Genomic DNA, 224,428 nt, shown 5'->3' on the forward strand with positions numbered 1-224,428 from the left:
GTGATATTTTTTATATTATTATTATTTTGTACCTCAATTATGGCGAAGCGCCCTAATTCATCAAGATTGCATAACGAGTAGGACTTCCCCTTGCACACCAAAAAAGTTCTTAAATTTGTAAAATATTTTTCGTCCGATTGACAACAAATATTAATTTTGCAGACACATATCAATCAGTGAAGTATTACTTTTCCTGCCTAGGCAGCAAAGTAAGTAGTTTCATGAATAGGCATCATCAGAAATGATTAATGGAAATAAAACATTCCAAAAAGTTGTCAAACTATAATTATTATGGACATATACTTTTCCATAGCAACCAACCATACCAACAATTGCAATTTGTATCAAATTTTATTTTAATTTATCACTATAAAATAAATGAAGCTTCGTTTCATAGAAATCGGATGAAAATAGTTATTGTCAAATAAAAAATACTTTCAATAGTTATTTATTTTACTATAGGTAGCAAAGTAGTAGATAGATTGCCGCGGCTGATAGTTCAAAGCCGAGTCATATTATGAAAAATACTAATACAGTACAACTTCGATAGTTCGGATAGTCGCTAGCCCGGACACTCCAGTATTCCGGACACTGCTGGGATTCGGGCATTTTGAAATTTTTGCCTCTGAAATCCGGGTGCGAAAATATTCATTATGCAAAATAATAGCATTTTCCTGTCTATACATGTAAAAAACGGTAACATGTCGGTTGGAAACAGCGTGGCGGCAGCATCTTTCATTCTGCACTTTGTTTTTGAGCGTGCCGGACGCAATGGTTGCAGTCAAACGATCACATAAGACACTTACACTCACAGGAAAGTCTAGCTATCAGGTGGACAAAGGAGAATAACCTTCCCCTTGAACATTTATAGCTTTTGAAAAGGCTTAAAGACAACGCAATTGATATAGATGCATCCAAAAAGGTCCAAACTAAAATTGATATGTATTTTTCAAGAAAGTAGAAGATATTTCATTTTGCATACATACATAATATGTATGTATACAATATTATAAATACCTACATGTACATATTTACATAACATGTTACATGTACTTGAGTGTTTTGTTCAGTTTTGTTTTATTTTATGAGAAAATAATATTTTTTTTTGTGACTTGAATAATAAACCTTATTTTGATAATTTATAAGTTGCTTCATTTCATAAATTAAAATCACTCCAGTAATCCGGACGCCTCCATAATCCGGGCAGGTACCGGAACGAAATCTGCCCGGACTACTGAAGTTATACTGTACAGTGCATCCCATTTTGGGTGAGACAGCCAGGTTTCTCGCTTGTTATTTAAGTTAGAGCCTTGCGGTTTTCACGTTCCTGTCCTACTTTTTCGTGAAACTCAAATTGGTCTAATCAGATTCTGCATAACTGTTTCCGTTCAAAAGATACAGGGTGATTTTGGAAATTGATACTTTTCGGACCCCTACTTTATCTCCGAAATTATTAGAAATAATGTTGAGCTGAAAACTACATCTGAATCAGAATTCTGCGTAGAATCCAGTGGCGTACTCAATTTTTTTTTTCGGGGTATGGTTTTGAAGATTCAACACAAACCTATATTTTTTTTAATAGAACACCCTATATATCATTACTTCGTTGAATTCGTTATTTTTTTCTCTTCAAAATGATGTATGATACTATATAGGTAGGATGTTCAGAAATGTTAAAAAAACACTAAAACGTCAAATAATGATGATTTTTTTGTAAATGGGCCATGAATTTTCTATGTTTCAATAAGAGGATTATTACTTTCGATTTTTAAAAGTAGTAGGTCATTGATGACACAAACATCCTTGTTGTTATTATGGCTACTATGCATTTCGGAGCATTGTTTTATCAACTAGGCATTGGAGGGAAAAACCTAATCTGATCTAGCTGTCATCGCTATAAATTATTGTTATCATTATTAATTCTTCTTTTCTATGGGAAATCCATTGTACATTAAAAAAAAATCATCATTATTTGATGTTTTAGTGTTTTTTTAACATTTCTGAACATCCTACCTACAGAGTGTCATATATCATTTTGAAGGGAAAAAAATAACAAATTCAACAAAGTAATGATACACATAGTGTTCCATTTAAAAAAACATAAGTTTGTGTTGAATCTTCTAAACCATACCCCGAAAAAAAATAATGAGTACGCCACTGGATTTTACGCAGAATTCTGATTCAGAAGTAGTTTTTACCTCAGCATTATTTCTAATAACTTCGGAGATAAAGAAGGGGTCCGAAAAGTATCAATTTCCAAAATCACCCTGTATCTTTTGAACGGAAACAGTTATGCAGAATCTGATAAGACCAATTTGAGTTTCACGAAAAAGTAGGACAGGAACGTGAAAACCGGAAGGCTCTATCTTAAATAACAAGCGAGAAACCTGGCAGTCTCACCCAAAATGGGATGCACTGTACATGGCTGAGCGTAGCGTGGCTGGGAATTCAGCTAAGGTAGTCAATCACTACTTTGTCGCCTAGTAAAACAAATTATTGTATGAATTTTATTTGGCAATAACCGTTTTCATCCGATTTCGATGAAACAAAGCTTGAATATTGAACTTAGATGAGCTGAATATATCTGTAAAAACCCAAAGTGACACCCGATAGACAGAACAAAATACAACTTTTCATTCCTATTCTGTTACTCTTTTCTTATTGCCCTCACTAATTTTTTTTCACGACTTATAATACGTGTCAAATGTCAAATAATCATTTGAATAATCATTCTGAATTTCAGGAGAATATCAAAAATTCTCATCTAGATAAAGAGACCGACAACAATAACCTAATAAATCGCATATCTTATATTCCTATACACAGTGTTGTGGCCTCCAAAGGCGCATAAAATGAGAACTCAAAAGCTTTTCGAATTTTACATTCTAGAAATCTCAATATCCAAATTTTTCTGATTTTCTCTGTGAAATCATACAACCAGAGATGATCATATATTTTTTCGGCAACCGTCCGGAAAGTGCTCACTTCCCGGACGCTTTTTCTCTGAGAAAGTAGCATTTCCCGGCCTAGTCCGGAAAGTACGTACTTCCCGGACTAGGCCGGAAAAGAATCATAGAATCCATAGTAACCGAGATAACGGCTGACAGTTCATATGAAATTAGTTGTCAAAAATTTGCATGTTTTTTGATCGCAATCGCAATAAAATATGGACAGCAGCAGCGATAGTGTTATTTTACATGGTTGCCGTAAAAATATTGTACGCAACACGCCCGAAAATGGTTTCCACTCGCTTACGCTCGTCCTGGAATTTTGTCTATTCGTCCAAAAAAACCCTATTTTCCGGACTTGTTACGTAAATTACTATTTTCTCAATTTGAATAAATTGCTATTTCTATTATCCATACTCAAAATAAGTCCATGACAGTGGTTCATTGTCATTTCTAACTTCACAATATTTTCAGCGATTTTCTTATTTAGTATTATATACCTAAACAGTGGCGTACCCAGACATAAGCCTTGGAGAGGGGATAAAGGAAAAAAAATCAAATTTTCCTTCTTTTGAAGAAGTTTTCCAAAGAATTTTGCTTACTCATAATAAGATTGTGATATATAAGGTTGTTACGTATAATGGATATTCCTCCTGGTGGTATATATCCCCCTTATCCCTCCCTAGGATACGCCACTGTATCTAAACTGAACTGAATTTCTAAAGTTTACAGAAACACAAATTTACTCTTTGCTGGGCTTCATCGAGAGTTGAGATTTTATTAGGGGCAATAAATACCAAACAGGCGGTTCTTCAAGTTGAATGGGTGTGTCAGGTACAAATCTACCAAAAATTTTCGGGTAGCTCCATCTAGCGGAATTGCAGTTTCAGCGCAAAGTAGTCTACAACCTTAAGGTCGTTTTATATCGGGATCTTAGACTAAGTGACGAAGGAAGAAAACGAGAACCTGAAAATAATTTATCCAAACCGAAGGTAGTGCTTCCTTACATTAAACGAACAACAGATGAAATTGGACGCATTACTAAGACGCAACAAAAGGTATAGTCCCGATATTTATACCGTTTCAAACTTTGAGATCTTTATTGAGAAATCCAGAGGACAAAATTCCTTTGGAAAACGGTTGTTCACGCCAAGTGAACGTTCTTTTTTTTCAGTTCAATTTCCTCAAAACTTTTCAATTTTTCAGTTATTAAATTTCAAATGAATTCAAATGCAATATTTATTGCAATTTTAAAACAGCTGTGATCTCTGCCGCTTAGCGCACATGTTGTGATTTCCATATCAGTCAGTATCCTTCTTTACGTATTATACGAAATATTGATTGTTTTCCATTCTGCCACCAATTAATAATTATTGTTCTAATTTACGTACACAAATTTCGGAAAATATCGCATTTTCAACGCATTGTTCGCTGACAATAGAAGTTGTGTATATCAGAAATACAGTGTTTCTGTTCCATAAACATTAAATCAAAAGACTCCGTTTGAGAAATAAAGTTGTCACCAGTGGCGTACTCTGTGACATTCCTAAGGATAAGTGGGGTCGAATTAATAATTTTCCAGCTTGTCAATCATAAAGGATCTACCACTTCTTGGGCAGTTTGTTGAGCTCAATCAATCTGCTTCTGGAAGCTGAGGACTGCTGCAAGATCCATAACTTAAGTTCACCCACATCTAGGTAAGAATATTATTTTATTATTACTTTGGTTTCACTTGTCCTTTTCGTTTTCGTACTGTGTTGGGATAAGATTTAACTCTAAATACAGTCCACTAAAATTTTCTTTGTAAATCCCCAACATAATTTGGTCCTAGCGAGCCGAATTGCGTCCAATTTCAATATCTCAATCTAAATTTTCAGTAACTTCATTTCAAATTTCTTTTTTGCGGCCATCAAAACAGTTTTTTATAAGTATCCATATATTACAATCTGGCAACATTCACCATAGCTGGAAAGTAATCTTTCTCAGAGTTCACATCTGTTTCAATTTAATCAATTCACTTTTGATTCTCTTTCTTCGTTCGTTTATTTACAACAATGCCACCTAAAACTGATACAGGTAATACCTCATTGAATAAATTGGTCGATAAAAGAGCCAATGTATTTTCTATTGTAACCGGAATATGGAAAAAAATTGAAGGTTACGATTCTTCAAATATTTTTGAATTACGAGCGTACCAGGAGCAAATACTTGCATGCGAAGCAAAATTTGAATGTAGACAAGAGGAAACGATGGAAATTAATTCCGAATTATCAGCAACTGAACGTGTTGAAACGGCTCAGTCGGAGTTGGCGTTTGCTGAGGTGGTAGCTCACATTAGGGCTTTATTTTTTTCATTAAAACAACAACAATCAGCGTCAAACTAAGCGTCTAACACACAGGTTTTAAATTTTGAATCACTTTTGCTACCGAAAATAAATATTCGCCCTTTCTCAGGTGAAAGTTCAGAATGGCCAGAATTCTTTCAACTTTTCAATTCTCTGGTCCATGAAAATAAAAGTTTAGCGCCAATACAAAAATTTCAATTATTAAAATCTTATTTGAGGAATGAGTCACTCGCAGTTATATCAGGACTGCAGTTATCAAATGAAAATTATGAATTGGCATATGAAAGTTTGAAGTCACGTTATCAAAATCCAAGAATGTTGGCGACTATGTACCTAAATGAAATATTGAATTTCAAGGCTTCAACAAATAATTCTGCAACACATCTCAAAGAATTCTTGAATTGTCATCAAACTTCAGTTAACGCAATAAAAACACTAAACATAAAAGATTTATCAGATTTTCTTTTGTTTTCACTGGCATTACGTAACGTTGATCATTATACTAGAAAAGCATTTGAAAGCCAATTGGGCTCGTCTGATATTCCTGAATATAAGTCTTTGATAGATTTTGTCACGAAACAACTCAAAGCTCAGGAGTTTTGCGAACAGAACTCTTCTAAATCTTCAAATAAATCAACTGGTTCAAGTTCATTTCACTCTTTTAAAAATAAAACAAAAAATGTTTTGCTCGCAAGTTCTGCTGGTTCTTCTCAGGATCATTCCCTCAATGGACCATCTCGTTCAGTGAACTCAAGAATTCTTCATTGCCCAAAATGTAATGATACACATCCTCTGTTTGCATGTCCATCTTATATAAAAATGTCGAGGCAAGCTAAATTTGATTATTTAAAAAACTGCAAACGTTGTTTCAACTGTCTTGGACAATTTTAAATACTGTGCTTCCAAAAATTCATGTTGAGTATGCAAATCAACTCGTCACCATACTAGCCTCCATCCAGATAATCAATCTGTCAATCAGTCAGATAATCTATCTGACATCCCGAACAATAACAGCCTCCACATTGAAAATAAAGTTTCGGAATCTGAATCTGCTACCCCCAATGATATTATCAATTCATATCATATCAATAAAAAGTCTATTTGTGTTGGACAAGTGCTTCTTGGTACTGTTCAGGCTAGAATTGAATCTGCTGACGGTACAAAGCTCCAAGTTAGAGCTGTGTTAGATCCAGGGTCTCAAATTTCTGCTATCAGTCAGAAACTAGTGAAAAAATTGGGTTTGAAAATTAATTCAATCAATATGTCTATTTCTGGTATTGGTCAGACCAATGCGCAACCATTAGGTTTAATAGACTGCAAGTTGTATCCCAGAACGGGAATGGAGTACTTACAAGTACACGCTGTTGTGTTACCTGAAATTACCAACAATATACCTTCTGCCCCTTTGTCACAGGAAATAATTGAACATTTCGAGCACTTGAATTTGGCTGACGAAACATTTCATATTTCTCAACCTATAGATATTCTCCTAGGTGCTGATACTTATTCTATCGTTTTTGAACGTGACGGTCGTATTTCGTCTCCTGAATATCCTACTTCCGTAAATACATTTTTCGGTTGGACAATCATAGGTCCCATAAATGAAATGTGTTCCTCTACGAAGTCAGTACTTTTGACTCAATCTGATCTCAGCGAACAGATGCAAAAATTTTGGTCGTTGGAAGAAGTTGGAGAAACTAATATTATAGATCCTGTAGATGATTACGTGGAAAAACATTTCGTATCTACTCATTTTCCTGACGAAAGTGGTCGCTATGTAGTGTCATTACCATTCAAGTTGGATAATCCAAATCCAGTGCTTTCTTTTAATTCAAAAATATCATTGAAATCTTACTTCTCTCTCGAAAATCGATGGATGAAGCTTCCTTGAATTTGTATAACGACTTTATGTCAGAATATTTGAAATTGAATCATATGTATTGGAATATTTGGGTTTAAATACAGAGTATTCACTAATACACAGATGATGATATTAATCGTTTATTCTCAAGACACTCTAGTAAGTCTAACTCTATCTCTAACAAGTACAGTTCACAAGGCAGAACCGAAGGGATTTTAAACACTAAGGTTATGTCCCTGACGTTCGCTCTCGATCATCGAAGATCTATTCTTGTTTTCTCTCTCGATGGCCCTCGATGGCCCTCGATGGCCCTCGATGGCCTCGCCACGCGCAGACTCGCAGCGCCACCGTACGACATGAAGTAAAACTTCAAGTGTAGGGTTGGTTCTCTCTCTCGGAATTTGTTCGGATGAAGTAATATTCTAACACTCCCTCCCTTCATCGAACTACAACCAGCATTCTCCACTCCAAGTCTAATCTATAAACAGAACTCAATCAGTTTATACTCTAGTCTCTAGAAATACTCTGAAAACAAAAATTCAATGAGTTAGTGTTACAAGATTATTGAATCATTAGTTTTTGAGTTAATCTCTTATGACCATCTGATGGTATCTCTGACACTTTCTCTTTCGTTGGAGTCCACTTCACTGTGGTTCTCTTATACTCAACACATTGTTTTATGAAATTACCATGTGTTTCAGCCATATGTCTTCCAAGTCCAGATTTCTCTCTATGTAGTAGGTCGTCATTTATTACCTCTAAATGATCATCAAATACTTTTAGTTTATGACTACCATCTTTCTTGGTGCGGTCTCCAGCGGATATGTTATCACACCAGACTGTTTCAGGAAACATCGATTTTCCTATAACAAATTTAAGTACCTTGTCAAGAGTTATTAATTCTTGATAGGCATTATTCATGGCTAGGTAGTCGGCTCTACAAGTGGACAATGTGACATAGGTTTGATTATGGCTTCTCCAAGCTATTACATCTTCAAACAATCTAATAACATACCTTTCAGTTGATGAAAAGTCGGTATGGTCTCTAAATGTTGCATCGGTAAATGCCTCTTAGTATTCAGTTTGAGCGGTGAATTTAAGACTTAAATTCACAGTACCTTTCAAATACCTGAAGATTCTCTTTACCTTTCCAATCAGCTTCGATGGGCTTCATTTGTTTTCTCGTTAAATAGTTAACAGCAAACGTAGTGTCTACCATTTGATGGATACATTAAGCTACCAAACGCTTCTCTATAAGGAACTCTTTTCATCTCTATAAGGAACTCTTTTCATCTCTAGTTTATCTGAGTCACCTTGTAAATTCTCTGATTGATTTCTCTTAATCCTATTTTCTACCTGTCTGGTATCCATAGGAGTATTTTGAGCATTGCAGTCATTCATATTTAATCTATCTAATATATTTATGGTATAATTTGATTGATCGATTTATATACCTCTCTTCTCGGTTTCTCTTTATATTTATATCATTTCTCCTCCATGTATATAAACAAGGTCCATGTATATCATTTTCTGAACCAAGTTTCTAGATCTCTTCAGTGAATCTCTTATTACATCTCTTTGGACTTATCTTCAGTCCATATAGGGCTTTCCGGAGTTTATATACATAAGATCGTTTGATCTCATTGTCAATGTCTACTCCATCAAGAATCTCCATATAGATCTCCTCTATAGTGCCATTTAAAAAGGCAGGTTTTTACTTCTGATTGACAAACATGTAAATCATACTCATTAATTATTGTAGCTCTAATTACAGGAAGTCTGATGTCATACATATTTTTGACCTTAAAGCCTCGTATGACTAATCTTGCCTTATATCGTGTAAGGCCATTTGCCTCTAATTTCCTCTTAAATACCCATTTCGAGTCTATAATGTTTGCCCGTTTTCCAGATATTTGAAGATTCCTTTCATCTACCAAAATCCAAACCTTATTTTGTATCATGGAATCAATGTCTTCTTTTATAGCTTTCTTCCATAAGTGGCCTTCTCTAGAATTTATAGCTTCCTCGAATTTTATCGGTTCTCTATTTAATGAAGAAATAAGACAAAGCCTCACATCTTCTTCTTTATCGGTTTTCTCATATTTACCTAAAATAATAATATTAATAGCTGATCTTTATTGATAACTAGTTATCCAAAGGGCAATCCACCGAGGTCGTTTAGCCCACTTTCTAAAATACTATTCTCTGAGTAATTAAAAAACCTTGCATAGCTTACGTCCTCTACGATTTTCTCTAAGTGTAGCAGGGTATTGGCCTTTTTATCGGCAGTTCCCTTATTTTGGCTCTTTCGAATTTTTCATCCAATCCCAGTTGATTATATTTTCCTGGGTCTGTAATTTTTCTTTAGTGTCATCAAGTTGTTTATTTCTATAAACATCTTTGTAGGCAAGTTTCTTGTTAAATCTCACATGTAGCTTGAGCTTGAATGCCACGTCAAGTATCCTGTAGCGGTATAACCCACTAGGACAGCTTTCAGGGCACATTCTCCAAATTTCAAGCAGGGTTTTGGAATCTTAATGTATGCAAACATCACAATACATAATGATACTTACAAATACATCCAAATCTCTCAATTTTATCAAAGTGGCATTTTGCATTTGGTGCAAACTTTGTCAATGGTGTTTGATATCTGATAGACTTGTGTGTTCTATTGTACACATCTATAGATGAATCAACACCAATCTCCCACATGCTCTTAGGTAGTCTGGAATCAAACATGTATGTACAAACCTTCTTTTGGATCGTCGAGTTAAACCTCTCCGCTCTCTCGTTCTCTATATTTTCTCTACTAAGTACTTCTGGGAATTTCCTTTCGGTAAATTCTGTACCTTGATCTGGCCTGATATAACATACCTTCTCATTTTTCTCCAACAAGTTTCTTGTTGATATTAAGAATTTTTCTAATGCTTCAGCCAACTCATCTTCTGTTTTAATGAATAGGCTTTAGCAAGTCTCCAATAGTCATCTTTGTAGACGTTAATGAATCTCTACTGACCGGGATGAGATGGTGTTTAATAAGTCCCATCGTGTCAGTGTGTGTCAACTGGAGTTGTTTCTCAGCTCTCATTCTCGTCTCTTTAAAATGTAATTTCTCCATTGTCGATATGATACATACTTCACGTTCTAAGTTTTGGAGTGATTCCAAGTTATCGATCTAAATTACCTCTCTACTGATATGACTGCAATCCCAATTTTTCTTGTTGCTCAGATTGTGTTTCATGTGTTTTGTCAGTTGAAACTTGTAGAACTTTCTCTTTAGGTGAAAAGATGAGATTATACTCTTTCTCCCTCCCAATCGCAGATTCCGGTTCTCCCTCCGAACCTAATAACTCGTTATTGGAATGTGTCTGCGATTGCAAGCTCATCTCATCTTCTTCGCTTATCGTTGCTTGACTCTCATTATTAACCTCATTGTGAACTCTTAGGACTTGTTCTCTAAAACAAATTCATTATTAACCTTATTGTAAACTCTTAGGATTTGGACTCTAAAACAAATTCATTATTAACCTTATTGTAAACTCTTAGGACCTGGACTTCTAAGTAAATATTGAACCCAGAGTCTGCGAGTTTACGTAAGGGAAGTAAATTCTCAGAAATCTCTTTCTCTGTAAATACGTATTGCAACTTCTTAGTATTCTCATCTATAGAATCTAAATATAAGATTAACTCATCCTTACCATCGATTACAATGACTGCTTTCTCGTTTTATTCGCTCCCTATACTCATATTTTGACATCTCTCAAAGTTTCTCAAAGTCAGACAATCATTTACGATATGGTCTGTTGCTTCAGAATCTGCAAAAAAGTTAATGATTGGATCAAGTTTACCTGTTTTAGTTTCTCTATGCTCTATACTTCTAACCCTTCTTGCCTTGGAGCGACCCTCTTTGTTGAATCTCTTACTCTCTCTCATTCTCCTCTGGTTTACATGGCTCCGTCTCTTAGTGTTGAAACTTGGCTTGTTCAACCTACGTCTAATCGATCCTCTAAATTGAACGTTTCGTTCGTGCCACCATTGTTAATGCAATCCTCCAACTTGATTGTCCCACAACCGAAGCAGAATCACTTACTCTGTTGCCTCAAATTGCAATCAGTTGACCAGTGTCTCTCTTTGTTACAACGGAAGCATTTTAATTTATGTACCCGTTGAACTTTTGGAATCTCCTCTTCAATTTCAGACCTCTTCTCAACATCTAATCCCTCTGATCTCGTCTAGATTACCTTCTTGGTTTGGGGTTTGTCTCCTGGTCAGATCTGCATCTCGTAACTCGGATATGACTGGTAATACAGCCTGATGATGTGCAGATCTTATCTTTTAAGCAGTTAGCTCGATCACACCTCACATGCTTCATACTCTTATACTATCGAGTCGAATCTTTCACAGAAATCATCGACCGATTCGTATTTCTCCATTTAATGGAGTACAAGTGAGCTTTTACCTGAAGTGTGTGTGTCCCATTTGACTTGCACTTGGAGAACCTCAAACCTCTCCTTACTTCAACAGGGTCTCGGATATTGAAAGTTTTCTTTTAATAATTCTCCTCAATTCTGTTCATGATAATGTCTCATACTCAATTACTTCTCTTGGATTTGTTGGCCTCTGAAAAAGTTTGGTTACTCGTACTTGGCTCTATGACGTCCAACAAATCGTTTGTCAAAAAGCTCTGATCATAGACTGTCCATCCAGATCTTAAAATTTGAATTCTGCTCTGTAACATGGATTAATTTTAAATACCTGGGTTTTCTAATATTCTAGAATTTACCCCAAAAATTATTCTCTTAACTCTAATCACCTCTGTAAAATGAATTAATTTTTATTAAATATAGCTGGGTTTTCTCAAACTCTTAAATCTCTAAAATTTAACCTCAAAAATATTCTCATAACTCCAATTACCTTTGTAACATGCATAAATTTTTATATACCTGGGTTTTCTCGCACTCTAATCTCTAATATTCTCTACTCTACTCTATTGTACTCTCTCTATTGTCTATTTCTCTTCTCTCAAATCTCTAATATCTCGAAAGGGGGTTTTGTGTAATGACTCTAAAATTTCTCTAGCATCTCTCATCTAGTCTCTTACGTATCACTCGTTGATACTGCTCTAGTCAGCTGAAATCAAGGAAATGGGCAATTATTAATTGCATGAAAAACTTACATTGGTTCTGACAATTCTCTCTTTCCTCGTAATGCATGAAACCTATATCTTCTGCACTTACGGAAATGGTGGAATCGCTATCATAATCCGCCAATGGTTTTCATCGATTTCCTTTGGCTGCCATCTATTCCAGGATTTATGAAACAAAATATTTATCATATATTATGTATTTTAAGATTTTTGTGCATTATATGCTCTCTTAGTACATCTACTACCAGGTATAAGATATAAAATTTTGTTTCGTGCTTCTGAATTGCCTCAGACGCAAAGCAATCTGATACAATCCGAAACAGGACTATTTAAGTTTTCAAGCAACACCACCTCGTACATGTACACCTTACTACAAAAGCGGTATCACGCACTGCAATGAAAACCTATTGAGTTAGGTATGGCCATTGTACAAGTACGGGATGAATACTTGAATCCTATAATATCTCTAGCTTACAAACAAACAACACAGCACAGCAAGCATTGTATGAAAGAAGCCCTGAAATAATAGTTATCACTAATCTTACCAAACTGCAGTTTTTGTAGTTTAGTGAAATAAATAGTTCCCCAAATTTTTCATCAATATATATAGTCTCAAAATATCTCAATCTCCGGATTATGTTTATGGAATGTGAAACATCCAATTTTACATTCTCCAAGCAATGTATGTAGAATCTTCAAATCTACATGCTCCAATTCTCTAGGTGTGGTATGTAAATTCTCTAAAATTATCCAATCTAAAACAGAAAGTATGTTAGCAAAGTCTCTAAAGTTTACATATCTGAGCCTCTGAAAGGTTTAAGTTAAACTCTAAAATTTTCTCATCGATACCTCTCGAATGATATATGTGCATCTCTCAAATTATGACTCTGAAAAACTCTAAATTCACATTATATAATTTTCTCATATGATGAATGTGGAATCTCTAAATTCACAAACATCTAAATCAATTTGATACAATGAGTATGCAGAATCTACATCTGCATAATCTAAATCTATAAAACATGTGTATATTAAAATATCTCATTTCTCTAATCTGAATCTCTATCATTTAAATCTATAAAACATGTGTATAGTAAAATATCTCATTTCACTAATCTGAATATCTATCATCTAAATCTATAAAACATGTGTACCTATAGCAAAAAATATCTCATTTCTCTAATCTGAATCTATCATTTAAATCTATAAAACTTGTGTATAGCAAAATATCTCGTTTCTCTAAACATCAACGGTCAATAATCGTTAAGAAGTTGATTCCTTCTCTAAGAGAAGGAGGTAAACACATTATTTCCAAATACAATATATACTGTATAACAGGAATTATCTATTTCAGGAATGAATATGAAATAAATCATTTCCATTCACCGAACTAACTAAAATATCTCCTCTAGTGGTGCTACTTATCAACCTTTAATGGCTCTTTTACCGTCACAAAGAGTGAATATTGCACGACCATTCAGTAAGGTAGGTGTGGATTTCGCCGGACCATTTGCCTATCGGTCAAATAATTCACGTAAACCAACTATATTGAAAGCATATCTTGCCTTATTTGTATGCTTTTCAACTAAAGCAGTTCATTTAGAACTCGTATCATCTCTCAATGTAGAGGCATTTCTATCAACCTTGGATAGATTTATTGCAAGAAGAGGTTTACCCCAAGAGATTTGGTCAGATAACGGTAAACATTTTGTAGGTTCTGCGCGTTATATTTTTGAAGTTAGTCACTTTTTAGGTCAAAATAATTCAGATATTTTCGAAAAATTAGCATCTAAATTCATTAAATGGAAATTCATCCCCCCATATGCTCCTCATTTCGGTGGCCTCTGGGAGGCCGGTGTGAAGTCGGCAAAAAGACTTCTTTTCAAAATGTTGGGCACAACTGCCTGTACATTTGAGGAATTGGCAACAATTTTTGCTCGTATTGAAGCTGTACTAAACAGTAGACCGATATGTCCATTATCTACAGACCCCTCTGAGTCTGTCGATTTTCTTACTCCAGGACATTTCCTGATAGGTGCCCCCCTCTTATCTAGTCCCGAGTTGTCCTATGACGAGTTCAAAACTCCTCTCAATCGTTGGGAACAACATAAAAAATTATTCCAACAGTTTTGGAAAAAGTGGTCAAGTGACTATTTACATACCATGCTTCAACGCAATAAGTGGCATTCAGAAAATGTTTGTCCATCTAAAGGAGATTTAGTACTTATAAAGGGCGTTGAATCAAGTCCTGCCACTTGGCCTATCGGGCGTATATTGAAATTATATCCAGGACCTGATGGTATAATTCGTGTAGCATCTGTTAAGACCGCAACTGGTCAATATACGAGAGCGCTGACAAAATTGGTGCCACTCAACCTTTAAGGTAATAAGGTATTTAATTTCATCGTTTCCATTATTTCTTCTTGTATGTCGTTTGTCTGTAAAATTAGGTAACTTTTAGGTGGGCGGTTATGTTCACGCCAAGTGAACGTTCTTTTTTTTCAGTTCAATTTCCTCAAAACTTTTCAATTTTTCAGTTATTAAATTTCAAATGAATTCAAATGCAATATTTATCGCAATTTTAAAACAGCTGTGATCTCTGCCGCTTAGCGCACATGTTGTGATTTCCATATCAGTCAGTATCCTTTACGTATTATACGAAAGATTGATTGTTTTCCATTCTGCTACCAATTAATAATTATTGTTCTAATTTACGTACACAAATTTCGGAAATTATCGCATTTTCAACGCATTGTTCGCTGACAATCGAAGTTGTGTATATCAGAAATACAGTGTTTCTGTTCCATAAACATTAAATCAAAAGACTCTTGCTAATGAATGAAGGAAAAAGGAAAAAGTACGATTTCCAAGTGTATATAAATATCAAAAGATATTACCTATCTGGTTAATGTTTCGGCAAATATGCAAATATCTTTTGATATTTATATACACTTGGAAATTGTACTTTTTCCTTCATTTCTTTGAGTTGTCCATAGTCCTATCATTCCTTTTTTGAGTGATCGTTTTCGGAACTGATCGCTCTATCATTTTGTCTGTGATTTTCAAATGTTGTGCCAAAAATAGTCTTAGACGAAAAGGTTAGGCTCACTGATGAAGAACCCTTTCTCAAATTCGATTATTAATATAAATAAATATTTACATATTTGTTAAATATTCACAAACAATAAACAAATTGTTGAAGTTCAAATTTGTGTTTAATGTCCCATACTCTAATTTATTAATTTTTTATGTAATTTATGGCAATCAATGATAAATTCTGTTAGCAGAAATCAGGATTTATGATGAAAGCTGTGAATTTACATTAAGGTTAAAACAATATACAGAAAGTGGGAGTACCCTGAGTACGCGAGCAAATTCAAAATTCCCGCCTTCAGGTAAAGTTCAAATTTCCCGCCGTTCAAATATTGCTCCAACCAAAAATATGGCATATTCGATGCCATATTTGTTGCCTCGGATTAGTTAGGAGTTTTCATTTCTTGTATATTAGTGTTCTGTGGGTATCAGTTTGGTTCTCTGCTTGTTTTGACAGCAACAAGTTCTGTGAGTCCTTCTTCTATTTGACATTTAAATTTGATTGGAAATGGAATTTTGTTAAATCGACATGTCATCTTTTTTTTTCAAAATTTGTAGTGTATAATTTCAAGATGTTCTCTGAACTACAGTTTCAACTTGCAATTGCTCTTTTACTATTTATATCAATATCCTTATGTGAAGATAGACAAAAAAAATCAAAAGGTTTTTTGTGGTATAGTTTATTTTTTCAGATTTCAGCACAATTTTTTCAGATTCTTCTATAGAGGCTACACAAACAGCCACACAGACAACTGGTTCCAGACCGTTAAGTGCTTCTGCACCCTATCAAGCTCCAAGGTCAGTTTCTTACCCGTTTGGTGATGAGGATATGGTAAACAATGATATGTTAAACAAATCTGCAACATCAGAAGCAAATTGTGCTGATGAGAATGAGTTTATAGAATATAAACCTGAATGCACTGGTCCAGTTGAAGGAGTTGATGTAAATATTTACTATTTGATCTATAACGTGTTCACATACCTACCTAAATTTTTTATGTATAACACGCTACACACGCAAACATTTTATCATCATTGTTGATTTAAATTCCTCCATTACATGAGGTGCCCACAGTTTTTTGTGTTATGCCCGATTCCACTTCATGCTACCCTTCGGTGCAAGGTGGATGAAACTCGAATAGCAATTTTGGAATTAGAAAATAAAATATTCTTAATTATAGTTGAAGCACTACGAAATATATTTACCTATTTATTTCAATACAATAGGAGTCAAGGATAATATAAGATGTATTTCCGTTTTTTTTTTTAATTTCACGCGTCCATATAAGTAGCGAAAATGTTTTGCGGTATTCTAGCCAAGAAATAATTAATAATCGCAATATTGAGCATGGCGAAAATTTCAGTATCAATATTATGATTACACGAAATTGCTCCAAGACCACACAACCCAAACACAATGAAATTAAAATCCATTGATTTTGATTTGAAATTCCCGCGCTAAAGCTGCACAAAAGAGGATGTGGCACCACCTTCAATACGCTCTATTAGTGTGACGTCACACAACGTCATCTTTGGTTCTCCTGTCAGTGTTCGGAATCCAAACAAATAAATTGTCATTCAAATTAGTACGGTGTCGTTGAAGGAATTGGCTTATTTTCATAAATAAGAGTATTTGAGGAACGATTTCAGTATTAATTGATAGACAGAAGGAACGAGGTTGATACCAGTAAGTTTGAATCCTGTATCATTCCCCAGTTTTTGCAAAAAGCCGAGTTTATTAGTTGAACTTCAAGTTCGAACTTACTGGCATTAATCTCGTGCCTTCTGTCTATCAATTGATAGTAAAATCGTTCCTTAATAGTTATTTATAATACAAGTGCAGAAGGCATTGATATTCTTCCACGAGTTCAAAATTCAAAAACGAGCCACGAAGTGGCGAGTTTTTGAATGAACGAGTGGTAGAATGAGCCTTCTGTACGAGTAGTATACATTATTTTCTTTAATTCATTGCATTTTTATTGAAATTAATGAAATATTTCCATAAATATCATTTAGTGATTTTTGCATTGAAAAATGTTGGTTGGCAGAACTAATTTCTTTATGGCAAATTGATGAATTGACAGATAAAGCCGTGGCGGAAAGTTCGGAGTACCAACATATAATAATAAAATATAACCATGAAAACTGTGGGTTTCTGATATATTCTCGCACGATTTTGTTCTACAAGATGTGGAAGAATGAACAGAATAACCACAGAATTAGAAAAATAATCTTATTTATCAAAATAAGCCAATTTCTTCAACGACAACGTACTAATTTGAATGACAATTTGTTTGTTTGGATTCCGAACACTGACAGGAGAACTAAAATGGCGGTGTGTGACGTCATCACTAATAGAGCGTATTGCCTTTATCGATATGCGACAAGGATGCAAGATATTGAAAAATATTTAAAGGGGAGTTGTGCGTCTCATTGTTATCTCTGCATTATCTCTATCATTTGTGGTTTTCTATGAAATTTACCTTAGAACAACGAGCGTTCATTTAAATTCCTGGTCAAGAGTGCTGTGGAGGTTTTCGAGTTGATTTTCTGTGACAACAAGTAGCGCTTAGCTTGTACCATAATAGCTGCTTTCCAGTCAGGTGCGTGTAAGATGTTTAAAAACGAGGTGTATGCACTCGTCAATTTTTTAATGGAATGACATTCGACCAAATTGAAAATATAATTTTTATTTCGTGGCGGCGCCGCAATGTCAAACTTGTCATTTCGATCTTTTTTTCTTTGATTTTGACAGAATACATTAATTAAAACCCGATCCTGGCCAATCACAAGCGATGTGTAACCGAGTATGATCGTGCAAAGTCGTGAAACAAAATGTTCACTACAATAAATTCAAATATGTATTTGAAATAAAGGAAGAGAGAGAGAGAGATTCCATTGGAGTTGAGCTGTTCTTATAATTTCAATAATTGCTTACACAGGTCATAACTAAAATGCAAGATACATATAATAGGTACAAAATGTCATAAAACTCATAAATAATAAATAACAAGAATCTGTCATAATTTGTTAATAGCGTTACCAACAGTTGACTTAACGGAACGTAACAAATATTCTCAAAATTGGCAAAACAAAATCTAATCAGTCCATACACCAGGTTTTTAGACATCTTAGGTGCGTGTTACCCCAGGGTGTCAATTCTTGACGGCATTAGAATAGAACGTTCACCGGGGATCGTTCCTCGATTCTACTGTCATGATATACAGGGTGTGGCGTAATTAATGGATAATCCTGTACTGGCGAATAGGGGAGGTCATGGCCGACCAGAAAATGTAAAGTTATGTTCAGTAAAAATATCATAGTTTTCGAGATATCGGACAATTTCATTTTTTTCTAAAAAGTGCACCTTTACTCACTTATTTCAATGCTGTGATCACAAATCTTGTTATTTCTTTGGGCATTATTTTTTATTTTACTCTCAAATAGCTGTACTAAGAGATAAACGACCAAATTCCTACCATCTTGCTTAATTAAGAAAAAAAAAGTAGGTCTATCCTCATGTTTGCAAATTCACTTACTTTTTTCTTCAAGTTTGAGTCGTTATGGTGAAAAAAAATGTATTGAGACCTTTGTGAACATTTCATAAATAAATTGTCTATTTCATTGCGGTTCTAAAATGGTGTAATACATGTTATTCTTTTATTGGGCGCTCGGAGTACGTTTCATTATTACATCTCAGGTACTAATTTCAGTGAAAGAGAGTTTTAGGGATTTGTGATGATACCTAATAATGGTTCAATAAAACACAGTAAAATTTTCACTATTTATTTTAAATTAGAGTAAGTGCTAACATAAGTGCATGCTGAACATCTTCTAATAAAAGATCGTTTAATTCGTCGCGCATATCTGGCTTGATTAATATTTCGAGCTGCTTCGTTAATGCGTGTGCGTAATTCTGAAACTGAATTTATCGGCTTGTCATATGCCTTCTCTTTGAGGCATCGCGAATAGAATAAAATCTAATGGATTTAGATCAGTAGATCGTGGTGGCCAAGAAATTGTACCCATACGTCCAATCAATCTTCTCGGGAATTTTTCATTTAAGTAATTACGTACCTGTCGTGCGAAATGTGCAGGGCAGCCATATCCGACTCCTATCTCAACCTGCATAATATGCATAGTTGGCAGGTCTCTAATCCACATCTAATGAGACAAGAATTAATTAATTTGTGGACTGGGATTTTTGATGGGCAAGTCATCGGCCCATTTGAGTTTCCAGAAACACTAACAGCTAACCGATACCTTCATTTTCTGAGAAATACACTGCCGCTTTTACTAGAAATTTTGAATTTAGAAGACAGGAGACGGATGTGGCTGCAACATGATGGCTGCCCTGCACATTTCGCACGAAAGGTACGTGATTATTCGAATGAAAAATTCCAGAGAAGTTGTATTAGACGAATAGGTACAATTTCTTTGTCACCACGATCTCCTGATCTAAATCCATTAGATTTTATTCTATTGGGGATGTCTCAAAGAGAAGGTATATGACAAGCCGATAAATTCAGTTGAAGAATTACGCACACGCATTAACGAAGCAACTCGAAATATTAATCAAGCCAGATATGCGCGACGAATCAAACGATCTTTTATTAGAATATGTTAAGCGTGCATTCGTGCAGAAGGCGGACATTTCGAGCACTTACTGTAATTTATAATAAATAGTCGAAATATTACTGTGTTTTATTTAACCATTATTAGGTATTATCAAAAATCCCTAAAACTCTCTTTCACTGGAATTAGTACCTCAGTTGTAATAATGGAACGTACTTCGAGCACCCAATAAAAAAATAACATGTACTATAACATTTTAGAACCGCAATGAAATTGACAATTTATTTATGAAATGTTCACAAAGGTCTCAATACAATTTTTTTTCACCATAACGACTGAAACTTAAAGAAAAAAGTAAGTGAATTTGCGAACATAAGGTTTATCCTTATTTTTTTTTCTTATTTAAGCAGGATGGTAGGAATTTGGTAGTTTATCTCTTAGTACAGCTATTTGAGAGTAAAATAGAAAACAATGCCCAAAGAAATAACAAGATTTGTGATCACAGCATTGAAATTAGTGAGTAAAGGTGCACTTGTTAGAAAAAATGAAATTGTCCGATATCTCGAAAACTATGATATTTTTACTGAACATAACTTTACATTTTCTGGTAGGTCATGACCTCCCCCTATTCGCCAGTACAGGATTATCCATTAATTACGCCACACCCTGTATATTCAAATTCTCATGTTATATTTATAATGTTTGTACGCATGTGTTAACCCCTACTCATTTTCCATGTAGTTCTCGTACTTGAATAAACAGAGAAGTTTCCGATTAGATTTCTTTTGAATAAGAACAACACATGGCGCTGCGACAAAAGTTTTTCAAGTGAAATTCAGTATTAAATTCGTCGAAATAAAAACTGCAAATAACAACAAACAGTTGAAAAACTGTATGAAAATCTGGATATTATAAATATTACAAATTCAGTCATCAAATTCAAGAATTCAATCGTGTAGAAAAAAAATTACAAATTACTCCATTACGGCGACTGGAATTACGCCGCCGCAACAACTAAATTTTAATGGATCACTGGATGAAAACTGGACATTCTTCAAACAAAAATTCGAATTGTATCTGAAAGCAACGGCTCTTCCTGAAAAATCGTCAGAAATGAAATCATCAATTCTGTTAAGTATTATTGGCGTTGAAGCTTTGAAAATATTCAATAGTTTCGAATATAAAATTGATGAAACAAAATGGACTTCGAAGTAATTCTACGCAAATTCGATGAGCATTTCAAACCGCAAAAAAATATCACATATGAACGATATAAATTCTTCTTGAGAAATCAACAAGATGGATGAGTGCATTGATACATATGTTGTGGAGTTGCATCAACTTAGTGCTACATTCGAATTTGGTGATCTTCGTTATAGTTTAATCAAAGATCGATTAGTTCTGAGCATAATTGATTCTAAAGTGAAACAAACTCTACTACAAACGAAGGATCTAACGCTTGAGAAAGCAATGGAATTATGTAAGATTTCGGAAAGGACTAAATTACAAATGAAATCCCTCTCAAATGAAGTAGCTGGATCATCAATAAAATAAGCAAGCCTCGCAATGAAAAACCTGCCACATAATCTAACAAATATGATTCAAGATTAGAAAAACCCCAAAAATTTCACTATAATGAACGAAAACAACAAAACCACAGCTATAAACAAGGACAAAACAACTTAGGACAACAAGGACCCATGAGCTACAGAAACAAAATTTTTACATGCAGAAATTGTGGTAATAAACATTCAATAAATCAGTGTCCGGCATATGGAAAGAAATGTGCAAAGTGTGGAAAAGTGAATCATTTCGCGAAATATTGTCGATCAGTGAAAGAAATTTCTGTAACCAACAATCATTTGGAAATTAATTCAAATTCTGATAATACAACTTCTGATGAATCTTGTTCCTTTTCAGATATTTTCATAAATTGTGTGAGTAAGCCAATTCAAAATCAAAAATTGCAATGGAATATAAATTTAAAATTTGAAAATAACGTATGGATCAACTTTAAACTTGTTAGTGGTGCTGAAATCAATGATATACCTGTAAAATATTTGAAAGTTTTAGATGTTGATGAAAATAATTTAATATGATGTAGGTAGTTTAAAAATATCAACATATACTGGTACTTATATTGAGACTTTGGGTAAGTGCTCTTTACTATGTCATTACAATGATTTCATGGGTATGTTGAATTTCATATTGTAAAAAATAACTATTCGCCCGCTATTCTGGAAAAACAAGAATGCGAAAGAATGAAATTACTTAAATTCATTGGTTCCATTGAAATAACAAATTCGATAAAGAAAAAATTATTATTCAATTTAAAGATTTATTTCAAGGCATTGGTGCTCTGAAATGTCAAGATTATTGTTTTAAAATAGATAACTCTATCAAACCTGTAATCAATCCTCCGAGAAAAGTTCCATTTTCTTTACGTAATAAATTAAGAAACCTCTTAGATGATCTCGAGAAAAAAGAAATTATAGCTAATGTAAATGAACCAACTGAATGGGTCAATAGTTTGGTTCTAGTACACAAACCAAATGGTAATCTTAGAATTTGCATAGACCCTCAGCAAATAAATAAAGCCATCATTTCTGAAAATTTTCCTCTTCTCACAGTAGATGAAATTATTTCTGAACTGTCACATGCAAAATTCTTCTCAAAACTTGATGCTAGTCAGGCGTTCTGGCAAATTGAATTAAGTGAAGTAAGTTCCTTCAAATGCACGTTTAGTTCACCCATCGGCAGATACAGATTTTTGCGCATGCCTTATGGAATTAAGCTTGCATCTGAAGTATTTCAGAAATACATAAAACAAAATTTCGATAATATGAGAGGTGTTTTGTCATACATTGATGATTTTTTGATATGGGGCTCTACACGAGAGGAACACGAAGCTCGATTAAGATTAGAATTAGAAAAAGCTCGTGAAATAAATTTCAAACTAAATTTGGAAAAGTGGGAGTTTTGTGTGGAAAAACTCAAGTTTATGGGTCACATAATTACAAAAAATGGCGTTGAACCTGATGAAGATAAAATTTCTGCAATAAAAAATTTCAAAAAACCGGAATGTAGAAAAGATTTAGAAAGATTTCTAGGTATGGTGGCATACATATCGAAATTCGTACCGAAAGTTTACGAATTCTACTTAAAAAAGATGTTATATGGCACTGGAATCATCAGCAAGAAGAAAATGTTGAAAAACTCAAAAAAATCTTGCTGAATAAACCAATATTACAATTGTTCAATAATAAATTGCCAATAACATTATCTGTTGATGCATTTTAAAATGCCATTGGTGCAGTTTTATTTCAAAATAATTTGCCTGTTTACTATATTTCAAAATCTTTATCAGATACGCAAAAGAACTGGGCACAAATTGGCAAAGAAATGTACGCGATATCTTATTGTTGTTTACGTTTTCATCAATATATATATGGAAAACATATTACTGTCGAGACTGATCACAAACCTTTAGTTTCAATCATAAAAAAACCACACAATGCATGTCCCATGCGTTTACAACGAATGTTGATATCGATACAACCATATAGAATGAAATTAATATATAAAGCTGGTTCTAAATTAGCTCTAGCAGATGCTCTTTCTCGCTCCTATGATTCGAATAAATATAACTATCATCAAGATGAAATTTTGTTAGATGAAAATATCTAATCTCGAATTTTAGCTATAGCCACAAATTTACCTGTTTCAAATAGAAATTTGGAAAATATCAAATCTGAAATTGAAAAGGATTCAATTCTGTTAAACGTTATAGCTTGTATGAAAGATGGTTGGCCGTGTAATAAAAAAATTCCTGATAGTTTGAAACCATATTTCATAAAAAGAAATAATTTATTTTTTCAGATGGATTATTATTTTTCAATAATAGACTAATTGTTCCACGCAGTTTACAGAAAGAAATACTCTCAAAATTACATTTAAGTCACTTAGGTAGAGAAATAACTAAATATCGAGCACGAACATTATTTTATTGGCCTAATATGTCAATTGATATTGATAACTTAATTTCAAAGTGTAAGTCTTGTATACTTCTTTCCAAATCTCCACAAAAAGAGCCATTAATTAATCACGAAATTCCTCTAAGAGCATGGCAAAAAATCGGGATAGACCTTTTTAATAATAATAATAATAATAAATTTTTTTTATACCCAACAGGAGAGTTCCCAATTAGAGGGTACAAATAAATAAGTATTTCATAAACAAGAAAAAGATATCCCAAATCAAAACTCAAAATTTTCTACAAATTTAAAAATCAACTACAATACTATAACTATGAAAACATATCAAAACTTAGTTCATTAGCACTTTCACAAAACCGATACACAGTGGCTCGTCGAAGTATGTTGGTCCGAGGGGTAGGCAGGCCAAACGCCAGCGGATGTCTGGTCACCACCCTCGGCACCAGGATGTTGACTCGGGAAAGCAGGAAAGGGCAGTCTATTCTTCCGCTAAGGAGCCTCTGTGCGAATCTTGCGCACTGTATGGTCTGACGTGTAAGGAAACTTGAAATTCCCATTTCCTCCATGATACCCGAAAGATCAGCACATGATATACTTAAGAAATTTCCTCTGGATTCGCTCAACCGGAGTGAGATGAGTTGCATATATTGGAAACCATAATAAATTAGCATATTCCAACTTACTAACAGCAAGCGAGAAGTAAACGCTTCTAAGAGCAGACAAATCATCAAACTCCCTAAAGCTTCTGAAGAGGAATCCCAATGACCTACAAGAAGAGGCACATATCTCTTCAATGTGTGGGACAAAACTCAAATCGCTCTCAAATAGGACTCCCAGGTCACGAAAGCGGCTTCCAGTAGCAATCAGGTGGTCTCCAATATGATAATTAAAAGTGAGCGGCTGCATTTTTCTCGTGTAAGTAACTTTAAAGCACTTTTTCAAATTCAAAATAATCCCATTCCGCAAGCACCATCCATGAACTTGAACTCATTTAAATATTTTTTATCACCTTCAGTACGCCATTTCGTTCTGTAATAATTTTTTGTTTGGATATTACGCTTTAAGTCTTTTGTGAACCAAACTGGAAACCTGCGCCGATCCGATGAATGAGTTATCTTAGGAACAATGTCATCAATAATCTCAAATAGTTTAACATAGAAGTAATCTAAGGCATCATTCACACTTTTAAATGTTTCCATGATACTCCAATCAAAAGAACCGATTGATGAACACAACGAAGAAAAATCAGCTTTCAAAAAATTGTATCGTGTATTCTCACGTAGCGGAAAATCTACTTGGCGCTTGGGGGATTCACGAGAAAAAACTATATGCAATGCAGGATGATATATATCCTCACAAACAAAAGAGGAATCAGAACGCACCACTGAAACCTCAACATTGTCACCCGCGAGAACCAAGTCGAGCAATCTATTATCCCTGTTAAAGATGGAGTTAAATTGGCGTAATTTCATGAGATCACAAAAGTTCCTCAATAAAATAGACTTGGGACAACTATCGGGCCCAGCAAAATTTGGACAATTGAAGTCTCCCACACACAAAATGTTTTCGCCAACAAATCTCATCTCCAGAAGAGACGTAAATGTTTCAAGCTGAAAAGCTGTTACGTCGGGGGGAATATGTAGTGCACAGATAACGAAAGGAAACGGCTCGGCACAACGACACAAAACAACGTCTATCAATGGAACACGATCCGTCAAAAATGCTGTATCCAAAATACCGAAGACTACGACGTCAGAGAATGCAACAAGCACACCACCACCGCGAGATCTATCAACCTTTGCGAACTGCCTATCACACCTCACCATACTATAGCCAGTCGGTAAAACTTCACCATCGTAAACCGAATCACTAAGCCATGTTTCTGTTATACAAATTATATCATGTGTATATTCACAAGCAGATTTGCAAAATTGAGACAACTTTGTATTAAGTCCTCTTGCATTTTGATAATAAACTGTCACACCCACTGACTCACGAGACAAATCAGCAGAAGCAATCCCGTTGGAGCCAGCTAGTTTTCCGAGGTCGAGCGTACGATCGAAGGAACGCCGGATATATACTTAATGCGGAGATCGGATTCTCCTGCAAAGCGATGATCTAGCTCAGCCCTGACAGATCTATAAAATTCCATCTGCTGGGGAGTTCTATCCGGGGTGATATAAATTTTCTCGAACCTGGTCCTCAATCTTCTGAACCTGCGCAATATAACAGGAACCAAATCAGGAGAGGACAAACGTACTTTCAAAGGACGAGTTCTTGAGTTTTTGGTAGGATCAAACTTCCCAATTCTATGAGGCTTTACGTCTTGCTCAGAAACCTCACACTCCTTCAGTATAGACTGAACCAAATCAGTATCCTTCCGCATCTGATCCTGCTTGCTAGCACTTTTTGAATTAAAGGGTAAATATTACATAGCTTTAGTTGATTATTTTTCAAAATCAATGGATGTTGAATGTGTGAATAGAAATTCTACATCAGAAAATGTAATTAATTACTTGAAACGTATATTTTCTTTACTTGGAATACCAGATGAAATTTTCTCAGATAACGGTCCACAATTTGCATCAAATTCTTTCAGGTCTTTTGCTAAGGAATGGGGATTTCAGCATACCACAAGCAGTCCGTATTTTCCACAATCTAATGGTCAAATAGAGAGAACAATAGGTACTCTTAAATCTGTTTTGAATAAATGTCTATATGATAATACAGATTTCAATATAGCTTTGTTAGAACTTAGAAATACACCAATCGATAAATAATAACTTCTGCACAATTTTTAAACATAGAAAGTATTTTACCTGCCACTTGAAAATATCTAAAACCTAAAATAATAAATAACAAATATCACAAAAATAACTTACAGCAAAAACAAAAAATTAATAAATATTATTTTGACAGAAATACAAAAAATTTACCTAAATTCAAACTCAATCAAAAAGTACTCATTAAGAATAATGGTTCGTATAGTTTACCAGGAACAATAACAAATATTGATGAACATCACAGAAATTATAATATTGGATTGAGCAATTCTGATAAAACCATAATTAGAAATCGGCATCAAATTAAACCTGATTTTAGCAATTTTGGAAACACAAAGTCAAATGTACAAGATGAGAATTCTCTGTACAGGGTGGGCAAATTTCGATGTTTTAGCACTACAACTTTTGAACCAGAGGAGATAGACCAAATCTGATACCCTATCCTCGGTCTCTTTTTCTGAGAAACTAACAAGAGTAGTATTCATTTTTGGCCACCTTCTTTTGTTTTCAAGTTATAAGCGAAAATTGGAAAAATGGTGATATCGAAAAACATTTATATCTCCGCTATTACTGATGCTAGAGGTCTGAAATTAAAACATTATACAGGCACTTTTTTACGTAGAATCTGTAAAATATAATATGTAATATTGTGGAATACACCCCCTTCCATAGACTAAGATATGACATGTAATCTGTGAAACAACAATGGCTGCTAGAACGTCAACGAGGATTAAGGCTTTTTTGTATGTGCTTGTAAAACATTGAAAGTATTAATTATAAAGTGTTAACTGGTAATTAGTATTATTCCACCAGACCTTGAAAACTAGTTCTGAAGATAATACATGGTGTCAGGTGTGTCTACGACTGGCAAAGTAGACGAGAAGATTAAAACAACTTTCTTCTTCTTCTTTAATTTTAAACCACAGGAACCAATCACCTTTGACGGTAATATATCGGACAAATGGAAAAGATTCAGCCAAAAGCTGAAGGTATTCATGACTGCTAGCAACTAAGACAAAGAATCAGAAGGAAAGAAAATAGCAGTAATGCTGAATTTGGGAGGAGATGAGTTGTTGGATTTGTATAACACATTTCAAATTCCGGAAACAAACAAAAAATTTCAAGATGTGTTTCAAAAGTTTGAAGAATACTGCTCTCCAAAGAAGAATGTTATTTTCGAAAGATTTAAATTCCACAACATAAATCAAGTTGAAGGTCAGTTATTCGACAATTTCGTTACTGAACTAAAGAAGGCTGTTCAAACAACAGAATATACCAATCCAGATGACATGGTTCGTGATAGAATTGTTATGGGTATATTCAGTAAGGACACACAAGAAAGGTTATTAAGAGAACCACAGTTAACCTTGGAAAAGGCAATCAATTGTTGGAGGGCCATTGAGATCAGCAAATCTCAATCAAAAATGTTACAAAATGAGACTGAAGTATGTGCTGTTAATAAGAAAGACTGTATGTATTGCGGACGTAAACATGAAAGAGGAAAATGTCCTGCATATAGAAAGACATGTGCAGTGTCAAGGAAATAACCACTTCGCCAAAGTATGTAAAGATAGCTGATGTTAAAGGAAGCAAAAGGACATGTGAAACAGAGTGGAGAAAGAATATTATTGTAGGTAATAAGGTAATCAACTTCAAACTCGATACTGGTGCTGAGGTCAGTATTTTGCCATTCAATTATGTTAGAGAACTTTGTTGTCAAAATTTAATGAGAAATTCAAATATATCATTAGTGTCATATGGAAATTCTGGATTCAAATTGAATATAAAAGGTCAGATAGAACTGATATGTAAAGTTAATAACATCAAGCAAACTATTAATTTTATTGTTATAGATGTTATTAATCAAAGTCCTTTGTTAGGGTTACAGGATTGTATAAAGCTAAATTTGGTTAAACGATTGGATTCTGTAAGAAGTAAATTTAACTCGGTAGAGGATATTATCAAACAATATCCTAGTTGTTTTGAAGGTCTTGGATCCTTTCTAAATGAGTATCATATTACTTTAAATGAAAATGTTTCTCCTAAAGTAACTCCCATATGAAGAGTACCACATTCCTTGCAAGATAAATTAAAGTTAAAGTTAGATGAACTAGAAAATAAAAATGTCATAAAGAAAATAGATGGACCTACCAACTGGTTACATGCGCTAGTAATTGTTGAGAAATCTTCGGCAGACATACGTCTGTATCTTGATCCAAAAAACTTAAATGTTGCTATTAAAAAAGAGCCATTTTTAATTCCTTCAGTTGAGGAAATATCATCTATACTAAGTAATAAATCATATTTCACAGTGTTAGATATGAAGCATGGTTTCTGGCAAATTTGTTTAGATGATGAAAGTTCAGAACTTTTAGCGTTTGGAACACCCTTTGGTAGATATAAATTTTTAAGGTTAGCATTTGGAATAGCTACAGCTCCAGAGGTTTTTCAGAACTACGAAATGTTTGGGGATATAAAAAATGGAATTTATTTTGATGATCTGATAATCAGTGGTGAAACTGAAGAAGATCATGATAGAACACTACAAACTGTACTTGAAAGAGCGTTAAAATATAATATCAAATTTAACAAAAATAAAATTCAGTTTAAAATGCCAAGTGTTAAATATATGGGTCAAATTCTTTCAAAAAAGGGTGTAGAGCCAAATAAGGCTTATATTAAGGCAATTGCAGAAATGCCCGATCCTAAATCTAAATCAGAACTATTGCGGTTTTTAGGAATGGTCGAATATATAGGCAAATTTATTCCGAACTTATCACAAATAACAACCTGTCTTAGAAAATTGACTTGTAATGATACAGAATGGAAGTGGAATCAGGAATATCAGTATGCGATCAATCAGTTGAAATATTTATTAACAAACACTCCTGTTTTATCATATTTCGATCAAAGAAAAGAAATTGTTATTGAAACTGATAGCTCAAAAAATGGTCTAGGGGCATGTCTCTTACAAGAGGGACATCTAATTGCATTCGCGTCTCGAAGTTTGACAAAAACTGAGGAAAAGTATGCACAGATTGAAAAGGAAGCACTAGCCATCTTATTTTCTGTGCAGAAGTTTCATTTTTACATTTAAGGCTTTAAAATAAAACTTTTTAGTGACCATAAACCACTTGAAACAATATTTAGAAAGGACTTAGCGTCAATTTCACCAAGATTGCAACGAATTAGACTAAAGTTATTGAACTATAATATTTGTGTGACATACAAACCTGGTAAACAGATGTATATTTCGGATACTTTATCTAGAGCGTTTTTACAGAATAATAAAGGACTTGAATCTAATCAAGAAATCGAATTTGCAGTTCATGCGCTAATACAAAATCTACCAATATCAAATAATAGACTCGAACAATTCAGAACTGAAACTTGAAATGATAAAAACTTGAATATGGTAATGAATTATGTTGAGAATTCTTGGCCTGAGAACAAAAATAATTTAACTTCAGAAGTAAAAGTTTTTTACAAACTAAAACACCAGTTGTAAGTTAAGGTGCGTCAAGTTGGTGATCCACTCCCAGAATTTTGGTATCAAATTGTTTTGGGTATTTTGTTCCCATTTTGTGCCAATTTTTGCCGTATGAAAAAAATTTTGTGCCCATTCGGTTTTCGAGATATTTCGAGTTTTTCCCGTGAGTCACCAACTTGATGCTGTGACTCATACATGGAAATTTTCAAATTTTTTTATTTGGGTATTTTGTGCCAATTTTTGCCGTATAAAAAAAATTTTGTGCCCATTCGGTTTTCGAGATATTTCGAGTTTTTCCCGTGAGTCACCAACTTGACGCTGTGACTCATACATGGAAATTTTCATTTTTTTTTATTTGGGTATTTTGTGCCCATTTTGTGCCAATTTTTGCCGTATAAAAAAAATTTTGTGCCCATTCAGTTTTTGTGATATTTTTAGTTTTCCCTGTCAGTCACTTACTTGTCGGGCGGAAATTTTCTCATTTAGATAAATTGTGCTCATTTTGTGGCGTATGGTATGGATTTTGTTCCCCTACAGTTTTCGAAATATTTGTACTTATTCCAGTGCGATGGATAAATGTAGCACACTTCATCGACGAGCATTGTATTATAAAATTATGCTTCGGATAAATCTGCATTTGCTTAACCTCATATGCAAATGCGTATAAATTTGTGTCTCAAATGAGATATTTTTGCCTTGCAGTGCATATTTACTAATTTTCGGTTTTATTTGCATATTTTCAAGATAAAATTTGTTTTCAAACCAATAGAAACAAGCCGAATAGAATATATTTGACAAATCCCAACCAACTTTTATCAGCTATTGACTACTAAACCCCTAAGGAAGGGAGTGTTTGGAGAAAATATTTATCCCGATTGCTAATATGACTAACATCTGGTAAATATTACAAGGGAACACATAATCGATGTTAACTTGGTCAACTTCAAAAACAAAATAATCGAACAATGGCAGAACAGATGGAACGAAACTGAAATTAAGAGAATTCAAACGATGTTCAATATCTTTAAGACAAAATAAAGACAGAAAAATAAGTCTGACAAACACATGTGCTTTCGATCCATTGATTGCAACAAATTTTTGTGACAGCAAGTTTCTCGCTGAAATCAACCAAGATGAATTGAACAATATACAGGGTGTACACTTTTGAAACGGCCCTACTTCAAGGGGAGATTATACAAGTGATTGGCAACAAAAAATGTCATATAACACATGGTCGAAATGTTGGTGGTTATTCTTCAATTTAACATTTTTTGATTTCACGAAATTAATCACTTTTTTCCATAAAACCAATTATATCTTATTCATTTCTGCGTCCTCATCGAATTTGATCATATATTCCGACAGTGCATTAAATTTGCCTTGATATGAGCAGTCATGAGTGGCAAAAGATTTTCACTGACGAGTATGGTGAAGTGGTTAATCCAAATATTCTGAAGAGAGCAAAATAGTCGTATCTTTCCAATCGTTTTATGAAAGAAAAACTATAAATGAGAATATGTTTTCAAGAATTTTGAGAGATAATACTGAATGAAAAATCGTAGTTTCCAGATTAATAATCAGACCATTGAAGCATTTTTAACTATTAACTCCTCAACATCTCGAATTGATGTGAGTGTTTTAAGTCATGTTTGTTGTTTTTGTCTCACTGAATGTATATTTCAGCTCCCTGCAGATGGTCACACAATGATGATCGAAAGCTGGGATGGTACAATAAATGAGATAGATCTTATAGAGTTTGATGACCACACCCGATATCCTTAAATTGAGAATATGTTTTCTTTGCAGTAAAAACTTTTCCATTTTGCATGCTTTCGAATTACATATCCCGTTTTGTGTTAGCTACTTTCCTTTTGCTGTAATATCATGACTGACGTGATGACAATGAAACAGACGAAAATACTCAAACTTTCCTTTGCTTTATTTCGGAGGTGCTTATGATTGGATATTGAAATAATTCACATGGAAATACTTATTTCTATTGAACTCAATGTTTCATAAAAAAATGAATTAATTTCCAGTTATTTTTACCGAATAAAATGATCAAATCAAATAAGTTCAACCGCCACCTGCCGCTCGAAATAGCCATTTGTGGAAAAGGGAAAACCCACATGCGACTGTTGTTACCCATTTCCAACATGAATTGAGGAGAAACGTATGTTTGGGACTGATGAGGGGCGAACTTTTTGGTCCAGTAATTCTTCCAGATCGTCTTAATTCTGATGAATTCAAAAATATTTTCATAGAGAACCTACCAGGCATATTAGACCAAATGTCTACCAGACAAAATTTTTGGTTTCAGAAGGATGGCTGCCGTGCCCATAATAGTCGGAATGTAGCGGAATTATAAACCAATATTTTGGAATGAGTTGGATCGGAAGATACGGTCCAGTGATGGCCACCCAAGAGCCCTGATCTGACCCTTTAGATTTTTATGTGTGGAACACTTTAAAGAGAAAGTGTACAAATTCGCGTTCAGTCTCAAGAAGATTTATTGAAAGAATCCACTCGTTGTGTGAACGAATGCATCTAAAACGTAGTGAACTTCGAAGAGTGGAGGGTTCAACAATAAAAAGATGTGGAAAATGTATTGAACAAAAGAGAGGACATTTTGAACAATTATTTTAATGTTTTCATCTGTTTCGTTCATATTTTTTTGTATTTAATAATCAAATTTGGTTATCTTTTGAATTACCTGTTTATATTGTATAAAATATCAAGTTTGGTAGAAATTAATAATTTCTAATCGAAAGAAGCTCTGAAATAGGGCAAAGGAAAGTTTGAGTATTTTTGTCTTTTTCATTGTCATCGCGTTAGCCATGATATTACAGCAGAAGAAAAGTAGCTAGCACAAAACTTTGATATGCCGTTCGAAAGCCTACTAAATGAAGAAGTTTTTACTGCAAAGAAAAGATATTCTCATTTATAATTTTTCATTCATAAAACGATTGGAGAGATACGACTTATTTGGCTCTCTTCAGAATATTTATATTCACTACCTCACCACACTCGTCAGTTAAACTCTTTTGCCACTTATGACTTTTCATATTAAGGCAAATTTAATGCTCTTTCGGAATATATGATCAAATTCGATGAGGATGCTGAAATGAATAAGATATAATTGGTTTTATGGAAAAAAAGTGATAAATTCCGTGAAATCAAGAAATGTTAAATTGAAGACTTACCGCCAACATTTCGACCATGTGTTTTATGACATTTTCTGTTATAAATCGCTAGTAAAATCTGCCCTTGTTCAATTCATCTTGGTTGACACAAACATTTGTTGCAAGGCCTTGAATCAATCAATCGAAAGCACATGTGATTGTCAGACTTATTTTACCGTCTTTATTTTGCCTTAAAGAATATTGAACATCGTTTGAATTCTCTTAATTTACTTTCAGTTTTGTTCCATCTGCTCTGCTCTGAAGTTGACCAAGTTAACATCGATTATGATTTCCCTTGTAATACTTAACAGATGTTAGTAATATTATCAATCGGGATAAATATTTTCTCCAAACACTCCCTTCCTTAGGGGTTTAGTAGTCAATAGCTCATAAAAGTTGGTTGTGATTCGTCAAATATATTCTCGACGTACGGTTCTATTTGGCTTGTTTCTATTGGTTTGAAAACAAATTTTATCTTGAAAATATGCAAATTTATACGCATTTGCATATGAGGTTAAGCAAATGCAGATTTATCCGAAGCATAATCCATACCATACGCCACAAAATGATCACAATTTATCTAAATAAGAAAATTTCCGCCCGACAAGTAAGTGACTGACAGGAAAAACTCAAAATGTCTCGAAAACTGAATGGGCACAAATTTTTTTTTATACGGCAAAAATTGGCACAAAATACCCAAATGAAAAAGATTGAAAATTTCCATGTACCTATGAGTCACAGCGTCAAGTTGGTGACTCACGGGAAAAACTCGAAATATCTCGAAAACCGAATGGGCACAACATTTTTTCAATACGGCAAAAATTGGCACAAAATACCCAAATAAAAAAAAATGAAAAAAAAAAAAGCGTCAAGTTGGTGACTCACGGGAAAAACTCGAAATATCTCGAAAACCGAATAGGCACAAAATTTTTTTTATACGGCAAAAATTGGCACAAAATGGGCACAAAATACCCAAATAAAAAAATTTGAAAATTTCCATGTATGAGTCACAGCGTCAAGTTGGTGACTCACGGGAAAAACTCGAAATATCTCGAAAACCGAATGGGCACAAAATTTTTTTCATACGGCAAAAATTGGCACAAAATGGGCACAAAATACCCAAAACAATTTGATACCAAAATTCTGGGAGTGGATCACCAACTTGACGCACCTGTTAAAGACAACATTTTGTTTTTTGATAACAAAATTGTTGTTCCAAAAAGTTTAAGAATGAACATGTTAAAATTAATTCATGAGGGTCATTTTGGGATTGAAAAGTCGAAATCGTTAGCTAGAGGTATATTTTATTGGCCTGGGTTAGCGACAGAACTTGAAAAATGTATATCATCATGTAAGATATGCGAAAAGTATATGAGAAAAAATCCTAAAGAGAAATTATTACAATTTCCAATACCAGTAAGAGTAGGCGCAGATATTTTCACTTTTGGAGGTTCTAGCTATTTCGTAATGTTTGACGCATATTCTAATTGGCTCGAACTAATTAAAATCAAAGATAAAAGTGTAGAGACAATTGTTGGTCAAATGAGATCTATTTTTGCAAAATATGGATCTCCGGACATAGTGATTGCTGATAACGTTCCGTTTAATAGCGCGATAGTACAGAAATTTGCCGCTGAATGGAATTTTTCTGTAGTATTTAGAAGTCCCTACTATCCACGAACAAATGGCTTACCTGAAAAAGGTGTGTCAATAAGTAAAAACATAGTTAAGAAAGCAATGGAAGAACAAAGAGATATTGAATCTTCATTGTTAAACTACAAGAACATGCCATTAAAACATATCAATTACCTACTCTCCATCACAATTAATGTATTCGCATAGATGTAAAACAAAAACTCCAATTTCAGTTGAACTATTGAGGCCAGAACTTTGTGTGAATGTGAAAGAAAGAATTCAAGCTAAAATAAATCTTAATAAGTCATTTTATGATGCTCATGCAAGGGATCTGTAGCCTTTAGAACAACATGATAATGTAACAATATATGTATAACCACATATCTAAATGTTGGGAGCCTGGTAAAATTGTAAATGTAGATAAAGCTCCTCGTTCTTATATCATAAAAGATAATTTGGGCAATACATTAAGACGAAATAGAGTTGACTTAAGACATTCTAACAATGAATATTGTAAAACTAACAATAATGCTGAAAATATTCAAATGAGTTGCCCAACTTACCTATTGTGAACCTTAAAAACTAGTTCTGAAGATAATACAGAATCCAGTGGCGTGTTCGTATTTTCAAGAGAGTTTTTAACTACGAAGCTATGACCCAAAGTTATGTTTTTTCAAATGGGAACACTAAATTTCTGTGCCATTTTTTGAAAGCTTAATTTTTCCTGATTTCAAAAATATATAACATCGTATGGTTTGTATCAAAATAAATAACAGAAAATGGTCAAAAACCTTTTTTATCCAAGAGTCCCAATATTTCTATGGTTTCAAATGTTGATGAGCACAGAAAAATTGAGCTTTCTATAACAAGAGCAGTGTCCTTCTGTCAATCTGATTATTTCTATACTTTTCAACAATTTCTACAAATTTCGAATCTAGATATGTTCTATAGATTTTTTATCGAAAAATTGATTTGGAAATAACGAAAAGATCCACAAGATCGAATGTTTCAATCGAAAGAGTTGTAATGAGATGGATGTATCAGAAGATTATTTTCATAGGTCTCCAGAATGAATACGCACCATTTTAAATAGAAAATGAAACAACGCATATATGATTGAACTCAACAATATAATTACGAAGGGAACAAACAAGAAGTAATATTTAACCTAATATTGACAATGCACAGTCGACACATCTTCTCGATATTTCGCATCGAATTCAATAGATGAATATTTGAAACTGTGTTCAAGCAACCTAGAAAATTTTCTCCGAGTTCATTTATATTTTCGAAACTATAAAATATATCTAGATTCGAATTCTGTAGAAATAAGTAAAAAGCATAGAAATAATCAGATTGACGGAAGGACACTGCTCTTGTTATAGAAAGCTCAATTCTTATGTGCTCATCAACAGTTGAAACCATAGAAATATTGAGACTCCTTAGGTAAAAAAAGGTTTTTGACCATTTCTGTTATTTATTTCAATACAAACCATGTTATATATTTTTGAAATCAGGAAAAATTAAGCTTTCAAAAAATGGCACAGAAATTTAGTGTTCCCATTTGAAAAAATATAACTTTGGGTCATAGCTTCGTATAATTAAAAACCCTTTTGAAAGATTTTGAATTTTGAAGAAAGGCGATAGTGAAGGGTGACAAAACTTAAAAATTTGAAGTTATTCGGTGGATTAGTTGAAGAATTATTGAACAAAAAAAAATTCACTCTTAAAGGAATATTTATTGTTCACCCTGTATGACCGTGCCAAGTAGAGATTTAGAATTTTTATTATGAATCAATTCTTTGTGGTTACAAAAACGGAAAAAGTCCCAATGTTCACATACAGGGTGATCCGATATCCACGGAAATAGGAAAAATCTGAAATTTTCCTAGTCCGGATCTGATTTACTCGATTTCAGTAACATTCAGGGGAAAGGGATAGTAAAGGGCGACAAAACTTCAAAATTTTAAATTATTCGGTCGATTAGTTAAAGAGTTATTGAACTGTGAAATTTCACGCATTCGATGGACATCATCCTGCATATCCCAAACAAAGGCACTCAGGCGATTGAAACCTTTTGATACGAGACCTACATGATGACCTTCATTCATGGTATCCGTTTGTTGCATTCTTCCCGGGACACCCTGTATAAATATAGGTATCGATAATATCGGTTGAAAATATCGACAATCGGTAGTATCGGCATCAAAAATTTCGACGATATTTATCGAAAATTTTCTGAAAATAATATCGATATTTTGATATATCGATATTTATTGCCCATCCCAAGCTTAGTGAATGGAAGAGCAATATCATAATAAGACAGAAATAAAATTCAAAGAATCCATTTAGTATATGAAGAATTTTGACATCACAGTTGTACTGCAACTTTCAAAATTGGAACCAATTCATCAGCCGATGTGTCAATTACTTTCTAAAGTCACTATTTATTGAAAATGTTCATGACATGAATGATTGATTAAACTTGTATGAAAAATATAGGTACTATTTATACTCGAGTTTTCTGATTTTTATTGAAATGCTTTTATACTAGTTTCTATTAAATTACATAAATTATTTTGCCCATAACAGCTTTAGCTCACTCACTAAAAGCATTTTTGCATGAAATTATTTTTAATTTGTGAATTTTAAAATTTTATTGTATTCTATTATTATCTTCAAGTGGGTAAGAGGTGAAGAAATTCTTGAAGTTACTCTTCTGAATATATTTTTTGATTGAATACTCCGAAAAAATTCTATAAAGCAATTGGAATTTATTAGATTTTTGGATTACTCATTGAAGAACAAAAAACAGATATAACAATACTCAATTTCAATATAGAATATAAATAAACTATAGATGCAATGCCAAGACTTTGTTTAGTAATCCAATTATAAAATAATTCTCTCGTCATAGATTTATATAATCCTCATGATCACCACTGTCAAAACAAAACATCCAGGTAAAAATCCAAATATCCAGCATTCAAAATAGTGCTCCTTCTACTTTTACCCTTGAATATACTTGAAAAACATTTTGTTTTTTTTCTAGAGTCCACTGTTGAATAATGCTGGCATTTTCAAATAACCAAGTTTCCTCCAGATAAATGAATTTCACATATTGTTGCAAATATTCTCTGTATTCACCATAAAATCGTACTCAGCTTATTATATTTTTCTGTTTATCAATAAGAATTTTCCTTTTATTAACTGTTTTGAACTTGTAACCAATTAAGTTTATGTAATGTTGTCTTTGATTGATTAAAATCCAGATGCTTTTTGGTCAAATTTCATCCAGGCTGATATAATGGTTGCTTTTGGATCGGCTTCTGGTAACAATCAAATCATTCATCAAATGATTCTTTGAAGGTGAAATCGTATTGCAAAGGTTTTCTTCCACTAATAATCCAGGTTGTAATGACTTGCCTTCTCCTTTTTTCAAACAGTACTGCTCAAATAAACTAATCAATGTGTGTTTGAAATTGATACAACTTTTAAGTTTCAAAATTTCTTCGATCAAAACAAAACCAATAACACCAACAAACTGTCATTTGTCCATTGGCAAATGACAGGAGGTTAGATTTCATTTCAATGGCATTGGAAATGTCATTACATTTCCAATGCCAACCCGAAATCTGCAATTCAAAATGTTACTGAATGAGCCAGTACCAACTTAATTTCGATTTTCCAAAGTCACCCGGGATGTCAATAATTCCTGAATGGACTGTATATTTCGATATATCGATAATTATTGCCCATCCCTATCCCCAAATGTTAATGTTGAGATTATTGTTGGTTAAGTTGTTCACACTATTGACAGAAAATTTGAATTTTTCAAGTACTAAAAATTGCTCCGTGAATACAAACAAAATATTTCGTTCACTCTAATTTGAAACGATTGAAGATTTCAGATTTCAAAATCGTTTCCATTAATTTACTAATGTTTTTTAATTTCATCTGGTAGGAAATTTATGTTACATGTTTGAAAAATGACTTGACTGTGGAACCAACCGACTCCATCTATTCATCTTCAAGTAGTGCAAGTACAAGCCCATTTAATTTACCTTCATTAATTTGCAAAAGGTGTGATTTACAGAAAAATCCTGAAAATACTGCAGTGATAATAAATTGTGTTAATTGTTTCGACGTGGGAAATCCTTTGGTAAGTGACATTTTCATTTCCATTTAGTATGATTAATAAATTCTGCACCATATTCTTTCAAGGACAGAACAGAACCAGCGTAAATTTATTTTGCACTGCGTCCTACCTTGAAATAAAAAATTATACCAAAACAAATCGTGTTTTGAAGGATTTTTAATTTTCAAGGAGGTTTATTTTCATTGTGTTGGTACCTCTGAATTTTGATGTTTGTGGAGTTTGGATTGGTTAGTTATGTGAATTTTGAAGCTAAAATTTTGATGAAAAACAATAAAGTGAGTATTCTGAAGACAATGTATTTTACCCAATTTTAGATTCTTCTGAAATTGTTCCAATTTTGATATTACTTGGTTTGTAATAAGGTTCCTTAAAATCCAAGTTAAAACTATCAAATTAAAATTTAAAAGTATTTTTGAATGTTTATTTAATTTATTCGGAAGAGATAAACAGTGAAAACCTTTGCAACTATCCTCAGTTTAATAATTTTTTTCATTCAACCAAATATTGAAATAAATAATGCAACTTCTGGAACAAAGTCTTCTGGTATGATTTGAGTATTAACAGAAATTTCATGTACTTATGAAATATTCATTGATTATTTGTAATCTCTAACTATAATCTTTTTTTGAAGAAATGTGGCATAGAAATTTGAGACATCTGTGGCATTCATCCAAGCCTGTTCTAGGATTCTCTTCTACTACTGCTCCAGTGAAAAGAGTTGCTCATGAAACTGTAGTGTCTGATATAAGTAAATTTGTGGTTGGTGATACCATTCACTGTTTTGAAGTTAAAGAAATTAAAGAAATCTCAGAGTTCAAAGTAGTTGCCCTTCTACTAGTACACGAGAAGACAAAATCAGAATATCTCCATCTGTTCCGGAATGATTTGAATAATGTGTTTTCCATTAATTTCCGAACAACACCTAAAAATAGTACAGGCGTACCTCATATATTGGAACATATAGTTCTGTGTGGATCAGAAATGTACCAAGTGAGGGATCCATTTTTTAAAATGTTAAATAGATCTTTGGCAACCTTTATGAATGCTATGACTGGTTCAGATTTCACAATGTATCCTTTTAGCAGTCAGAATTTGACTGATTATAGAAATTTACAAAAAATATATTTGGATGCAGTGTTTAGACCTCAACTTAAAGAATTAGATTTTATGGAAGAAGGTTGGAGGCTGGAGAATGTTGATTTGAATGATGTGAAATCACCATTGTTTTTAACTGGTGTAGTATACAATGAAATGAAGGGAGCATTCTCAGAAAACGAAAGAATATTAGGTCAGAAGTTACAAAATCTGATTTTACCTGACCATACATATGGTGTTATATCTGGTGGTGATCCTATGAAAATACCTGACTTAACTTGGGATGATTTGAAGAACTTTCATAAAAATCATTACCATCCCAGCAATGCAAGATTTTATTCTTATGGAAATTTTCCATTAATTCCTTCCCTTGAATACCTAAACAATGAATATTTATCAAAATATAACTTTTTATCTCCAGACCACACTAAAGTTCCATCTCAAAAATATTGGACAAGCCCTAAACAAGAACATATTTATGGTCGTTTTGAGAATATGGGTGATATTATTGAAAAACAGAACTCAGTACTAATATCTTTATTAATGTCTGATATTACAGACATTTATGAGACATTCACACTACAATTCATAAGTGAATTACTCATTAGAGGTTCAAACGCTCCATTTTATAGGACCATGATTGAACCAAACTTTTCTGGTGGTTTCACTCAAACAACGGGTTTTGATAATCAGCCGAAAAATAGTATTTTTACAGTGGGACTCCAAGGTTTGAAAAAAGGAGACATGCATAGAGTTTCTAAAATTTTTGATTATACTATTGATAAAGTTATAGAAGTTGGATTTGATGAAAAACACATTGATTCTGTATTACATAGAATTGAGTTGTCATTAAAACATGAAACATCGAATTTTGGACTAAATTTACTTTTTGGCATCGTACCTATTTGGAATCACAATGGACAGATATTGAAAGCAATGGAAATAAATAAATTGATTGAAAAATTGCAAGAAAATATACGGGAAAATCCAAAGTACCTGCAAGAAATGGTCAGAAAATATTTCAAAGACAACTGTCACCGTTTAACAATAACAATGACACCTGATGTAGAGTATGAGGACAAATTGAATGTAGAAGAAAAAAGATTAACAGAAAAAAAGGTCGCAAAGCTTTCTCAGGAAGAAAGAGAAGAGCTGTTCAAGAAGAATTTAAAATTGAAAGATCGACAATCTAAACCTCAAAATACTGAAATTCTTCCTACATTGGGTATAGAGGATGTGAGCACTGAAGTAGAAAGAATTCCTGTTATACATACCAATATAGGACATATTCCTGTACAAATAAACACAGTAAATAGTAATGGCATTGTTTATTTTAAGGGAATTTTGAGTACTGTGCATTTATCTCCAGAGCAACAAATGCTTTTACCCATATTTTGTTATGTCATAAACAAATTGGGTACTTCCAAAATGGATTATAAAGAGTTCGATAGTTTAGCTCAAAGGAAAACTTCAGGTTTAGATTTTAATATTCATATTGGAGAAAGTTTGTATACCTTACACAATTATGAACCGGGGGTGGTAATATCTAGTTTCTGTCTTGAAAAGAATTTAGAAGATATGTGGGAATTGTGGTCTCAACTATTTAACCTGGATCAGTTAGAAGATGTTACAAGATTTAAAACCTTGGTCCAGTTGTATATGGCAAATTTGTCACAAGGATTAGCTGATGAAGGACATATTTATGCAATGCAGGCTGCAGCTGCTTTAGTTTCAGGGTCTTCAAGTCAAAAAGAACATTTGACTGGATTACAACATATTGCATACATGAAAAGATTGATGAGTGTATCAAACTATCCAGCTATGCTGAGGGCCATATTTGGAATTGGAAAAGCAATTTTTAATGAGAAAAACTTGAGGTGAGAATTTAGTTTATTCTTTGTAAATTCTATTGATATGTAAAGTGTCTCGAATGAAAGTTTATATTCATAAAAGCTTAAAAAAAATAATCTGCTCATTGAAAATTTTTTTTTACATAATCAGAAAATGAACTATTTGGGAATTTATTTCTCAAAAATAATATTGTCCAAATATCTATTGTCACATTCACAACTCTCATTCAATCTAACACTAAAATTCTTGATGACAGCTTGGCTAGAATGCTCTGTGATGGCTCCCATTTTATGGTGAATATTTTGTTTCAACTGGATCAGCATAGTTTATTTACTGGGGTAAACTTCAGTTTCAAGTAAATAGGGTATATTTAAAACCACCTCAGTATTCTCTATTCACTGTTGCAGTTTTCGTTTACCAATGTAACACCCTGTATACACCTAAAACTTTCATGTAGAATTTTCTCTGGGTTTTCATACTATGATAAAAGATTCTTTAATTTTGTACTTAGTTACATTACCTGAAGCAGTCACAACCAAGTATGCATTTTTATCACTATAAAAACAAATAAATTATAGTTAAGATTAATATCTGTATTCTATATTTCAGATGTTGTCTCAATGCTTCACAGGAGCAATTACCTGTTGTATTACAATCCTTCCGAAAATTTGTCAATGAGATACCAGAAACTTCAACAGTTCCTCTATGTGATAAAACTTATGTAACTGGAAAAGTTCTCACCCCTAAGAATGGAACTCAATGCCAGCATCAGGTTCTGAATGTGCCTGTTAATTACTGTAGTAAATCTATTTTAACTGTACCCTACTCAAATCCGGAATATGCAAGACTTCGTGTACTTGCCAGGCTACTGACATACAAATATCTTCTTCCGAATCTTAGAGAAAGGTATGGCGCTTATGGAGGGGGCGCCAAGTTAACTACAGATGGAGTATTCACATTCTTCAGTTATAGAGATCCCAGAAATCTGCAAACTCTAGATGTTTTCGATCAAACTAAAGAGTGGTTGAAGACAGAGCTAGCTAAGGTTTCCCCACAAGAAATCATAGAGGCCAAGTTGGGAGTATTTCAATCGATAGATCAACCAGTTCCTCCTTGCAATAAAGGGTGCAATGAGTTTTATTTAAGGTTAACCCCAGATGTATTACAAAGTCACAGAGCTGAAGTTATGGCTGTGACTCATAAGGATTTACATGATGTTGGCTTCAAATATTTATCGAATGGTATACAATCAGTGGTTGGAAAAGTTATAATGGGATCTAAAACAGATTGTGATACTAGTAAAAGGAAAAACGAACTATGGACAATTGTGGATAATTCCTAATATAGTAAATTCTGAATTGTAGTTACCAGTTCTACAAATACATGCAACTCCTTCATTTGTTTATACTCTTTTCGCTGAAAAAGTTCGTAGAATGGAAATTCATGAACCTTTTGATGTCTTCATATAGATAATTTCAATTTATAACTCTTTAGCTGAGGTATTACAACATTCATCTTGTGATGGGTCAGAAATCTTAGGAGTTTTTAGAATGTAAAATGAGAAATACTTGAAAATATTTATAATATCAACAATACCTTTGGATTTATGAGAAACTTGTACAAAAGGGTGATTTTGAAAATTTAAATATTAGTGACTGGGTATGCACAGCAATGATAATCATAGGAGTAGTCTACAGGAGTCTTATGACCTTTTTTTTCAAAAGAAATATTTACAAACATAATGATCTCAATTCAAAATCAGGTAAAATATTTGTGCAAATATGTACATCAAATCTTGTTTTAATATTCGCTAAAGGCTCATTTGGCTTTAGTTCAGGCAATACTTGTTTTTCATTAGGTTCAACACTTCTATTTTGTCTGTCAAATTACCCATTTTGACCAATATTGAGTCTTCCCATAAAAAAAAAATAAACTCTTCTAAAATGCTGAGGAATGTATGTCAAAAATATAAATTATTTAAGATTTTTTATGATAGGCTCACTTTTATTTCCGAATTTCTACATATAAGAGCAAGTTTTTCAATTCATCACAATCTAGATTGAGGCTTTCTCTGTCCAGTTGATTGATGAGCTTGCATAAAAATAGGGTATATTGAAATTTTTGGTTAGAGGATAATTACATTAATTGTCTTTAATGATGTCAGAATTGGGTAGAACCAACTTGAAATTAATAGGCTTATCTATATACTTACGAGTTGGCAAAGGTAGAAATAAAGCCATTGGTGATTAGCTTCAATGGGCTGGTACATAAGAAAACCGTTTAGCACTTACGTGAGATGGATCTGCCTTCGAACACACATAACTTGGATGCAGAAGGCCGTATGCAGCATAACTACGACAAGTACTCTTTCTATACTAATCAGTCGGATTGCTTTTGGCTCTTTCGTCCGAGTATCCCAAAAGGAACCACATTTTGTGTGAAATAAAAATATATATGTATATGCGAAATGTATAAGTATAACTCAATATTAGCAGAATGGATACCAAAGTTTGACTGATACGTGAAAAACCACGTTGTGGTAATCCCTCTTGCATTAAATGCTTCATCATATGTCCAGAGAAATTCATTGGGAAAAACGAAAGAAACAAAATATTTCTTCTTTTTCTAGAAGATTAATATTGTGCAAGAAAAATGTATAGTCCCTATTGAAAAAATCTACTTGAACATCACATTGAATGTCTGAGTTAGATGTCCCCCTGAAGACTAAGAAACTTCCTTGTGGAACATTTTGATCCAAGGAGTAATTTCAGTGGATCTTTTAAAATGGGTCACTCCATATATTCTTTGGTTGACTGGAGTTCACAAGGAGTAATTTGAGAAGAGATTATTTGAGATAGGTTGACATGGCTAGTGGATCACGGCTGTGGTTCAAGACTTCTTGGAAAACGACTCTTGTCAACGGAACAGTCGTGCAAATATTCGCGAAACGAACGATTTATCCTAGTTGACATAGGTAGTGAAGCACAATCGAGGTTAGTTAGTTGTGGATATCGACTCCTGTCAATGGAAGAGTTTTGAAACTATTCTCGAAACGGATGGTTACGAAAGGAGGCACGAACGTGAAACGGGATATCAAACATATTGGATATTTAACAAATCTATTAGAAGGCAAGGAGTATTTTCATTTATTTTTTTTTACTGAATTGTGCTGTGCTAGATTTGTGCTCTTTGTACTATTGATTTTTTTTGTTACATATGGTTCTCAAAATATGATTATTGGGTTTCAAAGGATAAAATAGATATTTCAGTATGTGTATTGAGAATCACAAAATTCAATTAGAAGCTAGGCCAGCACCTATATTTTTCCTTAGTCATAGAATTCTCGAAAATAAAACACTCATCCCATTTTCCATTTTTCTTAAGAAAATATGTGTACAAAATTGTGCTACACTCTTATGAGAATTGAAGAAAGTTGGTCATGCATTTTCGTTTTCCTTCGACGAAAATTGTTTCAAATACTTTGGCTCCAGTTGTGCTGTCTTGTTCTGGTCAGATTTTCAGAAGTAACTCAACATTTTTTTCAAAGGATGGAAATCTCTTATTTGAAAATCTGACAGACATCAGTCAGCAGAAATATATAGCCCAACTATAGAAAACAAATTTCGGTCAAAAAAACCAAAGCTCTGGGTTAACTTTCTCTCATTTTTTTTCTTGAATAATTTTTTGAGGGAATTTCAACGGAGTATCTACCTTTACATACGCGTAGCACAATTTTTTGATGTGTGTAAAGTTGAGCCAGCACTACTTCTCGATCATTTGAAATAATTTTCGTCGAAAAAAAATGAAAGTGCTAGGATAACTTTTTTCTAATTATTTCTTTATTTTCAGATGAATCAGAGGGATATTCGTGAAAATTACATCGTCAAAAATTTTTCCAAGAGTTGCCCTATTTTCTGAACGTGTTTCTTCTGGAGAATAATAAAAGTGCTGGGCTCACTTTTTTTTATTCTCAAAATTTTCCAGAAAAACCGAAATATTTACGGCAACAGTCAGCACAAATGTAGCACAAATTTTTTCATTCATTTGTGAGAAGAACAAACGAAAGTGCTGGCCTACCTTTTTTAAATTTCGATTTTTCAGGAAATTAGAGACTCTCGGAAAAATTCGAACGGAACAACTTTGTATATGTGTAGCACAATTTTTTTCAATAATTGAAATAGAACCCAGTACTGAGCTGGCCCATTTTTCGATTTTTATATATATTTCGAGATTCATGAAATTAAGAAAAAATTCAACGGCACAAAGCAGCACAATTTAGCACAATAAAATTCCTTTCGAGAATCCTAATTTAATAATTTTTGCCCATTTTTTCATCAAAAGAAACGAAAACACTGAGGTGATATTTTTCTTAGCGAATTCCAGGGAAGTTCCAAGAATTTTTTTGGAAATATTAACGGCATGAGATTCCTTGGATAATTTTAACAGAAAAAAGTCTTATGAATATAGAGCCACAAACGATTCGTGATTGATCGATAGAAATCACATGTTTTGAAATTCGAAGTACGAAATGAGATTTAATTTAGCCATTCATTAACAACAGAAGAATACCGACAAAATTAATTCACATGAAAAAGGTACCGCATCATGGTCATAAATATTCAGATTGACGCTGAAAAACACGTGCACTCTTTAGGCTTGTCGACGTTCCCTTTTCTGAAAACAAAACAACATACAATTGGCAAATACTTTCTTGAAATACGAATATACGTCATAATATTCGCGTAAATAACAGTGTGAAATCAACGATCGCCATGCACTATCCATGTCAACCTAGCTTTATACTCAAGAGTAAATTTAGTTTCAAAGCATATGCCGTTGTTGAAGGCGAAGAATATATGATAAAAAAGAGGTATTGTATTTATTTTCTCTTACCACCATTGTGAAGAGCAGACGTGCGAGACGATGCTTGGATGTCTGAAGTTTGTTGAAAATGGAAATTAAAAAGTTTGTTAAAAGTGTTTCACAATAATATTGTGGCTTTTCTTGCTTTTTAGTGTTTTTGACGGACTTCCAAATGACGTTAGTTATTTCTAATATTTTTCAAACAGTGTTTTTGATATCTCGCCTCGTATTCGAGTAAAACGCTGGACAAATGTCATCTTCACCACCTTGACCTAAAAAAACCAGGCTGCGCCCCGTTTAAAATCATACCGGGTCATTTTTACCTAAATCACCAACCGGTGATTTTGGTAAAGGAAGCAGCGAGAAGGTCTGTGAGAAAAGCCGTGCAGCGCGTGGGAACACATAAACCACTTTAAAGACCCCACCGTCATGGGTGACCTTTTTATATCGAAAGCTCAAGCTAGCTTTTTGATCCCCACGAAGGATGAGTATGAGCCTTCGGTAGCTCAGTGAGTTCTCGAGTTCTAAGGATTGGTTTGAAAATAGGTACATGCATTGGTTGTCTTTGAACATCATGCACGAATCTGAGAATTTTGGAAATACAATGATGAATTATAAGCTTATTATGCAAAATCTCTTTATATAGTTTTTCTTATGTTTGTATATGTTGGAGGCTCAGAGGAAAGAAAAGATAGAGGTGCCTTATAGCATTTGTTGACATCGCTATAACATTTTTGTTTACAAACATTTATAATGTACTGCGTTGCCATTCTGAGGAAGAAGTAATCTTTTCTTCGTTCTGTGGCATAGATGTTTTGCGAATATTCTGAGGATTTGGCAACACGGTTCTGTTGTTGTTATTGCACGTGTCAACTAGAGGTGCGTTAAGGGTTAACTGTTCATTTTAATTTCACGTTTGTAATCGGCGTTATTTCATGCAAGTTTGTGAATTTTAAGTTACATATTGTTAATTTTAATCATGGTAAATACTCGAAAAACATGTATAGTTTGTAAAACATCGGAAGTGAAAACCTAACCTATCATAGGTAAGTTCACGTTTTGAGTCCATAGGCGTAGAATATATCTCGTCTATGGCGTAGTATTTGTGAGATATCGAAAACTTAATTCAATGCTAACATTTGTAGGTTTCCTTCAAATAGAGAATTTAGCAAAATATGGTGCCACGTATTAATATTGCAAATGAACAATTTGCCGAAATATGCATATGTTTGTTCCAAACATTTCAGCACCGAAAACTTAATAAGAGGCAGTAAGAGAACCATTGACTACGCCACTGAAATGTTTACCGCCCCTCTAGTTGTCAATTTTGCAGGTTTGTTGTTGTCCTCACTTTATCATCATGCTCTTGCAATTGATTACAATACAACGCTATTTACTTCTAAGGGCACCTCTATATGTATTTTCTTTCCTCTGAGGTTGGAGGCAATTAGGAAAGGAATATTATTATTAAAAATAAAGGTTTATTTTACAAAATAATTGTATCTCAGCGAAGAAATCTTTCATCCATGTTCAAAGAATACATTATAAAATTCCTTTTACTCTCTTCTAATTGGTTCCCTAATTGATTATGCATATTTTCGATGTCTACAAAATTTCCAAGTTTTTCAATAAGTGGTTCATCAACAATATCCTCAGGATTATCTCCTTTCAACTCTTTCAAGATGAACACAATATGTAGAATACATTCTGATATCACGAGGAGACAAATTAGATCTAGTCTGGCCGTCTTCAATAATTTCAATCGACGAAATTGCTTTTTTCTTTTCACAAAACACATTAAAAAATTCTTGGATATCAGCTCCGTTGGCTCCGTCATCGTCCGGCAAATCACTCACGCACCTATTGCTCCGTGGTCACGTGACGTATCAACCGTTTACACCGCACGCTCCGCACCGGTGTGGATTTTCCGAACGCAGTAATTGAAAGCGGGGGGATGTCCTATCTGTGGAAATTGCCCACCCACTACCTGGCAAATGAGGTGTAGTTCAAAAAGTGAAACCGCAAATGCGTTGGGACTGCTAGCGAGCTGGATGAGGTGGCGCGCTTGGAATTGGCATACGAGATAGATCAATTTCTAGACCATTTGGCACAATAGGTGCTTTTCAGCCACCGTTAGGAGCTCATTGGTACAGCTCCGAAGCGTACCAGTGCGCACTTGTACTGTTCCAGTAAACAGGGCGTCGAGCCCTCGCGTTACCTTCCCATTTCCCCTGACGCACCCCCCGCAGGGCTTCGAGCCCTGACAAGTGTGAGAGAGAAATAAGACTGTTACTTGGCATAAAGTACGAGACAGCTGGTTTGTTTACGTTCAATTTGACAGTTTCGTTTTGGCGCGTTCCACTCATAGCAAGGGCTCTAAGCTCTAGTGCGCCGAGCCCCGGAGTGACACGCACCTGACTGAAAAGCACTTGATACCTCGGAAGACCGAGAGAAGGTATAAGGAAAAAGTGCTACGGCGAATAATACGTCGATGTTCTGGAGCGTATCAGAATAATTCTGATACCACTCGATCTAGAGACTTCACAATCTGACACAAACGGGGGTGATAGCGTGTTTCCTAAAGGAGGCGCAGGCGAGGTAGACTTGAGCCACCTTCATTTGCAGGGCATCTTGACATTTTGCACCCAACCTGATTTGGGCGCAATATCTGCATGCCAGGCGGTTTGGACACGCACCGAAGATCTTGCGCTAAAATTCGACCCATGGACGGAGAGCATTTGCCACGCTTGTGGAAGTGTACTTCAACCAGGTGTCAGAAACAAGCTTGTCAGGCCGAATAATCAGAATGGAAGACACGCTTGAGAAATTTTCTTCTAATAAAAAAAACTAGCAATTGAACTAATTGATTAAATACATTTCCGTGTTAGTAGAGACAAATAATCACCAGAGACCATCTAAATATTCTAAATAGATGTTGCCTTCACACCTTGCGATATTTACGCCTCCTCAAAAATATAGGCAGAACGACCGACGGATTCGACTTAAGCACCCACAATGATATTTTCAAAGTATGAGTCCAAACTATTGAGAAAAAGCCGTACTGTCATAATTCCTAAGATAACTATCAACTTGCACCATCTAATGAATTGTTGACCGATGACCATAACTTCCATTATAATGGGACTGGTCAATGATCAAACCGCTCTCAAGTTCGGTTACGTTGGGCAAGTGGGTTCACAATGATATATAGTTGCTTCGCGAATAATATCACGCCGCAGTCGGTTATCAAGCTAAGAAAGAAGCAGAGACGACCCTTCATTGTGCTGCAGAAGGTGTTCGAGCGGGTTTCAGTCCATTCGATTCGCGTAGCTCTTTGGCGTTTCCAAGTTGATAAAATCAACACTGGCCAATTACTGTCAACCACTACTTGCTGCCATGTCGTGGAAATCATCACATCAGCTTTGAAAAGAGGAGTCAAGCAAGGTGACCCACTAGCACCTATAATTTTCATAATATCATGGTCATCGATGTTATTCATAGTCAGTCTCAAAATCCGAGAGGAATAATATTTTGCAGCCCGAATAATCCCGTACTCGGATATGCAGACTATTTTCTGCTCATTGCAGAAAACAATAGGGATGCTCAATTTATGCATAAGCTGGCTACTTTCAATTCTTCGAATCTCGCCTTCTAAGACTGAACTCCAAAAAATGACGTTCTATTTCTATGGCTATAGTCCCTTCTAGACAGAAGCTCTACCTTTATATTACGCTTAAGTTTTACGCTAGTTCCATTTCAATAATAATCTTCATTGAATATTGTTTAATTTCCCCAGAAAATTATACCATATTTTATTCTAGAATAAAAATGAGAACAATAGTAGGTCATTAATACCTATATTTGCACGGCTCAATTCCCTCAGTCTGTATAAGATATAGCAAGAAGACACCAAGCTATTACATACAGTATCAGTGATACTGCCAAATTATCGCAGGTTTCGCATTTATCGAATATTTCGAGTATTTGGCAAGCACTCGGGCTATAACTACTGAATATTTATTCTGAATCTAATAGCGTATTCGACTGGCTGCAACAGTAAGAATTAATTCGAATTTTTGTAGTGCTAAATGACATATTTAGCTCGAATTAATTCGAACTGGTGCAGCCAGTCGAATACGTTATAAATACGAAAAATCATCGAGGAAAATCTTGAACTATGGAAATACCGCAATTTTTAACTGAGTGGACTAGACTAGTCTATGACTTCCGGAAAACATAGAAAGAAACTAAAAGTCGATGATCGGATAACCAAATTTGACATTTCATGAAATGTAATAAATTATTCATAATTGAAAATTTTATTAGTTTATGGATTCTCAACAATCCCAAATAACAATTAATTACAGTTCCTGAAATATCTACTTGTCTGTTTGTTTCTTTCTTTATTTTCTGGAAGTCCTAGACTACTCTAGTCAGTTAGAGATTGCGGTTTTTCTTAGTTCGAGTTATTCCTTGATAACTCGCAATATTTGGCCCACTACTTCTGAGGGCAATAGACAAACAATACCGTTTGATATCTTGTTTATCTGAGAAGCAAAAACTTTCGTGAAAGGGTAATAAAATAGCTCTAATAGAGCCTCTAATTATCAGATTCTCCATGTAGGTACATATTCGATTTACTTTTTTCACCTACTTCACGTACTGCTGATATGGGGTGATTGAAGTAGTACTCATGAGATGAGATCTTAGTAATATGAAGAGCAAAAAATGTCGTAATAGGGTAATAAATTAGTTTGAATAGAGCCTACAATTATGATGTAATTGCATTTTTCATATTCGATTTGCATTGTTCACGTACTGCCGTTATGGAATAATGGGATATATGTAATATACCTAGTACATATATCCAAAGTCACTTGAACTAGTCCATAAAAACGTTTGGCCAAATATTATTGCAAAACAGTCATGAACCATAGGCACACGCTTTTAAAACCCTTAAGTTGAAAATTCAATTCAATTCTCTCAGAAAATTTGCGACATGAATAGCTTTTGTTGTCACATTAAAAATGATACTATGTCATTTTACGGTGTTATAATTTGATTATTTTTTATTCCCGACCTGTAATATACTATCAAGGAACATTATCCACGATATGAACTGATCGTTGCATAAAATTATAAGAGCACGAAAATGTTTGAGATAAACTCGGAAATGTTCTGTCTGAAGATAAGGAAATAAGGGTTGACCTTGAGATCCTTGAATGACATCCAATTTTCTACGTCAAATTAGCAGCTACGTTGCCGAATTGATTTTTATTTTTTCGTTATTCTAAGGCGAAGTTTATGTCCAGCAGTGGAAGCAGAAGGCTGGATGATAATGATATATAGGCTGATTCATCGCGATGGCCTATTAAATGTTTATGATAAAATAATATTGATAAATAATTAATAAATTTGTATATTGTGGTTTGAGATGATGATCTTTCTCCCTAAAATATTTTCAGACCTCTACAACTTCCTGTTATGCCGGAAACCGACTACTTCTTCCTTTTTTCAAATAAATTTTTGACGTGTGTCAGTTCAGTCAATTGTATTCTTAAGTTCTATGTCCCAATTCGCCATTTTTAGGCTCAATATGAACGAATTGTCGCCACTATGTTTAATTGAGTCACTATAATCTCACCTAGTCGTTTTCGTATTCCACCAAAATTTTTTCTTCAGTGGTATGAAGATCATTTTTTCAGAACTTCTCGTAAATTTGAAAGTAAATGGAGGAATAGATTCGATCGCAAAATATTCATCTTTTTTTACATAAAAATTTTGCCAAACATCATAGTGGAAATCATTAAAAACATCAGTGACACTACGCACTAAAACTAAGTAAAAATGCATTTCAATAATACCCCTATGGACCACACTGATCTATGCGAATCATAAGAAAGTAATCAAAAAGTGATAGATGCAGCCAATGAGTGTGTTACCAAAAACGCCCCCGAAGTCGAACATGGAATTTTCAGCCAATAAAAGAAACTAAATCGGAACATTCTTGTTTCCAAGACGATTTGCTAAATACCGGGGTTTATTTGAGAGTATTGTTAGCAATGATTTCATAAATTCCAAAGGAATTTCTGAAAACTTGGACAACCCTTGAATAATTGAAATATTCTGGTTCCTCCAAGTGACTTTGGATATACTTTACCAATGAGATCTCAGTAATCCGAAGAGCAAAAAATTTCGTGATAGCTTAATAAATTAGTTTTAATAGAGCCTTGAATTATGTCGTGATCAGATTTTCCTTATACATATTCGATTTTCATTTTCAACCTACGGCCGGTATAGGATGGATGTAGTAATAGCAGGATATCTTGTTAACCTGAGGAGTAAAATAGGGTAATAAATTAGCCCGAATTGAGCCTAAAATTACCATGTAAGTTTAATTATTCTAGCTAGCTTAACGATAAAGCTAGCAGAACCCAGGTTTTTAAAAAACGTTAATTCAGAAATTTGATAATGGGTTCAAACGTGAGCCTAAAATTATAATGTAATCTGATTATCCATAAGAAATCGATTAGCTCGGTGGTTCCACTAGCTTAGCGTTAGGGGTAATAGGGTAAAAAATTAGACTAAAATAACCCTAAAATTATGGCCCAAAAAGCATTAAAAATTCGAAAGTGGTTCTGCTAGCTTAACGGGGGTCGAATTTGGGACACCCGATACATCTCAAACAATCAAGCAACTGGCTGGGCTAAGGTTACAGAGTGTGTTGCATCTGGGTTGATTTGTTTTGAAACTTCACATCCGATAAGTAATTGGCTCATGGATGGATTAGTCCTTATATTCAGTTTACTCTTTATGAACATCAGACATTGATTAATCGAACATCTGGGATTCTGAAGTCTTTTTCATCAAATGCAGCGAAAATAATCAATTCACTGCATATGGAATATGTCCAATCATAAATTATATAATTTATGATATTTATTGATAGATTGAAAAGATTCTTCCCGTGCGAAATATAATTTTGGGTTTGATCTTACACTTACATCCTACATATGCAATTAACTATAAAATTTGTAATCAAATAATTCTCGCAAAAAAAAAACGCATACAAGCAAATACAAAATTAAGTTTGTTATACTCATATGTGGCCTTTTTGAGCGAGAATCACGTTATTATTATTTTTTAGTAGACCACATTTGTGAAATGAAAAACGATTCTTCTCATCCTATGAATAATTTTTATTTTTATATATTGGCTTATTATTTTAGGGTCGACAAAGTCAATTTATTTTATTATTAGATATATTTTCCGTCTTATAGAACATAGCATACTAGGCTCTACTCATTTCAAACAATGCAAACTTCTTGAGCATATCCAAAGAATATTTTGTTTATTATGTAGAAGTATATTGAAACTGTTTCATGTATTCTAATTTTTTGCAGATAATCAATGTCTTATTCGACCCAACGTTTTGATTCGTCAAAATATTTCGATGAAGCATTGGCATTTTTGAAGGAGTACATGTGGATTTACAATAGTCCAAATACTGACATACTATCTAGGAATGTGCTAGATCAAATTCCACATGAATGGATCGTATACTTCCAAAAGTTGAGCTTCAGTGATCTCAAGGACTTATCATTAGGTAAAAAAAAGGTGAGTGAATACAGTGAGTACTGATATGAGGTCAAGTTCAAAGCGACGACTTTATTTTCGAAATGCCTTCCATGAGGTTCATTTCCAAGAAAACTAAAGTCCTGTCCTCATTCTTGTCTTTTGGACGGGTTTCAATAATAAAATTTAAAGAATGTAAGTGAAAGGGAGTGCCCGGGCTATTTCACTACATGAAACAGCTGACATTAATATTAATGTCATAGATCCTTTCCACCAAGCATTTCAAGTGTATGAAGTTGTAGTTACCACACTAATCCACAGATTTGTTATAAGCGTTAAACTAAAGTTTATTTTAAGTTAGAACTTCATTCACAAAATCGAATTTCGCGATTAAATATATGACAGACTTTTTTTCAGATACTTGATAAATCTGGTCAAGCTCTCCCTTGTACGGGCACCTCCGTTAGGCGGACAGAGGTTTCACTGTATATCTAAAGATTATATAGCTATATATTTGTAACCCATAAAATACCTCACCTAATACCTTACGGTCCATAGATATAAAAGTTTAGTAATACATATTTTCTTCTTCACATCGAATATTGTTTTTGTGTTTTAGGATGATTGTCCTCATTCCTTAGTTGGTTTTCTGGATAAGATTGAATTATTGAGTACTCCACGAAAACGTAGATATTCGGAGTCTAAGCAAAATGAATTGCCTAAGAAAGGAGGATTGAGTTTCAAAAAACAACATGAAGTCATATCCTTTGCTCCCTTAATTGCAGATATATGTGATCGCGTTGGAACAAACCAGGTCATTGATATAGGAGCAGGTTTGGTAGGTATTGCATTCGAAATTGAATTTCTAACATAATGATTTTTATTTTATGATTTCACGCATAATAAGTGACCAATATCATTGTGAATGCACATATTTTAGTTGAAAGTATAATAGGATTTCAAAATACTCAGGAATTACTTGCAAAGGTGTGACGATTAGGAAAATATTTTGGTAGAAATCTTTGTTACCTGATCTTAATATTCAGGAATATGTCTTTTCGATTCCTGAAAACTGATTTTAATAGAAGGTGGCGATATTTGAGACAATTTTGAGTCCAAAAACTATGTCACAAATTTTCAGTACACTATATTATTATCGAAGCTACTAATTTCGCATCTGTTGAGGATTTTTTCATTATTCCATCAGAAATAATTTTATGCGGTTTAATTGATTTGATTGATGGATCCCTTTTTTAAAGCTAGGAGGGGAAATACCGATTTTTTTAACAACTTTCATTGAATTAGCTCTCGAATTTTCATAGGGAAATTCCTAAGCATATGTTTTTGTAGATTTTTAGATTCATTATTCCACTTTATCGCATGCCCGAATCGAGAATTAGTTAATTAAAATCATATTGAGTTTTTCCTAAAGTAACTGTTTCATGTTTTTAGGGCTATCTTTCCTACCTTCTAGCCGAAGATCATAAGTGTTCAGTTCTTGCAATCGAAGGATGTCCTCAAAAAATGGAATCAGCCCTGAAATACCAGTTGAAATATCACAAATATTCCAGAGAAAGAGTAACTTTCTACAATCATTTTATAACTGAAAATTCAGTGAATGAGATCAATAAAAGTTTGAATAATACATTTTCGAAAGAAGAAGCTATATGTATGTGTGGATTACATGCATGCGCAGATTTGAGCGTGACGATTCTTGATTTATTTTTGGAAATGGATCAAGTAAAGTCGTTGGTGATAATGCCTTGCTGTTACCACCGATTAGGTTTGCGGGAAACTGTCGATGAACGAGAATACTTCAAAGGTTTTCCTATAAGTGAGGCATTAAAGTATTATTTCGAAAAGTACGATGCATCAAATTTTCTCAAAAGACCTTTTCTCAGGTTAGCTTGTCAAACTACGTCGACAACGTTTCAGGAAATGAGTGATTCTCAGCACGAAGAACATGCTAAAAATTTCCTTATGAGGGGTATTTTGCAGAAAGCTGCAGATGAAGGTTAGTATAAGAAAACATGAAATAAACCAATTGAATATTTTAAATGTTATCAATTTTAAAATTATCTATTCTGTTGCGATAACTTTCATAAAAAAAAAATTGATGAAGGTCAGAAACTTTTGAACGCTTGTTTATTCATACATAATTTGTAAACACTCGATTTGATTACAAGGGTGCCATTGGCGCATGAATAACGAACGCTAAAAAAACTCTTGATTGTATATGTACAAGGCTTCTTCTTTCGGCCATATCTTCAGAACGCATGAAATTATCGCTTTGCGACCTTCAGGTGTTTTCATGCGAATTTGATGGAATTTCTGTTTCCGTTAAGAGAATCCTATCATTACATTTGAAATTTCGGAGTAAAATGAACAAAACAAGGAACTTCTGACTTAGCGCCCCCTATCGAAAGCAGCAAAAACAAATTTATCATGACTATATTTTGTTTTCAATTAACAAGATATTATCTTTCAGACGAGATCTAATTTGCTCGAAAATGTTGAGCCAAACTGAAGTTACAGGCGTTTCAATCAGTCAGATTTCTCTCATTCACCTACCCTCATTAGATGTCGTAAAATCGAAAGTGACAATTCAAAAAGATAGAGAATTTTCCAAGGATTACAGTGATGATATTTTTTCTTCAACTTCATATGAAACATTTTCGAGTAAAATTCCTTTTTCTACTCGACGGTGGCTATTACGCCCCCTAGCGGTAGAGGTATGAACTTCAAAACAATTTCCAGTGTGTTCTCTCGTACACTTTAGTGGTAAAAATTTTTACCGCAAGTCTCTACGATGAGTGGATCCTGAGATATAGCCGCTTACCTCGCTTATTTGCCTACCCTGTACAATACTTTTCTTTTTTTTTAGATATTGTAGATATTTTCAGTCAATGCTATCAACATGAAATTTCAATGCTATCAACCGTGTCATTTGAGATTCGAATCTACTCTGAAAATTTCAAGTTTCTAGGTATCGTCGCTCTACAGTTATCGTGTTTACCAAAGAACAGAACCTAATTTGAGGACGTTTTTATCCTCAGTGAGTCGAACCTTATCGATCCAAACCATTCTCGTTTCAAAATCAGAAAATATAGACATAGTGACGAAATAATAGAGCTGTCTGTTCAGGGAACGAGATTTATGATTCGAATTTCGATTCAATATAATACATTATATAGAATTTGATTACGATAAATAATATTTGTTCTATAGACAACTATTAAAAAACATGACATAGCCATCAGTCTCATGGAAGTCATGGAGTCTCTCAGAGAATCAGATGAGAATACAACGACAGAAAGAAGTCCAAGACCGCTACCGGTTTTTATACACGATGTGACAAATTATTTAGAGATGAGCAATGAATTAGTCACAATAATAGCAAATGAATAATTTTATATTGAAACTTTTTAATAATTTTTACAATTCAATATAAATGTACGACTTAATTTTCGCCGAAATTTTCGATATTAGGCCAATTGAAAAGTCCCCGATCTTATGTACAGATGGCAGTGGTAGTATTAAATTCATATGATTTTTAGTTAGTACCAACCTTCAAACGATAAGTGTCAAAATTTGACAGCAGTCCGACCATTAGTTTGTGAGATATTGCGTTGTGAGTGTAGCTATTTTTTTTATTTGAAAGAAAATGGAAAAAAGGAATTTCGTGTGCCGATAAAATATTGCTTTTTGAAGGGGAAAAAATACAGTAGAAGCAAAATCTTGGCTGGAAGAAGAGTTTCCGGGGTCTGCATCAGAAAAATCAAACCATCATTAATTGGTATGCTAAGTATTAACGTGGTGAAATGAGCACCGAAGACGGCGTACGCATTGGACGCCCAAAAGAGACTGTCACCGACGAAAAAATCAAAAAAGTTCACAAAATAATTTCCGTAAAGTGGAGTTGATCGAGATAGCAGACATTATGAAGATAATATCTGAACGTGTACAGGGTGGGCAAATAAGCGAGGTAAGCGGCTATATCTCAGGATCCACTCATCGTAGAGACTTGCGGTAAAAAATTTTACCACTAAAGTGAACAAGAGAACACACTGGAAATTGTTTTGAAGTTCATACCTCTACCACTAGAGGGCGTAATAGCTACCGTCGAGTAGAAAAATAAATTTTACTCGAAAATGTTTCTTATGAAGTTGAAGAAAAAATATCATCACAGTAATCCTTGGAAAATTCTCTATCTTTTTAAATTGTCACTTTCGATTTTACGACATCAAATAAGGGTAGGTCAAAGGGAGAAATCTGACTGATTGAAACGCCTGTAACTTCATTTTGGCTCAACATTTTTGAGCAAATTAGATCTCGTCTGAAAAATAATATCTTATATCTATAATATCAGAAGTTCATTGTTTTGTTCATTTTACTCCGAAATTTCAAATGTAATGATAGGATTTTCTCAACAGAAACAGAAATTCCATCAAATTTGCATGAAGAGTCCTATTATTATTATTATTATTACTCAAAATAGTAATAACATCAATGAAATCAAAAAATGTATTATGAAAAATGAGTTGGTTATTCTCGCCTAATCCTAATACCAAAATATTTTTTTCAGTGGTATGAAAGTCTTTAGGATGCCAAATCATTTTTTTCAGTACTTGGCGTATCATTACTGACGTCAAAAGTAAATGGAGGAAGAAATTTGATCACAAAATATTCATCTTTTTTTACATGAGAATTTTGCCAAACGTCATAGTCGAAGTCATTAAAACCATCACTTACACTGAAACTGAGTAAAAATGCTCATTTCATTAATACTCCTATGGACCGTACTGGTCTATGCGAATCATTAGAAAGTAATCAAGAAGTGATAGATGCAGCCAATGAGTGTAATCAAAAACGCTCCCAAAGTGGAACGTGAACTTTTCAGCCAATAGTAAAAACCAAATTGAAACATTCTTGTTTCCAAGATGATTTGGAGGTTTATTTGAAAGTATTGTTAGGCAATACCCCAAAGGAATTTCTGATTAATTGACACCTCCAAGTGACTTTCGATTAGTATACCATCATGATAGTAACTATCGCAGTGATAATCACCATATAAACATCTTGATGGTTACTGTATCGCACTGTCGCGACAGCACTCTTTCAGAGTGAGAGTTATTTTCATCGTGAAAATAAGCCTTTAGTTTTGTTATGAAATGTGAAGAACATTTCAAATTTCAAAAGGTTTTCTCACAATTGTGAGAGAACCTTTTGAAATTTGAAATCAAGGCAATTGCCTTGAATAAATATGAAACTTTTCTTATACTTGAAGTAGAAAAATCACTGAGAAAAAAGAATATTTCCCCTTCAAAAATTATCACTTTTTATTATTTATATAAATTCTTTCAGTTGGATGTAACGTTTCGAGATTGAAGAGGAAATCCGGAAAATCTCTCAATGAATCAGATTTTTCATTTTATCTGAAAAATTTCTGCAATAATTACAAATTGATTCCCAAATCGAGTGACGCAAAAGGTGATCTGGATGTCGAGAGGAGAATTATAGAAATATGGGAAAGCAACCAGGACAAATTGATACTGATGGAAGCTCTTACCGCTTTACAAACTTCTTTACAGAGTGTATGTGAAAATATTTTGTTGCAGGATAAAGTGCAGTATTTAATAGAGAATGGTGTTAATTGTTACATCGAGAAAGTAACGGATGACAATATTTCACCTAGATGTCATGCTTTGATTGCAATTAAAAATTAAACAAATGAAAAGCCTTTCATTTTTATTATCTACAATTTCAATTCTATAACTCTAAATCAGTGAAGGAAATTGTCCTGATAAGTCTATTCGTTTATGTAGAGCGTACTATGCATTTTATCAAACACTTTCAACGTAAAAAGAGAATAAAATATTTTGAAAATTTCTACATTCAATACACGTGGTCAAATTGCTTTTGGTGGAGCAGAATTGCCTGCTCCTCGTAATCGTAAGATTATCCGAAAACTGAGTGGTGCAGTGTATGACGCGGGAGTGGATATCTTTCTTGATATGCGTGCGTTTCATCCATTGCAATAAACATAAAAGAATATGATATCCACATACTCTGCCGTGCTCAAAGCGTACATTTTAAGATCTTAACTTTCTGCTACAATTTTAGTGCAACAGAACACGACAATTAGAATAATACCTGTATTTACGCTTATTTCTAGCATAATGTTTTTTTTTGTTGAAATTACATGATCTTTCATATGGCAAAGTTTTTCGGTGAGCTAATAAATGACCTTGTATAGGTGTCTGGCGATGATCATGTTATTACCGCTTTTTATGATGTTGTCTCATTTTTCATCATTTATGTTCTTCTGGCGAGATTTAAATTGAGTAGATCTGAATAATATTTTTATATTCGGTAGCAAAGCGTGGGTTTAATTTTTGGTAGAATATTTACTCATAACTGTATTTGAATTAGGGTATCAAACCTCAAACCGTATTTATGAAATTGGCAGTACAAAGGAGGCTCATTCTCGGAAAATTGATTATCTTTCAAATTTTATTGCCTACTATAAATAATATAATCAAAATATCTTATTAATAACCAAATGGATATACCTAAGTATACAAAAACAAAAGAAAATTAAAATAACAACTTACGTGACGAGCATAAACACTTCAAACATAATGAAAATGACTAAACAGAAAACCAACTACTGTTATGATATGGTTTGATAATGCCCAAAATCAAAGAAGAGTTGGCACCGGACGTCGAAGGGGCACAAATGAAATTCAAGATCGTCTAAGACTTATGGCCATTAGAGACCAATTTGCGACAACTCGATCTTTGGCTGATGAGTGGTTAGGAGAACGCGATGGAATCAGTCGCAATCCAAACGTGATTTGCGTTAGACCATATCGGTTTGAAAATTAATTATGTTCAGTTTACAAGGAAAAATTCAAATAATAAAATGGTATTTTGGTGGTCAATCAATTCAGGAGACAATAAATTCATTCATTGTTGCCTTTGAAGATAGGACGATACCTTCAAGATCCGCGATTTCGAAAATAATTAAAAAATTCGAGACTTGTTGATGTTTACAACAATGTAGTCATTGCAGAATTGATAGACCTATCAAAACCATCTTGTCTGGTTTCAACAGGATGGATGTCCAAGTCACAACGCACGAGCAGTTACACAATTTCTCAGGACGACACTTTCTGACCGTGTAATTTCTACAAATGGCCTCCCAGGTCACCAGATTTATTTCCCAATGAATTTTTTCTTTGGGGGGATATCTGAAAAATTTGGTTTACATACAATATTTTATTTGAATTGAACTAAGTGCAAATCTCCTTCCAATCCGTCCAACTCTCTTTAATGCCTTCGACATTTTCTTCGAAAGAAAAAGGATTCGATAAAAAAGTGAAACTATGATCTGAGGATTATTGCGAAAGTAAACCTCTCAAAATTTTACATTTGTCATACACTGATGACGGGATCTCATACCTCGAATCATCGTAATCTTATAAGCGAGTTCATTCTTTTTTAGAAAATTTGGGTTGAGAGACATTTTCCACGATAGAAAATTCAAAGAAATTAGATGAGTTAAAGGAAAATTTGAAAACTAATTAAAAAAAAAAACAAAAAAAAATAATACCGACTGAAAAATCATGTATAATTGCCGAGAGATTAACCCAAAAAAGATAATTTGAACTATCCAGAACGAGAATAATGATCAATTTCGAATTACCAGTCACCTCCACCAGGAAAACTGAGAGATCTAGTGATAGAATGACCAAAGAGACCTTAACTACCCCACGTTGGGCGCCAAAATTATGTGTAACCTCTTTGTTACAACTCAAAATGCCCGAGCACATTCGTTTGTGTTGGGTCATGGTTCTGATCTCTGAATTAACCAAATGGAAGGGACAAAAACCCAGTTGGATCAAACACCTCTTATATTCACACAAGTATTTTACAATCTAAATTTCAAAATATTTGGTACCAGAAAAATTCACATACAATATTTTTAATTTGAAATGTAGCATGCTACAAGCTTGGCTTTGGACTGTATAGGCTATGCTTATGATATAGTACTATGAAAGCATCTTGTGCGATTTTATGTAAAAGCGCCTCAAAATTATTGGACAATAATGGTGCTTCTGAGTGGAGCTGGACAAAACCCATCTGAGACCACAGTCAACCTATTGACTCAGAAAAAAACTTCCAGCCATGAAATCCCTTCCTCCGAATCTCTCTGAAGTGAAGTCATTCGGGAATAACCTTAGATAAAAAGCTTCTGCGAAAGAAGCATATTTAGGTTACTTCTAACAACGCAACAAAGGCCTTCATGGCTTGCAGAAGTCTGGCTGGTGGGACTTGGAGATGTAACCCAAAAATACTGCGATGATTGGGAGACCGATAATAACTTATGGTCTGATAGGCCAGACCAAGTTAAAACAGTACGAGGCAAACTCTAGATATAATATTAGGTTATCCTGTATTTATATCACTGGAGCTATGAAAACGTGCCCAATGAGGGCACTCTAAGACTATCTAGGGAAGGTACCGCCAATGAGGAAATTAGGAATCACAGATCCTGGTACCCCCCTGACTAATACATGCCTAATTACTCTTGAATCCCTAGGGAAGTCAATGAGTTTTTTACAGTTTATTCACATCTCTAATAGTAATCCACATTCCAAATATGGTTATGCTCCGACGCTCCTGGATTCCGAGCGGTGTCTTTGTACAACAAATTTCCTGGTGGGCTGAAAAATCTGCGAATGAACGATTTCAAGATAAAAATAAAAAAGATGTTGACATTGAAGGTATTTCATTCAATTGACGAATTTTATGATATGACTCTGGATGAAACTGATTTAGCATAATATTGTTCTGGAGCTGAGATTTAATATACTATTTATACTGCTGTTTGTAAATTACCCTTAATGACGTGTGAAAACAATGTATTATTTGTATTAATCACCTATAAATATCTATCTATCTATGTACAGGGTGGGCAAATTTCGATGTTTTAGCACTACAACTTTTAAACCAGATGAGATAGACAAAATCTGATACCCCATTCTCGATCTCTCTTTCTGAGAAACCAACAAGGGTAGTATTCATTTATGGCCACCTTCTTTTGTTTTCGAGTTATAAGCGAAAATTGGAAAAATGACGATATCGAAAAACATTTATATCTCCGCTAATACTGATGCTAGAGCTCTGAAATTAAAACATTACACAGGCACTTTCTTACGTAGAATCCAGTGGCGTGCTCGAATTTCCAAAAGGGTTTTTAATTACGAAGCTATGACCCAAAGTTATGTTTTTTCAAATGGGAACACTAGATTTTTGTGTCATTTTCTGAAAGTTTGATTTTTTCTAATTTCAAAAATATATAACATCGTATGATTCGTATTAAAATAAATAACAGAAAATGGTCAAAAACCTTTTTTTACTTAAGAGTGTCAATATTTCTATGGTTTCAACTGTTGATGAGCACAGAAAAATTGAGCTTTCTATAACAAGAGCAGTGTCCTTCTGTCAACCTGATTATTTCTATGCTTTTCACTTATTTCTATAAAATTCGAATCTATATTTATTTTATACAAATAGTTTCGAAAAGATAAACGAACTTGGAAAAAGTTTCCTACGTAGCTTGAACACAGTTTCAAATATTCATCTATTGAAATATCGAGAAGAGGTGTCAACTGTGCATTGTGCAATTGTTGTCATTATTAGGTTAAATATTATTTCTTGTTTGCCCCTTATATTAATTAAATTTTTGAGTTCAATCATATATGCATTGTTTCATTTGCTGTTTAAAATGGATTGGTACTTGTGCGTATCGATTCTGGAGACCTATGTAAATAATCTCCTGATACATGCATCTCAATACAACTCTTTCGATTGAAAAATTATATCTTGTGGTTTCTCCGTTATTTCCAAAACAATTTTTAGATAAAAAATTTATAAAACCAATCGATTCGAATTTTGTAGAAATAAGTGAACAGCATAGAAATAATCAGATTGACGGAAGGACACTGCTCTTGTTATAGAAAGCTCAATTTTTCTGTGTTCATCAATAGTTGAAACCATAGAAATATTGAGACTCTTGGGTGAAAAGAGGTTTTTGGCCATTTTCTATTATTTATATTGATCCGAATCATATGATGTTATATATTTTTGAAATCAGGAAAAATCAAGATTTCAGAAAATGGCACAAAAATTTAGTGTTCCCATTTGAAAAAACATAACTTTGGGTCATAGCTTCGTAATTTAAGACCCTTTTGAAAAATCAAGCACGCCACTGGATTCTACGTAAAAAAGTGCCTGTAAATATTTTAATTTCAGAGCTCTATCATCAGTATTAGCGGAGATATAAATGTTTTTCGATATCGCCATTTTTCAAATTTTCGCTTATTACTCGAAAACAAAAGGAAGTGGCCAAAAATGAATACTACCCTTGTTAGTTTCTCAGAAAAAGAGAACGAGAATGGGGTATCAGATTTTGTCTATCTCATCTGGTTTAAAAGTTGTAGTGCTAAAACATCGAAATTTGCCCACCCTGTACTTTCGGAATTACGAATTTTCGAAAAAGGGTTGAAAAAACTACCCCTGGATCCCCAAGGAAGTCTATGATTTTTTTACAGTTTATTCTAATCGCTAATAATAATCTACATTCCAAATATGGTTATGCTCTTACGCGTACTTTCGAAGATACGAATTTTCGAAATTTTAAGGTTGCAAAAACTACCCCTGGATCCCCAGGGAAGTCAATGAGTTCTTGACAGTTCATTCGCATCGCTAGTACTAATCTACATTCAAAATATGGTTGTGCACCGACGCGTACTTTCGGAATTGCGAAATTTAAGGGTTGAAAACACTACCCCTGGATTTCTAGGGAAGCCAATGATTTTTTCAAAGTTCATTCAAATCGCTAAAATTAATCTACATTCCAAATATGGTTATGCTCCGGCGCGTACTTTCGGAATTACGAATTTTTGAAATCTAAGATTGGAAAAAACTACCCCTGGATCAATCAATTATTCTGAAATAGTCATTGATAGAATTCCAAGGAAAGCTATTTCTGACAGAAAATTGCTAACCTTCAGTTGTTAATACCCAAAATATCTCATTACATTTATTCATAGTTGATTTTGTTCATAGTTTTATTTTAAAGTTATTTCATGAGAATCATGAGAACAGAATCTGACTGTCGTTGAAATAGCATAAGAAAATAACATAACAGGGCATACAGACAATTAGTTTTCTAATATTAATTACATATTATTAATATATTAAAACCATTATTTCGTTGAAATTGCGTTCGTAAACTCAACGTAAATCTATAATTCAGCATAGAATGCAGCGCTTCTTCTCCGGCATTTTGCTTGTTCAGTGCATTCAACAGCGCTGACTTTCCGAACTCGCCCTACCAAGATCAAATTGGTAAACTGGAAATATTCTGGAACTAATAAGGAAAGATTCAACAAAAGTGAAAACAAGAATTATTGAGATAAATGTTTGCAGATCAATTAAATTTTTGTTGTAAAAGAAATATATAATTCTAAATTTAATTTAATAGTATATTCTAAAACAAGTTGCAGAATGGGATCCTATTCCCACACGAATGCGAAATTCGAAAACGAGTGTTGGAATTGCCTTCTGCAACGAGTATTAGACGATATTTTCTCTATTTCAGTCAAGTTTTGTGAAATATTGTCGAAATTAAAAGAAAAAATCAGATTATATATCCTAGTGACTTTTGTATTGTATCTTGGCAGTTGGTGTGACTGTTACGAAAATTGACAGTTTACGGAATTTGAATATGAATTGTACGTTTCGAATGTTGAAATAATTTACAATTACGCATTAAATTCGTGAATTATGTCTGACGAAATCGATTTAACACTACCAGAATTAAGAGAAATTGCCAATAATGTTGCAAATCATTTCACTATATCCAAATTGTATATTATATTGACAATTCTCAATTATTGACGTTTGTTGAAATTTGATAGGATTGGAAATCAGTATAGACAACTGCAAAACGAAAAATATAACTGAAAACGATGCTGTAATGACTTCATCACAGCACTGTTTTTAAAACAGTGCAAATTCTTTTTTATCAAATACTGCATTGATTTAACATATCATTTATTTATCTTATGGTAGTAAGTTATCCCATCACACATTGCCTTGGTTCATAAAATTACTGATGAAAATGAAAAGGTATCATCTTCCAAATCACTTGGATCAATTTGACATGAGAATTCCATTTTTCCTTCTTTAACTTCCATTGGAACATCTTTGTCTCCATAAAAAGAATGAAAATTGAAGAAGAGATTCCTTCTTGGGTATATACTTTCTACTAGATCAGGCTATTTTTTTTTCATTCTTGTAGTGGAATTATCCATTTTTTTATATGTCTGAAATGAGTAGAATGAGATTGCATAAACGTAACATAATTTCTCTCAAAGTATGATCAGCACTACGTTTTAGATGAGAGACATTTGCTAACATTTCTCAAATATTATTACCAAACTCTTCTCACACTAATAATCCATATCTTTCCTTCTTTCTCGAGCTACTTTTTCTTATTGTAATATGAATTATGGTAACCAACTACATAGCACTGAATTTGTGAATTTCTTGCAGTAAATAATAATAATAATAATATTGAACTCCATACCTTCAGAATTCCTTTTCAATATTCAAAATAGGATATTGAAAACAAAATCTACTCGAAACTTCTTAGTATATTTAAAAAAAAAAACATAATTTCTAACACCTCTTCAGCAGACAAGACAGTAAAAGCGTATATTATGATTATCCATTATGTTTTACTAATGATTTCATTTCATTTCGCCACGAAGGGCGCCACATGCAAATATCAAAGAACTGACATAACAGTTGATGCTATGTACCGTTCGTTTATTTCAGATTAGGGATGTGTGGTTCGTTCAATTTCGACGAACCGGGTCGAACCAGATCCATTGCTGAGACGACCCGGTTCAAAAGACCCGTTCAATTGACCCAATGGTTCTTTTCAGCTCACTAGCTCAGATCGAATCATGTACGATTTGCGCATGATTCGAAGATCCGTAGATCCGGTTCTTTCTTTCTTTGTTTTTTTTCTTGTTAAAGAATGTTAATACCAGCTTTGTATTTGTTAGTCGGTATGTTTTTAATCGGATCGTGAATTTGTGATAATGATTTTTTTGAGACATAATCATAAACATAAAGGAGATAATCCATTATCATAAAGTTATAAGTTACTGAGATGGCAGAATATAATAAATTGATATCTGGTTCATGAGATGATTATAGACCTTTCGAAAAAATTTCAAAATCTAATATATATTCCTCGTTCAAATTGATGATTTTGGAATATTTAAATGACTAATGAAGAAGTAGAAGTAAATTATGAACCTATCGAACCATTCGTTCGTTCGTGAACGACACATCCCTATTTCAGATAAATCTTCATTATTTGTAAAATATGTGGTCACGTGACTAAAAACTCCGTCCGCTCGCCGAACGCGCTATGTAATGATTCCATCAGTGTTCCCGAGATGAACCAATATTTAATTCTAATTCTTCTTCTTGCAGTGCATCTCCTATCGGAGGTTAGCTATCATCACAGCAATCCGGACCCTGTTGACTGCAGCCCTGAACAATTGAACACTACTACAGTTAAACCAGTCCCTCAGGTTCTTAAGCTCTATGCAAAGATTAGATTAGATTAGATTAATCTTTGGCTCTATGGTTATCAACCACTTTTCCAAGGTTTAAGGTTACTAAGTTACTTGTAGACGGCGCAACCTACTCTTGAAATCTAGAATGGCGACTGCTGTATCTCAACTATATTTTTCTGTCAACCTATAACCCATTTTGACTTTGTTTGGATTATTCTTTGAATTATAAACAGCTCACCAACCGCTTTAATCCTATCTGAAATAAGTTATAATACCAATTTAAAACTCCAACAATGTATGACGTTGGCTCTGAAACAGATTCAATTGATCCTAGAGTGCATATTGAACTAGAAAGACTGAACTCCGCTACAGATGAAATCAATAGATTGGAAGTTGAACTTGATGATGCCAGAATCGATTTTAGGCTTTTATTATGTGAAGGTACACAAAAAACAGATTCTTTGAAAAGTAAACTAGGAATGTGCGTTGAAAGAGCAAAACCTTACTACGAAGCTAGGATTGCTGCCAATGAAGCTTTTAAAAGCACACAACAAGCTGCAATCAAATTTGAAAAAGCAAATAGTTCCCATAGAGCAGCAAGAGAAATGGTTTTTCTGGCTGAACAAGGACTGGGAGGCAGAACTCTAGGTATGTAAATAACGAAATTTGCTTCTATAAATTATAATAATTTTTCATGATAAAATATATAATGTTTTTATTTATTATTTTAGATCCTGCTTGGCAAGAAATGTTGAATCATGCTACTCAACGAGTTAATGAAGCAGAAAAGGAAAGAACTACATCAGGAGCTGAGCACAGACTCGCTTGTATAAAACATGAAGCAGCCTGTGTGAAAGTCCAAGCATTGCAAAAAGATTTGAAAAGAGCAATATCAAAGAGCAGGTGGGAAAAATAATTGAACATAAATAAGTTTTAGCTTTTTAAATAATTTTATTTTGTTGATTCGTAGGATCAATTTTTCACCAATGAGTTGCCTTATTGTAGTTCAGCATGGTTGAATTTAGTGAGTATTTAATTTTTTTCTTTTTCATAAAAAATTAGAAATTATTCTATTGGCTCTGGTATATTGAAATCAGTATGTAATTTTATGGTGTTTTGAATTTGTAGACCCTATTATGAAGCTAAAGCTCATTATAATACTCTCTTAGAGCAATATAAAAATAAAATACAGAATTATGAATCTCAAGTTTCTATCGTAAAATTAACATATGCTGAAGCTCTTCGAAATTTGGAACAAATTTCTGATGAAATTCATACAAGAAGAAGAAACTCTTCTATTCCTTCTGGAAATTATACAAAGAACAATCCTAAAAGGATAAGTGTGGATTCCAATGAATCTCTACTAGATGATGCTCAGGAATTAATAACTTTGGATGGAACAGCTGCAACTTTCACACCGCATGCTATTGCAGGTGCAAGTAGTACAATGGAATTCCATAGAAGCCAAGAAGCTGGTATATCTCCAACATTCTCTACAACCCCAAGTGAAAATATAGGAAATCCTATTAGTTCAAGAACTCAATCAAGCGAGTGGATAGAAATAAGTTTGGAAAATTCAAGTCCTGAAGAGGAGCTATTCTCAAAAAATTCTGAAGTAATCTTCAAACAACCATTAACAGAGCAAATTACTTCATCAAATAATATGACTGAGAATGATTGTTCCATCAAAAATAAAATCAAATTGGATTCTAGGATATCTAATTGGATTTCCAGATCATCTTTATCCAATGATAATAATGGAAGTAATGGAGGTATGTTTCTATTTTTTTTATCACTAACAACAACTAGTATTTGGAAATTATTGATCATTATTCTCATTACATTGCAATTAATTAATTACAGCAAGAAGACAAAGTCTAGATAATCTTCTGGGTCCAACAAGTGAGAAAATGAAAGGAATGCTTTCACAAGGCATGATGTTGTTGAATATTGGTAACTCAACAGAAAGACGAAACAGTGAACCTAAGTTAGGTTTAACAGAAGAAAGACCAAAATTTTCTACAAAGAAATTACCTAGTCCTTTAGAAAAAACTCTTACATATCTCTCAGCTGATGATGATACATCTGATACTGAAAGTTTATCAAGGTAATCAATTTTTCCCCAGATAATACTTGCTTGGAAATTTGAGTAGGGTGATTGAAACGGTTTGCCAGACAATATCATTTGTCAAACACTTTCCACAAACAAGGAATAAAATAGCAAAACCTCTTTTTTTTCACTTTTTGCAATTTATCATGCAGTCTGGTCGCAGTTATCAACAACAGACAAAGAAAAAAAAATTATTCACAGATGGCCATAATTTAACGTGTGTTTACAACCTGTTGAAGGAAAATTGTAGGGATAAGTGCTGTGGACAATAGTAAGTAAATACTGTGAAAATAAATGATTTCTTACCGCTTTATCAAACCTGCATGATTAGCATCAATTTTTTGAATGAAAATTGACTTTTTTTGGTTTTAACCTTTGAAATTGGGTTTCCAGGAAACTGGTCAAAGAAAACGAAGTAAGACGCGTTTTCGGATACGGTGTCCGAAAACCGGTACCTCCTCAATTATATATAAAGAAGAAGGTAACCAGTTTTCAGACGCCTTTTCCCTTGCTTATGAGGGAGTCGTAGCACTTGTTCCTTAATGTCCGAAAAACAGTTATTTTCATAAGCCTTGTAATTATTCACAGTAGTAAAATGTGATTTCCATTGCTTGCATAATTGACGGTTTTTGCCTCGATTAATTCCAATTTAAACGATTTTAACATTAGGAATCCATAATAGGTGGCTTGGTATCTCGGTTGGTATATGGCTAAAAATGCTGTTTTTCAGATGGCAAAAACAAAACCGGTATCACAAAAACAAAACTCGAAATCCAAAAACCTTTTGAAGGTGAAAAGTTGTAAATTTTGTACTTACTCTAATGCTTCACTTCAAGCGGCCCTGCAGGCTATTAGAGAAACTGGAATAAGTTTAATAGAAGCCAGCAGGCGTTATGGTTGGTAGGTACCTAGGTAAAGATAGTATTCCTAGAGCCACCATACATGATAAATTCACTGGAAAATCTCCAGAGAGAAGAAAAAAATTGGACCACCACCATTGCTGACTGTGGACGTAAGAGAAAAATTGCAGACTAGATTATAAATATAGTGAAATGTGGCTCCTCCATATTGAATCAGATCTGATGGAAGCTGTAACAAAAATTGCAACTGATACTGGTAAATCAAACTCCTTTCCTAATGATGGACCTGGGATTAGATGGTACAAAGGATTTTCGAAAAGACGCCCCTAACGAAGGCAGAGGGTATCAACAAAGCGAAGGCTTTGATAACAGAAAAATCTATTAGATCATGGTTCTGCACTTTGCAAAATTATCTGAAAGAAAACAATTTTCAAGATGAGAAATAGAAGAATATTCAATGGGGACGGGTTTTTTTTGTGTCCAGAGACTGGCAAAGCCCTGGGGCCGAAGGGTTGGAAAAATGTGTAGAAGATTAAGTCCGGCAAGGAGCAGGAAAACATCACTGTCTTTATGACATTCAATGCAAAAGGGGCAATATGCCCTCCTTATGTATTTCCTTATGTAAGACCACCTAAAGCCGTTGTAGAAAATGTCCCTAGGAATTGGTTTATTGGAAAATCCAACATGCGTTGAAAGACAGGGATTTTTGTTGAGTACATCTCAAATGAGTTTAACTCGTGGTTGACAATAAATAAAGTAAAACGAAGTATTTTGTTTTAAAAAGATGGACGTAAATCATATATGACCCTGCCATTAAGTCAATTTTGTGAACAACACAAAATAATTTTATACACTTTACCCCCAACACGACACATATTTAAGCAGACGTAAGTGTATTCATGAAGCAAGAGTGGAAGAACACAGGAATTGGCAGATACGTCCTGAAAATTCAAATCAAATAATCACAAAGATTAATTTTTAGAACCCCAGATAGCCATGTGTTAACTGATGAGGACGACGGGGGTTTGGCTGGTAATTTGAGCGCTCGGCAGTTTACAGCTGGAGCTGAAATAAGACTAACAAACTCGAGAAGGATTGGAGGAATTGAAGAAGATCTGCAAACTGAATTGCACAATGGAATATAGGCAAATATAGACAATAACCATGAAGTTGTAAGGGAAAATTTGGCTCCTCTTTCTACTGATCAACTTGATGGACCTTCATTGAAAATTCTTGCGATTTCACCCCATCCCACACTCTGTGAAGGAGATTTGATATTTATTGAGCGTGACTTCCCAGAAGTAAGCTATACAAATTATAAAAATAAGATGCCTCATGAACTATTTGAACTTTATTTCATGGATGAATTATTGCGATACATTTCTAAATAGATAACGAATTATTCTCTTTTTCAAAAGAGTGTGGAAGAATTGAGGGGTTTTTCTAGCTATTTTAGTTCTGAGTGGCTACAACAAACTTCCTTCGAAGTTATTGGGAATCTTCTAAAGACATGCCTAATGAAATGGTTTATGATGCAATGAGGAGAGATCGCTTTCTGCAAATTGGTCGCTTCATGCACGCCGCCGATAATAGCAAATTCGATCAGAACAACAAAATGTATAAACTCAGGCCCCTAACCGATTATTTGAAAGACAAATTTTTAGAGCACTTTTTACCCGAATAAAATGTCATATGATGAATAAATGATACGTTACTACGGACGCCACGGATGTGAGCAATTTATCCTTAGTGTCTAAATGAGCCAAGCAGATATGTATGTGACATGTTCCAATAAAAATAACTCTGTGCATACGTCCATCATTATTTTAGTGCCTAATTGTACAACGATCAGATTAAGAATTTATTTTTTGTATATAACAACTTACCTATGTAAACTTTTATTTTTGCTAAGGTTGTAAAGAGAACTATAAAAATGTTTCATTTCACAATACTTTGTTTGCCTTACCAATAACCATTTTTTTGTTCAACAATAGTTGGTTATCGAAAATTACTGCTTTTCGGCCAGTTGTTCGAAAAATGGTGTATCAGCGTCCTTAAATTTGTCTATGTTGTCTGACAACTGGTTAAAATGACTTTTTGACTTTTATTAGTTATAATCAAACAAATAATTCGTTTATAATGTTTTTTCTCGCCCTAATGCATTTTTCAAACTTCAAAAAATGTATTTACGCCGAGAATTTTAGTTTCAAGCAAAACTTGACAATTTTAATAAGTCTTCAATACAAAAAAGTAGTTGAGTGTCCGAAAACCGCTTCAGTTACCCTACCCTGCATGATAAATGAAATGAAGGAAAACTTCAGGACAGACAAGAATTATCAAAATAATAAAATACATTTAAAAATTATATCAGAATTTTTTTTTGATTTACTCTACTAACAAATTGACATAGCGAAAACGAAATTAAGTCCTTCCTAAATTAATCAGATAACTGGCACTTTTATCTGACTTGGCGGCTATTCCACCAGTGCATCCATAGATAAATACATATAACTAATCAAGAGAATTAAGAATAGTGATCCAAAATATTTGTAACTAGACTGATGTCAGTTGGTTATATAGTATAAAGATCAGACTTTATTGCAGGAAATTGATTCTAAATTAGTTCGCCAACATTTTGGAAAATATATTTTCGAATCAGGGCTCTACAACATGGTATGAACATAGAAATAACATATTATAAAGTAAATGGCAAAAACATAGGGAGCGAAGCATTACAATGAGGTGAAATTAATAGGGCATTAGACTGGTTGCACCAGTTCGAATTAATTTGAGCTGAATATGTCATTTAGCTCTACAAAAAATTCGAATAGTGTACTTCAAAACATTAAAAACTAACAAAAAAATCGAACCTCTTGACTATAAAATATTTCAAACTTCTAAGTTTGAAATATTTGAAGTTTCTTAACTTCATTCAATTCAAATTTGCCGCTCAATAGTGACAGATGTAATACTTAGCGGAGAAGGAAGGACACGAAAATTCGCCACTTGAAGATCGAAGTGCCGCCTTTTACTTACGCTTCTGTGTAGTTAGGATGTTCTGTGCCTAAAGCCTTAATTGTACGTTATAACATGTTAATTTCCAGTACTTCCTGTTCTGCTTTTTTGTTGAAAAGCTTTTATGGGGAATTGGTAGGTATTTATAATATGGAATTATTATAGGAATGGAATTACTTGAAAAGAATTCATCAAATATTAGTTGCAAGCCAAATGTTAATAATACACGTTTCATTGATTTATTGAAAAGTATTTTAGAGGAACAAATATGCAATTTGTATGAGATAATATAATTATGAAATACGTCCTTATTTCTAGTGTCACTATAATAAATATACTAACCATTGGTACATGAAATTTAAAAATACTGAAAAAATGACTTCCAAAGCCACTCTCCTTATTGAAAATCTTAAGATATCTACGAAAATTCTAATATACTTTTGAATTCCCGCTCGAATGAATGAAGATCCTAATGGCTTCTTCCTGCGCTGGGAGGAATGCGCGAATTATCGATTGGAACAAAATTTCAGTTCATTTTATGGAGAGTGTTACTACTGTGTAGTTCCTATACTGTGGCTGAACTGTCGATTGGGTTATCGATCGATGTGTTTCCATGAGACAGGAAATCAAAGGATTCCAGGTGTTGTGTAATCTTTGACCATCATCTCGTTTATTGAGGCAATTGGATCGTTTTTCGATTTCGAATGCTTCATAAATTATCCTACTTGTGAGGGTTTTCTCTGCAGAGATGGTCTTGCATTCCTCAAAATCAGCGTTATGTCCTGTTTCAGAGTAGTGTTTAGTGTGTACTACGAGTTGGTGCTCATATACTCTGTTAGTTACACGTCTGTTGCTTTGTCCTATATATGTTCTAGGACATGCGGAACATGGTATCTCGTATACAACCTGAGACTCGTTATCGATCGTATCGTTTGGTGTTCGGAGAAATTTGGAAATTTTGTTATCGTCTGTGAAAACTGTCTTTTTATAGGATGCGACTACTTGTAGGATGAACTGATGACACCTTTCATGAAAGGTAGGGAAGCTTTATGAGGGAAATTCTCTGGAGGATTTTCGGTTTGTTGTGTATGTGTATGGGTTGTTTTTCTGTAAATCGTTTGTGTGAAGGAACCGTTGGATTTATCTATGAGAACATCTAGAAAAGGGAGTGAGTTGAAGTCCCAACTTCCATTGTGAAAATGTTGGTGGGTTTCGTGTCCATGTGATGAAGACATCGTCCACATATCGAAGCCAGCAAGTAGGTTTTAGGTGGAACGTTTCGATGGCGTTGGTTTCAAAATCTTCCATGTACACATCAACGATAGCTGGAGAAATTGGAGATCCCATGGGTGCACCCTTTACATGCGATGATAATTCTTCAGCTAGTGGTTGACATGTAGAAGCTAAGTATTTAGCAAGATGATGACTTGGGGATCCAAAGGCACTTACGATTGGACGAAGGGGGATTGTCCGATTTGTGAACTTCAGGTTATCCGTAGATTTGAGAGGTGCGAGAAAATTTTTCCCTTGGGATGATGGATTTTTTGCTTTCTATCGGAAGCTTCGAGGTAGTGATGAGAGCTTTGGTTTTCTTTTCGAGATAGGTTGTAGGGTCCTGCGGGGTGGTTTTGTATTCTGAAGACTTCAGTAGGGACGACATGGGATATGGCGGATTCTACCTGGGTTATGATAGATTCGGTCGGTAGTTTGTGTGGGGTGATACAGAAATTGAATCCTTTGGATAGAAGCTCTCGTGTGGTTTGGTCGATGGGGGGTATCGGAGAGATTGTGTATCAGGATAGCGGGATTGGATATTTGTTTGGGCGGGTTTGTGTTTGAGAAGGAAAAACAGATTTTTCTTCTGGGTGTTGGTCTTTATTGCACTTATATGATCTGCCTTTTCGATGGAAATTGTAAAATAATTGTCCTTGATAATAGGATGTTTGCGATAAAATTCCAAAATGATGATAAGGTGACGAGTTGATTGTATCGAAAGGGGGCATAGAGGCCATGCACTCCCACCCCTCGCGGACTTCGTAAATATAAAAATTTATCCTGAATTATCGAAAAATATGCGTGGACACTCCGAAGGGTGGAAGATTGGATATGATTTAGAATGGTTGAAGACAGGTTGAATGTATATTGGCATTAATGCATATACACATTTGCAGCATTCCTAATGTTGAAAATATTATACCATGTTTTTATTAAATAGGTGTAGTTAAAAGGAATCCATTATTTCTCCAATACATTGGTTTCAGTTATCTGTATCTCGCGTTCTAAAAGTCCGATCGGGTTTCACTATATGGCGTTAGAAAGATGAGATTTCGAACTACGAAAACATTCTGACAGTTTTGTGATGAGTTGAGTCAGTTAAGTTTGAGTTGGACACTAGCAAAAAAAATAAATTTTATTGACCTAATGCTGTAATAGCCAATCACGTGTAATTTTGGTTTCGTCGATTCCGTTCTAGTAATTTCGATGTCAAGGGTGCACCACCCACTGGAGGCCAATTGTCGATTATATCGATTGAATCATGGACATTGTCGAGTCCTGTTTCGATTGCTCAAGAGCTTAAAAGTGCACAATAAACCGTGTGGAACACTATTTGCATAAGACTGGTCTCAAGAAGATGCTAGATGTATGGGTACCACACGAGTTAACGCAAAAAATCGCATGGACCGAATTTCCACTGCGAATCACTGCTGAATGGCAGAAAAATCGCCCCAAACGCTTGGTGACTGGTGATGAAAAGTGGATCATTTAGACAACGTCAAGCAAAATCGGTCTTGGTCGAAACGCGGTGACCAATCGGAAACGTTCAGGAAGATTTTGCTGTGTGTTTAGTGGGATTGGCAGGGAATTATCTTCGAAGAGCTGCACCCCTAAGCAGGACCGTCGCCTAGGGCGGCATTTCAAGCTTGATCATCAAAAATCACATGTATAGAAAGTAAGAAATGAGATTTAAATCGAACACGAACATATACAGACAAATTTAATCAACAATAGAATCCATCGAAGGTGCCGCATTTTACACAACACTCATAAATATCCAGATGTCCTGTAAACCCCTCACAGTACTGTTTACGAGTTATTGATGCTAAAAAACACATGTACTAATCAAACTTGTCGGCGTTCCCTTTGCTAAACTGCTCAATATTATGGCTTTATTAGGGTAGCCGGTGGATGATATTTTTCTTTACAATTCTTCAATCAGAATGCCGATTCCCCAGATTAATGCAAAATATACGAGAAACGTTTCCATTTCATAATTTCCATCTCAATATTTTTTGATCGTACTGTATGTGCAGAGTGAGTGTTATATTCTGAATTTTTCGATTTGCCTTTGGATTTAAGGATTTCAAAGTAGGTTACTGAAGGTATGTTCTATAATTTTTATTTTCATCATTTCATTATTATTATCATTTGTCGGTACTGGAAAGTACCTACGTTTGAAGCGTCGGATTCTAAGATAGCCTTAAAAGAAAAAATCATATTCACTTATTTGATAATATAATGTTCCCAAAGAAATGATCCGTGTTTCTTTCAGGTACGTTTCCGGAGTGATAGTGCGCCCCAAAACTGTCCAGGCGCCCCCTGGAGGAAAATTGGGGCGCTTAAATTCAGTTATGATATTCTACTTTATGAACAAAAATTCGCATGTTCAAAATGTAAGGTGCCGAATGAGAAAGCAATAATTTCAAGATAATATTTTTCTAAAACGTTCTCATACTTTACCTTCTTCGCCCGGAACTTTCAATTGCCCCTTGAGGAAACTTTTCTTAATTAAACACTGAATCAGGGCCCGCTCTGGAGGCTGGTTAATTGGCATTTTGCTGGGTCGAAAAATATTGGAGGGCGGCATTTTCAATTTTTTTTCAGAAATCCGAACTCCAAGAAGAATGTGTTGAATATTTCTTTTTAATTTCAAAGAATTTCAGACATGATGTTTTATCAAATTAATTAGTTTTAGGGGTGCGCGCATTCGAATTTGAAATAATGGTTCATCCGTATCATCCGATTGTTAAACACTATCATCTTAAAGATAAAAAAACAAAATGTTCAAGCGTTTTATAGAGTCGGAACTCAGCAGAAGAACCAGAAAACACAGAACCACAGGAAGGTATTTTTCTAAATTTTCTACTAAATTACTAGAAGAATGTATTGAATAGATTTTTGGATTTTTTTTACTTTCATCGTGATTTTTTTCGGATGAATTACTTGATTTTTTTAAATGGTGATTGGAAATTGGAATATTATTTCGAATTTTATAAATCAATTATATTTTAAAATAAAGTTGACAAAGCCGTCAAACTTACTTTGTAAGAGTATCTAGATACAAAATAAGATACTTTTCTGCAAAGGTATCTTAAGAAACTTAAAAAAAAAATCAAATAATTATCTGAAGATACTTATTCAGATACTTGATAAGGTACTTTGTCACGTGTTAAAATGCTAGGTACAATTCTGAAATTCGGAAAGTCTTGCAATTTGTTTTCGGTAGTAGGATTAAGAGCGGTATTAACGGAACTGAAATAGTTATCCTTCGAACATTTGCAATAGATTCCATTTCCACATTTTTAACATCTTGAAAACATTACGGACCGGGACGTGCCTTTATAAGAAATCCTCCTTGCTTCTTTTCATAACTAGCAATTGGTTTCTATTCACAGTTTTATCACTTTATTGCCTGTAATCCTTCTGTCGAAGATCGGTTTTGTTTACGTAATACCATAGTATAAGGAATGGTTCCTTATACTATGGTAATACCAGCTGCTGAAATCAAGGGTAAATTTTTGTCACCTAAAGGCGGCCACTCACGATGCGCCCATGTTCGAGCGTTCGGATAATTTTACAGTCGGGCAGCTCGGGACACGACCGCTCGACTGTAAATCAGCGAATGAACTTGACTGCCTGACTGGAATCTCTTGAACGCCTGCTACCAAACGCTCGAAAAAACGCTTCGTGAGTGGCGGGCATAACACAGGTTTACGAACAATTCATGGAAAAAACCAAATATATTGAGGAAATAGAATTTTTATCTTTTCTGTCCAACAATTTAAATTAATTTCTTTAGTAGTTCATCAATTAATAATCTTTTCTGATAAAATTTGAATTCATAATAAATAATTACTCTCAATACATTTTCCGTCCATAAAACCTTTTTAACTTTTTATAAAAAAATCTCACCCCGAACTTGCAAGGGCGTCGACTTGTATTTTTGCTGGGGCGGCAGAAACGCTAGAGAGGGTCCTTATTGAATATTGTTATGAAATATGAACTCCTTCTGTTTGATTCTTAACAATTTACGGCATAATTTGATGAAAACTTAGTAATTTCGGCAAAAAAACGTATCGAATTCGTTATATTTTCCGCTTTTTTTTCCTCTTTGGTTCAAAAAATGGAAATAATAATTCGATCATTAATTCAAATGATCGAAAAGTAAATTTCTAAATAATTCGTTGAAAATTTTTTCCGTACAGATACTTTCATTTTTTGTTCTTAGTCATTCATGTGTTCCTATTATCACAAAATTATTTTTATTTTTTGTATAAGTTTGAACTTGTTGGTTTTGTTCATATTTTTTCTATGTTATTTTTATTAAAATTCTACAAACAGTCGCCTTCAATTTTTCCATATTTCGGTAGAAGACCCCGATAATCCAAAATAATTTGTTTGCATTCTGCAGAGTTGAATGTTAGGGTGGCAAATTGGGTATTGGCCTAGGGCCGCAATTTGGCTAGCGACGGCCCTGCCCCTAAGGCACAACTGTTAACTTGTAATTGAAGCCTTGTTCTTTATGCAAAATTAATAGATTTCTTTGTATTACACCTTATACATTCTTATGAAATAAATCTACATATATTTATGAAATATGTGAAATTTTTAGAACTCATGATTTACCATTGATTGATTCTATTCTTTCAATGAATAAAATCCGCCAATTGAACTCCGCATTGTTGAAGGTGTTTCTGTCTGAACTCAAAGAAAAGTTCGAAAATGTTTTGAAGAATAACCCTGACTTCAAACTTTTATTTGAAATTTTTAAGTTGAATCAATTAAAAATCTCGAAAAAAATCTGTGACGAATCGTGAAAAATTGTTTCTACCAAACTTTTGTATTTTTTCCTTGAAATACGAATCTGCAATAAAAAACAGGGATTCCCGTTTGAAATTCCAAAGTTGACGCTAGTCCTTCCACAAGAGTGAAGTAAATGATAAATGTTTTAGCATAAAAGTGTAAGAATAGTTTTAGCTAAACTTTCGCCTAAGAATACGGTTATTCTTATTATTATTATAAGTGGACTTCCCCCTCAAAACCATCAACTGTTTATTCACCAAATTTCTCCGTAAGATGTTTCCTTCTCGAGATTTTTGACTGATTGAACGGAAAAATTCACCTAGTATATGGAACAGAACGACTTTTATAAGAAATATTTATTGCTAATGCAGCACTCAAATTCGAATACTTCATTCTACATTTAATGAGGTATGATCCTTCCCTACTTATGAAAATCTTATCCCCTTTAACTTAACTTTAATATTAATAAAAGAAAATAAAATGAAACACTCGACTATATATACGTTTCAAAATTGTAAAATAAAAATGAAACAAACAAAAAATAAAATGAAATAAAAATAAAACACTTAACTATACGGTTCACAATTGTGAATTATTAATTAATTAATTTATTAATAAATAAGTATTTGCTAATTATCTTATTTATCTATGTGATTTTATTTTTTTTAAATGCTAAGTTCACAATTTTCATCAATATTGTAATTATTTATTGGCATATTTTAAGCCTTTTATGTTACATATAATTAGTTTTATATTTATTTCTTTATAATAATCGATTCACTTTTCAACTTTTGAAAAAATTTTCGAGGCAAATTTTCTATTTACGTATTTCGATTTTGCTACTTTCACCCTTCGAAGAACAAAAGTAGGTCCATATCGTATTGTATGTTGTTCAATATGAACATACTAAGGTTCTCTGAAAATTTTGAATAATTGCAATGTTTCTAACGAAATTAACGATAAAATATATTTCTTTACCGTGTACTGCCTGTATGTTCGAAACCTTTGCAGCTTGATATTTATGAAATTCAAAACACATAGAAATCATAATTTTTTTTTCATCTCAATTGTTTGTGAAAATTTAAAAATCAATTAGAAAGATAATATCCATTTTGATTAATTAAATTTGTATTATTTGGAGTTCATGAGTAGTGATGGGAAGAAAAAAAAACAAATCTAATAAGCCCAAACAAGTTGATAAATAGAAAGAGATATCACAATACTTTAATTGTTTTTTTTTTTATTAGCGTAATATGATGGACATTGTAAAGTTACCCTAGGTGCAGCTAATTTTTGTTTTGTTTCAGTGTTGATATGCTAAATGATGATCAAATCTGTTCATTGATGCTAGATAAGGACATTGATATTGTATGTGAACAACTCCTGGGAACACCAATCAATGAAGTTGTTTCTGGTCCATTTTATGCTTCTTCTGGTTTTTCCAGCAATTGACATAGTATATGCGATGTAGTACAATAATGATATTCCTCTTTTTATGTTTTTTTGTCATTTATTATTTTCTTTAGAATAGGCATGTTTAATATCACTCTTTTCCAAAATTCACAAAATATTTAACTCTTTTCAAATGTTCTGCAGTAATATTAAAAAAAATGCTATAATAAAAGGTATCTGGTTTCTGTTAATGCATTTCGTTTTGGAATCGTCCTTTTGATTCTTGGATTTCAAAAACGAGAGACGTCTGTTGTTCTAAATAACTTTAGGGATGGGTAAGAAATGTACCCGTTAAATTTTTAGAAAATTGTCACTCATCGACGTATGTAATAGAATAATAACTCAACTGGACAGATTCAAAAAGTAAGTGAGTTCTTATTCGATTTTTGTTCTGACTTTCATGGAATGTTTCAGTGTAGCAATCTTAATATTTTGATGTGTCGAGATGGTGAGGTACATAATTTTAAAGTATAAAATGAGAAATTATACTTGAAAATATTTATTACTTCAACAACACAGTGGTCACTTTATGTTATGATTGCACTTAAAGTTCATCTTCCTTCTTTAGTCTAGGCGAATCTCTGTTTCCTTCTACCTCAAGAATACAATTGACTAAACTGAACTGCCACATGTCAAAATCAAAATTATTGGGCCTGATAGTATTTGATTGTATATAGAACGAACTTATTTAAGTGGAAAATACTACAGTGACTGAATAAGATGGGCCTTACATTTTGAATAAATCCCAAAAATCAGGTAAATGGGGAATGTAAACAAACTCAAGTCGAGTTTCAGCAGTGTATGTCGTGGTTCGTCTTCCTACTGCCTTATAGTTATAAATTCTTGATTTCGTTTCTATTTTGATACTTTCATTTTTCCATATCGTGACTTGGAGTCATTTATAAAATATATGGATTTATGAAATACACTGAATGTTCATTTTGCTTCATTTCAGGTGATACTAGGTTTTCATTTGGTTTTGGTTCCAAACGTTTTATTCAGTTGTAGAATGCTGTTTACTGCCCCAAATTACCCATTTCAACCTATATCAAATCATTATATTCAAAAGCCCCACTAAACCTAGGATAATGAGGAATGTATGTAGAGAATATTAATTATTTGAGATTTTTACTGATAGACTCACTTCTATTTTTGCATTGTCTTCATCTAAGAGCCAGTGCTTCAATTTATTGAGGTTTTCTCCGCCTAGCGTGAATAGATAAAATCAGTTTGTATTAAGAGGGATTACCACCACGCGGCTTTTCTCGTATCATAATCAAATTTTGGTACTCATTCATTTCCCCTCTGGCGCTCCTGCGATGACCAAACTTTGTACGGTGTACGAAGTTGTACATTCACTTCATCTGTTTCCTTGTTAGGTGATAATTATGGCAATAAACTGCACTGATGTCTAAGTTGGGTAAAACTGACTTAAAATTAATTTGCTTATTTTCGAAGTTATCATGATTGACTGGTGTTTACAAGTTTATGAAACTTTTGTACGTTTCGGAAGAACGTAAAACCATGAAGTTTCAATTGATAAAGCACACATTTCTTGATGTAAGGTTGCTTTATCTTGAATCACAGAAGCTAGAAATACTATTTATTGACGTTAATAGTTCTGTTTCGCAAATAGGCTGTGTATATATTATCGCTTTAGCTGTACATATACAAAAAAATAGGAGTCTGTTTACAGTTTTTCTTAATTATTCGAAGAACAATATGTGGATTTTGGTTCGGAAATAGCGAGGTAATCGAATTTTGGCGAATTAAATACTCGATTGGAGTTGGGATCGGTAATATTTTGAATAGGTCGTTTATTGAAGGTGTACTTATTACGAATATTTCCCTCCTGTCAAAAATTCTATGTATCTGGAGAACAATTATCGAAAATTACAGCGATAATTGCATTGTAGGAAGCGAAACTGCACTGCGATAATTGTTCTGTTCATAGATGCTTAGTTTCTATGCATCTAACACAGTTCGAATCTATGGCAATTCCATTCTAAATCAGTTTGACAGGTAATGTAACAGTTTATTCGGGAAATATTCCCCCGAATTACACTCGTGCATCAAAATTACCGGATAATTTCGCATTCCAGCGTGTTTTCTTTGAAAAACTGCATTCGGTCATTTTCATTTTTGGAGAAAGAGCCCTCCACCTTCGGTGTCGGGCTCTTTCTCCAAAAATGAAAATGAACTCATGCAGTTTTTATGACAACACGCTGTCATGCAAAATTATCGGTAATTTTGATGCACTTGTGCAATTACTTACGAAAATTATACGATTATTTGAAAAATGATATTCAATTTCACGAACTACATCAGTTCCAAAGTATATTCCCTTTTTAAAGGTTAAATAGTTTTTAATTTTTTTCCGTCAGATTGTATAACATCCGAAAGTTTTATTGATTATGTAATTATTTTTCTCAATGTTTGAGAAGAGTCGAAGTTTATTATGGTTGATTGTATAATTTGATTTTTCAGAAGAGATGCTTGTTAGCGTTCACTCTGTTTATAGCTTCATTATAATGTTGCACTTCATCTCTATCCATTAGGTACTCCGAATAGTGTTTTGAATATTAAGTCAATGTCATTGATGAAACCTCCTTTGTTTTTCGATTGGAAGGATTTCAAGATTTGATTTTTTCAACTTATATGATAGAAAGTAGTCTCTCGATGATGGTCAGGGTCAGCGAAGTTTTAAATAATGGCAACTCTGAAATAGAAGGATCGAATCATATTTCGCTGGTACCTCGCATCAAATTGGATTTATTAATAAAATTTTCTATTCGAAAGAATCTAGGTTGAGTTGAGGTAGGATACCATTTTCTATGATGCTTCACAAAAATTAATGGAGCCTAGGTAATCGACAACATGCCGGATGGTGACGGTTGGATTAAGGTAAAATTGAATGAATCGTCAGCAAAATCATTCACTTGTGATACCATATTGTCCTGAAACAAATGCCCAGTTTTACCGTTGAGCTAGCAGAACCCAACCGTAAAGAAACTTCCCAGAACATATAATAGTAAATTCTCACTCCTCGCTAAGAGGAACATTCACTCAATCCCAGATATTTAAAATATCAGAAGGGTAGAGCTCGGTCGTGTCCGGTCCTTGTGGTCCCCCTGGTTCTCGTCGAACTTCTGGTACTCTTACACGTGATCCTTGGACCTGTCCTTCGTTTCCTAGGAATTTTCTCACCGTCCTTGCAGTACCTAAAAGAACAGCTTTTTGCATTATATTACATATATACTCACTAAGTCCCAGTTGCTTGATATTCCTCTTGAGATTTTTGGGCACTATTCCAGTTGTTGAGATGATAATTGGAATAGTTTTCGTTGATATCATTCCCCACTGGCGCTTTATCTGAAATTCGAGGTCCCTATATTTTGAAATTTTTTCGACCTCCTTTTGACGCAGGTTGTTGTTATTTGGTATTGCTACGTCAACGAGTAATGCTGTCTTTTGATGTTTATCGACTAGTAATATATCTGGTCTATTGTGAGGGACTGTTTTATCAGTCAAAACTGTACGATCCCAGTACAGCTTATAGCGTTCGTTTTCCAGGATGGTCTCCGGTCGGTACTTGTAATATGGCATTTTTTCAGAATGAATTAGTTTTAATATAGTTGCCAATTCTTGGTGTAGTATCTTTCCTACTGCATCGTGTCTCTCTTTATATACATTTCCTGCAAACATTTGACATCCTCCTGTGATATGTTGTATTGTCTCATTTGTTGGACACCCATATCAGCATCGATCGTCAGTAATAGTTCGATCCTTTATGATATGCCTGCAGTAATTTCTAGTTGAAATCACTTGATCTTGGATGGCTAAAAGAAAACCTTCCGTTTCTGGGTACATTGCACCTGATGTGAGCCAATAGTTCGACGCTTCAATGTCGACATGATCCTGGTTCACCTCGTTGAAATGTCTTCCATGCAGGGGCTTCTCTCTCCATCTTTCCAGTTTTTCTTGGTTTGTCTGGTGGTTGAATGAAAATTGCTCCTTGTGAAGTTGTAAAGGTGTTGATTCGTCTGCTTCACACAGTATTTTGTAGAATTCTGATGTACTTGATTGATCTCTGAAGTATTCCCGTAGGCTTTCTATCTGCCCACTAGCAAGTTCCATGATGTCCGTAAGACCTCTGCCTCCTTTATTTCTCGGCAGTGTAGTCCTCTCAATGCTGCTTTTCGGATGGTGCTTGTTTGCTTTCGTCATCAACGTTCTCATTTTACGTTGCAAGTTTTCGATGTCTGTTTTGCTCCATGGAACTATAACGAATGAGTATGTTAGAATTGAACATGCATATGTGTTAATGGCTCTCGTCATGTTCCTGCTGTTGAGGTTTGTTTTTAAGATTTTTTTGATTATCCTAATGAACCCAGTCGTCTCGTCTTGCTTCATTCTTTGGTGGTTGATTCGTCGGTTCTGTTTCATTCCAAGATATTTATAAAGATCATCCGACTTCATTGCTTCTATTTGTTGTCCATTTGCGAGAGTGATCGGTTCATCTTGTATTCTTCCTCTCACTACGCTGAGAGTACGACATTTGTCCAATCCGAATTCCATACCTACATCTTTCGAAAAATGTTCCACTAGTTTGACCTTAATTTCTAGGTGGTTCTTATTGCCTGTTATCAGTTTCAAATCATCCATGTACAGCAAATGATTGAGGGTGGTAGTATTATTATTTCCTTTTATTTGCCAAAAATTTGAAATTAAGTATACAATATATAATATATACATCAACATTGACTCAAATGAATTTAATCGGAACTGTAGTGCATGAGTTCTTATTGAGTTTTTGGCGAGGCTTTCTCGAGCCAAATAACGTAGGTGCGCCCTCTCTCTAGGTATTACGGTGTTTCGTCCCGAGATCGGTCGACGACTCATCCGTTGGGCTATCCAGCGATCTCTGCCCAAGACACCCCATCGTGGAGAGGTGAATCGCCACAAATTCGGGGATTTTTTATGAACCCACCGATACCTCTCTAGAGATGACGCGAAAACACCAGTGCCATCTCTCGGGCATGCAGAGTCACTACAAGTTGATTAGCACTGAAATTGCATTGGTAAAGATAAGGTATGTAACACCCTTAATATAAGTTACACCATATAACAAATAAAATTGCCGATGAGAGCAGTGATCAAGACGTGGCAGCCAAAGTGAATTTATGGACTTCGCGAGAATACTACTCTCATAATACAATTTCAAAATTATGATCCCAGAAAATTTTGGCGAAAAGCTGATTCTAAATATCCTGTTAGAGAAAATGAAAATGTCCTTTCCCCCCACATTCATCTATGAGAGGGTGCCTTTTCAAGTTATTTTTATTATAACATGATACAGAGTTGAGGCCTTGGCTATAAACTCAAAAATATGTTTAAATAAGAAATTCTGTCACAGAGAAACATATTATAAAAATAGAAATTATAAGAATAAAGGAAAAAAACAAAATTCGAGGTAATGAATGAAAAAAGAAGAAAAAAAAGAATTCACTTTCACAATCACACAGCATTCTGTTAGGGCGTTAGGCCAACAAGTCAAATTTGTTCTTGAAACTGTTCACACTAGGCGTACAAACTACTTCGTTCGGCAATCTGTTCCAAACCTCGAATACTCTGTTGGAAATTAAGTACTGCCTAGTGGTGGTAAAGAATCTCCCACGCTCTCCTCTGAGGTTATTCGAGTTGATCACAAAAAGATGACTGAGGTCACAACCGACTATGCAGCGATCTATAAGTTATAATGAGATCGCCCCTCAACCTCCTCAACGAGCACCTGGTGAGATTCATGAGAGCTAATCTATACTTCCATAGTATGGACGCATAAAGCCATATGGTCTCACCACTAGTCTACAGAATCAGGTGGTGAGAGTGAAGGGATTGCAACCGATACGACTGAAATTCAAACCCCGATACCCTCATACGAACTCGGAAAAAGTGTGCTGCGTACAAGTCCAGACAGATCAAGTTTGGCAAACGGTTCTTCTCAGAACCAATCAGGACCAACTCCCTGAAGACTGCAGGCGAATGCATGTCGAAACGTCGGAAACATCCAACCGCACATATGATGGCAATAGCCCAATAAACTATCTAACATATAGTCCATCATCAATATCTAAACAACAATTAAATCAAAATTCATTTTCGAGGGCCACTATTGAATTTATGGTTTTCTTTTTTATGCCTGCTTTGATGGGATTGAGCAAGATTAGCTATGCTAAGCTGTGCAGGCTTTTACACCTTTATACAGGGTGTCCGGGGAATAACTGTACATACTCTTACCAGAGATAGAGTTGGACTAGCTGATTACTGATTGACTGTAAAAAATTAATTTCTGGATTTCCCTAGAAAGATACAGGGTGATTTTCCAACTTCATGGAAATACTTAGACCATCATAAAATCCGAACTTATTGACGAATAGTATTGAAACTTGGGAGATTATTGGTACATGCTAAGGTCGAGTCAGAACGATATCAATTATTTCATTATTCCAGGGCCGGACTCATTAACCTTCATTTAAAGTGTTTAGGGTAAAAAAAACACTTTGTATTTCGAATTACAAATAATTGATTCGCTTTTTAGAAAGAAGCTAAATTAAGCTTCAATTTGCGGTATCGCTTAAAGTTGTCACAACAACAATTATTTTTTTATGAATTTTTGAATTTGGATAAAGTTCGAAAAATTGAATTTTTCACCATGAAGAGAACTGAAAATCTCATGTTTGAATATAAAATGCGAAAGTATTAGTAGAAAATTTTCACAAAAGTTCAGAGCTTTAATAAGCACATTCGATAACGAAACAATAACAAATGAAACGAACAAGAGTACCTAATAAAAACGAAAATAGGAACGAATGAATTGCAGAGTCAACGTTATTTCAGAAGTGGTTCGAAATGAAAACCATTAGCTTGTATACATTTCTCTTGCCGAATGTTCAAATTGGATACAGCCTTGCGAATCATATCGCCATTATTTCTTAAAATATCGCAACAGTTGATAATTCTGTTCATCAGTTGTTCTCTTGACTGGATTTCTTCAGAATATACCATATCCTTCAATTTTCCCCATAAAAAATAATCTAGCGGGTTGAAATCTGGAGATCGAGGAGGCCATGGAATAGGTCCTCCTCGACCTATCCACCTATTTGGATAGGTATTGTCGAAGAAATCCAGTCAAGAGAACAACTGATGAACAGAATTATCAACTGTTGCGATATTTTAAGAAATAATGGCGATATGATTCGCAAGGCTGTATCCAATTTGAACATTCGGCAAGAGAAATGTATACAAGCTAATGGTTTTCATTTCGAACCACTTCTGAAATAACGTTGACTCTGCAATTCATTCGTTCCTATTTTCGTTTTTATTAGGTACTCTTCAATGTATTTTAGTTTGTTTCATTTGTTATTGTTTCGTTATCGAATGTGCCTATTAAAGCTCTGAACTTTTTTGAAAATTTTCTACTAATACTTTCGCATTTTATATTCAAACATGAGATTTTCAGTTCTCTTCATGGTGAAAAATTCAATTTTTCGAACTTTATCCAAATTCAAAAATTCATAAAAAAATAATTGTTGATGTGACAACTTTAAGCGATACCGCAAATTGAAGCATAATTTAGCTTCTTTCTAAAAAGCGAATCAATTATTTGTAATTCGAAATACAAAGTGTTTTTTTTACCCTGAACACTTTAAATGAAGATTAATGAGTCCGGCCCTGGAATAATGAAATAATTGATATCGTTCTGACTCGACCTTAGCATGTACCAATAATCTCCCAAGTTTCAATACTATTCGTCAATAAGTTTGGATTTTATGATGGTCTAAGTATTTCCATGAAGTTGGAAAATCACCCTGTATCTTTCTAGGGAAATCCAGAAATTAATTTTTTACAGTCAATCAGTAATCAGCTAGTCCAACTCTATCTCTGGTAAGAGTATGTACAGTTATTCCCCGGACACCCTGTATAATAATAATAATAATAATTTTATTCGCCATCAAAAGATAACATTATAGTATATTACATGGCACGTCAAAATTCATTTAAATATACATATAGAAAGAAAAACGAATACACAGCAGTATATTATATAAAACAAGCTATAACACTCAACAAGAAAGACAAACAAACATCTGTCAGAACGAATGATCAAGAAATTCCTGAAGGGTGTAGAAAGTATTCTCCAGAAGGACTTTTTTCATTTCTGCGCAAAACCTCCGATGATCCAGTTCCCTAAGCCGATCGGGTATCTTATTATAGAGTCTCAAACACCAACAATTTACAGCGGTCTACAAGCTAACTACACAAATTTTTACACGCAGCTTGTGATGGTTATACGTTATATACACAGTGAGTCAATAGTGCTCGATTGGCTAAAAGTCTTAGAAATTTTGTGCTTAGGGAATGATTTTAATTTTGACGGAATCGACAGTACTCAGCGCATGAGCTTGAATTACAATACTACCCGGTTTCATTTCAATGAGAATGCCCAATTTTTTTATCGTACTCATAATCTCCATGAAATTTTGATTTAGGAATACCCCACTTGTCATAATTCATCTCTAGTACTTTTTGACGTAGGCCACTTTTTCGAAAAATTTCATGGATTTAATGGTTTAAACTAAATATCATATCGTGAAAACCGTTCGAGATAATTATTAAATTTTATTATTATTTGAATTCCCGAAACGTTTTCGAGTTTTCTAATAATTTGCTGATCACTCTGCAGGTGGTCCGAAAGAAACCAAATTTTTTAAAAACGACTACTGAAAAAGTCAACAATTATTCAAATGGCATGCCATGAATATTTTTCGTTTGTCGGATACCTACCCTAGTGGTTAGTCTGCTTCGCATTTCATGTTTGGTTCGGAGGCGGGCTATATACTCTTCACGCATAGGTACTGTTTCAAAGAGGTAAGATTACTTAAGGCTACTTTAATACCTACTTATAAGAGGTGGACAAACTTTTCATTTTAAGGCACAGTATGTCTGAACAAAAATGAAGACTACTCATACTAGGGTATCCGCCATTTGATTAAATGGACTTCTAGATATCTTTAAAGGGCATTGCAGTTTCTTTCTGACAGTGAAGTCAGAGATTTTTCACAACACCCGATGTGTTGTGAATTTGGTGTTGATTGTTGGACTTAGCCTCAGGATTGGTTTAGAATGTTGCAATTGATCCTGAAGCAGGATGACCAAAATCAATTCAAATTTATCGGATTTGGTGTTGATTGTTGGACTTAGCCTCAGGATTGGTTTAGAATGTTGAAATTGATCCTGAAGTAGGACGACCAAAATCAATTCAAATTTATCGGATTTGGTGTTGATTGTTGGACTTAGCCTCAGGATTGGTTTAGAATGTTGAAATTGATCCTGAAGCAGGATGACCACAACACATCGGGTGTTGTGAAAAATCTCTGACCTGAACTAATTGCCTTGTATTCATCGTTCCATCGTTCTTCATTTTGTTATAGACTTGTCTTATTTGGTTCCCAAAATATTTATTTAGTAATCTTCCATTCAACTCTTTCTCAGTATCCTCTCGATTAAATTTTACTTCAATAACAGTAATCAATGATATTTCAATCAGTTTTTCAATCAAAAATGCTTGACTGTGTAGAAATAGAGTATGAAGTTCTCGAATATAGTGGACTCTGCCAATGACAAAATTCGATATATTTGCATGAATGGTTTTGAATGATGTTCCTTAATGAAATCTAGTAGAAGAAACTGTTGGATCTTGATTGGGAAAGGTTTTACGCTTGAAGATTCCGTTTATGAAGAACTTATGTATCTATGTCTTTGAATTTTTTCATTAACGCAGAAATGTCAGATGAGTGGAAAGCTAAACACATACACGATAAATGTATATAATTTCTCAATAAAATGCTTAAGAACGAAATGCTTCAAGTGTAATAAGCACAGTGGAAAACATTATTTCAGTTATTTATAATTATGAAATGACATACGTAGAATTTTATAATTATAAGAAAATTAATTAGATACTTGAGAAGGCCGAAACTCCTGAAATATATAAATGGGCAAAGAAGAGTGGAACCGAGGATCAAACTTAAAAGAAAGGGTACCTACCAACTTGTTTATTGTTGCGGCTTTATGTTGTTTTAATTGCGAGTTGATATTGTTTTTGTTATTTACTAATTATTTCAGTGGGGAATGGGTTAAAATTCAACTGCCAAGTGAAAAAAGTCTTTAATCCTAGAAACCCCGGATGATTATTAAATGAATACCTCTCAGATGAGGTTTGAATTTTTGTGTGATATTTTAATCTATTTTTGTGCCACTTGTCCCGGTCAATATTCCAACATTTATGGCAGCCCTACTCTAAGATCATATACGCGAGAGGATTATCACCTGAACATGTCCAAGAACAAGCTTGGGCAAAAATTTCAAAAGATCTTGGAGAGGAATATAAGTAAATATAAGATTTCTACTAGTATAATATATTCTAAAACAAGTTGCAGAATGGGCTCCTATTTCAACGCGAATGAGAAATTCGAAAACGAGCGAGTTTTCGAACGCATGAGTGTTGGAATTGCCTTCTGCAACGAGTATTAGACGATATTTTCTCTATTTCAGTCAAGTTTTGTGAAATATTGTCGAAATTCAAAGAAAAATTCAGATTATACATCCTAGCAACATTCATATTGTATCTTTACAGTTGGTGTGACTGTTAAAATTGACAGATTACGGAATTTAAATCTGAATCGTACGTTACAAATTCTGAAATAATTTATAATTAGATATGCGTTTTATTCGTGAATTATGTGCGACGAAATCGATTTAACACCAACAGAATTCCTCTGAAATTCGCAATTTCTCTAAATTGCGTCGCAAATCATTTCACTAAATCCAATTATATTATATTGACAATTGACATGTGTTGAATTTCGATAGGATTGTTCTGTGTATACAACCAAAAAACGAAAAATACAACTGAAAACGACGCTGTAATGAGTTCATTACTGCACTGTTTTTAGAACTACTGTAATGATCTAATTACGATACTAAAATAGAGAAACACTTTTTAATTGTTAAAATGATAATTAGATTAATTGAATAACTTGTTCAAAATGAACTTTTCCTGATTCAAACACAACATTTTTTCTGATCTTGGAGTGAACCATATGCAGTGAAAAAAATCACGAAGAGTCTGGCGCATAGTTATTGCTGGATTTGTAGCTCGGCTTTGATGTGAAGGTGTTGGTGCAGGTTCTTCCAGTGGCGTACCCAAGGGGGGGATAAGGGGGATATATCTTCCCTTCCAGGAGGAACATCTATTATATGTAACAACCTTATATATCACAATCTTATTATGAGTAGGCAAACTTCTTTGGAGTACTTCTTCAAAAGAAGGAAAATAAAAAAATTTTTTTTCTTCATCACCCCCCCCCCCCCAAGGCTTATGTCTGGGTGCGTCACTGGGTTCTTCTTCTTCTTTTTTTCCTATGTCTATGTCATAATCTTTCTCTTTTTCTTCTTTGGGGTACGTAAATACAACTTCTTCTCTCTCAATGAAATTATCCAATAAGCATATTGCTTGAACAATAATATGATCCACTCTATTGACATTGAGAAAAATTGGGGTATGAAGAATTCTAAATTTGGAAGACAACATTCAAGATATTTTCGACCTCTTGATAATCTCCCATTGAATACTCTACGCGTATTTGTTCAATATATTCATTCACAATTTTTGAATATGAGAGTACATCTTTTTCGGAGGAAAACATTTTAAACCACTTCTAAACTACTTTGTCGCTATACCGTGGCGTTTCCACTCGCCTTTAGGTCACCACACCACTCCGGTTGCCTTAGATTGCTTGTTCACAGATGGCGCACCCTACTCTAGTATGATTCTCGAAATACAAAACAGACAAGACATAATCGTGTTAGGCAAACATTAATGCAATAGAGAACCTTTTGAGTTTTCTACTACACGACCAATTAACGGTATATCCTCACCTTTCCTGTGATCGTCTTGAAAGGTTTTGTTTTACAACTGGTGGGACCACAGTTACAGACCTGTTTTATCTGAGAGCGGATGTGAAGTTGTGAGCTAGAATTTTCGATTAGACTGCACCTTTCAATTGCGCTTATACATTACCACGATTAGGAACATAATGCAAAAAAATTAGTGCACCAGTGTACTTGAGAATTTTATCGGTGTAACAGAGTTACCTACTTCTTTTTGTGAATATCGTTAACGGAGTTAGCTTGCTTTGGTAAAATAAATATATTTGGAATACCAATACATCAATTTTCTTCTCATTCTTGCCAGGTGAGATTCTTCATTCGTTATATATTTTCTGTTCATTTTGTAATGGTCAAATACCTATCGAGAATCTTTGACAATATTTTGCGGATAATATGCTGTCATTTTCCTCAACCAATTAGTTTTTTGATATTTCACTATCAGATTATTTTGGATTTTTTATGAATGATCGTCTGAAGAAAACAAAGATCAACATAAATATAGAAATCAACTCAAAGCATAATAATAGAATTTTGATATAATCATAATTATTTTGTCAGAGATATCTAACAAAAATGTAATGAGAACAAGGCAAAATTATAATTAACGAATTATATGATAAATTAATTACCTAGTAAAAATATGAAAATCGGGATCAATCAGAGAGAAGAAATAGTATTCCATTGAGAATAAAAATACCCTCACATCAATTTATAGCGAAAGGTTAAATATGTTTTTGCAGGTGAATTTATTCATTGAAATAAAGATTTTGAATAGAAAGAAGCAACTAAAATGAATAGAAATTGCCGTTCATAAATTCAAGCCATGCATTTCAACGCTTATCTGAGTGTTCTCTGAGTCGTCAGGGAAAGACTAATTTCGAAGTAAAATTATAACTTCGTGACAAAACACGAGAATAGGTCAATTTTGTTGGCAAATATGCTTCTACTTTGGACGCTGCAAGAAAAAATAGGAAAGCACTGACATGAAGTCGGAAGCCTTTGAGCGCTATTTCATTTATTCCCCAATTGGAGACAACAGAACTGTAGATAGATAGATAGATGTTTATTCGGAAAATTTCATACAAGTTAAAAGAACTGTATTAGGTAAATGTGGTCTTCAATTGGCTTAATAATGAAGGAGCGCTCAAAAGATCCTGACTAACTGACTCTAGGTCAGTGGTTATCTCATTTTTTCGATATTCTAAATTGAATTTTGTAATATTTTCGATGATGCTATAAACACGAAATTTTACACAAAGCTTGGCATTGTTATTCTATATACATGCAAAATTTCAACACGATCGTATCACTGTCACTGAAATATTAGTTCTTTCATACAAATTTTTATTGTTCTAATAACGATATCCACACGAAATTATGCACGATGCTTGAAATAATGGTTATTGTATACAGGCGGAGTTAAGAGTGCTCGATCGGTTGATATCTCTTGGAAATTTTGGTCCAAGAGGAATTTTAACATTTTGACGAAAATCCCTCTTCATATACTGGATCTACAATACCACCCTGTTTTTTCAAACGATAACTCATAATTCAAATATCATATTCTGAATATTTAGGAAGTCCTGATTTCGAAATATCTCACTTATTATATTCTGCGTTACTTCTTGACGTAGGGATTTTTTTCGACCTTTTTCATACTTTTGATGGTTAAACTAGGGAAAATGTATGAATTTTTTTATTGAATTCCCGATGGGATTTCAATTCTTCTGCAGTTCCACGGATTGCTTAACATGTGTGGTCCGAAACAACTGATACGAGGTCCGAAATATTCCACGATTTTTCGAAAATGACTCAATTGTTTCTGAAGAAATGCTGTGTCTATAATGAATAGTTTTTGAAATGTTATGTTGTGTCCGGAGCATAGGGTATACTTTCCACTCACATAGTAGTCAAGGAAAATGAAATAATATGAAGGAATACGTTAACTAAAAGAAACATATTCTGAATTCTATCAAGGACTTTGAAAGATCGCATATTTTCATTGAAAAAGTCAATATTCATGGATCATATGTTTCATCATAATTTTCGTATAATTTCAATATATGTATATCTTTGAATTTAGGTGCTGTTCTATTTCATATTTCTACTTTCAATATACATTTTCATTTTTTTTTGTAATTTGTTTCCACAATAGTTACAAATTTAGTGTCATCATGAATTATCCATCAGAAAACTAAAAGAAATTCATTGTTGGCATCAAGAATTTACGCAGGAATATATTTCTGTTCGTTCATGTATGTCACTTTGTCAAAAGGAATTGTGCCAAATATTTTGATGATTTTTTTGTCTTGGTTGATCCCGAGGTTGATTCTGTATAGATATAGTAGATATTATCATAATATAATTCTTTGGTATTATAAACAGTTAAATAATTTATTATTCCTTTGACACTGTGTGGCTGGACCGTAGGTATAGCGTCAGGCTCCGAAGAAAACATTAATTGCAGAGCATTTTGAAAAATATTCATTTTAGTCACAACATGTCGAAAAATAATATAAGAGTATCCAACAGACAAAAAAGTTCAGGGCATGCTATTTGAATAAATGGACTTATTGACATATTTTTGTGATTATTTTGGAAAAGTCGCAGGATGAAACTGAAGAAGACTTGAAAACTTTTCGGGAATTCAATGAAAAAAATCATATATTCATCTCGAACGGTTTTTAATATACCAAAAGAATGAAATTCGATGAAAAATGTGGCATGTGTCAAAAAGTAACATAGATGAAATAGGACAAAGTTATTCGGAATATGATATAAAAGTTGGAAATTCCTAATTAGAAAAAAAGAGTGACTCTAGGATCTGCCTAAAGAGACAAGAAAAATTTTAGCTAACGCGCTGAGTATAGACGATTCCGCCAAAATTCTTAATCTCTCATTCATTCTTTTAGACCGAAATTTCCAATAGCTATATGGACCGTGCAAGCTTTTTGATTCATCATGTGTATCACGTTCTGATGGGGCGACATGAAATTTTGGACGAGGCTTGAAATTGAAATTTTTTATCCAAATAGATATTTTCTTTTTCATCGAAGGTGCAGTTTGTAAGAAATTTACAGGAAAATAAAGTATCGAATTGCCATATTTACGAGTACAGAACCCCTAGTTGGTTTCTGTCCATTAACGGACTCCACTACGGTATTCAGGATTCGAATTTGAGGATTCATCATCAGTGAGTGGAATCCTATCGTTTGAGACCATTTCCGGCTGAAAATTCAAAAATTATAAACATTGTAACGAAACGATAAAGAAATATGTTCGGAGATCGAACGCTCAAAAAGTAATCTCTGATTTTGTTGGGTCTGAATTCCAATGAATATCGAAAAATCATAAATTCCCAAGATAAATGTGGATTTTTGCATTTGAAACGTATGTTGTTGAGGCTTATTCATGGGAAGAATTCGAGGAAGAATAATATTATGAATTGTGATTGTGTTGGGATGAAATTCACAACTTTCAAACTTAATCACCCACTCCAAAAAAAAAAGATTTAACTTTGTGAATCTAATAGACGTGGATGGGTATTTTCGCTTGTTGAAATGTATGAAGCTCAGGCTAATTCATGAGTAAAATAGACTGAACTTCGGTTTTCTAGAAATCTGTTATGGAAAAACCTAAGTAAGTACTTACGTTACGATTATAGGCTCTCGGTCTATTGTAATGGTATCACTTTTTTGTGAAATTGCTCTTATGTCATGGATTTGACTACAGATCGTCATCAGTGAGTCAAACCCTATCGTTTGAGAGCATTCCCAGCTAAAAATTCGAAAAATGCAGATATCGTGACATATTGATAGAGCTGTGCCCAGGGAACCAGCGCCGAAACAGTGATAATAATATTGGGCTGGATTCAAAATTTTAGTAGTTTTTGACTTCTCATTTGTTTGCTTAATTTGGGGCCGTAGTATTTTTAGATAGAAATTCTCATTCAAGAACAATGAATTCAATATATTTATTCCAGATTTGAAAGAACTCATAATAATTATGAGATGGAATCGTGTTAATAGTGAAATCTAAAAACAAATGAATGATGTTCTTAAATGAACTTCTTGAGAATAGTCCACACTCCACATATTATATAAGAACGTCAATACCTAACAATTTAATATTAATTTGAAGTAGAGTTCACCATTTCTGCACATTCTTGCACATTCCACTGATTGGACTCTAGCTAATCTATAGCTGGGATTCAAACAGCTAATCAACTCGGAATGAGGATACTAAGACAATATTCTCTCTACTGAGAGGCAAAATACGAATTACATAACCTTGAAAATACGATGAATTTTGATCAGCAAAATGTCTGAATTACAACGTTTATTCCACTTAGAAATCAAGAACTTGTTATATAATGATGAAAAGAATTAATGGTATATTATCTATCTATTATTTCTAAGACCTTGAAATATAAATTACCGTTTTCTTTCATTCTAGTTCTATTGAATATAGCAACCCACCATTCACATTGAGATCAATAGATATGATAGTCCCAAATAACATGATTGAATATTACCATGATGTGCTTCCTCCTATATTCAGCCCTATTCTGTAATTCGAATAGAACGAACGAACGAATCAGATAGTTATCTGACAAATCGGATAGTTTCACTTTTATCGCGTCCAAATTTGGTATTATGCATCCAATTCCTCTTCTATCGCCAAATGTAATTCATAATAGATATCCATACTGCCGTAGACTGCACAAGGTCGTAAAATCAGTTCTGGCGATTTTTAGTTTTTTGGCTCTGTAGATTGGTTTTCTTGTTTTCTATCTCCCTAAGAAGTATAGATTAGATCTACGAAGTATAAATATAAACTATTAATTATATTATATTATTATTATTTTTATTAATTATATGAAATAACTATATCAAATATATTTTAAAGTGGAATGAAATAGGCCTTAAAGTTGAGAAGTCATCATTAAGGGAAGCAAAAACGCCGCATTTGATACATCAGAAGCTAAAACAGCGTAAAGTTGAGAATACATCAGCCTCACAGCTGATGAAATTCTTTTTATTAACAAAATAAAGGGTTATTTCAGTAGGCATAAGGACAACCACTAAAGAACTTTCTAAAATTATATTTTGCGACGTTTCGCAGGTTTTCATCTGCTTCCTCAGGCCTAAGAAACATTGTTGTTGTCCTTATTCCTACTAAAAGAAACCTTTTCTTTTGTTCAACTGTGGAGGACACAATAACTTATTATACTTTCTATTTGTTCTATACTTTGATGTTTGACATTGATATGGAAATCACCTTGTAACTGATGCATTTGTTTTGATGCCAAAATTCGTCACTCCTTGTCTGACTGGACACTACAGCAGTAGCGTAATATAATTTGATTAATTTCGAAATTATCAAATGCTCAAAAATAGTATACAATGTGATTTATTCATGAAAATTCTTTCGTGTTTCAAAAGGGTCAATGTTTTTCTCAGTTTAATGATTTAGCTATTGTGAAGTAATGAAAAATGGATTCCTGATAAAGCATTCAACAATCAAATCAGGATTCTCCACGCCTATGGCTCACACACACAATCGGCTAGCTCGATTGTGATTGGCGACACTAAACTTCCATCTCTCTTGTATTCGGGATCGAGCACAAATGTTTACTTTCCGTGTCTTTCATCTATATTCTAAGGTTCCAGTTTAGTTACAGAATACCAATTCGAAACGATTCCAATTAGACGGGTGCTTCTATTCGATCCATACCATCTCTATTCGATTTTATCTATATATCTAATAGTGTTCCAAGAGCGAAAATAATGTACCTACTGTAGGAAAAACTTATAAAATTAGTAGAGCCAATGGCGCAGAAATCAATGAAATCTATTTCAATAATCATCAATAATTAGCCATGAAAGAAAGCACTTGTGAATTTTTTTTTGTAGGGATTTGTCTTGCTAACTTATTTATTAAAATAGCAGTGCCAATTGGAAATGTACATCAATTATCACTGCAATGGCTATGAATAATTGTCGAAGTCTATCAAACATTAATATAATGTTATCAGCTTCACTAGAAACACTAATCAAGTACATTTCAATTATGACATTGATTCGAAAGTCATTGAACTTGAGGCAAATGTTTTATGGTATTACTTGGCTTGGGTGTAATGTTTTAACAAAATTTGAAATTTAATCAGTTTGAATTACTGACGAACCGTATAAAGTTTTGGGTTCATTCCGACAGAACTGGTTTGGAATGTTTGGATGCCAATGACAATCAATAATACCTATTGATAAAATTGAGATTGTTCAAAAGAAATTCCTCCGATATTTATATTTGAAAAAATCATGGGTTTTTTCTTATCGAATCATATCCGTGTTACAAAAATTCGACATATGTAGGAGATGCATTAGAAATAGAAGAAAGTGGAATTCAGTGGTGATTCCATTCACAGTTTTGAATAAGATTTGAAATCAAGATCAAACAAGATTGATTGCATTTTATGAATTTTAATATTCTCATATTGAATTTAAGAAGGAAAAAAAAATTATCTATTAAACCAAAAGATTCTTCTCCAGTAAATCAAATTACAATTGTGATGAAATTTTGGGAAAGAAATGATATAGATACATTTATTTTTCGATCGCTTAAAATTTATTTAAATTGATTTATTTATTTGAACAACAATTCTTTCTTATTATTCTACATTTACTACCTTAACTACTGGTGTTCCACCTCGGTTGATTGCGAGGCTACTTTTGATTGTTTTGTGACCTCCAAAAAATAGAATTTTCGAATATTTTTTTAATTTAAGCCAATAATATGGCCAGTAGTTGATTTACGGTAGGTATGTATTAAAATCTGATCAGTAGGAATAAGCAAACCTCTCAGTAATATTGCTCAAAACAAGCTTGAAATCAAGAGTTCCCTAAATACTCGTCAATACCCTCTTAATAGCTTTTCAAAGATTTTAGCTAGCGCAAGTTTGATATCTACTTAATATACTTATAGAAATGCTTAAATCAGTTTTTGTGCATAATATAGCGTATGTACAAACAGATCCTATGACAGCTTTGCATTCATGTTCTTATTCTGAATTTTCAGATTCACTTCCTATCAATCGTAATTGAAATGATGCCATTGGAGTTTTTGAGGGGGTTACAACCTAACATGAACTTTAACAATCTTCTAAGATAATGGGATTGATTTATAGATAATATTCCTTTCTCAAGATATCGCCTAAAAACCATGTGTTTTTTTATATATTTATTTAAAAACCTAGAGATTATTCCGATATCATACATTTTGAAATTTTTCGAAATTAGTACTTTTATTAATATAACTAATATTCCTGCGAGCAGAACAACATCAACATGTGATAAAAGATCTTCTAAAATTTGTTACTTCGTTATATACCTAAACAATATTGATGTGAAATAAAGAAATAATAATATTGTAGAATTTTTCATTCCAACTTTTCGGTGAAGTTCTCAATCCCAATAATGGTTATTTTGATTTATAAATAGTTTCTTGATTTAAACTTTCAGGATGAAAAATATAAACACCCCCTTCAAGATCTCCATTAAGATACCCATGTGCTATACATAGGTACATATATCTTAATTTTAGGTATTTTAAAATTATTACATAATATCAATAAAAATTTGATTGAATATAATTTTGCACCAGGTGCAAAGATGAACTCACTCTAATGTTGAAAGTCTCTGGCTAGCAGCATTTATTTGAATTTTGTAGTATTGGCTTTTTCGTTTGAACAACCATTTACTTTCTATCTTGATATCTCTGGATTTTTTGTATAGTATGTAGTCCTGAATTCTTCTGGATTTTCTTCTGTTCTGTCTGAAGTCATACCTTGGATATAGTAGAGTATCATTCATAGGAATTTTTTCTGAATCCATATTATAATCATGTTTATAAACTGCTTCATGATTTTTATTGCTTTTTTGTTCTATACGATTTTCATTCTCTCCAAGTTATTCGCATCGAACAAAAACGTTTTCATTGCCACCAGATAAAATATCTTGATCCGGTTCATTGTCTGTTAATAATATCACATCTCTATTAAATTCAATCCTATTTTTCTGTGGAAACTTTTACCTGTATCCACGTTTTGAAGTATAGGCTGTAGAATAGAATGCTTCTGCCTAATATTTTTATCATAATAATAGTCCTGTACATCCATAAAATCATAATTGATACTGATATGCTACTTCCTCAAATATTCTTATTATACATTCAGGTCTCCCGTGTGTTGTGAGTATCATTGAATGCAGATTTCTCGTATCTATTCTTCCATTTCTTCATTTATAAATTCCATACCATTGTCTGTTCTGAGAATTTTCATTCTATCTGCTCAAGCCATGAATTTTATAAGAATGTTTCAATTTATTTTTCATGAAACAGATTATTTAAAATGTTGTAAAACCATGTTGTAATAACAGCAATAGTACTTACTGGGTGTTTCACGTGAGCGGGTAACTGGATTTTGTGGCTTATCCTTCAAGCGATATTGAAAAGTGACCCATCAATATGATAGTATTTTTCACGGGCTATCCAAATATGTTATTGGAAAAACTATTGAATCAAGGTATGTAAAATTATCGAGGAAAAACAATTTTTCAGAAAAATTTTTTTTTGCAAATTTGACTGGTTTTCAAAATAAAAAGGTCTATAGATAATTTCTCACAAATTGTTTCGTCATTTGAACTTTCTGTTTTCAGGAAAACGGAAATTTTTTTCTGCAAAATATACTTCCTAATATTTTTTCATATTTTCTGAATGATCAATCGATTCTGAATCCGAATATGTAAATAAAGTGGTAGTTTTATATTTATTTCAAGCTGTTCCATTCAAATTTGACTTGAGGAAATTCAGATTCCATACTCGGAAAATATATTCATGTTCTCTAGGTATGGTTCTATAATTGATTGTCAAATTTTTAAGTTTTCATCCTCATTTCTCATGACTTGGTTCGATTGTTTTCCGATAACATATTTGGATAGCCCGTGAAAAATACTATCATTGTGATTGGTCACTTCTTAATATTGCTCAAAGGATAAGCCGCAAAATCCAGTGACCCGCTTACGTGAAACACCCTGTACAGTTGATTGTGTTATCTTCGGAGTTTCTCTTAAAACAATTGCTTGCATTATGTCCTGTCTTCAGTTAGTACTTCAATAGTTATAGTATTTACATAACTTTCTGATTTACTGACATTTGTTACCAATGTTGCATCTTTTTCATGGAAAATCATCAGCCTTGAAGTTAACTTCTCCAGCTTGAATATCAACTGGTATCGATTCTCATGCAGATGTCAGAATGTTTGTATATCTCGGGAAAGGACATCAAAATATTTATAATTATCATATTGTCTGATGATTTTCCACCTGCTTGCTTCAATTTGTTCTTTAGTTCTTCAATTTGAAGAACATATGGAGAAACTGAGTCACCTTGAAAATACATGAGAATGAACCTTTGTTGTAGTGGGTGAACGCTGATCACTGATTGTTTTTCATATGCGGATTTCGCTTTGACCACATTTTATTTGGGATTTCATAAGACGAAATATATGTTGAAAATCCTTCTTCCATCCTGATCACTAACAGTTCTTGAGCGTTCCATGCATTCATATCATTGTGGGTTTTACTTTCACACCAGTAACGATGTCGAAAGGACCTTGTCCTTCTACTATGACTGACGTCTGTATCTTCTTAACAACTCAGTTTATTATTCATTTTTTCTTTGTCTCAACTCGGAAAACCACTTGATTCTGTTACGAGTAATTTTTAATTTTCGTCTATACTTTTTCTTTGGGCCATAACCTGATAAGAATGCTGTTGGCTTGACAAAGAACACTTATAGATTTTAATTTTGTATCCCAGGATAATATAAGTACCTGAGTAAGTAAGTAAGTTATACCTTTATTCCATAAATTACAATATATGATTTTGAAAATGAAATTCGTCATAGATTTCTGCCAGTCCGATATTTTTTTTGCTCTACAGTTACTATTTGTTAGAGAATAACAATTAAATTAATGGTGTGGGAGAAAAATTACACCAAGAAGCAAACGCACTTACTAGAAACCTCAAAAGATTAAGGGAAATCTTCTCCTCACGGGACAACCAGGGGCAGCTATTAAAGGAAATTAGTAGTAGATTTTTCATTAATGGTGTGAGAGAAAAATTACACCAAGAAGCAAACGCACTTACTAGAAACCTCAAAAGATTAAGGGAAATCTTCTCCTCACGGGACAACCAGGGGCAGCTATTAAAGGAAATTAGTAGTGGATTTTTCATAGAGAACTAAGGACAAGTTGAGGTATTGAATCATTTCCACAAATTTTATTTTTACTTCTATATAAATTGAATTGAAATAAGTTTTTTACACTTATTGTTATTGATCAACGAATCATGCTTTCTCTCTTACAGAAAATTTTTCGGAAATTGAAGATAAACCGAGAGATGATCTCGCTAACATAAGTCACAAGATTTGTGACCTGCTTGATGAAGATTATTCGCTTCTATATATCGTCCAACAAACAGCAGAATATCATAATCAACAATATGATTTTTGGAAATACGTAGAGTACTTCACTCACAATGTACTTTAAATAAACATTGAAGATGTCAAGATGAAGACACGAAACATTGTGTTGAACAACTAAAATGGTCTTAGTATTCTGATATTTTAGTACCTCAAATTAGCCACAACTCCTTAAGATGAAGACGTCTTGACCTAAGAGGGGAAGATTCATATCAGCGAACTCGCCGAAAAAAACCTGATTACCTATCAACAAAAACATAGGTGAAGACCGGGTATCAGATGTTAACAACAACGGATATAAACATTGTAAAACAACGACCTTTCGGAAATCAAAATATTCAGAATATAAACAACGATCCGAGATAAGTCTTAAAAAGATAGTTTTGTTTATCTCATTATTTAGATTTATGTATAACTTGTTACTTCTCCCTTATATTGTTCAAGCTACGACTGCTACATAACTTATGTATTTTTTATTTCTTCGTTTTCATTATAATAAGCTCACGCACTTGTATCTCAGTGGCAGAGCTCTATAAGTTGCTCTACTAATCGTAACTCGGTCGTCTTGTATTATATTTGGGACAATGAATCTATTTAAGCAGGTAAAGTTCACAAGTATTCAACTCAATCATATGAATTATATGCAGGGTGTCCCGAGAGGAATACGACAAACGGATACCAATTTTAGACTATGTTCGTAAATATTGGATCACCTTGTACGAGAACATTACGACTTTTTTCGTTTTCGTAACCACAAAAAATTAATTCATTATAAAAATTCTTAATCTCTGCTTGGTATCTACAGGTTCATCAATCAACATTTCCCTATCAGTGAAATTTCATTGTTCAATAAATCTTGAACTTATGGGTAGAATTATGTAGAAATTTGAAGTTCGCAATTCATTGGGGATGGAACCAACAACTCCTGTACCTAATTTTCACGTATGTGCTCAGGATAATCCAAGATCAGTAATTCAAAAAATTCCCATGTTAGATTCTCGATGAATGTTTGGTGTGGTATCTACAACAATAGTTTAATTGGCCCTAATATTATTGGAAAAAGATTGACTGCAGAAATCTTGAGAATTTGGAACATACTTTGCCTGGTTTGTTATAAAATATTACAATGGAAACATTGGGGTTGTGACATGATGGAGCGCAGGAGCTCCTGCGCGAAATTTGACTTTTGTAAACAATGAAAACAGATGGATTGGCAGAAGTGGACATGTGGCTTGTCCTCCTCGATCCCGGAATCCCCTGATCTGACTCCCTTGTATAAGTTGTATTGTTTATTATGGGGAGCGCTTTAACAAGAGATCTATGCGAAACATATTAACAATAGGGAGCAATTTCTATAAAGAATTATAGAAATATTATAGATTTAATAATATTTCAAGTATATGAAATATATTGAATCTTGAAATATTATTAAATCTTAATCGAATACGATAGCGAAATATCACAGCAGGCTGTTGAATAATTATTACTCTCCATATACAGGAAGTTTCAATTACCAATCATGTATAAGTGCAAAACATTTTTTTAAAAATGAAATATGATTCAATGATTTCATTTTATTTTCTGTTATTTCTCGAGATTCTTCAACCTTAACTCGAGTCGTTTTACTACCTACTTGGAGTATATACAACAATATACATAGGTTTATACATATCAATCAAAATATGTTTGGAAAATTCTTCAGGAACTCTCACTAGATTTGTTTCGAACACATATTTGTGAAAATGTTTCAATAAAAATATAATCAAACTTAATTACTTCGAAGTATCAGTAAAGGATACCTTTTTCTGATCGACTCTGTATATTTTATTTTTTATTTACCAATCTGCCGAGTGAACTTTCACCTTGAACGATTCAAGGCATATAAAATATGCAATTTGATAGGAAATATATACATAACAGCATAGTATAAGGAATACTTCTTTATACAACGATAAAAGATATTTATTTCAGTTTAATTCAGGAGATCTTAACATCACCAATAGCAATTGATATAGATATCCTACAAAATATTTTAAAATGAATGAAGTACTACTATGCGTGCAGGAATAATTTTCTTTTATTGGATTTCAATCTGGGTGAACAATCGATTCATACTCGAGTTGTTTTATATATTCGAAAAAGTTTCTTCACAATGGCTATTTGAAATTTTAGAAGAGTTATTTTTAGCACCCTGTATTATCTAAACGGTATCATTTAGAGCGCGGATGCTATGAGGACATTTGAGGACATCACGAGTTCTACAACCTATAAAAATATTCAAGAAAATTCACCGAAAGCCAATTTCCCTTTGATGCGCTGCGTGGTCCTCTGTATGGAACAATGACAGATCCTACTTTCGATAATGCTGCATTAAATATAGCATATTCAATGATTGAGCAATTATTTTACATCATAATTTCACGATATCAGCGCGTGTCACTGATCTTACACAAGAAACTTGAAGACAATGGTGCGGAAAGTTAAGTAAGTAAATAATGATGTACTTCAAAACCTCATTGGCGAAATCGTACCAGCTATCATCTGGTACGAACAACACGTGCATCCGGAGTACTCTATCGAATTGAAGGTGACACACAGACCTGAAGACGGAACATGTATAATATATTGGACTTGGCGATAGCGTAATAATGTTTTTGAATTGGTCACTATAGTTCTCAAGACTTTGTTTTTTCCATTTTGGTGATACTTGGTCTTATCAAAAGTTTTTGTTTATAATTAATTTATGACACTCTTCCACAATCTATAAGATTACACCGAGTCCCGAAACAAGCGACGTCCTATACAAAACGAACGATCAGAGGTCTTCTTAAAATGGTTATCAGACTGAAATGCGATATGGAAAAAGTTTCGTGTAATTGAAAAATAATTGTCGGACGTTAAAAATACAAAACAATGTGTATATCATTAAGAAAATACGAAAAACCTTTCGGTCGCATAAAACAGCTAGAATAAATGGCAAAAATTTAAAAAAAATATGACGATGAAAAGCCAACTAGAAATGCATAAAAATTTTTAAAGAGGTACAAGAGGTGTCTACCTTGAAAACAAAATCCTCTTAGACCACTTTGATGGAGGCGAATCGAGTTCGATATGAAGACGATTAGAAACCGATTTCAAAATCATATAGAATATAAAAACAACATATGGAGCCTGAGTTCAAGGCAAAAATCACTTCGGCCTATGGTGAAGGGGTTTAGATTTCTTCTATAAATTCACCGCAAAAAAAAATTAATGATTTTGATATGAAGGCAAGTAAAAGCCAGAAATAATATCAAGACACATAAACTAGGGGAAGAAATTAAAGGATCAAAATAAATTTCGAAATTTTTAGCGGTTTTTCAAATGGCTGTATTTTCGATAAAAATTTTAGTATCTCAATTTGAAGAAAATATTTTTGAAGCTTGAAGTTTATAGTTTAGAGATCTCATGATGAAAAAATTTTTCAAGCAACGTGTATCGCTCAATCCTAATGAATACAGTGTCTAAAATTTCTACGAAATTTTTTCAGTTTTTATTTTTGGCCTACAGACTTGGAATTTTTTTCCAACTTAACCACTATATGGATGAGATAACTTGTTAATTCAGCTTCAATATTCTCTTTTCAAGATTTCGATACGAACACTTCTTTCTGAAATATAGAACTTTTAATTGAAAAGGACCTTTTTGTCTTTAACCATCAATATCTCAACAATCATGATTGCACAGAAAATTCAGGGGATGTTTTGAAATCTTGAATAAATTCTCTACAAGAAGTAGCTATGGTATTTAAGGAAAAAAATTTTCTTCGTTCTCTACATTTATTTGAAAAGTTGATAAAAAAGGGCTTTTGGAGGCTTTTCGGATAATCGAGCGCTGAATCGAAAAAACCATCAATGTTGAGAGTGCGTTTTACAGTTCAATATCACCACAAAAATCCCAGAGAATTTCAATTGAATCCATCCAGTGGTTTTTTTTGTTTTATTCGATCCAATTTTCAGAAAATTGAAGGACCACGCGTTCTAACCATGTTAGAAAATAAAAAAAAATTTCAAATTTTGCAAATTCGTTTTGAGAATAAACTGGCTTTTCTAGCGTTATAAAAGTTCTATAGATGAAGAGTTGAGATATGCAATTTCTGAAAAGCGAGTAGATCGATTTCGAAATTCCCTTGGGTATATCAACTTTATTTCGAATTTAATTTGGTTTCGGATCTTGTCGCCTGGTATATTTCTTGGAAGGAAAAATATATGAGATTCTGATGTATTTTTGTCTGGATCGGGTATTGTCAAGTGTTTTTTTTTTTGTAAGTTTATGTTTTTACTGTCAGAACAGCCCTTCAGCTGATCATTCGTTAGGTAGATGGCGATATTGTGTTTTGGTTGAGTATTTTAACTATTTGGATCCGGACGATCCAGATAGTTTGATTTCTTGCACTTAATGTATTATTGAACTTCGAGCAAATTCCAAATACAGTTTTAAGAGCATACAGACAGTTGTGATATTTCATTATTGATTTCCCTGCACTGTTCATTGAACATCATGGAATTCCGAAGTCAGTTACAAGATCAACAGCTGTGATATTTCATCATTGAGTTTCTTACAGTGATTAGTTCATCATCGTGGAATTCAGTTGTTGCTTAGCAATTGATAATGTATTATTTGATTTTCTTGAACTGATTAGTTAAACATCGTGGAATTTAATTATTGATTGGTTATTGATCTTGCATTATTTTTTCAATTGATTAGTTACTGATATTGCATTATTTAATCCCCTTGAACTGTTTAGTTGAACATCGTGTAAATCCCGGCCAGCTATAAATACCTTTCGTTAGTTATTGATATTCCATTAACGACTTTCTTGCTTTGAATAGCTGGTATATGATTAATTTGTGTGACTTTTTGGTGTAACGGTGGTGTCAATAGTAATCCCGATTATTTTTGTTATGGTTTTAGTTCTCTACTACCATCTGCGCATGCGCCTGAGCTCACGCGACGCATCTAGATAATGCAGTTTCTGCCCCTTATTAAGGTCTTCCTGATTCTATTCACCTCGTTGGACCAATTACTGGTTATTGATTACACTATTGCATGTATTTCTATTTAATGTACTTGAGTTATTTACTATCTTTTTGAATTACTGACTACATTGTTGAATTATTGATTACATGTGTCAGCGTAGTAGTTATTGAGTATTGTTTTGCTCCCTCAATTCTCTGGCTTATTATTATTATCTAGCTTAGATGTATACAGATGTTGTATTGTGTGGTACATCTGGGAGAATAAACAGTTGAAAGTCTCGAAATAACCACTTTACTCGATGGATTGTTGACAGGTGAGCCTGTGACCTTTGCAGAATTGTAGAGAGGTAGCATTGTTTCAAAATTGTTTGAAATCATCAGCTCATAAATCATGTTAACAAACATCATGCATATGGGTGGAATTCTAAACCATAAGTTAAAGGGTTCAATCAAAATAATTGGAAACTTTTCACGTTCAGATTTAAGCAAGTTCAACAGTATGATTGAATAGATAAAATAGTCAACAATTACATGAATTGTTGGGGAGAATTAAAACTACAATTAGCGAATATTATTGACGAATTTTTAGCGAAATGAATAAAATCGTATAGTCTACATTCATCTGAATAATTCCATCAATAAATGATCCAAAAAATCTTTTCATCAGATTTTTCAACAGAGCTTCAGATTCCTATTAGAGATATTCAAAATCTAAAGTCCGTTTTCTACATGAAGTGAGTGTCTTTCGTTAATAACGTAATCGGCGAAAGCCGGTAAACGGTAAATACGCTACACCTTCGTGTGACTCGATTATGTCGATTCTCACACATTAGTCACGTCACGTTTCTGTTCCGTCAGTTCCGTGAAGTATCAGTAGGAAAGAATATTCTTCATCGAAAGTTAAATGGCTCTGTCTACACTGAGCCGGTGTAGTCACAAATCAGTCATAAGTCTCACCGCAGTCAGCTGAACAGTAGTTCATTCTCAATTTTTTTCAACTTCAAATTCTTCTACTACAGTATCTAGTTAGAATTAACCAATCGAAATACCTAACTCGCATTAATATGCGAGTTAGGTATTGTATATTTGAACATTAATATGTTTGAAAGGAACAAGAAAACGCAACACAACTCTATTTTCATCAGTTCCAACCTTATACAGATGATATTACTCAACTCAGCTCATGATTTCAAAATAACGACTGCTCAATAAAAGAAAGTATTTTCGTAACTTGCGCTTATGCTTTTCTAGTTTACTATGCACTATGTTGAAACAAATCTCGGTAATTCCAAAATACTGAAAAAATTTTGTTTTATCGTCGTTCGATTCTTCATATAACGTGATAAACTCTGCTTCTGTTTCTCTTTTTTCCATGCCTCGTGAATACATTTTCTCTTCTTCTATTGTTTTAGCTCCTCTTAATCAGAAAAGAATGTTCATAGCCAGCTCGTTTTACCCTTAAATTCATACCAAACAGCTAAGTATACTTAAAGCACTCTAAATAATTGATGTAGAATGATTGAATACAGTCAAAATAACCTGGCGGGTAGATATGAATGTCTCTGCAATTCTGAGACTGGCCGACGGTGGTTTTGATTCAGAACGGTGACTGAAACTGAGACAAGATTGATGTGAGCGAATCGACCAATGTTGTATACAGAGGGGTGCCCGAAAGGGGTTTGTATAACCCCCTGGAGTATGACCGATACCCCTCCGAAGAAAAAGACTACCTCTTGCTCATCTCGAATAGTTTGAAAATTTATGTTACGGATGTGTAAAACTTTATTTGATAATACTGTAGAAAATATATTCGATATGAGGGATATAACGAATGTGCCTGTTAAATCTTCTTCGGACAAATGATAACACTGCCCCAGTAGCGTGTTTAGGATTTATGCCCCCCCCCGCGAGAATTGTACCAAAGCCCCTTGTTTTCAGGTGAATCTCTTTATTAATTTTGTTGTGAAAATATGCGTTCTAGAAGCAGAACGCATATTTTCACAACAAAATTAATAAAGAGCTATAATCACCTACGAACACTTTGAATAAATAACAACTTCTCAGAAAACTGGGAGAAATAATATTGAAATCTCAAAACAAACGTATAATTCTTTGAAATAATTTATAAAATATAAAAAAAACAAACGAACAAATTGAGATAACTAGAAAAGTACATAAAATATGATCAAAAAATTAATAAACTATCAAAATCCCTCGGAAATGATCATTGAATATAACCAAAACATGTATATAATATAAACACAGTGAAAATCTCTTCTAGCCTTCCTATCTGAAAATTTGTTTATAAAAATTGATTTATCCATTGCAGCAGCTGCTTCATCTGCTTCTTTCTTCTGGATAATATTGCAAGTCCATAAGAGACTATATGGACTTGTGACATTTTATTCCCTAAATAATTTTTAATGATTTTTAATTTGGAAAATCCCTGGTGCTGACCTGAAAGCTTCGATTTGGAACGCAGTCGGCTAGGGGCTGGACTGGGATGGCTTGCGTCGGCTTGCGACAAATAATAACGTGCAGGTACTGCACACAGAGGGTAGAATATTTGCAGCACATGACAGTAAGGGCCAGTTGTACATTTCAAGTTCACCAACACTTCAATGTTGACTGTGGTTCAATGACAAATTTCAGTTGTACCAACGTCGTTCACTGTTGATCGACAGTTCATAACCAAGATCAGTTGAACGCTGATCACTGATTGTGATTTTTTTTCAATGAATCCGATAAAAGAATTAGCTCCACTTCTTGAGTTGGATGCCATGTAATTTACAGCATTTATATTAGAATAGAAGTTTATTTTGCTATATTAGTTACATCTTGTTCGAAAGTATTTTATACTTATCTTCAGGCAAGAATCCCAATTATCTTTCTTGTTGCAGAATGTCCACATTGAGGAAATGGGCTCAGAACACACAAAATAAGTTGAATATAAAAACCAATAACACGAATGGTACTGATGGCGAGCGTAAATGGATTCATCCGCCTGGTACCCTCCAGAAAGGCCATATTGCCTATCTTGTCAAATTTTTAGGAAACATCGTGGTAGATCAACCAAAAGGTAATTTCGAATTTTGTCCGAATATTGCATCACCTCATCTTGTTTGCTTAATAAACATTGTAGAATAAGAGTGGAAGAATTTTATCTACTGTCGAAGAATATAAGATCATTTCAACTGGTTAATCACAAAAACATGTACAGGGTGTCCAGGATGCTCACTGAAAGCATCTCGAGAACTATTAAAAATCGAGGACCTCCCGATTTCTTTTTTCGAAATTATAATATATCAGAAAGCAGACCATTGGAATACGTTCTCGAGTTGCAGGGCTTTTCAGAAGAATAATTGTTTCAAATATTCTTGGTTTATGTTCGAGATATTTTTTCACTAATTTTTGTGGTTTATATAATGATCATCAGAGAACAGAAAAATATAGGGTGTCATATGTTTCTGTTACCTACTATATGATAATCATAACAGAAAATAAAAATATAGGGTGTTATATTTTTCTGTTATATGATAATCAAAAGAGAACAGAAGAATAGAGGGTGTCATATTTTCCTGTTTTGTTATGATTAACATATAAACCATAAAAATTAGTGAAAAAAGTTTTAGAATTTTTCGAATATCTCGAAGAAAATCCAGATATAGCGAAATATTTGAAAATGTAATTTTTCAGAAACGCCCTATAATTCGAGAACGAATCAAGATATCTATGATCTGCTCTTTTAGTCTTTTAGTTTTCGAAATGCTATCAGTGAGCTTCGAAGTTTGTACACCGTATAATACGTAGAGATACTCTGGGCAAATTTCGATGTTTTATCACTACAATTTTTAAATCAAAGTAGATAGACCATATTTTGTTACCTCATTCTAGTTCTCTTTTCCTGAGAAACTAACCAGTATAGTATTCATTTTTGCCCCCTTCTCTTCTTTTCGAGTTCGAATTTCACTAATACTGATGATAGAGCTCTGAAATTATAAGCTTATAAAGGCAGTTGTGTCGTTCGTCTCTTTAGCAAGGTTTCTAATAACGAAGCTATATAAGACCCTAAAATTGTGTTTTTTTAAATGAGAACATTGAGATTATTAGAACAAAAAAGTTTTTGACCATTTTCTTCTATTATACTGATACAAACCACAAGAAGTTGTATATTTTTTAAATCAGTAAAAATTATAAATTTCAAGAAAAGGCACAGAATTCTAGTGTTTCCATTTAAAAAACATAACTTCGGGTCATAGCTTCGTAATTAAAAATCCTGCTAAAAAGACGAGCATACCACTGGATTCTTCGTGAAAAACAGCCTGTATAAGTATAATGTTATAATTTCAGAGCTCGATCCTCACTATTAGCGGAGAATTTTTTTCGATATCGCTTCTTTGTCAATTTTCGCTCATCACTCGAAAACAAAAGAAGGTGGCTAAAAATGAATACTACTCTTGTTAGTTTCTCAGGAAATAGTAACGAAAATGGGTAACAGATTTTGTCTATCTCCTCTGATTTAAACGTTGTAGTGATAAAACATCGAAACTGGCACACTCTGTACACTATCTGGATAATGAAATATTCCAGTTTTCAATGCTCCTCCGAATGGAGTTCGTTCGGTTGAATCAGTAATTTTCAAATTTTGAACCGAAAATGGTCTTATGGTTAGATTCATTGTTTTCGAATCCGTGTTCAAATTCAATACTGTCTGGCCGTCCAGCACAATAACTCTCGAATGGGAAAAACTAAAAATTTTTTCATGGTAGGTTCGGATCTAGAGCGTCCTCAGTTGGCAACATCCGATTTAGATGTTAAATAGCTATTGCTTTACGAACAATTTAGTGTTGATCGCATCACCAGAATTAAAAAACATAAGAATATCTAAAAAAAAATTACACAATAGTTCTGTGAACCTAATATCTGCTAGGACTTCGCGATAAAAATATCGTGTATAGCATCAATCCAGCAATAACTATACATATATTTTCAATTTCGTGATTATGGGTCATTAAATCATTTGCAAAATAATAATTTTTTCATAATTCAATTCATACCTTATCAAAGCTGTTTTCGCTTTAGTCTGCCGAATTTTAAAATTATTGTTATCATAAGAAATATCTTTGTAGGCTTCAACTCAATCAATTTATTTCCAGAAATGCATTTAGAGTGCGAACTTGAAGAAGATAATTCAATTGCTCTCTATACGAACCTGGAATTTCTTTTCTATCTATTCACGATCGAGTAAATTCTTAGTGTTGTTCAAAATGTGATTGAGAAATAATAAGTTAGGACAAGTATTTTATCAGCATAGATAGGTTAAGCACCCTGTATCTTCGAAATAGTTGATTTCAAACTTGAAATATTTTCGGTTTCACGAGATAGGTCCTTCTCATTAGTGAACAATTACTTACTAGTTTCGAGACATCGTCTATAATAAGGAATATTTCAACAGTGTATACCAGCGCAGACAAAATCAACTAATCGAATAAATATTTGACTATTCTAAAATTCGACTAGTTCAATGTTTCTCTCTTCAACTCTTCATATGTTATCAGAAAGTTGTTATACTAACTGACAAAGAAACTGCAACACCCAGAAGGAGCTGTTTACATTAAGACTTTTTTTGGTAAAACATCTATGGTATGACAAGTAGTTAATGATTGAAATTTGGAGAATAAAAACGAAGAGTTTACAATTTTTTTAATAAATTTGTTAATAATGTTTTGTCCACCGCGATTATCTATACCCTCCCGATCACGCCTTGGCATTGATGCAATAAGATGGTCTATTTCTTCTTGAGGGATACTATCCCACCTACCTGTACTTCATGTACATGGCCTATGGGCGAAAGATCGAAAGTTTAAACCAACTCCGGCAACATGAGGTCAGGCATTATCTTACTGAAATATTGGATTCTCGAGCCGGTTAAGGTAAGGGAGAAACATATGGCTCCATTATTTCTTGAAGGTTACGCAGCGCTGTCATGTTCTTCGAATAAAGACTAAAGGTGACCCACTTGCATGTGCAATAGCGCCCCATATCATAACCGGTGTACATGACGCTCAACATCAAACTTATGTTCACTTTTTTCTTCCTGACGTCGTCTCACCCTTCTTCGGCCATCATGTGCACCCAAGGAGAATCAAGATTCATCATAAAAGACGACCTGATGCCATTCCACATTCCAATGTTGACGTTCTCTGCACCACTATAATCGTTTCTGGCGATGCTCAACCGTCAGAGGTAACACAAGTTGAAATCGATGTCGATAATGCTGCAGTCCAAGAGACCTTATCCGGCGGTTAACCGTTCGGACAGTTACAGGATGGCCTTGTTCTCCTAACCACTCATCAGCCAAAGATCAAGTTGTCGCAAATCGGTGTCTAAGTTTAAAGTCTTAGATGTCGATCTTGAACTTCATTTGGACCCCTTCGACGTCCGGCGCCTACTCTCCTTGGATTTTGGGCATTATCAAACCAATACAACATCTCATAACAGTAATCCAGATATTTCTGTTCATACGGTTAGCTATTTTTCGAAATGACAACACCGCCTTCTGTAGACCTCTTTCAAATTCATTTAACTGGCGATAAATTCCACGTTCACGTGCTCTAGGCATTTTAACAACAACTAAACATCGACTTTGGAACAGCTTGTTCTCATGAAAAAACTTTCACGATTTTGTTCTCCAAATTGAATCATTTGCTCCTTGTCTATGTTTTACCAAAAAAAAAAATTCAATTTAAACAGCTCCTTCTGGGTATTGCAGTTTCATTGTCAGTTACGATATTTAGAACATTTGAAAATTCGACATACTGTATAACACTAACACATGAAAAAGAAACATTAAAAGATAGGAACAATGAGAACAGCATGTGATTTGTTGGAATGATGAGTCACACCACCTTCGTTGAATGGGTTGTATGAATGGTGGCATAGGATTAGAAAAAGGACGCCGAATAGCAAAGCCGACAGATGGAAACACTGCTAGATGAATTCTCAGTGTCAGAAAACAGACAGAAGATAACACAATATTAATAAGAACTCGATCGAGTACAATATGAATATACTAGCAATATTTAGAAAATTCATTCATTCATTCAAAAGATTCGTTGTTCGTTCGTTTGTTCGTTGACTTGACCTCTAGAAAAATATTGTGGAGTTTGCGACCAATAATTGTACAATAATATAATTTATATCGGAAGTTCAATCAGTAAAAATCTCGAAAAGGAAATATCATACGGCAAAATGTTCCAAATGAAAGGTTGATGGTTTTGAAGAGAAAATTCACCTGAGCCAGAACCTCTTTCCCTCTTGGGAGTTGCTTTGGGAGTAAGCTTTGGAATGGAAACGCCTGATTTTAATAACAGATTTCTGTTCTACAACAAAACATTTTCCATCAGAACGACCTTAACATTCACATGAAATTCTGAAGTTTTCTGCTGAACTGTTTATTTTCAATACATGTGCTATCATTGATAATTTAAAAATGGCGAAATCATTTATTTTTATTTCAAAATATGTCACTGAAAAGGATGTATCAATTGAAAGAAGATTTATTGCAATCAAGTAGAAATCTCCGTCAAGCCGTATATCTTTATGCGCAGAACATTTCTCATTGTTTCAACGAATAGTTGAAGAATTTACGACCCCCATCGGACTCTTCCCTGGCTACGGCCTTGGAAGAAAATAATAGTTTTAAATTACAGTTCGAAGAGGACGGAGCATTCAAACTAAGAATTTTGTTGGACATTTCTTTTTTCTGATCTGTGGATTCCTCCAAATATCCCTCAGCAACAGAAGTTTACTTCCATCCTCCTAATCGTTTGATATTTTTGATACCTTCTTCACAATTCGCAAGCAAAGTAGCCGAGGAGCGCTTAAAACTGTGACTTGTGTATAGTTCTGGATTTTGTAGGTGTAAATAAGCTGTAATTTCGGACGGTATTTTTCCTATAAAATTTATTCCTACCGATTGAATTGTACATTTTCCATAACTGTACTTTATGAATAACCGGCGATGTGGTGTTTCCTTCTGACGTAAGTTTGTATAATTTTTGTAAATATCCAGAAAATATCCATTGTTTTTTCTTGACTAATAACAAACAATTTCTGGAGTCCTTGATATTGACGATGATCACGTTTCCTTTATCTTCTATATCGTTGATGGTGATTTTCGTCAATGCTTCTTGTCTGCAGGCACCAGCTCATCCACAATCGTTATCAACTTGATCAAGTTAATTTCTTCAGGTGTCTGACTCATGAATTTTGTTATTTTTTGAGACTTTTTTGACAATTTTGGCCTTTTTTTTTATTGTTATTGTTATTGTACTAGAAGCTGACAATTGTTGGCCGTTTCAAGTTTCCGAACCAATGTCGGCAGAAACTCTCCCATCGCTAGGTTTTGTGAACTTTTCAATGAGTATTGTTTTCATTTGGATCCATTTTCTGTATCATTGTCCTCATTCAGGAGTAAAGTAGGGAATATTTTTCATCAGATGTAATTTCACAAATTATATTATGTTTCATGGTAATAAGTAGTTTAGATTAAGCCCTTATCTGTACATGATGTATTATTATTTCGTTGTTCAATTCGAAGTAAGTAGTGGATATTGTTTTGGGATTATATTCTGTTGATATCCCTTAGTCTGAATGAAATTAAAAAAAATAAAAAATTAAAAAAAATGAAATTTCCCAATATCCAATCGAATACTCCTAGCCACTACTAGGAAGTGGCCATGTTGTGGGTGCCACGAGTATTTATATATTCTGCTTAGATTTGCTCTGGTTCTGACAACATTATCAACATAAGATTCTGTACGAAGCTTGAAACAGCTGTTTCATATCTACAAACACAATCTCAACACTGTCGGCTCTGTTGTAACTATTTTTTTTGTAAATGCGTTGTTTTGCTAGAAATTCAAACTAACGAAATTTTTTTAATTTGGAATGTTCTGAGCGAAAACCGGGATGCATGTTCTATTATCTATATACTCCATTTATAATTCTTTATATTTCCTCCTATTAATTTTCGCTATTTAAATTATTTTATTCTGACTTCGCTAGACCTACTGAGATTGTTTACCGGCAACTTATGCACAATATTATCCTCCTTGAATGGTGTTATGAATTTTACATTACGTCCTTCAGCCCATTATGAATTAAAAATTTTTGGCTTGTCGACAAGCCAAAAATATAATAGTTTATTATTTTTTCATTCAGCAATTAATATCACGCAGTGGCGACGCTAGGGGGGTGTGCCGGGTGTCCCCGAGAATTTTGCTGACCACCCCCCCTCCTAAAATTCGACATACTAAGGCTAAAAGATTAGCAAAACTATAGTTTCGCATAACTTTGGCTCTCCCAAAAAAATCCGGTCTCCTCTTGGCAGACAAGGAAGCAATGAAAATATTTGTTCCATCACACAAATATACATACATTCTGACTGATTATGTCTAACAAAAAATTGATTTTTTAAAATATATTTCTTTGATTTTTTGCCTTCAAAATTCAAAGATCTTGTCCATCACCTAGGAAGATCAATGCGGTAGATATAGCACACGGTTTTGTACCAAATGTCATGCAATTCTGAAAACTTTGAACAGACGAACTACTTCATTCGGTTTTTTGAATTATATACATTCCAGAACATGAACTGTGAAAATTTAAGTGAGGATCGAAATTCTTGTTTACCCGAGGGTTTCCTGAAGGTTAACTAATCCCGCTCCAAAATATCAATCCCGCGGATCCTCAAGAATGCGGGATCTTTAACTCTTTGTACTCAACCTATTAAACATGCTCATAAAAAGGTCTTATGCTATTAAAAACATACTATAATATAAAAGTGTTTATTTCATGGCAACAGCTGTCAAGTTTTGCTGCGGGTAAACTCAAAAAAATTGGCGGCAAGTCCTGTCTCACAGTTTTTCCAACTATAGAAACCATTTCTTATTCAAAATTGAGCGTTTGTGATTGTAAACTCCAAGTTTGTACCCGTAGCCTTACTTCATCTACATTCAAAAAGGGTCATTTCATGTTTTGATAACTGGTCAATTGTTGTTCGTACTCGTGCTCGTATAGCCATAGAGGAAGTTTTTTATTCTGGCACCCACGTAGTCGTAGTACGAATATTACGATTCGAATCCTCTTCTAAATTCTAAGGCGATGGTTCACTTCTCGTTGCTAGATTAGATAAAGATAATTTATCCTCATCAGCATAAGTGAAATGTTCTTCGGTTTGGGATTGTTTTGTCTTCTAAAGGCGTCTCTATTTGCTGCCTTTCAGTCAAATTCTTAATTTCATTTCGTACTGTTGATTTGCTATGAAGTACAAATAATGTATCTTCTTGGCCATTTGTAGAAATTGACTGTTATATCCCAGAAATTACAGATACTGAGATTACTGAGTTTTCTAAATACTATACTTACCATCAATGAACGGCGCTCTTTTATCCTAGAAAATAAGGCTTCAACCATTTCTTTACTCTATGTCGAGTTATAATGACTTTACAATTTGCTGATCATGAATCGTAGTGTAGTTTCAGCAGTAACTAATGTTGCATCTTCATCCATAACTTATGAGTGGTTTACTGCTTTTGGACCTTTCAAAAGACGTTTGCGTTTTTATTGCCTAATATGCAATTTCAATATTAAATCCCGCAGATCTCGCATGGAAAATTCCACAATTTTGATCCCGCAGAATTTCAGAGGTAACCAGCATTTGCGGAATTAGATTCCCTAGTTATAATGAAAATACCTATTGGGTATCATTTTTTCGATATTCTTTTTAAATTTTCTAATGTTCCTAGTTACGCAATCATGAAGATTGCATGCTGCACGGAATTGTTTATTTCATATCTGAATGCAAATTTTAATTTCGATCCATGAACTGGACCATGATATTTGCGATTCATATCTTCCTGCAAATTTCATGTTTTCAGGTATTTCTGATCAGAATTTATCGTGTTTACGGATGACCAAATTATATACTCTGAGATGCTGTTTGTCGGTAAACAGAATCAACAAATCATTCCTGCAAACATCGGTGTACTATTGGTAGTCGAGGCAAAATCCTTACTAATGCCGCTAAATACAAAATCCCGTATGAAATTTGACGTTTTCTTTATAATTATATAATTGACCATCTATTGTAATATCTGATTTACTTTTGCAGGTATTGATGTTGTGAAAGAAGCTATAAGAAAACTAAGGTTTACGCAACAATTACGTAAAAGTGAATCTGGTGCCAAAACGAAAAAAGTGGAATTAACAATAAGTATAGATGGAGTAGCCATACAGGAACCTAAGACGCATGTCATTCTACACATGTTCCCCTTACATAGGATATCGTATTGTGCTGATGATAATGGCGAAAAACGGTTCTTCTCCTTTATTGCGAAACAAAACAATCAAGGTGAGCATATCTTACAAACTCTTAATATAATTGTGAAATTCGAATGTTGTGACTATGACCGTTATGAGTTATACATATATTATATTATTATCTACTGCTTTTGTTCACTAAATTATTGTCACAATTGTCGATAGCGATAAAATGAATTAATGGATTCGGAAAAGAAATCTGCATGTTCTGTGTTGCATATAGCTTCCCATACAGACTCAGATTTCAGAGAATCATTTACAGCATATGAAATTCAAAAAATTGATTCGTGGAAAATCCGGTCGTGCAGTCGACTATTGAGAAATAAAATATTTTATCCACTCCTATTGAATCATATATTATTTATTCAACTGCTTTTGAGCAATTAATAGTATCTGTTAACAGTGTTAACAAACAATGACTTACTCACTATAATAAATCGCAAAAGATGGCTCTGCGCTTCAATACCTCTCTGTGCTTCTATTCGATTGGCCGAAAGGGACATTCCATTGTTTTTGAGGAGAGGAATGTCAATCCGGTAATTTTGTCGTTTTCAAATTAAGTTGATTATATAACTTGTTTTGATGAACCAATAGAATTCGTGAATTTTCCATAGTTACGGCGTATTGAAAAGCGAATATACTCTTGACGACGTAGTATAATCGTTTTGGTGTTTCGCCCCCTGCCATATTGTGATCATTTCCATAATAACATTCGTGGACGTTCGCTGAAAAAAAAGTAAGAAGTAAGTAAGTAATAAGAAATACAAGAATTATAACAATTCGATAATCATTCCTGCTCACAGAACGTCCAAACATAAGCGAATTTTCAGAGTAAAAAGGGTTGAATAATCATCTTCCTGTTTCGGTAAAAAAGCTTGAAGTTACTATGTTCAGGATTAGATTGAGGCAATTATTACGGAATAAGGTGTTTTATAACGCGAATGAGTAGTTGCGGGGTACATACAGTGTGGTCCTACGAAAATTTAACACCTCGATTTTCCGGCTTTAAAATTAAAATGTGGAAAATTGCTCGGACCCGTCAATTTCTGATTCTAGAGGAAATAATTTTTCCGCTCTTCGCATCACCGTAACTGCAACCCCCTAACGGGGTGAGTACAATCTTTTGATTTTGAATAGGTGTGAGGTGTGTTGCGATACATCATTTTGAAGATCTTATTGAATACTATATGATCCTGAAATTTCGATTCCATCATTTCCAAATTAACGAAAATTTCCATCATTAACGAAATGACAGGAAAAAACTGGACGAGTACAACTATTACATACCTTTTTATCTACTCCTATTGTATTATACAGGATGGCCATTTGAAAACGAAACAGACGAGATTACAGACGAAATGAAGTTTTTCGATAGAAATGCTCGGACAGGTCGATTTCTGTTTCGAGGGGGACAACTTAAGATGCAGGTTACGGACGCATAGCGCTTCAACCCTTGCTGCTACAACCCCCACCCCCAATTTTTGAATAGGGAAGATGGGGTGAGTGATACCTCAATTTAAAGGTATTTTTATACTGATTTCAGCACAGTAATTGTTTTTTCATTTTATGCATTAGTTCTCGAAATATTCATGCGTTCGTTTGTTAGGAAGGAAGCCACAGTCATGGTTGTTTTGAAGCTCAAAATGTCGATTTTTCACAAAACACTACAAGTGCCATGAAAACACCACTTCATTTTCAAATACTTAGTTAAGAATATTTCGAGAACTAATGCATAAATGAAAAAACAATTACTGTGATGAAATCAGTATAAAAATACCTTTCAAATAAGGTATCACTCACCCCATCTTCCGTATTCAAAATTTGGGGGTGAGGGTTGTAGTAGCAAGGGTTGAAGCGCTATGCGTCCGTAACCTACATCTTAAGTTGTCCCCCTCGAAACAGAAATCCACCTGTCCGAGCATTTCTATCGAAAAACTTTATTTCGTCTGTAATCTCGTCTGTTTCGTTTCCAAATGGCCACCCTGTATATTCATTATTCAACTGTTTTTGAGCAATTAATAGTATTTATTAACAAACAACGTGAGTTATAATAACTCATTGCTATAACTCACTAAAATAAATCGGAAAAGATGGCTCTATATTTCTGATAAGTCAGCGACTTTTTGAATAAAACGAATTTTTTTCGGAAAATCACTTTTTTTTCTAAATTTTTTATTCCCTCCAAATACATAACAGGTTTTTTCAAGGCTCTCAAAATAAGCGTTTGTTTCGGTAATACCTTCTTCATTTGACTTAAATCTCTCACCGCCCAGCCTATTTTTGAGGTTTGGAAACAGAAAATAGTCGCAGGGGGCTAGATCTGGAGAATTAGTTGGATGAGATAGCAGTTTGTAGTCAAAAAATGAAAATTTGTGTCATTCGATTTGATGGATGGATCTATATGCACTTTTTCTACTCTTCCGATATCTGAATTCCAAAATATTTCAACAATAATACAGTGTTACTTTTAAATGCTTTTCAGAAAATTACATTCCTTATTACAGACCTAGAATTTCGAAAAGAATTTTTCATCACAACGTTGCCTTTCTAATATTACTTACTATGTATGAATCATACCAAATTCGATTGACTGTTTCGAGAGTCGTTTAAAATTTCTACTCATTTCCGCAAAACGAGAATTTTGAGGTGAACATCAATATAAATTTCTAACTCACACAGTTGTCTTCTGGTCTTGATCTGGACTTGAGCTGAAATACCTTGAGATGGAATTGACAAGCTTTACCTAAAGTTCGGAAGAAAGCGAGGCATTGAGAACACGACAGCAAATAGAGCTCCGGAAATAATATTCGACTAAAAAGCATACCCATCTTTTTGTACAATCACTGACCAACAAAAATGATTATTATTATTAAATTTTCTTTTCAGTGGATGGCAATGATGAAGAGACCCATGAATGTTTTGTTTTCATATCCGATAAACTAGCAGAAGAAATTACCTTAACCATTGGCCAAGCATTCGAATTGGCTTATAAGAGGTTTTTAGAAACATCTGGAAAAGATTTAGAAGCTCAACGACGGGCAATTATCACCCAGCAATATATAAAACGTCTTGAATTGGAAAATAATACATACAAGATGAGATTGCTATACTTATCGCAATTGAGTAGTTGTAAAGGCGATTTAGACCAATATTTGAGAAAGCACCATATTAAGAATATACTAGAAATACCCCCTTCTACCAGTAATACTAGTTCCAAAGGCACAACTGAAGAAGACGTTAAAACAAGAGAAACCAATGGAAAAACTGATGCACTCTTAGATTTAACATCAGAGGGTGATAATGAAAATGGTAAGCCCACACATTTATCGAATAAACTGATTGTTTATAATTGAAAGTTGTCGTATTAAATGAAGGGTCAGGTAATTCATCAGAATAATCATTTAGTAGAAAATTACGTAGGTTCTCTATTCACTTTCGAATATTGGATCGATTGACTATCGATCGGAATTTACGCATGGAAATATTATGTAAATATATAGTGCTTCTTATATGTTTTCCTATGCTGGGCACATCTTCAGGTTTATAAGTTCCAATAATGTACCTCTGGAATAGTTGAGGGAAAAAGAGAAGTAATTCCCTCAAATTTCGACAGTTTAGACGTTTAGGAATGTATAAAATTCAAAGATCTGATACAAAAGACAAAAGCAATGACGGAAATTTGAGCCCTCCTCATTCGCATCTTCATTCGTGATCGCCAATTGTACCCTTGTACCACTATTCCACTCATACACAGTTATGTGGTCTCCAAGGGCCCAATTGGCGAATGAATGAACGAGCGTTAAAAAGCTCCTGACTCCAGTCAGTGCTCTTTTCATCTTTTCTCGAAATTTTTATTTTGCAATGATCTTGAATTTTTCAAACTGAAGTTGTTGTTAAATCAGCTAATTAATTATTCACAATTCAAAAAAGCTTCGTTCTGAAAAATGTAAGATATTTCTCAATGAATTTAAATATTCAGTGAATTTCGGTTAAACTAAACAGTTGTACTTACAGTCCTTCATAGATTCCTTGAAATCGGAACTAGCTGATTTTTCATTTAAGCAGAAGGAGTGCTACTGATTTACATTATTATTCAAGATTTTTTTTAAACCCAGAAATTTAAAATTTATCAGAACAAATCATTGATAAACGAAATATAAAAAAAATTGGTATTGTCGAGATTGCTACTCGAAACTGCTTTCCCATATGGGAAGTCAACTGTTTGAAGGTATCCTTGGTTTAGTGTTATTTATGTCTCAATATAAGCCTAGGAAGATAATTATACAGGGTGTCTCAATGAAAAGGAGTCAACACTGATATTTCCAATAATATAATAAATAGCGGAATATTTGTTTGCTATTCGCATTGTATAGTAGGTAAGGAGACATTTATTCAAATCAAATATTCATATTTAGCACTATTCGCTTCCATACAATATACAATAAATAATACAAACACATTGCAAACATGTGACGTACATTCTGAAATACTTCAGGTATTAACTACATTAGTTGAATAATTTAGGAATGCAATCACTTATTATTATGCCCGCAAGTCTTCCAAAATGTTCGTGAAATGTTCCAATCGCGTTTGTATTATTGCATGAAAGTGAATGGCTCTCAAATTGAACATTTAATTTCAATAAATGTTTCCTTACGTGTACTAAATGAAATGTGAATATAAGACAGATATTTGTTTTTTTTTTACTGAAATACTACTCTAAAAATATCGAATAGGCCATCATGTGGTCATGAATAAACACTTTTTCATCATCATTATTTTCATGTAGGTATGTATTTTCATGTATTTTTCATACTTTCAGCGCCACCTGTGCCACCAAGAATTTTCGACAGTAACCCATTACCATCTGTAGGTACTAAATTGGAAGGTCTTTTGCTCAATGAGTTTGATCAAGAAGATAATGATTTTGATCCTAGATCCTTCGAACAAACCAATGAAAGTATTCAACCAAAGGCACCTTTGAGTGAGTAATTCCTTGAATAGGAAATCTTTATTTTCTGTACACATTAGCTGATGTATAGAGAATTATGATAAGTATAAACACCGTTTCAGTTTTCAATTATTGAGGTTGAAATTCGTTCCACAGGAATAAAACATGGAAGCTGGCAAAACCAACAATTTGGATTTTCAGTAATAAAATTTTGATATTTATAACATTCAAAAAAGCTTAGGGTATGAATATTTGTCAAATAGTCCATTTTAGATCTCATCTTAAAAGTAGGTTTTTGTCGTTCATTCAAATTGAAAAGGGACCACCAAGAAGGGGATTCAAACATATTTTCTTCAAAGAAATTGCCAAACTATGGTACCTCTTAATGAAACAAAAACTAGAACCTTTGTGGAATAAGTTTTTGGAATTGCTGCTGAACAGAAACTACTCCTCAATTCGAGAAAAAACTCCAGAAAAAAATAAGCATATTTCTGCCGCTTTTAATATAAAGAAGAAAACTGCGAAAATTTTAAAGAATCTAATTTTGAAATATTTATGAAAACCGATGCACAAATGATTCCATAAAGGTTATTTAAATAATATGAAGAATAATTATTCCATTTCAAGATTTGATTTTCAAATCAGCTGATTCGGCAAGGGATTCACAGCAGAAAAAATCTGCAAACTTTACCAGACAAAAAAAGTTCAAAAGCTGTTTCGACCGAAATTTTGTGGATAATGATCAACTGTTACCATTAAGATATTCCAGAATAATACTCCATTGAATTGGCATGGATGGAAATGAAGGAACTAATTGTTCAATTTATTCCTTCCAGTATGATCATCTAGAGAACTTCACTGGTAGGGTGGAATATAAGCCAACATTTCCCAAAACATTGCTGGAAAAACTCATCAAAAGGGAAATGGGTGTAGTTTTAAAAAAAGATAATAAAGATTATAAATTAAGAAGGTCAAATGAGTCTATTTGGTTAAGGTAAAATCTGGGATGTCATAATTTGAAATTGAAGATTTATGACTCGTTCACTTATGGAAAAAACATCGACAAATCCAAATGTAACAACTTTCAGACTTTTTCTGACTACAAATCCAAATTAGTTAAGGGTGTTTTTGTATAATAACATGCCTGTAGGAATAAATTCTATATCAAAATGGAAAACGTCATCAGCGAAAAATATTGGAATGAGCTCAAAATTTTCAAATTAACGAACAATTACCCTACATCACAACTTCTGCCATAAAATGTGACAAAATTGGTCAATAAAGAAGTTAATGACCAAGAGTTAATTAATTGGAATAATAACACTAACTTAGTAACTGTAGAGTAGTACTCTATCCTATATTTGAAGAATTAATTAAAATTCACATTTCAAATCAAATCTATACCTAGATGCAGAATATCATCGGGTTCCGTCTACTATAATCGTGAAGAATAATCTCCGAATATTCAACTACAACAATTGTAATTTCACTTCGAAAATTATTCTAAAAAATAAAAATGTTCCAATCTAATACCACATCCAATGTTGGTTTCTCCTAGAATTATTGTTTTCTACGATTTCTCAAACATGATATTACCTTTTGACTAATTTTCTCGTGAATTCAACTCCATATAGAATTTGAGCTGTTGAAATTTCATATCTACTATTTCTAGTTGTATTACATATCATCGTTGATCTGAGAAAACCTCTCAAGTGACAAATACCCGATTTTACAGGAAGCACATAAACCTCTCTTCTGACTTTAATTCTATTTAACTATATATGGTTTCCAGGGGATTAAAATAAATTGATATACCTACTCAGACATCAGTTTCGATCTATTTTGCGTTTTCTCTTTCCCTGGGAAACGAAAGAGGTCTCGCAAACGACAAAAAAATTGTCGCTCAAACGTCTACATTTGGTCTAACGCCGTCACTGATTGTTAGATTTTCCAAAAAAAAAGGATTTGTCAGTTTTCTTCTAACGCACTAGACTATAAGTATACAGCAGATAATAGAAATATTCTCAAACTTCTCAACTATAACTTTCAATTTCTTTAAAACAAACTTTTCTTCTAGTTGCACCTCCACCGAAAGCTCCACGTAAGCAAACTATGAATAATAATGTAATTGAAAATAGTGATGCTTGGAGTTCGCCTTTCTCGCCAGGAAGTCCATCGACCAATAGGTGAGCTGATCTTGAATTATTACCGAAAATTGATTAGACATTCATTTCAAAATTTTATAACAAACCGCAATAATAATAACTCTATAATTTCCAATTGGAAATTATAGAGTCTTCAACCGAAAAGAGAGGATAAAGAAAATTTTGTTTTGGTTGAAGAGCAAGTCCTTCAATATAAATTATGTTAGCTTATTCTGTAAACGTTTACACAAACCAGTCACTACACCGATACGGGGAGACAGAGTTTTTGCTGAGGTTTTTATCTGTTCTCTTGTGTCATACGTTGAAATGTATGATGCCCCGTTACATTTCCTCTGCTAATACTGAGATTCATCGACACATATGCTTGATTGTTTGAAATTAATATCTTGTATTGCTCTTTCTCAAAAGAATATATATCATTTTTAGTCATCTTGGCTTGGAGAAGAGTTGATGTTTTTTAAATGGGACATCCTACATAAGTCTTGATTAAAATTATACAATGGACACAAAATGGATCAGATCTCAAAATAAAAAACATACTCATATACAATATCCCATCAAAAAAATGTAGTCTGATATCCGTTTCAATGATATTGAGTTTTTTGACTTCATTTTTCTATGGGACACCTCATATATTTATTTTTTTCATTTATTTCTAGATTTAATTCATTTTGTATCCATTGCATTATTGTAATTCAGTTATTGTGTTGGTGTTTTTTTAAATGGGACACATTTAATGACTGGATTAAAATTTGACGTACACTAAATAAATTAAGTCACCAAATGAATGAAAAATATTTATATACAGGGTATCCCGGGAGGAATGCGACAAACGAATACCATGAATTGAGGTCAACATGGAGGATCCGTATCAAGTGGTTTCAATCGCCTGAGTGCCTTCGTTTGGGAAATACAGGGTGATATTCATCTTATGAGTGAAATTTCAGAGTTCAAGAACTCTTTAACTAATCGACCGAATAATTTAAAATTTTGAAGTTGGCTGAAAAAACTATAATTTTCAAAATAATTCTACCAATAAATTCAAGATTCCAAGAACTATGAAATCTCTTTCATGAAGAAATGCTTATTGGTCACCCTGTATGACGGTGGCAAGCAGATTTTTAGAATTTTGATTATGAATAAATTCTTTGTGATTACGAAAACGAAAAAAATATTGATATTGTCGTATAGCGTGTTCCAATATTCACGAAAATAGAAAAAGTCTATCCCGGATCTTATTCCTTCAATTTCAGAAATATTGAAGTAAGACGATAGTAAATGGTGACAAAAATTGAAATTATTCAGTGGATTTGTTGAAGAGTTTTTGAACTTTAAAAAATTGACTCATGAGGGAATGTTTATTTATTACCCTGTATGACCATGCCAGGCAGAGATAAAAATTTTTAATAATGAATTAATTCTTTGTGGTTACGAAAGCGGAAAAAAATCATAATTTTCAGGTACAAGGTGATCCAATATTCACGAAAATAGGAGAAGTCTGAAATTTTCCTAGTCCAGATCTGATTTACTCGAATTCAGAAAGACAAAACTTCAAAATTTGAAATTATTCGGTCGATCAGTTGAAGAGTTATTGAACTGTGAAATTTCACTCATAAAATGAACATCACCTTGTATACCCAAACGAAGGCACTCAGGCGATTGAAATCTCTTGATACGGGTTTGATGACCTTAATTCATGTTATTCGTTTGTCGTATTCTTCCCGGGACATCCTGATAAGTCCCATCGAAAATTCAAGACGAAAAACTCAATATCTTTGAAACTGATGATATTTTTGAAGAACCGATAATGGAATAATTCCTTACAAATCTGCGGCTAAAAAACTGCGTCGAATAATATAGGATGTCCCATTCAAGAAACACCAACTTTGCTCTATATCTCTAAAATGGTAATTGATATCTGTGATTTCTTATGAGAATCATATAAACCTTATAAACTAATGAAAATAACGTTTAAGAATTTTTTGAATATCTCGAACAGAAACCAAGATATACCGAAATATTTGAATCAGTCACTTTTCAGAAACCCCCTGTAACTCCAGAACGAATCAAGATATCTATGATCTGGTTTCTGATATCTTATTATTTCGAAAAGGGAGCTCAGGGTCCTTGAAGATTTTTTCCCTGAGTCTAATAGTTTTCGGGTTACAATGAGCATCGAATTTGGCACATCGAATTTGGTACACATATTTCAACAGCAGATTCAAGAATCAATTCTAAAATTTGATTCGTGACAACATAGCAAATATTCGTTCCTGTGGGTTTTTTAACAGAATTGCATTTAGCCAAAGTGATCAATTTCTTGAATTTCATCATCGAGTGATAGATATCTAATGTTTCGGAGTTAAAATTGCTATCTGATTATAACCCGATTATATTTTCAGCCTCACAAGCCCAAAAATTCTGGATCCATTCGAGATGGGAGATTTTGGCAATACAGCGACTACCCAAGATATCGAAAATGCTCTAGGTTTATTGGACAAAAAGATATTGGAAATGAAAGTGAGTTTTAAAGAAGTAACTTTTTGGTTTTATGTTCACCATTAAAAATATACAATGCGAGTTTCTCTTCCAATGTATTTTGAGGTGGATTAGGACTATTGGCAGCGTAAGGCGAAAGGCAAATCTGGGCTCTCGTAATCACGGTCACGAGTTTTTGAGATATACAGGGTCCGGCAAAAAAACCTCCCTGATTTCAATAGGCATTTGCAAAAAGAATAAGAAACATATAGAACAATTACTTATATTTGTGAATAGCCTATATGATGCCATTTTACATCACTTAGTACACTTTACTTGGTTTTGAAAATTATGTCTGATAAATGATGTCCCCCATTGTTAAGACATTCACGAAGTCTTTCCCTGAAGTTGTCCATAGTTCTTCGTGTAACTTCCCTTGGAATGGCTGCCACTTCCTGCCTAATGGCATCTTTTAGTTCTTGCAGAGTTCTGGGACGATGTTTGTACACTTCAGCCTTTAGGTATCCCCACAGAAAGAAATCACAAGGTGATAAGTCGGGTGACCTTGGGGGCCAGGAAATGTCTCCTCTTAAAGAAACAAGACGTCCAGGGAACAACTCTCTTAACATTTCCATGGACCGCCGAGCAGTGTGAGCTGAGGCTCCGTCCTATTGGAACCAAACTTCTTCTTCCTGATGGTCTAAAACAAACTGGTTTATCTTGGGTTGGAGAAATGTCTCTATCATGTGACAATAGCGATCGGTATTGACCGTTACTGTTTGTCCATCTTCTTCAAAAAAGTACGGTCCCCACACACCAAATTCCGCAACTGCGCACCAAACTGTGACTTTTGGGCTGTGTAGTGGTTGTTGGTGCAGTTCCCTAGGATTTTCTGTAGCCCAGTAGCCCAGTAGCGTAAATTCTGTTTGTTAACAGTTCCACATAAGTGGAAGTGGGCTTCATCAGAAGAAATGAAGACAGCATCTGGGGGAATGTTTTCCAAAATGTCATCACATGCAGGCGTGCGAGTTGCATAATCTAAGTGATGTAAAATGGCATCATATAGGCTATTCACAAATATAAGTAATTGTTCTATATGTTTCTTATTCTTTTTGCAAATGCCTATTGAAATCAGGGAGGTTTTTTTGCCGGACCCTGTATAATGATACATGTCAGTTATAGTACATTCATACTACAAAATTCTAAGTGGATAGCGACCTCAAAATCATAGAAAATTCGAATAGAATATCGAAATAGTAATTTACGTAACAAGTCCGGAAAATAGGGTTTTTTTGGACGAATAGACAAAATTCCAGGACGAGCGTAAGCGAGTCCTGGAAGTCTGTGAGTCCAAAAAAACCATTTTCGGGCGTGTTGCTACAATATTTTTTCGGCAACCATGTAGAATAACACTATCGCTGCTGCTTTCCATATTTTATTGCGATTGCGATCAAAAAACATTCAAATTTTTGACAACTAATTTCATATGAACTGTCAGCCGTTATCTCCGTTGCTCTGGATTCTATGATTCTTTTCCGGCCTAGTCCGGGAAGTACGTACTTTCCGGACTAGGCCGGGAAATGCTACTTTCTCAGAGAAAAAGCGTCCGGGAAATGAGCACTTCCCGGACGGTTGCTGAAAAAATGTATTTTCGCGTATATTTCAGCATACTAAAAATTGGGTGTACTTTCATGTTAATGACTTCAATTCAGTATTTTCGTCATATTTTTATTCAACCAATTTAATTGATTGCGTTAAGACCAATTAAATTCATATTGAAAATGTGAGAAGATCGTATGGCATTAGAAATGATATACATCGTTTCATTCGTTAGATAGGACTGATAAACTTGACGTGCCTGCAAACGGCATCATCCAGGTTATGAATACAGGATAAAGCAGAATAGTTATTTATAATACAAGTGCAGAAGGCATTGATATTCTTCCACGAGTTCAAAATTCAAAAACGAGCCACGAAGTGGCGAGTTTTGGAATGAACGAGTGGTAGAATGAGCCTTCTGTACGAGTATTATACATTATTTTCTATAATTCATTGCATTTTCATTGAAATTGATGAAATATTTCCATAAATATATTTTAGTGATTTTTGCATTGAAAAATGTTGGTTGGCAGAACTAATTTCTTTAAGGCAAATTGATGAATTGACAGATAAAGCCGTGGCGGAAAGTTCGGAGTACCAACATAGAATAATAAAATATAACCATGAAAACTGTGCGTTTCTGATATATTCTCGCACGATTTTGTTCTACAAGATGTGGAAGAATGAACGGAATAACCACAGAATTAGAGAAAAATACAATTCGATATGTATTGATGCGGTAATATTGATTTGAGTTCTTTACTTGCAGACTGGATTCAGCCAAGGCATATCATTTGGTAATGATGATTTTTCTCTGGAAAGTTTGGATCCATTGAAACACTGAGAGGCCAGTGAAGAAGTTGTGAAGTCATGAAATTAATTTATAGCTGATCCATTGCATTGATATTGATTATAAATAGATTATATAAATATTTTAAGGAATTATATTTTTCGAATATCATTCAATGTGTTTTCTGTTTTATTCACAATTCTTATGATAGGTGAGTGGTGATAGTTCTCAATAAAATATAAAAGCAATATGGAAATCTGTAGCTAAGCTTAGCTGATATAATGATGAGTTATTTTAGTGGTATGAGGATCAGTTTTCAGGAAAATTATATGCCCCTTCAGGCAGCCAAGGTTTCGTCAATGTTATCAACATCATGAGCGCAAGCTGATAAATTTAATTTCCTATGTTGACTATTCCGTCCAGACATACTCAAAGCGAAATGCCAAGATTTCTAGAGCAATCAATCATAAATTTATTTATGAAGGTACTGAATAAATTGAGTACCTTCATAAATAAACGTGATAAGTGAGTGTTAGTTTATGATTGATTCTTCAAGAAATCTTGGCCGTCGCTTTGAGGAGGTTTGGACGGAATAGTTAACATAGGAAATTACAATGTATCAACTCGCCCTGATGAAATCAATAAAATTGACGAAACGTTGGCTACCTGAAAGAGTATAATTTTCCTGAAACTGATCCTCATATCACTGAAACAACTCATTATCAAAATTTGTGTAATAGAAATCAACACAATATTCGGTCTCGACAGTACTTTCGACTCAATTATGGATTTTATCATAGGAAATCAACCGATCAATCGATAGAGACAAGTCATTTGAATAATTTAAAATCGACATAGATACACTCAATAATCATATCCTCCCATTCCTATAAAATCATATAACTTCATTATCTCATCGCAAGAGATAATAATAAGAGATTAATAAACCTCATATTTCCTATCATCATTCATTTCCTATCTTTTTAGTTTTTCGATAATGATTCTAAATTAGGAAAATCCGAGGGAAAATCCATATTCAAATATTATAAGAAATAAGAATTTAATACTTGCAATATATTTCTTTCTTCACAATATAATTGATATGCATATACAGGGTGTTTCACGAATGATTGTACAGGCTTTCAGGACAGATGCAGGACATTTTGGTGAGGCTGAATCACTGTTCGAAATATGTCGTAACTATATTCGTTCAAGAGATTCGGGGTGTTTCGAGTTTTATTAAACGACATAACTCTTGAACGCATAAATGGATCTTCATGAAATTTTGAGGGAATGAGTATAGGCCAATGCCAAATATTTGCCCATAATGACTTATCGACAGCACAGGTCTGGACTGAAAAAAATTACATTATTTATCCCACATCTTGTATATACAATTTTCAAAAATCTCTTCAGAATTTACAATAAATATTCTTTCAAACAAGCCTATTTGGATCAGTGGCACACTTCGCATCATCATTTTATGAACCATTGATTATTAAGAATTTTCAATTTATAGTAAACACGTACCTGTGAATCGCCGAATAATGCGTCTATTAATATTGAATCGATTGAAATTCTCAGTAACATGCTGCATCTTATTCCATCCAATACATGAATGTAGGGGCAACATCAAATATTTTTGCAAAACTAAATTTAACCGAAAACTCGAATTAACATTCAACATTTGATTGGACTATTATGAAATGGACCTAATAATAAAAATGTAAAATGTATCTTATTAACATGTGTGGAACTGAAAAATATTGACAATAAATAAGAGAAAAAATTATATCTTTTTTCGAAAATATCAAATGAGCTACAACTTTCTTCAAAATTTCCGGTCGATTTCGTATTTCTTCACATGCAGCTTGAATACGATTAATCAAATGCTTCCTGTCTATGATTCATTCGGAGAAAACTTCATTTTTAAGTGCCCCCATAGACAATAATCCAAGCATGTAAGATCTGGGGATCTTGCAGGCCAGTCATAAGGTCCCCCCCTACCCAACCCTGGATAAAATTCATTCAAATGCGCTACAATTTCACGGGTAAAATATGACGGCGCTCCATCATGTTGGAAGTACATTCCTCTTGGAATATTGCTTCCATCATTCAAGAGCCCTGGCAAATGCTCGATTAAAAATTGTAGATATGTCACTCCATTCAGCCTGTGTGGAAGAATTTATGGTCCAATTTTATTGTAATTTGATTATTTCAAATAATAAGAACCATTAGAGTTATTCAATATTGTTAATACCACAACAAATATTGTTTGAAAAACGATGTTGTGAACTGCGTTTCCTAATCATTTTCGGATTCATTCGGGACCAAATATGTGCATTGCGAACATTCAAAATGACATATTTTATGAAGGTCGCTCCATCAGTAAAAAGCGTTCTGAGAATAGCTCGTTGGTTCCGAAAAACCCATCTGCAAAATCGCAACCGAGAAATCAACTTAAATCTTTCAGCGCGCGATGTTGCATCCAACCACAAACCACTAAATTTCGGCGTGTTATGGGCGACTTTTCTGGACTGGATGCTCTTGAAATATCACAAAATGATATTTCAATATTATAAAATATAATATTATATTGTTCGAATGTTCAAATGTTAACGATAAATATAATTTTGAAATGTTTCAAAATAAATACAAATGCCAAGATTTTTCTGAAATCTAACAATGTAAAGTTTCGAACATTAGCATTTGAGTTAATTTTGAAACGTTCAAAATATTCTAAGATTCTAAGTATGTGCCTGGATTAATTTCCTTAATACACTGTCCCTCTGACTCATTTTCTCACATAAACAGGAGCATGAGGAATTTAATTCACTCTTGAGTCAAATTTTTTAGATTCTAAACGACTTTTTACCTTTCAAACTACTGGATCAATATTTCATTCTTCCGAAGATTTGAATGCTCTGACGAAATAAAAATTGTACCCAAACGATTAAGTTTTTTAATTCCAATCCTTGACTCCTGTGGTCTCATAATAATCGGAAGATGCAAATTCTCTTAATTTTATTATTATGAGTAGGAGAGGATTCTCCTACTCATAAAAAATTTCCTGCTCTTATACTCATTTGTGAACAGTATCACCTGAAATCCCTTCGTTCCTAATTCGTAAATGCACCCATAAGTGCAATAGATGTTTCAGAATCCGTGCCAATGCACGTGTATCGTGAGTAATTTTGGCAAGTGGCGTATATTCAGGACGTTTTTCGTTGGTAGCAGGTGGTTGTTTTGGGTGGTATTTCCTAATTACATAGAAAAATATTATTTTTTTTATACCTTTAACGAAATAGGTGATTTAACTGCGTGGTTGAAATCAGTCGAAACATAGTATGGAAAAGTATACAATTTTTGGTTAGTTCATAAAAATAGTGGAATGATGGTTGTTGGAATATAAGTATTTGAAGACATGTTGCCTCTGAATCTGTTTTTGGTATGTTCCATTCTGCCCCTTCAGAATATTAAGTTTTCACTGAACAGTCTGAAATATAATGATTTCATTCGACTCTGATTATCTGAAGATGTATTTTGCAAGATTCCCAGTGAGTATGAATATTCATCTCATCTCGGCATTCCACATATTATGACAACTTTTAGAAACTCAAAAGTTGTGTGATGTAGGAGTTAGGAGAACCGGTTGTGTTCTGTATAGGAATTAATATATTTTTAATAGATATGAAACCATATTTTTTGGTAATTGCACAAGAAAAACTTTTATTCTTGAAGTAAGATCAAATTTTATTAGAAAATCATGAAATATAATTTTCGTTCAATGTTTTCTTCATTGTTTTTATCAATGGATATTTTCCGTTACCGCAAATTCCCATAAAATCATCAGTGTCTAGAGACCAAACCATTAAACCACCAAGTCCTTTGCTTTTAGCGAATTCAACTTTATCTTTCACTGACGTAGCATCATCATATCCTATCCACTGATTGCCTTTCACTATGTGAGGCACCTTTTGCTCGTCATCCCAGTAGTATGTGTAATCAGAGTACAGTTCACAAATCTGAAATTAAATTACAATATTTCAAAATATTTAATGATTAATGATCAACAAAAATCCCATGTGATGAAATTCAAAATACCCAATGAGAATGTATTTCAGTTAGAAACGACAGGAAGTTCTATTAAGTAAGGAGCGAATCCATTAAATATTTATTAGAAGGAGATACTAGCTTGGTTTCTTGAAGGAAACGTTTTTCGTATAATAGATTTTGAAACCTTTGTTACATCTCATTCAATTGTTGATTGAGGAGACATGAAAGAAATATTTCATGTTTGTGTTTAGCTTCCATTAACTAGTAGTAGTTGATGAATTCTAAAGTGCACTCACATCATGCAGACACTTTTTTAGATGAATTTTATTTTCACAGTTCTGAAATTCAATCAACCGAAATAAAAATATATAGGGATGAAATTTGACTTGGAGTGAATAATCACTGAAATGGTCAGAGAAAGAATTCAAAATTATTTACTTCGTTATATCCGATTGTTCCTTCCTCTCTTGTATAAGGACCTGCAGTGCAAGGACCTGTCATAGGTGCATAAAGACTTGTGTTTTTTGAATCAGCCAAGGTAAAACCTCTTCCATATGTTCCGATGCCAAGATTGAGTTTGCTGGCCGGTGCTCCTTGGTCTAGCCAGAATTCGATTCCACTTTTCTGAAAAAAAGTATGTGAACGGAAAATATGAAGATACATATCGAAAACTTTATTGTTAAGTCATAAATTGGTAATTTTCGATTTTTGACAGTTTTTGAATCATTCGTTATTTCAACAAAAGGAAAGTCAGAACAGAATCAATTCTTAGTGAAACGCCGGTTAGTTTCGACTCTATACTAAAATAATATCCAGTGTTTTATTGAAGTACACCTCGAAAAGAAACAAATCGATGATTTGCATGAAGAATATTAATCAGAAAAAAAGAAAATATTCATCAAAGGAGATAAAATGGAAATATTTAGTTTCTTTTTCATAATTGTATTTTTGATTATCTAGGGCCTGAACGATCTTTGAAGTTAACATAATACACTTCTATAATATCCTTCGAGCAATGGAGTTATTAAAAAAATAAGTAGATCAATGAAGAAAAAACTACCCTGTGTAAATATCTGGATTTTCAGGTTGTTTTTATGGGTTGAATCTCATTCATCAATTTTTCCTAGACCGGATCTGTAAAACAAAATCAGTTGCTATGTCTGTATGAAGTAGTTGTTGCAGAGAATAAACGTACAAAATAGCAGAAAATATATAAGGTGGTTTTTCCTAGACCGGATCTGTAGAACAAAATCAGTTACTATGTCTGTATGAAGTAGTTGTTGCAGAGAATAAACGTACAAAATAGCAGAAAATATGGTCCGAAAGTTATAGGTAATTGAAAAAATTGACAAAATCAATAAAACACACTGTATCTTGATCAGGAAGAGAAATAGACCCTTCAAATATAGGTTATTCTGAGTCGCCTCTGTGTCTTCTATCTACCTTGAGCTTCCGCTCATTAACCAATGAATCACCCTGTATATGTTAGATCTAATCAACTCTATAGCCGAGATACAGTGTGTTTTGTCAATTACCAATAGTTTCAAATCCTTATAACTCTTTGAACCTCCCAGTACATACATTCGATTGATATTTGGAATGTTTGAGTAACTTCATTAGATCCATCAATTCATCTTTAAACTGATCAAAAATGGAAAAACATGAAAATTTCCAGAATTTTGAGATTCAACTCCCTGTATAGTGGAATATTGGAATTTGATTAAAATATTGCGAGAGAGCTGAAATATTTGTTGGGGATCGGAAGATTTTAGTTTACCTCACACCATTTAACTCAGATGTATATCGTGATATTCTGACAAATTCTGATAACTATTGAAAAATAAAATATCGAGAAATCATTTTCTGTTAAATCCTACAAGAGTTTAGGCTACAACAATATCTATGACATGAAATTTGACAACTGGAATGGATACAGAAAATTTGTTTGCAGTATAGTGGTTTGTTTCTGATATTGAAATCATACATAATAATACCTCATAAATTCTCGAATCAAGAATATGCTGACATGTTGTTTTTGTGACTGTAATAGTAAAGCGGCTGTACTAATCAATAATAGAAGGTTACCACATCACAAAACTTTTTCTTCAGTTTTCGATTAAATTCGTAAAAATAGCTCCCACATTAAAAGTTAATGATTCCCAAAAAAGGCACCTAAATATCAATAAAAACATTCTTGAAATGACAGAGACACGTCCAGAAAAAAGCGCTAGAAAAATTGCTCATACTCTGAACGTGCCGGTATGGCATGAATTGGAGAAACATGATCTTCATCCTTTTCATTTTCAGAAAATTCAACGATAGGAACCAGGTGATAAAAATTTTAGTCGGTTGATTTTAAGAAATGAAAGATTGGTCAATAGAATTTTATTTACTAATGAACCCATTTTCACGAGGAATGGCGTCTCTCATCTGAGGAATGGGTGGGTCCTCATGCAATTAGGTACTCCGCTCAGAAGTTTCTGACTGACTTTCATGTCCGTACTTCTCCTATTCTTTGAAAAAATGAATAATTCAATCATAGTCAAAACCGACGGTCGATTTAAAGCATAACATGAAATTATGAACGACTTGGTTTCATTTATGATATCAATTATTTGAAATCTATTTCAAAAAGAGCCCTTTTCCAAAGTCGGGGATTCCCCAAGTCTTGCGTGTTGTATTGCCTACTTTCATTGTCGCCAGACCATTCTGCAACTCTTATAATCTAAATACTACGCAACCATGCGAAAATATTCACGAATAATTCAGTTCAATTGTTCAACTTTTTCGCAAGGCTTCCTCAGTTGCCAGAAAATCGGCGATCGCCAACACTGCTGAATACCTGCGCCGTCTTTGTTGTTGAAAATGATTCAGTAATATCTACGTATGTATCTCATAAATTTTCTATAATAGCAAATAGCTATTTATAAAATGCAAAAATCTCGTTTATCGAACTAACGAATAAAAATGTTGTGATAGTCCATAGAGAGTGTTTTCCAAAAAAGTCAAAAATAATTTGGAATTGATTAGGAATTACATTCGATTCCAAAACCTTACCACGTTCAGAGTTTGTTGCAGTTCGTCATAATCGAGATGTGAAGCATATAGAGGTGCATAATGGCCAACATAATCCTCGAAAGCACCATGATAATCATAAGCCATAACGTTTATCATGTCCACTGCCCTAAAAGTAGAATTAATCCATTATAAACACATTTTGAACAGGTGTCAAATTTTATATTTTCTTTGAACATCCATAACATCATGAAATCTCAACTAATCTGAATTGAGATTTATTTAATTGAAAAATGTGAAAATAGTTGAAGTATTTTTGGAGATCTCGTTTTCCGAACTGTATAATAACGATACGTTATTGGTATTTTTAGAATTTTGAGAAGGGGTTGGTCTCTAAAGATAACTGGACTTACTGATGACGACTCCGCCCTCAAATCCAATCAAGTTCGCCAGTCCGTAAACAAGCAAAATCCTAGAAAATTCAAATTTTAGGTTGAGTTCACATCCTGAATGCAGAAATTGAAAATTTTGAATTGGGCAATGGCTAAACTTTGAATAGGAGTTCGAGACTTTTCGAAATTTTGTTTTGATGATAATATCAGAACAATCCATTCGATGGAGATTCAGATAATTCGGACAATTTTTAGCTTTCCACTAAATTCGATCTGATCAGAACCAGAACAAATTCAGGCACAACATCGGATAAAATACTCAATATCTTGCAAACAACAGACTTGATTCAGTTGAAATTTGCAGGTTGATATAAAATAATAATTTCAAGCTATGTACAAAACTTCGAGTTGATCACGACACCAGAAATATAGTAAATTGAAGCAGAATATCGAAAAAAAATGCCTTATATTTCTGTAATAATAGATCAGGCTATTTAATATTCATTTTTAATATTTATTATTAATGATAGATCAGAAATTTGATTTGTATATTGTACAATAATTTTTCGTCTATACAAGGTGTTTCACGAATGATTGAACAGGCTTTCAGGGCAGATGCAGGACATTTTGGTGAGTCTGAATCAGTGCTCGAAACATGTCCTAACTATATTAGTTTATGTATTTCAGCGAAAACTTTCAACAACACTGATTCAGACTCACCGAAATGTCCCACATCTGCCCTGAAAGCCTGTACAATCATTCGTGAAACACCCTGTATATGCCGAATATAAGGTAGGGGGCCAGTCGGCCAGAATCGAATTCGAGCACGGATTCGTCATCAGTCCAACCTCATCGTTTATAAACAATATCGTCTCAAAATTCGAAAATTAGAGACATTGTGGCAATATGATAGTGATTTCGTCTGAGAACAAGCGCAACAAACTCCTGAAGAGATTGCAAAATAAGTGAGCTCTCACTTCTAATAAGAATTCTTTTCGAATTGTTGGGATATTCTCTAAATTAGATTGAATAATTTGATATCAATGGTTATGGAAGTGGAATTATTACGTATTATTATGGGGATGCGTATATTTAATTAGGAATAATTTGAACTTACTCTCCAACTTCTTGGATATAATATGATGTATTTGCAGATACTACGCCTCCACTAACGTCTATAGAAAGGATGTAGTTTTTCGGAGCGAATGCCTCCTTGAATTCCTTCAATAATGTGACGAAGTTCTGTACATCTTCTGATTTTCCACCTCGTTGATCCGGATATTCCCAGTCAAGATCAAACCCATCAAATTCATATTTGTCAAGGAAGGAAAGCACACTATTGATCATGTTTTTACGGAGCTTGGGGTCAGCTGCCACATGAGAATATTTTTCAGAACCTTCATTCCATCCACCCATACTGACCACTAATTTCAATTTAGGGTTTTGTTTTCTTTTCCTATAATAAAACAACAAAAGTTTCAGAATAAATATACTATACACGACTAATAAGAAATCAAAATAGTAAAAGTATATTGGCAAAACATAAATCAATAAATTATTTTCTCTATTTCAGTATCGTAATGAGTTCTAAAAAAGTGCTGTAATGAATTTATTACATCATCGTTTTCAGTTATATTTTTCGTTTTGTGGTTATCTATATTGACTTCCAATTCTATTAAACTTCAAGAAACGTCAATAATTGTCAATATAATATAATTTGGATATAGATAGTGAAATGATTTGCAACATTTTTTGCCATTTCTCTTAATTCTTACTATAATCTGAATTTTTCATTGAATTTCGACAATGTTTCACAAAACTTGAAACTTGAAACTGAAATAGAGAAAATACCATCTAATACTCGTTGCAGAAGCAATTCTAAAACTAATGTGTTCGAATTTCGCATTCGTTTCGGAATGGGAGCACATTCTGAAACTTGTTTTAAAATATACTATTGAAAATCTTTTTTTGTGATGTGTACAGACTATACAGAGTGGCCACTTTTTTAATGGGGTCAAAATCACCTAAAATTCAACTTTAAATTACATTGTATGATATATCGTTGAATTCAGCGTTAAAAGTTATTTCGAAAAGTGTCATAAAATATGCAGGTCCGTATTGAAAAAATGAGTTTGAGGGTGGCCCAGAGAGTACGGAACTTTGGATACGAAATCTGATTAAGTCAAATTGAGGATAATTTACTGTCGAATGAAAAGTTCTTTCAACATTTTTTGATAATATTTGAAATAAAGTGGGAAATTAAGAAAAATCAAAATGAAAGAATTTACTTTTCTCATGGTATCTCAATAACCGGCCCTGATAATTTCGATGCTCGACAATGCTTCTATGCATGCAATTTTTTCTCCATTTGACCGACCTCCTAACTCTCATGGTTCAAAAGTTACCAAAACAATCCCATTGAAAAAGTGGCCACTCTGTATATATATTCTTTGAATTTTCATTAAATCCATATCCGTATATAATTTCTGAAATATTTACATTATTCTGAAAATAAGAATATGGGTACTATTATTCGATTCAATGGCGTACCCAGACATGAGGCCTGGGGGGATAAAGAAAAAATTTTGGTTATTCGTTTCTGTTGTCCTTTGAATTTACAGACACTTCTTGAAATTGATTTTCATCTATCGAAGGGTCAGCTGTTGTACTTAAACGCGAAAAACTAAGGTTCGCCTGCATCAATTTTCCTTCTTTTGAAGAAGTTTTCCAAAGAAGTTTGTTTACTCATAAAAAGATCGTGATAGATAAAGGTAGGTTGAGACTTATGATGGATAGATAGATATATATATATAGATAGATAGATATATAGATATATTCATCTCAAGTATTTACAGATGCTGTCAAAATATATGTATATAATAAATATAAGTACATGTTCACACGTTACAAATTTCACAGTAGGATATAATCAACGACAAAATAAACAATTTTTCGTGAGAATGACTAGATTTATGGGACTGAAACTCATCCATCGAGTAGAATACATTTTTTTAAACAAGCTCTTTATTTTTTCTTGAAGGCATTTTAATGTAGTGATGTCAGGCTATCCGGTAGTTTGTTATAGAGTTTTAGGCTGTTATATATGTGCATGTTTCTCGTTTTCTCCAGTCTATGTAAAGAAGGTACATATTTGTCCTTGAATCGCGTGTTGTGACCGTGAACGTTCAAGTGTTTCTGGAACCTGTTTCCGCTCCCATGCACATATAAGAGGCACTTCATGATGTAACAGCATGAAACAGTAAGTATACCATATTTTTTGAAAAATGGTCTACAGCTTGTCATCCGACCTTCCCCTGCTACTATTCTCATAGCATTTTTCTGTTTCAGGAATATCCTTCCCGCTTCCGAGGACGCCCCCCAAACAATGATGCCATAGGTCATCCGTCCGTGGAATTGAGCATGGTACACAATCAGGGCTTCTTTTTCTGTGAGAAAGTTCTTTATGTTTCTAATTGCGAAGAGTGCTGTTGAAAGTTTGTCAGACAATTCGTTCACATGCTGATCTCAACCTAGGTTTCCGCTGATTGATAATCCAAGCAGAGATATACTATCTTTGTTTCATCATTTGGTGGTAATTACGAGCTCCTTCATTTTATCAGCATTTACACTCATACTGTTGTTTATGAACCAACCAATAGCATCATCTATGGATTTTTTAGATTTCGCCTGAAGTATACTTTCCACTTTATCTCTATTTAGAAAGGAGACATCATCCGCAAAGAGCACTACGTCATCCACCACAACATTATGCACCAAGTCATCGATGTAAAGGACAAATAAAATTGGTCCAAGCACCGATCCCTGGGGAACTCCTTGGGTGACTCTGCATTTGGAAGATATTTTTCCATCAAGGTCTACTATTTGGTAACGATCGTGCAAGTAAGATTTTATCAGACCAAGAGCTGGCCCTCGGACCCCAACATACTCCAACTTGGATAAGAGTTTTTGGTGTTCCACGCAATCAAATGCCTTACTCAAATCTATGCAGGTTAACATCACTTCATCTGTGCTGTCTAATGCGTCCATAATGAACTCTGTCATCTGGATTATGGCCGTTATCGTGGATCTTCCCTTCCTGAAGCCATGTTGCTGACCTGAAAGCTACATGCTCTCCTCCAAGAACGAGAGCCATCTTGTTTTGATTAGGGACTTGAGAACCTTAGAAATGGCTGGTAGTATAGATATGGGCCTATAATTTTCATTAGATTTTTTCTCCCTTCTTATGCACAGGTAATACTCTTGACAGTTTCCATTCATCCGGGAAATATCCTTGCTCAAGACAAGCATTCATCAGATGTGTGAGTGGGTCCACCAGATAGTCAATCGTCTCCTTGAGTAATCTCACCGACAAGCCATAAATATCTTTTGAGGATTTGTTGTTAAACTCCGAAACCGTTCTCATTACTTCATCTTTCGTCGTTGGCAGCAGGAAACAGGATTTCATACTATTCACCTTTTTGTTCTTCAAAAGGTTGTCACACCTTCCTGGATCGGTTTTCTGTGTATTTAGTCTCTCTGCAATAGTGGCAAAGTAGCAGTTGAATTTTTCCTCAGACTTCTATTATTTATGACTTTCCATATAGCCCGACTCTTGTTTTCCGATTGGTTTAGGAATTCCATATCCCTGTTCTTGATGGTATCCGTTAAGCCCGCCACTCACGAAGCGTTTTTTCGAGACTTTGAACGCCAAGCGTCCAAGAGATTCCAGTCGGACAGTCAAGTTCATTCTCTGATTTACAGTCGTGCGGTCGTGTCCCGATCTGCCCGAATGTGAAATTATCCGAACGCTCGAACATGGGAGCCTCGTGGGTGGCCGCCTTTACTAGTTGCTTCAGCTTCAATTTCATTTCTTTATAGACTTTAAACGAATCTTCATCCCTTCTGACCTGAAATATCGTGTGGGTAGCATCTACCTTATTTTTCAGATCCATAATTTCAGTATTTTCCCAAATTTTTTTGCTGCGATCATTCTTCTTTATAATTTTTGTTTCAGGGAAACACCGGTGGAATAAATTCAAAACAGTGTCGTGAAAACTCTTACACTGCCTACGAACACAGTTCCCATTCATAAAACCCCAATCAACATCTTTCAATCCTTCTCGAAACAGGTGAGTATTTTCTGTATTTATAATGCGGATTGTCTTATATTCTCTTTTTTCAGGAGGGTTTTCCTTCGGAATCTCCAACTTCTGTCCCTCATGGTCCGAAATGTGGTAATCAATTGTTTGCGCTACATAACTCGCACTGTCCATATTAGTAAATATGTTGTCAATGCAATTCGCAGATGTAAGCGTTACACGAGATGGCTCGCTAAATATTATATGCAGACCATATGACAGTAGTATTTCTTGTATTTTTATTTTATCGCCTGTTTCCTCACAGAATCGTACATTAAAATCTCCCGCTATAATAATATTTCGATGAGACAGGCTTGAAACTGAGAGCTTCATCTAATTTTTGGAGAAATATATCGAAATCGCCCCTTGGAGGTCTATACACGCGAATGTAGTAGGTATACGTGGATCTCTCCAACACTGAACACATTTCAACATGCTCTTCTAACTTCATTTGGATTATTTCAGATATTTGGGTTGTCTCAGCATCATCCCTTGTTAGTATAAGAGTGCAACCATGTTGGACATTTTTTCGAGAGTAAGCACTCGCTACCTTATAATTTTTTATATTCAGAAATTTCAATTCATCGTCTGACATCCAGTGCTCAGTTATGCAAACCCGTTTGTAGTCCACAGAACATAGTAGAAGTGGCCAGTTTTCGGGCTTATGAATATCGTCCAGCAATGACAGATCCGCGTCAATCTTGAAAGATACAGTATTAGCGGTAACACGCTTAGGGAGTTTCTCTATAACGAAACTTTTACTCGAAAACTTTTCTTTGAGCTGATTTTCAATATGGGATTCTTCTACATTCTCGCCTACATTCCCCACGTAAAGCCATACTCGTTTCGGTACTGCAAAAAAAACTGATTAGTCCACGCACGTTCCAGTCACTCCTATATTTTTCTTTATCGGCCTATTTCTTTCTTTTCTCTCATTTGCACTTTGTGCTTTCATATTACCGTTTACAGCTTCATGAACTATTTTAGTATTTTCTTCAACAGGGCAGGTTTCTGTCATTGTTGTAGTTTTCTCCTTGGTATGTTTGATTTCTTTATATTTTGTGGCCGGTAATTTGGACTTCTTAGTAGATACATTTTCGCTCTCTGTAATACGTTCATGATCTGTTTCAGAGAAATGTTTGTTTTCCTTTACGATTAGAGATGGCGCCATCCGTTTGTTTTCATTAACATTTTCAATTAGAGTTATGTACTTTTTCAAAACAACTATTTTGTCATGCAGCTCCAAAATCATATTGGATTTTTCCTCAATTATGCGATTTAGATACTTCACCTCTTTTCTGTGATCATCTCTAACTGATGGAATCTCAGAATCTATCACAGGAATATCTTCGTTAGAGCACTCAGAAGTATTTTCTGTTGTCTTCATTTCACTCATTGACTGTTCGAATAACACTCCATTCAAATCAGCAAGGCGTACTTTCAGTTTTTGTATTTCCAAATCTTTATCCTGGCATTGGCATTTTTTTGAGGTTAGGTCTTCACAACAAACAATTTGTCCTTCCAGCCTCACATAAAGTTCACCAATTTGCTGCATTTTTGAGCAAGTGACAAAATTTTTTACCTCTTTATTACATTTATAACAAGTCGTTTCAGCAATGTTACCATTGATACGCGGTGCCATGTTCACTCAATATTCGTCCCGGAGGGGGATATATCCCCCTTATCCTCCCCCTCCTGGGTACGCCACTGATTCGATTCAATAGAGAACCATTTGTATCTAATGTTTTCCATTGGATTAGGAAATAAGAGGTAAAATAATGAACTAATGAAAATGATTGATTACATAATTGGGAATTTAGTTCTATTACCCTAGTTTTTTGTCTGATAACAAAAAAAAATATATGAAATAACGATATTAACACAAAGATATAAGATTTGTATGAACGGAAGTTTTTTCAAGGACAAATATGATAAATAATATTTGTCCTTTTTTTCTTCAATTAGAAATTCCCAGAAATTATTGTTATTATTATTTTCATTCCACTTACTACCGAAATAAACAAGAAAAGCATACTTACTGCTTCAAATGCTCTAACTCATATAAACCATTTGCCTCCCAGTCATCTAAAATAGATAGGCTGCCATCATATTCTTGAAGACCGACAAACCCATAATTGACGTGGGTGCAGAGGTCCGCTGGAAGATTCGAAACGTTGTATTTTCCATTGCCTGGTCTATAAACTGTCCAAGATGTGAAAAAGCACACCAAATTGGCTACAAAACAATAAGAAATGCCTTGAATTAATATCAAAAAATATAAAAATTATTTATTGAAGATTTTATATCCCATTTCATTTCGTATATCTTAATATAAATTAATTCTTGAAGTTACAACTGCTCAACTTGAGATAATAGCTTACTTTCATTAGTAATATATCTGTTTTTCATTTCATGATGAAGAACTCATGGTGAAATGCAATACTGTCCAGTCATCCTTGAGCATGATAACTTTCAAACCTAAGAAGGTAGAGTCTCAAAAAGTGCATTATGGGTTTGAGAACAAACGGTGGGAAATCTACGGTATGATTTTACAGTTTCCTGAAGAATTCAGGATATGACAGAATAATTATAGTCAGGGCCGTCGCTAGGGGCTAGGCAGGATAGGCAGTCGCCTAGGGCGCCAAAATTCAATGGCAACATTTCAAACTTGATCAACAAAATTCATATGTGTAGGAATTCAGTACCAAATGACATTTGATTCGGTCAGAAATAACAGGAAAGAATACCGATAAATTTGATTAAAATCAAAAAGGTTCCCCATTATGCATTATAATAATCATAAATATTCAGATACCTCTCCCATTCTTCCAAACTAATTTTTGTTTCGTAGGTACCCATTTACTGACTTTTTCATTTTCCTGAGTAGATCCCATATTTCCTTTTTTCCTCTGTAACGATCATGATCCATATAACTATATTGCAAGTATGATTTTCCCTTCTCTTCAGCCAGCATTTTAATTTCTGGTTTGAACCAGTATTTGTGGTTTGGTCTGCCTCCCTTTTTTATAATTCCTTCTGAAGCGATCTACGATTCGATCCAATTTTTCACTTCTTTAAAGACTGAGTGTCGGTCAGCCAGGCCATGTGCGATTGATCGAAGCAAGTGAAAGTCCGAGGGAGCAACGTCTGGAGAATACGGCGGATGGGGTAGGACCGAGGGTAGGACTTCCCATTTCAACGTCTCCAGGTGAGTCTTGACTACACTTTCGCAATATGGGGTCGAGCATTGTCATGCTATAAAATCACTTTCTCTATTTCAGTATCGTAATGAGTTCATTACAGTACTGATAACGATGCTGTAATGAGTTCATTACAGCATCGTTATATTTTTCGTTTTTTGGTTGTCTACACAGACTTCCGATCCTATCAAAATTCAACACAGGTCAGTTGTCAAGATAATAAAATTTGATGGATTTAGTAAAATGATTTGCGACATTATTCGCAATTTCTCTTAATTCTGTTGGTGTTAAATCGATTTCGTCAGACATAATTCACGAATTAAATGCGTAATTATAAATTATATCGAAATTCAAAACGTACGATTCAAATTCCGTAATGTGTCAATTTTCGTAACAGTCACACCAACTGCCAAGATACAATACAAATGTCACTAGGATGTATAATCTGAATTTTTCATTGAATTTCGACAATATTTCACAAATCTTGACTGAAATAGAGAAAATATCGTCTTGCTCCTTCGTCGCTCGTTTTCGAATTTTGCATAGTTTTCATCTGAGTTAGCTATGAGTAAAAGGCATGATGCGCGTCAGATTTGATAGTTTTTTATGTTAAGTTTATTTGTATTCGTTCTTGTTCTTTCTGACTGATTAACATTCTCATTTGGTAGTTCGAATTTATACGAATGGGATTTTCGTTGATCAATCTTGAAATTCCGCCCTTGAATTTTGGCGTCCTAGGCGACCACCTATTAATCTATCTACCAGGGACGATGTTTCGATGATGCTGGTGCCAAATATACACGGTTTTCTAGTAATCATTTATGATTGAATATCGAAATGTTTTCTTTGGATTTGAAATGTAACTTCTTCATCGCCTCGCAATGAATATTTATTCCTTCAATGAGCAATATTGATGAAAATATATTTTGATTATGTGAGAAAAATGCTCAGAAACTGTGTATTTTTTCAATGTTTCATTCTTACCCTTTTTTACAGAATCGTTGAAAAAAAACTAATAAAATACATAAATGGAGGAATTTATATCTTCAATCAAAACAAAGTTTCTCACCGATAAGTGCCTGGATGAGGACAGTATTGAAAACAAATCATTACTGATATGTTTGCATTGAAAAAATCACCAGAATCAGTAGAGCAGTTATCTGAAAAAATCTGAATAGTAGCAGTATCATATGACCTCAGAAAGAGTCACTTAGTGCCGAGATCCCCTGTATATACACTCATACATAGCACTCAAGAGCTATCAGCGATTAAGTATAAGTATCCAATCGAACGATATTCGCATTTGTCCAATTATTTTCACCATGAGGTCATGAAGGAGGAGATTGCAGTGATCTCAAGTTTCAGAGATATTTGAGTTCTTGTGTTTTCTAAGATTTTCCACCTTTTTCGTCATTTATTTCTACGTTGACCAAGTGTGATTACTATACTGTATTCTGTATTGAATGTTAAAACGAAATTATTATAGTATGATTTGAAGGTAGGTATATGAAGAAAATTGCTAAATCCATTTGCCTGTATTTTTTGAATGCCACTATTCATGTATGAAAAAATTAATTTAAAAAATTGACAAATTCCTTATTTATTTCCTAAAAAAGTTTTGGTTAGAATGCCGTCACTAGTTTTGTTTCAGAATATTTCCATTTGAAAGGGGGTCAAAAATTAACCAATCCAATATTTTTCTATTGCAATTAAACTCAAAATTTTATAGCAAAATGTTTCAAAGATTTTTTTCGAAATGACCTTCACCATTTCTAAATTTCTTTTGGAATGATGTTTCCTTTTTCACATGCGAATTTACATTCGACCAAAAATATTCTAATCCTTGTACTGGAGTGTAGTGATAGAGGTACAAACGGTTTTTCTTCAGCACCGATTATACTTCTTTGTAAGATATTCCAGGATCACTGGCAGCTTACATGTACTAATTGCAGGAGCATCTTCTACTACCTGTAATATTGCTTCATCTACAATGTTTCAAATTCCTGGAGCACCAGCGGTTTTAGACTTTTGCACAGTACCTGCTCCCGCAATTCTGCTCTAGGTTGATGAAAAGACACTCATATGAGGAATATTCTTTTTGTGTATGGATACAGCAATAAAAATACACAATATAAGTAAATATTAAATATTCATAAATAGAAAATACACATATACAAAAAAGATATCTTCATATTCAGTATAAGTAAACGTAGACATAACTTAATAAAATACTTAATAAGTAATAGAATATTATCTATGATTATAGTTGGGAAATTTATTCCCTTTGATAACACACTATTCACAATTTTTTATACCGAACATTCGAAAGTTTATTTCGAAACGAAACTAGTGCATTCTAACGAAAACTTTTTTAGGAAATGAAGGAGGAATTTGTCAAGTTCTTAAAGTAATTTTTTCATTGATAAATAGTGGAATTTAAAAACGGCAGTCAAATTGATATTTGCTATTGACATTTCTACTGATTTATTATAGTTATCGGACTAAATTTGATGGACCATACCTCGGTGTATCAATGTTTCTTTCTTCTGATTGTTGAATTGAATAATTCGAAATTCTCAAGCTCGGCTTTCATTTTCCTATGATCACTCACCTGCTGTGCATATATTCACAAAAAGTGTAAATAAGACGAAAGTCACTAGGAATTTAATCATTCTGATCACAAAAATATCTCATCTACAGAACAGAACGATAAAAGTTGGCTTTTAAATAGGTTGAGATAAGGTGATGAATTGATAAGAGACTGAACATTCAATCGCCCAAAATGACAAATTGGATATAGATTGTTTTGCGAGATATTGAGATATTCCTTTTATCTGCAAAATAAACTATCAAAGATATGCCAAAAATATTAATGAAAGTTTAAAAATACTTCAGATAGGTAGGTATGTGAAGACTGGCAACATTTGGCATTTTACATTGGTCGTATATTTTTTCACTCATATATGGTTGAACTCTTAGAATATAGATAGAAGGAACTGAAAGTAAACATTTGTGCTCGATCCCGAATACAAGAGAGATGGAAGATTAGTGTAACCAATCGCAATCGAGCTAGCCGATTGTGTGTGCGAGCCATAGGCGTGAAGAATCCTGATTTGATTGTTGAATGCATCTTCAGGAATCCTTTTTTCATAACTTCACAATAGCTAAATCATTAAACTGAGAAAACATTGACCCTTTTGAAACACGAAAGAATTTTTATGATTAAATCACCTTGTAAACTATTTTTGAGCATAAATTGATAATTTCGAAATTAATCAAATTATATTACGCTACTGCTATAGTGTCCTGTCAGACAAGTCACGGGTTTTTGATTTAATGTGCCAGTTCTTTATATTGGCTTAGATTCTCTCCATCAGTTTTTGACAGGTTTTCATTTTGTGGCAATGAAAAGTCAATGAGCACGGCAGTTTCCAATTTTGTATGCCATACAACCATGTCTGTCTGGCCGGTTGTGCAACACCTATTATCATTATTATTATTTTACTGAATCGGGGTCATTACGGGTAGGGAATCCAATCCCGCAAATGCGGGATCCCTCTGAAATTCTGCGGGATCAAAATAGCGGGATTTTCCATGCATGATCTGCGGGATTCAACATTAAAAGCACGCAAATTCATATAGCTGCGATGTTTGTCCCGCTAGACCTCGAGACAACAAAAAAAATATTAGAATGCGCTTTTTGTGAACATGAGGAAGAAGTATTACTTAATGAAAGGCTGACAATTGAAAAAATGGAAAACAATAAAAGAAAAAATAGATTCAATACAGAACAACATCATATGTGCAAATGGTGAGTAACCTGCAGGCCAACCTCCAAGGTGAGGAAAAAATAACAGAGCAAATAAAAGGCATCAGGCAAATTAGAGATGGACACTCACTGGTGGAGATTAAATAAAGCTGCAAAGAGACAGAGGCCATCTGTAATAAAATAAAAACGGCACTAAATCAACATACGTGAGGAGGTTAATCAACAACTCTACAAAGAGTGCACTCAACGTATATGGTTTGGACATAGATGTTGACGAAGTAGCTCTAGAAAGCACCTTAGTGGCTTAAAACGAAGGTAGGAAATGATGAATATTCCATTGAAGCTTTGAAATCCATGGAAGGAGGCAGGAAAGTTGCGACTGTGATAACCAGCCCCAAAAATGCAAAAAATATTATAGAAATGAGAAAGATCAAGGTCGGCCTTTCTGTAGCTCATATCAAGGAGAGGAAACCGATCATAAAATGCTCGAAATGTTGGGAAAGGAAGGATATTGGGCTGATAAATGCACTGAAGAAGATCTAGGACTTAGAACCTGAGGGTAACTCACTGAAGCAAAGATTAAGTAGTGGAACCGAGATACTTAGAGGCCAAGGTTTTTATGCGAGTACTGTTTACAAATCGTGTGAGGCATATCAGGAATTCAATGAATGACTAGAGTTATTCAGTTCATCATCATTACTGAAATCCTTTATTCGAATTGTTTGAATACATCTGACGAAGTTACACTGTAATGAAACGCGCAATTTATAATGAAAATTGAAATCAACGCAAAGTGTCAATTATCAATTAATTAGTATATTCATTCATTCATTTCATCTGACTTAAGATATCTGACAGATAGGAGCAAATACTCGTAAAAACTCATTGTATTAAATATGGAGTTTTTTTTCAAGATTAAAACATAACTATTATTCTCGATAACATATCTGATATGAATTCTATTATATAAGAGGGCTATAGTCTTCTGGATATCAATTTCGATCTGATTTTTTTTTTCGCTTTTTTGCTTCCGTGATGAAGTCATCGAGTATAATTTTTTTGTTCGTGGTTATATTCTCATGCGGATTTTTACTGAGACAATCCGAAGCTGGTAAGTTGATACTATAAGTGAGTTGATTAAACTCTTTGGTTTCCGGATTGATAGTAGTTTCGTTTAATCAACACTCATTCTTCTTGTGTATAATTTCTCCAGCATTTGATTATAATATCTCTAGTTTCTGGATGCGTCGAACTCACGCTTTACTGCGACTGAGACCTGTCGTATACTTACCTGATACGATTCGCCGGTTCATCGATCAAGTATGGAACCAAGTAAATATCTTTTGAACGAAAAGGATAATATTTATGAAATTTTGCAGGTATTTGCAATAACGCAAAATGCATCTGATGTACAATTTTCTGTTGATAATATACTTCTGGTTGAACCGGAAATACCTCAATTTTTTTAATTTATATGTGACCTCCTGTCAATCTTTGCAGATGTTGAAAGAGCTTGGGATTTGTAATGTGCACGAATTAGGTTTAGTGTACAAAATATATGTACACGAGGAATAATCGGGCGGATAATTATTGATGAATGTGATCTGGAGAAGTCTTGGAAAGAGTGACATAAGAATTTGTTAGTAGAATGGCACATTGTCAGGAGGTGAACAGCGGGCATTGTGGAAATTCAATTTAATTTTGTTTAAAACATTGTTCTCGTTAGTCTGCAGTAAATAAATTTAGCTATTTTAGAAGTAATAGTAAGTTATTCCTCGTTTTTATAAGATTCTTCACACTAAACCCAGTATTTGAGCATTCGAAATCCCAAGATTTTTCAACATCTGCAAAGATATACAGGAGATCTCAAATAAATCAAAGAAGTTAAGGGATTTCCAGTTCAACCGGAAGTATATTATCAACAAAAAAATTTACATCAGATGTATTTTGCGCTATTGCACTTACCTTCAAAATTTCATAAATTTTTCCGTTTTCGTTCGGAAATATTCACTTTTTTGTTTTCATAACAATAGAAAATCTATAATGCTAACTCATACCTAAAAATGCCATTTAAATAATGATTTTGAAGGAGGAATGATATTTATTTTAAATAACTATGACCTAGTGTATTCTCCCCAGATATGTAACATAAATACTGAGGCTATGAAGAGAAGGGACATAACTAGAACTGGGACTGGTCAATACCTCCTAGACTACAGGAGGTATTGGACTGGTCCTACTTTGATTCCGGGAGAATCATCTGTGTAAAACCTCCACATACCACCAGTATCTGCTCCTGTGTTTCTGCTGCGAGCAGCAGTTGTGGTGATTGTTTTCCTTTGTCTAACGGTGCTTCCGTTTGTTGATCTAGGGGCTACTACCTTTGAGGGAGACCTGCTAGCTCCCCCAACAGATGTTGCACTTCGTGCTGGGGGCATGATGTCAAACTGTTTCTTTCAGTTAATTAATTAAGATTCTAATTGGCAATTTTTACTAGCACAATTTTCTCATCAATGAATAAATCCGACTGATCATAAAGGCGCATGAAACAAACGCATACGCAAACTTGTATAATTCCGATGAAACGACAACAAAAAGAAGATTTAAAAATTGGTCAAAAATTGACAAATTAAACAAGCTTCAAATGTTATTATATCACAAAACCTTTCGAATAGTGTTAATTGACTGTAGTCGTAGAAGAGATGATCGTAAAAAAACAGAAAATGTAAAAATTTCACATTATAAACAATTATTGTGAAAAAATGAAGGCATGAAACGGAAAGAAGTTGTGAAGAAATAAAGATCTGGAGAAAATGTTCAAACCTAAAATTCGTATTCAGCCACTCTATTAACATAAAAGGTGTTCTGAAAGGATTGGGTTTCCTCCGAACATTTAATATTGAAAAAATATAATATAAGATTTCATTATATGTACATAGTTTTTAGAACATAGTCCAGATTATTCCTAATACTATCAATTTATTTTCAGTCAACGTTTATTGCTATTATGCTTCTTGGGCAGCAGAAAGACCTGATCATGCCAAAGTTTCTGGGGACGATTTAGATCCCAATTTATGTACCCACATATTTTATGCATTCTTGAGTCTTAATCCAGAAGATGATGGAAAATTATCTTATCTCGATGAAGAATTGGACGTCAAATTAGGTGAAATATTAATAACAACTTTTTTTTTTTACATAATTGGTACATCTGATAAGTCGAAGTTCAGCTTCAAGCTATTCTTACACCTGACCTCAATACAAATTCAATAAGTTTATCTTGTCACTACTTCTACGCCTCAGTATCTACTGAGGGGATGAAGTAGTGACAACCTTGACTACAAGAGTCGAAAAGACTAAATGGAAATGTGGTCAAACTTTCTAAGACCACACATTGCTTTTATATATTCTCTAAGTTTTTTCCCACAAACCACAATTCACTTTGATTTTGACGGATTTATGAGTAGATTATGAATAGCAGTGTATTTATCAATCTGTTTTAAATCGCAGACAACTGTCTCGGCCCAACTGCCTGAAAACTTTCAGGCCATAAATCAACTGCGTATCATCCGCGAGGAATCGAATAGAAGAAATCACCATTGTGAGAAATTTGACTCAACACACCCTTCAGTTTGTGAACTTCCCCTTTTGGAAAAAATGAGTCTTTCGCACTTGTGCGAAAAGGTATAAATGATGTTTAGAGCAATTTTTTCTGTTTCCATGAGAAAATTCCTTATTCTAAATATCCTCAATTTTGTATTCTTCAATATATGAATTAAATATGAGTCTTTAGTTATGGACTATTGTTTCTGTAACTATTTTCCCATTCTTTAACTTGACGTGCGGCTATCGAATGGTGTAAGATCAGAAAACATAACGAAAATATCAATTGTCCTTACTCATTTGAAGAATTTCAATGAATATTAAAATTTTGTTCTTCGAATAATTAGCCAATCATAATAATTGACGTTGTCCTAACTAAACCTATCGTGGATTTGAATCTAAAGATCAATAATTTTTTCCATGCAGGTAATATTCAGAAAGTTTCGGACCTCAAAAAAATAAATCCAAATCTCAAACTCCTATTCAGTGTTGGTGGCGCTTCTGCAGCGCCCTATGTTTTTGCTGCTATTGCTGCTGATGAAACCAAACTGGCCAACTTCGTGAAAAGTAGTGAGGAGTTTTTGGACAAGTACAACTTCGATGGTATAGATATCGATTGGGAATACCCCTATGACAAGGTGAGAATATCAAATATTTCTCTTGAATACTTATTCTGTATAGAATCGAAATTGTAAACACATTCACAAGAAAAGCGTTTTTTGAATTTGAAATTCAGAATCTCTCATAATGAAAGGAGATGATTTGAAATGGACATGAGGAAATTCAACAATGAATCCATTTATTTCCTTGAATAATTGAAATCGGATATATGTTTCCTTAAAGTTATTTTTTTAAATCACCTTTCATATGCCAAAGTTTGTCGGTGAGCTGAAATATCACCTCTTACAAATTGGATAGTAGGTTTCTATATAACACTAGTTGACTAGTATGTCCGCAAAACTTACTGAAAACGCACAGCTGGGACCTAAACTACATTCTGGGTACGTCCCAAACTTTTTCAGAGCGTTTAGGGACGTACAGATACTAGCCAAACTGGACGTACCAGGAATGTATACAGTCCGCGTCAAAATTATGGAACAGATTTCCTCAAAGAAAAATATTTGGCAACAAAATCCTGAAACAGGTCAAATTTTGTTTCACTTTTATCAAATTCTTATGCATTTTTGTAGGATTTTTGTTGTACTCCGCCATCTCCATCAACCCTCTAAATTTCTTGAATAGAAAAAGTGGGTCATGTAGGACTTCTTTGGCAAGGTCTTTGTATCTTCTTTACAGGCATGCAGAAATTTTCAAGAAAAATGTTTGTTTAAAAATTAGTTAGTTCGAAGCGGTTTTCAGTATGTGCACTTTATCATGGCTCATTTACATTGAGACGAGACGAGATAAAAAATGGAGTAACACTGGAAATTTATTTCGGCATTGAAGTACAATCTGAAGAATCATTGTGCATTACAAGATAAGTTAAATTAAATGTCTAGAATGACCACCATCGTTCTGGATTCAATAATTAAAACGCTTGACACATAATTTTTCAAGTGAGAGGGTTGAAAGTTGAGCATGAATAAAACTGTGATGGTCGACTTTCATTTGGTGACAAATTTCATCAGGTATCATCGTCTCAAAGTAAATGAGCCATGACAAAGTGCACATACTGAAAACCTCTTTGAACTTACTAATTCTTCAAAAAAAAATTTTTTTTCTTGAAAATTTCTGCACGCCAGTAAATAAGATACAAAGACCTTGCCAAAAAAGTACCACATGACCCACTTTCCCTATTAAAAAAAATTAGAGGGTTGATGGGGATGGCCTAGAGTTCAACAAAAATGCATACAAATTTGGTAAAAGTGAAACAAAAATTAACCCGTTTCAGGTTTTTGTTGCCAAATATTTTGTTCTGAGAAAATGAATTTGTTCCCATAATTTTCACGCGCACTGTATATGTTCGAGATCTGGACCTGTTTTCAGTAAGTAGGTAGTTAGGTATTTGTTCCCTCAAAAAATCCTTATCCTTTTTAGGTTTTAATTGTTGTCTTAGTATTGATGACGGATTGAAGTAAGATAGTTATTGGGCTGCTAAAATGCATTACACTTAATGAATCATTTATTGACCATATGGACAAATGAATATTTATTTAATGGAAACACATAATTTATTTGAATTTCCACCATTAATCATTATTCAATATCATGTTATATTTATTTACGAATAATTTCATTCAATAATGCTTAATAAATATGCATTTGATTGAAATGAATATAGCTGAGTGTTAATATATTATCGATAAATAATTAATAAATGGCATTAATTTTATTTTATATTTATTCAATTTCAATATTTACTAAATAACTAAATATTTTTCTGGGTAGTTGGTTGTGAGCTTTTTTTTTTTCAATTAGTTTTTTCGTTCAAGCCTGGCTCCATTTTATTCAAGGTTCTAATATTTTCTTTATTTTCAGTGTATAATTTCCAGGTTTCCCCTTTTTGTATATTTATTTTCCCATTTTGTAATTGACTGTGAAATATGCAATTATTGAATGAATAAATAAATAAAAAATAAAATAAATAGCGAATGTTCTTTAATTGGAAGTTGCAAATTTGTTGAGAATGAACTTATGTGTGTAGATAACATAACTTCATATAAATTATTTTTATCGAAATATATTAAATATTATCAAATACCTAAAATACCTTATAAACAAATATTCTATTCGCTATTAACGAATACCTATTTGTGAATGCATAATTTATCAATTAATTAATATATCAAAAATGAAGTTGGTGCAATAGGTAGTTGTGAATAAACAATCGTTCAAATAAGTGTTTTATCAATGAAAAAATAAGAATTTCTCTCAGTGTGCACAAGTGGAAGTCGGAGAAATTGTTGTGTATCCAGCAGTGCGAAGGTGAATATAGTGTCGAAAAGTTAAAAGTCCAGTCAGTCAATAGACTACTCAACTTCCGAAGTTGTAGAAACTTGTATTTTCACATCCTTAAAGTTTTTCCAAAAGCTACATATCGAAGGGTGTCCGCAATTATTGAAATCTAAGGTCAACAATTGTTATTATCAATATTGCAAAAGATAAAATTCCCTATAACTTTTGTTTGGGAAATTTTTCCATACATAGAATTGTTTTCGAGATAGGGAGTGGATAGAGCATCATTTTCGGTCAACCGGTAATCCCAGGCTAAATAAGGTTTGTTAAAAATTGATTTATATTTAATTATTGAAAATTTCCATCAACTATCACATTATAGTGTATTTCTATTTTGATTTAATATCAATTTATATAATGAAACTCATCTGCCTTGTAGTTATAGTATTGTTGAGGAAAATATTTGGAATTCATTTCAATGCTAATGTCATTCATACTTATAACTTCTGATATAAATAAAAGAAAAATTCTTAAGTGATGTTCTCATTGAAAAATCATTATTCCATACATTTTTGAAAAAAAATTTTATATAGGGGTGATTCATTGGTAAATGGGCAAAAAGTAAAGGTAGATAGAGGATATTTGAAGGGTCTATCTCTCTTTATAATCAAGATACAGAGTGTTTTTTGATTTCGTCAATTTCTTCATTTACCCATAACTTCCGAACCAGATTATTTTCATGATATTCGGTACGTTCATTCCATCCAACAACTACTTCATACAGACATAGCAACTGAATTTATTTTTCGGGTCCGGCCTAGGAAAAATTAAAAACTAATATTCAACCCAAAATAATATCCTGTATATGAAAATGAATTTGATAGGATATTCAAATAAAGGAGGAATAACTAAAGGAAGCAAGGTTTTTCTCGAACTTCCGCATGCGATTTCAATATTCAAATAGTCAAGTCCAACCTGAATATTCAGACAACACGAAAACAAAAATTTAAAGAAAGAAAGAAATTTCCTTTGGTATTTATTAATTTTACTAATTTTATTGAATTCTTTTGGCCACAAAATTGAAACACAACGAAATGCAGAGGTTCGCAGAGGACTTTGATGAAATCTTCTCAATGAAAACATTGAGGATTAAATGTATACATCGAATATCTTAATTGGAAATAAAGAATAAAATGAGTTCTAAGAAACATATAACATCTTAATAAAAAGCTATAAAAAAGCTTTTGATACAGAGAGAGAAGTTTCACATATTATTGCTCAATTCTACTGAATGCATTTCAGTGCTCAACCTGAAAAATTCTTGATTTTCTTATCATTTATCGATTATTTTAAATTTGCCGCAAGCGTCCTCGATTCTCTGAAGTGGTTCTATAGTTTATTCGTGTCAAGTACACTCCTGATTTTGAATAACTCCAAACAAAATAATTGATAGGATTCAAGTCAGGGCTCCTTGAAGGCTAGTTATGAGGTCCATCCTTACCTTTCCAACAATTCAGAAAATTTTCGTTCAAAAAATTCTTCACAATGGCCTTGAAATTTAGTACAGCCCCATCGTGTTGAAAATACATGTCTCCGACACATCAACAGCTACATCAAACAAAATTGATTAAATATTTTGAAGAAAATCAAAATAAACTTCACCAGTTGAAAAGGGTGGTAACACGTACACACCAACTAATAATTATTTGTTTATTTATCCAAAATTAATGAACTCCTCTATCTCCAAAACGATTTAACGTATAGGTATAGGAAAAGTTTTGAAACAAATGTTGTAGGATATTTTACATTGATAAAAACAACAAATAGCTAAAACTCATAGAAAACGAGAGAATGGTAAAACATGTAAATAGAAACCTTTGTGACCTTTGACCTTAGATTTCAGAAGTCGCGGACACCCTATCATATGTAGATTTTGAGACCACTTTTGGGATGTCAAAATATAAGTTCATACGAGTTGATAGCTAGGTATCTCAAATTCCGAGATTAGTACCTCCTTTTTATAAAGATGACTGGACTATAATCAATTTGGATAGTTCCGGAGTTCTGAGGCCAACACCAGTTAATCGATGTCGGCGATAAGATAGAATACCTGGAGATAATATGGAGTGTACGAACTGCAAAAAATCTAGCACGTCCCGGCCCCCTGTTATCAGATGCATTGGGAGTACGAAGCATATACTGCTCCACAAAAGTTAAAGAAATGTTCATTTATGGGAATCCAAATACTTATTCTCTTACATATGAATGTTTTTTTTCATCCTCGTATGACACTTTTTTTCATGTTCAGGAAAATTCTTTACGTTTGCGTTTCTAGAAATTTTGAATTAGTTTTTTTTAGGTTTTTAGAATCTGAAAACTTTTTTCCAATAATGCCCATACGTTATCTTCGTGCGGATGAAGCTATTGGTATGATAGAGGTCTGACGTAACATGATGAATGTTGCGAGTGAAAACTGAGTTTTCCGACTCATCCAAGGATTTCGATAAACTGAAAACGTGACTGAAAGATCAAGAAATAAACGCCCAAGACCTAACACTCCTGCATAAGATCGGTTTCTGACTATGTCTACAAGTAGAGAGCCTTTGTCTATTCGTCGCTTCTGGTGTTTTCATTTCGATTGAAATAGTTCGTCGAAGACTTCTAAATTCAAATCATAATATGCGACTTTGATTGGAATGGGCTAATAAGCTCGTCAATTGGAACGATCAATGGAGGTCTGTCTCTATTGTTAAAAGATGAGTCGAGATATATACGGTTTTCGGATAGTCGGTGATACTCTGGTGACCAAAAATCTGTTCAGGAAGTTCATCCTTTCAGAGATGGTACAGTACTATTTGGGAAGGCATTTGTTTCAATAGACGTACAGAATTGTTTGTGTTTGATGCTAACACGAATGCGCATATTCACATAAACCAAGTGATTGACATTATTATTCCTTTGTTTCATGCTGTTATTGGCCAAATTTCTTATTTTTGAACAATAATGTGCTACCCCATCTTGCAAGAATTGTAAATTAAGCTCTAGAAATTCATGTTATTCCATATTTGGCCCTGTTTCCTGGTCAGCAGACCTCAATCTCATTGAACACGCTTGCGATCAGCTACAAAGAACTTTGGATTCTTATAAAACACCTCCACATATCCTTCAAGCACTCAGACTACTTTTGTCACAACTCTGGAGAGAAACTGATCAAGGCTACTTCAATAATCTGATCGAAAGTATGCGAAGGCGTTGTCAGGATGTGATTGATGTTCTGGAAGAAGCTAACATTTACTGAACTTAATTTTTCAATTTGTTGAGTGAACTGATTTTGTACTAAAAATACAAAAATTTATTTTCACCTGTGAAACTTATGAAGAAATGGACAAATGAACGAGTTAGATACATGGATAAACATTTAGATCTGAAAAATTGGTGAAAACTTTTGAAACAGTCAGTTGAACTTTCTTAACTGTGGTGCAGTATATTTGTAACCAATTTACGAATCTGACGATATCAGAGATAACGGTTATTGAACTAAAGGGAAAACGAGTGATCAGATTCTATTGTCAGTATTGCTTTTGAAGAGGAAATTAGTTGAGCTGTTCCATCAAACAATACATTTTCTTTATCATCTCGTCACTGGGAAAGTTCTTTCATTGCCGGTACCTAATAGGCTACTCTATCTATCATCAGATGAAGAGGTTTGAAATCTGTATTGATCTCCAATGCTCTAGTTGAGCAGAATATTATTATAGGTGAAACAAACTTTGGTTTGTTTTCTGATAATGGGAAAGATGAAAATTATTGTAATATTAGGTGAGATTACGATTACATATTTCAAATGAATACTGTAAGAAGACCAAATATATCAATTCGTCTTACTTATATACTTTTAATAACACAAATACAGTAATATTATTTAGCGGTCATTCTCCAGTGTGATATATCAATACCTCCTAGACAAGAACTGGTCACTCTCTAGTGACGTAAACATACGGAGGTTATAGGTGGCTGAACTGGTTTTAATATAATTATATTAGAAACATTTGGAAAAGCTTTTTGTTTAAAGAGGATGCCCGCCGTCAACTGAGCGTTTCATTCCATATATTATCAATAAAACCGTATAAACTCGATATGATTCCTATGTTTGTATATAGGTATATTTGTAAAATATTGAAATCACTCGATACTGAGATTAGAAAATATTGAAATAACTTGAAAAGAAAATTCGAAATATTGATATATTTCATAAGGGATAATGGTATAATTGGGTAACTAATGATTCATTCGACTTATTATCAGATGGCGAACTTAGATGAAGATGAGACTATTCATGAAAATGATCCTTGAATGATTTGAATCGAAAGCATAAAGTAATTGCTCAACTGTAAGCAGCAGTTCGTGAAATTCCCTCAATCAAATTTTTCATTCATTTCAAACAATTTTTGTACGATCAATTAATTAAATTATTCTGTTGAGTATTTCTAGCTATTATAGTGGAGCTATCAATTATTTGAAATTATAATTTTTTTTTGAAAATTGACTACATCTAAATCATAAAAAATAAATTATCACACCACTGAATTCTACTGATAGAAGTACCTTTAGAATGTTTTTATTTCATGTTTATAGCATCAGTAATAAAGAAGTTATGAGAAATTCTCATTTAAGCCCATTTTACAATTTTCTCTTGTAGCTTGAAAACAGTTGAATTTATGTGGTTCCGCATTCTTTCAACAATTGAGCCCGAAAATGTGCCATTCATTTTCTCTAGCTTAAAGTGATTCAGAGATCTCATCAGTAGACAACGAATTTGGGACAACCAACACTTCCATCGTTGATCGAAAAAAAATTAATTGATAACTGATTTTGGATAAAAAAATAAAATAAATTATTCTCTGCAGCCCCTACTACTGAAGATGGCCCAAGCTCTCAAAGATCGCTTTCAACCTAAAGGTAGATTAGTCACAACAGCAGTTGCTTATAATCCTGAAGATGCTGGATACGATGTGAAAGGAATGAATGAGTGAGTATATTATATGAAAGTTTTGCGATCCAACTGATTGAGCGTTAACAAATTTACTTACAATCGGTAGTTAATCTATGGATTTATAACAGTCAAAGTAGTCGGGAAGCGAATTATTGCAGACTTCATACTTTCCCGGCACGAAATTGTTACTTTTCCAGCTAGAATGTGTCACTTTCCTCACCTGTTCATATTATTGCCACCATTGTCATCTATCTTGTGTATGACCATAGCCATTTTTTCAGTTCCAATCTATGATCAAATGAATTAACTTTTGATGTTTACTAGCAACGAACTCACAAGTAGCTTGGAAATAATTTACAATATGTCATAATGAAACTCAATGCAAGGAATTATTTTTATGAAAACGTGATTATTGATGATGTGATTGATAAATGAGTAAAGTAGTATACAAACCTCGAGCAAAATCACTATAGCCTCGCGTCTGTAGCTCAGCCCTTCGCACGCACCTTACATAAAATTTTGTCCTCTTATTCCTCAAAAAACATTAAATTTAGCGTCTGATCGCGTTTGGAACATTTGACCCTGTTGAGCAGTTCAGCCAAAATTGACCGTCAAAGATAGATAATTTTTACGAACTCAGCTTGAAAGTTGACAATCCTCAACTTCTAACTCCTGTAGGTCGAAAAGGACAGCACCGATTGAAAAATGCCATGAAACAAACTGGTCTGAGCTTTAATTCTGAATCAGACGCTTCTTGAAATTTGTAATTTACTCACTCTAGTGCCGAGATATGAATTTCAAACCGAAAGAGTTCGTAGCGCGTAGACGTTGGAAGTTGTCAACTTTTAAGCTGAGTTTGTAAAAACCATTTATCTTTGACGGTCAATTTCAACTTAACGGCTCAATCGATTTTAATGTCTCAAACGCCATCAGACGCCAAATTTAATGTTCTTTGAAGAGGAAAAGAAGAAAATTTTAGGTAAGATGCGTACTTTCCGAGTTATAAGCGAAATAATGAAAAATGCGAAAATTTCGCAGTTTTTCGGCTCTCAAATCTGAATCACAACCAAGAAACCGTCACGAACTCAGATAACCGTTTTTAAGGAACCCCAAGAGAGGTTAGAACGATTTTCAGCTCTTGAGCAATTTTTATGAGCTAGAGCACTAATTTGCCTGGGCTATGATTACTGGGATTTAAAAAATTCATTTTGATTTGTTTCTGCAATTTGTGACGTCATTTCATTTTTTTATGTAAGTATATTATGTAGGTGAAATCTGAAATGAAGAAGATACGTTAGATTTCATTATTATCTATGAACCTCCCTATTAATGTATCAAAATAACTTTCGATTTGAGTTAGTGTATTTCGTGGAATGAATAATTGATATAAAAAACCATTTCGAGTTCATAGTGGAATCTGTTACTTGTTGACAATTATTCAACATATGATCGTAATAGACCTATTTTAATAGTTTAATTAAATAACAAGAGGGGTCGCTCCATGTATGTGCCATCTATAGTGACTTAATTAAACATAAATAATTAAACGTGGCGACATTTCGTTCGAATCAAGCCTAAAAATGGCGAATTGTGACCTAGAACCATAGAACATAACAATACAATTGACTGAACTGAACTGAAACACGTCAAAAACAAGGTTATTGGGCTTGATAGTATTTGTTTGTATATAGAACGAATTTATCCAACTGAAGAATACTACAGTGACTAAATAAAATTAATTACTTTGAATAAATCCCAAAAATCAGGTAACTGGAGAAAAACAAAGAGCCGCCATATTTAGGCTCAGCCAATCAAAAACGAGACCACGCTTGTCGCCACTGGGAGTAATTAAGTCGCTGTAGTGCCATCCGTCATACTACTAGGATCGTGACATATGTAAACTGTCTTGAATGGTTTTGTAATCCATATATACGATTGATGTAAGAGACTCTAAAGCCACATTTTCTTAAATAAACCATAGAAAAAAATATAAAGAATTATTAATTTTTACAGACTCTTACTATATGAAGATTTAAGCATCTATTAACAAGGAATCCATATCTGAGCTCAATGCCGTTATTATATATCTCTCTCATTACAGAGTGTTCGACCTGATCAATGTAATGAGCTACGATTTCCATGGAGCCTATGCAGGCAAATTGGGTCAAAACGCTCCTCTTTACGGCTCTTCTTCAGAAAGTTCATGGCAGCAAACTGTTTTGAACTGCAATGCTAGTTTATGGAATTGGAGAAATAAAGGGGCTGTGCCAGAGAAATTATCTCTTGGAGCTGGATTCTATGGACACACTTTCAAGATGGTAGATGTTTCTCAAAATTCACCAGGAGATGCAGCCAGTGGACCATGGGATAAGGGACCTTATACTGACAATATGGGCACACTGGGTTATTTAGAAGTGAGTAAAGTCCCAAGTAGCAAAACTTATTTCATAAGGGTTGTAAGAACTACTATACTGCATATCTTATAGAACAGTGAAAATCTTATAATGTGACTATAAACCATTATACAATATCTTTACAACCAAAAAGGGCCCCAGTTTATACAACACTTCAGTGCTTTTAGGACATCCTTTAGTACACTACACAACCATTATAGGATAATGATTATATAACTGTCCTATAAGTATGTCTTCAAGATAACTTATACAATCCATTTACAAAACTATTTAGGAACTGCTATAAAACTGTTGTATAGAACTACTAAGAAAGCATTTGATAATGCAAGCAGAATCGCTAATACAATAATTTTGTTTTCTACTGTTGAAATTCGGAATAGAATTGTCACAAGAATATTTTATTAGGTAGGTACATAAAAGTTGTCATGACAGAGATGTTAGATCCAATATCAGGCAATATTATGGCGGTGGGTGATGGAGTTATTATTGTATCTGTTGGTTATCATATAGAAAATATTAAAGACCTTCATTGCTAACCCAGGGACAAAATTGATTTGCGAAGCTAGCTTTTCTGACATTATATATATATATTTTCGATAAAAAATTCATGCGCCTCATATTAGCATACATTTTATTGAAATTATTAAAATAATAAAAATAAAAATTATGTTTTATTTGTTGAATTTTAAATTCAAAACAACTTATATTATGACTGTTGTGAAAGCGGAAAGAAAATCTTTATATTTCTTTGAAAAATCTATTTTTATTTCATCTTTTTACGTTTCTATATGATTTTTTCAAAATGGCGGTGGTTTCTGATAATCCGAACATTCGATAAATATGGCGTCTATGGTAGACTACAAATTGGAAACCTTATACAATAATTCTGTTTCCTACTGAGCACTATAAGATATTACAGTTTTATTATGTTGTTCAATGCAGCGCCATAAAATTGTTTTTGACAATCTCAGGAGTCAGTTGCAGTTTGATTCTTGACCACTTTTGAATGTTGCCAGATTTAATAATTCATATGAAATATTTTCCCTCAGCATTTTGTTTTTTACAGAAAAAATAAGTAGAATGTAATATAAAAGTTGATATTGATATAAAAGTGAGTTTAGTAAGTAGTCTACCACATTGTGTGCAAAAAATATATCACGTCGCTGTTCTGCATAAAATGTGGGTAAAGAAGATTTTTTGCTAAAATTATTCAGTTATTATAGAAATGAAGTTGTTTTCTTAGTTAAAATATGGGGATCTATCGCAATATAGTGTTTTATTATATGACGAAACTCCCTTCAATACAAGTTTACAGTTAAAAGTTACAATGAACCCCCTTATGACAATCGGTATCAAATAGAAGACTTTTCATAATAGAATTGCCAAAACATACATTATAGGTGCATTTAGAACATCTTGAACTACAAGATGTAGGTATCATAATAAAATGAATAGTCCACCTATTTATTGCTTCTAATTTTATGTATGTTATTGCTACTTACTGCCTAAACTAGCAACATTGCACGTTAGATTTGCGTGTTATCCTATAGTGCGGTTGCAAACTACATAATAGGACAGAAGTATCGCTTAACATGCGTACCGTACAAAAGTAAACAATTATTTAGTTATATTGCGTTTCGAATAACTTCTGCATACAGATTCTTTCCACGCGTGAACTAACCTCGAATTATTGGATTTGGATATGATATGCATTAAAATTCGCTACTCCTGAAAATGAATAAAAATTGATGTTAAAACAAATTGTCAAAAAATAGTCACCTTTGATGAAAGCTCGCGCGGGAGAATCTGCAATAAACATCGAATTTTTACTTGAATTTTCTTTTTGTGGCGCTCAACAAAAATTCCATTCGTAAGCACTTGTTTTGCCTCGCTCACAAAATCTCGCAGATAACTGTTTATATCAGAAGGTTTTCCAGTGCCACTATAGATTCCGATAACAAAAGGTTTAACTTCTGGGATTTCGTGTATGGTACATAAAATGGGCCAAAATTCGTATTTGAACTTTTATATATTGGAAGCCCATCTATGTTTACATTCGAGGAAATAGATTCTATATGAGAATATTTTTCCAAGCAAATTATTAGGTTGGATTCTAGACCATTGTGCCAATACATTCCATTTTCAAGTGTTACCAGTTCAACTTGTTGGGGAGTAGTTAGGAATGTCCTTGGATCTGTAGGAAGAAGATTAGAAATAGCCAGGTTCCCTATAACGAAAAGCTCTCTGAATGCAGAATGATTGATATTGAAAGACGTTGCCCACATCTTGAGTTGTTCTTCCATTTTAATCTTCTTTTCGATATCAGATAGAGAATGCCTCAAATTTTTGTTGTCCATGTTTTCTTCCTCAGCACTATTAATGTCGACGCTTCCTTTTGACATATCATGTTCGTATTCATTTCCTTTGAATTTTTCCTCAGTATTATCACTGCTGGCTGAAGCTATAATTATTGTTTCTTCTAGATTAGCCTCTTCGTTAAATTCGACTTCAACTAGAGGTTGATCACGGGTACTGCAATTCTGAAGTATTTTATTTTTATGGTATTTCTTTTTTACTGATCTTTCAAAATGACCACTTTTTCTTATTCGTTTCCATTCAGATATTGCCGAATTCATTTTGTAAACGAAACCTGCTACAAAACCCGTGTAAATTTTTATTGTGTTATGTGTATAATGTTCTTTAATATATAGATGAAATGAATAGATTTTATAACGCAGAACTTGGCATAAATTTATTCCTGGGAACTACATTTTTATTCTATAAGCTCTTCATGAGAGAGAATACTGTTGTAGTTATAAGATGATTATAAAATAATTCTATAATTATTGTGTAATGTTTTACTTCTGCATAAAGCAACAATTTTATTACTTTTCTTAAGCAACTTTAATGCAACAATTTATACAGCTTCCTTTACAACCATCTTTTAACGCCGCTATTAAAAGTAATACAATAGCTATGCAACCGTATTAAAATTTGTATAACACTGTTTTATAATAATTTTATAGGAATTTTATAGTACGTTATGCAACTGTTATAAAATTTATATACTTACACTATTTATTTGTCGTATAATATTAGTTGTAAGAACGTCTATACAACAGCATTATAGAAATCCCTTCATTATATGATGAAATGGTCGTATTCACACACATTAAAAAATTATTTTATTCTTTCATGCGGCACTTTACGATAATTATGAAATAATTTCGTTCTTTTAGTGATCAATTTTGCTACTTGGGAGTCTCAACATGTATTCAGAAGAAATAATTGATTATTAAAGACCTTCGTTGTTTTATAAAAGCTGAATTTTTCCCTACGCAGGTAAAAACGAGTAGCGACAATAGAGTTCCGGTTGTGGTTTTTTTGGTGACAGGTAGTAAAAGAAGGTGAAATAATGCCTTCAATTCGTTGAAATACAAATCTCAATTTGGTTAAATTTTTTTCAGGATAACTTGAGAAAACTCGTCATCCATTGCCGCACACCTATGAGAGTTACTACCCCCCAGCCGTAACCCCTAAACTTTAAAACGATAAAATATTTTTTACATGTAATATTACTTTTTTTGTGTTTCATAATACTGAAATAATATTTTTTATTCCATATAATATGGTCATGATCGGAAAAAAAATTTGTTGTCTAATGGATATCTTAAAAGATAACAATCGACTAAGCACTCGCGCTCCTACCTACAGCGGACTTACAATGTGTCTGGCAAGATGTAAAACCATTAAAACCGTGCGACTATGGAGACGAATTTTTTTGTGATATTCAAGAAAATATGAGAAGAATTTTTCTTTTTCATAAAAATCAAATATTCATTAATAGTTCCAAGAATTGGGTTCTTCGAATTTCAGGTATATTCAATGAATATAATGGTTATAATGAAGAAAATTAAAGATGTGTATGGAATTTTGTGTTCGCAGAAGATTTTTCACATCAATGAAAAACAGCATTACGAAAATCATTTTTCCTTCGGTAAAACTATTTGCGAGATCTGTCTGAAATAGTAATTTACGTAACAAATCCGGAAAATAGGATTTTTTCGGACGAATAGACAAAATTCCAGTCTGTTAGTCCAAAAAAACCATTTTCGGTCGTGTTGCGTACAATATTTTTTCGGCAAACGTGTAGAATAACACTATCGCTGCTGCTTTCCATATTTTATTGCGATTGCGATAAAAAAACATGCAAATTTTTGACAACTAATTTCATATGAACTGTCAGCCGTTATCTAGGTCGCTAAAGTAATAATCAACTGCATTTATTAAAAATATACCTACCAATATTTTCGTTTTCACAATGACTCGAACGACGTGATTATTTTCCGGCCTAATCCGGGAAGTACGTACTTTCTGGACTAGGCCGGAAAATGCTACTTTCTCAGAGAAAAAGCGTCCGAGAAGTGAGCACTTCCCGGACGGTTGCCGAAAAAATACGTTCCTTTATGGGTTTTCAATTGTTGAAATTGTTTCAATCGAGCCGAATCGGAAAAAATGGTAAAGAAAACAAGTGTTTCTTGTATTGACCTCAGAAATCTCCTGTTGAAATATATGTACAAGTCAAAGACTAACCCTGAATACTGAAAAATATTTCAATTATCTGAAGAATGCATTATTGTTTTTTTGATTATAGTGAATATCATAAATGAATAGACACTTCACTGAAAAGAAAATTGTTTAAACATCAAATAAATCAAATATAAGTATCACATATATCTACTCACATCTCTAATCAGAGAACCTCGAACGACCTAGAGTGATGTAGATTTGAATATAAATGAAATCAAATAAAGTTTTTGCTAAATTGTGAGGTGTAAGTGAATGAAATGGACTTATAGAATGAACTGTGGAAACAAAGGAATTAGATGTTTTCGACAAGTTCAATTTTAGAAAATTTATGTGGACGACTTGATGACAAACTACTTGGTTGATTGGATGATTTGTGTTGAGTCAATTGTTAGTTGTATTCTTTATGAGTTCGTCGAGTAGGTATCCATTCGTGGTTGGAAATATCGAATAGTTAAAAATATAGAAATTCCGGATCTTCTATACCCTCATCTTTCATTATGTTGAAATGATGTTTTAAGGGTTATTTCAAATATCATATTTTGAAAATTTGTTGAATCATTAACTCAGTTATCTGCCTCATGAAAACCAGACACTAACTACATTGATATAAAAAAGTAGAATTCCATTTTCTGAAAATTGAGTTGATTTCTTTATCATTCAATGGTTTTTAATATTTTATACATTTTTTTTTAGTTGTGTGAACTTCATAAATCTGGAACCACAAGATGGGATGATGAACAAAAAGTTCCATATATGACCGATGGTAACATGTGGGCTGGATTTGACAATGAGAAGTCTCTTCGAGAGAAGGTACCTAAATATAGAAAAGCAGAATATATGCGTTGCAAAAACTTTTTGTGATCCAACTTTCATCCAATTATTCATCTAAAACCAAAGGTGGACTTTTTCCAAATAGCTTGTAGTGACCTCCTATTAGGGCGAGACAGGTTGGGAAGGGTGGGAACTTTCGATTATTTATTTAATTCTTAAATCTAACTTACAATAAATGTTCAAACTGTTTCCCTCGGACTCTAATGCATAAATGACACCGTTTTATAAAATTACGATTCAATTTTCTTGAACTAATTTCTGATATGGTCCGGGCTGCGTCGAATACGCGTTCACGCAATTCTTCCTCGCTTCTTATTGGTTTTGCATACACTTTGTCCTTTAAACATCCCCAATAAAAAAATTGAATCGTAATTTTATAAAACGGTGTCATTTATGCATTAGAGTCCGAGGGAAACAGTTTGAACATTTACTGTAAGTAAGATTTAAGAATTAAATAAATAATCGAAAGTTAAGTCTGTTTTTAATAAATTTACCCTTTTTTTTCAATAATATTCCTTTTTCGCTTCCCCTAATCCATCTTTTTCCTTATTGTGACTTTAAAAAATAATAACAAAGCCCGTTATCAAATGTAATGTCATAGCAAGCGGCAAAATTACCTGATAGCGGGGTTCCTAGTTTCAACTTAGTTAAGTAGGGCATCGGTAAAATGATGAAAATACCTAGTTTTATGGGCATAAGATTCGTGTATTGTACCATTTCTAAATCTGTCTAAAATGCCCAATTTTTTGATGTTACTTGCTCGTTTTGTTTCAAGGATTTTTTTTTCACAGCAGGTGTCCAAAGTCGAAGTTCTCGTTTTGCTAGCAATTGAAATCAAGATTTATCCATTAATTTACGGAAATCCACATAACTTTTTGACAGAATCATACTCATGTCATCTTAAATAACTATTTAAGATTCCATTACAACAAAAAAAATAAGCTTCAAGAGCTTTCCAGCAGAATTCCGACCCTGACAATGTTAAAAAAGGTGAAAATTCACTAAAAAACGTAATTTGGTAATAACTCGAAAACCATGCAACTTTTACTGGGGTCATGTTAGGCTGGTTAGGTCCCTCTTTAGCTGACCTACCTCCGGTGTCACTGTGACGTGCCACTTATGGGACACCCTGTATAATCAGAAATACTAAGTATAGTATAAAAAAAATTACACAATAATTCCGTTGTTACAGATCCTATTCAACTTTTCAAGATTGCAGAGACGAAATTAGCCGACCGGTATTTTTCATTTTTGTCCAGTGGCATGCCATTTCGGAAATATAGCCTCCGGAATTTCACCTGAAATTAAATTCTTTCTTCCATATCTCAGGCCTCGGCTGTGCGAACTTCACGAAATTTGGTATAGGGGGGTTTTCAGTCATGTCTAATCTGCTATTGATATTTTTTCTTTCCGGAAGCCCTTCGGATACCTTATCTGAGTGCCCTATTACCTTTGGGACCAAGTGTTTTAGATAACCAATTTGAATTTTCAAAAAATGTTGATATTTTCAAAAACACCAATCCATTGTTAAACTTCTCTGTCTCTTGCAAATTTTTCATCAAACAGATTTCGAGAAAAATCACATAATGTGATCAGCGAATGAAAGACTGGTAGCGCATAGATTTCAAAGTAATTATCGAACATTGCAACACGTTATCGACGAAATTATTACTTTTATTCGTGATCAAATACTTATCATCAAATCATTCAATGAAATTATCATCAAGTCTGATTTTTTCAGAAAAATTGGAAAATTTATTCGAAGTAAACAATGAAGTGTAAAAATAGAATGAAAAACTGTGTGCTTATGGAATTCAACGTGATAACCAAACGTTGCGTATGTCCGTACTTCATTGGTAAAAATAAAAATTCGCCAGATTCCATTAATCCACTCGAAGATTCTGATTATTGTTTCTGCCAGTTTCGGGAGAATGGAAAGATATACCGTTGAAGAAAGAGTTCAATTCATTTCATTTACGGAGAGGCCCGTGGAAATACTTGGCTCGTCGATTATATGCTGCAAGAAACGAAGACTTACTCATCCCCAAATTTTTTCGAGTATCCACCGACGGCTGATGGAAACAGGGTCAGTTACTGTGAAGAGGCCAAATGCAGGTAGAAGCTCTTCACTTACGATGCAAGAAGAAGAGAATATCTCGAAACTATTTGAAGAAAATCCGAAAATAAGCATAAGACGCTCATCACGATAGCCCAGAATTTCGAAAAAACTAGTGCATAGGTTCATCCACCGACAGGTACTAAAGCCCTTTCATTTCCAGTTCAGGAACTCAAGGAACCTGAAGACTTTCCAAGAAGAACAAGTTTCTATGAATGGACTTGGACTCTGAATCGTTTTAACCAGAATCCAGATTTTTTGAAGTATTTTATCCTTTACGAAGGATAGAATAATGAATTTACATAACCTCCATTACTGGGCTATGGAAAATCCACACATGGTGAGATAAACCCATTTCAAGAAATATTTTCGGTTAATTGTTGTGCAGGAATTGTTGGAGATTGGAGGAAATCGTCTAAATGCTCCATACGTTGAAAGAACAATTACCAATTCTCATGGAAGATGTTCCCCTTGGTATTAGACAGAATTTGTGGCTCATGCACGATGGCGCTCCACCACATCGGGCACAGATCGTAACTGAGTGGTTGAACGAAAATTTCCCAGGACGTTGGATCGGCAACAATTCCCCTGGCATAATATGGCTCCCACGATCTCCGGAATTAAACGCAAAGGACTTTTTCTTCTGGGGAGTCTTGAAGGAACTCGTTTATGCCGAACCAATAATAACTCTTGAACAACTACAAGGAAGAATCTTAGGCGTAGCCGACGAAATCAGGCAAATACCAGACGTTTTCAGTAAAGTACGAGATAAATTTTTGAAACGTTTGCGGGTATGCGTTGACAAGACGGTTAACTTCGAGCAACTACTAAATTAACTATTTCTTAACTTAAATTGTATAATAAACGATACTGTAAATAAAGGATTCGACCCTGGTCGATCGGTAATAACTAACCTGTTACAGTGCGTGAATGACTGGTCTGCTGAGATCGATTGTGGAAGATCTGTGGATGTAATATATTTGGACTTTTCTAAGGCTTTTGACCGTGTGCCGCGCCGCAGACTTTTATAGAAGCTTGAACATTCCGGTATTCGGGGTAGGCTGCTCCGCTGGATTTCTGCATTTTTGACCGGTTGATCTTTTCGTGTTCGGGTTGGTGGCGCTTATTCGTCTGGTCAGTCGGTTTTGAGTGGTGTTCCTCAGGGATCCGTACTTGGCCCACTGTTGTTTCTGGTGTACACCGTTGACATCCCTTGCCTTCTGAGGTCGCCGAGTTCTTTCTTCGCTGATGACGCCAAAATATTTGCTGACCCCTGCAATGGTTTTCTACAACTTCAACGTGATCTGGATGAGTTGCGGAACTGGTGTCGAACCTGGTTGCTCCCTTTAAATATTTCGAAGTGTGTCGTGTTGCATATCGGCAGGTCAAACCCAAAACTCCAGTATAGAATTGATGATATCCCCCTATCGAGTGTCGATTCCCATGTTGATTTGGGAGTGATGGTGACGAGTGATTTGACCTGGTCCAGTCTTATAGCTTCGGTGTGCAGACGGGCTAATTCATCCATGTACCTTCTGCGTAAATCTTTCTCCCGGTTGTCATTCTCCACGGCGGTCAAACTATACACAACCTACATCAGACCAATTTTGGAGTTTGCGGGTCCAGTGTGGAGTGCCGGGCTAGTGCGCGATCGTCATTTGCTGGAGTCCGTTCAGCGATCTGCCACACGTATGTCGTTCGGCCGGGTAAGGCCTTCGTACGAGCAGCGACTTGCTTTCGCAAACCTCGACACTTTCGAACGGCGCAAGCTTCGTGGCGACCTCATTATGACTTTCCGCATCCTTAACAATTTCATCAACGCTGATTTATGCTCCATTTTCTCACTGAACTGTGATACTCGGTTGCGCGGTCACAACCTGAAGCTGAAGAAGGAACGATTCAATTCCACTGCGAGGAGAAATTTCCTCCCCAATAGGGTTTTTGAATACTGGAATTCCCTTCCGCCTAGTGTTGTGAATGCTCCATCTGAAAACAGTTTTAAAAATCGATATGACGATATTTAGTTTTTTTTTTATCACGCTGGAATATCTTTGCTTTCATCATTGTTCTTTATTTTTTGTTTGTTTTTCTTTTCCTACATATTTTGGTTGTTTCTATATGTCTGTTAAACACTGCTATGTACTTCTCTTGTGCCCAACTGCTCGTATGACTGTAATGCTCTTTATGTATATTGAATCTCACAGGACCATGTCCTTGATTCAAATCAAATTATAATAATAATAATAATTCTTGAAAATGTTTGGAATTTCAATGAAATAAGTTTGCCAAACGACAAAATCCGAAGTAATTCCAACTATTTGATTACGGTACTAATTTGAGTTTGGTCATCATCATCGTCCTCACTTACGTAAGGAACACTTGTGTGAAGTTTTTCAGAATTTCAATGTATCAGAATATTAAAATTTTGACTGGGACTCCTGATGAATCAGGTCGAATTGAACCTTCGCTGAACGGGAAAAGTTATAATTTTTCTGAAAGAATAAGACTTGATGATAATTTCATTGAATAATTTGATGATAAGTATTTGAGAACGAATAAAAGTAATAATTTCGTTGATAAAATGTTGCAATGTTCGATAATAACTTTGAAATCTATGCGCTACCAGTCTGTCATTCGCTGATCACATTTTGTGAATTTTTCTCGAAATCCTTGCGAGACAAAAAATTTTGGAAATGGATTGTTGTTTTTGAAAATATCAACATTTTTTGAAAATTCAAATTTGTTATCTGGAAAACTTGGTCCCAAAGGTAATAAAGCAATCAGATAAGGGTCTCCGAAGGGCTTCCGGAAGGAAAGAATATCAGTAGCAGATAAGGAATGACTGAAAACCCCTCTATACCAGATTTCGTGAAGTTCGCACAGCCGAGGCTTGAGATATGGAAGAAAGAACTTCTTTTCAGGTGAAATTCCGGAGGCTATAATTCCGAAATGGCATGCCACTGAACAAAAATGAAAAACGCGGGTCGGCTAATTTCGTCTCTGCAATCACTGGTTAAATTTTGTTGCATTAATCATGTGTAATAACATTTTCAAGCAAAGTCGGTTGACATAATCGTTTTAAAAGAATCATGGAAAACTCACAGAGAATAGTGAAAAAGAACTACCTAATATTTCCATGGTTGCAGATCCGATCGGATTGAAACTTTGCTTGCATTTTTATTTTCTACAGCGACCAATCGGATCAACAATGTCAAAATTTTGGAAAATATCAAACCATTCTTGATAACATCTCATAAGAGTAGTTGGATTTCGGTTCGTACGGTTAGCGATTTCTCGAAATGACAACCCCTGTAGAACAACAATTCGACCTCTTTCAAATTCACTAGCGATAAATTCCGCGTACACGTTCTCTAGGCATTTACAACAACTAAACATTGACTTGGGATCTCCTCGAACAGCTGGTTTGTTATAACATTTAAAAAACTTGCAAAAAAGACTACAATATTTGAGTAACAAAAATTGTTTACATGAAAAAACCTTCACGATTTTTTTTCCAAATTTAATCATTTACTCCTTACTATACTATCTTTGTTTAAGCAAAGAAAAAATAATAAAATTTAAACAGATTCTTTTGGATGTTGCAGTTTTTTCGACAGTTAGTATATATTGATTTTTTGCATTCTGCAGAGTAGACTTCTGCAAAGGGCGGCAAATTGGATCTCTCCCTAAGGCGGTAATTTGTCTTGACTCTAAACGAAATGATATTTCTCTTGAACAAGTGCAAAAAAATAGGACCTGTTTTAGTTATCTAACAACAGCAGTTTTCAATCTTAACACATGCTTTTTAATCCAAACAACGAGATTACAAGAATAATGATGTGTGTGTTAGCACTTCAATGGAAAATGAGTGGACTGTAATGGAAATGACAGAATTGAACTAAAACTGGAAAATGCACGACAACCCTTTAGTTGCACCTACGCTCGATACAAGATCTTCTTGGCTTAGGTATCCCTCTCATCTGGTACTAAACACCAATTGTCTTGTTTGAATGATTGTTTACATCTTGAGCTTTTGAAAAAAATAGCATAAGGAAGAAAGATAGAAGCAATTCATACACACCGATAATCATCATTTATTGTACTGTCCAAAAGTACCACATGTTGATTTTATTTTCGCTGAATATTCCAATTTTGTTTCAGATAAAATACATCAAGCAAGAAGGGATTTCTGGTATAATGATCTGGTCTATCGAGACCGATGACGTCAAGGGCATCTGCGGCGGTCGTAAATGGCCTCTCCTGAACGCAATAAATGATGAAATAAAAAACAAGAATATTTAGATTTATTGCTGAAAATCAAAGATATTAAAAAGTAAAAGTGTTTTTGTTTTTCTATATACTAAATGATTGTCATTCGATTTTCTATTGATAACAAATATTTATTGCTACCGATATTTTCTATTATCCCTGACAACCCCAAAATGATGTTCTAATTGTATAGATTGAGCTCCCTAATGTTATAAAGAATAATAAAGAGCGGCGGTCAACAAAATCCGCATTGCTATGATGGTTTCCAACCTTCGATAGGAGATGGAACTAGAAGAAGAAGAATGTTATGAATAATGCAAATAAATAAAGAGTGGAACATCCTTTCTACTGTGTAGTCATTAGGTATATTATTTTTCTCGTAATGTTTATAGATACGAGATGTTGAACATCATGTGATGATTTTGTAAATTGTTGATAAGCATGTTATAGGTCTGTATCTTGACGGATCTATTGTGTTTTGAAAATTTTTCGTTATGAAAGAACTGATATTTGTTGTCAAACGTTGGCATTTCCATTGGGTATGAGTAAGAAGGTGTATGAGGAAGAACAAAACGAATGTTCATACTCAAGAACAAGGAATTCTTAAATGCAGTTATTTTGGAGAGAATTGTCCAAAATGGAAATGGGTGATATGGAAAGTAGATGGAATATTGTGAAAACAAAAAAAATAATATGTTTTGCTTGTCTCAAGAGAAATCATCAAAAAGTGAAATATAGAAATAAGAAAATTGGCGGGACGAATGGATGCAGACTTGCACATCATCCTCTTCCTCATAATGAAACTCATCAATTAATTGAGAACCAAATAGCAACTGGCTCTCTGTTTACGAAATGGAACAAGGCAACAGTATTACTCCGTTTCATTCCAGTTGAAATTTATGGACCTAAAGGACAAATTAATCTTGGTTAGAATACCTGCTCTATGACAGTGCCTTAACTCAGTTAAATGTAATAGAAAACTTTATTCTGAGGGGAGTTGTTTTCCACTGCGGTGGATTCTGTCTTTGATTTTGTTATGTAACACCATGTCAACAAATAACAATGCTTATTTTTCTCTTTTTTATCTAGTGTATATTTCTGCCAAAATTGCACACACAGGTGTCCTTACCTAGGTGCATGAGTAAAGTATATTTGAACTAACTACCTTTTTTTTTCATCCAAACCTTATTGGGGCGGACTTATTGTTATGTACTTACTACTTATTGTTTATGAACGGCACAGGAAGTTTATTATATTATCGACAAAATTAAGAACAGAAATTTGTTCATGCCCTGCTCAAATATCGTTATCGATAAATCTCCCGATGAATGAATCTGCTGACAACATGTGACTACCTTACTCTAATATCTCGAAAACGGTTCAATTTTTTGTATTTGAGAGTACCTTTCTCATGTATTTTTCTTCGCTCCATCGAATGCTTTTATTTTTTCACCAAAACGAATACAACAAAAGAAGTTTTCCAAAAAAAATTATAACTCACCCTGTAAAAACTACCCTTCATAACTATCAGCAATGTAGAAGTGTAATAAAAAAATGTATTTTAACAACATACATTTCAATCTGGTGGAATTCACCGTTCAGAAGTTATACTGTCACGTTTTACAATTTTATCAATTTTGAAGAATATATCTCCTTCAACATGCATTTTGGGTCATAAGTTCATTCATCAAATAACTATACTTATTTTTCAATGCACTATCACCCCCAGAAAGGTCGGTACACATTTTTGAACTATCCTGTATGTAGAAGTCAAATATATACCCTGTCTATAAATTATTGTTTTCATCTTTTTTGTTAGTTAGTTTTGGTGAGTTAGTTTCATAATTGAATTATGCATTTTTTCCGAAACAATCATGAAAAACTTTCATCTTGACTTCATTTTCAAAGCGAAGTGGTGTTTTAGGTACAGAATCCATCTCAAAAAGTGTGGAGCAGGGTGCTATTCCACTAATTTAGGGCATTAGCCCAAAACCGTAATTGAATAATTTATCATTTATTAAATGAAAATTGTTGACTTTTCCTCATAGGAATGATTAATATTATGCTTAAACTTCGTATGCTCTATATTCAGGTTTTCAATCTGAAAAATATAAATGAAAAAATATTAGGTACAACTTTCATTTGGTTTTATAGGTTATTAATTATTCGGAAATAGTTCTCATTTCTTTTACATAAAAATTTCCCTAATATAATTATGCATTACAATCTACCAAGCTCTTAAAATTACAAGTTTCAAATTCAGAATCGAAAACCAAACCATCTGAACATTTGAAATCCACTTTGCGTATGCCATTCAAATCAGGAATGCAGTAGAAGAATGCAGAACAATCTTTGTTATTCCTAAATAAACCTAGCTCTTTGCAAACGGACTCTTCATTTCCATTTCCTCTGGCCTCTGAATCATCCTGGCTATCTGACTCGCTGGATTTGTTGCTATCTTTGGAGTCTTCATTGTGCTCTTTACTACCACTAGAATCTTTACTGGAGTCGTCATTTTGTTTAGACTCGTTTGAACTTTCAGATGATTTCGACTCATCAGAAGCACTTGATGATTTCGTATCATCCGAATTCTTTGGGTTATTATCGTTTTCAGGTTTCGCGGTAGTTGTTGTGGTTGCGGATTTTTCAGGAGATGATTCTGAATCCTTGGATTCCTTCGAATCATCCTTATTGTTGGGTTTGGGTTCATCACAGTTCTCGGTTCTACAGGGAGTTGGTTCAGGCAACGCAGTGGTGGTTGTGTCATTTTCCTTAAGGAAGAAAAAAATAATAAATATGGGGATTTTCATGAAGTTAATATTGTGTTTGTATTTTGAGTGTGAATGTGGAAAGAATCATATTCTAATGTTGAAGTGTCCATATTCCTATCAACAAAACTCTCACCAAATTGCATTCAATGCCCTTTTATTTATTCAGTTATTTACGCCGTTTTACATATATATTGATATATAATAATTAACAATTCATGGACGAGACACTGAAGTCCTGTGTATGTCTTTTGAGGAAGCCTATCATTCTATGTGCTCAGCGAAACTCCAATCAGTACCCAGCAAGATTCCAAGGTCTCTGACTGTACTGAGGTACTAGTAGGCACGTTTTTACTGGATAATTGAACAATATTATTGAATTGGTTCGGAAAAATAGCATAGTCTGGCAGTTTTTCATATTAATTTCCATTCTATTCGAATACACCATTCAACAACGTTGTTGTTATCTCTCTGAAGTAGTGAGCAATCATCCAGGAAATTTATACTTGAGCCGAAATAATTTCAGATCGTCCGCAAATAGAATAAAATTATGTTTATTTCGTTGATGGAGCATAAATATAAAAGTGGTGTTATAGGCGATCCTTGTGGAACTCCCCGACTCACTTCAACACCATCGGACAATACATCAGAAATTTTGACGAATTGTGTGTAAACCGAATCAAACGTTCCAAAATCCACTCGTGTAATGGTGATCTAAAGCCTAAAGCTTCGAGCTTGGCAATGAGTAGCCAAATGAACAACTTTGAAAAGTTTTTATGAAGAAATAAACATAAGTATGTATTTTGATTCAAAACTCCTCATAATTCAAAATTCATATATAACCTTCAAAATTTCGATTTATAATTCGGAATTCTTACTGATGAGATGAAATACCACAAAACGATATGTGAGCTGTACTACACACAAGAAAATATGTAAGCGAGAAAAATTTTTGACCAAAGGCTTTTTTGAACACGGAAAAATAATATACAGAACAGGCTAAAGAATTAAAACGAAGGAAAAGAATTCATTGAAGTGATGAAGTGAATTGTTGGAGAAATATTAAAATTATACAAATTTATACCGAAAGAACTGGAAAAAATCGGAAGAATTCTCGAGAGGAAAAATCTGTGGCTTTTTATATAAAAATGAAGGAATGATAGTAGAGTACCTACCGAAATCAATGAATTGTACAAGAAGATATCATGACCAAAGAAATACCTCCAGGAAATGTACAAATGTATAAACCAAATTTTTGGCCGATAGAAGCAGACATAAGAATATTTAATATACATGAAGATTTCACACAAAAAGGTTTCGTAAATAAGGTAGAATAGAATGAACCTGAATATTCAATTAGCACAATTCACCAAAAGCTCAATAAAGTTGCGTGCCTCAGGGTTTAGTTCTGGGTCCCATTCTGTTCCTTGTATATATTTCGGATCTGACGGCATCTATAAGTTCTCAGTGTTGTTCATACGCGGACGATACAAAGCTGTTCAATTATCCAACTTCCCATCGTTCTGTCCTACAGGAGGATCTCAACACCCTGGCGAGGTGGTGTGATGACTGGCTGCTTCCGTTAAATGTTCAAAAGTATAAGGTGTTACATTTAGGAAAGATGAATCCAAGACTTTCTTATTATGTTGAGGGGCAGCTGATTGAAAATGTATCCGCTCACAACGATCTGGGTGTGATTGTGACGGATGATCTGTCATGGAGTCAGCATATAGCACACTGCACGAGCAGAGCAAGAAAGCTTCTTTCTCTATCTCTTCGGGAGGTCCTTCGCTGGTTGCGATCCTATGACTGCAGCGCAATTGTACAAGACATACATTCGTCCAGTTATGGAGTTCGCCGGTCCTGTCTGGTATCCCTGGCTCATCAGGGATGTTACTGTACTAGAATCGGTTCAGTGGAGGGCTATCCGAATACCATATGGCTTTGTGCGTCCAGACCATGAAAGTAGATTAGCCCTAATGAATATCTTCAGGTTCTCGTTGAGGAGGTTAAGGGGCGATCTCATAATAACTTATAGATCGCTACATAGTTTCTTCGGTTGTGACCTCAGTCATCTTTTTGTGCTCAACTCAAATAACCTCAGAGGACATACGTTCAAACTCTCGCGTGAGAGATTCTTCACCACCACCAGGCAGTACTTCATCTCCAACAGAGTATTCGAGGTTTGGAACAGATTGCCGACCGATATAGTTTGTGCGCTTAGTGTGAACAGTTTCAAGAACAAATTCGACTTGTGGGCCTCACAGAATGATGTGTGTTTGTGAAATTGAATTCTTTTTTTTGTGATCTTTTTTCATTCAATAGCTCGAATTTTATTTTTATCCCTTTCTTCTTATAATTTCTTTATATTTTGTTATCTTGTAATTTATGACAACATTACTTATTTTAACATATTTTAGAGTTTACAGGCTAAGCCCCAACTCTGTATCACGTTATAATAATAATAATAATAAATACGAAATAAAATAAACAGGGTTGAAGAAAGTATGAAATAAACACCAAACTGTAGATAATATGAGATGCAGACACTGGCAAACTGGCACTGAGGAACAAACAAATATTCTATTATAGTAATTCATAAATTATGAAGAGTAAACCACTAAATTGTATTCAGACACTATTAAAGAAAAGTGTAACTAGAGAATTTATGTATCGGGTTTTCTTTTTGTTCATTTAGGTATTGAGGACTTTATGACATACAAGCTTGCTTAGGTCATAAGTTCTTATGTTTATACTTATGGATCAATTCGAATTTAATTTCAGGTGAGCACCTTATTTGAACTAAAAAGTATTGTTATTGAAAAAATTCACTAAAAATTGAGAGCGGAAATACAGTTATTATGCATTCAAACTTTCAATTCCATACCTTTCGAAGCGTAAATTGGAAAATAACAAGGGGCGTTATTAATATTTTCATGTCGAAATTGAAATATGAATAGGAATAATTATTCAGAATGGGAATATTTTCCATTTATATGTACGCAAGTATTTATTTCATCAAATTTTTGAAGAACCAAAATGGATATGACATATAATTTGGTATTTTTCGATTTTTTCAATTATATTCATCACCAAGAAACAAGCCTACGTCTGTTATATTGCATCTTGAATAGTTCAACTGAAAATATTTTCTTCATTGGAAAATAACTCACATTTATTGTCTTTTTAATGGACGTCAGAATTGGATAACTCTCTCCACATATTCCATTGAAGTCAGCTGTTTCTAAAGACCAAATCATGATACCTCCCAAATTGAGATCCTTTGCGTATTGCACCTGAAAAAATGAATTGGCAGCATTAAAAGGAACATTTCCCCTTAAATTCTACTTACCTTAAATCTAATGGATTCAGAGTTATCGTAACCTATCCATTGATCGCCCTTGTAAGCATATGGTGTTTTAGTATTATCATCCCAATTCACGGTCCAACCTCCTTGTTGTTGTAATTCACAAATCTGAAATATTGAGACATTAATAACTATAAAGGTCGTCCAATTTTTTTCAGATATTTGCTTTCAATCGATAATGACTTCTAGTTATAAGACCAATTGCTACAGATTTTTCTCATAGAAGTCCGTATATTGATTAAATGAATAACTACATTTTTATGGAGATGTAAAACGATAGCGAAAATATGTTTGTGGATGAAAGTTATAATTTGAGCGTCTGAAATTATTTGTACCAATGATTTTTTCTGTTAGAAATTTAAATCTTATTTTAAATTGAGTTCATTTGTTAAATTCAAGGAAACGTATTAATGCCTGAAATTATCAAGCGACAGGGACTGTCAGATTTTATACTAATTTTATTTGTTTCTCATTTGTAAACGTCAGTTTCCAAAAACACAATATTAATCAAGAAAGTTTATTTTATCAAGTCACTAACTTCTAAAACTGACAGTTAACTTGCAAAATTTTTACAAGTTAGTAGTATTATTTACATTAGAAAATTTCGTTTTATCGTCATATATGTGGCACTTTCCATGTCGGTATGTCAAAAAAAATCTTAGGCTTTCTGTTCCAGGAGGCCGAAGATTTACATATTTTCTGTATAACATGCAAGGCTTGAAGCTGCAGCCATCATCGATTATGGTGAATCTTCTTGTTGTTAAATTTTTGGTTGCCGCAATGTCACAATAACGTATTTTCCCATATCTTCTACATCATTCATGTTTAAGGAGAGAATTTCGTCACATCGACAACATCCAAAAATCCCAAATATTGTTACAATTTTCGCCAGCAACCACTGGTCATCAGGAGCATGTAAAAGAAATTGTTCAGCCTCTTCTTTACTTAATACCTTGGCTTTTTTTGGCGTATAACGATCATTCTTTCGTTTCAGAAACGCTATTACCTTTTGAAATCTGCAAATGACAGCTAAACGTCATATTTTTCAATAAATTTTTTAAGGAAAACAAACCTGCGAACAGGGGCATTTTCTTTCATTTCCAAGCAGCTTTTCAGCATAGATCATTTTGTCCATCAAGTATTAGAGCTGAATGTAGCTGATAGTTGATTCAAGTAGACCAACAAAACATCTTCAGTTACCCCAATCACACTATTTTTGTTTTGCCACTTTTTGAATTCGTCGTATTCTCGCTCGTACCTTGAAGCTGATTTTGCAGGTAATAAACTTGAAGCTACACTACTGGCTGCCTCAATAATTTCTTTTAGTACATTCATTCTCGCTTTCGCCAAAACAAATGTAAAGAAAAATAGCCAGACATGTTCATGGCAACGCTTCCATAGCTTACATAGACATGTCTATGATAGCTTACGACATTTGAGACAAATTATTGGGATTTTTTTGGAATTTATCTAACCTTTTTACAAATGAGAAACAAATAAAATATAAAACAATACACGCAAGGTAACGGGTTTTACTGGCTCAAGGAGGTAACTGACTCGCCTGCGGCTCGTCAATTATATCCTCCATTCGCCAGTAAAAACCCTCTTACCTTGCTAGTAATGTTATATACTATATATTGTTTATTCATCAAAATATTACAATGAGAGTACAACTTTATTACATAATAAAGGTTACGTTGAGTCGTTGACCTCAGCAAACTTAGATTTGAATTATTTTAATTTTTTTGTTGTTATCTTGTTAGACATGAATTATGAAAGAAGTCATGTTAAGCACCAAAGTTGATATGTCATTGGAAACTCTAAAATTCTAAATGAGGTATTCAACTCTTTATTAGTCTTATAGTTCTCGAGATGCTTTCAGTGAGCATCAAATTTGGGACACCCTATATATTCGTGTACCGATATGGCGCAATAAGAAAAACATTTGAAACTATTTCGAATATATGCTACTCATCGTGACAGAATAGCAAACATGGATTAGATATTATACAGGGTGTCCGGGGAATAACTGTACATACTCTTACCAGATATAGAGTTGGACTAGCTGATTACTGATTGACTGTAAAAAATTAATTTCTGGATTTCCCTAGAAAGATACAGGGTGATTTTCCAACTTCATGGAAATACTTAGACCATCATAAAATCCAAACTTATTGACGAATAGTATTGAAACTTGGGAGATTATTGGTACATGCTTAGGTCGAGTCAGAACGATATCAATTATTTCATTATTCCAGGGCCGGACTCATTAATCTTCATTTAAAGTGTTCAGGGTAAAAAAAACACTTTGTATTTCGAATTACAAATAATTGATTCGCTTTTTAGAAAGAAGCTAAATTATGCTTCAATTTGCGGTATCGCTTAAAGTTGTCACATCAACAATTATTTTTTTATGAATTTTTGAATTTGGATAAAGTTCGAAAAATTGAATTTTTCACCATGAAGAGAACTGAAAATCTCATGTTTGAATATAAAATGCGAAAGTATTAGTAGAAAATTTTCAAAAAAGTTCAGAGCTTTAATAAGCACATTCGATAACGAAACAATAACAAATGAAACAAACTAAAATACATTGAAGAGTACCTAATAAAAACGAAAATAGAAACGAATGAATTGCAGAGTCAACGTTATTTCAGAAGTGGTTCGAAATGAAAACCATTAGTTTGTATACATTTCTCTTGCCGAATGTTCAAATTGGATACAGCCTTGCGAATCATATCGCCATTATTTCTTAAAATATCGCAACAGTTGATAATTCTGTTCATCAGTTGTTCCCTTGACTGGATTTCTTCAGAATATACCATATCCTTCAATTTTCCCCATAAAAAATAATCTAGCGGGTTGAAATCTGGAGATCGAGGAGGCCATGGAATAGGTCCTCCTCGATCTATCCACCTATTTGGATAGGTATTGTCGAGGTAACTTCTCACTTCCAAACCAAAATGAGGTCCAGCTCCATCATGCTGGAAATAAATTCCTCTAATATTTATTCCTTGTAGCATGCCGGGTAAAATATTTTGTAAGAAATCTAGATGAATCGCACTTGTAAGGCGACCGTCAAAAAAATGAGGCCCAATCAAATGTTTGTTTATCACAGCACACCAAACATTTACTGAAAATTTATGTTGTGAATTTCTCAGTCTTATACTGTGTGGATTATTTTCGGCCCAAATATGCGAGTTATGAATATTGAACACACCGTCTCTGGTGAATTGAGCCTCATCACTGAATATTGTTCTGTACAAAGTGACTCTGTGATTTGCTATCCAATGTGCAAAATATTTTTTAGGAATTCATATTTTATCTTGTAGGAAATTTTATTTCTGTGCATTTTTGATCATGAATCTTTGAATTTAGTAAGATATTTTGTAACATTCTCCCAAACTGAAAATCATATCTCCTCTTTCTCAGAGTACTTCTCGGGTGGCCACCCAGTATATCAATAAATTATTATAGTCTTCCTCACCTTCAGTGACTTTTTAAGAAAATCTATTATTTATTTTCGAACTCCGCAAGATGACAAATCCTGTTCAGGTAAATAAATTAAAATTTTCGAACTTTATCCAAATTCAAAAATTCATAAAAAAATAATTGTTGATGTGACAACTTTAAGCGATACCGCAAATTGAAGCATAATTTAGCTTCTTTCTAAAAAGCGAATCAATTATTTGTAATTCGAAATACAAAGTGTTTTTTTACCCTGAACACTTTAAATGAAGATTAATGAGTCCGGCCCTGGAATAATGAAATAATTGATATCGTTCTGACTCGACCTTAGCATGTACCAATAATCTCCCAAGTTTCAATACTATTCGTCAATAAGTTTGGATTTTATGATGGTCTAAGTATTTCCATGAAGTTGGAAAATCACCCTGTATCTTTCTAGGGAAATCCAGAAATTAATTTTTTACAGTCAATCAGTAATCAGCTAGTCCAACTCTATCCCTGGTACGAGTATGTACAGTTATTCCCCGGACACCCTGTATTAGCAAATATAATAATAATATGAATTCACGATGTTATTTGACAAAGAATAACAGAAGGAACAGAAGAAACTACAAGAAAATAAAAATTTTCACCATTCTTTTTGATGCAGCTCCTGAAATTCTATTAAATTTGATATGAGAAAATGAATTCATAAGAAATTTCTTTCGACCAACTCTTTCTGTGAAAAGAGTGGAAGAGTCAATCAACTTTCAATTCAGAAATCAAATGAATGAAATATAAGTATTCATTTGAATGCTAAATTTAAAGTTGATTCAATTTGAACTGTGTGAACTGAAGTAATAGTAATTTCACCAATTATACTAAGTTATTGTTATTGAGGTTACAATATCTATCTATCTATATAAAAATTAACCTGCCGAAACCCTAACTGCCAATATAATCTTTATTTTCTCTTTCAAATTACCCTCACGTCACATATTCTCCGCCTGTAAACCGAGTATTTTTGAACGCAGTTTCCAGATAAAAAAAGACTTGAATATTATGACCTAATGTTGACGAAGTTTGCGAAAAAAAATTGAATGTTTATCTACTCTCACTTACCTCGAGATATCCAAGCATTCCAGTTTCTTGTGTATAAGGACCAGGTCTTCCGCCTATAACGACAGGTGCACCAATGCCATTCAAAGTTGGATTTGATAAAGTGAAAGTTCTTCCATATAATGGCAGTCCCATTGATATTTTTTGAGGATCTGCACCCCTTGCAATCCAGTTTCTAATTGATGCATCCTGTGAATTCATTCGAATATGATAACAAATATCTTTCGTTTATGCTTAGCTAGAAAAATTTGTTGGGAGATACGGCTCTATGTTTTGGGTTTTTCACTTTATAATTTTTGGATCAACTCAAAATTAAAATCTATTAGTTATGGTCCATAAATTGATGATTAGTGTCAGAAAAATCCAGGGACCCAAAATTTTTGAGGTATACTTGAACTAGAACATATGTAAGGATAAGGTATCGGGTTTTTCACCATAATTTGACCCCCCTTCAACTTTGTTACTAAAAGAGGTACAAAAAAATGTTTTCTTCAAAAGTTTCACGAAATCGACTAGTGTTTTTTAAAATGATTTCACAAAACGAAATATATACAGAGTGGGCCACATATTGATTGCAACTTCATTTTTTCAAAAGGAACACCCTGTATATTTTTCTATATTTGTCTAGCTCTTATTCACCTGATTTCGAATATATAACATGTTTGGCCTATCTCTCTTATTCTGAGTACCATAGAGTTTCAAATTTTAAGAACCACCTGACATGCTCAGTAATGAGTTTTCAAGTGGTAGGCTGCGATAACTCAAAATGCCCTTTTTTGAGTTATCTTGTTGGCAACGATATGACATATAGTCAAATTGCCATCGAGATAACTCAAAAAAGGGCATTTTAAGAACCACCTGGCATGCTCAATAATCAGTTTTCAAGTGGTAGGCTGCGATAACTCAAAAGGCCCTTTTTTTGAGTTATCTCGTAGGCAACGATATGACATATAGTCAAATTGCTAACGAGATAACTCAAAAAAAGGCATTTTGAGTTATCGCAACCTACCACTTGAAAACTGATTACTGAGCAGGCCAGGTGGTTCTTAAAATTTGAAACTCTGTGGTACTCAGAATAAGGGAGATAGGCCAAACATATGTTATATATTCGAAATCAGGGGAAATAGAGCTAGTCAAATATAGAAAAATATACAGGGTGTTCCATTTTAAAAAATGAAGTTGCAATCAATATGTTGACCACTCTGTATATATTTCGTTTTGTAAAATCATTTTAAAAAATACTAGTCGATTTCGTGAAACATTCGTAGAAAACATTTTTTTGTACCTCTTCTAGTAACAAATGTAGAGGGGGGGTCAAATTATGGTGAAAAACCCGGTACATTAATTGGAAATAATTAATCAATGCTTTCGGAGATGCACCATCTGAATTGAATCTTTTGGAAAACTGTAAATACGACATGATTGAAGAATACTCAACCGAAAATAGCAAATGCAGTTGCACGTGAAAAAAAATGAGTAATAGTAATAGTAATAATAGTAATAATGTTTATTTCATGATTAGTCTACATTCAAAACAAAATACAGTCATTTTACAATGTAAGGAAGATTTGAAAGAAAAAAAAGAAAATCGTGACATGAAACAAACAGAAATCAAATTTTCTCGAAGGTGAACTCCCGGAGGATTAAACCTTGTGTGAGAATTAAAAAAAAAAAAAAAAAAGTACTAGTTTAAAAGTCTTGACGTAATTTCCACGAATTCTCAACAGACGGCAGATTAAAGGTGCAACACGAGTAGACTGACGACTCCAGGACTACTGATTCGGTATGTACCAATATATTTTCTGGAAGTCAAGTTTCAGTGAAAGAGTATTTGGTGGAACTATCGAGTGTTGTCAGTAGCTTAGTAACCGTAATTTTGCTTATAGGTACTCTGGAAAATAGGAGTGAATTTCATCGTCTGTTAACAGAATCGAAGATGGCATTCCTTGAAGGATCGCCTGTCAACAGTCTCTGGTCCTTTCGTCCTTTGAGAACTCTGTATGTCCGTATACCTCAGTGTAAGCTTGAACTATGAAGGGAAGAAGCATGTTTCCTCGCACAACAATATGGGGACTACTCATTAGATGCTTTGAATCTAATTATGTTTCAGGGGCTTTGGCGGTGAAAACAATGCCTGTTTAGAGTTTGTCCACGTATTAAAAGCTCTCTATGTCAGTTATAGAACTGCTCTTTTCAATGAAAGTATCCAAAACAAAATCACGCTGCTCTCCGAATGAAAACATCTCCACACATCGGGAGCTAGCCTCTCCCGCACCGTCTTTTTCTATAGGATTATAGGAGCTACCCATAGCGCACCTTTATGAGCAAAATATATTTTTCAAGATTCTCAAATCAGATAGATATGTTTTATCTATCTAGTTGTCTTGAATTCAATTTCATTTTTATGAGAAATTTGAATGGTCATGAACATCATATCGCAATTCAAGATCAGAAACAATAGATTGTATTATTTTCTTTTTTTGTAAGTTAATTGTTAATGAAACAGTTTATTCGACAAAAGTACAAGATGAATTATACAAAAGTATAATTAATACTCACAACAGTCAGGGCTTTAGCACTAGGAGAGGAGTCTATACTGGAAGGGTATAAAGGGGCATTAGCACCTGTTACTCCATCATATGCGCCATGTAAGTCATAAGCCATAACATTGATGGAATCCAAATATCTGAAAAATCATCATGAATTAATTCGTTGTTCATCCAATGATTCATATGTAAGTCAAACATAATACGCATCATCAAAAGATTCATCATCTGACCCAAAGGCCATGGTGTTTATCCAGGTATTTTCGCATGAAAATCTAATATGTAGTGAGGAAAAATATTGTTATTTTTAGACAAACGCTGTTTCTACGAATAAGGAATATCTTCTTTGAAGTTCATTGGTGGAGATGATGGAGTAAGAACTGTGTTAAGACTATCAAGAAATACCAAAGGTTTTATGCTCTTTCAAACCAGATTAAACTAGCATTTAAAATATCCTTCACAATCATTATTGGACTATCACTTTTTTAATTTTTTTTCGGTAACAAATACGAGAGAGAAGGACATTTGACATTCAAGAAAACATGTGTAGATCACCTCAAAAATATTTTAAGACATACCATGAAAATATAGAATATGATGTTACATACTACCTGGACAATGAATTTTTGAACTACTCGAAACGAAAAGACCTTAAAAAACCGATAAATTTATGCTTGGAAGTTTCGATTTTCTCCCTTGCTTATATGATTGGACATCATCATCGAATCTTCGAAGAAGGGAATTCTGCTTTTTTTTTCTTATATTTCCGATTGTATCATTACTTTTATGGAAATCGCAAATTTTCACGAATGACTGGTGTTTCTTAACATCCAGAAATTCCGTGCTTCTCATATCTTCTTGCATCTTGGCATTTTTTTCGACGCTTACTGAAAATAACAGGGAATATTCTTTGGTTTAGACCATTATCAGAAAATCCAGATTAATTCTTCGCCGTGTAAATTCTCCATAGCTGAAATTTTTGATGATTCATCTGATCCACGATATTCATACACAAAAGTTCCAATGTAATCTGAACTAATCTGGCGAATCGATTCGAGATATATCAAAGTTTACTAAAGACATTAAATCGAACTGCATTCGCAACTTTTTTCTAAATAACGTTTCGATTGCATATGCAGGTATTTTCCCAGTTATATTGAAGAAAAGGGACTGCATTGAAGGCTGGTTACAATTTAGTAATAAAAACTCGAACAAAAGCTCACTACATCTCGACGAAAAAGTCGAAAGCAATCGCACTCGGCTCTACTAAGGAAACCTACCCCAACGTCCTCGAAGACTTCAGTCTTGCTTCCTGGGTACACGGCATGCAATAGATGTTTGTCATGCATCAAACAAGAGGAGTGAGGGGGTGAATTATCGGCGCCTTACTTTGTAAAAGCGAAGATATGCATTCCTTGGCATTATAATAAACATCCAATAGCACATACACAAACAGTAAACAGTATCAGTACAACAACAGAAGACCCATATGAGAAGTGAAACTTGAATAGTATGCAGGTAGAAGGTATGAAAAAAAATCCAGAAAATACTAGATGAATATTTGTCAGGCATCAGTTGGCTTAATACATCTAATATGTATAACCACATAAAATAAGATCTAGAGAAGAAAAATTGTGATAGAATAATGGAGTAGAAAATGTGGTAGATATGAAGAATAAAGCTTACATGAAATGTTTAACAACTAAAAACGAAGAAGACGAAGACAAAGACCTGGATATGAAAGAAATGACGAGAAGAAGAATGAACGATGCAAAAAGAAGTGTATGGGATAGAAAATACCAAGAGATCAACCAACTGAAAAGCCCTGGCCGGAATGCAGCACATATTGACACAATATCCATCGTCAATTGGTTATGTCACTACATTAAGCTATTGGTAGAAAAGAAGATGTGACACCAACAACAACAGAAATTAACATACAGAGAAAAACTATAATAGTAGACTTTGAATCCATAAAAAAATAAAGCAGACATCAAAAAATGGAAAATCCCCTGGTCCTAGAGGGATTCCCACAAAGTTAATCCAGAATGAATAACATAAACTATTCCAAGCTCTCTCGAACATCTCCAATGAATGCTTAATGGTGTTCAATACCTTGTTCATACCACTGCTATTTCAGTGCTAATCAACTGTATTTGTGAGTCCAAAATACAGGTCGGATTCATTTCATTTTTTGAGTGAACAATGACGTGATAGTGAACTTGGAGGTATCGTCTCGATTTTCAAAAAAAAAAAATCGATAGTATTCCGCAAATGGAACTTTGAAACTAAACACATTCTTTAAATGACTATTCAGCTGCAGAGAGACTGCTCATTTCGTTAAATGTTCAGTGATAATATTATGAGTTTTGAATTGGTGCAAACATTTTTTAAAAATTGCTTGATTTGCTCTAATTATTGATGTTTTTCAAATAGAATTATGCTTTTTGGAACGCCTCCCAAAGGTTTACGCCTTTTTGTAGAATAAACGCCAATGGAATCTTGAACTGTATTTTATGGCTCGAGATGAATGACACTCTTATGATTTACGAGGGTAGGGTTTCTCTGATTGGCTAAAATTGTGGGCATAACTAGTTCATGACAATATTGCACTGAGGAATAGGGATAGGTAGAAAACTTGTAATGAAATCATTATTAAAATTACAAACGATACTGTTCCTAAAACTATGTATGTTAGCTGATTCTATTCGTAATGATGTCTAGAGAAATACATTTTGAGCGTTTAGTAGCATAAAGAAAATTTCAAAAGTCATAAAGAAATCAAGATGAAAAAGGGGTATTTGGATTTTTGCCGAAATATGGAAAATTATTAATATTTCAGAAATCTGAAAAAAAAATTCTCAAAAAAAAAGTTTCTATTGAAAAATTCCCTATTCCCGAAAATCTATCTACAATATTTATCGTTTTTATTGAACGCTGAAAATAGGCAATTCTCAATTAAGAAAATTTTCTCGTACGTTGAAAATTTAAAATATCTCACTACATTATTCCATTCGACAGACGGGAATAATTTTTTATCTTCAATTCTTCATTGTGCCTCTGTCTCAATCATTCAACACAATTATTTGCTATTGAGTCGAGAATCCGAATATTGATTCGAAAATAATCTGCGAAATGAAACCGCGCTATTCTTCCGGAAAAAGCGCTCGGATATGTGCATGAAAATCTATTCAAACGTTGCAGTTTATTGTTACTCACTTAGATAAAGCAGGAACGTCGTAGGATATGTCAACAGAAAAGGGCGCTGCTGCTACGGCCGCTGTTAAAATGAATCCTTTCTTGTCAAAAGCTTCCCGGAATTCTTTCAGTAAAATGGCAAAATTTCCCTGAAAAACAATGAAGACTATGAATATAAACAAGCATGTGTTTTTCCTATGTAGAATAAATATTACAATATTCAATTGTCATCAAAAATATACTTTTGATATTTGCCTGTACTTATTACATCTCATGAATGTATCAGGTTTCCCAAATTCATTGTTTAGTGAGGTTATCTCAGATTCCCTTAGAGCTCTGAGATAATTAATTAGGTGAAAACAGCAACATTCTGAGTTAAACTGTTCTCGAGCCATAAGGGAAAATTGAAAAATGGTGTAAAATGAAAAGTTACCGTTTTCTTCTTTATTACCAGTTTTACAAGCACTTTTTCAGTAGGATCCATTGGTGTCATCGTTTGTTTTTTATTGCAATTAGTTTCGAAGTTTGAATACAATTCTTTTTTCTTTTTGTAAACCGTACTAGTTTCTATGGCAAAAACAATCGTTTTTTCTTCCCTTTTCAAAATTATGTGAATTGATATATGTATACATTTCTTATCACAATATGAGAATCATCAAAAGTTTAAGTTTCACACGGCAAATGAACCAAGTGCCTATCTATTATAATCTGTGAACTTCAGATAATTAAAATATCCGGTGACCACCAAAGTCTTCGGTTCAACATCATCAAATTTTTCAACAGTGTAAAATTTCAAATTGAGAAATGCTGTTCTTTAAATATGACCAATGGAGACAATTTAACGGTGTGAAATCCGGAGACTTCGGTGACCGAATATTTTAGTTATCAAAAGTTCACAGATATAATATTTGGTTGATCCACCGCCCCGTGTGAAGCTTAAAAAAATGCTTATGGAATATTTTTGTTTCATACATTGAAAACAGTTGTACTTTGCTGTTTCCACCAAGTTAATTCTTTCAAAAATCAAACCTGAAAATGTGCCATTCCTTTTCTTCTAGCCCAAAGGGATTCTGAAATCCCCTCACAATACAACGAATTTGAGATACCCGATACATAGGTATCAATATTAGTTTTTTTTTCTTTACATGCTTTTTTCATCTACGTTCCTGTTTTGTATGGAAATGAAGAAATTTATGGGATATGTAGTTTGAATTGTACACCTAAGATACATATACTAGCACCATATACAATAACATAATAGGGATGTTGCCTATATTATGAAATTGCTTCCAATTTGTAGATAAGCTCTATATAAACACGAAAAAAAATATTTTCATGGAAAAATATAGAAAGTACTAATAAAAAATACGTAAATAAAAAAAATTTTGAAAATTCCCGCTGGAACGCTCCATTCTGTCACGGTTTTATGGTGACGTCACTGCATAATAGAGTCACCACCATAGACAAACTAACTAGTTTATCTATGGTACGTAATACCGGTCTATCAAACTGAACTGATATCTGCTGATATTGACAGTCAAGTCGGTTTGGTTATATCATCTGACGTTCTTATCCATAGATAAACTAGTTCTATGGATAAGATTAATTTGTCTATGTTCTGAACGTTTTAGTTAAGATGCATAGAATACCTGGTGTGTTTACTGATTCGATTTTGTTTCAGACTTTTTGAGAGACCCACCTGTTGCTTTGGTGGTCTGCTTCACCAGAGTGCTGTAAGGTGGCGCTCTTTAAAATTTTTCGAATTCCCGCATCTGCCTGGCGCCGTTTAAAAAGGAAATACTGATTTTAGACACTGCAAACATTCACAATAAATTACAATTCAGTTCATATCGAATTTTTACTCAAATGAATGGAATATAATGACATACCATAGAATATAAAATATTATTGTTCTATACTCAAAGTTCACGACAAGAGCGTAGAAATAGGAGATACTGGGGGTAATTACACGGTGCTCCTAAATTGGAGATACAAATGAAAATGACAGATTTCCGGATCATTTCAAGAAAAAAAGTCCTGTAACATGAGTCCCCAAACATTTTGTTTTGAGATACATGTGTTGAAGTTCAAGTTATTTTCTCGTATAACCTTCCCTTCACAAGATATTTAATATGAATTGGCCATAAATATTCCAGTTTAAAGTTTTCACTATGTGATATGCTAATTTTGAATGCAAATCCACAGGGTGATATATTTTCTGGAAGGATGCCTGCTTCCTTCCTCCAAAACTATATTTTGGTGAATGGCTGTTAGTTTAGAAAAATGTAGAAAAAACTCTGGTCCAGTACTACACTTTTTGGTTTGTTATAGTTTTGTCGTATCTGCTATCGATTTCTAGAAAAATCTCTAGTAATCCTCAGGAAAATCCAAATTATTATAAAGATCCAGCTAGTAAGCTCTAATGAATGCATTAACTATAAGTTTTGGTAGTTATTTACCTAATCTGTAGCGAAGATTAATAAATATTTGATAAACTGTACGACACACTAGAAACAACCTGTATATTGAAAGCAAAGCGTTTGTGGGCTCATATTCATGAAACTTTTTTTTCTCAAAATTATCCAAGTAATTTCTCATTTTCCTTCGTAACTCTCATTTGAGAACAAGGTAAGAACAACCGAATTAGTAACAACAAGAATTATTTCGAGTAATTTGGTTCAAACTTCATTATCAAACTTCTTTTTCTAACATTACAGATATGAATAAAAGTTGTCGTCAAAAATTTTTTTTTCGATTATCCCTCCCCAAGAAAAAAAGATCTACGCCCTTGGTTCACAAGTGTCGAGAATTGAGAGAAATGTCAAATGTAAACGAAGTATGCGCCATCTGAAAAGCCCGCGATCCCTCGAAATCAAGTAGGTATAAATCCGAAAAATCTCCCGTTTTGTCTGAAAGTTTTACAGGTATAAGTAGACACACCAGGTATTCTATGCATCTTAGTTTTAGTGCTTTGACGTCAAATTGCCCTGATTGGCGTTCGCAGTCACGTGCTAGTCGATAAGAATTAACACAATTTAAATCAATTTTATTGAATTCAATTCGCGAAATAAGATAATGAAATTTCTATTTTAGTATTTCAAAAACGGCCTTTAATGTGGAAAACCAAAAAGTTCCAAATTAATAATTACATGAAAAATAGGTCTGTGATTCCGATGTTCTGATGATTAAGCACCGAAAAAGGGATCGACCAGCGTATTCAATCCAGTATTAAATTTTTTGTACATAAGGTACATTTCAGTAAAATTTGGAAGCAACATTGGCCAAATGAATTTCCGTTACTCGTTACAAAGCTGCAATTATTGAACGTTCTCTCCCGGAATCAGTTCTGTAGTGCCGTTCGGCCGTCAGTTGGTTAGCATGATAACTCTAGACCGGAACAACATCGAAAATGAAATAAATAATGAAAAGATTTCAATCTCATTTTTTTTTATTTTTCCATCCTTGAATAGGAATGAACGTTATTCACTTCAAAAACAATATTTATTAATTAATCAATGAATATTATCAGGTATTTCAAAATACAATCGTATATATGATTCATTAAAGAAAATTTATTGAGCAAATGTTCGAAATGAAAAATTTCTTTTTTCAATGTACTCCACACATTGAGACAAGCCTAACACATGTGCCACTCGTTGAGTACTCATTTTAGAATTTTCACTGATAATATTGACGATATTATCAACTACTTATCTTCTGATTTTCTGATAGCTCTCAGGAACTTCCTTCAATCTTTTGTTGTTTGCATTGAAGAAATTCTTGTTGGAATAAATTAATTCTATTCAAGTTTGACCGACCAGAAAAAGGGAGAACTCATGTCATCACCTTAGTACGTGTACAAGAGAAATATGACCTGATATTTATTACATTATTTAGTTGAAGACTATACTCTGTGGAAAACATATTAGGTGGATGATTGTTCCACATTTTTCAGTTCAGTACTGATACATCAAGTGAATATGAAAACTTTTTAATATTACGAATTCAACATATCATAGAAAGTCTACAAAATTTGAGTCATTCAAAAACAATTTTTATCTCATATACCGAGTGATATTTTCAACCCGACACGTAATTTAAATCATTTATTTCGGACCTGCAATTTCTTTAATTTTTTTATGAGAGCTGATGGAGAATGCGTATAGTAACAGTCCCGAAAATATCAGCTTAAAATTTGCCATTTCAACGTTGAGGTGAGAGTTCATAGTTTCAGCATTTTTCATGAATCACGCCATATCTCTGAAACCAATATCTTTATAGGACATTTTAACCACCAGTCCTCATTTATTATGAGGTCCTCTATCTCTAGTGAGTGGTTGTCTTATAGAATGCTGCAGATTTCAACTGGATACGTACCTTATCAACACTAGCTCCTCCTCTTTGAGCAGGATATTCCCAATCGATATCAAACCCATTGAAACCATAAGTCTCCATTATTTTTATCGCACTATTAATTAGATTAGCTCTTTTCAAAGGATCACTTGCTACTCTAGAATATTTAATAGAACCTTCATTCCATCCTCCAACAGCGATCAATGTTTTTAAGTTTGAGTTCTGTCTTTTCAATGCATTGAATCTTTCTAGGTTCCCTGAGAAGCAGATAATGTCTTTATTCTCAATTATGTGGTCATCTCGAGGAACTTACTGAGATCTAGTTCAAGCCACGTGTCCAGAATCTTCAAATTTCCATCATTTTCTATCCCAAGGAAGGTATAGATGATGTGTGTGCACAGGTGAGAATCAATGTTTTCGGCAGTGTATTTACCATTACCATTTCTATAGTTTGCCCAACTTCCATAATAGCAAATAACTCTGTCTGAAATAAAATAGAATTCATCATTACGAAAAAAATTGGATAGGGTCGAATATGGTCCCATACGAATTCCGAATAAGGAGTGCACTCAGCGTTCCCAAACGTGAAAATACTCAAACTCGATAAATCGCGATATACTGGTCTGATATTAATGGGATTTGATATGGGTATTGAAATGGGAGGTGATCGTTTGTTTTCCATACAAATTAAGCCATTATAAATATGAGGTGAATATTTCGTAAGCACAAACTCAGCTTCTCAGAACCTTAATATTTCGCTCTTTTGTCTCATTCTGATCCAACGTGGTATGGGGTGTTGAGGTGAAAAATCATAGACGAACGTCAATCTGACAGTGTTGGGTGCGTTGGTACGCCCAGATATTAATCCTTCATTCTGGGCTCAGAGTAATAAACATAGATACAGAGAGCATATGCCATTTTCATTAAGCAAATTTTGTCCCCAACAGGAACTATCAAATTAGACCTGAAGAGCGCGGAAATTAAAACATATCATATTTCACTCAATTCGCGAGTTTCTCCACAAAGAACGCACTTCTTATGTCCCATAGTGAATCAACGTTTCATATCAACCCTAAATATATGGAAATAAATACCTAAATATTTAACTTCAAGCTCGACAAACTACGTAAAACAACCGATGACACTGGGAGAGCAAAAGTTTCCAAACCTCGGGTTTCAACAGGTAGAAACAAAAAATAATAAATATTCTGCTTATTATAAATACGATTATGAGTGAAAATATCGGATTCCAAATATTCAAATTTGCATATTTAACCAGGAATCACTCAAATAAATATATTTCATTCATTAATTAATCAATATGATAAACATTCATAACGATATAGTGAAATTGTGGATTTGAAAATATATCACAATCCGACAACGTAATCTAGTTATGTTGGGGACATGTCAAAATTGCGTGTACTTCCTCTTATTATGTTAATTACTCAATGATTCTGAGCAAATAATATAATCAAGTTAAGGTTATTTTAACAAACATTTGATTGTGCTATTGAACAATAGCAACATAGGATCAAACATCCGATTTCTCATCGGAAGAAGTAGCTTCTGACATAGACGTAAAAGAAGATGTAGAGGAGACAGAAAATTGCAAGAAAAACAGACAACTCCTTCTGGAGAATTATCAACGCAAGGAGCAGATCAAATATTTGACTGCCAGTATCAACAGGCTATTCAAAAAAATCGCAGAGCTTGAAGAGAGAAATAACATGACCTCATATTCATAACGCCCAAAAATCAATATAAAGAAATATGTCTCATCCTCTGACGCAGAAAATATGACCTTAAACAAAAAAGCATATACCAGATGAATTTACCAAGTTGAATGAGTTAAAAATCTCGAAACGCAAACATCTTCTGGAAAAAATGCAAATTTGACTCCCGTTCGCCCCACAAAGGTGAAGTAAGTGAAAGAGATTTTCAGCATAAGCTAAAAAACTCTCAAAAGCTCAAAACCATCAAAAAATACACCCGGTATATTGAGAGATCCGGAAAATGGATTGATCCAGAGTCCTGAAGATCTCAGATATTGTCACAAAGAACAAAGTGGAGACAACAATATCAGCTCTATGGCTATCAAGATGAAGGAAATAGGAAACCGTCTCGAAAGGGACATTAGACTGTACAGCAATCTCGATGGCAATATCGGCAAAGGGCATGCGATACAAGATATCGACGACTCAAAGCTAAAATCAGAATTCCATGGAACTGGGACCCAAAATTCCAACATAAGTTCCCTGTCATAATGTCCTCCGAGACATATTTGATACCGTCATAATAACATTACGTTAAAGTTCACCCTACCGACAATGGAGAATGGCACATCAGACCACAACCCAATAGAACTCATATTGAGACATAGGACGAAAATAGAAGAATGCCAAACAAAACTATTCACAGGCTGAGAAATGTACAGACAAACACTATAGGAGAAAATTACTAGAATATGTTTTACTCAACTGTTTACACCTGTAATTGAGCATTAGCCTGTTGGAAGTGAAAGGATAAATAAATAAATAAAATAAATAAATGAAACTGATAAGAACTCCTGAAAAACTAGAAGATTGAAGTTGAAATTCTACAGGAGATAATATAAAAAGCATATGAACACAAACTAAAGGTGAGCCCTGAAGCATTCCCATGATGAAACTTCAAAGGCAATAAGAGAACTTATAAGAGAAATAAAAAACTCAGGAAAATCCACAAAACTTCACATAGAGAAAAAGACAAGGAGGAACTGAATAAACACAGCCAAATGCACCAGATAACTTGGACAGACAAATGGAATTAGAGGGTTACAAAGCTGAACATCATTTTGATTTGTGTATGGAAATTGCAAAAAATGCTTACAACGTGAGCAAGCTACAATTCCACCTCTACACGGAGTATGTGGGATATCATCTTGAAAAAGCCTAAGCTATGGCTCATACGAAAGAAAGAATGTCACTAAAAGAGATCTACGAAATACCAAGGAATTGAAAATCAGGAAACCTGCCGGTAAGATATTCATGTCACGAAGATGTTCAGATGAAGAAAAGTAGTGCTAACAAATATAGCTAATGGATTAATGAAAACAAAACCTGAAGATGGAAAACTGCGAAAGTTATTATGTTCAACAAGCTAGGGATAGAGGGAAAATTTCAACAAATTACAGGCCAAAGGCCAATAAGTCTACTAACAGCGCTTGAAGAAAAAGTTGACAATCATTGCAAAAAGATTAAACTATTGAAGTGAAGTACAGAATCTGCTATCACCCGAACAATACGGATTCGGAAAAGATATCATTCCACAGAACTACAACTACTGAGACTTACCGAATACGGAAATGTCACTGAAGGATTTAAGAACAAACAAGCCACAGTACTATAAGATATCGAGAGAGCCTTTGACCGAGTCTGACACGAAGTCTTTAAGATGATGATGGCATGCTAAACTAGCACTGAGGATACGCTGTATGAGGTAGGTATTTCTTAACTCTACTGCTGCCACTACTGCAGCTGAGTTTCATCACTTTAGTTGATTTCATTGATATTTTTAACTACACTGCGCAAAAAAATTAACGCACATTATGGAAATCTCGAATTTATTCTATAACTGAAGGTGTTCTCAATGATAATTATTTATATCAGAATTTACATCCCAGCACATAGTAAAGGATTGAAGAAGAAGAAGAATTATGCATGTATATGTTATCCACTTTCAACGTTTTTCTTCAATACAGATGTTTTTTTCCCAGCAGGAATAAAAAAAGATGAGATTATCAGATTTTGAATGTACTGGCTTCATTCTGAAATCAGTTGTTCTCGATCAATTCTAGTGATCAATAGTTTTTCTTTCGTTTGATTTTCTACACTCGATCGCTATGCAACGCGAAACACGCAATTTGACCCAAGAGGAATGTGCCCAATCGGTAGTTTTGCGAGAACAAGGGTGGACATAAACAAGAATAGCAGAAAGGTTTGGAGTTTCCCACACAAGTGTGTCCAGAATGTTGCAGCGATTCAGGGAGACAGGTATGAATGTCCGAAGACCAGGACAGGGTAGACCACGGGTAACAACTGCCATTCAATAACGTTACTTAACGGTTTGCAACCGCTCGCCTCCTTCAAAATCAGCTTGAGCAAACTCATGGGGTGCAAATTAGCACTCAGACAATAAGAAATCGCCTCAGAGAAAATGATTTAAGGCCTCGTGTCGCGGCAAGAGGCCCAGCTCTTACCCCAGCCCATCGAAGGGCGCGTTTGGATTTTGTGAGAGAGCATATCCATTGGAAAGAGGCTGATTGGGAAAGAGATCTCTTCACATATGAGTCTAGATTCTGCCTCTACCATTGTGATCGACGTTCCCTTGTATACAGACGTCCACATGAAAGATATGCTCAGTGCAATTTCCTGAATACTACTGCTTTCGGGGGAGAATCGGTTATGGTATGGGGTGGAATATCTTTGACTTTGACTGCTCGCACAGACCTAGTGGTCGTTGATAATGAAGCTATGAATGCTGATAGGTATATCGGGTGTCCCAAGGTGAGTGGCCTATTAGATTATTATGGAAACTATTGATGTGAAAGATTTCAAATTTTGTGGATAGATATTTGGCCATGTAAGGTACATTTTTAAAATAATTTCACATTTCCAGTGTTGCCGGATGTACGACAATTTGGCAACAACTTTGTTATTTTGAATAGGAGATCCGGTATTTCTATTTTTTTATGATACTCCATAAAATATCAAATCTATTCACTCTTACTTTTCCATCCCTATCTTCAAGGGTTTTTGAGTTATTAATTATTTTTCGAAATTTTAGATCAAATTGGCGTATTACGAAAATGACTCTAGTTCGCTCAATATTTGAGATTTAAGTCAGAAATTTTGCAAATCGTTAGATATTGATCTGATCTGTGTCACTGTTTTTGAATTATGGTTGTCAATAATACAGGACGGACCAAAAAAAATCATCATTTGCCAAGTTACAAAATTGTGATTAAGTCTATTTTTTCAAATTAGACACCTAGTATATTTTTCAATTCTTGGAATCAGTACAACACACTCTACAATTTTTCTATTCACGTCCCTATACCTATCTCAACTGGATTCCGAGTTATATGCGTTTATTAGATTTCACATTGATTCAATAAGTGTTAATTTCTTTTGTATTGTTATTTTCTCTTTGTCGTTCGTAGATCGATATATCAATGAATCAGTTCAATCCATAAATGTCAAAATAAACAATTATTGCCTAACAGGTGTTTTGTTCCGAGGTTTTTCTATAAATAATGGCTCAAGAAAGATATACACATTTAACGCATATAACTCGGAATCCAGTTGAGATAGGTATAGGGACGTGAATAGAAAAATTGTAGAGTGTGTTGTACTGATTCCAAGAATTGAAAAATATACTAGGTGTCTAATTTGAAAAAATAGACTTAATCACAATTTTGTAACTTGGCAAATGATGATTTTTTTTGGTCCGTCCTGTATTATTGACAACCATAATTCAAAAGCAGTGACACAGATCAGATCAATATCTAACGATTTGCAAAATTTCTGACTTAAATCTCAAATATTGAGCGAACTAGAGTCATTTTCGTAATACGCCAATTTGATCTAAAATTTCGAAAAATAATTAATAACTCAAAAACCCTTGAAGATAGGGATGGAAAAGTAAGAGTGAATAGATTTGATATTTTATGGAGTATCATAAAAAAAATAGAAATACCGGATGTCCTATTCAAAATAACAAAGTTGTTGCCAAATTGTCGTACATCCGGCAACACTGGAAATGTGAAATTATTTTAAAAATGTACCTTATATGGCCAAATATCTATCCACAAAATTTGAAATTTTTACTATCAATAGTTTTCATAATAATCTAATAGGCCACTCACCTTGGGACACCCGATATAAGGAACATTCTTGAAGAGCATGTAGTGCCATGTGCCCCATACATTGGTGAAAATTTCATTTTTATGGACGATAATGCCAGACCCCATCGTGCGCGCATCGTTCAGGAGTACCTTGAAGAGGTTGAAGTCTCTCGAATGGAATGTCCAGCAAGAAATCCAGATCTCAATCCGATTGAGTAGGTTTGGGACAACCTCCATAGAAGGCTGAGAAGTTCAGAAAATCATCCAGCTACTCTTAATGACTTAGGAATCCAACTCATAGAAATCTGGGAAGGATTAGATCAGAACATTTTAAGATCACTCATTTTGAGTATAAACCGTCGTTGCCGAGCTGTAATTAACCAAGTATCAAATCACTTATCAGCATTCCAGTATTTTGAAAATTGTTTATTTCTCTTCTTTCACATAAGATTCGGTGAAATCCTGAATTTTTCTTCCATTTAATGTGTCTTGTTTCGTTTAAAACCTTCCCGAGAGAACATTAAAAATAAGTTATAAAGTCAATGTAGAGTTAACTTTCATTAAAATTGAGATTTTCAGAATGTGCGTTAATTTTTTTGCGCAGTGTATATACATTTCGAACTACAAAATTTTTGGATGGATTTTATAGGATTCGTTCAATTTTTTCTTCATCTTTTAGGAGACACATTTCCAGGATAATTCCGTTTTTTTTAATATACTCGTTTCCTGGAATGTAGATTGCCAGCTGTATCGCCATTGTTTTGGTGAGCTTCCCAATGATGACGGCCATATCAGTTGATCCGTTTCCTCACTTCATCTTCCAGGAAACCTGAGCTAGTGATTTTGCATTCGAGGTATTACAAATAACTTGTTCGATGATGCTGTTTTCCAGTACAAGCTTGTGTCGTAACGGTTCTCTTGTTATGGACATGCATTGGGTCTTTTGCTTGAAAATTTTCATGTTTAGTTGTTCCGCCCTTCTATAAAAAAATCTAATAGTCTTTGGAAGTCATCTTCCGATTCCGCGATAATTATAGCTAACTAGGTAATAAAATTTTCGAACGATACTTCAAGAATTTATAACCTTATGAAACCTATTATGATTGGCAACCGAATAAATAAGAGGAAAGAAGGTAAGCAGGAGTGATAACACGTGAAAATAGTTGTTGAAATGTATAATCCTTTCAGATCTAACTTACCAGTTTTCGGCTCTACGAAACTGAAAAAAACGCAAAAAAGGCTGGAAAATATGAATAACCACTTTGACATTTTGAATTCTAATCCACAAAGAAGACTAACAAAAATTCATGATATATTAATATTTTATATTCAGTGGAACTATATCTTAAAGTTTACTCTTGGCTTATAATAATTAAATTGACTTAAAAATAATCCATATATCTATTATGCTCTGAAAAGTACATTGTTTTTCGGATTTCTAACACAAATGAATGTGATTAATATTAATTTAACAGATAAGATAGCACTTAATTATTCATAAGGATATTTTTACTATATCCGTGATTATTTTTCTTTGAATTTCACTGAAAAAATGTTGCCTCGTGTTATTGAAATATGATGAATTCAGAATAAAAACAAGTATGTCTCCTGTACTATATTAGACAAGTCAATCTTGTAACAATTGTAAAGGGACCCTTATATCGGGATCCTTTGTGACAACTGGGTCAAGATCATTTTGGTCTTCTTGAATTATCCGGTTTAACAAGAAATTATCCACCTCTATAAAATGCTACTAATGTTGTAGGTAACTCGTTGCCTATATTTTCCTTTTTTGATATATCATATCATTTTTACTTGCCTATTCGAAATATAATCTTCAGGACATATCAGACTGTTTTACCGCAGAAATCTACGGTCGACGCAACGCTGGCTCGACCCGATCGACCGAAGCGTCGACTAGCCTTGCGTGCACACATGTGTGCACACTTAGCGGTACAAAGTGAAAATTAATAATTAAATAATAGTAATAAATATGAAATATTTTCTTCGAAGAAATTCAATCAAACATGTAGGTCGAAAAGTTGACTAAATGAAAAATTTGATGTAACGCATTTTAAACGACCAAATTACTCATTGGGAAGAGCCTGGATCAGAAAATGTTTCGAATGAAAATTTCTCAGTTTTCAGGAGTTCATCGAAGACAGACATTCAATGTGACCTTGGAGTTTAATTGCAAGGTTATTTCAAGATCAAATAGATTTTTTGAATCGGGAATATACATTTTTTTGCAGACTATTAATAATCTTGAACAACTGAAAATATATTGCCTCGTCAATTCTTTCCATTGAATTATATTTCTCTGGAATGTAGTGTGTCTTGATGGTACTTCAAAATTATTTCTCACAGAATCATTTGTTTTCGTATTCCGAATAAATATATTCAAACATAAAACTAACTTATTTTCTAATTTTCTTTCAACCTCAAATGCAAACCATTGTCAAGGCATTCATACACATAATCAATAAAGGAAACTGTAGCTGTTTCCGTTGAGTGGCCCGATCTAAAACCATGTTGGGCATTATCGAGTACATTGAACTTGTCAAGATATTAGATATTTGATCATTCTGTTGAACACAATTCTTTCGAACACTTTAGAAAATATACTAACAATAGAAATAGGTCTATAATTCATGATACTATTTATTACATATTTTTTTAATTGGATTTTTGATTGGAACAACTATGGTCTTTTTCTGGATAGTAGGGAAAATGCTAGAACTTACAGAAAGATTGATACAGTGAGTAAAATGCCCACAGATATCTGAGTTTATCAACTTCAGAATTCTGGCAGATATAGAATCAGCTCCTGCACACTTATTATTTTTCAGTAACTTTATGACATCAGCAACTTCACACTCAATCACTGGATGAAAGAAAAAAGTTGTATTCAGCATTACTGAGGAAGTACATGAGGAAGACAAAGATCCCCCATAGTACAAATGAAGAGTGGTTTCGGTTACTGTGGAAAAATAATTGACAATAATTTTTGATAATTCATTGGGATCACTATGCAAAACACCATCAACGAGCAATTCAACACTTTCATTTGTTCTTTCCCTCCTGCCAGTTAAGTTATTTACAATGGACCATACTGTTTCATTTTTATTGTCTGATCTGCTAATAAGGTCATTATGGAATTTCAACCTAGTATTTCTGATGAGCGGAAAAAACTTGTTTTTGGTTTTTTTGTATGAAGAATAAGTGCTCTGACACTTCAAATTCGAGTGCAACCAGTGCAGATTCATTAGATTATGTTTCGCTAGAACTTGTTACGTGCTCAAATTTGTTTTGGAATTTTTCGTAATTTATAGGTTAATGTTGTTTATTTTTCGTACTGCGTGCATAAGCGCTACCGGTGTCAACTGTTGATCATAGATATTCGTGTGAGAAAAATTGACGGGCCAGGGACTCTGCGATTATGGAAAAATTTTGGTTAGAAGCTGATGGTATCATTTGCGATTGCTCGAATTCTTGACTAAGAGTCATCCATTGTGGGATTTATTTCGGTAATCGTATTTTGTGCATTTTGAAAATCCAAGCCCTTTTTCGTTTTGAAGAAACTGGTATTTTCCGTATTTTTCTCGATGGAAGCTTATTTGAATATTCTACTGCTCTAATTGCATGTGGTGATCTTTGGAATTTTCGTCAATCAGGTGTGTTTCGTAGTGTATAGTATTTCTCTAATTCTGTGGTTATTCCGTTCATTCTTCCACATCTTGTAGAACAAAATCGTGCGAGAATATATCAGAAACGCACAGTTTTCATGGTTATATTTTGTTATTTTATGTTGGTACTCCGAACTTTCCGCCACGGCTTTATCTGTCAATTCATCAATTTGCCTTAAAGAAATCAGTTCTGCCAGCCAACATTTTTCAATACAAAAATCACTAAATTATATTTATGGAAATATTTCATTAATTTCAATGAAAATGCAATGAATTAGAGAAAATAATGTATAATACTCGTACAGAAGGCTCATTCTACCACTCGTTCATTCCAAAACTCGCCACTTCGTGGCTCGTTTTTGAATTTTAAACTCGTGGAAGAATATCAATGCCTTCTGCACTTGTATTATAAATAACTATTCTGCAATGCATCTCATCATCTGATATTTCCTGTTCTATAGTTATACTGGGATGCATTTGGTGAAATTTGGTTGGAATTCACTGAAAAATTCCACTCAGTGGAAAAGAAGTCTCATTGACTGCCTCCAAACAACTGGGTATGTATTGAAAAGTTCCTCGCTCTTTCTAGTGTTTAATATTAGTCAATTTTAATTCTACGTGATAAATATTAAACCCTTTAACTCAACTGTCGAAACCTCATTTGCACTCCTTATCACAGGGTGTTAGTAGAACGTCATTGTGTCATAACGTCTTGGTGAAGCACCACGTTTCTGCGTAGTCCTGTGAGATTATCGCTGAGTTATCTACAATTCTGGAGATCGATTTCAAGGGACAGCCAACTTGGAATCGAGGAGATTGGGGAAGTATAAAGGAGTAGTTCCTGAGGGGAGAACCATCAAGTTGAGAACAATTGAGGATTTTAACGCAAGTTCTGGACTGTTGAAATATCTGTTTTTATGAAACTTGCCTATTCCTAATTAGTTTCTACTGATGTACTAATTGTGAAGAACTTTATTACTACGCAGGTTCAAACTGCGAAGAGTTTCAGTTTTATAGAGATAAGATTATTTCATTACCTTTGTCGGTTTACCATTTACAATTTAGGTTATTTTCATATTTTATATTTACAAGTGAGGTTATTTTCATGCAAGGGTTATAGAGAAATTTGTCATTATCAGATCATTAGTAGGATTACAATCCTCATTGTCTGACAACATATCGCCTATATATACCGACGATTATTTCATTTGTAAGGTACAGATTCAATACAAAAATCAATATATAACAATACTTCCCCCCTTAAAAATACCAACAACAACAAAAAATCAATTCACAATATTCTTAACAAATATACCGGGTGTCCCGGGAAGAATGCGACAAACGAATACCATGAATTAAGGTCATCATGGAGGACCCGTATCAAAAGGTTTCAATCGCCTGAGTACCTTCGTTTGGGATATACAGGGTGATGTTCATCTTATGAGTGAAATTTCACTGTTAAATAACTCTTTAACTAATCGACCGAATAATTTCAATTTTCGAAGTTTTGTCGCCCTTTACTATCGCCTTTCTGCAATATTTCTGAATTCGAGTAAATCAGATCCGGACTGAGAAAATTTCAGACTTTTCCTATTTTCGTGAATATTGGATCACCCTGTACGTAAACATTATGATTTCTTTCCGTTTTTGTAACCAGAAAGAATTAATTCATAATCAAAATTCTTAAACTCTGCTTGCCACTGTCATACAGGGTGACCCTTGGTCCCCCTTATGAATTCCCTCATGAAAGAATTTTCATAGTTCGATAAATCTTGAATTTATTGGTAGAATCATTTTGAAAATTGCACTTTCTTCACTCTTTGCGAATGCCTTCCTTCAATATTTCTGAAATCGACTTTTTTTATTCTCATCAATATTGGATCATGAACATTATAATTTTTTTCGTTGTCGTAACCACAAAATGTTAATTCATTATAAAATTCTAAATCTCCGGATTGATACCGTCATACAGGATGATCAATAAACATTTCCCTAAAGTGGAATTTTGCAGTTGGCCATTCACTAAGAATGAAATCAACAATTCGCGTTATTTTCACGTATGGGCTCAGGATGATCCAAAATCAGTGATTCATAAAAATTCCCAAGTTAAATTCTCGATAAATGGTTGGTGCGGTATCTAGAACAATCGTTTGATTTGCCCTAATATTTTTGAAGAAAAGTAGACATTGTGGTTGCAACATGATGGAGCAAATGCACTCTAACCAAAAAAAGTTCGAGAATATTTTTGACTGAAACTTTTGGAAACAGATGGATTGACAGAATGGAAATGTGGCTTGACCTCCTCGATCCCTTTATCTGACACCCTTGGATTATTTATTATGGAAAGGTCTATGCGGTACAGACACAGACTGACAGTAATGAGCAACTGCTACAAAGAATTATTGATGTTTGCGATATTATTGAATTTCAATCGAATACCATAGCGAAATCTGTGAAACAACTATATTAACGTGCTCAAAAATGTATTGAGAGGGAAGTATACAATTTTGAACATTACCTACCGAACTGAAAATGTTTTATTTATTTTATTTTTGAATCATTGATTTCAAGATCAAATATTTTCAATTAATTTGCTGTTTTTCTTCTATTATTTATCCAGTTTGTTGATTAAGAGTTTTCTTAAATAATTTGAGGTGAATTCAGGTGAGGCATTCGTGAAGGGTGAAAAAACTGCAACTTTTCGAAATAATTCGATTTATCGAACTATGAAACTTCTTTCATAAGGGAGTGTTTATTGGTAACCCTGCATGACGGTGGCAAGCAGAGTTTTATAATTTTGATTATGAATTAATTCATTGTGGTAACGAAAAAAATTATGATATTGACTAACAGGGTGATACAATATTCACGAAAATAGAAAAAGTCTAAAATTTTTCTAGTCCGGACCTGATTTTTTCGATTTCAGAATTATTGAAGGAAGCCGATAATAAATTGTGACAAAATTTCAAAACTTGAAATTATTCGGTGGATTTATTGAAGAGTTATTGATCTAAAAAAATTTCACTCATAAGGGAATGTTTATTGATCACCCTGTATGACTGTGCCAAGTAGAGATTTAGAATTTTCATAATGAATTGATTCTTTGTGGTTACGAAAATGGAAAAAAATCATAATATTCACGTACAGGGTGATCCAATATGTATTCACAAAAATAGGAAAAGTCTGAAATTTTCTTAGTCTGGATCCGATTTACTTAAATTCATAAATATTGCAGAAAGGCGATAGTGAAGGGCGACAAAACTTCAAAATTTGAAATTATTCGGTAGATTAGTTAAAGAGTTATTCAACAGTGAAATTTTACTCATAACATGAGCATCACCCTGTATATCCCAAACGAAGGCACTCAGGCGATTGAATCCTCTTGATACGGGTCCTCCATGATGACCTTAATTCATGGTATTCGTTTGTCGCATTCATCCCGGGACACCCTGTATAAGTTCTAAAAATCAGTTAAAAGCTCTACAGGTCTAATATCACGTTTTGGTCTCGATCCTACATTACTTCCATACTCAGAAACCAACTCGTCTGAACTCTCAGTTACCTTCTGACTCAGTTCATTTTTCTCATGAGAAACCTCATCTGGATCAACCAACTCGCTATTAACCGGAAGTGCAAAAGCTTCAGAAGACATCGGAATAATCTGATACAGGTGACGTTTCCATGTTACATTTCCCAACTCTGGAATGAAAACCAAATAAGTTGATTTACCTATTCTCTTGTTAATAATTGCCTCAATCCAATTTGGTTTTGATGCATGTCTATGATCTTTTACAGTTACTTTTTCACCCCGAAATAATTCAACATTTATTTTCCCTCTATAGTTTTCTTTTTTTTTAATTGATTCCCTTTAACGGTTTTCTCAAGATTTTCATTTGTTTCTTTGTCACTAGGTAACAAAATGTTAAAACGTGTACGGAGTTCTCTATTGAACATTAAACTCGCAGGTGAACGCCCAGTGGTGCAACGAACAGTGTTTCGAAAATCAAACAAAAAATTGTTCAGTATCTTGTTCATATCTGAACATTCGTTCTTACCAAGTGCCTTTTTCAATGAATTTTTGATTGATTTCACCGCATTTTCTGCTTGACCATTCGAAGAAGGGTGGTAAGGTGGAGAGGTGATATGTTCAATACTATTCAACTTGAAAAATTGTTCAATGAAGTGAAATTAGGGGCATTATCAGAAACAATATAGCGCGGTGAACCAAATCGAGCAACGTAAGAGCTTAGTACGTCAATAGTTGCTTTAGAAGTCAAAGACGTCATCGGAAAAGCTTCAATCCATTTAGAATGAGCGTCTACTAAAATGAGGAAATATCTGTTCAAAAATGGGCCCAAATAATCGATATGTAATCTGGACTATACTTCCCGCGGCCACGGCCAATTATTCAAAATAGATTTATTAGGGTTATTTTTATGTTTTAGACAATTTTCACAATTTTTACATAGCGCTTCGATATCATTATCTAGTTCAGGCCACCAGAAATATGACCTTGCCAAACTTTTAGTTTGACGACGCCCATGTGAGATCGATGTAGATCTTCCAAAATTTCGGCCCTTAATTCAAAAGGGATAACCAAACGATGATTCCACAACAAACAATTTTGTTCTATAGTAAGTTCATTTCTAATTCTGTGAAAAGCCTTGAAAACATCACCAATGTTTTTTGGCCAACCGTTTCGCAAAAATTTTATTACTTGAGATAAAATATAATCATTCTGGGTTTCTTTTTTTACTCTATTGAAGTTAATTGGAAAATGGACATTATTTTGGAAATAATATAATTCATTATAATTCGATATAATTCAAATCAACATTTTCCCAGACAGAATTCTGTTCTGATGGTTGCGGTAGCCTGGATAGTGGATCAGCTATATTTTCAGTTAATCTCACATATTCAATGGTATATTGATAGTTATATATAATAATATAATATAAATAATAAATTTATTTATACATGTTATAACTACAGAAACACATGTACAAATATTTGCCATTAAAATATTATATGGCCTGTCAAAAAATATGATAAATATATACACAAATATATAGATATACTAACATAAAATGTAAAAGACGTGAACACAGCAATAAATATATAACACTCAATGACAAACAATCAGTTTAAAAATTCGGTCAAGTTATAAATCGTGTTTTCTAAAAGCAAATTCTTCACCTTTCTAATGAACGCAGAAAGATTCGACGTTTTTATATCATTGGGAAGCTTATTGTAAAGTTCTAAGCAGGTATGATTTGGACCTTGTTGCGTTTTCTTTATTCTCGAGTACGGAAGAGCATCATTATTTTTTTCCCGGGTATTGTAGTTATGATAGAAAGAATTTTTTGGGAATTTGTTCCGGTGTTGGTGAACATATTTAACGCAGGTAAGTATAAAATATGATGTGATGGTACGTATTCTCTTCCTCTTGAAAATTTCTCTGCAGCTGTCTGTGGTCTTCATCTGATATATAGCCCTTATGGCACTTTTCTGCTTCAACAGAATTTTTTGAGAATCTGCACATTGCCCCCAAAGCAGAATACCATATGTAGCCACACTGTAGAAACTTGAATGATAAGTCAGCTTCGCGATGTTGGTGTCGGTTATTTGACTCATTCTTCTGATTAGGAAGATGGAAGTAGACAATTTTTTGCATAGGTTGTCTATATGCTTGCTCCAGTTTAATGACGGTTGGAATTCGAGTCCCAAATATAATAACGATGAATCAGTTTGCTCCCTGTTTGTGAACACCAGCTTCTGAGTTTTGTTCGAATTCATCAGTAATCCATTGGCAGAAAACCACTTTTGTGCGTCTACTTCACTAACACTCGTTCTGTCATTGAGATCACTTCTACTGTCTGACCTATTCAGAATCACTACATCATCAGCATAACTGCTGCACATACCAGAATTTATGTTGTAAAATATATCATTCATAAACAATATGAAAAATATCGGACCCAAAATTGATCCCTGGGGGACACCACACTCTACCTCGGTGAGATCAGATCTGCATCCATTCCACTTCACTGACTGGTACCGATTCGTCAAATAGGATTGGATAATTTTGTGTGTCAATTCTCGTATACCATAATATATAATGGAGTTTCTCCAGCAGTAGTTCGTGACAGACACTATCGAACGCTTTACTTAGGTCTACAGATGTCATTTCTACTTCTTCTGAATCATTGTATGCATCTAATATTGTATCGAGAACCTCAAGCATTGCAGTTATTGTTGACCTATACTGCCTAAAGCCATGTTGAGCCGTGTGAAGTAGTGAATTATTTTCGAAGTAGTCGACCAGGCGTTTCCTCAGTGCTATTTCAAACACCTTCGAAAATACCGGCAAATACTCCTTGAATGAAGCAATCATTAACAATTTTGCATAACGGTGTTCTGATATACGGAATGATGCATTTCAATAACTGAATTGTCTGTAATCTTTAGCTGTTTTATTCTTCATTTTCATTATTGAATCGACTATTTCATCTTCGGTCACCGGAAAAGAATACATGGAATCTGGATTATTCAATTTACTTCTGTGAAGCAGACTAGATGATTCTTGCAAGTTCGGTCCAACACTTCTTGCCATCTCTCTGCCTATATTAGTGAAGTATTTATTCATTTCATCTGCTGTCACAACTTCATCTGATGTACTCGAGTTATTTTTCTTCTGTGTTTGCTGTTTTATCAGCTTCCACATGACCTGGGTCTTATTCTCGGCTTCTTCAATTTGTTTTGAATTTTTTGTTCTAACAGAATCAGTGATCACTTTCTTCAGCTTGGTTTTCAACATTTTACAGAGTTTTTCACTGTTTTCATCTCTCTTTACATCAGCAATAATCTTCGCAGCTTCCAGTTTGTTTTCAAGATCTTTTATTTCTTTAGATGATTTGTATTTTTTATGTTTATTCATTTTAATTTTTTTTCAGGAAAAGAGATATTGAAAATATGTGTCAGTCTTCTGTGGAATATATTATATTGAGTCTCCGCGTCCTCGGCATACACAAGGGTCCAATCTTCATCACGCATTTTTTGTATGAAGGGTATTTTTGTGAGTATTTTTGTCATTGTATTTTGAGTGAGTATTTTTGTCATTTATCGGTCAGACTGTCTTAAAAGTTTCTTTTTCAGGATTAAAGTGAGTGCACGAGATCTTCAGAATTTGGGCAAAGTGGTCTGACAGATGAGGTTCATATGTGAAAGCCGTGGAATCTTCAGCAGACACATTTGTAAACATATTATCTATACAACTTGTTGAACTTTTTGTTTCATGTGACGGATCAGAAAACATGTAATTCATATTAAACGATTTGAAGAGCTCGATTGTTTTACTTTTCTCTTTAGTTTGCGCTCGAAAGTTCACGTTGTAGTCACCTGCGGACACAAGATGATCCCTAGGATACTTCTGTAGGCATATTTCAAGAGCCTGATTCATGATGCTTCCAAAAGTTTCAAAGTCGCCTGATGGTGGTCGGTACACGGCCACGACCGTCAAGTTTCTTTTCGCTATTCTTATAGCCGTCATCTCTATTATTCTATCCACCGACAAATCCTTTATCTCACTCAACTCTTTGAATGGGATATTATTCCTCAAAAAAATAATAGCTGCACCGCCATGTCTCGATGATGTCCGGCAATAAGCACTTGCCACGACATAGTTTTCTATGAAAATTCCATCAAGTATACCGGAGGAGAGCCAATGTTCTGTTATGCACCCAATATTCACGTTCTGGTCATTTAGGAAATGAGTAAAGTTGTCAATTTTATTACCTAAGGATTGTACATTAATGTTGGCAATAGTCAAAAATATTTTATCTGGTTTTGTCAAACATGAATCGACCTGTTCAAACTTTTTCATTGGTTCAGTTAATTTGCTATCAGTTTGTTTCTGTTGTAGCGGAAAAAATTATACCTTCCTACCACAACTCCCCTGGGCCAGATGTCATGTTGGGTCAAATTTTCCAAAATTTTAAAACTGAAACCTACTTTAAAAGATTTATTTTACTATGGTTAGTTTCATGTTTCTTTATTTCTTCTATTAAAAAAGTTTCATTATTAAACTGACCTTCTAAAAATTTCCGTATGTTTTCTTCCGTCGTGTTTCTGTTTACATTGCCAACGTATAGCCAAGCAAGACGTTCAGCTCCTTTGAACTCTTCTTCATCATCCCTGCTGCCTGTAATTATTTGACCTCCTGTAGATTTTCTTCCGTTAGTTCTTCTTCTGCGCTTTTCATTGCTTCCCAGATATGTGGCACCATCTATATCCACTTCTCCCAATTTTTCATCGATCTTATCGATATTGCTGGCTGTTACAGAAGTTTGCTTGACCTCTGGATCGCATATGTTGACCGGTTGTGTTATTATTGGGTCTCTGATTTTATCCTTCTTCTTACTTGTTACAGATTTCACCTTATTCGTTACAGGTTTCTCCATATTAGCATGATTGTTTGTTTTGACGTTCAACAATGGCGCCTCTTCCGACACTTGCGATATGGATTGTTTTGAACTTTTTTTCTCATTCTCAAACCGGAGTGCATCTAAAAGACCTATATGTTTTTTGAGTAGATCTATTTCACCCGAAGTTCCGAAATAAGGATATCTTTCTGTTCGATAATAATTTCCAGGTATTTTGAACTGTCTTTTTTCGCCTCTTCCTCTCCCATGTCAACTCTGTCACAACTAACATCCGTATTGAGTTCTGCCAATTCCACGCTTTTATCGTCATTTCCTTTGTTATTGATATTTCATACAAGGATTCATTTATGTTTGATAGTCTTTTCTTAAGAGTATTAATTTCTTCATTTTGGCTCTCATATGCACAAAGTTTCTTGTTCAGGTCCTCACAGCAGATTACCACACCCTCTGAGTTTACGTATGTACCACTAATTTTGAGTACACAACTGGGGTGATATGAAGACGAACATTTTCCACAAACAATATATACTTTCACATCTTTTGAGCACTTTTTACAACTCACTCCAGAAACAACATTACTTCTTGACGCCATCTTTCTACTCAATTCAACTAACTCAAAATGATATTCCAACGGCGAAGACGATTTGCTGAAAACTGCGTTATACTTTTATTCGGATGAAAAATGGAAGTGAGGGGTTTATGGTCAACTACAAGTGTGAAATGACGGCCATATAAATATTCATTGAATTTACATAGACCAAATATAATACCGAGGCCCTGTTTCTCAATCTGCGAGTATTTAATTTCCGCTCGTGACAATGCTCGCGAGGCATAAGCTATTGGCCTTTCCGTACCAACAGGAAAACAATGTGTTATTACCGCTTCGACGCCATAATTTGACGCGTGTGATGAGTATTACCGGCAAATCTGGGTTGTAGTGAACTAAGACATTAGCCGAGGTTAATATTTCTTTTATGTCTCTAAAAGCTCTCTCACAATTTTCTGACCAACGCCATTGTACTCTATCTTTCAACAAATTATACAACGGATGAATATTCGATGACAGGTTTGGCACAAATTTTCCGTAGTAGTTCACCAAACCAAGGAATGATTTGAGTTGTGAGATATCTTTTGGCAAACCTGTTTTATCAATTTGATAACCCATATATGTAATTTTTGGTTTGAAAAATTCGCATTTATTAATTGAAATTTTGAACCCTGCATCCTGTAATCTTTCTAATACTTTCTCCAACCTATCGAGATGCTCGGATCTATTTTTACCGGTAACGACTGTCATCAATGAAAATTACAACACCCTCCAACCTTGCAACAATGATTCCATCAATTTTTGGAATTTGGAAGGAATACTGGCTATTTCGAAAGGAGCTCGAGTATAACGAAATAAACCTCTATGAGTTGTGATAATTACAAGATTTTTTGAATCTTCTTCAAAACATACCTGGGTATAAGCATTAGCTAAATCTAATTTTGTGAAATGTTCACCACCATGAAGGCTAGCAAACAGTTGTTCTATGCGAGGCAAGGGATATTTATCAATTTCGATGTGAGGGTTAAGTGTTACCTTGAAATCTCCACACAGTCTTACTGAACCATCTTTTTTAAGGACGGGCACCACTGGTGTTCCCCACGGTGAATAATCAACAATTCGATGACCCCTAAACTCAGTTACCTTTCTAGTTCCTGTTCAACTTTCTATTTCATGGCGAATGGGAGAGGTCTAGCCCTAAAAAATTTAGGTGTTATTCCATCAGATTTTAATTCGATTGAAATTTTTCCTTTGGTGAATGTTCCCAATCCAGGTTCGAAAAAACTTTTATATTTACTAAAGAGAAACTGTAAATCATCTGGAACATTCACGTAATTCAAAGAAGATATATTCAACTGAAAAATATTGAAAAAATCTCTTCCTGAAAGTGGCGGTCCACATGCATCTTTCATCACGTAAATATTGATTTCCTTTGTTTTATTTTGAAAAACAATTTCGCAAGCGAAATAGCCTGAAGGTACAATATATTCCCTATTGTAAAGATGAAACCTTTTTTTCGTGCTTTTCAATGAAAATCTTTCAAAATTCTTTGAATAAAATGAGTCAGAAACAACAGTGAAACTTGGACCCGTATCAAGTTAAATGTATAAGGAATACCTTGAATTAAAATTTCAACAATGATAGGATCATTTCGCAATGTCCCCGAAGTAAACAAAGAATAATCAGAGGATTCAATAAAATTTTCTTTATGTATTTTGAAAATTGAAGAAAATTTTGAAGTTTCTGTTTTTGTTTACAAACTGGTGAGAAGTGACCTTTTTTATTGCAGATGTGACAGAGACAATTGCGATAAAAACACTTATTTTTTAAGTGGTTCCGTCTTCCACAGACTTCACATTTGTTCTGTTGATTGCTGGTAGTCGATGTTCCTGACGATCCCGGTGAACTTCCCACCTTAGGTACACTCTGACATGGCTGTGTACCTGTGTAATGCAAATCCACTTCTTTCTTCATGAAATTCTCCCAGTTATTCATCGATGACTGCGTCGCACATTTTGCTGATGCCAATTCCACCATTTCAGCGAAAGTGACTGAATTTTTTTCTTCCAGAAGACGATCTTGAACACTCCCCTTGTCGTAGTTGACTATGAACATATCCCTCAGAACCATTTCTAGTTGTAAATTATTAAATTGACACTGAACTGCAAAATTTCTTAGACGAGCTGCCCATTCTTCTGCAGTTTCTGTTGACACCTTCTTAGCTGTATAATATTTGTATCGTGCAGCAAATACACTTTCACTCGGTTTAAAATGATTAGTGAGTAATTCACTGAGAACTTTGTATGTTTTGATTTAATAATAATAATAATAATAATGATCTTTATTCCGAAAGAATGTCCAATATAATACATTACATACAATACAGTACATTAGATGGAATAGTGTCAACTAACAGAATTGTTAAATCCTCACTTCTTGAATGTTGTATTCATGAATGGAATAAGGTTCCATATTAATGAGTTTAATTTTCACATCATTTTTAAACTTATTGAGTGTTGTACTTTTTTTTATATCATCTGGTAATTGGTTGAAAAATTTTATTGCGGCATATGTTGGATGTTTCTCATATTTGACCAATCTATGTTCAGGATAAATAATATTTACATGTCTAGTACTATAATCATGGACGGAACTACTGTATACAAACTTATTTCTATTCTTGAATAAATAAACTAAACATTCATATATATACAATGCAAATACTGTCATAATCTGATTTTTCCTGAATATTCCTCTACATGATTCTCTTTGTTTGAGTCCAAATATAGTTCTTATGACTCTCTTTTGTATACGGAAAATCTCCAACACCCCTGAATCAGATCCGTAGAAAATCAATCCGAACCTCATTAAACTTTCAAAATTAGTGAAATAAAAAATTTTCAAGCAATTTTCATTTAAATATTTACTAATTATTCTTATACTATAGCTGACTGAATTTAGTTTTTTTCCTGTACTTATAATGTGGTTGTTCCAGTTTAGATGTTCATCAATTTGCATACCAAGAAATTTAGTACAATGTTCAGGTGTGATGCTCAAATTTGACAGTTGTATCTGAGATGGTGTTGTGATCTTTTGTTGTTTGGTTCTAAAGAGAATAGTGGTAGTTTTCTCCTGACTCAAAAGAAGACCATTCCTTTCAATCCAGTTTTCGATTTTCTTATACGAAGTGCTGGCCTCATTTATCAAGTTTGGGTAGGTAGATCCAGCAACCAACAAATTTGTATCATCTGCATAATTGGTGAGAAGACTTGAATCAGACATCAGTGCTCTTTCCATATCATTTGTGAACAAAATGAACAAAATAGGGCCCAATATGCTTCCTTGAGGTACACCGGTATAATTGGTTTTTATGTCAGATTTTGTAGTTTTTCCGTTTTTCATAAATTTAACCCTCTGCTTTCTATTATTCAGATATGATTCAAACCATCTCAAAGCAGTTCCCCTTATTCCATAAGCTTCGATTGTTTCCAACAAAAGTGGTCGATTCAGGCAGTCAAACGCTTTTGATAGATCTAAAAATATTCCTAGAAGTATATCATTATTTTCGAACGATCTGATTATATTTTCAGTGAATTGAATAGTAGCTGTCATTATCGATCTTCCTTTTATATATGCATGTTGGTTGTCATTCAGTATATTGTTCACTAATAGAAAGTTAACTAGACGGTTACACATTGCCATTTCAAAAAATTTTGAGAAACTTGGTAGTACACTGATGGGTCTGTAGTTTCCAAGCGACTCGCGATCACCTTTTTTGTAAATTGGTGTAATTACAGATATCTTCAATTGACTAGGGAAAATACCATATGTGAGGGAATTGTTAATTATGTAGCATAGTACTTCTGCTAAATTTTGTATACAAAATTTTATCAAGCTGATAGGTATATCATCATCTCCACTAGAATGTTTATTTTTAATTTGTTTATTCAGTTCTTCTATTTCTCTAGGTGTAACAGGTGTCAAAAATATTGATCGTGAAGCTCTTGGGATATCACATGATAATATGTTTACGGGCAAAATCGGTACATTTGTTGTTAGGTATTCATTAAACATGTTAGTTACTCTTTCAGGATTTCCACCGATGAAAGTGTCATTTACTTTATCTCTACCTGTAATTTCATTGAAAATATTCCACATCGTTTTCATTTTATTATCAGATTGGGATATACTGATTTCATATTTTTCAGTTCTCTTCTTTGCCAGTAATTTCTGATAGTTTTTCTTGGTATTATTATATAGTGATTTTAGTTCAGGATGATAATGCATAATGACACCTAATATACTCAATCTATTTTTAAAATCCAGTATTTCCTGATCGGGTTTAAATTTTAATGATTTTCCGGTGACACACTTTTTTTTGAGTGGAAAGCATTCATCAAAATGCATTATGAAGGTATTCACAAAAAGATTCCATTGTTCATCTACTTCATTTGCAGCGATGTTATATATGTTAGACCAATCTTGTTCTGCTATTTGTTTTTTAAATATCATTTTATTTTCTTCGGAAAGCAACCTAATGTTTTTATATATTTTATTTTGTTTTGTATTTGTTGGAAAATTTATTTTGACTCCCATATGATCAGAGATATTAGTCTGCATAATATTCACTTCATCTATACTAATACAGTTAGTAAAAACATTATCCAAACATGACTTACTTTTATGTGCAATTCTTGTGTACTCATTCACTAGGAAAGTAAATGAATATCCATTTAAAAGCAGGTTCATTCTGTGAATATTCACAGCATCGTCTTTTAGATCGATATTGAAGTCACCAGCAATGAGGATGATTTTCTTCTCATTCACTAACAGTTCTAGTAATGCCTCTAGCTTTTGGTAAAACTCGTTTAAGTTTTCTCTTATTGGTGGTCGATATACACTCACGATGATATAGTTCTCAATGCCTATTTTGCATTCAACACCTGCACATTCAAATACCTTCTTTTTAGAGATTTTATTGATTTCACATTTCACATTGAATTCGAATCCATTTCTAATGTAGATTCCAACACCACCATGTTCATTTTTTTCCCTACAAAAATATGCTGCTAATTTAAAGTTGGGGATATTATATGCTCTCAGTTGATATTCTGTTTGCCAGTGCTCAGTAACTGCAAATGCAACACAGTCTGCATTATCAGATAATAAGACACCTAACTCATCTATACAATTTGAAATTGACTGTAAGTTTTGAAGTATCAGGCTAGATGATATATACGTATTTTGTCTTTTTGTTGTTGTATCCTTTGGAGTTTTTTTCTTCATAAAAAATGTCCACTTTGTCCATTGAGAAATTGACGATGACGCTCAAAGTCGAACCGCTTCACAGCAACGTATTTAGGCCAAAATTCCGGTTTGTACATTTCTTCCTTTTTTTCAAGAGGAGCCGTAACAACGAATCGCTTCAGTTGATTTTCGTCACTTGGAATTTCTTTGACCGTGATTGAATCTCCATGGAATCCAGGTTTTTTCAAGAGATAATCTTTAATATGAGTTTCATTTGCTACTCTTTTCACACGATAGACGTATAGCCACACTTTCCGTTCACCTCCAGAGAAGCCAGTTTTATTTGCTTCATCTGAAACTTCAGCAGTTCCTAGATTTTTTATGTTTTTTCTTTGATATTTAATTCTATTATTTCTTCGACGGTTGACTTCAGTGAATTCTTCTCTTTCATTCTGATTGTTTTGTACTGTTTTATTTATTATGTTTGTTGTGTTTTGATTATTCAAATTGGAGGTTAGATTGTCATTTTCATTTGTGATTGATGTTTCCGTATTCAAAAGTCTATGATTCGAAATTTTCCTTGCTTGCAGATTTTCTTGTGGAGCCCTCTGTTGCCCAGTAGCTGATCTAGTTGCCCTTGCATATGTATAGGTTTCTGTTGCTCCTGTATTTGGTGTTTGCGTTTTCGACTCATCCTCTGTTAACCTTATTAGTGGTATTTTTTCATTGATGTTTACCTTCGTTTTTATGTTTTCAAGAGTTTTAATTTTATCCATGAGTAGAGAATTGTTGAACTTCAATATTTCATTCTTATCCCTTGATTCTTTCAGCAATTCCTTAAGATATATTATCTCCATTGCGTTGTTATCTGACTTCATCTCCTCAGTTTGTTTTTCTTTAGTAGTTTCACTCGATCCGTAGCAACAAATCACTTTATTTCCCGTTAGATATTTCAGATTTGGGTTCTTTTTCGCACAGGCTTGATGGAATATCGCAAAACACTGTATGCACACTTTAAATTTACAGTTTTTGGTAGCACAACATTTAAAATATTGTAAATCTCTATCATTTTTATCGGAGACATCCGACAACACATCTTCTTCGTCCGCCATTTCTGGTTTCTCCGGCAAGCACATATTAAATACTAGCTTGTAAGCTTCTTCGTTAAGGACATTCAACAGGATGGCTCCTTTTCGTTTTTCGTCCGTGATCGAATTTGCAATGAAATAATTATCAATTCTTCTCTTAAATATGGACCATTCCGAAATGGCAGGATCGAACTCCTGTAAATGTCCGATGCTTGATATCGAAGATTCGGCCTTATTGTAGAGAAAAAAATTTATTTGAATTTGTTAATTCACTTATCCTCGTCGCCACTTGTGATGTATTTCACTAATACTTAAGTATACAGGGTGGCCACTTTTTCAATGGGATTGTATTGGTAACTTTTTAACCATAAGAGTTAGCAGGTCGGTCAAATGGAGAAAAAGTTGCATTCATAGAAGCATTATCAAATGGTTCAAACAAATCGAGATTATCAGGGCCGGTTTTCGAGATATCATAAGAAAAGTAAATTATTTCATTTTGATTTTTCTTTTTTTCCCACTTCATTTCAAATATCATCAAAAAATGTTACAGGAATTTTTTATTTGACAGTAAATTATCCTCAATTTGACTTAATCAGATTTCTTATCCAACGTTTCGTACTCTCTGGGCCACCCTCAACCTAATTTTTTTCAATACGGACCTGCATATTTCATGACATTTTTCGAAATAACTTTTAACGCTGAATTCAACGATATATCATACAATGTCATTCAAAG

General features: G+C 33.8%; 9 protein-coding genes and 2 long non-coding RNA genes across 16 annotated transcripts; 9 read left to right on the plus strand and 2 right to left on the minus strand.

Moving 5' to 3' along the window:
- The first annotated feature begins 4,375 nt into the window (after window positions 1-4,375).
- LOC123671345 (probable methyltransferase-like protein 25) lies at window positions 4,376-60,333 on the plus strand. 2 transcript variants are annotated; one of them, XM_045605120.1, is made up of 5 exons: window positions 4,376-4,645; window positions 54,425-54,638; window positions 55,216-55,434; window positions 56,049-56,610; window positions 59,961-60,333. In XM_045605120.1, exons 2-5 carry the CDS (start codon window positions 54,432-54,434, stop codon window positions 60,320-60,322), a joined length of 1,350 nt encoding a protein of 449 aa, XP_045461076.1. In that variant the 5' UTR covers window positions 4,376-4,645; window positions 54,425-54,431; the 3' UTR covers window positions 60,323-60,333. The 2 variants fall into 2 exon arrangements, with proteins under 2 accessions (XP_045461076.1, XP_045461077.1); XM_045605121.1 differs by lacking the exon at window positions 4,376-4,645 and adding an exon at window positions 48,049-48,067.
- Window positions 6,555-7,184, plus strand: LOC123670577. The gene has a single exon (XM_045604080.1). The coding sequence runs from the start codon at window positions 6,555-6,557 to the stop codon at window positions 7,182-7,184; it is 630 nt and encodes a 209-aa protein (XP_045460036.1).
- On the plus strand, window positions 14,131-14,760 carry LOC123671346. The gene has a single exon (XM_045605122.1). It carries the CDS (start codon window positions 14,188-14,190, stop codon window positions 14,680-14,682), a length of 495 nt encoding a protein of 164 aa, XP_045461078.1. The 5' UTR covers window positions 14,131-14,187; the 3' UTR covers window positions 14,683-14,760.
- On the plus strand, window positions 15,895-43,561 carry LOC123671344 (presequence protease, mitochondrial). 3 transcript variants are annotated; one of them, XM_045605117.1, is made up of 6 exons: window positions 15,895-16,056; window positions 16,107-16,336; window positions 39,018-39,215; window positions 39,278-39,487; window positions 39,844-42,184; window positions 42,768-43,561. In XM_045605117.1, exons 5-6 carry the CDS (start codon window positions 39,846-39,848, stop codon window positions 43,498-43,500), a joined length of 3,072 nt encoding a protein of 1,023 aa, XP_045461073.1. In that variant the 5' UTR covers window positions 15,895-16,056; window positions 16,107-16,336; window positions 39,018-39,215; window positions 39,278-39,487; window positions 39,844-39,845; the 3' UTR covers window positions 43,501-43,561. The 3 variants fall into 3 exon arrangements, with proteins under 3 accessions (XP_045461073.1, XP_045461074.1, XP_045461075.1); XM_045605118.1 differs by having other exon boundaries at window positions 39,283-39,487; XM_045605119.1 differs by lacking the exons at window positions 15,895-16,056; window positions 16,107-16,336 and having other exon boundaries at window positions 38,836-39,215.
- Window positions 60,334-68,388: 8,055 nt separating the features above from the next.
- LOC123685374 (SH3 domain-binding protein 5-like) lies at window positions 68,389-81,972 on the plus strand. Of its 2 annotated transcripts, none has more exons than XM_045625028.1 (5): window positions 68,389-68,911; window positions 68,995-69,166; window positions 69,392-70,035; window positions 70,127-70,370; window positions 81,637-81,972. In XM_045625028.1, the coding sequence occupies exons 1-5, from the start codon at window positions 68,557-68,559 to the stop codon at window positions 81,779-81,781; spliced, it is 1,560 nt and encodes a 519-aa protein (XP_045480984.1). In that variant the 5' UTR covers window positions 68,389-68,556; the 3' UTR covers window positions 81,782-81,972. The 2 variants fall into 2 exon arrangements, with proteins under 2 accessions (XP_045480984.1, XP_045480991.1); XM_045625035.1 differs by lacking the exon at window positions 81,637-81,972 and adding an exon at window positions 71,104-71,297.
- An 11,843-nt stretch (window positions 81,973-93,815) lies between these two features.
- LOC123670814 (PTB domain-containing engulfment adapter protein 1) lies at window positions 93,816-132,889 on the plus strand. The gene is made up of 8 exons (XM_045604376.1): window positions 93,816-94,097; window positions 112,251-112,429; window positions 120,527-120,766; window positions 123,622-124,044; window positions 125,558-125,719; window positions 127,764-127,872; window positions 130,254-130,371; window positions 132,698-132,889. Exons 2-8 carry the CDS (start codon window positions 112,252-112,254, stop codon window positions 132,770-132,772), a joined length of 1,305 nt encoding a protein of 434 aa, XP_045460332.1. The 5' UTR covers window positions 93,816-94,097; window position 112,251; the 3' UTR covers window positions 132,773-132,889.
- A 3,561-nt stretch (window positions 132,890-136,450) lies between these two features.
- Window positions 136,451-151,317, minus strand: LOC123670816 (chitotriosidase-1-like). Its single transcript, XM_045604378.1, has 6 exons — window positions 151,131-151,317; window positions 147,359-147,554; window positions 141,299-141,637; window positions 139,832-139,958; window positions 137,213-137,398; window positions 136,451-136,743 (listed from the first exon to the last, which is right to left on the minus strand). Exons 1-6 carry the CDS (start codon window positions 151,189-151,191, stop codon window positions 136,483-136,485), a joined length of 1,170 nt encoding a protein of 389 aa, XP_045460334.1. The 5' UTR covers window positions 151,192-151,317; the 3' UTR covers window positions 136,451-136,482.
- Window positions 142,628-145,546, plus strand: LOC123670818. Of its 2 annotated transcripts, XR_006745991.1 has the most exons (3): window positions 142,628-143,440; window positions 143,530-145,310; window positions 145,364-145,546. It is a non-coding gene; the product is annotated as an uncharacterized LOC123670818 (long non-coding RNA). The 2 variants fall into 2 exon arrangements; XR_006745990.1 differs by having other exon boundaries at window positions 142,628-145,310.
- Window positions 151,318-153,253: 1,936 nt separating the features above from the next.
- Window positions 153,254-178,073, plus strand: LOC123670817 (acidic mammalian chitinase-like). The gene is made up of 7 exons (XM_045604379.1): window positions 153,254-153,399; window positions 155,278-155,454; window positions 156,318-156,529; window positions 163,694-163,815; window positions 165,881-166,193; window positions 171,477-171,593; window positions 177,892-178,073. The coding sequence occupies exons 1-7, from the start codon at window positions 153,324-153,326 to the stop codon at window positions 178,030-178,032; spliced, it is 1,158 nt and encodes a 385-aa protein (XP_045460335.1). The 5' UTR covers window positions 153,254-153,323; the 3' UTR covers window positions 178,033-178,073.
- Window positions 178,074-180,065: 1,992 nt separating this feature from the next.
- LOC123670815 (chitinase-3-like protein 1) lies at window positions 180,066-206,037 on the minus strand. The gene is made up of 9 exons (XM_045604377.1): window positions 205,884-206,037; window positions 199,111-199,281; window positions 198,822-199,054; window positions 194,466-194,593; window positions 191,260-191,386; window positions 188,704-188,889; window positions 184,120-184,242; window positions 183,941-184,063; window positions 180,066-180,770 (listed from the first exon to the last, which is right to left on the minus strand). Exons 1-9 carry the CDS (start codon window positions 205,951-205,953, stop codon window positions 180,213-180,215), a joined length of 1,719 nt encoding a protein of 572 aa, XP_045460333.1. The 5' UTR covers window positions 205,954-206,037; the 3' UTR covers window positions 180,066-180,212.
- A 2,103-nt stretch (window positions 206,038-208,140) lies between these two features.
- Window positions 208,141-209,588, plus strand: LOC123685430. Its single transcript, XR_006748287.1, has 3 exons — window positions 208,141-208,358; window positions 208,832-208,927; window positions 209,050-209,588. It is a non-coding gene; the product is annotated as an uncharacterized LOC123685430 (long non-coding RNA).
- The last annotated feature ends 14,840 nt before the right edge of the window (window positions 209,589-224,428 follow it).

Source organism: Harmonia axyridis, chromosome 1 (genome assembly GCF_914767665.1).
Source record: "Harmonia axyridis chromosome 1, icHarAxyr1.1, whole genome shotgun sequence".
Classification (NCBI taxonomy): Eukaryota; Metazoa; Arthropoda; class Insecta; order Coleoptera; family Coccinellidae; genus Harmonia; species Harmonia axyridis.

Bases quoted from the DNA above. Each gene is read 5' to 3' on its own strand.
- LOC123670577 (XM_045604080.1), top strand. From the start codon at position 6,555: ATGTCTATTTCTGGTATTGGTCAGACCAATGCGCAACCATTAGGTTTA.
- LOC123671346 (XM_045605122.1), top strand. From the start codon at position 14,188: ATGTTGGGCACAACTGCCTGTACATTTGAGGAATTGGCAACAATTTTT.
- LOC123671344 (XM_045605117.1), top strand. From the start codon at position 39,846: ATGTGGCATAGAAATTTGAGACATCTGTGGCATTCATCCAAGCCTGTT. The intron at 42,185-42,767 runs GTGAGAATTTAG...TCTATATTTCAG, and splicing joins TTTAATGAGAAAAACTTGAG to ATGTTGTCTCAATGCTTCAC.
- LOC123671345 (XM_045605120.1), top strand. From the start codon at position 54,432: ATGTCTTATTCGACCCAACGTTTTGATTCGTCAAAATATTTCGATGAA. The intron at 54,639-55,215 runs GTGAGTGAATAC...TTTGTGTTTTAG, and splicing joins TATCATTAGGTAAAAAAAAG to GATGATTGTCCTCATTCCTT. The intron at 55,435-56,048 runs GTAGGTATTGCA...TCATGTTTTTAG, and splicing joins TTGATATAGGAGCAGGTTTG to GGCTATCTTTCCTACCTTCT.
- LOC123685374 (XM_045625028.1), top strand. From the start codon at position 68,557: ATGTATGACGTTGGCTCTGAAACAGATTCAATTGATCCTAGAGTGCAT. The intron at 69,167-69,391 runs GTGGGAAAAATA...TTGAATTTGTAG, and splicing joins AGAGCAATATCAAAGAGCAG to ACCCTATTATGAAGCTAAAG. The intron at 70,036-70,126 runs GTATGTTTCTAT...AATTAATTACAG, and splicing joins TAATAATGGAAGTAATGGAG to CAAGAAGACAAAGTCTAGAT.
- LOC123670814 (XM_045604376.1), top strand. From the start codon at position 112,252: ATGTCCACATTGAGGAAATGGGCTCAGAACACACAAAATAAGTTGAAT. The intron at 125,720-127,763 runs GTGAGTAATTCC...CTTTTCTTCTAG, and splicing joins TCAACCAAAGGCACCTTTGA to TTGCACCTCCACCGAAAGCT. The intron at 130,372-132,697 runs GTGAGTTTTAAA...CTTTACTTGCAG, and splicing joins AAAAGATATTGGAAATGAAA to ACTGGATTCAGCCAAGGCAT.
- LOC123670816 (XM_045604378.1), bottom strand. From the start codon at position 151,191: ATGATTAAATTCCTAGTGACTTTCGTCTTATTTACACTTTTTGTGAAT. The intron at 147,555-151,130 runs GTGAGTGATCAT...ATTGTTTTGTAG, and splicing joins TGTGAATATATGCACAGCAG to CCAATTTGGTGTGCTTTTTC. The intron at 136,744-137,212 runs GTAAATAATTTT...ATTTAATTTCAG, and splicing joins GAACAATCGGATATAACGAA to ATTTGTGAACTGTACTCTGA.
- LOC123670817 (XM_045604379.1), top strand. From the start codon at position 153,324: ATGAAGTCATCGAGTATAATTTTTTTGTTCGTGGTTATATTCTCATGC. The intron at 153,400-155,277 runs GTAAGTTGATAC...ATTTATTTTCAG, and splicing joins ACTGAGACAATCCGAAGCTG to TCAACGTTTATTGCTATTAT. The intron at 166,194-171,476 runs GTGAGTAAAGTC...ATTTTTTTTTAG, and splicing joins GCACACTGGGTTATTTAGAA to TTGTGTGAACTTCATAAATC.
- LOC123670815 (XM_045604377.1), bottom strand. From the start codon at position 205,953: ATGTCAAAGTGGTTATTCATATTTTCCAGCCTTTTTTGCGTTTTTTTC. The intron at 199,282-205,883 runs GTAAGTTAGATC...ATTTTATTTCAG, and splicing joins TTTCGTAGAGCCGAAAACTG to ACAGAGTTATTTGCTATTAT. The intron at 188,890-191,259 runs GTGAGTATTAAT...ATGAATTCACAG, and splicing joins GTGCTAAAGCCCTGACTGTT to GATGCATCAATTAGAAACTG.